This window comes from Choloepus didactylus, chromosome 1 (genome assembly GCF_015220235.1).
Source record: "Choloepus didactylus isolate mChoDid1 chromosome 1, mChoDid1.pri, whole genome shotgun sequence".
Classification (NCBI taxonomy): domain Eukaryota; kingdom Metazoa; phylum Chordata; class Mammalia; order Pilosa; family Megalonychidae; genus Choloepus; species Choloepus didactylus.
The window spans coordinates 15999422-16287779 of NC_051307.1; the positions used below are offsets into that span (position 1 = coordinate 15999422).

At 43.4% G+C, this 288358-nt stretch overlaps 1 protein-coding gene and 2 pseudogenes across 1 annotated transcript; 2 read left to right on the forward strand and 1 right to left on the reverse strand.

Moving 5' to 3' along the window:
- Nucleotides 1–58141: 58141 nt before the first annotated feature.
- HUNK (hormonally up-regulated Neu-associated kinase) lies at nucleotides 58142–169877 on the reverse strand. Its single transcript, XM_037832600.1, has 11 exons — nucleotides 169614–169877; nucleotides 123257–123549; nucleotides 110399–110454; nucleotides 105191–105326; nucleotides 89683–89810; nucleotides 81965–82100; nucleotides 76262–76424; nucleotides 72087–72170; nucleotides 69112–69159; nucleotides 64251–64431; nucleotides 58142–61510 (listed from the first exon to the last, which is right to left on the reverse strand). Exons 1-11 carry the CDS (start codon nucleotides 169875–169877, stop codon nucleotides 60852–60854), a joined length of 2148 nt encoding a protein of 715 aa, XP_037688528.1. The 3' UTR covers nucleotides 58142–60851.
- LOC119531401 lies at nucleotides 99110–100068 on the forward strand (annotated as a pseudogene).
- Nucleotides 169878–273090: 103213 nt separating the features above from the next.
- On the forward strand, nucleotides 273091–273467 carry LOC119543723 (annotated as a pseudogene).
- Nucleotides 273468–288358: the final 14891 nt, after the last annotated feature.

Sequence of the window (288358 nt, forward strand, 5' to 3'; positions counted from 1 at the left end):
TTGCTTGAGGTAGCCAGGAGTCTAGCAGCCAAAGGGCTGCTGGGTGGAGCACAAAGCCATTTTCAGAATGTTCAGATGTGGACCAGTCACCTACTCCAGGCGCCCCAGTACTGAAGCAACACTCCTGGGCTCCGGAAGCCCTGCCTCTGATGTGGTTTTAAATTACTAGCACACAGGAGGAGCATGGCCATTTCCTGGTCAGTGGTCAGAGACTCTCTGCTCAGATAAAAGCACCCTCAGGCCCAAGAGGACAAAGAGAGAAAGAGAGAAAGAGGCTGCCCCTGCTGCACCAGCCTCCCAGTGACCTGCTTTCAGAACGGGACACCCCCTTTATCCTGGCAGTGGTTGAACTGAGGCCATGAGGGCTCCCTGTCCCTGGCCTAGTCACAAACCAGCAGTGCCTTTGTAATGTGGAACCCACTGATCTAAGAGTCCTGGTGTTGAGGCAGCTCTCAGGGAGGATTCAAAGGCTGTGAGGTCAGAAGCTGTGGCTCATGTAATCAGAGTCTGTCATAAACATCATAATAACAACTCACATCTATCTAGCACTTAGTCTCCATAGGCACATGACAGGCATTTTACATGCATGATGTCATTCACCCTCTAATGACTCTAGGAGGTGGGTCCTTTTGTTATCCCATTTTACACATGAGGAAACTGAGGCACAGGGGGGTTGAGGAATTTGCCCAAGTCAGAGTTGGTAGGCAGTAGAGCCATGCTCTGTGTTCACAACCACCATGCTCAACAGCTGCCACTTTGGTTGTGTTCGCCCCCCTCCACTTCTCCTGTGGGGAATCCCTTGGGACAGACAGGGAGGCAGACCAGAGGACTGGGAGAGTCCTCTGAGTCCTGAGGGGCCAGGGTTGGGGCACATTGCCTCCCTCCAGAGCCTGCTGGCCATGCAGAGTATAAAATCATACCCCGTAGTGCTGAATGGGGCTTTGAAATTCATACAGTCCCTATTACTCTCACAAACAGGCTGAGGTCTAGTGAGGTAAAGTGAGTGGTCCCAAATCCCAGAGCAAATTAAGTGGCAGAACCAGGACAAGAGCAGATGTCCTCATTTCCAATCCAGCAATCTTTGTCAAATACCATGTTCCATCTTAATGAGAGAGAGCAATTTTCTTCCATAACGAGAGGTTCATAAAGGTTGCCGAGGACCCCCTTCTGATGCTAAGGCAGTGATGTATTTGGTTGGGTTGGCCATGGCAGTTCTTCCATGGGTGCTTGAAAAGTGGGTCAGATGCTGTGACTTCCAGCTGAGGCAAGCATCCGATCTGTTGTCGTAGGCATACACCCCTGAGGGAGACGAAATGCATACCAAAATCTCCCAAGACCATATTTTGGGTATGGAGTGGATGAACTAACCTTTTGCTAAAAGTCCATCAGTTCACCTATGTTCATTATAGCAATCACTAATAAATGTCAGCTTAAGACAGGGGAATCATTTTAGCACAAGAATATTCAGAGACAGCTTATAGAGCAGTTATGAATGATCATGGTTCTTTTTAGATATGTCTACAAAATTCTTCCATCCACTCAACTGCTTACCTGTCCAACCACCCACCCATCCATCCATCCATCCATCCATCCATCCATCCATCCAACCACCCATCCATCCATCCTTCCAATCATCCATCCATCCATCCACCCATCCAACCATTTATCCATCCAACCATCCATTCATCCATTCATCCAACCATCCAACCATCCAATCATCCATCCATCCATCCAACTCTCCAACCATCCATCTATCCATCCATCCATCCATCCAACTATCCATCCATCTATCCATCCATCCGTCCATCCGTCCGTCCATCCATCCATCTGTCCAACCAACCATCCCACCATCCATCCATTCATTCACCCATCCATTCCTTTTTGGGCCCCTATTTTGTGCAAAGTTTTCTGCTAAACCCTGGGGTTGATGAAAGAATAAGACATGGTTCCTGCACTTGGAAGAGCTTGGATTCTAGTTGGGGGATCAGGATGGAAATCTGTAACTAAAACTCTGTGTCTGAGGATGCTGGAGAGTGTTTCTTGAAGGGAGTGCCATTTAGTTGAATCTTGCATAGGAATTTGTTCAGCAAAAAATGGGGTAAAGGATGGCAGTCTGGGTAGAGAGGCAAAGATGAGCAAAGCATGGTGTGGGTTGGGCAGGTAATTATGATAATTCTCATGCTAGTGTGGAGTTGGAATTACATTTACAAGGTGTGTTCACAACCCTTGTCACAATTAATTCTTCAACAGCCCTGTCAGGTAGAGAGGGTGAAGCTGGAAAGGAAATGTGGTATTTACAAGATAAGTCATTTATTCAGACTATCTTTTGAGCACTCACTATGCATCAGGCTTTCCTGAGCATTTCTGGAGGATTTATCTCTACTTTCCAGATGAGAAAACTGAGACCTGGAGAGATTAACTGACTCACCCAGCTAGCAAGTGGCTGAGACCCTTGAGTCCTCCTCTAAGTTAGATACAGCCAATTTCTCTTTAGTTGGTGAGAAAGGACTGGTTCAGATGATGGGGTTGTTAACCAGTCCAATGTTGTTTAAGCCTGAGTTTTAACTTCCTCTTTTACTAATTGCGTCCCATGAGTTGCTTTCAAGGAGCAGACAGGCTGGTGTGCTGCCCCAGGAGAGATGCTCTGAGCCATGGCATGGACCCTGCTTGGCCAGGGAGAGAGCCTGCACCATCAGAAACCAGCCTATTCTTGTAGCAGCTGAATGTATTCGTTCCCCGCATTCCCTTCCCTTCCCTCTCTCTCTCCATATGGACTTTATAAAGATAAAACCAGTACCTAAAAACTAAACAAACTCTGAGAGGCCTCCTTCCCTGGCCAGGGCAGCCCAGCGCTGTTTTTCCAGATGTTTTCCCATTTCTAGGAGAGACCAGAGGTAAGATATGGGGGCAAGAAAGCAAGTGCTGGCAGGGGAAGGAAGACTTTGTTCCCAGTCTGCTATCTGAGAGTAAGGGATCTGCAGCCACTGAGCAGATGCAGCAGGAAGAGGCTGTGCTTCTCTGTCTTTCTATTTGATGACCCCACCCTCACTTTCTGCCCCCATAACTGGCATAACATCCTTGGTGGCTCTATACTCTGTAAAGATGTTAATAAAGTTCCAACCAAATGTTAGGTCAGTCCCATTCATCATCCTCAAACGCAGGCAGAGTGTCCTTTGGCCATCCCTAAGGACAGGCAGTGAGGGGACATCTCCCTTTGCTGGAGGAGGGAAAAAGCAACTCTGATCCTGGACAGGCTGTTACAAGAGGGAAGAAATCCTCCAAAGCTGGTGGTGGTTTGGGACTGAGGGAGTGGGGCATGTCTTGGGTCCCTTCCCATCCTCCTTGCCCAGCCTAGCTACCAAGATCATCTTTGTCCACTGCATAACCTTTCCCTCGGTGAGGCTGGCACCATAAAATGAAGCTGCAGATCAATATGGAATAGCAAAGCCACCAGGACTATTAAGATCAAGATACTCATATTTTACTGTTGAAACTTTGAATTGTGAGGAGAGAAGCCAAAACTGCAATTGGATTGGCAAGTTGAGCAAGCCTTCTATTGTCATGTCAGAAGATGGTATTGCAATTGCAGGCAAAAAGGAGTCATGTGACCTGCTGTTATAAGAAAAGCTAACACTGTTGCAGAGAGGCTTCTAGGCATTTTACACAGACCAACTCATTGAGTTCTTTCTATAAGCCCCTGATACTATTATCATCCCCACTTCATGGATGAAGAAACTGAGACACTGGGAGGTTAAGCGGCTTGCTGACTGTCACACTGTCAGTAAATGACCAGCCTGGGACTTGAACCCTGGACACCCTGGCCTGAGAGTCCACAAGCTTAGCCATCACAGAAGCTGCAAGGCCCGGTGTGTGCCTTCCCCGACATACAAGTGCAGCCTGGCCATGGTGCTGGCCTTGTCACAAGATCCGGGAGGTGAACACTGGACCCTCTGCTCTCAGTCTAAGAACTTGAGGGGCCTGAGGGGTAAAGTTCTGGGGATGGAAAACAGGCTCAGATCAGGCCTAGAGGTTTGAAGGCCTGGAAGCTGTATTTCTCAAAGGGCCTCTGCAGCAGAATCACTCAGGGCAGGAGGGAAAGGGGGTTTAAAATTCAGTTTTCTAGGCCCAGACCCATAGATTCAGAACTTTGGGAGACAGGACTCTGAGAATCTGCATTTTTAACAAACTTCCCTGCCTTGTCAGGTGATATGATGGAGATGTCCAGAGTTGACTGCTTGCTTCCCCGCTCACCATTCCAGCTTCATGTCTCCTCCAGAGCCCAGGGGCTCTGAGCATGGGGTGTCAGTAAGCAGGTAACATCTGATAATGCTCACATCTTTCTATCCAAATAATCATCCAAATGGATGGCCAGGCTCTTTGGGATGTTTCTTAATTGATGAACCTACTTACCCAAGGTAGAGTTGTAGGGAAGGAGCATTTGTTGAATAACACACAGTAACATATAACTCCATGGTTTATGGGGAAAAAAAAAAATGCTATTCTTAAAAAAATCCATATCTACTGCCAGGTAGAATCTGTTTTCAGCTTTGCAAGCTAAAGGGTCACTTCAGTAATAAGCATCCTGGGTTCAGTAAGCAGCAGCCTTTTGTAATCCCCAGGAGTTTGCTGCCTTCTCCTGCCTCCTGGCAGCTCAGAGCTCTGCTCTGATATTGAGCACTCTAAGATGAATGTTTATAAGTACCAAGGAAAAGTACAGTTGTGCCTTCATTACTTTGACTGCAATCAAATAATTTTCCTAGCTATGCGTTCTAGTTTGCTCATGCTGCTGTTGTGCAAAATGAAGTGGGCTGATGGGTAAAGAAAATGGATTCTAACAAAGAGATTAGTCCTTGGGGGTTTTGAAAGAAAGAGGGGTTTTGATTTTTCCAATTGTACAGGTCACTGGTGGAAAAAGGAACATAGACCATAAAGGGTTTTGGGTTTTCAGGTGGGCTTTGAATGACTTGTCTCAGTGGTAATTGAGCGGGGACAAAGACCTGACCCTGCGGTCCATATGAACTCCCAGAACGGGTGTGGGGGGGGGGGGCTGGAGAGAGTTGTCGGGGGCGTGGTAGAATCCGGAGTGGGAACAAGGGGTCCTTCTGTACTTAGGGTAGGGGACCCTGAACTGGAAGCAGAGGGCCCTGGGCTGTAAGTGGAGGGCTCTGGACTAGAGGCGGAGGGCCCCGAGCTGGAGGCAGAGGGCCCCGGGCCGGAGGTGGAGGGCCCCAGGCTAGAGGCGGAGGGCCTTACAGAATACGGTGGGAGCCATGACAAGGGGGGACTTTCCTGTGGGGAGTCGAGGACCGAGGGCCTTTTGGGTGGCCCCTTTAGAACAAGCACATTTCGTGCTTTAGACAATTTAGGTGGTGAGCAGTTTTTAAGCCATTTGGGGCGGTCAGCGAGGATGTCGATCCAGGTTTCAATATAGGGAATCTGATCCGGATGTCCTGGTCTTCTATAAATAACTCTTTGAACCTGAAAAGCAATCGGCAAATTTAAGGTGCCCTCGGGGGGCCAATTAGAGTCTGGAAAAGTTGGCCATTCAAGCTCACAAAGGGCCCTAAGAGTTTCTGGGCTGACTGTGGCACCCGACCCTGCAGCTTGTCGGCGGAAGTCCTGAAAATTTTTTAAGAAACACTGCAATGGAGAGCAAGTGGAAGCAGACGGAGACTGACCCATTGCGGGACTGACGGCTGGCAAAACAGAAACAGTACAGAACAAAGACGCTAACAACAAAACACAAAACAGAGACTAGGTCTGCGCTAAGAGACCAATTCCGAACCTGTACCAGAACCTAAAACCTGAGGCCACTGGCCACCGTCGTGGTCCGAGGCCAGGTCTTGGAGTTATGGCTGCGTCCAGCCCTCCTAAAGACCGTAAAGGGGTACCCCACCAGACCAGATTAGAGATCTCTTACCGTTGTGGGCCCACGTCCAGATGGCTCCAGAGGCAGATTTTCGAATCTCGAGGCCCGACCACTCGGTTCTCCGCCGGGGCTGAGGAACGTCTCTCATGCACGCCCCCCTGGGGGAAGACCAGTAGTCGGACCTTGTCTCGACCGATAAGCCTCAGAATACGCTGAGGATTTAATTCTTGCTGGGGCCTCCAAATGTTACGGTGCCCGTGAGTTAAAGTACGAGACAGCCAAACAGAATTTAAAGAGCCTTTTATTAGCCAGGCCCGGCGACTGCCGTCTGTCACTCCACGCAGGGAGTTCAGTAAGCAGTCCCCATCAGAGAGTGCTTGAGACTTATATAGGCAGAAATCACAGCCTGAAAATGCAAGCAAGCCACTTTGACAAAAGCAGAGTTGGCGGTTAATTAATGGGTGCTTAAGATCTTTAGCAACCTTGAGAAATTTTCTCAAGGCCGGTGCAATGGTTAATTATTGAAACGGTTACGCTTGGCTAATGCATACATCCGCAAGTCTCACTCCCTAAAACGGCACAGTTTCACTCCCTTCCTCTCAGGGCTTTAATGTTTACTTTGTAGTCATTACCGGTTGAGGGGGAAGGGGACTCTTGTTACAGATTAAGGGTAGGGAGCCCACTTCACAAAATACCAGAAATGGATTGGCTTTTATAAGGGGGTTTATTTGGTTACAAATTTACAGTCTTAAGGCCATGAAAATGTCCAAATTAAGGCATCAACACAAGTATACCTTCACCAAAGGAAGGTCAATGGTGTTCAGAAAACCTCTGTTAGCTGGGAAGGCACATGGCTGGAGACTGCTTGCTCCCAGGTTGCGGTTTAAAATGGCGCTCTCCAAAATGTCAGTGTCAACTTTTGATGGCCGTCTTCAAAAAGTGTCTCTCAGCTGCAGCTGCTCTGAGGTCCTTCTGTTTGCGAGCTTTTATAGGGCTCCAGTAAACTAATCAAGACCCACGCTGAATGGGTGGGGCCACACCTCCATGGAAATAATTTAATCAGAGGCATCAACCACAGTTGGGTGGGTCACATCTCCATGGAAACAACCTGATCCAAAGATTCCAACCTAATCAACATTAATTTGTCTGTCCCCACAAGATTGCATTAAAGAACATGGTGTTTTGGAGGACATAATACATCCAAACCAGCACACCATGCTTTTTTTCTTGCTGAGAATTTTAAAAGACAAGCAGAAGCAGGAGGAGAAATCTTGGTTGAGGGAAGATGAATGTGTTTATTTAGATTGGGGTTGGTTCAGAACATGGAGCCCACAGTTTCACAGGAATCTCTGATATTATACGTAAGATGTGCATGTGTTTGTGCATAGGTGCCTTTTATTATGTGGAGAGAATCTATAGCTTTTTGTCAGATTCTCAAAGGGGTTGCTGACTCCCAAATAGGCTAAATATCTTTCTAGTGAATACAGAAAGATAGCACATAGCTTAAAGGACAGCCACGTGGCTGATCAAGAACCAAGAATCACTGTGAATTTAATAGATTAACAGGATTTTCGTTAAGTTCATGACTTGTCATTGGGCCCTAATTAGCCCAGTAGGTTGAAAAGCCATTCTCAAGAGTGAACAGGCTTCTCAGGTTGGCCTGGCACAGGTTCTGGAACTGCCTGGCTTAGGTTCAGATCCCAGCTCTGACATGAGCTGTGTTACCTCAGCAAGTCCCCACCCTCTCTGGGCCAGTTTCCTTATCTGTGGAATTGGAACAAAACAGCAATACCTACCACGTAGGGTTGTGAGGTCCACATGAGTTAACACACAAAGTACAGAGAGCAGTATTTGGCACAGTGTTAAATCAAGTCAGGTTTTGGAGTACATGGAGTTGGCCCAGGAATCTGCATGTTTAACTAGCGCTCCTGGAGATTCTGTTTGCAGGAGCTATTCAACCACATTATGTGAACAAAAGCCCAAATTTAGAGATATTATGGACAGGCTGCAAACCACCGTCCACGAGTCCTTGGCCACACAGATGCCCGCTCCAGGCAGTAGAATCACCAAAATTTTCCTTAGACCTTCTGATGGGAAGATTGTTTGCAGAAGACAAGGGTCTTTCTCTGGTGAAAAATCATAGATCAGAATGTCAGCAGTAATTATACTGAATGAGGGGGAAAGGCAGGGATGGGGAATAAAAAGCAAAGTCCCTCAAGGCTTATTATAATCTTAATTTTTGTATGTATGACTCTCTTCCCTGGTGTGTTATTATTCATTTATATATGCATATGTGTAGGTGAATGTTTATGTGTGTGTTATATGTGTATATATATGTATTTATATGTATTTATATGTGTAGGTATAGGTGTCTATTTGTACATGTATATGTGTGTATGTGTATGTATATGTGTGTGTATATATATATGTATAGATATACAGCTATCAAGCTTTAAGGTAAATAACCACAACACCCTATTATATGTAATATGGTCGTGCCCTTGTGGGATGAGGGCAGAAAGCAACTTATAAAATGTCATCATTTTGCAGATATAAATGCATGACAAATAAGAGCTCTCTGGGGGCAGGTAGGCACACTGGCAGAGAAGGCAGGGGAAGCAAGCAGCAAGAGAACTGAAAGCAAGAAGAAACCCAAACTAGGCTCTTAAAATTAGAACAAGAAAAGGCCAATCCATGGCTCAGGGAAATAGATAATCTAAGGACCGGAGGTGAAAGGGAAAAGACATTTAAAGGAAAAGGGCCTTGCATTGACCCATCATGATCAAAGATAGTAAACCTAGGAGGGGAAACTGAGGCAGGGTGGTGGGGCGGAAGAGGGCAGGTTGCGGCCGGTTTCTCATTTCCTGGGTGTGTCATCTTGAGCAGGTACCTGTGGGAAGAGGACACCCAGGCAGGAAAGACTTTAGATTATGCAAAATATAAACAGGTATATTTAGAATTAAAATAACATTTATAAATTGATAAATATGAATATATACACACAAACACACACACACATATATGTATGTATGTATATATACATATATATATATACACATATATATATATTTATGAAGTGTCTGCACTCCTTTCTCCCAATGCCTCATGGCCAAGGCTCATCTTAGGGCACGCCTAAAAATATTTGTAGACTTGGTGAGTTTAGGGTCAGGGCCCCAAGCAGAGAGCCCCTTGCCAGTTCCTCCATTTCTCAGCACACTTTACTTTAGACTTTCCAGAGGGCAGGGAGGGTGCAGTGTGTGCCCCCGGCTGAGATCCCGCGTGGTCCGTGCCTTAAATGTTTAAACAAATAATATGGCTTCGTAGAAACCAGCAAGGGCAGCTCACAACCAGCCGAGGCTGTGGCGGGAGGGCCTGGCTCCAAGAGACGGTTGATAAGACGCACCTCTGAACCTCCCGAGGTAATGGGTGTCTGTTTACATACACGAGGGAGCAGCTGGAGCGGGAAATCTTCCCCTAGTGCACTCTCCAACCAGACACCGCCGGGCCGCGTTTGAATGGCTGAGGAGTGGAGACGTCTGCCCCCCGCCACACCCTGGGCAATAATTCAGCTTAAACCTGAATTGGGTCAGAGGCCCCAGAGGTGGCGCTAGAAATGCCTTGTGCAGGGGCGCGGCGCCCGGCGGAGGACCGCGGTCCCGGGAGGGGAGTGCACGTGCGCGGGACCGCAGGCCGGGGCGCGTGCGTGGTGCGCGTGCACGGGGACCGCCGTCTAGCCCGGCTAGCGCGTGCGTGGGGATTTTTCAGTGCCTCGCTGGGGAGCCTCTGCCGCCCAGGACAAAATTCCTGCAGCACCCACCGTGCAGCTTTGGTGTGTGGCTCCGACAACAATCGATGTCAGTCTCTCTCTCTCTCTCTCTCTCTCTCTCTCTCTCTCTCTCTCTCTCTCTCTCTCTCTCTCTCTCTCGTCTCTGCCTCTTTGCAATGCTACAAGTGGGAGAAAAGTCAAGCACAAGGTTTGGAAAGGATTAGTCAATTGAGCCAGATCAGCCGGTTAGCTTTAGGGCAGGTGGGGGGAGGGGAATAAAGGTTTATCCTTCCCTTCAACCTAGATTAAAATTAATTCCAGATGGGCGAAAGAGTTAACTGTAAAACACGAAAGCAATAAAAAAGAAACTTCAAAGGTACTAGGGGCTAGGAGCTGATCCCACAGATGAACTTCCCCAAACATAAAAGCAACCGGAGAAATCACAGAGAAAAAGCTTGCTTGAGTATGTGAAAGCATAAAACTTCTGCTCACCAGAGACACCGTAAACATAATTTAAAGGGGAAACCGTAAAATCTATGCAGTTTACAACAGCAACATTTATGACAAAGTTGACATCATTAATATTTTAAAAATTCTTACAAAACAAAAACAAAAAGAAACAATAATAGCAAAATGGAAAAGGAATACGAACATATATTTCACAAAAGAAATACAAATGGATAATGCACATGTGAAAATTGTAAACAGCTAGAAATCAAGCAAATATTATTTAAACCAACAACAAAACATCATTTTATTTATAAAATTTAGCAAATATTTTGAAAACTACATTTTTCTAAGGGTGTGCTTATGATCATTCAAGTACATAGCCTTAAATTGGTGCAAACTTTATGAAAAAGCAAAATGACAATATGTATAAAAGACATTAAACACACTACTGTTCTTTGAACAGCAATTTCCATTTTTGGAATCCAGTTTGAGAAAATAATAAAAAAAAATAAAGATGTGGATGAAGACATACATTAAAAGTTATTTGCTGTAGCATTATTTATAATATTGGGAAACTGAAAAGGCCCAAGTGTCCATCAGCTGGGAATTCACTTGAAAAAAGCACATCCAGGTGGTGGACTTGCAATTAGCCAGTGATACTTATAACTTAATACAAAATGAATAAAATCATGCTGTGCTATAGGCAAATATGACCCCGGTTTTGGAATCTTTCCCACTCCCTCACATTACACACGGAAAAACAGACTACAAGGATATTAACCAAAATATTAATAGAAACATGAGAATATTAATACTTTTTTTTTTCCATTTTTAACAAGTATCTTAGTTTCCTAGAGTTGCAGTAACATGTTACCACAAACTGGATGACTTAAAGCAACAGAAATATACTGTCTCAGTTCTAGAAGCTAGAAGCCTGAAATCAAGGTGTCAGTAAGCCATGCTCCCTCTTACAGATGTTGGGAAGAATCCCTCCATAGCTGCTCTAGCTTTTGGAGTTTGTTGGCAATACTTGGCACCTTGGCGTTTCTTGGCTCGTAGATGCATCACTCCACTTTCTGTCTCCGTCTTTGGTCTTCACACAGCCTTCTCTCTTGTTTATGTTCCAAACTTTCTTCTTCTTATAGGGACCCCACTAATATTGGTTTAGGGCCTACCCTAATCCCGTTTGGCCTCGTCTTAATTAACCCTGTTTTCAAATAAGGACTCATTCATGGGACTGGAGATTGGGGCTTGAACAGATCTTTTTACAGGACACAATTCAGCCTGAAACAAGTGTGCAATACTTCTGTGACTAGAAAACAAAAAAACCTTCATATTTTAAAATACACAGAGAGAATGAGTCCCTACCTCATAATGAGAGGTGACGAGCACAGCCTCCCTGCCAATGGTACACTGTGCCTCCAACTCACATTCACGTGACAGTCCTCTACTTGGTCCGTGCATATACCAGATCCATGGTCAGGGTATTTTTTAAATATGTCATACGAAGGAAAAGATCCCACAAAATGATGACAGCTGTCAATCTCACAAGCTAGGATTCTAGTACAACCCTCCATAGAGGACTTTTGTGGAAAGTTCCGCCCTGCAAGTTACTGCACAAGGCGGACTTTCCATGCTAACTTCTGAAGTATCTGATGAAGCATCTCAGGCTAAAGGAGCAGCAGCTGAAAACAGGGGTCAGCAAACTACAGCCCGGGGGCCAAATCTGGCCCACCGTCTGTTTATGTACAGCCTGTGAGCTAAGAATGGTTTTTACATATTTTATGGTTTTGTGGGTGCCTACGTAATAGCCTCGATTTTGCCTCTGGTCCTCAAAGCCTGAAATATTTACTAACTCGCCCTTCCCACCCCCACCACCAGCGTTGGTGTTTGAAGTTGTAGTATACATGCATATTAACCAAACACCCATAACAATACAAAAGTAGGACCTTCTATGAAAACTGAAAAGAGTGATATTACCTACAGTTTAGGAGAGCATGTCTGCAGAGAAACAGTTATTCTGAAATTGCATAAGGAAAAGCCTTAACTATATGCAAACTTGTTTACTTGGCAATTCCATTTTTTGGAGTTTATTCTAAGGAAATAATTATATATGTGCACAAAGATTTGGCTACAGAGATGTTCAATGAACTATTCACTGTGGAATTGAAAAAAAAAATGGAGCCAGCCTCAATGTCCTGCAATAAGGAATTTGTTGTGTAAATTAGGGAACATCCTTTTCATGTAATGTTATGCAGCCTTAATGCAGATATTGTTGAGACATGAAAAGATGCTCATGCTAGTGATATAGCATCGAGTAAAACAAAATAGATTACACTTATACAACATGAGCTCGTTTTCTATGAGTATTAACATGCATAGAAAAACATCTAGAAGAGTATAAGGGTATAAGTTAACATAAAAATGTTAACAGTGGTTATCTCTGTGTGATGGGATGACATAATTTAGAATTTTTATACAATGAACATGCATTATTGATGCCCCCAATCCCTTCCCACCCCCAACCCCTACCAAAGTAAACGAAAGGCTGATGAAAATACAGTCTTACCCATATGTCTTATAACATCATACAGAAGTGTTGTACAGATAACCGTATTTTAAATGTACCAGAAGGCACCGTGTTTCTGTTATCTATCACTGCAGAGCCGCATGCCTCCAAATGTAGTGGCCTAAAACGACCACCGTGTTATTATTTGCCCATGATTCTGTAATTTGGATAGGATTCAGTGGGGACAGCTCACCACTGCTCCACGTGGTGCCAATTGCAGTAGCTTCAACAGCTAGAGACTGGCCAGAATGGCTTAACCGGATCATATGACTGGGGCCTTGGTTCTCACTTTTGGGGTGGGGGGTGTCCCCAATTCCCCTCCATGTGACCTCTTCCTGCAGCTTGAGCTTCCTAATGGTATGTGCATCTCAGGGCAGTTGGATTTCTTCCCTGGTGGCTGGCTTCCCCCAGAGCACGAAAGCAGAAGCTATTAGGCCTTTTTAAGGCATACACTCAGGACCACCACAGGTCACCTCTGCCACCCTTCTATTGGTTAAAGCAGGTGACAGTCTAGCGCAGATTCAAGAGCACGGAGACCAGGTGGTCATTCAGGGCCACCAAAGTAACAGTCACCTACCCTCAGCTTTTATAGGAGTATTTGAGCAGATTCCCAGAAATGTAAGTGGATCAACTACCAATATATTACTCATAGAAATCTGTATTTCCCTATCTTGGATTTCTTGAACTTGGCAACACCTTTAAAAGCACTGTTCATTATGTATTTTATTACTGATGTACACCTCTCATTTGACAGAGTGCATATTTGATGTGTTCAAACATCTTCAAATGTCTACATTTATAAACGCCACTCAACAAGATCACTATCATTACCATATCAGCATCTACTTATCGTTCCCTTAAAAAGAGCTCATAGCATTGATAAATTTCAGCTCAAGCATTGCTTAGGCCCTGGACCTCTGTGAAATTCTAATTAGGCTAAGCATTTTGGATCCCAGTTCAGAAAACATTTCTTACCAGGTCAGGGTCCATCACAGGTTGGCAGGAAGGACCAAAGGAGGCCATGGACATTCAGCTGAAGATGCCCTGGCCATGGCAGGTGGGCAGGGTGTTGCGTTGGTGGAGAGAGGGGAGTGTGGGAACCTGGGGGGGGGGTGGTCAGCAAAACCCCTTGACCTCACCTCCCCTCCATTCCCAACACCTCCTTCAGAACAGAATCTTGCTCCCCTCTCTCTTCTATATTTTCAGCTTCTCCCTCTCTGCTAGCTTACTGCCAAGGTACAAAAGTCAAGTCTGTCCCAGAATGAGATGACACCAGCAATGCACACTCTGGTTTTTGTACTCCACCCACAGCTGCTACCATGTCTTTCCTCTTGGCTCACGCCTAAACCCTCTGAAAGAAGCATTCACACACGCTTAACTCCTCTGCAGCAAGCACGGTGGACCCTTTGGTTGGTTCTTTTTGGCATCTTCTCCTCCTTGGTGTGCATGAACCACCCTCATCATCACCAGCTCCTTGCAACCTCCTTCACAGGCCCCTTTTCCTCTGTGCAACTGAGTGTTGACATGTCATGTCCCAAGGGTCTATGCTTGGCCCTGTTTTTGCTCTCAAGTTTATTCCAGGATTTCATGATGTCCAGAAACCATATGAAGAATTTTTTTTTATTAAATTCAGTTTTATTGAAATACATTCACACACCATACAATCATCCATGGTATACAATCCACTGTCCACAGTATGATAACATAGTTATGCATTCATCACCACAATCTATCTCTGAACATTTTCTTTACATCAGAAAGAACCAGAACAAGAATAGAAAATAAAAGTGAAAAAAGAACACCCAAATCATCCCCCCATCCCACCCCATTTGTCCTTTAGTTTTTATCCCCATTTTTCTACTCATCCATACACTAGATGAAGGGGGTGTGATCCACAAGGTCTTCACAATCACACTGTCACCCCTTGTAATCTACATTATTATATAATTGTCTCATATGAAGAATTTTGAGTGGGTGTTTCTTTCCCTGGGGAGAGGGTCACAGCTCTCAATAGATTCCCTAAGGGTGCTGTGATCTCATACAAGGTGAAAACTAATTATCTTAGGCCATTTCATCAGCTTGCCTGGTTACCTTGATCCTCCATACACGGAAGGCTTGTGAATCTTTATCTCCAGCCCAGATATCTCTCTTAGGCCCCAGTTCTGTGAATCCAACCTAAATGTCTCACGAATTCAAATGTCTCTTCCAACTCAATATGTCCCAAACCTAATTCATTATCTTCCCCTTAAACTTGGCTCCTTTTTCTCTCTTACCAAAGTTCTCAAGCTAGGAATTTATCTCTTTTCCTCACCCTCCATTCAATCAGTTGCCAAGACTTGATCTGACCCCTTTCACATCAGTCTTTGGCCTATTAACTTCCTGTCATTTTCACTTCCATTGTCTCAGGTTAGGGGTGGACAATCTTTTTCTGTAAATAGTAAGTATTTTAGGCTTTGCCGACCATTTGGCCTGTTGCAACTTCTCAACTCTGCCGTTCTATCATGAAAGTAGCCGCAGACAATACATACATGAATGAGCATGGCTGTGTTCCCATAAAGCTTTACTTACGGACACTGAAATTTGAATTACAGATAACACAACATACTATTCTTCTTTTGATTTTTTCAACTAGTTAAAAATGTAAAAACCATTCTCAGCACGTGGGCATGCAAAGTCAGGCAGCCAGGCTGGATTTGGCCCGTGGGCACTAGATTGCCAGCCCCTGGTTTAAGTCATCACATCTGTTGCCTGATACCATCTTCCTTCCTTCAGTATTTCCCTGCTCAGATCCACCTGCCATGAGGTGGCTAGAATGCTCTTCCTAAAAGCTGAGGGTGCCACTTTCCATCTTAAAACCTTCCAACAACCCCTCATTACCCTGAGGGCAGGGCTTCTCAAGTTTGGCACCACTGGCATTCAGGCTGGAGAACTGATAACTCGTTGTCTTGGGGCCTGTCCTGTGCATTGTAGGATGTGTAGCAGCATCCCTGGCTCTACCCAGTAGATGCCAATAGCACCTGCCCCCTAAGTGGCAATAATATGTCCTCAAATACTGCTAAACACCCCCTGGGGGGCAAAGTCACACCAGTTACGAAAAACTGTGCCAGGAGTAAGGACCACACTCCTGGCATAGCATACAGGGGACTTGGTGCTCTCCTGCAGGACCTCTTGCTCCCCAGGCTCCAGCCATGCTAAGCCGCCTGCAGTTTCCTAAGCTCACCAGGCATTTCACCCTTCCATGCCTTTGCCTATACCGTTCCCTCCCTCCAGTGACACCCTTCCCCCCCATCCACTGGGCAAATCCCCACTCATCTTTTGATACTCAACGCATCTCTCTCTCACCTCTCTCTCCAGTACAGAGAGGATGGAGCTTTTCTCCAGTGTGCCCTCCCAGCCACCCCTCCATACTTCTGTGGAAGCACCTACAATAATTTTCAACCCTCGTTTTCATGTTCATCTCCCCTTCTTAGATCATAACTCCTTGAGGGCCTGGGTTCTGCTGGATTCCTCTCTGTAGCATCAGCACCTGGTTGAACAAATAAATGGGCAAGCGGAACCTCAGAAATTCGGAGGCTGTGATAGTAGAGTCAAGATTAAGATGCTTTATGGTAGAGCCAGGGCCAGAACTATGTTTCCTGACCCCAAACCCTTGACTCTCACTCTGCCACGTGTACCCCCAAGCCTTGGGGTCTGAGAAGCCGTTTGCTTCTACATATAAGCGAGAGTCATTTCCAGGAGAGGACTGGCTGAGGACCACACTTGGGATGTGTGTTGCTGTGTCCCGTGCCCACCCACCCACTATTGAAGCTCTGGAACTTGGGAGCTGAGCCAGTGTGTGAGGGTACATTGGCTTCCAGCCGGGTGGCAGGCCTCTACACAAATGCACACCAAAGGGAGCGATAGCCATAAAGACAGAGTCACTCACCAGAGGCCAGGTGAACTGAGGCAAGCAGGAAGGGAAGACATGCAAGATGCATCAAGATTCTAGCAAGCTAAGATTCTCGCATGCCACCGGGGATTTGCTGGCTGCTTCAAGCTCAGAAAAATTACTATAATTAACTCATGCTAGAGAATAATATTATGACAAATGACTTTTGCAGCAGAGCTTTCAAGCACCTCCGAGCCACTGGCAGTCACACTACTTAAGGCAGCCGTGAACTGTCTTGAGTGGCTCAGAGGAGTTTTAGCAAAGCAGTTACAGGACTGAAACATCAAGCATCTGGTTTTTATTTCAGAAACCCAACCCTAATGAGACACGAAGGTCACCGAGGGAATTGTAAAAGCAAAGGCAAGAAGTCAAAAAGTGGCCTGGGCCTTCTGAAGGCTGGGGACAGCCCCGTTCATGTGTCCAAGGAGAGGCAATGCCTCACAGCAGAGAGACGGGCACTGCTAGTGCCAGCCATTGATTCCACCCAACACTCCCAAGCCCCTGGTTTGGACACAATAGCAGGGGCATGAGCGCTCAGCCATCTGGACTTCATTCCAGAAGCTTCCTCTGCTATCTTCCCTGGTTTTCATCAAGTAAGTTGGGACCTTTAGCCTCCCTCCCCTGCACTTCCCCACCACGTGTGTGAACCACCATCAGTCTGGGTCCTCTGGCAGGAAACAGGAGAGGCTGGGGCCATCTCCTCCTTTTCCCCAGGCTCCCACTTAGGGCAGGCAGGAGGGGGATATGGGAGCAGCAGGCCTTGATGCCTGGCAGCTGGAAGACAAGCTGAGATCGTCTCTCCAAATGTCCGTGTTACCGGAGGAGTCTGAGACCAGGGATGGAAATGAGCTGCCCAGGGAGGGTCACCTGCTAGAATGTGGCTAAGCAGGCTCTAAAGCTCTGCTCTCTCCCTAACATCCAGCAATAGATGAGGGGGCCAATAAATGGTGATATTTCCACCCAGTAGGGTCCTATGCAGCCTTCAAAGAACAAGGGCCCTTGACATGCTGATATAGAAAATGTTTCGAGGTACGTTGCTAAGTGAACAGAAGCAAAGTGTAGAGCAGTGTCTACTTGGGTGAAGAAGGGGTTAAGTATATGGATTTGCTTGGACATAATGTTTAAAATCTAATCTATGGTGTTAGAAGTCAGGGGCAGAGAATGCGGTCAGTGACTGGGAGGAAGCAAGAAAATTCTGATAATGTTCCATTTCTTGACCTGGGTTGTGACTACATGGATATATTCATTTAACAATAACTCATTGGAAGATACACTTCTGATGTATATATGCAATGTACACTTTTCTGTATGCATGCTAGATATCAATTAAAATTTTATTGTAAAAAAAAACTTAGGGAAGACCAGAAAAGCTCAGACATCAATCAATCAATCAATAAATAAATAAAACAAAAACCTCACAAGGCCTGAAAAAATATTGTTTAATTTGTGGAGAGGTAGAAGTTAAAGGAGGCAGTACATTTTTATAAAACATGTTCTGATCACACTTCTTTCTTCCCCTTCTCCATCTGGCTGCATACCTTTAGGTAGCATAAACACCTCCAGTAGTGGAGCAGAAGTGGAAGAAAGGAGGGTGGGAAAGAGGGGGGCAGGGGGAGAAAGGGGACGTGAGCACTGTCAGCATTTCATAAGAAGCTCAGAAAAAACACTGGTTGAAACGTCCTCAAAATCCTTATTCATTTGGCTCTCAGGCAGTATTTTTTAAAATACAAATATTCCTGAGGCTTGTCAGTCCATTCACAGTATAGTATGAATTCATCAGTTTCATTTCATCTAATGTACAGCTGATTAGGATTTAGAAATTGGACCATTTTAGGGAAACGAAGAGAGAAGAGTGTTTTAAAATAGGCACAGTAGGGCAAGGTTAGGTTTAAATGGCTAATAAAGTAGAGACCGAGAAAGTAAGCGAAGTAAGTTAGCCAGCCAAAGGGCAGCATGAAAGTCCCACGAACAAGGGGATGCAGGAAAAGTCATTTTTAAGAGCATTTACAGTAGAGTTCACCAACTTCCCAGGGTGGCGAGCATCTGTCCAATCTGGGAGGGTTTCAACTCCATTCTTCCTGACGCCACCCCCTGCGAAGGGCATTAGGTTAATAGGCTTTATTAACACTCCCATCTGAGATAGAGGTGCCAACCTCTATGGGGGGCTGGAGGGGTGACCAGCCCAGCTGTGCCCTGTGGGAGGAGCCATTTCACCTGCAGACTCAGCCCTGCCCCACCTGTGAGCACCTGGTCTTCCCTGAATAACAGCTATTCAAGGAGCCCCGAACCCAGAGCTCAGGGGACTCATGGTGGCCCGGGGACCCCGATCTCAGCTTTGGCCCCACGACAGCTTCCCTCTTGCCGCCAGAACTGCTTGCAGACCTGCCTGAGCTCACCTTTTGCAATCATCACACCCTCTCCTCAGCCAGCCTGCACCAAGCTTGCTGTACCCCCTGTATCCCCAGCCACCCAGCTAATCCCCAAGGGTTAGTGGTGGTGACGGTAGCAAACATGTACCCAAGCCCTGCTACGTGCCAGGCACTGTTCTGAGCATTTTACCTGGGTTATCACAGGCCACACAACAATCAACAACTGTATCAGTCAGGTACTACTTATTTTACGGATGCGAAACGGAGGCACAGAGAGGTTAAGGAACTTGCCCAAGGACACACAGCTAGCATGCAGTGGAACCAGAGTGTGCATTCCGAACCACCATGCTATGCCGAACTGAACAATGAGGAGGCTGGGTAGTTCTACCACAGGGTAATAAACTTCAAGATGGGGGAATGATCACATGCAGCCGGGAAGGCAAGAGGCTTTCAGAAGCAAAGCTGGCCTGATGTCTGCACTCTGGCTGGCCCTGCTAACCACAGCGTCTTAGCACTGCGCTGGGCCTCCAGTGCCTCCCAGGAGAGAAGGGAGGCGTCTGCTCAGGAAAGATGCCTTGGCACCGGAGGCTTCTTGGTGCTGGGCTGTGTAACCACAGCCAAAAGTTCCCTGCAGAGGTTAGGAGAGAGCCAGCCCAGGCACAGCTTCAAAATCGGACTTGTGGCTTGTCCTCTCTCTCCTCTCCCTCCTCTTCCTCCTCCTCCTTGACCATCATCACCTTTCTCTTCCTTTTTAAGGTAGAGTTGCGTGCTCATGCAGCTTTATCTTCCCTGTGTCCCTGCAGCACTGAAGTTGGAATTTACCCATTTACACACATGCACATGCACACACACAGACACAAACAGCCGTGTTAGGAAATCCTAAATCAGAAAAACAAGAGTCTCCCTCAGCAGCTGTAAATCTCCCCACTCCAGGCGAACAAGTTCCCCGACCATGTTTTATGGGCTCCTGTATATACGAGACGGGGCGCCCCCACGGCCATCCCTCCGCCCGCAAATAAACGCCTTGACTTCTGTGGTGTTTGGAGGTTTCAGCAGCACACCACGCTTTCCCCGAACTCAAGAGCGTGCGCTCCTCCGGGGTCCCCGCAGGGAGAGGGCGGGAGGAGCACCTAGAGGAAGACCCCGCAGCGATGCCCACCGCGCAGCGGGCGGACGTGGCCCTGGGGGTCGTAGCTCGGAGTCTCCGAACTGGGGGGCTGCGGAAACCTGCCGCGGGCCCTGGCGAGGTCCGGGAGGCAGCACACATCGTTTGGGAGCCGGTGTGTGACGTTCAACCCAAGTGTATGAAGGACAGGGATGGGGGTAGAAATAACCCCTCTGGTCTAACATGATGTTCTGATGGATACTACATGTGTGCGTGGGCCCCCAACAGTGACAGATTCAGCCTGACTTTGGGGCCCCGTGGAAGACGCTCCTCTGGTCTCAGTGACACCCCAGCGGCTTGGCTGGCGTCCACCCAGGGCGCATCTGTAACCCCTCCCCACCAGGCGGAGTGCTGCGTTGCTCATCTCTTGGCCTCCCACACCCTGCAATTGAAGGCTCTGAGTGCATGTAAGGAGGCAGAGGCTGTCTACTCTCCATCCTGTCAGGGGCCAGTGGTGGGGATGGAGTTTAAGGTCTAGACGTGTGGTCTTCAATTGCATCCTTTGAACAATGGCAGGGTGTCCCTTCTGGGTGCTTGTGGTTTGAAGCTATTATACACCCCAGAAAAGGCCATGTTCTTTTAATCCATTCTTGTGGGTGCATACCTATTGTGGGTGGAACCTCTTGATTCAATTATTTCAATTGAGATGTGACCCACCTCATTCAAGGTGGGTCTTAATCTGCTTACTGGAGTCCTTTATGAGAGGATAAAACACATACAGAAAAGAAGAAATGAAATTAAGAGAAGCTCGCAGAAAAAGCCCAGATCGCTGAGAAGCCCTGGCGAAGCTGAGAGACGAGGCCACACCTGCAGAAGCTGAGAGAGGAAGCCCCTGAAGCCAGAAATCCGGAGAGCAGGACCAGCGGACGCCGGCCATGAGCCTTCCCGTGTGACAGAGGAGCTGTCCCGGATGCCAGCAGCCTGTCTTCAGAGTCCAGGTATCATCCTGTTGATGCCTTGAGTTGGACATTTTCACAGCCTAAGAACTGTGAATTGTAAGTTAATAAATCCCCAGAGTAAGAGCCAATCCATTTCTGGTATATTGCATTTCATCAGCTTTAGCAAACTGAAACAGCTGAGATGTGTCTCCACCCCTGGAGGGTCCTTTGAAGAACGAAATCTGTTACAAATCAGTCAAAGAAAAAAGACCGCAATGGCTCTTCCTTCATTGAGGGGACATCTCTGCATGCCCAGAGAGGTTCACACACACACACACACACACACACACACACGCACATGCACACCGTCCCCCATTAGAGACAGAGTCCACACCTAAAGAGTTGATTGACTTCTCTTGGACAGTCACCCTCAGTCCCCTGTCTTGGCAAATTCACTGCCTTTAAGTCAGATGAGATTCCTGGGGAAAGGCCCCTCTAATTGTCTCTGTAACAACTGAGTCAAGGCCTGCTAGTGGCACGTGGTGGGCACATCTGCTTGCCTGTGACAGCTTCAGTGCCAGCTCTGCCAAGCCAGGTGCTGTGGGAGGGGGTGTGTGTGGGGGGTTCTTTCTGTGTGTTTGGCTTTCAGTCTCCAGTAATGCGGTCGGGGTTACTGCTTCTAGGGGGAGTGGCGGCCGGTAGCCGAGCCCTCAGCTCTCGGGGCTGCTTAAAGGGTACCGGCGGCGGGGGCTCTTTCCCGGAGGCGAGGGCGAGGCGGAGGACGTGGCCAAGGTCCTCGGCGAGAGGCGTGCAAGGTGTGGAGGGCGGCGATAAGGACAAAAAACACTCTTCATCCAGTAGGAGTATGCGCCAAAGAGATTTATTCAGGGGTGATTACAGGTTATATAGGCTGGTAAGAGGGGCAGGGCTGGAAAGGAGGTGAAGTAGCCTAAAATGGCAATACTGAAGGAAGAGGGGCTAGGATTGGTTCTGAGAGGACGCAGGAGCCATTGCAGCGGGCGGGGGTTGTTTTGGCCACGGTGCATGCGCACTGGCGGTGGCAGGAGTGGCCTTGGCACCAGGGAGTGAGTGGGTAAGATAAGGTAGTGGGGAAAGGGCAGTTGGGAGAAAGGCGGTTTCCTCCGGCAAGCCTCCCCTGCCAGTGGCATTTTGGGTGAGGAAAAGGGAGCTGCCTCGACCTCGCTCCCCAGGCTCGGGGGGGCTGCAGAGGGCACTCACGCCCGTACCTACTACCCTCCCCAGGGGGTGATCAGGTCCCCTGGCCCAGGCCTGGCAAGCCGAGGTACAAGCTCAGTCCCCGCACAGTAACAGGCATGGAGGGATGTTTTCCCCCTAACTGAATTCTCCCTGGCCCTCCTGCTGCCTAACTTGGCCCTCTTGAGTGTCTCTTGGCACTGTTAGGGATTGAATCACATCCCCACACAGCCATGTTCAAGCCCTAATCCCCAGTTGTGTGGGTGTGAACCCATTGTAAATAGGATCTTTGAAGATAGTGTTAGTTGACATGAAGCCAAACTGAATCCAGATGGGCCTTAATCCAATATGACCAGAGTTCTCACAAGCAGAGGAAAATTGGACAGTCAATAGGAGAGAGATGGGGAGAGAGATGGCCGTGTCATGAGGGCAGAGTTTGAGTTATGGAGTGCTGACAAGCCACCACCAGAAAGCTACAGACTTCAGAAAACACTTCCCCCTGCTGACACCTTGATGTTGGACTTCTAACCTTGAAAACTGTGAACCAAAAAATTCCTGTTGTTTAAACTGACCAGTCTGTAGTATTTGTTATAGCAGCCCTGGCAAACTGAGACAACCATCATCAGTCACTAAGGTGATCAGATTTTTTCCTCCAAAGCCCATGCTCCTGGGATCCTAGACTTTACCCAGGCTTTTCTTGCTGCGGTGCTCTGTTCCTGCATCTCAGCTGTGGCCTTGCTATTGTTTGGGGGGACAGAGATCCCAGAGAACAAACTATAAACATCCGCTGTTCAATTGCTCTTTCTTTCATTCAGTCAACACTTATGAAGTGTTTCCTACAAGTCAGGCTCTGCTCTGGGTGCTGACAATATGGAAGGGAACAAAACAGAGAAGGGCCCTGTTCTTTATTTTGGAGTAGAAGATCCAGTTGTCGGGGGAGGAAAGCAGACAAACATAAATACGAGTAACTGCTGTAATGAAGCATAAAGCATGATTGGGAAGGAGTGAGAATTAAGAGCATGCATAGTTCTGCAGGGGTGTGAGGGAAAGACTTTGGCTACATCCCCGCTGAGATGGGAGCCAAAGAACGACTGGAAACTTTTGTATTCAAAGGAATACTCTGGTTCTTGCGTGAACAGTAGAGGGACAAAGGCGGAAGCAGGGAGAATGGTTGGGAGGCTTTTGCAATAATCCAGGAGGAAGAGAGAGGCGGCTTGGACCAGGGTGGTACTGGCCGGGGTGGTGAGAAGTGGTTGGGGCATTCTGTCCTCCCAGCACCTTCCACATGCCCAAATCCCACTCTTCATTTTACCCTGGCACAGAGCCCCCAGGCTTGGATTGTTTTCTCCATTTCAGTTCACATCCTTCTCCGGACTTTAAGCCTCTCTCCCAACACTCTTTCTCAGAGCACCGCAGCAGGAAAGCATGAGTGGAGTCTGGGATCTTAGGAGTGCGGGCTTTGGAGAGAAAGAAGGGAAAGACAGAAAAAGTATCCTAATCACTAGGTGAGTAAGGCCTTTCCCCAAAACATGACTTAGTGTATCTCCCATGCCCCAGAGTCCATCCCCCTTTGCACCCATCTACCCAAGCCAGAGACCTGGGGAGATCTGGCCACATTTGCACTCAGATGACCAGTGACACACCCAGAGTTTCTGTATAGGAGAGAACTTGGGGTCAGCATCTCATTGGAATGGGCCTTTGAAGCAAGAGCTTCATGAGATGGAGAAAATGTTGATTATCCTTATTAAAGAAAGGCAGGACAAGGGAAAAGGACTGATGAAGACAGGGGGATCTAAGCCCCATCCCAAGTCACCCCTTGGTGCTGTGATTACTGTCTGCTTCACTGCTCGTCTCCACGAGATTGTGAATGATTTGGGGGGGACTGCGATGTAATAAATTTGGAACCCTCCCAGCCCCAAACTCAGGCCAGCCTTCTGGTAAGTAAAGGAGTGAAGAATGAGAGGATTGGGGAGAGGATAGGCCACGAGACAGAAGGGAAGAGAAGGGAATTGTTCTGATACTCTGATGGCTCCTTATACTTCCTAAGATACAGTTCCTCCAAAGCTCCAAGTTTCATTACAATAGATGCCAACTCCAGCCACAGGGGCCCACTCTGTCCACTTCTCAGACAAGTTTCATATAACCCTGCATCTCCTGAATGCCCAGTAGCACTTCAATTACTCCAATCCTGCGGTCGCAGTTGACTCGTCTGGGGGGGGGGGTGGCGGCCGGTTGCTAAATCCTAGGCTCTCAGGACTGCTCGGAGGGTACCGGCGGCGGGGGCTCTTTCCCGGAGGCGAGGGCGAGGCGGGGGACTTGGCCAGGTCCCCGGCGGTGGCGTGCAAAGTATGGAGGGCGGCGAAAAAGGAACAGGCGGGACACGTTTCTTTTAGGGTGAAGAAGCCAAGAGAGCTTATTAGGGGAGAGTACAAGCTTATATCGGGCGGTTTAGAGGGCGGGGTAGCTGTAGAGGTTAAAGGCTTGGATTGGTTCTGAGAGGGCGAGGAGGTTGTTTGAAAAGGGGCGGGAGTTGCTCCGGTAACGGGGAGTGGGCGGGCAAGGTAAAGGGGGCGGTTTTTTCCGGCAAGCTTCCCCTGACGGTTGTACTTTGGGGTGAGGAAATGGGGCCTGCATTCGGCTCCACTTTCTGAGGCCCGGGGGGCCGTGGAGGGCGCTACCACCCGTGCCCCACTACCTTTCCTAGGGGCTGATCAGTTCCCCTGGCCCAGGCCCGCCAAGTTGGAACTCGATAACAGTGTCCCGCACAATCCAACCAGACTTGGATTGTTCTCAATCCACCAAATCCTCTGCCACACAGGATCATTTCTGAAGCTTTCCCTATAAAATAAGATTTTAAATTTGTGTTTTTGCAGTGTGTGCAATGTGTGTGTGTGTGTGTGTGTGTGTGTGTGTGTGTGTGTAGGGGGAGGATAGGAAGACACACAACTGATTGTCTGACTGATAAGAACCTGATCTGACCAGGAATGAGGACTTCAAAGACGGGCATTGAGAGTGGGGGAATTAGGGGTCTTGCTAAATTATTTCAATATACTTCCAACTTCTCCAAGCTGAGGCAAAAGTTGCTGGATGTATCCAGTCAAAATCCCAGAAAAAGGTGCAGATGTACAAAATGTGAGCAAGACACATTTAGCTTCTCTACGAAGATTGGAGCTGATGCTTGCTCACTTCAACTAATCAATTTTGAATTATTCACTTTAATTCAATTAAATAGACATATGCAGCCTGCAAGACACACTTTTTTATGCTAGGGAAGGACACAAAAGGGACTGAGATAAAATCCTTGCCCCTGAGGGACTCATAATCTACACTGGGAGGCAGATAACCCCAGAGCTGGCTTTAATGCAAGATAAACTAAGCAATAAAAAGGGCACACCCTAAAATTTACTAGAAGCATACAGAGGATCTAGAGAGACTTCTCTGAGATGGCAGCACTTGAGCTGGCCTTGGAAGGAAGGGGAGAACATGCACAGAAGCTTATGTGGTGTAAAACACTGCAGATGGAACTGGCCAGGCTGCCGGAAGGATCCACATTGACGGATGCTCCAGTCTGAAGGCCCTGTGGCTCAGGGACAGTTATTTGGAGGTGTGGTAGAAAAGCAGAGAATTGTCAGGCAACATTAGGGGGATGTCTGCAAAATGGCAGGCATGGGTGGTTGTGTAGAGAAATATTAACCTCACCCAAAGACAGGTCTGGCCTTTGCTCTTGGCTGCTGGACAGTGACCTCTAGGCCCCCAGAGTGTCCTCCCTGCTAGGAGAGTCTTTGTTTACCTGGAATCTTTGAGCACTGGACCATCTAACAATGTGATTTGGGCCATGTGGTATCAGTTCTGACCTTTAGAGGAACTGAAGACTAAAAGCATTACTCTGACCTCCCGGAGGCGCTGGAGACTAAAGGTCAGCCATGTGAGCATTACGTGATTGAGCCCCAGTAAAAACTGGACACCATAGGCTCAAGTGAGCTTCCCTGGTTGACAATACTTTCCATTCACTGTCACACACTGTAGTTGGGAGAACACGTCATCCAGGACTCCCAGGGAGAAGACAACTGAAGCTCCGCATTTGGGACCCTCCCAGACTTTGCCCCATGTTTCTCTTCCCTTGCCGGATTCTCCTTTGTATCCTTTCCCTGTAACAAACAGGACCATGAAAGTATAATTGGTTGCAGTAGTTTCTGTGAGTCTTTCTAGTGCACCCAGCTCGTCTTGGCTGAGGTGGTCCTGGGGACTCTGAACTTGCCCTTATTGTGTCTGAAGTGGGGGGCAGAGACTGTTGTCTCTGAGTTTGCAGTTTGACAAACCCTTTACAGTGTTCCAGAAAGGCAGAACAATCCTTGTGTGTTATGTGGGCACAGTAGAAGATGAGAGAAAACACTTGTCATCCATCCTCCGAGGTGGGTCTAACAGCCTCTGGCATCTTCTTTTAGTGCCCACCTTCCTTTCCGCATCCCTTAAGCTAACAGAGAAGCAGAATGGTAGGTAGGAGGGAGAGGAGGATGGAGGCAATTTCCATCCATTCTCTTCACAAGCTGTCTCAGCCTCTGGAGAGATGGTCTGAGTACGGACAGAGCAGTGGGCAGCCTGGGTACTGGCTGGTGACCTGGAGAAGCTGCTTTTTCTCTCTGAGTCCCTTTCCTCATATGTAAAACAGCAATAGCAACACCTTCCCTCAGTACCATTGTGAGGTTTAAATGAAATTATGAATTAAAGGAACAAACGGGAAGTGCTCAATAAACAATGGCTAGTAAACGGTCACAGACATATACCAAGTGTGGGCAGAAGAAAAACCTAACACGCAACTGGCCAGACAACGGGCTGTGACAGCTCTGCCAACACCCTTGCCCATAGGTGCTGGTGGAAAACACTCACAGCATGATGAGTGGTTTCTTAGTATGGCCTGACTGTGGTTTATTAATAATGTGAGGTGATCTTAGGCTTTGCATACTGTTTTGGTCAGAGGATGAATCAACTTTTGTTGGTCTGTGGGCATATAAAATGCCCAGTCCAGACGCTAAGTCATGATTGGCTAAGCCTGTCTTTCAATCACATTCCCTTTGGCTAGTGATTGGTGTAGGAGTGATCATATGTTCCAGTGCTGGCCAATGAGGCATAAGGAGGCAACTGCTGGGAGGTTTCTGGGAAAATATTACTCCCCTGATGAAAGGTGAGGCATGGTCAGGCACCCCTGACACAGTGCTTACCTTCTTCTGTCTTCCATCCCAAAGGACAGGGATGGTGTCTCAGCCATAGTTTTACCTCTCCAGTTCCTGGTTCAATTAAGATGTCCCAATATTGAATTATCATTCAGATGTTCAATACATATCTGTGGTTTGAATAAAATGGCTTAATGGATACGGAGTTTCTGTTTGGAGTGATGAAAAGGTTTTGGTAATGGAAGGTGGTGATGGTAGCATGGTGGTTCTCAACCAGTCACCAGGGGTGAGTTTGCTCCTCAGGGGACATTCGGTGATGTCTGGAGACATACTTGGTAGTCAAGATTCTGTGTGGGGGAGGGAGGGGTGTCAGGTGAGCTCTTGGTATCTAGTTGGTAGAGCTCAGGGACACTGCTAAACACCCTGCAATGCACAGGACAGCCCCCTCAACAAAGAATTATCCAGCCCAAAGTGTCACTAGTGCCAAGGTTACAAAAACACAACACTTTGGCTGCGAGCCCAGGGCCTATCAGCTCTGGAAAGACCAGGGAGTGAGATCTACGTGTGCTCACCCAGGGACGAAGGATATGCACACACACATGCACACTCACACACACTCACACACACAATGGCCAAAACCATAGACAATACCGTGGAATGGGAAGAAAAGCATAATCTGAATGAACGATTCAGAAGAACCGCATGCAATTTAGTAGTCTTCTCTCCCCAGGGATTATTACTCTAGACTGACCAGGTAAGAAGTAAGAAGAGGAAAGCCTTCTATAGTAAGCAACAAGAGGTTTAGTCATGCATCTAACTTGAGGATGAGGAATGGGAGACCCCCATGGGGGAGCATGCACCCCTGGACCATGCCATGATAAATGGATGTGCTGGATGTTTTCCAGTTGCCCCTCCACCCTTCTGCCCAGCATCTGTGCTCTGGGAGCAGCCTGTCTGGACCGCATCAGCGGGCTCCCTTGGTCAATGGGTGTCTCCAGGAGAACTTGGAGGAGGGGAGGAGAGTGAGCTTGGGCTCTTCGTTGTGCTGTCTACCAAAAGTCACAGCTCTTGTCTGGTAGGTCCCGCCATTCTAGGACCTTCTTCACTTTGCGGTAGTAGCTCCCTCTCCTTTCTCCTTCAGGCAAGGGGTGTCCCTGCTGTCATTTGCCCCCCAGGGGACTGCACTATCCCTGATTGTTTCCATAAATCAGCCCACACCTTTGTAAATAGTCCCTCATTACCCATCTTGAATATGCCTCTGTTTCTTGCCAGGATCTCCAGACAGTGGATAGAAAGGAAATGAGCCACTGGGATCCAGCCTGGGTCTATGGAGTCTGGTGTGAACCATAATTGTGACTAAAATAAAATGGTATTTTTGCTCCTTCTGGCTCATGTCCTCCATCACCTGATGTCAAACCAGCCAGCAAGGCCACCACTCACTAATTCTTTTATTTTTTCCTCAAAAATTGACAATCCACACTCAGTTCAAAAACATTCTTAGTGCATCTCTCTCTTTAAAGGGCAGAGATAGAACTTCCTACATGTAAAGAAGGATGCTTTTGCCCTTCTTTGCCACTGGAATAAAAGCTCCATAAGGGCAGAGATTTTTGGCTCTTTTTTTTTTTCACTCCTCAATCCCAAGTGATTGGAACAGGGCCTGGAAATACTGGATGCGATGATTTGATTGACCAGATGGATAGATATAGATAGATGATGGACGAATAGAGGTATGTATGTATGTATATGGATGGATGGATGGATGGATGGATGGTGTATGTATGCATATTGGTGGATGGATGAATGGATAGGTGGGTGGGTGGATGGATGGATGGAAGGATGGATGGTGTATGTATGTATATGGATGGATGGATGGATGGATGGAGGAAGGAAAGAAGGAAAGGTGGAAGTATGGTTGATAGAGATATGTGATAGATAGATAGATAGATAGATAGATAGATAGATGGGATTATTAAACTGACCATCTTGGCTCATTGAGTGTGAGCGTGAGTCTGGGCAAACCAAAGAGATGGAACCCCAAGGACGATGTAGCCAGTGCTGCCTACACCATGGGGAGCTGTCCGTCACTGAGTAGCTAGTGCTCAGTGCTGACGGTGGCCAGCATGGCTCAAAAGAGGAGTGAACAAGGAGGGCACTGACCCTGTGGACAGGCAGCCAGGTTGAGTCCCTCACCTGGTTCTCAAACTCTAGAGGCCTAGCAAGCAGCTTGATTGGGGAAGGGGCTTGTTTGAAATGTGACTTCCAAGACCTCCCCACACCCTGCCCCAACCAAGAATTGGAATTGGCGGTCTAGGGTGGGCCCTGAAACCTGCATTTCAACCACCATCCCTGTGTGGTTCTGTGACAGGTGGTCCCTGGACCATATTTTGAAAAACATGGCCCTGGAGGATAGAGAAGGCATGTTCTTACAGATGGGAGCCAAAGAAAAATGCAGCCTTCCAAGGAGTTAGAGAGAGCCACAAAGAGGGTCCCACAGGTGAGCCCATCTGAGGAAACAACCAAGGCCAAAGGACACCTGATGAAGGGCATGGCCACAGTTATCCTCACTCAACTGAAGACAATGTTCTCTACTCAGGCACAGGTGCAGGGTGGGACACAGATGGTAAGGAAGCAGGACTGATGGGAATTCAGGCAGACAGAGGGCTCTTTATCTCAGAGGTTAGTGGTGACTCCATAAACATTTGTTAAATCAATATCATCCAAGAGTAGGGACTACTGATGAGTTAATAAAAATCCCTGAATTTAATTTGTTTTAGAAGTTCTTGGCCTTGGCTACACATTGAAATCTGCTGGGGCATTTTGAAAAATCTTGGTTGGATTTCGACCCTAGAGATTCCATTTAATTGGTCTGGGGTGTGAAGTCAGGTTGAGAACCATTGCTTTAGCCACCAGGGAATGTGTATGCGTCAGCTCGAACCATATAAAATCGGCCCTGAAAAACTGGCAATTTCATAAGGTTTACCCTGAGACTTCACTTGAAAGTTTGGCTTTGCTTCTTTTTCATTCATTTCTGTTATGGAAGTAAAAACACCTGAACCCAAATGAAGCCCATGCGGTCCTGATTCGGGATGCTGGGTGAGAGGGAGCCAAAGATGAGCTGGTCCACTCAGGCAGGGCAGGGAAGCCCTCTCTTCTGAGAGTGGTGATGGCATGGAGGCTTTGAAAGGGTTGCACTCAAATTTGGACCAAGTCCCAAGCCAACTCTGTGCCTGAGGATCAATAAAAGATGTAAATGTGAACCTACTTTTCTAATTCACCCTCTAGTGCAAGAAAGGTTTAACTGGATTCATGGGTAAACTGCTTCTGAAATTCATGAAGAAAGTGCTTTGCAATCATTTTCATTTCTTCACCAATGACTGGAAATGTGGCTGCGGAAAGGAGCCCCGTGGGGCCAGTAGAGAGGATGGGAAGGGGATGATGGAGGAGGGTCCACATCCAGAATTAGTGACAAGGGAACAATTCAGCTTCCATCTTTCTCCCTCTATTGTTTGTTTCTTGCTTGGGAAGATGAGGTTTCTTTTTCTCTCCAAGCAATGGCACTCACTGTGCATCCCATCTACCACTTTTCACTGGGCCTCACCCATCTGGGCAGACTCAATTCCTCAGGCCATTTGTCTTTTTTGGATCAGATGCCACTAATCTAGCCAAGCCCAGATTCCTGGAGCCCAGCAGGGATGCAGTTGGCCGCTGAGAATTGTACTGTACTGCCCCCTCAGCCCAAAGCTCCCATGTACAGGTTGTCTACATGCCTGAAGCAGAAGCCAAATTTGATTCACAGTATTTTTAAATCTCGAGCCTTTGCCAACTAAAGTGAAGGTCAGCTGTAGGTATAATGTAAATTTGTCATGCTGTTTGAGAATATTCATTGCTGCTATAGAGGAAAAGACAATAAACGGATTGGATGACATTTATAAGGTGTGTGAGGTAGAGATAGTGAATAGCACGTAGCTTGTGGGACATAAGCAGAACTCAGAGGGAAGGTTAAGTATAGATGTTAAGTTAGTAACCTTAAGATACGTTCTATGATGGAAGAGGGTGGAGTATATAAGCAAGAGTGTTACTTATAGATATAAAGGGATGGAGAGACCAACTCATGCCACTTCTAAGCAGATGGTTTTGTCATCCCTAAATTGGCCACCCATTGGTGACAGTATGTCCCATTCTGTGGGTTCTGCCCAAGAAGTATAGCTATAACCTGTAGCCGCTCAGCAGGCTAACTGGCAAATAACAGCAGAGTAATTGCCCCTATATCTTCCCAATAGAACAAGCTTGTATCCACTATAAGCATCTCCTGCCCACTTAGCCCCCTGTTCAATCCTGGACCCTCACTGTCAGTGTGGCTGATGGGGCAGAGATTGTACATGTGAGCACCAGGTAACCAGGCTCCATGTGGATGGTCTTGCCAACCCACTTGATACTCTCCTAAGTGTGTTAATTACCCCATCCCTTGCTTCTTGCTGTGTGTTTTAAGTTGATTTCATAAACCATGAGATCTGAGTGTCTTAACATGGTTTGTGCATTTTCCGTTCTGCACTAGGATGGTTTTCAGGATAGAGTTCTTGGAGGCCACAACTTGATCAAGGCCATTTCTTACACCAAAGCAAGGATTAAGTGTCACAAATGATTATAAAAGAAAAATTGGCATATGCCTAAGAGATGGACCAAACCAGCATTAGTGCCGCCTGACCTTTAAGGAAGGGAAGAAGGAGGCGTGGGCAAGGGCTCTCTGAAGATCCCAAGGCAGCATCTGCTCCTTCCCAGCCCTGGGAAGGAGCTTGAATATTCATGCAAATGTTGGATCAGAGACAAGCTTCTGGCTTCGAGATTCCCGTGTGGGAGGAAAATGCATAATGCCAGGATTTTGCTGTTTCTTTTGCTTAATATCAAATTATAATACTAGTATTTTAATTTTTTTAATGAGATAGGACCAGCTACGCTTTGTCCCCTAATGCATTTCTATCTGAGATGGTGTCAGCATAAAGGACTAAAGTTTCTCTCCCTCTAGTTCCTCTTCCTCTAGGTGGAATGACTGAGAAAGAAGGGCCTCGGGGAAATAAATTACTCTAAGAGAAGTGGCTTCTACCCTAAGATACTGGGCATGGCCTTGGAGGAAAAAAATAAGAGTAGAGTGAGGGATTCCAGAACCTTCCTCCCCACTTTCTTCTCCCCCTTCCCCATAATGCTCTGACTATATCCTTCTCCTCTTTTCCTTAATAATTCCCAATAATTCTAAAATGATCCCAGCAGAAAGCTAAGAAAGCAGATGGGGGCTAAAGCCTCAGGGAGAAATATAAATGACTAATAAATATGAGATATTCAACCCCAGTAGTAACTCCAGAAATAGGAACGAAAAACAAAAATACGATTCCTTTAGAGGGTTTTAACAAGAGAGGGATAGGGTCTTAACTTTTCCAAGTAAGGAAACCATTAAGCTTATAACTCAAGATGTAATTGAATCTGGTTTCAGTTTTTATTATTACATGAACCAAAGTTGTAGGTATTTGGGAATTTAATAAAAGCATGGTATCCAGGATATTTTGAAACCATAACTCAAAGCAGTCTTGGGAGATGACAGTCCGTTCTCTCTGCCACTGGTCATTTGGAGATTTCATTGCTGACTCGGTGCCAACAAACAGCATCAAGTTTTGCAGGAGAAAATTGTCTGGTCTCCCCTGTTGTCCAGATCTCCACTTTCTTCCTTGTTTGGCCTCCACTCTCCAACCCAGCCCCGTGTGATAGCATGTCCACTGGAGTCTGGACAGTAGATATGATAAGTCATTGACATTCAGGTGCCTTTTTTTGTTAGCAGTCCTTCTTCCCTGTTCAGAGAAAATTTGGATTTGGAGATATGGCTAACAGCTTCATGGTCGGGCTCCCTTTTGAAATGAAGATTAAGAAGCAAAGCACCATCTAAGCACAGAAATATGCAAGATGGAAATGTCCACATGTCCCCTCTACCCTTTGTCTGTCAGAGGACAGATTTTATTCCATATTCTGGATCCTATTCCCTTCCCTTCTTGGTCTCCACCTATTCCTCTACATGCACCAAGAAATAGCTACCAGTTAAGAAATAAACCTGAAAACTTCTGGGATTGCAGAAGCACCATCAGGCATTTCTCTGTGTTTTGGTCTATTTACATCCCATCTCTGAAAATGACAGTGACGAGATGTCAAGGAGGCAGGGTGTGTGAGGACCAGCTTTCTGCAGGAAATCTGGAAGATCCTTGAAAAGTTTTGCAATAGTCCCAAAGGAGACGAAAAGGGGGGAATGCTTGCATTGTGATTGCAAACGGTTCTCCAGCCACTTTCTGGGCAGACTTAGTGCAGGAAATTTCAGGAGGATCACACCGGCCGCCAGCACGGTGACCTTCGGGAAAGTTCACCGAAACATTTAAATCAAGCAGGAGCACTGATAAAACAAAAACACTGGCCAACCTCTCTCTCTAGCTAAGGCACCTTGGCAGGTGAACTCACTGCCCTCCCCACTGCGTGGAACCTGACTCCCAGGGGTGTGACTCTCCCTGGCAACGCAGGATATGACTCCCAGGGATGAATCGACCCGACATTGTGGGATTGAGAACATCTTCTTGACCAAAAAGGGGATGCGAAATGAAACAAAGTAAAGTTTCAGTGGCTGAGAGTTTTCAAATGGAGTTGAGCGGTCACTCTGGTGGACATTCTTATGCACTATATAGATATCCCTTTTTAGGTTTTAATGTATTGGAATAGCTAGAAGTAAATACCTGAAACTATCAAACTGCAACCTAGCAGCCTTGACTCTTGAAGACGATTTTATAACAATGTAGCTTACATGGGGTGACAGTGATTGTGAAAGCCTTGTGGATCACACTCCCTTTATCCAATGTATGGATGGATGAGCGGAAAAATGGGGACAAAAACAAAATGAAAAGTAGGATGGGATGGGGGGGATGATTTGGGTGTTCTTTTTGATTTTTATTTTTTATTCTTATTCTGATTCTTTCTGGTGTAAGGAAACTGTTCAAAAATAGATTGGGGCGATGAATGCATAACTGCACGATGGTACTGTGAACAGTTGATTGTACACCATGGATAACCGTATGGTATGTGAATATATCTCAATAAAACTGAATTTAATTTAAAAAAAATACTAGCCAAACCTCCTATCTTGGGCTTCTTTTATAGACTGGGCTAATACTTTAAGACTTTGAAACTAACGGGCTGGGGTTTAAGGCAAGCAGGAAGGACCACATGATCAGTCTTGCCCTGAAATTCCTGTTTCTGTCTGCCCAGATGCTGTTTGGCACCAAGTTGGCGTGGACAGGCTCATGCCAGAGCGGCGAGCCTGGACCCGGCAGCCGATGAGGATGTCTCTGGGACGGTCTTTCATTCACAGCTTCCCCATGCTTTGCCAATGTGAGTTCCGCAGGGAGCACCCCCACCGGTCCCGCAGCAGGGGACCAGCCCCAGGACATCCGTCACTAAGTTCCTGGCTGCAGACTCGCTGCTGCTGCAGGCAGTAGCCAGGAGAAGAGCCCAATTGCTACAGCTCTGGTGGAACAGCATGGGAGGGGGTGGCGGCTGGCAGTCCCCGAGCCCCTCCGCAGCAGCGCCAGGCCCTTCTGTGGTAGCCAAGGTGATGGTCCCACGACGCCCCTGGGAGCACAGGGCATTTATCTGATGCCAGAGGCAGGATTAACACCCAGAAAGGCCACCTCTGAGGCTCGGGCTTCTTGCTAGTGCATCCTGCAGGTCGAGTGACCAAGGATCAGGTGGGATTTCCATGCTGAAGTGGGAAAAGTCCTGGCCAAATCAGGATGAGGTGGTTATCTACCTAGAGGTCCCACGTCCTCCATTACCCATTCCATTACAACCCCAAATGTAAGTATCTTGAGCCCTCATCCCACATGGGAGGCCATCTAGGCTGGCCTTCTGGTCCCTGCCCCTGCAGGTGAGGCAGATCCAGTAGCTTCTAAAGGCTGGAGGTGTGGGCAGGTAGAAGCTGGAGGATGCATGCAAGAGAATGGGTCAAAGGGATCCCATTTTACAAATGGGCACAAGGGAGGTACAAAGTGATGGAGTAACTTGCCCAAGGTCAAAGAGCTCGTAAGTGGCTGAGCTGTGAAGTAAACCCAGGGAATCCAACTCTAGAACCCGAGCTCTTAACCACACTGGCATCCATGGAGAGTTTGTACTTGCAGCCATATTCACTTGAAGCCAACAGATATCTGGTTCCATCTGGATATTAGGAAACCCAGCCCAGCTTTCCATCTAGCTCTGCAGTACCTGGTGCAGCCGCAAGTGGATGACTGATGTGGAGGCCAGAAAATGTCACCCCCTGAAAAACCAAGAATTTCTCTTTATCATCACCAGGCTTTGACTTCCAACTCAAGATTCGATATTTGAACTGGTCAAGCAGGATTTTCTGACACAGAAGTTTCCAAAGTCACCATAAAAACAAGGGCAATAAATGATCTGTTTTGCTTCCTGAAGGAGGTGGATGTTCAGTTACTCAAGAAGCATTTATTGGGCATCTACTATATGTGCACATGGAGTAACGGAGCTCAGCCTCTCTTCAAGAGGTGACCGTCAAGAGAGAAACATGAGTAGGTGAGACCAGCGGTCTGTACCCTTTCCTGGCACATGGTAACCCTTGCTTAGGATATGGGTTAAACAGCATTCTTAGGGCCAGGGCTAAGGATGGGGGCATGAGGGGACTGGGGGCAGGAAGAAAATGGGGGTGGGGTGGGGACACAACTCTCCATCTTCAGCTAAAGCAGCCCCTTCCACAATCATCTGTTTTATGCTTTATGTTTCCATGAAGATTTAATTTAAAAAAAGTTTCCTTTACACCCCACATCCAGATGGAAAGACAACTGCTTTTCTTTCTTAGTCCGGCGTGGCAAGTAGGTTCAGTCCAGAGGGATTCTGGGGCTCTTTCTGGAATCCCTGTCCCCAAAAGCACTTAGCAGCATAAGGACTCGGGGACGCCTTTGCTAGCCCAGGCCTCTGGGACGATATGTGGCTGCTGTGGGCCGGTGTGGCTGGGCTGCTCCGGGACCTTGGCTTCTGACGTTGACATAAAAGCACCTGCTAGCTGGGGGCAGAAGCGGAGACTGAGCTCTCTGTGCCCTCTGTACACCGGCAGGATAAAACCATCCTCCTTGCATTTTAATGGCTGCTGGCATTTTGACCACCCCCAGGAGGGGTGGGACATGGGACAAAGGAGGAAGCCGAGACGATGAGGCTGATGGCTGCAGCCTGTCAGCGGGCTGGAGACGGCCCTCCCTCTGGCACTTTCTCTCCCAGCCTTCACTGTTGGAGACTAATAAATGCTCTGGAAAAGGCAAGATAAAGTGGCATCTTGGGGGCTTTAAAACTTATCATTTTATTGAGAAATATTTAGGCAGAGAAACAAAGAAAAACAAGAAAATTCTGCTGTTTACTCCCCAGGATTCTAGGATCGTGAGAGAAGTAAAATTCCTAGCCTGATTATTGGTTTCCTGTGGCTGCCGTTAACAAATTACCAGAGACGTGGTGTAAAACAACAGACCATTTGTTCTCTTGCAGTTCTGGAGGCCAGAAGTCCCAGATCAAGGTGATGGTAGGGCCGTGTTTCCTCCACTGGCTCTAGGGGAGAATGTCTTCCTTGCTTTGTCCAGTCTCTGGTGGTCGCAGACATTCCTTGGCTTGTGGCCACATCACTCCATTCTCTGCCTCCTCCTCTTCTGACCCTTATAAGGACAACTTGTCATTGGATTCAGGGCCCACCCCGATAATCCTGGATGACTTCATCTCAAGATCCTTAACTTAATTACATCTGCAAAGACTCTTTCCCCAATTAAAGTTACATTCACAGGTTTCAGGAGTTGGGATGTGGTCAAATCTTTTGGGTGGGTGGGTGGGTGGGGGAGACCCATTCAATCTCCTACCCCTCGGTGTCTTTCATCAGCCTCCTCCATCCCTTTCCATCTTCCCATTGTCCAACCCACCACCACCCCCAAACTGTGGAGAAGGGTTTTCTCCAGAGAAAATGTCACTTAGGAAAAGTTTGTGCAAAAAAACTCTTGCATTCCAGTTAACTGGCCTTCATTGTCTCTTCCAAACCAGCTGCTTTCCTTCCAAGTCCACGTCAGGCCACTGAGGGGCAGGTTCTGCCTCTGGATTCAGGGATTGTTAGTTTGAGCTCTCCTTCCCAAGACCAAATCTGAAACATCCATTTTCCCATCTGTACCTCAAACAGACATGTCTGTCATCTGTGCTCCCGCAGCCCTCTTTTTTTTTTTTTAAATTTTAAATCTTCATTTTATAGAGATATATTCACATACCACGCAGTCATACAAAACAAATCATACATTCGATTGTTCACAGTACCATTACATAGTTGTACATTCATCACCTAAACCAATCCCTGACACCTTCATTAGCACACACACAAAAATAACAAGAATAATAATTAAAGTGAAAAAGAGCAATTAAAGTAAAAAAGAACACTGGGTGCCTTTGTTTGTTTGTTTGTTTCCTTCCCCTATTTTTCTACTCATCCATCCATAAACTAGACAAAGTGGAGTGTGGTCATTATGGCTTTCCCAATCCCATTGTCACCCCTCATAAGCTACATTTTTATACAATTGTCTTCCAGATTCATGGGTTCTGGGTTGTAGTTTGATAGTTTCAGGTATCCACCACCAGCTACCCCAATTCTTTAGAACCTAAAAAGGGTTGTCTAAATTGTGCATAAGAGTGCCCACCAGAGTGACCTCTTGGCTCCTTTTGGAATCTCTCTGCCACTGAAGCTTATTTCATTTCCTTTCACATCCCCCTTTTGGTCAAGAAGATGTTCTCCATCCCACGATGCCGGGTCTACATTCCTCCCCGGGAGTCTTATTCCATGTTGCCAGGGAGATTCACTCCCCTGGGTGTCTGATCCCACGTCGGGGGTAGGGCAGTGATTTCACCTTTCAAGTTGGCTTAGCTAGAGAGAGAGGGCCCCACCTGAGCAACAAAGAGGCATTCGGGAGGAGGCTCTTAGGCACAATTATAGGGAGGCCTACCCTCTCCTTCTGCAGCCCTCTTATGTCCAGTTCTGGGGGCTTGCTGTATCAACAAACTGGCTCCTAATGCTAAACACCCCCCCCCAAAAGCTCCCTTCCTCTAATCGCACCTTGCTGCAGCCTGCAGTGAGACCATGGCACCCAGTGACCTCCAAGATCCCAAGACATCAGCCATACTGGGAGAATGAAGGGAAGAGAGACATATGGTTCTGTGACAATCTTCCAAACAGCCGGTCACACAGCCTTGCATTTCCTATGCCCATGTGGTGAGTAGGCCCGGCCCCAGAAGAGGGTGGCCAGGTTCCTTCCCTGGGAGGCATGGATGGCTGCCCCAAACCCACAGCTTTGTGGCTTGGCCCAGAATCAAGGAAATTTGCAGCCCACACACCACAATGAGGGGGGGTGGATGATGGACCCAAACGGGATCATAAGCTCCGACTGCATGTAGTTTAACAACAGGAAAAACACGCAACACTAAGATCTTCAAACCTCAAATCTCTCCTGCATGGGGAAGGAAGGACCCTCAGCCTTCCTGACCCCAGGAGTCTATATGGCTTGCTCTGCCTGTGCACACCCCTAACCCCATAGCTTCTTGAAAGTGGTGCATGTTGTTTCTCTGGGCTTTCAGGGGAGGACGGTTGCTCAGCAAACCACTTGCAGTGCCCCGTCCCTTCTGGATCAGCCAAATTTTTTGGCAACCCCAGCACTCATCAAGTCCAAACAAAGATCAGATCTTAAAACCAGGATGGAATGCTCTGCTCATTTCACTGTTTAACATTTTCTGAGCCCCTATTATGTTCCAGGCACAGCCAGATGCTAAGAGTGCAAGATAAAAAGGATATGGTGAGTTTGGTTTTGTACATGTTGACTCTGACGTGACTATGAGATATCTCAGAGATTTCCAAACAGAAATTGGACCCCTCCCCCATCTGAAGTTCAGGGAGACAAAAATTTTCACAACTTTAACCTGTAGGTGTTGAAACAATGAAAGTGAGTGAGCTGGCTGGGGATGGGAGATGGAGACACCAACATTCAGAAAGCAGGTAAAGAGAGAGGAACTCCTGAGGGAGATCAAGAAGGAACAGAGAGCTAAGAGGAGAGCCACATGACTGGAGCAGAAGAGTTTCTAGAAGGAGAGCATTAGAGGGTGAATTGTGTCCCCCCAAAAGGCTTGTTCGAGTCCTAACCTCTGGTCCTCTGAATGTGACCTTATTTGGAAGGAGGGTCTTTGAAGACATGATTAGTTAAGATGAGGCTAACTGGCTTAGGATGGACCCTGATCCCCGAGACTGGTGTCCTTATAAGAAGTAGAGAATTGGACCCAGACACAGGGGGAGTGGCCAAGTGATGACTGAGGCAGGGACTGAAGTCCAAAGATGGCTAGAAAACCCCAGAAACTAGAAGAGGCAAGAAGTCTCCTCCCCTGCAGATTTCAGACTTCCAGCCTCCAGAACTGTGAGAAAATAAACTTCTATTGTCTGAAGCCATCAATTTGTGGCACTTGGCTGCGGTAACCCTAGAAAACTAAGAGAGAGTCCAGTGAGATAAATGAAAAATGTCCATGATATTTGGGAATTAGGATGTTCCTGGTGACGCTGGAGAATGTTTTAAATGAAAACAGTGGGTGAAGATGCCAGAAGACAGCGATGCAAGGTGAAGTGGAACGAAGTGAAGAAATGGAGATGCAAAGGACAGAACATTTTCAATAGGTTTGGGTAAGTTGAGATGAGAAGGGGAAGAGAGAACAGATTCAAGTTGGAATTGTGTTGGGTCAAGGTAGCACAACACTGGAGTGGCTTACTGTGGTTTATAAAGGCACTCCAGAATAAAGATTTGTGGGGAATTTCTGGGGGTGCCTCATTGCAGAATGACAAAAATTTCTTCTAAGGACAGGATAAACATTTCTAACTTTTTGCACTGTGAATATTTTTTCTTCCACCAAAGTGGATTTCTGTGAACCCAAAGGGGCAGCTTGTGAGCCTTGGGGAAGACAAAGACTGATCTTAACAGGGACTTGCTGCAACCTGTCTTTGTCTGGTGACAGCAGGGTTCTCCATGCCAAGCACGCAGGCCTGTGCCAGAGGGTAAAAGAAGTGCATGTTGCTTCATGCCCAAGTAAAAATGACAGCAGTTTTAAGAACAAAGAGTCTCCACTTTGGTATAAAGTAAAACAATGGGCAAGCAAGACATGTGACATATTAAAAGAAGCATTTGGAGAAAAAGTCAAGAATGAATGGCAAAGAAAAGAGTTTTTGATTGCCATGGAATGTTTAAGAAAAGAAGGAAATGATTCAGTGATGGCACCCTAAGGAGTTGCCTTGTCTCTCAGGAGAACAATGAAAATCGTGAAAAGGTCAATGTGTTGGACAATTAGTTGCAAGCATGATGGCTGAAGTGTTACATTCAGATGGAAGAGAACTCGAACACCAGGCAAATTTCTGTGAAAACGTGCCAAAGATTTTGAATCGTGAACTTAAAACTAAAAAGTCTTGACATTTGCTCCGATTTTTCAAGGGAGGTTTGAAAAAATACAAAAAGCACATATGTTTTTGAGAAAAATAGTAACTGATCACAGAACATGGTGTTTCTATTATAACCCAGAAACAAACTGTCAATGTCTGTGGTGGAAAAAGTCAACATCTCAAAGTCTTAGGGAAAATACCCATTTCAAAATCAAAAGTGAAGACAGCACTAATTTGTTTTTTTAACATCAGTGACATTCTTTATGCTCAATTCATACCAGGAAAGCATAGAGTTGATCAGGTTTTTTAATTCATAAATACTAAAATGATGGGATGATTGGGAAATGTTAAATATTTTTCTTTAAAGAATTCTGGCCGTGATTCACTTCTCATCTATGATAATGCTTCTGTCACAGAACTTTTGATGAACGATGCTATTTAAACCACTTGAATAACATTCATTTCACCAGATATGATCCCAAATGACTTTTGGTGTTAAAATATTTTTTAAATGCACCCACAAAGGAAACGGATTTGCCACTATCGATAGCATTCAAAAGAACATGGCTCCTTGGAGAAATGGCCAGTTCTAGGACTGGGGGAGGGAAAACCAAGAGAAACCTGGAACATGTAGGAGCTTGGGAAAGTGAAGTGCTCACAAAACAAAGAGCAGGAGGCACGTCAAAGGGACAAAGGGACAAACCTGAGTGTCCACTGGCCAAAGCTAGAACACTGAGCAACAAAACAAATAACTTGGTATTGGAATACAATATAAAGTATAAAAGAAATATCCATGAGTCCACACTGACATAAAAGATTGAATAAATAAATGAGGAAGAGATGCATCTTCTTTATGGAAAAATTCCAAATAATATATTGAATTCTTCCCCTCCTCAGAAGGTGGAGCTCAATCTCCTCTCCCATCTTGAGACTGGACTGGACTTTGTGACACACTTCCAAAGAACAGAATAGAGAAATGGAGAAACCTGGCAAAGACCACCTTAACCAACTGATGAAGGTTAATGTCATTGGTGATATCATGCAGCTACCACACACCCCCAGAAAGGGGGTGACGAGAAGGGCACTTCACCCCTCTGGAGTTCTTTCCCGAAACCTATAACCCTAGTCTAGTCGTGAGAAAGACAACAGACAAACCCAGACAGGGGGGCATTCTACAGGATGCTAGCCCAGTACTCCTCAAGGATCTCAAGGTCATGAAAAACAAGGAAGGACCAAGAAATTGTCATAGACCAGAGGAGGCTGGGAAGACACGACAACTCAACGCAGTGTAGTACCCTGGATCAGGAAGAGGACACCAATGGAAAAACTGGTGTTGTCTTAGTAAAATCTGGAGTTTGGTTAAAAGTAATGTATCTGTGCTTGTCTGTTAGATGTGACAAATGTACATGGTGATATAAGATGTTACCAACGGGGGAAACCAGTAAGGGTTATATGGAAGTCTCTGTACTATCTTTGCAACTTATCTGCAAATCTAAAATGATTCGAAAATAAAAAGGTTATTAAAAAAAGGAACATGATGAATTCCAAAGACAGTAGCAAACCAGAATCCTGAAGAAGCATTTTGAAAAATGGTAGCAACACTAGACCATGTGTTCAGTCTCTGAAGGGGTGGAACTCTGTTTTTTTCGATAAGGAAGCTGCTGTCCCTAGAGAGTGCAGCAACTTTCCCGTAGCTTTTTAGTGCAGATCATGCCCTTTAATTCCATACAACAGCAAAACCACCCAGTCACCAACAACAGCCAACACTTCTCTGGCACTCTCTTTGTACCTGGCTTCTCCAGGTGTCTTGCATATATTTACTACTTAATCCTGATAATTATCCCGTTATCATCCCTATTTTGCAAATGGTTCCTGATTGGATGCGTTTCCCATGCACCCTGCTAAATGGCAAGCATGGAAAGAGAATGGGTTTCCTGCTTCCGGTCTTGAGTTTGCACCAATGGCCCTTGCTAACCCCTCATCTCTGGAGCACTCTTAGCTTAGTGACAAGCAAATGGGAAGCAGAACTGATAGGATCTGTGTGTGGACTGGATGTGGGTGGCGAGGGGAGGTGCCGTCCAGGATGAGGCCCAGGGTCTGGGGCAAGGTAGTCTATGCTGTCCTTCGTGCAAGAGGGAGCAGCAGGTCAGGGGAATGAGATCACCTGTTCTGAACTTACTGAATTTAATGTGGACCTTCTCTGGAGTTTGATAAACGTGCCTGAAGCTCCAGAGAATATTCTGTTCTGGGGATACAGCTTTGCGACCCAACATGTGTTATGATGCGTGTACTTTGGGGTGACCATAGGTCATATAAAGGCTTCATAAACCCCTAGGCACAGGAGTCCCACAATTAAGCCCTCCCTCTACCCTGGTTGTCTTTTTCCCTGGTTCCCTTGTGGAAGTCTACATCAGGAGGTCACCAGGGCATCAACCTTGCACCAGTGTCTTCTTCTTTGGGGCAGGCCTGCTCCATATAGTTAAGACATGGTTCTTCTCCTCTCCATCTCTAAGCATCCCCAAACTTCCACCTGGAGGGTTCCGTCCTAACACCCTCTATTCTGGAAACCCCAAGACATCACAGTGTTGAATCCCCATCATGCTCAAGGCCCCATGTCAGGTTCAGACTTGCCAGACTTTGGGCCCTGGTGACAGCTGAAGGCCCTTAACCAGAGAAACAGGAAAGAGAAGACATCCCACCCCAGTGAGAGACTATCCAAATAGACAATTGGCTGGATCACATATGAGAGCAGAACTCTGACCCTCAACCTCTGCAGCAACCAGCCCAGGAAGCCAAACAACTTCTGCAGCAATCAGCCCAAAATGACTAGGACTTGGTCAATCACTGCCAACTTCCATAGTTTTGCCCCTGCTTCTGACTCAGAACCAAACACAAAAAGCTAAAGGTGCTCCCCAATCACTTCCATATGACAGTATGTGTCATTAGCCCATCTCCAGCCTCCCCATACCAACAACCTCCAATTAGCACACCTGAAGCTTTCCCCTTTTGTTCACCATTAGGTTTCCCACCTCCCTGTCTCTTTCAGTCTCTGACAAATGCAAGAAATGTTGGTTGACTCCCTTGTGACAGCAAGCTCTGTATAAATAGCTTCTGATCGTTCTCATTGGTTTCTCTTTGTTATTTCCACACCTGGGATTTGTGTCCAGGGTGAGCCAGAGTTGCATGAATGCCAACTTGCTTAGCCATGTATTTCTCTTTTTCAAATGCATTTTATAACTGGATTTAATTTTCAGATGGTCTGTGCACAACACAGCTGGGAGCTTGGGGAGACAAGACGTGAAAGTGAGAACACAGCATTTCAGAGTCAGTATTTACTTTTAGGATCCAGAGAAGAGTTTGGGTCTCAGAATGCTGGCCTAATAAACAGCTGTGTGGAGGGAGGAGGGAGGCTAGATAACTGTCCCAGCTTATCTGATAGTTGCCTCTTCTTGCCCAATAAAGTCACTTTAGAGCTGTGGATTCTTCGACGCATCATTTCCCCATTCTGGCTGCAAATGATTCAATCATCTGTAAATGAGGGAGATAACCCAACCTCTGCTTCTTAAAATTGTTCTCTGAAATGTCCCAAAGCAGGGAGGACAATGGCTGGACTCACAAGATTCACACTGATTTTTGCATTTGCACGTACAACACGTGTTAATTTTAAGTAAAAAGGTTTTAAATTAGTAGTGAGTATAAAGAATATGCTCCACGAATCATGTTTATCCTAAGAATCCGTATATTTGTCGGCACTCTTTGTGGACTGCCTTGAACTCCTGGGAGACTGAACTCCTGGGTGACCTTCAAGTTCCCTGTGATTCTCTGACTTGAGCCTGAACGCTCCGAACATGTTCTCACTTTCATGTAATTGAAGCAGCCGTGGGTGGGAGTGACTCTGAATGAGCTCCTTGGAACTGCCTGACTCAGATGACACGATTCATCCTTCAGTGGAGGGAACGCGTGTCCAACCCAGGGTGACACCACGTCATTCGGTTCTAACAGTAACGCTTTGTCTACGTGGCACCATTCATCTTCGCATCTACCCTGGATTCAGACTTTGCCCTAAGACATTGAGTAAGCGCTCTCTATTTAAGCAAGCAAGAGCCCGTTTTTGAGAGGCCATTCACAAGTGGAACGGGATACGGCTTGAGAACGAGGTCATACTTGTTCTGCACAGAGGATGGCAGGGATAAATCTAAGAATGGGATGAAAAGGCAATGCCAGACCCCTGGCTGGGACGGCTCCCTGCTGCTGCCTCTCCTGAAACATCGTCAGGCCTTGGGATGGCAGCCAGTGCTGGAAACCTACAGAAGCCATCCAGGAAGGCAAAGAGAAAAACCAGTGGTCTCCCTCCACCTCCAAATTCCCTTATGGTAAACCTTTCACCAAACTCTTATCCAGTCCATTACTATTATCAACTAACTCTGAGAGCCTATTGGCCCAGATACCACAAAGGAGCTTTTGTTTTTCTTGGGCGTTCAGTTCCTAAAATGAGCATTTGTGGTATGTGAATGCAGAAGTCTGGTTGTCTGAACTGGGCAAGTTACTTAAAAATTATCTGTAAAATACAGAAAACGTTATTGCTTCACTGGATTAATGTGGGGCCAACAAACCACGGCCTGAAGGCCAAATTCTGCTATGGCCTGTATTTACACGCCCACCAGTTAAGAATGGCTTTTATATTTTTATAGGATTGTAAAAAAATAAAATAAAAGCAAAGAATATGGGTCAGACTGCATGGTGACCCACAAAGCCCAAAATATTTATGATCTGGCCCTCTACAAGAAAAAGCTTGCATCTCTCTGGAATAAATGAAGAAATATACTTGAAATTATACAACACAGTGCTTAGCACATAGAGGACACTTAGAAAAGGCAGAATTCTACTCCAAAAAAAGAGAGAGAACTTTCTGGGAGTAATTCAATTGCAAGAAAAGGGCAAATGGAATTCAGCATATGGGACAAAATTGGTAAGATTTGTGACATACATAAATATTGCTATTTTGCCTTCCCCTCTAAATTAAAAGAAATATTAATATTTAACTGTCTTTATCCCTTTATTTTAGAACAATTAACCCTTAGCCACTAAGAGGGACTATCTTTGTGTTACAATGGGTAAGGCAGGTCCAATTTTAGGGGACTCCTCATGGCAGTCATCTGTACCTTCTCTATTGTGGCAGAAACATTGTTATCCATAATTATGAATCTCCATAAGTTCCCCCACATTTCCCTGCCCTCCTGCTCATGAGCAGGGTCATATGACTATTTGAAAAACTCTCCAGCTCTCCCTTCCTCTGCTGGGGCAGCTACAGTAGCTTCAGTTTGAGCTGATGGAGCTATAAAGTGGAGCAGCCTGAATCCCTGAGTCACCACATGGAACACAGCTCCCTGGAGTCAGCTGAGCCCCAGTAAAATTTGCATGAATAAGAAATAAACCTTTATTGAGCAAGTCACAGAGATTTAGGGTTTAATTTATTATCATAACAAAACCTAATCTATCCAAAACACTAGTTAGCACAGGAGAGACAAACTCTAATGAAGGGGCCGTGGGAAGCCACTCTCATCTCACACCTGCCACAAATTTACTGCATAACCTTGATCCTGACACAGGTTTGCAATCTGCCATTTTCCAGGTGGCTGTGGTAACAAGGCTGAGAAAGGATTATTTTTCATCATTCCTAAGGGTTCGGGATGTGAGCCAAAGCCTTTTCTTTCAAAACAGCTTATGGGCCATCTTGCCAATAGGGAAAACATTGTGTAACCAGCTCAACCCTTAATTTGGAGCCATTTATTTTTTTTCACCTGTAAATAATGCAGTTCCTTGGACATTGTCCTCTTTGCAATGTGCTGACCTTACGTGATTTTTTTTTTAGAGAAGTTGTGGGTTTACAGAAAAATCATTTATAAAATACAGGGCTCCCCTATTATTAACCACCCTATTATTAACAGCTTGCATGAGTGTGGTACATTTGTTAAAATTGATGAAAGCACATTTTTACAATTGTACAATTACCTTTAGTTCATGGTTTAACTTAGGATTCAATGTTTGTGTTGTAAAGTCTTATGGATTTTTTAAAATTTTATTCTAATAACATATACAACCCAAAATTTCCCCTTTTAGCCACATTCAAATATATAATGCAGTGCCGTTAATTACATTCACAAGGTTGCCTACCACCACCACCATCCATTACTAAAATTTTTCATAATCCCAAATAGAAACTTTGTGCAATTTAAGCATTAACTCTCTATTCCCTACATCTATTCTATTCCCCAAACCCACACCATATTCTTGATCCTGACTCTATGAGTTTGCTTATTCTAATTATTTCACATAGCATGATCATATGATATTTGCCCTTTAATGTCTGGCTTATTTCACTCAACCTGATGTCCTCAAGGTTCATCCATGTGGTCACGCATCAGGAATGAACTTCATTCCTTTTCATGGCTGAATAATATTCCATTGTGTGTATATACCACAATTGTTTATCCATTCATTGGCTAATGGCAATTGGGTTGTTTCCATCTTTTGGCAATCGTGAATAATGCCAATATGAACGTCGGTGTTCAAGTACCTATTTGAGTAGCAGCTTTCTATTATTTGGGGAATATACCTAGTAGCGGGATTGCCAGGTCATATTGTATTTCCATACTTAACTTTCTGAGGAACTGTCAAACTGTCTTCCACAGCAGCTGCACCACTTTACATTCCCACCAACAATGTATGAGCATTTCTGTTTTTCCACATCCTCTCCAACACTTGTAATTTTCTGTCTTTTTAACAGTAACCATTCTAATGTGGTTTTGATTTGCATTTTCTGAATGTCTAATGATGTTAAGCATCCTTTCATATGCATTTTGGCCATTTGCATATATTTGAAGAAATGTCAATTCAACACTTTCGCTCACTTAAAAATTGGGTTGTCTTTTTGTTGTTGAGTTGTAGTTTCTTTTTATGTTCTGGCTACTAAACCCTTATTGGATATGTGGTTTCCAAGTATTTTCTCCCATTGTGTAGGTTGTTATTTTAACATTCATGATAAAGTCCTCTGATGCAAAAAAGTTTTTAATAATGAAGAGATCATTTATCTATTTTTTCTTTTGTTGTTGCTTGGGCTTTGGGTATAAAGTCTACAAAACCATTGTCTAACACAAGGTCCTGAAGATGACTCCCTACAATTTCTTCTAGGAATTATATGGTTGTTCGAGTTTGCTAACGCTGCCGGAATGCAAAACACCAGAGATGGATTGGCTTTTATAAAAGGGGGTTTATTTGGTTACACAGTTACAGTCTTAAGGCCATAAAGTGCCCAAGGTAACACATCAGCAATCGGGTACCTTCACTGGAGGATGGCCAATGGCGTCCAGAAAACCTCTGTTAGCTGGGAAGGCACGTGGCTGGCGTCTGCTCCAAAGTTCTGGTTTCAAAATGGCTTTCTCCCAGGATGTTCCTCTCTAGGCTGCAGCTCCTCTCCACAGTGTCACTCTCAGTTGCTCTTGGGGTGTTTGTCCTCTCTTAGCTTCTCTGGAGCAAGAGTCTGCTTTCAAAGGCTGTCTTCAAACTGTCTCTCATCTGCAGCTCCTCTTCTCAGCTCCTGTGTGTTCTTCCAAGTGTCCCTCTTGGCTGTAGCTCCTCTTCAAAAGTTCACTCTCAGCTGCACTGAGTTCCCCCTGTCCATCAGCTCATTTATATGGCTCCAGTGACTCAACTTAGACACACCCCGAATGGCGGAGCAACACCTCCATGGAAATTATCCAATCAGAGTCATCACCCACAGCTGGGTGGGGCGCATCTCCAAAGAAACATTCAAAGAATTACAATCTAATCAACACTGATAACGTCTGCCCACACAAGATTACATTGGGGGACACAATATATTCAAACTGGCATATTCCACCCCCTGGACCCCAAAATGACATTATCTTTCCATACACAAAATACATTCATCCCACAACAATATCACAGAAACTTAAATCATTTGACTAACAATAGTTAAGTACAAAATTCTATCAAAATCAATTATAGGTGTGGTCAGTCCTAAGGCATAATTCCCCTCTAGCTGTGGATCTGTGAACTTAGAACAAGTTACGTGCTTCCAATACACAAAGGAGGGACATTCATAGGATAAATATTCCCATTGCTATAAGGAGAAACAGTAAGGAAAACAGGGTTAACAGGACCAAAACAGTTCCTAAAACCCACAGGATTTTATTAGATTTCAAACTCTATTAGATTTCAAAGACCGAGACTCATTTACAGAACGATGTTGCACCCTTGGGGCTTGAGAGAGCGGGAGTCTAACCCGTCCTAAGGCCTTTGTGGCAGCCCTTTCCTCTCCAAACACTGGGGTGACTGCTCCAACATATCCACACACTGGGGAGACCACCTTCTCGGCCCCACCCTCCTCAAACATCGGGCAGCACCCGGATTCCCTTCCATCCCCGGGGCACACGCTCAACCCCTTCAGAACAGTGTGGTGGCAGCCAGGCTCTCCCCAATTCCCTGGGAATGTGCTCCACCCTCTGGGGCTTGGGGTGGCAGAACGCTTCCTGAGCATTGAGGCAGAAGGCCCGCCCTCGACCTCCAGGGCAAACTCACCCTTTCCATGCACGTGGGCTGCTCCACCCTCCCAGCCCGAGACCTCTTGACTCCAGACCTCAACCTCCATGGCTTTGTCTTTGAAGAAATTTTTCCTTCAATTTATTCCTTGTCTGTCTCCTCCAGTCCCGACTGGCAGTGGCTCTGTCTGTAAAGAGCTTGCAAAAATTCTGTTGGCTTTGCATGAAGCACACATGGGTCAAAGCCGTCAGACAATAGGACTTTCCACAAATCCTTTCTGGATAACTCCATCTCCAATCTTGGTTTGTACTGAAATAGCAGCTGGGTTCCCTGTATGGTTAAATCCTCATGTTGGGCTGCAGCTTCTGGAGATCCACCCCCTGGAAGCCTGGAATTTTCCAAACCATCAGTTTCTGGTTTCTTTGAATCCAAGAGTTCAGTTCTAAGTTCATCTCTGTCCTGTTGCATTTTACTATAAGCTGCAAGGAGAAGCCAGGCTACTTCTTTTATATTTTGCTTGGAGATCTCATCAGCTAAATATTCCAGGTTGTTGCTTTCAAATTCTTGCTTCCATCTGACACCAGTACTCAATTTTGCCAAATTCTCTGCCGCTTTTAAAACAAGGATCGCCTTTCTTCCAGTTTGCAACAACACATTCATCATTTCTGTTCAAGGCCTCGTCAGAAGTATCTTTAGAGTACATATTTCCACAAACAGTCTCTTCAAAGCAGTTTAGGCCTTTTCTATCAAGCGCCTCATAGTTCTTCCAGAATCTTCCCCTTATCCATTTAAAAAGCCATTCCAACATGTTTGATATTTGCAAACACAGCAGCACCAGCACCCCACTTCTCCGGTACCAAAATCTGTTCTAGTTTGCTAACGCTGCCGGAATGCAAAACACCAGAGATGGATTGGCTTTTATAAAAGGGGGTTTATTTGGTTAACAGTTACAGTCTTAAGGCCATAAAGTGCCCAAGGTAACACATCAGCAATTGGGTACCTTCACTGGAGGATGGTCAATGGCTCCGGAAAATCTCTGTTAGCTGGGAAGGCATGTGGCTGGCGTCTGCTCCGAAGTTCTGGTTTCAAAATGGCTTTCTCCCAGGATGTTCCTCTCTAGGCCGCAGCTCCTCTCCAACTGTGTCACTCTCAGTTGCTCTTGGGGTGTTTGTCCTCTCTTAGCTTCTCCAGAGCAAGAGTCTGCTTCTTATATTTAGGTCTTGGATCCATTTTGAGTTGTTTCTGTATATGATGTGAGGTAGGAATCCACATTCATTCTTTAGCATATGGAGATCCACTTTACCAAGCAACATTTGTTGAAGAGACTATTCTTTCCCATCCTCTTGTCAAAAATCAGTTGGCCATAAATGTGCGGATTGATTTCTGAACACTGCATTCAATCCATTGGTCTATATGTCTGTCCTTGTGGTAGTACCATACTGTTTTGATTACTGTAGCTTTGCAATAAGTTTTAAGATTGGCATTTCCATTTCTGCAAAGAAAGCGGTTGGAATTTTGGTTGCAGTTGTGTTGAATCTGTAAATCTCTTCAGGTAGAAATGACATCATAATACTTAGTCTTCCAATCCATGCACATGAAGTATTCTTCCATTTATTTTGGTCTTCTTTGATTTCTATTAGCAACGTTTTGTAGTTTTCTGTGTAAGTCCTTTACGTACTTGGTTAGATTTATTCCTAGATATTTGATATTACAGTTGCTATCGTGAATGGAATTTTTATTTTGATTTCTTCTTCTGACTGCTCATTACTAATGTACAGAAACACTACTGGTTTCAGGTATTAATCTTATACCCCATCATTTTGTTGAATTCATTTGTTAGCTCTAAGTGCTTTGAGATGGATTTTTCAGGATTTTTAGTAAATAAGATGTTATCTTCAAACAGTGGAAGTGCTACTTCTTCCTTTCCAATTTGGATGCCTTTTATTTCTTTTTCTTGCTTAATTGATCTGTCTAGAACTTCCAGTAGAGTGTTGAATAACAGTGGTGACAGTGGGCATCCTTCTCTTGTTCCTGACCTTTAGAGGAAAAGCTTTCAGTCTTTTATCATTAAGTATGATGCTAGCTATGGGTTTTTCATAAAAGCCCTTTATTGTATTGAGGAAATTTCCTTCTATTCCTAGTTTTGTAAGTGTTCTTAAGAAGAATGGTGCTAGATTTTGTCAAATGTTTTTCCTGCATCAATTGGGATGATCATGTAGTTTTTACCTTTTCACTATGTTAATGTGATGTATTACATTAATTGATTTTCTTATGTTACACCACCCTTGCATACCTGGATTAAATCCCACTTGATCATGGTGAATAATTCTTTTAATGTGCTGTTGGATTCAGTTTGTGAGGATTTTGGCAATTTTCCTAAGAGATATTGGTATGTAATTTACTTTTCTTGTAGTATCTTTGTCTGATTTTGGTAGGAAGGCAATTAGGCCTCATACAATGAATTAGGGAATGTTCCCTCCTCTTCAATTTTTTGGAAGAGTTTGAGCAGGATTGGTATTAATTCTTCTTGGAATGTTTGGCAAAATTCCCCTGTGAATTTTCCTTTGCCTTAAGACATTTCCTAATTTCCCTTGGGATTTTGTGTTTAACCCATTGGTTAAGAGTACATTGTTTAAACTCCACATATTTGTGGCTTTTCCATTTCTCCCTCTGGTATTGATTTCTAGCTTCATTCTATTGTGGTCAGAAAAGATATACTGTATGATTTCAAGTTTCTGAGACTTGGTTTGTGACCTAAGATATGGTCTCTCCCAGAGAACGACTCATGTGCTCTAGAGAAGAATGTGTATTCTGTTACTGTTGGATAAAGCATACTATATATGTCTGCTAAGTCTAGTTGTTTTAGAGTATCATTCAAGTCTTGTATTTCCTTATTGATTTTCTGCCTCAATTTTCTATCCATTATTGAAAGTGATGTACAAAACTCTCCTATACTATTAAGGCAGAACCGTCTATATCTCTCTTCAAATTTGTCAATATGCTTCAGATATTTGGGGGCTCTGTTATTAGGTGCATATACACTTATAATTGTTATGTCTTCTTGTTGAATTGACCCCTTTATCAGTATATAATGACCTCTGTCTCTCATAACAGTTTTTTACTTAAAGTCTATTTTATCTGATATTAGTGTAGCTACCCCAGCTCTCTTTTGTTTACTACTTGTATGGTATATATTTTTTCCGTCCTTTTACTTTCAAACTATGTATGTGTTTGAATTTAAGGTGAGTCTCTTGTGAACAGTATATAGTTGGGTCATGCATTTTTATCTATTCTGTTAGTCTCTGCCTTTGACTGGAAAGTTTAGTTCATTTACATTTAAAGTCACTACTGATAATGCAGGACTTTATTCTGCAATTTTGCTATTTAGCTTTTATAAGTCTTATGCTTTTTTTGTCCCAAATTCTTCCATTAATGCATACTTTCATATTTACATGATTTTTTTTAATTGTGCCATATTGAGATCCTTCTCATTTCTTCTGGATATATTTTTCATCTATTTTGTGTGTGTGTGTGTGGTCATAATTTAACATCCTAAATATGTAACAACCATATTTTATTAAATACCAACTTGACTTCAATAGCATATGCATACATGTTCCTATACCCTTCCAACCCCCTTACCTTTTTTTGTTCTTGTCATAAATTATATCTTTGTACATTGTATGTACAAAACTATAGATTTATCATTGGTTTTTATGCATTTACATTTAGCACCTGTAAGAAGTAAGAAGTGGAGTTACATGCCAAAAAATACAATACAATAATACTGGCATTTATTATTACCCATATATTTACCTTTACCAGAGGTCTTTTTCTTTATGCCATTTTGAACCACAGCCTAGTGTTCTCTCCTTCCAGTCTGAAGAACTTCCTTTAGCACTGCTTGGAGGGCAGGTCAAGTGGTGATGAACTGTGTCTGCTTTTGTTTATCCGTGAATGTCTTGATCTCTCCTTCACTTTTGAAAGAAAGTCTCACCGCATATAAAGCTCTTGGTTGGCAATTCTTGTCTTTCAGCACTTCATAATTATTTCAACCCACCACCTTCTTGCCTTTGTGGCTTCTGATGAGAAATCAGCACTTAATCTAATTAGTACTCTCTTCCACAGAATGTTATTTTTCTCTTGCACCTTTCAGAACTCTCTCCTCATTATTTGCATTTAAACAGTTTGATTAACATGTGATGGGGCATGTTTTTTCAAGTTTATCATGTTTACTGTTCTTTGAGCTTCTTGGATGTGCATATTCAAGTCTTTTGCCAAGTTTGGGAAGTTTTCTGCCGTTATTTCTTTGAATATTCCTTTTGCCCTTTCTCTTTTCTCCTTCTGGAACTGCCATAACGCATATGTTGGTACACTTGATGGTGTACCACAAGTCTTTTGGGCTATTTTTGCTATTTATAATTCTTTTTTCTTTCTGGCCCCCTACCTGATTCATTTCAATTGCCTTTCCTTCAAGTTTGTTGATTCTTTCTTTTGCTGTCTCCAATATGCTGTTGATAACCTCCTGGGAATTTCTCATTCTGGTTATTGTGATCTTCAACTCTAGTTGTTCCATTTGGTAACTTCTAAAAATTTCTCTTTTTGCCATGTTCCCCAAGAAAAAGCCATGATCTTTTAATCCAGTTTCATGGGATATTGGGATTAGGCTGTTTCCATGGAGATGTGACACCCCCCCCACCTGTGAGTGACACCTTTGGTTAGGGTGTGACCTCTGATTGATTGTTTCCATGGAGGTGTGGCCCCGCCCATTCAGCGTGGGCTTTGACTAGTTTGCTGGAGTCTTATAAAGGGGCTCACAAATAGAAGGACCTCGGAGCTGCAGCTTACAGAGACATTTTGGAGACAGCCTCTGAAAGCAGATTTTTGCTCTGGAGAAACTAAGAGAGGATGAACACCCCAAGAGCAACATTTTGAAGAATGCCCAGGAGCTAAAGGAGGAGATGGAACACAACCCAAGATCAGCAGTTGCCAGCCACGTGCCTTCCCAGCTAACAGAGGCTTTTCAGATTCCAATGGCCTTTCTCCAGTGAAGGTACCCTATTGCTAATGCCTTACCTTAGACACTTTATGGCCTTAAGATTATAACTTTGTAATCAAATAAACCTCTTTTATAAAGGTGTTTTGCAAAACGGCAGTATCAGCAAACCGGAACACTTTTCACTGCAATTCTCACATTTTTCATTTCAAGTTTTCCTGAGATCCTTTAGTTTTTTCTCTGTATTTTCCTTCAACTCCTTGAGCATACTGAAGATCATTTTTTAAAGTCTTTGTCCTGTTTGTCCACAGTCTGGTCTTCTTCATTGATGTTTTCTGGATTTTTACCATCTTCCTTTGGATGAGCCCTCATTTCATGTTTGTCTTGGAATCTTTTGCTACATTCTGTACATTATATTATTTTAAAATGTTATCTCTGGAATTTACTCCCTGAGATGTCCGTTTCTTTAATTTGTATCCAGCTAGTAATATGACAAAGAATTTCTTTAGAGCCAGGAGCTAACAAAACCAAGCAAACCTAAGCAATCCTAAGCAATAAACACCTTTCACAGTCTTTGCAGATTAGCGTTGCATGGGCTGGTGCTCTTCTTCTGGGTTCATCCCTCCTATCGAGAAGGTCAGCCCAAGGTGAATGCAAAGTGCAGGGTCTTCCCTTGTCTTTGCTGGGCCTGTGTCTTGTCCTGGGTTTGTGCTTGCTAGTGGCGTTAGGAGCTCTGTTTATAGGAGTTTGAATGCCCCCTCTACTTGCCAGGAGACAGACCTCCCTTTCCTGAATGTTCCTCTACAGGACTCAAAGCAGGTAAGCCTTCAATCTAAGCCACCTGACTCAATTGGTTGCTACTCTGCCTTGGCTGTCTCAAGATGCTTTTGCCTGGAGGGCAAATTCTGGGAAGGGGGCAGGATGGAGAGGAGATTCCCAAGTCAGTCTTTCCCAGCAGAAACGAGTCCAGGAACCCAAAAAGGGAGCACTAGTTGGTTCCAAATTGCCCTGGGAATGGGGCTGAAGGAAAGGCCAGGAAGGAAACCAGGAACTTCTTCCAAGGCTCCCTAAAGCTATGCTTTCTTGTCTAGCACTTGCCCAGCAAATGCAGCCCTTCAACTGTCCTCTACATTTCTGAGGAAGCCCAGTCTTTAAGTCTTCTCCACAGCCTCTGCTCGGGTGGGTTGGCACAATGACCTCCCTCAGAGTCAGGCCCTTGGCAATCTAAGTAGCCAGTTAAAAGCAGTGACCTGTGCTTGGATTACAAACAGGTGGAACTTGGGGAACTGAGTCTTTATGTCCCACACTAGCACCAGCAAGCTGCACCAGTACCATACTGCTGCCAGCTGTGAGGGTGGGGATGGGTGACCGTTGCCCCCACATGGAGAGTGCAATTCAGTGGTATTTACCACTATTTTCCAGCTGCACAGTGTTCTAATGGACTCCAGAGTTCTGTTGATTCAGACAGATCCTGCCAGTTTGATATTTGTTGCAATGGAGGGACTGATGCCTGGAGCTCCCTACTCTGCCATCTTCCCACAATCCTCCCTGTCATTAAGTTTTAAACCACTCATCTCCAACTGATCCCCAAATATGCTCCAAATCAAGCTATTCTGCACTCCCAGATGTGGTTCCTAAAAATGCATCGTTATCTGCACAACTAACTCGACGTGGTTACCTGTGGAAGGGGATTGCAAAGCCTGGAATGAACTGCTCCTCACCTTCTCTTTCCAAGCCTCATCCCCACCATTCTCTGACCCCTAGTCCCTAGATACCCACGGATATCAAATCTTAAGAGATAATTGCATATAATGAAAACATGTCCACAGGAAAAAAAAAAAAAAAAAAGGACAAATATATTCCCCATTTGTCTTTGGAACCAGATGTCTGAAAAGCTCCCTTGACAAAACAGCTGCCAGAAATAATACACTCATTTACTGCTCAGGAAATACGTGCCTTTCATTGAAAAGTGATGACATTAAATTGAACCAGCTCCCAGTACTGCTCTGAATTATTCTTACTGTGCCCGTAGCACATGGAGGCTCCTACAAAGAAACCAAATACAATAACCAAGAGAATTCCGGATAACACACCCCTCCCCAGACAAACAAATCAGTCTTGCATTCTTTCAGAATTTGTCTCACTTGGATACAGAGCTATACAGAATATATTTTATTGATTTAATCTAGTAAAGCCAAATAGCCTTTAAATAGCTAACGCAGATAACAAGGACATCCAGGGTTTCTGTGTAATTGAGAGATCAATTAAGAAAGATCAAGTCCCAAAAGCCATTTTCTCCAGCTTCAAGATTTGATGTTGGATGGTAGAAGTTCACAAGGCTCAGAATCTCAGAAGCTGCTACACCTGGTTCTGCCACTAGCTGGTCACTTAACCTGAGGACATCACTTAAGCCCCCAAGGCCTCTGTTTCCCTCTCTGCTCCTCCAGAGTTGCTGTGAGAATTCAGTGAAACAGCATCGTGACAAAACACCCTGAAAATCTTAAAACTTGAGCTAATAATCCTGGGGAAAAAAATCATAAAGGGCTACGATTGATATAAAGCAATTTTGAGAAAGACTTAAAAATGCAAAGAAACAGAAAGCAGATTAGAGGTTACCAGGGGTCAGTGGGAAGGCGAATGAGGAATTATTGACTTGTGGGTAGAGAGTTTCTGTTTGGGGAGATGACAAAGTTTTGGTAATGGATGGTGGTGATGGTAGCACAACACTGTGAGTGTAATACCACTGCATTGCACAGTTAAAGGGAAATTTTATGTTACATATATGGATGTTACCAACATAAAAAATTTTTTCAAAAAATGCAAAGGCCTTGTAGAAACCTCAAAAATACCTGTTTTAACGACAGCTTATCTGCCATTGACTTTCCTCTCTGGCTATGGCAGCCACATTCTCTGATTTCTCTGTGTTCTAGAAGGAAGAGCCCTGCACCCCAGACTGGCTCTGGGACCAGCTCACTCGGGAACTCTGAGGAGTCCTTGAAGCATTCTGGGCCCTGGTTTTCTTGTCTTCAAAAAGACTGGGGTTGAACCAGATAATCTCAGTCCCTTCCTGTTCTAAAGTATTACAGTTCCTAAAAGAAAACATCATCATCAAAACTTGATACTCAACTAGACGTCTGAGAGAACATGTTGTGGAAACAGCAAGCCTCTCCACTTTCTAGCCATACCAACCATCTTCTAAGCCTTCATTCGCTTATTGCATGGGGTGAGGGGTGGGGGGTGGAGACGGGCGCAAAGGTTTAAGCAAGGCGGTGTAGGTGAAAAACTTTTTGGTAACCATTAGGAATGAATCCCAAACAATCCAACCAATCAATTGACACTTTCCCTCATGCCAGCCATCACCTATCTTCCCCCACCCCCTACCAAGGCCTAAAACAAGGACAAAAATCTAGATTTAGATCTACTGGTATCATAGATGCCAATCTTCATGTACCATCTTCTGAATCTCTACGGACCATCCTGACACTACCAAAAAAGAAAAATGCAGGCTTGGCTTGAACTGCCATTTGCAGTATGTCAGTTAGATACACTTTTTGTAGACCTACTTGTTGCAAGTGCACTGAATTAGAGATGCTGGAGCAAAAAGGGCAACAAACACCCCCAAAATTCCCATTTGTATCCAGCCAGTCCCTGGGCCAAGAACTTGACATTTGCAACATACTTGATGTTTTACGATTTATCAGCGAATAAATGATGCTGTCACAGTGAGGGGAAAGTGTATTTCACAGTCATTATAAAAGTACATATATTTAATAATGGTGACAGAATACAGTTCTTCACCAATGACATGATACAATTCAAAGTGATTCCCTCCCACCCTTCACACGATGACAAGTCCGTCATTTCCGTCGGTAACTCCAGGCTGACTGAAATCACAGGCACAGTGGACTGACAAGGAACAGTTCTGGGTCAAGTGGACAACACGCTGTGTACTTACCAAAGGGACAGTCAAGTTTTCAATATAAATATAATAAAATATTAAAGAATTTCACTTTTCTACTTTCACTCGATTTCATAGATTTGTCAGGGACTCACACACATAAAAATACAGTTTCTCCCCCTTCCTCACACCCCCTCACTTCTCACTGGGTTCAGAATAAACCTGAGTTCACAGTTCAAGTTACCAGCTGTGATGCGGTCACTTAGTTGAACAACAGCCTGTAGCTGTTCTTGAAGCATTTGAGGAACGAAAAACATGTTCTCCCGGAGCTAACAGCGACACAGAGACAACGCTTGTGTCCTCAAGGAAAGTAACGTACAAGAAAAAAAGTATAAAGGGCTAAAAGTTCACAACACAGAGGCACGCACACTGCGAACTTGCAGAGAAGGGCAGTTGCAGATGGAAACCGTCTTAAAAAAAGGGTCCTTTGCTCGTCTAGAATCAAACACTGCACGTCAAATGGGGAGAAGGGTCTGTTGTAGATGATTCTTTTCTTCTCCCTGCTTAAAAAATCTCTGTTTTCAATTTAAAATTCTGGATCCCAGTCCAAAGCCATACAAAAGAATTAACACCAATAGCTGGGAATTGTCCTCTTTCCAACGTGCCCTAAAGCTGGGGCGACCCCCTACCTCCCCAGCAGGGAAGACGAGGATCCAGGTCTCACCCACCCATCAATCAAGACTGGGGCACTGCAGCAGCTTCTGTGGGGTCAGCCAAATATCCGTTCTCTCCTCGCTCAGTAAGAGCTGCAGGGTCCGAGGAGGTCACCACCGGGTAAATGAGGAAATTACGAGGAACCACTTCACAGCAGTCTGGCAAGGGCTGGCTGCCAGTGGAAACAAGGCCAGTGATGCAATTCTCAGGGGCCTTGGCACATTTTGGAATCAATGAGCTGAGAACACTTTCCCAGTGTGGCCACGGCCATGGTTTCCAGTCACATCTGCACTGGTCAAAAGTTGAAGACTCCAGGCCATTTTGGAACCTGTCTCCTGAACCAACCAACATCCAGCCTCTGCTATTTCTTCCCCTTTTCCTAATTCTGCTGATGACCAACGGGCCTGGACCACACGTGGAGATGGTGCCTCCGTCGGGCTCCAGCTGGACAAGGTCAGACAACACACACAGGGACGCACAGACACAAAACTGGAGACACATCTTTGGTTCGATCCTTGGGAAAAGATGCGAAAACAGAATGTGGACTAAAATCCCACTGAGGAACACCATTTGCGTCAAAGAAGAATCTGCACGTTGTTTTGAGCAGGATCCCCACCGGACAGGCTAAGCTGTCTGGCTAAGCTCTAAGCTGCACTTATTTTTCCTTGGCAGCTTGGAAACTGCACCGCACAGAAGAAATGCTGCCTTCCTGCCATTCAAATCCCACTTTAACCATCCCTTTCTCTCTTTCTAAAAAACCAAGTGTCACTAGGTTCTGTGCCTTCTGGAAGGATCTGGGTTATGTCGATACAACAAGGGACGATCACAGGGCTGGTTGTGATTGTGTCCCATCTGCAAGCTGCCATGATCCAACAGCTGCTGAAAACAACACCTGGGTGAGATTTCCGGTTCCTTGCACCATATCCTCTTGTGAAAACATGAGTTTGGTGGAATCACTTCTTGTCTCTCCATCGAGCTTTTCAAAAATTATGTTCAGGTGACTTAATGAAATCATGTTCATTAAGAAGAAAAATTTCTTTGAAGAAGATAATTCAGCCATGAGCATGTTTCAACCAAAACCAACCAACCAACCAAACACAAACTGTCCTCTTTCATTGGGAATTCCCATCTTGGGTTCAGTCCTTGTCCAGCTGTCTTTCCTGCTCGGTGGGAGGCAGTGCTGGTGGCTGAGGGTGAGGGATCCTCCCCATCTCTTGCAGGGTGTAGAGTCCCAGCACGCCAGCTCCTGCCAGCCCTGCCAGGACGTTCACTGCTCCGAAAGGAAGGGAAGTAGAGGAAATGCAGGGAAGCAAGTGGATTAGCCATTTTCGGGGGAGCTATCAGTTCTGACATAACTGTGGCAGCTGCTGCCAACCGGACAATCCACGGAGAGGCACAAAGTGAGGCAACATCTCCAAACCGGCCATGCAATCTGGGTGGCCTGGAATTCTGATGCACGGTTTGCTCCTTCAAGTCCAGCTGAGGGAGATGAGGGGTTGGGCAGTGCATGGCAGGAAGGAGGAACTGAATGATGGAAACTGGCTGCACCAATACCAATTTTCCTCATGATTCCCAGCATCTCCAGGGGGTTCAGAGGTGAGGTTGGGCCAAGCAGGCCTCGGGGCTGTGGACTTCAGCTGTTCCAAAGTTGGGGCAGACAAACTGCAAGGCAGGGATACATGAGGAGATGATGCTCCGTGGAGGTCTCTGAATCGTCAGCTCCTGACAGATGTCTGGAGCTCTGGTCCAGTGCTTTCCTGAGATTACCCAGAAACCCGCTGGCCCAGGTTAACACTGGCCTTTGACCCCCTCCGCCATGTTGAAGGAGAGGCTCACGGGGGCTGTGGGCTGCGGCGGGGTCATGCTGGCTTCCAGAGGCCTGTCCCCAGAGGGCTGCAGACTCTGATGCCGCTTCCTCAACATCTGCCCGATGCCCATCATGGGGAACCTGCCTCGGCTCTTCACACAGTTTGGGCTCCCCAAAGGCTGCGTGGTGCCGCTGCCGGGAACTGGAGGCAGGGAGCACACACCCTCCTCCTTTGGGGGGCTATTCTTTTCTTCATGAGCGAAGGAGACCAGAGTGAGATGCGGGGGCGTCTGGACAGGTGACGAGCTTCCGGACAGCAGAGCTGGGGAAAGTGTCCTCTCGCCAGAATCCCGGCGAGCAGAGTTCACGGGCGAGTTTAGAATCCTATAGTGGTGAGACGGGGACAGCACATCCGTTTGGTCATCGCGGTCGACAGACTCGAAAGAACGCACCATATCCAGCATGAGGGGTTCCTCCTTGGGGGGGATGCCGGAGCTTCCCAGCCCTTGTTGGTGGGGCTCCTGTTTCTTCCCAATCCTGGGGGTCCTGGGGGGTGGGACGGGAATAAACTCCATGGAAGAAGAAGCCACACAATTGGAGTCGGAGGTTTTACGGAAAATATTGCGGCAGCCGAAGGAATCTGCACACCAGGAAAGCAAATGAAAGCAGGTAAGCACCTCCATAAACAGTGTGTACGACCCCGATCTCCTGCGTTACCCAGTGGAGGTCACTGGAACCAGGAAGCCAATGACCCTGGCTACTCCAAAGAGGATCAGGAGCAGCACGTGCTGCCCCCAAAGACCCAGACAGCCTCTCTGGAATGGAGGGGCAGAAGGCTGGTGGCAGGAGGTCTCCTTGGTTCTGATTTGCCTCATGGAGCCGGCTTAACATCTACTCCCTTTTGAATTGCTTAAAACTCTGAACTCTGCCAAAGAGCCTTTGAATACAAAAAAAGTACCTGCACTTGACAGAGTGTCAGCACAACCCCACAAAGCATGCCACGGCCGACCTACAGAGTCCCTGCAAATTTGGTCCTCAGATACCTGACACTGGAAAGAGCTTTTCCCTCATGACTTCTGATCTTACCAGAGCCTCACTGGATTCTGAACAGGGGTGGGACATTCTTCATCTAGATATGTAAGGCAACGAGCCAATCTCCGCGGTTTCTATTTCAAGTTGGCACAGGCCGGAATCCAGGTTGGCAAACTGTGCCAGGAAAGAAGGGGGAAGCCCCCACAAATTTGGAGCTGAGGGAAATAAAGCAAGCTCATGTGGAACAAGCTCCATTTGGCATCTTTTTTCTACCGTGACATTTTACAGTTCCCTTTCGCAGCCCTGTTGCGGGAACAATCTGCTGCCTATTGGGGTGGGGGGTGGGGGTGGATTTTCAGGAGCAGCCATGGGCACTGGGAATCCTCCTTGTCTCGACCACCACCCTGCAGCCCGTTTTGCTGGCTCCTTTTCATCCTATCCTTATCGTGAGCCAGTGGGTAGATCGGTCTGGAGAGAACATTCTAGAACCAAGCTGCCTGGGTGGAAATCTGGATACCAGCTCTCTGACTCTGGACAACATTTCATGTCTATTTCCTCATCTCTAGAAATGGGGGTGATGATGATACCTGTCTCATGGGGTTGATTCAGGAGCTTTGAGATGGTACCTGCTGCAGTTAAGTGCTTGGAGTTAGCTCTTGGAATCTGAGGCGCTTCTAAACCAATGTGCTCTCAAATCCCAGAATGAAGGAGGAACTCAAAGAGACAAACTCAATTACAGCCGGCCCAGGAGGTTCCCAGGAACAGACTACATCTCCGGGGTGGCAAAGTCACCCCAAATTATGCAGCACCGACCTAACTATTGGCTGCCGGTCATAACTCAAAGAGGAGAGCCCAGGAAGGAGGGACAAGCAGAGTCCTCCATTGGACCTTCTGCTGTTCTGAAATCTAAAAAGCAGGGTAAATCGAATGAAACTGTTCATTTCTCAGTGAGGACGGGAACAACTTCCGATAAAGCCAGTGCTCCTCTATATCCCTGATTTTTCCTTTTTCCCCTGGGCCACTGGTTGATCTTAGACAACCAGACCTCTTCTCAGACTCCCAAGTTCCTTCATATTTAAAACAAGAGCACTGAACTCAAGGATCTCTCACAGCCCCTTTTGGGAGCCTCTGCTCCCCATCACGTTCCGTTTCAGGATGCGCCCAGCACCCATGGGAACCGGCCCCTCCCAGATGCACCTCCCTCCTCCCCTCAGCCTCTGGGTGGGATCCTGTGCTGCAGCCCGCAGTAAGCTCTCATCTCCACCTCCTCCCATGCCCATCTCAGGGCTGGGAAACTCACATTGATCGGGTATCTGTGATGTGCTGGATTCTGGGCCAGGTGGAGGAACCTACCCATGTATCTCATTTGGTCCACCAATACTTCTGACAATTAGGGACCGATTAAGATCCTCAGGGGTAAGGAACTTGGCCTGACAATAATCAGGAGAGCTGTGATTTGAACTCAGGTTTGGGCACCCTATCTCCGACCTCTGTGCCCAGGCTTCAGTACCTGTCAGGGTCCACCTTACTGGTGAAGGTTCCCCCAATGCCCTGCACCCCAGTCTCTACTCCCCCAATGCCTTGCACCATGATGTCTGTTCCTACAATGCTGTGCACCCCAATCTCTGCTCCTGTGATATCATACACCCTAATCTCTGCTCCCAGGATACTGTGCAGCCCAGTCTCTGCTCCTGCAATACTATCCATCCCAATCTTGGCTCTTGCAATACTGTGCATCCTGATCTCTGCTCCTGTGATATCATACACCCCAATCTCTGCTCCTGTGATGCCATACACCCCAATCTCTGCTCCCCCAATACTGTACAACCCAGTCTTTGCTCCTGCAGTACCATCCACCCCAATCTTAGCCCTTGCAATACCATGCACCCCAATTTCTGCTCCCATGATGCCATGCACCCTGATCTCTGCTCCCATGATACTGTGCATCCTGATCTCTGCTCCCACAGTACCGTGCACCCCAATCTTGGCTCCTGAGATGCCATGCACCCCAATCACAATGCCATGTGCCCCAACCTCAGCTCCCACAATACTGGGCACCCCAATCTCTGCTCCCATGATGCCATGCACCCAATCTCTGCTCCCGAGATACTGTGCACCCCGATCTCTGCTCCCACAATGCTGTGTACCCAATCTCTCCTGTCTCAAATCCTTCCTGCATAGGGCTGACCCTGGATTTTTCTGAGGTTGTCACAGGTGTGAGAGCTCTGCTTTCCCGCCGAGCACAGGAATCATCTCTTTTCTAATGGCCACAATGCCGTCCCGAGAGTTACATGGCAGACACCCAGCTCAACATGCGTGGTCTGGGAGACAACCTGAAGCTGACACACCTTTGTCAGGGAAGCTTGACTTGGAAGCCTTGCGCTCCTTGAGCAGAGCTTTGGTGTTCTGGATCTGCGTGATGAGAGAGGCAGACGGTGGTTTGTGTGAAGGCAGGTTCCTGTCCAACTTCTTAGAAAATGGTCGATGAAGAAAATCCCCTCTTTTTTCTTGTTCTTTGGGCTTTTTATCCTTCAAATCAAGACAAAACACACCTACTTAGACTCACAAGAACATACAGTGTGTTTTCCCTATTAAAAAGTGATCCAAGTAGATGAAAGAAACTCCAGCTTTTCAAAACTATACTCTCATAACTTGGGTTGAATGATGGAAGCCCTAAGGCCTAGCAGTGCTCCAGGGAGGAACCCATGTCCCCTCACCCCAGGGCAATAAGCAGGCTTTGCTAGTTCCCAGCTTCCTTGAACCATACTGTTTCAAGATGTTCTCCATCAAGGCCAACATCAGCCCTAGGAGGTCAATTATTCTGGAACAAGTTGAACGAACTTGTAAGGCAAAGCAGATCTGGACTTCCGGAAATCTGTCTGCAGTTACAGACAGAATCCCTAAGATTCTGCCCACAGTAGTAACTTTGCAAAGGCAACTTTTGGTGTTAACTGCTTCTAGCTTAATCTCAGTTCTTTGTGTTCTATCGAGCCCAGGAGGTGTCCAATACAACACAGACAACAATTTCCCATGATCTTGAACCGTCCTGGATGATTTACTTTACTGATCTTTATATATCTCCTAGTCATGGGAGCATTTGTGTATTTAAAATTGTGTATTAAATAAAATAAAATAAAATATTTGTGTATTTAAAATTGGCACATATTTAGCCCCCCATTTTTTTTTTTTTTTTTTTTTTTTTGCTGTAAGTCTTGCATTATTGAACTAGATTATAATCCCTCTGATGGCAGTGAGTTTGACTATTTTATAAACCTTCAATTCCCTTAGCCTCTGGCATAAAGACAGGTATTTTGAGGAAATTCCGTGGTTTCTGAAAGGTAAAAAAGGAAAAATGCCAGTGGAAACCAAAATGAATTAAAATTAATTGGGTTCAAGTTTCTGGGAAGGATGATGCCACTAAGAAGTTCTTTTCTGACCCTAAAGACCATGTTTGATGTTTACTATTAAACAGAGGCAACCGCATCCCTGCCCTCACCATGGGTGAGGAAAACAGATATTCACATTTTTCCCTTCAACTTTCAAGAACATTTGCAATGCAAGAGGCTCATCTATTTTTCATTATTGAAAAGCTTCTTAAGGAAACATCCTCTTGCACATTTACAGTCCTTTCTAATGGGGATTTCCAAAGCCTTTATGAATTTGGGTTCATTATGTCCAGTTTTTGAGTGGGAAAGAACAGCAGGAAGAACTGGGACATGCCATGTAGTCTTGAGTGCCACCACAAGGGGCAATAGCGACTGGGACACCTAAACCTTAGCTGAGGTGGCTTGTCCTTAACGGATGTGGTGAGGTGGGAAGGAGAGGTGAAGACCTTGCAAACTCCTTCCTCAGCACAGCTCCTCTAGCCTTTACTGGAGACACATGAAGTGCCCAGCCCCACATTAGGAGGCAAATTTGGCTATCCCCCTTTATGGACAAGAAAACAGCCTGGAGTGGTTATGTCATTCACTCAGGAGCCCAATGAAAACTCAGCTTTTCACAGCTCTGAAGTTGGGGTTCTTTGCCCTTAGCTTGACACTGCCTTCCTGAAACTTGGGGCAGGGCCAGGCAAGTGGTTTCTGTGGCGAAGAGGACACAGTGGCTGAGGCAGGGCCGGGGACACCACATATCCCTGGGGCTCTAGAGACATGTTACCAGGGAGCTGCAAAGGAGGCTGTGTGCTCTGGGTCACCTCAGCTAAGGCCACAGCCAATCACACTTCTTCACGCTTCCCTCTCTTTCCGTTCCATGAAACTCCTTCTCTTAGAAAAGGAGAGCAGGCTTTCCCACCCTATTCCCCTCAGGCTCAGCGTGTGCCTTTCCTGCGAAGTTTGGCAGAATTACCTCCTGTCTGCTCACTCTGTTTTTATGCAAAAGTCATCAGTTCTACCTGTGAGCACCTTAAACAGGAAGGAAAAAAAATTCAAATGAACTTTTATCATACATTTGAAAGCAATATTTGGAAGAAAAGGCAAAATTACACTTCCTCGCTTTTTAGGATTGTTTCTTAAATGATGAGCAAAGCTTCCTTTGGACTGGCTGCAGCTTTATGGGTTCACACCTTCTTTTCCATCTCTCCTTTGGGCTCTCAAAGCTAAAGGATTAAGATGCAAGATTTCCGGGGGCCCGCATCACTCCCCAGACAGAATTAACACCAAGGGGTATACAAGGAATGAGAGATTTCTGTGGAAAGAGACCAAGCTTGGTTCTGGAAATCACTACTGCAACTGACAAATGGGTATTTAACAATAAGCAGAAAGCCTGCTTTGGGAGCAGAAAAAAGGGTCCCTGAAAATTCCAGGATACTCTGCTACGGCCTCCCTTGATGAACCTAATCCCAGTTTCCTGCACCTGGCATTTCTTCCAAAATCCCAAGAATATCCATCTCCACCCACAAGACTCACCAATTTCACAGAAACCAGTATCTACGGTGATGCCAAGAATTCACCACCGAGGGACCCTCCCTGGGTCAGACCACCTAAGAAGGGTCATCAACAGCCCCCACAAAGCATGCTTGTTTGCAGCCAGCCCATCTTGCTGCCCTCTCAGCACACGTTACAAAAAGCAACCAATCATCCAATTATACCTTTTAATTTGCATGGCCTATTTTCTCCAAAAGAAATTTCCTAAGGAGCAGGATGCTAAATTGCCTTATATAACAGAAAAAGATCTTCAGAGGGACTAATTACATTCCCCCTTCTACCCACATCCTCCCTTCTCCACCCGGGAGTGGCTGGCTTCCCTCTGATTCTCTCCCGCAGGGCTCCCCACCACCACGTGGGCGGCTGGTGGGGGCTGCAGATGGAATATAAGCCCTTGGGTTTCTGGGCACGTCCTCTTTGCACCCTCAGGATGCAGTCCTGCACGCCCTCATTTCACAAATGCAGCACCCTGGCATGTTCGCCTTCCTTGCAACAGAGGAAATGGCAGAGTTTCCCTTAGGAAGGTTAATAATCAAACTCAGACATTCAGAGGGCATCATGTAAAACCACTTCCTCCTCTCCAAAATCTCCACTTTCTGAGAGGAGGGCTGAAATTCAGAGAGGGGGACCACATGAAGGGCGGATGCAAGCCCCACACCAAATGTTGGGCATGCTGAAAATGTGGGCCCATCAAGGATCATCAACCCAAGACTCTTTTAATGTTGTATTCTGTTTGACTGCAGAGAGGAAGACGCCCATGGGTGAGGATCCACTGGGGTTCTTGAGGGGGTGTCTGCAGGCTCCAGCAGCCAGTGGGGAGAGGAATCTCATCTTCAGGTGGATGCAGGTCCCCAAGGATGAGGCCTCGGACTCTTCCAGCTGTGCCAATGATTCCGGGCTCCTGGGGTCTAAAGACCCACAGGCCTCCTCCCTTTCTTCCTCGTTTTTTTTTAGTGGGTGCTTCACCAGAGAGACCAGCCACATTTGTGACTTGGCAGTCTGGAAATTTGGAATCCCTTCTCGGCTCTTTCCGAAACTTGCTCAGTGACCTTGGGCAAGTCACTTCACTCCCAGGTTGGTGTTTCCTCCTCTGTCAGTGAAAGCTGGGTCCTTCCCAGCTCTGGGGGGGTATAAAATGAGCCTGTATCTCACCTGCTTCTTTGGCCTCTGACCACTAACTGCGTCAACTTAACAAGGACAGATGCTGCTGTACCTTCCCATCACAGAAATCTGCCTTTCTCTTCATGCACCGAAGAACCAGCTAAGGGTGATTTCCTCAGCAGAGGAGCCCTAGGGGCTTGAGGCAAGCGGAAGATGTTTTCTTTGAGAAACTGGGCCAAGTACAGCCCGGCGTGGACATCCTGGAGCTTGATGTCCCCTTGGTGGTGAGTGAGCCTCACCTGGCTAGGGGAGCTGCAGGGGGGAGCCAGGCACCCAAATGCAGACAGCTGGGATGACACATACACCCAGGTATAGTTGATGGTTGGCTTTGCTTCTTTGCTGCCCATCACAAAGGCAAAGCCACAGAAGCCGGATTTTGCCTCAGAAAGATCATGAGTGAGTTGAGAGAAAGCTGCTTAGTTCATAAATAAGGCCACCAAGCCAGGAAACTCTGGAGTGTTGCAAACCTCCTTTCTCATGCAAATGGAAACACAAATGTATTGCCGGGTAGTATAGTTATAACAAGACAAAAAAAGCAGTCCATTAAAACCAGGAAGCCCCAATCTGGTCAGAGGGGATTGTGATGCCTGGCACACCTGTTCACACTAGGATTCTGTATATTTTAGTTCAGGTTAAGGAAGGAAGGCAGGCTGGCAGAGCCTGGGGCCTGGGATCCAACTTTTTCGGATCATGTGATGGCTAATTTTATGGGGCAGCTTGGCTAGGTTATGGGGTCTGGTTGTTTGGTCAAACACTGGCCTAGATGTTGCTGGGAAGGTGTTTCATAGGCAGAATTGGCGTCTACTATCAGCTGACTTTAAGTAAAGGAGGTTCCCTTCTGTACTGTGTGTGAGGGGTCTCATCCAATCAATTGGAGGCCTCAAGAGCAAATAACTGAAGGTTCCAGAAAGAAGAAATTCTGGTTCAAGACTTCAATTCTTATTCTAGACTGCCAAATGACACTACAGAATTTGGACTTGCCAGCTCCCACGATTACGTGAGCCAGTTCCTCAAAATAAATCTGTTAGTGTGTGTGTGTGTGTGTGTGTGTGTGTGTGAGAGTGTGTGTGCTGGTTCTTTTTCTCTGGAGAACTTTAACACAGATCCTAGCTCCCTCAGTTCTTACCTGCACAGCATGGAATTCAAGGTCTCTTGTCCAGGTTTCCAGGGAAGCCTGCGAAAAGCAACATCTTTCAACAATTCAAGAAGCTGCACCTGCTATTTACTCCCTAAATCCTATCCACTTCAACTTCCCCTGCAGCTCTAGATGAGGACAATTATCCATTTCAATATTTACAGACAAGAACCAAACTCCTAAATACTCATGGAAGCAGGTGGCAGAAGTCCTAACTCATGCACTGAATACATCCCTAAGTAAACTTCTTATTGACATTTCAGACACGTGACAGAAGAATGGACTCAGGAGGAGCTGGCAGCTAGGGGTGTCTCCACAGCCAGCACACACACATGGAACCGACAGCCGGAGCAAGAACAGAACACAGCCAGCCCCAGGGAGGCCCCGTGTCCCCTCCCAGCCACCTTGTCTCCAGAGGTGACTGCCATTCTGATTTCTGACAGTGTTTTAACCTGATCTTGAACTTTATTTAAAGTTGCAGAGATTCTGAAATGAGACACCAAGTGAATATTTCATGGTCTTACCTTTAAATGTATAATCCCTGCCATCCCCTGCACAACTTTTCTTCCAAATCAGCAGTATTAACTTTGTGACTGCAGAGAATACCTCCTAGGTCTATTTTACATTTTCCTACAAATTAATATTAATTTTTTAAAGACTTCAAAGAAAATGACTTCTGGCTCTATGGCTTTAATAAGCCAGTTTTTTTTTGTTTTGTTTTGTTTTGTGTTTGGATTGTGTAGCCCTTTATTAGCAACTAAAATAGAACGTATTATACAACATGGGTAGTTAATGTCTATAACTGGAGATTTATTATAATCTAATACAGATCATTTATAAATGCAATTTCTTTATTAAAAAGCTTCCACCTTACTTTGTGTACAATTTGCAAAACTATTCTGAAAGCGGAATATATGTGCACAAGTCTGCAAAGAGTACAAATTTAGGGTACGGTAAATGATTAAGCCAGTTTTAAAATAAAAATGACAATCCCATCTAGACCCCACGTTTCTCAAGGGCCTCTTTTCTAGGTAGAGGAACCCCTCGCCACAGACATTCTTAGATGAGCCAGAGATGCCCTCTCTGCCTTTCACAGGAAAAAGAGGTCGAGAAAATGGTAAAGTCATAAAATTACAGCACCGTAATCCCAAGCGGTAAGTTTTTACAACTTAATTCAGCTCCTTTGTCTCCTAGGGAAAAAAAAACAACTGGAATCGAGAAGAACAAAGAGGACAATGCTTGAACTCAGTGCTCCGGACCCAGCCTTGGGACCTCCCTGGGGGACACAGACCCTGGGCCACTGCCCAGGCTGCTTGCGGCCAATCTGAAGCCCCCCAACCACCATCCCCTTCTCCCTCCCCGCAGCTCGGCAGCTTCTCCTCCTGAGCCAGCCGATGACAACTGGAACCAAGACACAGAGGCTCCGAGTATACTGTGCTCATAAAACCTGGTCTCCTTCAGGCCTTCTTAACACTCTTTCTAACTGGCCCTACTCTACTTTCTATGTTCCAATGGAGACAAGTTGGATTATCTAGTAATAGCCTGTAATTTAATTAGCAGAAGTATTGCTGCAGTTTAGAGAAAACAAACGATCATAGAAAATTGAAATGTTGTTTTCCCATTAGTGTTCCTGTTTAAGCCCTAACCATTAAATATTTCAACAAATGTTTAAAACGCTCACCATGTGTTTTCAGGCCAAGCGAAATCATAAGCAGAGGAAAATATTCTGGATGAAAAAAGAGGCCCCTTTCCCAGGCACAGCTCTGGCACCTTCAGACCCAGGACTGCAGAGGGCCAAGCTTGAGGGCAGCCGAGGATGTGGGTGCCAGGAAGGGGGCCTTGGAGGACACTTAGGACCCACACACACAGGTGCACTCAGTGCATTGAGGTTTGCATTATTATTTGAGGCCCTAGAGAGTCAGATGCAAACCAAGGTGGGGGGAGCCTAACGGTGGATTCTGTACCCCACCAGGTCCCAGCCAGGCCACCACCCTCAGCGCAGGTGACTGTAGGATGGTCTCTCCTTGCCGGGGTGGGTGATGGTGATCTGGTGACAGCACTGGGGCTTTTGTGCTCTGCTGCAGGCACACCCCTTACTCTGATCAGCCTGGGCCTCCCACTGAAAGCAGTGACATGAACAGCTATATCTGCACACCAATGTTCATAGGGGCGTTATTCACAATTGCCAAGAGATGGAAACAATCCAACTGTCCTTCAACAGATGAGTGGATAAACTAAATGTGGCATATAAACACGATGGAATACTACACGGCAGTAAACGGAATGAGGTTGTGAAACATATGACAACATGGATGAACCTTGAAGACACAATGCTGAACGAAATAAGCCAGGCACAAAGAGAGCTAATGTGAACTCTGTGAAAAATGTAAAATAAATGTTTTATATTTGTAGAATGTAGGGGATCTAGAGATAAACAGCAACTAGTGAAGGGGGAACAATACTCTAAAAAGAGCAGATAAAATATTAAGGATAATCTCAATGTTACGGGAATGCCCAGGAATGACTATGGTTTGTTAATTTTCTTGGGATATGGTAGGAACATGTTGGAAGCAAAGTAGTTATTTTAGGTTATTTGTTTTTCTTATTCCTTTGTTTTGTTTGAATTTTTTTTTTTTTTTTTTTTGATAAATAAAGTTAAAAAAAAAAATACTGACATCTGAGTCTTGCCCCTTGAGATTTGACATAATTGGTATGGGAGGAAGCCTGGGCATCCAGTTGTTTACATGCTCCTGGTGATTCAACGTTGGCCACAGCTGAAAACCATCATTTGGAGACAGAGATGTAGCCCTGCTGTCACCTATTTCTCCAGGGCTCAGTTAAGTAGTGAGTATCTGTCCTTTGTCATTTCTGTGTCCCATGATAATCAGTCTCCTTTCCACACTCTCCCCAAAATGGAAACCCACTTTTCCTAAGAGATCCTGGATTTTGCTTCAGCTGTCACTCACCTCATAGAGCTCCTTAGGGGGTCTGCACTTCTCTATCTGGTAGAGTTGGGTCTTATAGCAGATGCTGTCCTGGATATCGGATTTCTGCCAGGGGAGAAAAGAAAAGAAAAGAGAAAAAACATCACTTAACTCTTGGGAAATAGAAATGTCCACTATGCAGTCATTAGTTTTTGCACTAGAAACTTGTAGGCTTGGGTGAGAGTACCAAAAACGGTCGGCAAGCCAGTTAGTGGCAATGCAAAGACACGCCCCAGGGCGGCCCGTCGGCAGGATGCAGCGAGGGGAGCCTGGGTCTCGGGTCAGTCAAACTCCTTTGCCACTGGCTCTGCCAGGAAAGGGCCAAGTGACCCTCAGCAGGTCCCTGCTCCCTTGAGGACTCGGTTCTTTCATGTGTGCAGTGAGGACTCTGCTACAATGAGGCAGCAGAACCCAAACAGGTGAGCTGAGAAGAATAGCTTTTTACTGAACTATTGAATAGGATACAGATCTTGTTTGTTTATTTAAAATTATCTCTAGCCTAGCAAAAAAAAAAAAAAAAAAATAGCACATCATAATATAACAAAGAAAAAGATGATTCAGGTGCAATCCTGTCTGGAAAGAGGGGAAATTAAATGTCTCATTAATTAATGTATTGAACAACAAATATTCACCTTCCAGCCTTTCCAACTGAAAATCCTTGCCTTTTGGTTTTAAAAAGGAGAAACAAGAATCAAGAGGAAAGGGGCGAAATGAACCATTAAAGTAGGACATTTTCCTTTTTTAGTTCACCAGTCTGGGTTCCAAAATTATACATGGGCTATTATTAATTGGTTGATAAGATTAATAAGTGGGACAGTGCAGACAGTGCAATTAAATTAGCCACATATGGAAATTACTGAGTAGACCAGAGGCGATTGTCTGTAAGGATTAATTAACTCTAGTTAGAAACAGTCACTCTCTTCCATGCTGCTTCTCAGACAAGGTGTGTCCTGTGATTTAAGGGTTAAAGGTGAAACAGACACAATAAAAGAAAAACCTTCTCCCAAGAGAACGGACACCAGCTGAGTTTCAAGAGAATGTTCTCTGGAGACAGAGCCAGGCTCAGCTTTGCAATACTGCAACCCTGATGCTGTGCAAAGCAAAAGAGCAGAAATGTAGGAGACGGAAAAACACGCAGACAAATCAAGACACAGCCTAAGAGCTTCGAGCCCAGTATCTCTTGCTTGGAATGAGCTCCGTAAATCCATATGAAGAGCGTGAGTGAGCCAAGTCTGTATCTGTAAACGTGGAGGGAGCCCAATGAAACTAAGGCCCCTCCATCCTACCTAGTTCTGCCAAAAGAGTAATGTTTGAATCTGGTAGCTTTATTTAGGAAAGTAGCAAAGTCATTCTTTAAAAAGGTGAACTAATGAAATTCGTAATATAGTACCTTCATGAAAATACTTTTTAAAAACTAATTTTTTAAAAATTCAGTTTCATTGGGATAAATTCACATACCATAGTCATCCACAGTGTACAATCAACTGTTCACAGCACCATCATATAGTTGTGCATTCATCACCTCAATCTATTTTTGAACATTTTCCTTACACCAGAAAGAATAAAAATAGGAATAAAAAATAAAAGTTTAAAGAAACACCCAAATCATCCCCCACCTCCCACCCTGTTTTTCATTTAGTTTTTGTCCCCGTTTTTCTACACATCCATCCATACACTGGATAAAGGGAGTGTGATCCACAAGGTTTTCACAATCACACTGTCACCCCTTGTAAGCTACATAGTTACACAATCATCAAGTGCACCTTCAAGAGTCAAGGCTACTGAGCTGGAGAAAAAACTGATTTTTCAAAGGAATTCATCACTTGAAAAAGAAAATCAGTGAGTTATCCCTCTTTCCTCCCTTTTTACTAGAGAACTACTTAAATTTTCTTCATTTTTGCCTTCTAACACTATGGCTTCTAAATGATGTGACCTTGTGCCTTTATAAGTGAAAAAGCTGCAAGCATGGACATGAGTATTTATTTATTTATTTATAAATTATAATCATGTACCACTTAATATATTAAGTATATTGTAAAACATTAAATAAAACATGAATTAAAAAGGGTAAGAAAGAAATTTGGGATGTGTGGTCTTATAAAAGAGAAATACATAGCATCAAGTCCACCGTGTCTTTTAGGATCTTCATCATTAGAAATCAAAGAATCTCTGTGTGGTACAAGAGGATTTTCTTAATCACTCCCTACGATATTAAAAAGTCTTATAAATAATATCCTATGTGCTTAAGGTCCCATTTATCTGGCTTGGACTTCTCTTCTGAGGCACTCTCTGTAATCTTACCTCAAAGCTGTGTATTTATCCCCATCATAGATTCCACCCCATCATTTCCCCCCATAAAACATTGTTCTTTCCAGTACATCTTTCCTCTGGTGGTGCACCAAAACAACAGTTCTGTGGATATTTCCTGTTGAAGCAAAATCTAGTAAATACCCTAAGCTAAATCAGCTGAAACATCTGTGCTTGCATGCAGCTGTTTAATGAACTTCCCATGAAGGATCTTCATATATTCAGCAATGCTTTCTAAACGTCTCCAAATTCTATTTACTAACCAGGAACATACTCTGATTTCTGCACATTTCTGCATTTCTGTATTATTTTGGTCAGTTCTATCCTGGCAGGAAAAACACCACTTCTCCAATCGCAGGTGGATTTTCATCTTCTGTTCTAAAATAGAAACCTCATTATGAAGTATTGGGCTGACTCTCACATGACTTTAAGTAGCACCAAAAAAAGCTCGAGAATAGCTTGTCATCATGCTCTGGCCTCTGAATGTCTTCCTAATAATGACGACTTCCTTCCATCAGATTTCACAGTACAGTACACTCAGATTGAAGCCAGCTCCAGCTCCAAGGACAGTGGGATCTATTCTCAAATTTCAGCCAGGTTCCTGACAATTCTGAATTTCTTGGCAGACCTCCTGTTAGATCCGGTCAGAGCCCACCTTTGTGAGTAGGAAAAGCAGGCGGTACCTGCCAAATCAGTATTGGCTTTTATCCAGTTTTCCTTGCACAATTCTTTTTATGCCATTGTCCATTTGGAAAGAGATGATTTAGTCAAAACTACTGATTACCGAGTGTGTTGGTTTTCTGGGACTACCGTAACCACATACCAAAAACCAGGTGGCTTCAAGCATCAGAAATTTATCATCTCACAGTCCTGGAAGCAGACACCCCAACTCAGGGTGTCATCCTGTAGTGGGGAAGCCCCCCTTGCTTCTCCCTCGCTTCGGAAGGCGGCCGGCTCTCCTTGGCGCTCCGTGGCTTGCAGCTGCAGCACTTCAATCTGTGCTTCGGTCATCACCTGGCCGTCTTCTCTCTGTGTCTCAGTCACACAGGGTTAACCCCACCCTCCTCCAGTGTGACCTCAATTGAGCTTAACGAATTCCATCTCAATGACCCTATTTCCAAATAAGGCCACATTCACAGCAGAATCAGAGGTTGGGACCACAGCATAGCTTTTTGGGGACACAATTCAACCCATCACCCTGAGGTATGTAAATCCCCTTACCCAAGCCCGTATCAGCCATCTATGGAAAAGTGAAAGTGACCAACAGAGAGGGCACCACTGTCCCTTCCCAGGCCACAGAACTCCCAACCGCACCTCGTATGGGACACAGGACTTTTTGACTCTCAAGTCAATCTAGTGAAGCCTAATTTCAGTCTGATTTTCTGGATGAGAAGAAAATGTAAGCGTTGGTTTTTGTGTACACCTGGCTTTGGGGACACAGGTGCAAGAGGCTCAGCCTCCCCAACTTTTATGATCATGGAAGCCCCCAGTGCCTCCAAAGCGGGGAACCCAAGGAGCTCAGAGGTAGCAGAACAAAAAGAGCAACTCAGAAGCTAAAGGGAAAAGAGTCCCAAACCCTTCACAGTTCCACCCAGGGCTTAACTCCGTGGGAGAACATTTGGAAAGAAAAAAAAACAAAAAAAACAAAAACAAAAAACACCTGTGAAAAAAGGTGCCACCTGAGAAGCAGGTTGTGCTACTATTTTGTTCCACATCCAGGAAACAGTCTCACGCTGGGTTCAGTTAACAGCTTGGGATCAAGTGTCAGCAGCTGAGAGGAGACGCCTGGGGCGTGATGGCTCTGTTTTTCCAGAGAGGGAAGAAAGCCACTGCCAGGGCCCCCTGCTCACCCCTGACAGGTAGCGCTCGAGCTTCTTGTTGAGGAGGAAGTAGATGGCGAGGATGTGGCAGGCGCGGTTGGAAAGCACGGTGTTGATCACATCGCTGTTGCGGTAGCCCAGCTTCTCGGTCATGTGCAGCACCACGCTCGGGCTCAGGTCTTCCAGGTGGATCCTGCACGGAAGGACAGACAACCAACCGGTCACTTCTCACCTTCACCGAGGGGTGCGGGACCTCGCCAGGGGTGGGGCTCAGAAAAAGTGGCAGCAAGGCGTCAGCCCCCACGAGCCCCTGGTGGACCCCAGGTTCATTCACACACTCATTCGTTCATTCCTTTGACTTTTTATGATGGAAAATTTCACACGCACAGAAAAGTAGAGGGGACGGTATGATGTATGTATAACCAGCACCTGGATTTGGCAATTGACACTTTGCCACACTTGCTTCATCTAATTATTTTTTTCTAAAATTTTCAATTTCAGACATCATGAAACATTCACTCTTAAACCTGTTTAAAAACTAAGGGCATTTCTTACTGAACCATAGTATCATAATTGCACGCCCAAATTTTTAGTGATCACTTAATATTGTCTAGTATCCAGATTATATTCAATTTTCCTCAGATTTCTTTTCCTCAAATGTATTTGTTGGCCATGGGTGGTGCCCACATTTGACCTGGTCCTTGGGCTGGGAAACGAGGGTGTGCAGGAGCTAGTCCAGGCTATCTGCAAGTGGATGGTGTGAGCTCAGAAGTTCACAAATGGGGTGCCTGGGAGAGAGGGTCAGTTGTAGACTGGGGTGCTCTAAAAGGAAGCCAGGTCAGAGCTTCTGCAGGAGTACTGGGAAGATCAACTCTTGGGGTAAAATGCCAAAGAAATGCCAGGCATTCATTTATCGATCTATTCATTCACTCGACAGGTGACTGCCTTGTGGTGCTTACGTCCCAGTGGGGAGGAGAGAATATAAACTCATTTTGTCTTCACAACAGTCCTACAAGTAGGTAATGTTAATATCCCCATTTTACAGGTGAAGAAACTGAGGCCCCTAGCAGTTGAGTAACTTGCCCAGGGTCATAGAGGCAGGAGCATCAGAAGTCAAATCCAGGCAGCTTGGCTCCAAGTCTTGATGCTAACCCTCTATAACCACTGCTTCTCAAATAAATAGACACATTGGATGGCATGGTAAGGGGTATCGGGAGTGTGGCTGTTGGGGGCAGGGGTGCATCATCAGACAGAACATTCAAATAAGGCAGTCTGTGAGCAGCGGGCAATCAAGTCTGGTTGGAGATTACTGGAGTCCCTGCCAAAGTCTGAAGACATCTTTCATTGGAACCTCAGAACCACCAGGCCCTGACACACTGCCCAGTGCAGCCCAATAATTGTAGAGGCGATGAAATGACCTTGCAAAGTTCACGCAGCTAGTTATCAGGGACATCGAGAACAGAACTGGGTCTCCTGACCATCTGGCACCACCCCTCGGTGTGGTCAGCTCAACCTCCCCCAGACTGGACTGACGGTGTGGTCAGCTCAACCTCCCCAAGGAAAATATGCCCAGTGAGATCGGCCTTTTTCACCCCTTGTCCGTTATCTGAGTTACAAATTGTCAAGAGTGGGGGAGAAGGGGAGTAGGAATAAGTAGTGAGAGAAAAAAATATTAATAACATGTTTGCAAAACAAAAACAAAAAAATCCAGTTATTGAAGATTGAAGATACCAGCTATCTCCGGGGTGGGGGTGGCCCTGTCCTTGGCCAGACAGTGGCCACACTCTGAGGCAGTCCCTCCATCTGCCAAGAGCAGGTGGCCCCAGAAGGGAAGGTTCTCAGGGTGTAGGGGGCCAGAGCTCAGAGCGAGGGGGCGGAGGTGAGAGAAGGGAGGTGAGCAGGAGCAGAGACCCCACTTCTACCCCTCAAAAAAGAGAGCTCTGTCAAAATGTAGATGGTCAGCTGGCTGTTTTGACTGAGAGTAATATTTTAAACAGTGGTGAGTTATTGAATTTGTATAATTTTTGCATGTTTGGATGACATATAGAATGGCGAAATATTCCAGAACACTAGTGTTTTAGTTTCCTGGCTGTAAAACAAACACCGTACAATGGGTTGGCTTAAACAATGGGAATTATTGGCTCATGGTTTTGAGGCTAAGAGAAGTCCAGAATTGAAGCACCAGCAAAGCAATGCTTTCTCCCCAAAGACTGTGGCACTCTGGGGCTGGCTGCTGGTGATCCTTGGTCCTTGGCTTTTTCACCCATGGCAATGCACACGGAGGCATCTTCTTTTTCTTCCAGGTCCTGCTGACTTCCAGCTTTTGGCTGCTCCCCATGGCTTCTCTTTCTGCGTCCCTTTGCTCAGAAGGACTTCAGCCATACTGGGTGAAAGCCCACCCTCACTCAGTTTGGGCTTCACCCTAACTAAAAACATCTCCAAAGGTCCTATTTACAAATGGGGTCACACCCACAAGACCAGGGGTTGGGACCTGAACATGCCTTTGTGGGGGACACAATTTAATCCCCAACAACTAAGTATAATTTTAACTAAGTAACTTCGCATTAAGGTCATTTTTATACCACCTGGGCCTGTCGAGCGTTACCAATGATGCCCTCTTCCTCCCCACCAGAAAAAAGAGGTGAGCTGGGCACATGGCAAACATCTGTCAGCTGACTGGAATGAACATTTACTGCAAAAATTTACTTTCAATGACATTTTCCTATTGCTTTTTGGAAATCAACTTGGAGGTCCAAACTTAACAGGAGAAAGCTTTACAGAAGAGTGACATAAAACATGAGACCTCTATTTTCTTTAGTTTCCCCCAAGGAAAACATTGACACCATCTAAAATAATTAGATCTGGGGCTAGTTATGTTGGGAAACCAAAAAATTAAAAATAAAAATAAATATGCCTTTCTCTGATCACATGTTCTTATTCCTTTTATCTGTCTGCTGGTAAATCCAGAAAAATAATTATCAAGAATACTTCTTTTTTTGCCTTAAAGATAAACATTTTTCAAAATAAAGACTGCAAATAGCATGTGCTTTCCCTGTCAGTTCATAACTCTGGTTTCATTACTTAAAAACTGAACATTTAAAATTTAAAAAATACAAAAACAACAGACATTGATTTGCCTCTGGGATAAACTAATTAATGGGCCTTCCCTAAACAAGACATTAAGCTGCTGTTTTCTTTAACACACAAGATCTTAACCATGTTTACAATCCACCTAACTAGTTGCATGTGCAGTCGTTAGGCTTCTGACCAAGGCTCAATGCAAAAATTGCCAATCTGGCAAAGCCAGTACAGAGTGCCTGGATTCAAGTTTTAATTTAAGAAAGTCCGTATACTCCTGTAGAAAAGCTACAAAATGAGATGCCATGTCATGATTCTTTGTGAATGAAGCTCCAGGCAACACGGAGGGGTTGCATTGTATTTCTATGCCCAGCTCCACATCCTCCAACAGCTGCCGCCTTGTGTGGACTGATGATGCTCATTTAGGCAGTGATTATATTAGCTTAATGATTCATTTGGCTGCACTAATGCCTCCTCCTTTAACAGAAAGCATACCTGCGTGCAGCTCTCCGCTATGAGCGTCCCTAATGAAGCGTGACTCTTCAGCTTTGCTGTCCAGCTCGCGTTACAGTAACATTTCTGGTATCTGTTTCTGAGACCAGCCCAAAGCAAACTAGTGCTGGAAAACAGAATCCATTTCCAGCTTCCTTTGGTAATCTGGGTAATCTAGACTTCGTCTGAATTACCTCCCATGAGCCAAATTCTAGATGGCAACTGAATGGAGCCACTTCATCTACAGCAAGGGGACATTTGGGCCAGTGTGGATGAAGACTTTGGGAATGTCCACCAAAGCCCCTCTAAGTTCCTCCTGGACTTGTTCCCCAAGACAGAGCCCTGCCTGCCCATCTTGCTGGAGGACTCAGCATTGAGCTGATATTTCCAGACCTCTGCAAGCATTTGGAAAATAACAACCCCACAGGACACCACTTCCACCTCCCTTCCAGTTCCCCATTTTCTCCCACTTATCAGTGGTTCTCATCCAAACAGGCAGGCCACCCTTCTCAATCCTGGAAGGCTATCTGCCCTATACCGTCTTCACGTTTGCGCTAAAGTAAGCAAGCCGAGGGCTTTGTTCCCTAACTCAGGTTAGTTAACAAAACATCTGATGAGTAGAAAAAAATTCCAAAGAATGTTTTCCTGTGCTTTGTTTTTCCAAACCTGTAGTCAGTATCTCAGCATGGAGAAGTGGGGTCACCCACACCCCCGAGAGCACATCTATGTGACAAGCTGAACAGAAGTGCCACCGAGGCTGCAGCGGGGAGCTACCACCGCCCCAGCCATGGCCGGGGTCTCCTATTCTCCAGGTCTTTGACAGCGCTTTGCTTCAATGACGAATAGCACCTGGGTTCAGCCGCACCTCCCATTTCTTTCTCTCTCTTTTAAAATCAGTGTGTGCTCGTAAGTGCCTTCATGTGGTGCGTTCTCGTCTGTCAGGCTTCCAGAGAGTCCTTATGGAAAATGAAAAGGTGAAGTCTTCCCAGGGAGTCTGCAGGGAAACACAGGCCGGAGCCCATGACGCCTTCTGTTGCCTCTGCTGCCTGTTCTCTCTTCTCCCCTCCGCCCAACACTCCGAGGCGGGCGACTGTGGCCTGATAGCAACACCAGGAACAGAGAAGCAGGAGAAGCAGAGCCCAAGGGGTGGTTGGAAAGGGCAGAGGGGCAATTCCACTGCACGCTGCCTGGTGCCGGCAGGAAGGCTCATGGCGAATCACACACCCACAGACACACACGCACAAAACACAGACACAAATGCACACTCACACATGCATATACACAGACACACAAGCACACACATTCATCTGCCCACACATACACATACACATATACACAGAGACACACAAACACAAAACACACATACATATACACAGACACACAAGCATTCATCTGCACACACATACACATATACCTATACACAGAGACACACAAGCACACACATTCACCTGCCAAACAAACATATATACACACACATGCAGAGACACACACAAGCACACAGACATTAACACACTCACAGACACTTGAGATACACACACACACAAATACAGACACAAAGACATAAACACACATATACACAGAGACACACACAAGCACACAGACATTAACACACTCAGAGACACTCAAGAGACACACACACACAAATACAGACACACAGACATAAACACACACCCACAACTGAGACACAAGCATAAACACAAAGAGACACACAAAACACACATTCATTTACACACACCCACAGAGATGCACACTCCTACTCAGACACACACACTCACAAATACACACACACCCACACACACACACACAGCTGTTTGCATGGTGCCTTTGTGTGAATTAGAAGGAGGTGCCCTGCGGGAAGACATGACTCCTCAGGAGGAGCAAGGCTTGGCGGGGAGAGCGTGTGGCGATTTCAGCCTTCACTTCCCTTCCACCAGACGACACAAGTAGGGTACACTGCACAACCACACCGCACAGCCCTGTCACTGTGTCCTCTTGTGGACCGAGCTGGGCTGGTTGGGGATGTGCAGGTGGGAGGGGCTAGGGGCAGAAAGAAAGCGTAGCTCTCGCCTGGATCACATACAGCCTCCTGTCCAGAACCATCCCGGGCTCAGAGAGCAGGCCCCACCTTGCTGGAGGAGCTCCCACCCTGTGTGCCACCGTTACCTGTTGGGGTAGGTGACGTTACATGGCACCTTGCCCGTGTAGTTCTCGTTAAGCCAGCGGTTTGCCAGGGCTTGCTGAATGTTTGGCCTCTTCACGGGGTCTGGTTCCAGCAGGGAGCGCAGAAAGTGGATGGCTCCTGTGAAGACATTTGGCAAAGAACACATCTACGTGACAAGCCGAACACAAACACCACTGAGGCCGCAGCAGGGGGCTACTGCCTGCACCCCCATGGCCGGGGTCTCCTATTCTCCAGGACTTTGGACAGTGCTTTGCTTCAATGACGAACAGCACCTGGGTTCAGCCACACCTCCCATTGCTTTCTCTCTATTTTAATCAGAGATGCCAAAAGTCCAAAGATACTCGTTTAAGGTAAACACCTGGTACGTGGTAAAGCCAGAGCCAGCTCAGACCTCCCTGTGCCCTGCACTTCCCAACACAACCTCTGGTCTTTCCTTGTTGGATATAGGTGAGCCAAAGAGACAGTGTTGTTTACAGGCTTGAGGAATGGAAGAAAATAAACCGAAGACGTGCCTCTCAAGGTAGGTTTCAGAGCACTCAGAAAGAAACCGGAAGTTTGGTAAAAGGCCCTCTGAGTTAGACCCTCTGACTTGGCCCTCGCCACGTGACAAGCAGAGTCTCAAAGGCTCTGAGAAGTCCTGTGTTCTGGTCCTTTCTTTTAAAGCCATTCCCCGTGGCCAGCTCACTTCCTCCCCAAACTCTGAACTGCTAATGCAGCACCCAGGCCCACTTAGGTGGCCACGTTGGGCCAACACCCCACCAGTGAGCGGCAGGTTTTTGTTAAGGTATTAACTGAACTCTGTAATAGTGACTCAAGTTTTAAAACTCTAGTTTGTGCACAAACTTTGGGCAAGGGCTGCACTGTAAACCCCGGTCTGCCTGATGGGCCCTCTCCTTTCGTGTCGTCCTCAAAATGAAGGGGCTGCTTGGGTGGGGTGTATGCCAATGACATTCGTCCTTATTTTTCGGCCCACTGAAGTTTGCTGTCATCACATCAGTTACACTGATCATGGCGTGTAAGGAAAGGGCATAAAAAACAATTGACAAAAAATATAAAGCCCCTCAGACCCCTTTTCCTCTCCGTCCTGGTTCTCCTTTTGTTAAACACACGTTTACTGAGTACTGGCTGTCTGTCCTAGCACTAGGGATGGGAAGTTATCTCATCTCTAAGTAGAATATTTTGCATCCTTTGAGATTATGACAGTGAAGACAAACACACCACACAGAAAAAGATGTTGATAATGAAAGTGAAGGTCAAAGGCTTCAAAATGGGTCAGCACGAGAATATGTATGTACACATACGCACAAAGAAGGACAGGAATGCGTCAAAATGAAATGGTCTGTCTTGCCAGAAGTGTGGGATCATAAGTGATATTTTTTCATCCTATATTCCTTATGTGCTGGAGCCCTGCTAGATTGTCTTTACAATATAAAAATATTTTTAAGGTAACTTTGTACATGATGTCCAACTTCCAACATAGCTGTCGACTTGGCTAGCTTATGGTGTCCAGTTGCTTGGTCAAGCAAGCACTGGCCTGTTACTTGAAGGAATTTAGTAGACAGATTTAAATCAGTAATCAGTTGATTGCATCTATGGCTGATTACATCTCCAATCAACAAAGGAAACTGCCCTTAGCAAGGAGAGCCGTTTCCTCATTCAATCAGGTGGAGGCCTTACAGACAGAACAGAGGATTCCAGCAGTCAGAAAGAAGAATTTCTGTCTCTACTTCAGCCAGCCCACTTCTCCTGGGGAATTCACGGTCACCATCAAGATCCCATTTTGTGGCCTGTCCAACTGAATTTGGACTTGCCAATCCCCCTGGTCACCGTGAGAGCCAATTACCATAATAAATCTCTTAATATTTACATATATCTTTTCTGTTCTGTTTCTCTGCAGAACCCTGACTAATACAATACCAAATAATAAGCTCCAGAAATTCTCTTTTCCTCAAACTTTTCTATCCTTTCCTCCAAAGCTAGTTTTCAGTTTTCTGAAATAATCTAACCTTGCTAGGAAAGGTCATAAAAATTCTCACTTTCTTTCAGGCTTTAGCTGTCATTTTGATACTGTTCTTTAAAGAATTATGCCACCCCATTTCTGCAAGGTAGAAGAGCCCCAGAGGTGTCAGTTTTGATGCCGGAGTCTGCCCAAGAAGAACCACATTGGCTAGTTACACCTCCAGGTAATCCCCCCAAGGTGGAGTGGGAGTACCGGAAGGTCATTCTTCTTTAAGAATGAAGAGGATAAAGATACATGTATCCATGCCACAGAGGTCTGAGATGCATTTAATTCTTCAGTTTTACAGCTGGGGTTCTTCAATGGTCTGAAAAGCAAACAGATCTCAAAAAAAAAAAAAGAGGTTCCTTTTTTAGAACCCCTATTTCCCTTCCCTGAAGCCCCCAACATCACGAGAGTCATTCGGGTGGAATTTCACCTCCTAGATGCTTAAGCGCTTACGCATGGACATCCATGAGTTAAAGAAAAGAGATGTGAGCTTAAAAAATTGAACTGGGGGGCCAGCTAGTTAATGATGTTTCCAAGACATCTGTCACTTACCTCATAGGACCTGAACCACAAGCCAGGCTCCCACCAGGCTCTCAGAGTATGACTAACCGGAACAGCTAAGAAAAAACTGGATGTGCGTTTTCGTTCTACTTTCAAAATCAAGAACTCTGCATCTTTACAAACTGCTGACAAGTGCAAGCAATTTTAGTTCACATCGCAACTAACAATGTTTGTTTCTTCGGCTATCACAAACATTGCAGTAGTATCCAAAAAGGACTCTGAATACCTCCTGAGAAGGCTTTGATGGTTGCATTCGGGTCTTGTAAATCACTCTGACCCATGAGCGGAAGGGATTAAAATACTCCCCCCACCGTCCTGCAAAGTGGGGTCAGGCATGGCCACTTGTCACCGTCCACTCCTCTGAGCTAGCACTCACGTGCCCCAATCCAGCCTGGAGAGTGGGAATGAGCATTAGGGGCTGGTGTCCCCTTTCTGGCCTCAACATAACAGGGGCGTGCACCCCTCCGAGGCAAAAGTCACTCTCCTTCATGCAACCCCAGCTCCCCAGTGCCTGGGCTGGCTTGGAGCCCTGATGCTGGACCAAAGGAAATAGCCAAAAACACCAAACTTTTCGCATTAGCGCATGCTGGATGCAAGCAGAGTCAAATCCCACCCCGTGCTCCTTCTTCATCACCTCCCGTGCTCCTTCCTCATCACCTCCTGGGCTAAAGCAGCAGCAAGAATCTTTTGATGGTTGAGCATTCCCGGGAATTTTAATTAGTGTTGGCTCAACCCTCACAAAAGCTAACACCTCATCTTCAGCTGCACATTGAGTGAATTCATGGCGCAAAAATGTCTTTGTTTAGAGAGACTGGAATGTATTATAAATGCTCACACGGAAGGGTAGTGATGAAAAGGCAAGCTGCCTACAACATGAATAAGCCATAAAAGACATTCACTACCCTGTGGTATACAAGCGCCAACAGGCAGAAAGGGAAACTGCCTAGAAAGGAGAATGGAAAGGGCCCCCAAAGCTCAAGTTTTCAAATTGGACAGTAAGGCTCAGGGCAATGCTTTGGAGCACACGCCATGGGCTCACAAGGTCAAGTACACTGTATTTTTTTCAACTGAAATTTTGTAGAAATTCTTCCAAAATTAATCTAAAAAAAGAGTACTAGAAAATGATAGATGTGGAGAGCTCAGCACAAATATGAATTCATTCTATTATGGAGGAATCAAAGTAATAAAGATGTGTGTTAGTGAGACAGTAAGATGAGCATATTTTCTATTTGAGTTGACAGAACTCAAAACATAAGGACAACAGGCTCTTATGCATCAATAAATACCCCCAAAGCTGGGGGGCCATCTTATACCAATTAATAAAATCAGAAAAAGGAGAGAGAGAGAGAGCAGGGTGTACTACCAAAAGCTCAGGTTTAGGAGTCAAGCAAACAAGTCCAGAAACAGTGAAGCTATTTAATCTCGCTGATGCTTGGCTTCCTCCACGGTAAATGACTTGATGCTTGACCCTGCGGGCTGTACCGCACAGCTGTAGCTCACGCTGAGGCTGTTCACCAAATACTTCTGGCTTTCCACCTTCCAGATGTGTGACAGGGTTGAACTTCCCCAAGCCCTTTAAGTTGGGTGAAGCCATGTGACGAGTTTTAGAAAGTAAGGAGTTATGAGTCTAAGTGACATGTTACTTGCTGGTGAGACCTCCTAGACCTCAATTTCCTTACTGTGGTGACAGTCACACAAACCTACACGTGACAAACTACAAAGATACGGATACGCACACACACGAGTGATGTAAAACTGGTGAAACTGTACAAAGACAATGGATTGTATTAATATCAATTTCCTGGTTGAGACAGTGAACTACAGTTACTTAAGATATTACCATTGGGGGTGTGCCAGTTTGAATGTATTATGTCCCCCAAAATGCCATTATCTTTGATGCAATCTTGTGTGGGCAGATGTATTGGTGTTGATTAGATTGTTAATTCTTTGAGTGTTTCCATGGCGATGTGACCCACCCAATTGTAGGCGATAACTCTAATTGGATCATTTCCATGGAGGCGTGGCCCTGCCCATTCAGTGTGGGCCTTGATTATTTTACTGGAGCCCTATATAAGCTCAGACAGAAGGAGCGAGCTTGCTACAGCCAAGAGGGACACTTGGAAGAACACACCAAGAGCTGAGAGCAACTGAGAGTGAAATTTTGAAGAGGAGCTGCAGCTAAGAGAGGACAAAACGCCCCAAGAACAACATTTTGGAGAATGCCATTTTGAAATACCCCCTGGAAGCAAACGGACACCAGCCATGTGCCTTCCGAGCTAACAGAGGTTTTCCAGACACCAATGGCCATCCTCCAGTGAAGGTACCCGATTGCTGATGCATTACCTTGGACAATTTATGGCCTTAAGACTGTAATCTGGTAACCAAATAAACCCCTTTTATAAAAGCTGATCCATTTCTGGTATTTTTGCGAAAAGGCAGCATTAGCAAACCAGAACAGGGGGCAAACTCGGTGAAAGATATATGGGAAGTCTCTTTTTTATATTATATATATATATATATATATAAAATTATATATTGTTATGTAATAAAGTCTCTTTATTATTCCTTCCAACTGCAAGTCAATCTACAATGATGTCAAAATAAGAGGCTTTTTAACAATCTTCCTGGGTTAAAAGCAAAAGGAAAATTCTATACTCTCCATTACATGCTTTGTTTCATTTTCTTTAGACTAAGCACTTGCACACTTACCACAAGCAACCATCACGCATAAGTACTTATCTGTTTCTTTTTAGCCCCCCCCCCCACATTGATCTGTAAACTCTATAAGGAGAGGAACCATGTCCTGTTTGTTCTCTGTCCTCTGGCCCCTAGAACAGGCCTGGCACAGAGTTGGTGCACAGTAAGTATTTAAGGAATAAGTGAATAAATGAATGAATGACCAGTCCTCATATCAACAGCTCCAAAAGCTCTAAAACCTAAATATAACAATTTGCTCAACATTTTACACATTTTCTAACCTCAAGGGTTAGAACTCTCAGTGTGCAAATATTTCTTCTACAATGACAAGAAATGTAACATATCTTCCTAAGTACATTATGCCTCCTTTTCTTTCAGCCTCCAGAAATTCTATCCTCCCTACCAAAGGTGAAAGCACGGACCAAATTAAATAATTACATAAAAGGATGCATTTCAGCTTGGGTTCCATTTGGCAAGCATATTTTCATAGACAGTTTTATGGAAGTTCTATAAATGCAAGAGAAAAATACATAACAGTAGTAAAATAAAAATGCTGTTTTCACTGTGCATAATAAGTGAAAGTTAAATAATTACCTTTTTTTTATGCCTTATCTCAGTGAAGCTGAGTTTATTCAGGAACCAATTAAATGACCACCAAAGTCAAGCTGTGACCAAGAACTTGAAGTGGATTTTAAACCAAACAAAAGAACGAATTGTACTAATTTGCTGAATCTGAAACACGAACTGTTTACTGAAATGTGAACCAGCAAGTTTGAGAGTACTTCTCAAATGTACCTGATGATTCAGTTTAATCAAGTAACCAAACCTATATATATTTAAAAGCTTTTAAAAGGATAAAAAACTGAAATAAATCACCACCCAAACTTGAATGAAACCAATATTTCTTTAGAGTGAATTGACCAAAGAGGACAAGAATGGAGACGTGATTATAAACACTCTTTTCAAAGTCAACACTGTGACATGGTGAGCTCTAAATAATGAAGCCTGCCATTATTTTTCAAATGGAGAATATGAGCTCTTTTTAGTTTGTGTGTTTGGGGGAGGCTGTGTGCAGAAGGGGGATGAACTGAGTTAAGGGTTCAGAATTATAATGGGGAAGAAATCCCAGGCCAGATGGTGTGGTGACTTGGAGATGGGAAAGCAAACTACCTCTCGTGACTTAGCTTTTCTGCTTTTGTCATCTCATCCTCACTCATTTTTAAATTTTATTGTGGTAAAACATATAAAACACAAATTTTGCCACTGTAACCATTTTTAAGTGTGTAATTCAGTGGTGGCAATTACAATCATATTGCTGTGCCATCATCACCACCATCCATTAGCAAACCTTTTTCATCAATCCCAGATACTCTGTACCCATTAAGCAATACCTCCCTATTTCCCTCTTCCCCCTTGGCCGTAGGATTCTCTAATCTGCTTTCTGTCTCTATTAATTTGCTTATTCCAGACAGTTTGTATAAGTGGAAACATACAATATTTGTCCTCTTGAGTCTGGATCCTCCCATTTAGCATAATGTTTTCAAGGTTCATCCATGTAGCAGCATGGATCAGAACTACATTCGTTTATATGGCTCAGTAATATTCCACTGTGTGTATAGACCACATTTTGTTCAGCTATTCATCATTTGATGGACAGGCTATTTCCACCTTTTGTTATCAAACAAAAACATCTGTTTGAGTGCCTGTTTTCCATTCCTTTGGGTAGATACCTAGAAGTGGAATTTCCAGGTCATATGGTAATTCTATGTTTAACTCTGACGAACCGCTCAGGCTGTTTTCCATCACAGTTGCACCATTCTACATTCCACCCAGCAAGACTCAGTTTCTTGTTTTTGTTTTTAAGAAAAATCCCATACCCCTCACACACCCCTATTATTGACACTTAGCATTGGTGTCGTACCTTTGTTACAACTGATGGAAGAATATTATAGTATTACTTTTAACTATGGTCCATAGTGTGCTTTAGGTGTATTTTTTTCCCATATACCACCCTATTATTAACACCTTGTAATAGTGATATAGATTTGTGCTTGTTCATGGAAGAACATTTCTGTATTTGTACTATAACACAGTTGTCATCCACCACAGGGTTCACTGTATTATACAGTCCCATGTTTCATCCTCTAGCTTTCCTTCTAGTGACAGGCACGACCTTAAACTTCCCCTTTCAACCACAATCACACACACGAGTCAGTGCTGTGAATTACATTCACAATGCGTGCTACCATCACCTCTATCCATTTCCAAACATTTACAATCAACCTAATTAAACATTCAGCACAAATTAAGCAGACACTTAGAATTGTGGCACCGTCAGAATACCACTGCGGCAAAACAAACACCGCTTCGCAAACAGACCCAACTTGGTCAAAGCCAAAGTCATTCAACACACACACAGAGCAGCAGATGCATTACCTGTGGAGAGCTGGGTGGGGAGGGGGTTCATTTCCTTGTCCACCATCTTCTGGTACAAAGCCCTCAGGCTAAAAGGCTCCACGGTGAAAGGCAGGGTCCCTGTCAGCATGGCATACATGTTCACACCTCTGAAAAGAGAGACAGGAAAGATCAGACGCAAATAAGGCCCCGGGGAAGGGGAAGACAAAGAGGACAAGGCTTAGTTGGAGCTTCGTTACTGTCACGTTCGTACTCATCTCAATGTCTTCTTCATGGTCCTCTTTCTAGAACCTTCAGCACTGCATAAAAGCATCAAAAGAGAAAGGCTTGTGTAAAAGCACTGAGTGTGAAGACTTGGACAATGGACTATGGGGGTAGAGGGGAGTTGAAGGAGCTACCTCCTAAGGAGGGGAAACCATTTCCCAGTTTTCTCTTGGGAGGGTGGAATGAAATCAACAGGAAGAAGTCCAGACCAGGTTACAGGAAACAGTAGGAACCACCTGCCATTACGAGGTTTTCCGAGTACCGTTTATAAGGGAGAAACTGGAGGAGGCCGGACCCCAAAATACACGTGGGAGCACAAGTAACACAGGTCAACTACAGCTGGAAGGCCTGGTTACCACTCATCGCTTTAAAACAAATCTTCCTACCAGAAAACGGTGTTTGGCTCTCGCTTTGAACTCTGCCTTGGTTTGTAACTAGAGAAATTCCTTGGGGGGGGGGGTCTCCTTTCCACTCTTATGTTTTATTTTATTGTTTATTGTGAGACTCTGCCCAAGCATCTCAGATGTGGCTGAAGTATCTTCCGATAAAGCTTAACCGCTCACATCCAAAGGCAACCCAGAAGACAGCAGCATCTTCTTGGAGGATTTTTATTTTCTCAATGTTCAAACCTAATGTCATTTTGATGAGATTTCCTGATGGGGATGAAGTGTCCCGCCTGCCAAGAGGTCTCGAGTGTTCAGAACCGCCCCAGGGAATATGTTTTAAAAATAGGCAAGAGGATTTCCAATCAAAACAAATCCAATGAGACTGATTGAAATTAAGACCTCTGAGGCCCAATTCCATTGTGGCGTCTTCATTACGGGCTCCAGACAGGGACAGGTACCCGAGCCCTCGGGCTCCAGCTACAAATCATTCTCAAATTTCAGACGTGAGCTATGACCCAGTCCTGTTCCACAACTCACAATCGAGTTAGGGGGACAGATACATAAACATTCATTTCACAAGTATTTGCCGGACGGCTTTCTGCCCGAGGCAGTGTTAAAGGGGCTGGGAACTCGGTGCTGGTGACACGGAAAAGAAGCTTGTGCCATCTTGGAGCTGGAGCCTGATAACAAATGGGTAAACATATAAATGAGCACAATGCATGCTTTTCAGTGGTGGTGAGTGCAAAGAGAGTAAGAAAATGCTCAACTGCACTGCTATTGCCCACAAGATGGATTCAGTTAGGGGAGAAAGAGGACTTGTGAATAAGTACATGAAGACACAAGGCTCCCCAGGGCATGTGTGAGCTTCTATGGCTTTGGTGAGAAAGGGGAGGATAAAGGGCATAAATCAAGAAATGGAAGCAAGAATGAACAAGGCATATCCAGAGCCATTTAGTGCAGCACTTCCTTGCATGTGTTTGGTGGAACACGTTCCCCAGGATATGACTAGATGTTAGGTGAGTAAAAGTTCTATAGTCAAATAATATAGGGGTTCGTCGTCTGGCGTAAGTGGATTAGAGTGGATTAAATCGAGAGCAGGGCACTCTGGCAGTAAATGCAGTATGTTGCTTTTAAAGTGTGAACGGCAGGGTAGGTGTGGCAATGGGAAGGGAAAGGTAAATAAATAATAGAGGGGAGAGAAGAAGAAGTGCCAAGTTTCAAACTTGGAGAGCTGGATGAATGGTGGTAATGGTGATTGAACTGAGGAAGGTGGGGAGGGACAGGGAGAGGGCTTTAGGGGTGGTGACATGTTTGAGAACCCACTTTGCAGTGCTGCGCTTTGGGTATATTTGAGGTAGAGCTAGACATCCTTGCTTTGGAGGATCCTTGGAGATGTGGTAAGTTGGAAAGCCAAGAGAAACACAAAAGTGATGAATTTCTGCATTGGAAGGGGCCTCAGGCACACGACTTTTGTGGGTGAAAGCCCCTGGCATATTCTACAAAGGAGTTGTTTGGGAACCAGGGAAGAGCCCCAGTGATTCCACTTGGGGCAACTCTATCCATGAGGAAGGGCTTCCCAACGCCAAGCGAAAGCCTACGTCTTCCACCCAATGGATGGGCAACAAAACTGGCCTCTCCACACGGTCAGCACTCCACATATTTGAAAACTGGGATCAGGCCCTTCCTATCCTCTGGGTGGGGCTCCCCCCAGACCCTTTGCCTGTTCTTTATATGACACAGTATGGAGTCCCTTCAACAACCCGGTGTTCCTCCCTGAATATCTACCAGCACGTTCATGTAATTAGTAAGTTTTAAACAAGTTTTCATGCTACATAAACAGAATTGGAATGAATTAGGCTGAAGGGCAAAAACTTTAAAAAAAAAAAAATTAGATTCTGTCCCTATTACCTTCCGTGTGTGCCTTAATCTTGGATCTAACATTCAAACCTAAAGTCGAATGGCCTGGTAGTTACACAATATCATTTTATTTTTCTGCAGATGCTTTATAATACAAGGATGTATTCTCTGGGGGTCCACAGCTCTAATTTTTATTTTCTTTTTGATGATAGACTAAAAGGTGTTACAAAGCATAATTGCAGTCTCCAGCTGGCCGCCATGTAACCAAGTACACTCTCCGTTCTACACACGCTCAACTTCAGTGCCTGCTGTTACATTTATGTTTACCAACACATAATTTTTGCCAAAAAATATCACTTCCATTGACATAGGCTAACAAGAAAAAAGCAGAGGGAACTTTAATTTGTCAATGATGCTTCTCCATTTATATTTGTGGAATAGAAGGTTTCCCAGTGATCAGAATAGTGCAGTGATTCTCAAGTGTGGTCTGCCAGTAGCACTAGCACTACCTGAGCACTTGTTAGAAATGCAGACTCCTGGGCCCTGCCCCAGACTTACTGAATCAGGAACTAGGGGTGGGGCCCAGTAACGTGTGTTTTAACAAGCCTTCCAGGGGATTCTGATGCAGGCTCAAGTTTGAGAATCACTGGGAAAGGGAAAATTGTGGGAGATTTACGTCATCTCAGGACTCAGGGCCAATAAGCTCAAAGAACCTGTTCCCAGCCACGAGAACCAGGCTCATATCATGTAGAGAAATTTAGTTCCTGCACAGCATTAGCCATCACCTTAAATTAATGCTGCTAATTTGAATATTTGGGTTGTTTTTCAGTTTTGGTTATATTTAACTTGTAAATTTGCTACAGTTTTTAATTGCACAAGAGCCAAAAATAAAAGGAGTTTAATTTTAGGTTTGGGCACATTTAAGTAATATTTAAATAGAAATAACCTATGTCAACATGAGAGGTTATAGAGCATGTGCTTCCTTTAAAAGGAAAGTGTACTTCACTGCTAAGAGAAGTGAAAACAGGGGCTCTAACACATACTTTTAAAAATTGATCACAGCAGCATTACCAACACATAATTTTTGCCAAAAAAATATCACTTCCATTGTTCCCAAAAGGAGGAAACAACTCAAGTGTCCATCAACAGATGAGTGGATAAACAGAATGTGGACTATCCATACAATGGAATATTCTTCTGTCATAAAAAGGAATGAAATTCTGATACATGGACCTTGAAAACACTGTGCCGAGTAAAAGAAGCCAGACACAAAAGGACAAATATTGTATGGCTCCACTTACATGAAATATCTAGAAGAAGTAAATTCATGGAGATAGAAAGTAGATTAGCAGTTGCCAGGAGCTAGAAGGGAGAGTGGTTGCTTAATGGGTACAGAGTTTCTGTTTGGGATAATCAAAAAGTTTTGGAAATCGATAGCAGTGATGGCTGCACACCATTGAGAATGTAATTACCGCCACTGAACTGTACACTTAAAAATGGTTAAAATGGCAAATTTTTAAATTTTACTACAATTTTTTTTTTTTTTTTTTAATTTCAGTGTACAATATTCAAGTTTGAGAAACACTGCTCTGTGACCCTTATAATTTCCCTTTCCCTGTAGAGGCCACAGAGCTTCCAGGTGCAGCTGTGGGGACATAAAATTGCCGAAGTGAGTTGTTAAAGTAACGGGACAGGAACCCAACCAAAGGCATTTGTGGGAGTGTAACATCAGGCCAGAGGATCAGCTCTAAAATCCCTGTCAAAGTTTCCAGCTTCAAGGAGTTCTTGAGACATCCAATTACTTGCCTTCTTGTCACCACAGTCACCGCACATTAAGTTAGTCTGTCTCTCACCATTATCTGGCTGCAACCACAAATAAAGGTAACAGATGCTTTTCCTACAGAAGGTGCCAGTGAACCTGGTGCCCCAAGGACTATCTCCTCACGGGCAAGAAGTAGTTTTTATAGTAACTCTAATTGGTTACTATGCTGGTGTGAATCCGTTATGTACCCCATAAAAGACTATGTTCTTTTAATCCACTCTTACAGGGCAGATCTATTGTGAGTGGGACCTTTTGATTAGATTATTTCCATGGAGATGTGACCCCACCCATTCAAGGTGGGTCTTAACCCTTTACTGGAGTGTTTAAGAGAGCTCACAGGGAGAGTGAGCTTAGAGAAGCTGGGAGAGACATTTGAGAGAAGTTAAAATATGTAATCCAGAGTTTTCCCCTGGGAGAAGTGAGCAAGGACCCACAGGAGCTGAGATGGAAGCCCAAGACATTTTGGAGAAAACCACTGAAACCAGAAGCTAAACCTGGGAGAGAAGGTTCTGCAGAGCCAGCCAGGTGCCTTTCCATGTGACAGAGGAAACCCAGAAGCCATCAGCCTCTCCTCAGAGAAGGTATCTACCTCTTGATGTCTTAATTTGGACATTAAGAACTGTAAATCTGAGAACTAATAAACCTTCCACTGTAAAAACCAGTCCATTTCTGGTATATTGCATTTCAGCAGCTTTAGCAAACTGAAACAGTTACTTTACCACCAAATTGACTCCAGAAGGCCATTTCTTATGGGGGAGTTTGTCATCAACAAAAACAGTCATAAATACTTAAAGAGGACCCAGCTCTTAACCAGCTCTTGAATCCTTGGGTCTTTCATTCATAAAACGCAGATAGTAATAGTATTTAACTCACAGGCTAGATAGGGCCATTGAGCCAAACCACAGAAAGGACTGAAAGCTGTGCCTGGCATGAAGTTAAATGCTCAATAAATGGGATTTATTGTCTCATTGCTAAACTTTAAAATACAACAGTAAAAAAAAAAAAAAAAAAGCCACAATTATATTGATACACTAGCACCAAATAATAATGGATACCTATGTTAAGAGTCATAGAGTCCTAGGAGATTTTAAAAGGGAAACCAGATTGCGTAACTTAATTCCTCTCCCCTAGAGTCTGCATACATGTTCAAAATCTGGGTAAAGAGAAATCTCGTCCCTCTGACATTTCAGCAGGATGTCAGGAATACCAAGGGGAAACGGTGGAATGCATTTTATAAACTTCTGTAATCCCATAGAATTAGTGAGAGTTTCAAAACATGCTCAGAATTTCCAGATGTGTCTTCTGAAATATGGCCCAGGGGCTTTCTAGGTTCCCTGTGGTAGACAAGGGACCCTCGAGAATCACAGATAGTTTTAAAGCAGCAGAGGAAGAGATTGTAAGGAGGCTGGGCAATGGCGAATATGACTAGGATTTTTCCAAGCAGAAAGAAATCAGGGTGAGTCATTGTTGGGTAAAAGGAAACCTGAAGACAGCGTGGAAAACTCGGATGTCAAAAGAGAAAGAAAAAGTGACACAAAGGGCAGCTGGCCAAAGGAGGAAAGGGGCTCCATGAAATACAATTGTGGAATCTTCAGAATTAAGTCAGAAGCCAAATGGAGGCCCTGATATTTAGTCTGCTACCCAAAAATATTCTCTGGAGGAAAAGCTAGGGTATCACCTGCCATCCCAGGGTGGAAAGATGGTGTCAGCACTCCCTGGAGAAGGGGGCCCGTAAATCTAACAAGACATGAGGGACAAAGCGATTGTCAGAGCAATGCTGGCAGGTGGAGCATCTGGTTTCTTGTTTTCACAGGAGGCGGGAGCAGGGGCTCCGAAAACAGCCCAGCTTACAGCACAGGGCAGTGGAGAGAACCCTAAGCTGGCACATCTTGCTATTGCCTGTCTCTTCAAGAAAGAACTTGCTTTGGAAAACTTGAAAATAACTCTCTGCCTCGAAAGCAATATCCTTCCATCTTCCAGTAACAATTTGCAATACAACTTCTGATTTAAGGTCTTGAAGATATGGTGGGAACAGATCCATCCATTTGGAATAGATCAAATGGCCTGTGCTTACTGAGCAAGAAATTATTTTCTTCAGGATTTTAAGATCTGCCTGCCTTTTCCTTTCCTCTTTCCCCTCTTCTATCTTAAATGCTCACGCTAGCTGCCAAAGAAAAAAAAAAATCTTGGATTTTGTAAGTGAAAAATCTCAGAAGCTAAAGGAAGCATCTCTCCTAAAAGTCAAAAGCCCTAAACTGCCCAGAAGGAACAGGAGGGCTTCTTTTTGCATTCTTCTCCCACCAGCTTTCATTTTTTGAGGGAGTCTGATGGAGAGAAAATACTATCCTTCTATATTTGATCTCTGCCAGTAGCTGATGGTATTTGTAAGTACTTTACAAAACAGAATCTGAAGCCTGGAAGAAATCCTCTCATTCTCCCTCCCAAACGCCTACATCCATAAAGGGATAGCAGAGCCAGAAACAGGATGCCTCCCCTCAGCCAACTTGTCTACCCAAAGGTTCATCACTGGGGACAGAGAGTTTTCATCACCAACTCAGTGCAGGTTCAGTGAGGCTGAGAAGGGAACCTGGGGGTGCAGTTCTGTGCATAGCTCCCCACAAAGCACCTGGTCTTTAGCCAAATGCTTCGCCCACCCCAGGGGCTCCTACAAGAGCAAAAAACAACCTCGGATGAAAAAATGTTGGACTCTCCATCCTTTGGGGGATAGAATCCCAATTTCTGTTTTCTTATGCCTTTAGGAATTCACCAAAATCCTCAAATGAGCATTGTAATTTTCTGAAAATAAAGTCAATTTTTGACTCTTTTCATTTAAAAAGTATGTCTGCCTTAAAAAAAAAAAATTTAACTACCATATATGCTACTCTGAGGAAAAGGTAATTAGCAACAATAAAGATCTGATGTACCAAAATTAACATTTTTGCTTTCATGTCTGAAATCCCAAAGTTCATTGCAGATATATATATATATATTTCAGTCATGTCAGGTAAAGGAAAGATTTTTAAGATATTTCTCATGACTTGAAAATAAAGACTGTTGAAAATAATGGAAAACCCAAGAAACAGTGCAGTATTTCCCGTTCACATTGTTAATTCCTGCTTCGCTAAGGGAGGAGGGTCCTGGGAACCCCAGTCGGGTGGAAGAGCTTTCTTTCCCAAGGTTCCCTTGAACGAATGACAGGCTGGTTTTCTTCCAAAGCAAGCCCCAGAAATCTTGGAGGAAGGCCCCATCTATCAGGGTCCAACCCTGGGGAGGGGGTTGCTTTCGATTTTTGAAGTGAACTCTTCATTCTGTCATCATAGGGCAATAAAAAGAGAAGACATTTTATAAAGACAGGGTCTGGCCCAGGTAGCAAATTGGTTCCATTTTCATGCTTTTTGAGCAGCCTTTTAAATTAAATTCTCTTTGAGTTGTCTATTTCCAGTTCTGCCAACACAGGTGTGGACACCAAACAGAAACCTAAGCGGTATCTCAGACACAATACCCTAGAGCAGTGAGAAATTAATCTATTAAAGAAGGCTCTGAAGTTTTATGTTTTCTACAAGATTAAGAACAACAGCAATCAGATTTTCTGCACCTCCCCACCTCTGCATATGCTGTTCCCCCTGCCTGGAAAGTTCTCTCTGGCAAACTCCAACTCATCCCTTCGAATCATGTTGGATTCTCCGTCCCCCTGAAACCGTCTTAAGCCAGCTGCTCAGCCTCATTGCTCTCTGCACTGTGCTTCCCCTGCACAATCTGACATACCCTATTTATTTACAGGTGAGATATGCTACACAGTAGTTAAGTGTGTTCAATAACTGAAGAACCCACAATCCCTTGCCACTCGTCCCATCCAGAGGTGGTGCCTACCTCTCTCTCTAGCTAAGCCAACTTGGCAGGTGAACTCACTGCCCTCCCCACGACATGGGACCTGACTCCCACGGTGTAAATCTCCCTGGTAATGCAGGAAATGACTCCCAGGATGAATCTGGACCTGGCATCGTGGGATTGACAACAACTTGACCAAAAGGGGGAATGAAATGAAACAAAATAAAGTTTCAATGGCTGAGAGATTTCAAATGGAGTTGAGAGGCCACTCTGCTGGGCATTCTTACACACTACATAGATATCCCTTTTTAGGTTTTAGTGTATTAGAATAGCTAGAAGTAAATACCTGAAACTATCAAGCTGCAACAACTGTTATAACCATGTAGCTTACATGGGGTGACAGTGTGATTGTGAAAACCTTGTGGACCACACTCTCTTTATCCAGTGTATGGATGGATGAGTAGAAAAATGGGGACAAAAACTAAATGAAAAATAGGGTTGGATGGGGAGATGGTTTTTTATTCCTATTTTTATTCTTTCTGGAATAAGGAAAATGTTCAAAAATAGATTGCAGTGATGAATGCACAACTATATGATGGTACTGTGAACAGCTGATTGTGCACCATGGATGAGTGTATGGTATGTGACTATTTCTCAATAAAACTGAATTTTAAAAAAAGAGGCAGTACCTAGATCTCCTCCTCCTGAGGCTGAGCTTGGCCATGTGACTTGACTTTGGCCAACGAGACATTAGCACATGTGACACAGAGGCAGCTTGAAAAGGGCTGGTACACGGGGTCTCGCCCACTCCTACTCCTGGAGACATTTCTGTCTTCATGTAAATGAACTGATCATGGCAGATACGTGACCATCGTGTCAGCTGACATCGCACCAACCTCCAGACCTGACAGTGAAGACATACTTGGTTGTTTCATCCAGCCAAGAGAATGAGCCCAGGGCTTACACAGTATGGCCAGTGACAGTACCTAGCCATCACTCTACTCTATGTTAAGAGGGAAGCAGTGCACTACAAGAGACTGAAGTGTATCTGCTTCTTATTTCCAACAGACTCACATTCAATTTGCAGTCACCATACAAAAAAAGCTGGGAAAATCTTATTAACCCTTTTTTTAAAAAAAAAAAAAGTTGGTATAAAATTATAGACTTCCCCCCACCCCCCAAAAAAAGAATCTGAATTTTAGTAACAGCTGGAACAATCCGCAGCAGTGGAAGAAAAGATTTAATTTGGGTGATTTTCTGTGGTTATTGGTGGTTCGCTAGTCTCACGGTGATGGAAGCTGCACATTTTTTTGAAGGGACAGAGAAGCTCCTGGAGTTTTGGTTCTTCTAGCCGCAGCCCGATGCACACCAAGGACCTGTGTATTTTTGCACCACCTCAAGATCTGTGTGGGACATACTTTTGAAGGATGTGCAATGTTCAATTATAAGTATGACAAAAACTGACAAGGAAGCTTATGTACTCAGTGAGAGTAGCATGTTTGTCTCTAAGAGACGTTTCATTTTGAAGACATGTGGTACCACCCTCTTACTGAAAGCACAGGCTCCCCCCTGTTGAAGCTTGTTACGGACCACAGGGGGTTTGACTCAATGCAAAGCTTCTTTTATATTCATAAGCATTTCATAAAGCCTTCTCAACCAGGGTACCCACACCAGCATTTCCAGGAAGGAACAGTTTCTTAATGTAATTTTCCCAAATGGAGCTGCATATTATATGGGACAGATAGATTCTGGCTGTTGGTACTTGTATAATCTGAATTTCCCAGAGAAAGTTGTGTAACCAGTCAACCAGATCAAAACCTGGAAGTTTTGATGAGTGACCTTGACCCAGCAGTTATGGCCCAGTTCTACATGAAAGATGGTGTTACTGCCATCTTTCACTGATGCCTCATTGTTAATCCTTGTGGGTAGTCAATGAATGGAATAAAATCAGATGGAACATACTGGACTATTCACATCACTCCAGAACCAGCATTTTCTTATGTTAGCTTTGAAGCAAACTTAAGTCAGACCTCCTATGATGATCTGATCAGGATAGCTGTGGAAGTCTTCAAGCCAGGAAAATCCATGACTGCCATGTTTGTAAATCAGAGTTGTAAATGCCACACAGTGCTTTCTTCACCCCAGAAGATTGAAGGTTTTAAACATCTTGATTGCCAGAGCGCTATGTTCAATGATTACAACTTTGTTTTTACCAGCTTTGCTAAGAATCAGCAACAAGAGCTGAGTTGATTAAGAAAAATAGAGGAAAAATGAAAGAAAGAGAACCCATAGAAGGTGGACGCTGCTTTCTAGATATTAATCCCAGGGGCCATGCTTTCCGTAACCACCACCGTGCAGTTACAGGAAGCCCTCATTGTAATCATACTAGTGTAATCACTTTGAATTGTTGTATGCGTTATTGAATCAAGGAATTACATCTTTTGTGAATGCTCTCTTCTGTGTTTAGGTATTCTATGCCACTCTTGCTGTGAAATTGAAGTGCATGTAGAAAAACACTTTTACCGTATGAAACTTTACAACACTTGTGGAAACAATTCAATTTGGTTTACACATAGAATGTTTCTCCAGGTATCATCCAGAATTCCCCATTTACAAGGTTTTTGTCCTCATTAGGTGTTGGCCTCTACTTCACAGAGATGGTCTTTTGCAACAGCAATTACAGTTTTTTCACCTACAAGTCAAGTTCTTTTAAGAAAATGATTGCAATTATTCATTTTGTGAATTATTTTAATATTATTGCTTCCCTCCATTTGTAATCCTTGCCACAGAGTTCCTTCCCCTCAGCCCCCCAAATTAAGCAATTCACTGTTACACTGTGAGTTTGTATGAATCTTACACCCCAGAAGGGAAAGGAGAATGGACTCTGGTCCCAATTTTCTTTTAAGGTCAAGTGAATTGGGTCTCCTTTTTATCAGCAAATAGTGACAAAAATAACATTAGAGTACTGTAGCTTGAGATTAGGTGCATTGGCAGAACTGTATGGAAATCTTAAACCATGCCATGTTCCCTGGTAAATCAGTAAATGAGATCAGCTTATCATGAGCACCATGCGTTTCCTAACTTGCTAAGTGGTATAAATGGTGTTTATCGCAAAATTTATTAGCCAGGAGATAAAGCTTAAAGGTTATACTGGATTCAGTAAGCCAAGTCAGCTCGGATTATCCACTTTAACCTTTAGGAACCATTTCCACTAATGTCCATTAATAATACACTGAAAGCTTTGGAGCAGAGCAGATTCAATGTCTTTTCTATCCTGTGATTTAAAGTTCTGTGACTTTGTGATGCAGGTAGTGGTGCTCTAACTTCATCTGTTGTTCTCTATGGTGTCCTTTCATCATGGCTTGATGGGATACATGAAGTGACCGCTCAGAATGATAGCTGTCCAGGTTTTCAGGTGTCCACAGTGAAACAGAATGCTACTCATAAAACATAACATGACATTCCAAAATAGTCAATGTGAAATAACAAGAAACATAGGCTATCAAGAATAGGCATTTTTTCGCTGTATTTGCAAATTCTGTGGGATTTAAGCAGCTGAGAGAACAGTGAAGCTAACTAAATTTTGTATTTTTTTTTTTTGTCCTCAATATTTTTTTTTAATTCTTTCTGGATTGGTGCTATGATGTTTTGTTCCTTCCATATTTATAGATGAAACACCTTTTTTTTTAGTGTTTCTAAACAAAATCTACCTGGTTTGAAAGCAAGTGGTTGGAACACTGTTCTGACTTATTTTAAGCACATTGTTTCACTGAAGAAGTATTCAGTCAATGTGTAATCGGTTTGATTCTGTAAGTAACACAGCATCTAATGTTTCAGTGCTCTGGTTTCTTGAGGACCAGTACTAAAAGTAGATTTTCTTCTTGAACAGTATCCCAGCAGAGTTGATGACATTTGTTGGCTTGAAGTTCGATTTTTTTCTGAAAAGTAGAATTCTGCCTAATGTTGATAAAGTGCACAAATACGTATGGAAAAAAGCCTAGGAAAATTTAACTGTAGATTGGATAGTAATCTAAATCTGTGTGATAGAGGAGGGGAAGCTTTGGTGCCACAAATTCTCTCTTTGTGGTGTTGGATTTAAATCAGTTAAAATGTATTACAATAAGTTTGCTTAATTCAAAAATAATAATATAATAATAATGAGAGTAGGCAAAACCAGCAGAACATCCAGCTGGGCCCAGTACAAACTGCCACTCCATGCAATCATGAGCTCATATGTGATTGCTGTTTCGAAGCCACTAAGTTTTGGGGTGGTTTGCTGCATAACAATAGGTGACATATAGTACATGATATATGTTTATTGAATGGATCAATCAAATAATCAATCAATGAACAAAGAACCACCACCTTCACACAACAAGTGTAGCAGATAGAATTCTGCTGCTTCCTCACAGAACTCTTCAGGACTCTCCTATGGCCAGACAACTCTTTCTGGAAATAAGAGGTCAGGTCATCAAGAACAGAGATGTGTCCTGGACATCTCAGCAAAGAAACGCTGAAACATCAGCTCAGATGTCCTCCACCTCGGGAAAGCAGAGGATTTTTCTGGGTACTTTTCTCCTAATAACCTATGCTTTCCACGTTAGGAGGGGCCCACTGGTATGGAATAAAAGGTAGAACAGAGACAAGAGTGCTGGAAAGTTCTCTGACTCACAGCTCCCTGACTATTGCTGCATGCTTTTGTAAGCAGCAGCAGGATAACAAGAGCTAGTATTTATTGAGCACTTACTGGATTGTTTCACTGAACCCTCATAGTAACCCAACAAAATAGGGACTATTACTACTTCCATTTTGCAGAAAAGGAAACTGAAGCACAGAAAGGTTCTCTGACTTATCAGAAGATTCACCTATAAAGGGCATATTTTCATTTTCCAGGGCTGCTTTAACTAGTTGGCTTAAACAACAGGAATTTATTGGCTCATGGTTTGGAGGCTAGAAGGCCAAAAGCAAGCTCTTGGCAAGCTGTTTTCGTTTGCTAAAGCTGCCAAAATGCAGTATACCAGAAAGGAGTTGGCTTTTACAATGGGGCTTTATTAGCTTACAAATTTACAGTTCTAAGGCCATGAACACGTGTAAATTTAGGCATCAAAAGGACGATACCTTCTCTGAAGAAAGGCCACTGGCATCTGGGACACCTCTGTCACATAGGAAGGCACATGGCTGGTAACCACTGGTCCTTCTCTCCTGCATTTTATTGCTTTCAGCTTCTGGCTTCAGTAGTTTCCTCTCTCAGTTTCTGTGGGTGTGTCCTTGTCTCTTAGCTTCTCTGGAATTCCTCTGAGCTCTCCGGGCTTTTTCTGTGTGTCCTTTATCCTCTTATAAAGGACCCCAGTAAGGGGATTAAGACCCACCTTGAATGGGCTGGGTTACATCATCTTAATTGAAATAACCTAATCAGAAGGTCCCACCAACAATAGGTCTGCACCCACAGGAACGGATTAAAAGAACATGGCTTCATAGGAATGTATGCACAACTATGTGATAATACTGTGAACCACTGACTGTATACTTCAGATGGTTTGCAAGGTATGTGAATATATCACAATAAAATTGCAAAAAACAAACAAACAAACAAACAAACAAAAAAACATGTCCTTTTCTGCGGTACCTAACAGCTTCAAACTAACACACAGACCATGCCTTCCCTGAAGTCTGGAGCATTCTGGGGGTGGCCTCTGGCAATCGATCTCTGCTTCTGTCTCTTTCTGTCTCCTCCAGTGGCCTACACCAACTGCATCCCAAATTCCTCTCTTTACAAAGCCTCCAGCTGTACAGATCAAGACACACCCTGACTCAATTTGGCCACACCTAATCTTCAAAAGTCCTGTTTATAAATGGGCTCACACCCATGGGAATGTGGATTAAGCTTTGAATATATCTTTTGTTGGGGACCGGACTCCAGATTCAAACCAAGGCTGTCCACAGCCCACACACCCAACCCCCCGCCATACGTGTCGCCACTTCACAGACATCATGTTGGCTTCTGACCATAGAGGGAACAGCCATATTTACATGTTGCATCCCAGCCAGCCAGGTGTACTTGGCATCTGTGTCACTGTCTCGTCACTCTCCCTACTGTGCCAATCCCCACGTTTGTTCACCATAGAGAAGCCTAAGCAAACTTCTGAAAATCCAAACCTAACTCTGTTACCCTCCTTCTTAGACTTCTCAGTGGCCTCCCACTGTTCCTAGGACAGAATCCAAGCCCCCCTGTGCCCCCGCCAAGTGGCTCAGCATCCTGATCACGGTCTGTGCCGCACCTCCTGCAGCCTCCCTCGCCATCTTCGCTCCTCCTGTGCTAGTGGACAGGACAGAGCAAGTAGCCACGGACCAGGTGGGTGTGAAAAAACCTTCACTGAGAAGGAGGTGCTTTGTTTTCATCACAGAGCTCAGAAACTGAGAAATGGAGAGTGTGTGGTCAATAAATGTGAATTCCTCTCTCAGGTCAAGTGACTTGGCAGAGCAGGCAGGAACAAAAGTCCAAGCTTCAAACTGACCCTCAGACAATGCTCCCTTTTGAAGCCTGGGCTTTTTATTTCCCTTTGTATTTTCCAGGCAGGACAAATCATTTTCTCCCAACTCACAGTTAGCAGGAGGGGATAAGTAGACCCAAGCTGATCACCAGGAGTGTTCTGACGCTTGTCAGAGCCTCAACTTGGCACTCTCCCCGAGTTCCAACTATCCACACTGCTCTTTCCTTCTAATAGATGTCCTAGACTTTGAGGTGACGCCTGCTTAGCAAGCCATGGACAGGACAGGGTCCCATTCCGCAGGCTCTGAGACTTACCACCATGACAATTGATGACCACATAGTATTGTCCATTGTCCGATCCCACAAGGGCAGGGTCTCAGGATCTCAGGATCTTAGGATCTCAAGGTCATTGGGTTGCAGGGTCTCAGGCTCTCAGGGACTCAGGGTTTCAGGATCTCAGGTAGCAAACTTTTCTTTCCATTTCCCCCAATTCTTTAGCCCCTAACCTGTCTCTACAGTTACATGACATCTCTAAATCTCTTGCTCTTTCAGGCTCCCCATTCACAGTCTTATTTTCTTTCTCCCTCTCATAGGTTTTCATTTAGTTTAAATGAGTTCCCAGACAGTTAGGAAAGAAGGTTGCTGGGGATTGAATCATGCCCCCCACGAAAGACATGTGCAAGTAAAGGGCACTCCAGCGGGGTGTACGGAAAAGACTGGAAGGGACAGGATGGAAGGCCAGGTCCCAAAGAATCGCTTCTTATATACTCCTAAGCCTACAATATTATATACTCCCATAAAATATTCAGACATTATTTCATAAGAAAGGGACAGTGGAGACAGCCAGAGGGAAAATTCACTTTTTGAAGCTCGATAACTCACATGGACCAGACATCGATTTTGGGGCCGTATTTCTTCCGGGCAAGCAGTTCGGGGGCAGCGTAGGCGGGGCTGCCACACTGTGTGCTGAAGGGGTCGGAGTAGCCCAGGATCCCGGCACAGTTGCTCAAGCCAAAGTCTGCAAAAACAAGGAGGCCAAAACCAGCTCTGAATTAGAGTATGGGGAAATGAAGAGGGAGCGGGGACACACACAAAAAAGAAAGACAGCAGAAAGGAAACATTCTCTCAGGCTAACACATAATTTAGCATCCAAAAGGAAAACTTTGGTGGCAGCTGCAATCCATAAGCTCTGGATATGAGTCTCCAGACAAAAGGAAGTAAGACTGTCAGGCAGTGGTTTCCTTGTTGAGCTGGAAACATTTTACATCAGGCCTCACAGTAAAATCCAGCTAGCACTAAAAGTATGTTGAACCAGAACAGATTTCCATCGGATCTTGTAAATGAGTCATCGAGGAGGAAAGGCTCTGCTTTCTAGGACTGAGGTAGGAAGTGAGGGGTGCAGAGTCAGCCAAGTTTGGGGGGGGGGGGTGGAGGATGGGAGGGAGCTTCAGGAAGACTGATTTTCTCTGGCTGGCATGGGTGTCACCATCGGTGCCACGCGATCCCACCATTGACAGCTGTCTTTTGCAGCTAAATGTTTTCATTTCATGCAAATCTCTTGAAAATCTCCCCACTGCATGCAGCACATATGGTGATTTGAAGAGGATAAAAAATTTAAAAAGCCCAACAATTTGGACAACACTGAATGTTGGCTGGAAAAGTGATGCTGGAAAGATGGCTTTATGCAAACTAGACTAAAGAGGCCACATGGCATTGCTTTATTCTTGGATCAAGGAAGCAACCAGTAAGAGAAAAGTCCCAGTACATCTAAAGTAACTCTGGGTCTTTTATGCATATGTGTTTATTTTTGATCTTGAAGCTCCTGCAACTGACAGCTCATTAGAGAGGTTTTACTGCTATACCCTCATCTGTTTTTCCTCAATCTTTATTGATCTCAGAATTAAGATCAAGGCTCGTCTTTTAAACTTCAATGTAAATATATGACCCCATGCAAACGACTCTCACTCAGTCAGGAGAAACCAGCTCCACGGTCTTGAACAAAACCTTTGTACTTTCTCAATGGGCAATATTTATATCTCACGTCATCGTTGCATTTTCGCCTTCACTCTGACATATCTCCACCTGCAAAGTGCAGGACTATGATTAAAACTTCGGGAATGCTCAGAAAAGGGGAGAGCTGTGAGTTTGTGAAGCTACTCACATACCACAGATCAGGATGACATGACTGCAAATTTCTCCTTGGTTTAAGTTGTGTAATGAACCGGTTTTTCTAAAATAGAACCCCAACCAAGCACAGCTTCAAGAACTCCCAAAGGCTCCGAAGATTACCCAAACTTATTCAGTTCTTCAGGTTCTGAGATGAAGAATCTGAACCTTCAACAGGTTGGTGAACCAACTGTGGATGCTCATTTTCAAACACTTAACTCTTTGGTGTTTTTATGACTCTATTTTCTTCACTTAACCTTCCACCTCCTCTTCCTTGGCTGCCTCACTCTTCCCACATTCCCCGCCCGCCCCACCCTCCCCTGCTCTCCATTCCCACTGGCCCAGCCAGCCCAGGGGAACGCCACAGAAACCACACGAGAGTGGTTTTAGTTGCCGCAGAGGTCTCTGATCCCTTTCAGACTCCATCCTGCTAATTCTCTAACCTGGGAGAAGGAAAGGGGGGTCGTTTTTATAAGGAGAAAAGTCATATAAAAAATCATGGCTTAAATTGGGTGGTGGTTACAATTTAAAAATCCACCTAAAGGAATTTCAGTGAAACAAACAAATGTTTGACTATGTTCAAATGCAAAAAGAGCACCACAGAATCAGAATGATATTATCTGGTGAAACATTTTAAGGAAAGCTTCATGAACAGTCATGTTAGATGCCCAATCTCATAGGAGACTCCAGAAAATTTATCTCTAGATTTCTGAGACTAAGGGAAAAGACTGTTTCTCATCTCGGTGGCGTTTACTCAACAGCAAAGCACTGCTTCATGCAGTTTACTTCCTCAACTTCGACCCTGGATCTATAAAGAGGTGCTTGTTAGCAGAAGAGGTGAGGTCAGGTGAGAGAATAGACTCCCTCTTTCTGTCTTTCACAAACACACACACACACGCACACGCACACACACACCACTGCCAGGCAATTGGCAACTGGGGACACAGAGCCTTCCCTCAAGTGTAGTTTCAAGAAGATAAATTAGCAAAGCATTTGGGGAATGGAGGAGATAAAAACCTGCATTTAAATGGAATATGTTGACCTAGCCAAAAGGGCTTAATTTATAGTACACTGTACAGAAATAGCTAGTACGTTTCACATTCATAACTGCAATTATTAAAATTTTACACATATGCATATAATTAGATTGTGAAACCAGAGAGAAGTATGCCTCCTGGTGATACCACGCAAGTCTGCCTCAATTAGATCTGATAAATTCGTAAGCCAATTATCACTCAATTTTCTGAGAGCTGCAAAATGAATGCCTAAGCTAAATGCCCAAGTGAACAGTGCTTTGGAATACTTGAAGTAAAAAACTTGTTCTAAGTTGTGACTCTTATATTTTAAGATTATGCTAAACTATCAAATACCAGACTGTTTTCTTTTTCTTTTTTCTTCTGGAAGGAAAAAATCCTGACTGAATCAAATCTTACTCCTGGTAATTCTACTTAATTTGAATCACGACTTAGACTTAAGTAGATTTATTTAAATCAAGTTCTTTCAAAGAAAGAGAAACTTAAAAGGAAATGATAATAGCTATAATCAACCTTTGAAAAACAACTAGGTAATTTACTTTAAAGAAAAGGTTCAAAAGCGCTTTCAAGTTATAAAAAAGAGTGCAGATGCATGCTCCCCACTGCCCAGGCCAGGGGCAAGAAAACCCAGAAGGCACTGGGCCTTTGGTTGGCCCTCCCTCCACCACCTCCTGCTCCCTCCACCCCATCCCATTTGAAAAGGCAAGCACGTGCAGATTCTGCTAAACAAAATGGGATTCCCAATTGCCCTCCCGAGTGAAAACTACTACCTCTTTCAATTAGAGGTCTGGGTTAGGGCTCTGGCTTTAGGTGGTGGTCAGGAGAGGATTGGGAGCTAAAAGGAAAGAAAGTTCTAACGAAGGGAAATTCAGAACCCCCTTTATGCAGTTTTGGGAATCCTGCTTTCTCACACCCACCCACCCCAAATCAGGATCCATTCTATAGCAACAGGCTGAAAGGCCTGCTTAGGTGCCAGCCCAGCGTTGCCCATCAAAGAGGTGATAACTCCCAGGCATTTTAATAAAATGGTTCCTAGTAGCCAAAAAGCCACCTCAAGGTGTGCTGTGTGCTCTAATTTAGGTATATTGTTTCTTCACTATCTGTACAGGTCTCCTCCAAGAGGCTTTATTATTCAGCCAATCTGTGAGCTGCATCGTGCATCTGCTGCTTATTGTTTGTTGGTTCTTTCAGGATCTTCTGAGCCAACTTCTAACCAACAAAAAGTTCTGTGCTTTTCAACATTTTTTATCCCATGGTACATTTCTAGTCTCATAAATGGGCATCTGGAGATATGATCTGAAAAGAAGGAAGAGGCAAAGGGAAGGAAACATCACAGGTGACGCCCAATCGTTGTGATGCTCAATCAAAGTGTCCTGCACTTGGCTTGAACCACCAGCCTCGGTCTCCATGGCCCACCGTGGAAGTGAACTGGTCCAATCTTTACTGGGAGGTGGATCACATTCTCTTACAATCTCTGCTGCTAAGTCAACTCTGATCCTGTCACCTCCACATTTTCCAGAGAAGTTATAGGTCAGACTGCCAGGGCACTTAAAAAAATCTCCTTTCCTCCTCTCCTCACCCCCCACTGGGAAACTTCTTTGTTTAACACCAAAGATCCTGGAAACGGGAAAGGCATCCTGCAGGCACTCCAACACAAGCCGCCTTTCACTGCTTCTGTATTTGGCCTGGGACAACTAAAAGGCAGCAGTAAAACAATTTGATAAAAAGAAAATCCTTTGAATTGTCTCAGAAACTTTTAAGAATGGAGTCTTTGAGAAGCCTTTGGAAACAAAATCTATTCCCTCTAGGGGTGGGACCCATAAAAACCTACCAGGGGTGATCAACCACCCAGCTGGAATCAGGGATAGCCTCTTCTCGGTTAGCGTGTTGGCAGCTGGCTGTGATTCCAAAGTGTAAGTCATTTGCATGATATATTTTGGAAAGTCCCGAAATGATTTTCAGTATTTGCCAAATGAAATGTCCTTGTGGGTACAAAAGTCAGCTCATAACATTCTATTCATCCTTCTCTTTTCTCCTAACGTAGACAGTCTTTTTCAAGCCATTGAGGTGGAAGAAATTACTTGCATTTGAGGTGGGGAAAGAAAGAAGAGGGGGAATTAAAGAAGACATTGTCTGACATCTGGTTGTGAAAAAGGTGTAAGACTTTGTCAAGAGCAAGCATACAGGCGAACGTACAAGTGAACCGTTCTAGGCCATGAGCCACAGTGAATTTCCTGTGGAGCCTCAGCTACAGTAAACCAACTCTCTCCTGGATCTTCTTCCAACTTGTACAGACTTCTAAATTATCCTCTGGTGGGCACTTCTGTTTACAAAATCACCATTGGTCTAGGGGACTTGAATCAAGATTCTATTAAAAAGAGAAGGTGAACTGTGTTCCCCCCTTATTTCTGTGACCCTACATTCATTGAAAACTAGAAAAAGACCTGGCAAAGCTAATGCTTACAGCATCAGCATTTCTAAGCTAAAATATTTTTCACTATTTTTTTTAGGAAGTTAAAGGTAAATAATCCAAATAAAAACAACCGCAATAAAATTCAGCTCTATCTGAATTTCTTATTGTTTGAGCAATACGAAGAAACACGTAACCAAAAAATATTTATTTGGGGCTGTGAAATTCATGTTATGGTCACTTTATAGTATTTTGACCTTCTTGATTATGATTAAACTACTATTAATGTCATTTTTCATTTTCAAAACTAGTTATTAAAAATCAGAAGTAAAAGGAGGTGATCTAGAAGTATTGTCTGGGGATTAGAAATAAAGCAGGGATAATTCCCAAAGTCAATATTCAAGAAATAAATGAGAACTGACAATTGACAATATAACACTTCAAAGGATAATTTCACTTTAAAAAAAAAAAAAGTCATACCAATCAGCTTGATATTATTGTCTTCATCTAGTAGCAAATTTTCTATCTTCAAGTCTCTGAAATAAATAAAACCACACAATATTTCAGAAAAGCATTTGAAATAGCAGAATAACGTTTTACTGAAGGGAAATGAACTGTTTTAGAGCCACCTTGAACCAACCCATAAAGCTTTCTGCCAAAGCCCACTCAATCCATAGGTAAATATTTATAAAGCACAATAGAATTAATTTCCATAGACTAAAAAGTGTAAAGGATTTCAGAGAAGGCAGAGAGCAATGAGGACAGATGCAGAAGGAATCAGGAAAAGTTTCCAGAAGAAATGGGACAGAAGCTAGAACCTGGAAGTTCAATAGAATCTGAGTTAGGAGAGAGTGAAACCCATCCTTCAAGACAGGGATGGTCTGAGAAGTCAGGAAAATACAAATGTGGCTATATGTTTGTGAGACTGTGAGCTATGCCAACCAGAGGAAGGAAGAGATTCTGGGAAGCAGCTGAAGAAATGACTGAATAAATAAATACATAAATACATAAATAAATAAATAAATAAATAAATAAATAAATAAATAACTGAATTTATCAATCCTACAGAGTCCCAGCGTCTTCCACAAGCTGGCAGGTGATGGCTGGCCCGGAAGGGTACATATAAATTCATCAGCTCTGCAAATAGGTATCATGGCAAACTAATGGATGCCAAAGATGTCTGCATCCTTCGTCTCTGGTGTATTTATAGGGCAAAGGGGACTCAAGGTTACAGGTGGGATGAAGGTTGCTAATCATCTAGTGGGTGGTGGCTTTCAGTGATGAGGTGGATGGGAGAAATGCACTCAAGGGCAGGTGGAGATGGGGTGTCTGGGGTGTGTTTGCTAGCAGGCTGTATGCTCCATGAGGGCAGGGAACGTGTCTGTCTTGCTCACCACTGCCCACCCTCTACCCCAGTATCCTGCACTTCTCAGGTACTCACTAAGTAACAACAAAGCCAGATTACCAATTAGCAATAGTTTTGGATTTCAGAAAGAAAAAATGTGGGCAAAAATATCTTTGTATGGTGTATGCCCATACAATGGAATATTATTCAGCGATACAAAGGAATGAGGTTCGATCCACGCTACAACACGGGATGAACCTTGAAAGCATGATGCTAAGTGAAAGAAGTCAGTCACAAAGGGCCACAGACTGCATGATTCCACTTATATGAAATGTCCAGAATAGGCAAATCCTCAAAGATAGACAGATCAGTGGTCACCAGGGTCAGCAGTACCTAAAAACTAGACCATTCTTTAAAAGGTACCCCAGATAGCCAAATACAGGGTGATTCCAAATACAAAGTGACTCCTCCACCACTTTCCTAATGGGGAGACCTTATCCTCAGAAAAAGGTCATTGGAAAACACAAATATATACTCTTTAGGAATGCAAAGGAATTATCAAATGGCTATTTATACTATTTGAAGCCATCATCTTCATATTTAAGACCATAAACTACACTATGTTAATAATAGGGTGTGACTGATTAATGGGTACAGCTTTCCTTTTGGGGTTGTGAGAAAGTTCTGGAACTAGATAGTGGTACTGGCTGCACAATATTATGAACATACTTAATAACACTGACTGTACAGTTTAAAATGCTTAAAACGGTAGATTTTATGTTATGTGTATTTTACCACAATTAAAAAAAGGGGAGACGGAGGAGTATAGATTTGGTAATTAGAACCATTAGGTCAACAGTTAAAGTCTCTGGCATCTTAAGATGCAGTCTGTCAATCCAGATACATGTTGAATATTAAATATGTAAGAAGATTCTTCTCTTCCACCAAAACAGTATGTCCTCTTCCGTTGTTCTTGAAACAGACGATTATTGATCAAGTTTGTATTTCCCCACTTCTGAACAGAGACATAGGCACAATACATATATTCTTTTCCACTTATCTCTATTTCAATGAAAATAACACAATCGTGATACCAAAAATGGGAAGTGATGTGCAACCTCAGTGCCTGGAGACAAGAAGAAGCAGAGGACGGGACCACAGAAAACAGGAGAGCTGTGACCCATGTAAGGACGACATGGCTCAGAGCTCGGCCCCAGCACTGCCAGCTCATCTCATTCCATAAGGGAAGCCAGAAATCTGCATTTGATCTCAATCTTGAAATGTTGACAACAAATTCACATTTAAAACAAAAATAGCAGCAACACTGTGTAGGGCAACCTTTGGGGGCCAGATACGGTCTGCATATAACCAGTTGTCAACCTCAGTACTGGAGTAAGCAGAAGCCTTAAAAGTGCCTGAGATTTCCCAGGAAGCGGGTAGAGAAGGAGGAAACAAGACCAAGGTCCACAGGCTGGTGGGGAACCCAGATATTAAAAGGAACAGCGGGCAGGACAGGAGGGAAGGGGGCAAGGCTGTTGTTACAGGAATGAACAAGGAAGGGCAGGACTTCAAGACAGAAAGAAGACTTAAGGAATCAATGCAGAAAAAAGGAGAGCACTAAAAAGTGTCCAGTGGATTTCAAAATCGGGAGGCTGCTGGTAGCCTTAGGGTTGGGTACTTGGATGAGAAGGGAGGTCTGTGTTTAAACCTACAGCTAGAGAATAGAAATAGAGAATCCCCCAGTCCAAATGCACCCACAAAAGGGAAGAAGCAATCCAATTCAAACGAGGCAATAAATACAGGTCACCTTTAAAAGGAATCACATATGTCTAAATACAGTAGCCTCCTTCTCATTTTTCCAACGGGAAGAACTTGCCTGCTGAAAAAAGGATTTTGGAAAACACAAATACATAATCGTTAGGAATGCAATGGAATTATCAAACGACAATTTCTACCACTTATCGAAGCAGTTACACCTTCGTATGTAAGACCGTAAACTGTATGTTAATATAATTAATTTTAGAAATATTGTTTCCATACCTTCACATATCATGAAACAATTTTATTCAAACTAGTCACAGGCAGCACTGGAAGCCATCCTGCAGTGTTTCTAGCGCATGTGATCTTTAACTTGACGAGATATTTGAGACAAAGCGCTTTTTGAATCTGGGTATGATGTGCCTCCTGAAAATCTCAGCCCAGGCCATCAACAACCATTTCAGATGTCCATAAAGTAACCACACAGTGAACTGTTTCTTAGAGTGGGCTCTAAAGAGCCTGGCAATTGTGAGATTATATTTCTAGCAATTATTATTAAAGCCATGTAAAATGTCTTTGCCCCCTTTTTACTGGTTTCATTAGGTGACCTCCAGGTACCCAAAACTATCAGTGAATCCAGTCAAGGCTAATGTATCTTCTCCTATTGGTACTTATACTTTAGCATATACGGTAATTCCAAAACACTGTCAGACAAAAGCAAAATAGTTTGCCAGCCCAGGCTAGGATTCAGGGAAAACATTACAAAGCCACCGCACTATTTAAATCTAAAGGAGGGACACAGTTTGTCTCAAGTGAAGTTAAACCTCTTTCACTGGGAAGAATGGAAGCAATACTAACTAGTTAAAGGAGAAATTTGGTTCAGAACACTGTGGAGAAAAACAGCTCCAAGAAGTGAGATAAAAGAAAGTAATTGCCAAAAATAATAAAATTAGGCTAGGTAATTCCGGGCCACCAAAGCCTAGAGAACAACTGCACCGATTAAAAGAATGATATAAATGGAAGACTAAAAATAAGAAAAAGCACAGAAGAAAAAATAAGCACTTTTAGTGTAAGGAAAATACCATAAAATCTTATTTTCCTTTAAAATAATGAACATGTTATAAAACTAGGCAAACTGAGAACAAATGCAATCAGTTAAAAGTTAACTTCTTCCCAGAAAAAAAAATGCACAAAACTAAACTGGGCTAATCAGGGTGGTTTCTAAGGACTTCTAGTAACGGAAAATTGAGTCTACATTAGTCCTTGTCAAAGCCATCAGCGTAATTTACCTACCCAAACAAAAGGAACATTTTACCTGTTTTGACTTTATTTCCACCTCCTGCTTTGCTTTTTTTTTTTTTTTAATCATCATTTTATTGAGATATATTCACATACCACGCAGTCATACAAAACAAATTGTACTTTCGATTGTTTACAGTACCATTACATAGTTGTACACTCATCACCTAAATCAATCCCTGACACCTTCATTAGCACACACACAAAAATAACAAGAATAATAATTAGAGTGAAAAAGAGCAATTGAAGTAAAAAAGAACACTGGGTACCTTTGTCTGTTTGTTTCCTTCCCCTACTTTTCTACACATCCATCCATAAACTAGACAAAGTGGAGTTTGGTCCTTATGGCATTCCCAATCCCATTGTCACCCCTCATAAGCTACATTTTTATACAACTGTCTTCGAGATTCATGGGTTCTGGGTTGTAGTTTAATAGTTTCAGGTATCCACCACCAGCTACCCCAATTCTTTAGAACCTAAAAAAGGTTGTCTAAAGTGTGCGTAAGAGTGCCCACCAGAGTGACCTCTCGGCTCGTTTTGGAATCTCTCTGCCACTGAAGCTTATTTCATTTCCTTTCACATCCCCCTGCTTTGCTTTTTGTAACTTATCTAGAAAGAGGGGGGAGAACACTGTTCTTCTGATGCTTCAGGGAAAGAGAGGATCTAACACCATATTTGTAAAAGTAGCTTTTGGATATTTTTCCCTGTCCTGAGAGGTCAGTGCTGGTCAGCTACGGCTAAAACCAGGAACCCCTAAGGAAGATCACTGTTGAGCATCCTTAGCCATCTGGAGTTGATTACCTGAGTCTGTTCAGCCACCTAGACCCTCTGCCCAGCTTCTCCAGAATGACCAAAGAGAACACAAACGATCCAAGAGACCACGAAATTGAGAAACCCCTATCTCAATAATAAAAAAAGGGTGAATTGATTCATGGGGTTTTAATGTTAGTATATTACAGAGTACCTTAAAAATTAAAAGAGTGGTAGACCTCTATTATCCAGAAAACTGGCTCCCTCAGAAAACCTCCTTGTGGCCCCTGTGAAAAGCATGGTGTATTAGTTTCCCGTGGCTGCCATAACAAATTGCCACAAGTTGGCTGGATTAAAACAACAGGGAGTTATTCTCTCATGTGTTCTGGAAGCCAGAAGTCCAAAATCAAGGTACTGGAAAAGCCATGCTCCCTCTGAAGGCTCTAAGGAAGAATCCAGGATCTTTGCCTCTTCCAGCTTCTGGTGGTTGCCAGCAATCCTTGGCCGTTGCTTGGCCCGTAGATGCATCACTCCATCTTCGCATGGCCTTCTCTGTGTGTGTCCGTGGGTATGTCCTCTCCTCTTCTTGTAAGGATGCCAGTCACTGGGTTAGGGCCCACCCCACTCCAGGATGACCTCATCTCAACTAATTACAACTGTGAAGACCCTATTTCCAAATAAGGTCACACTCTGAGGTTCCCAGTAGACAAGAATTTGGAGGTACACTATTCAACCCATTACATACGGTGTTTAAAGCCAACTCTGCGAGCAAAGTCTTTGGCCATGCTGTTAAGTGTCACATCCACCGGATGAGAAGGAAGGAACCAGTGGCAGATGAGTACACTCCGGTAAATGGAATCCTTTATTTCTCGTTAATGGTCCTCGACCTGACTAATTAAGTTTATGGAGGGGAGAGAGATGTAGGGGATCTTCCTTCAGTCTTGCCATCTGAAGAATTCCTCCCCGTAGCAGGCAAACTTGAAGTTCAGGGTTAACTGGCATGCTGGATTGAATTGTGTACCCCAGGTTGGACCTGTTCTCGGTCTTGGTCTGCATTCTGGTGGGCATGGACCCAATGGAAGTAAGAGCTCTTCAGGATGTTACTCAGGTAAGGCGTGGGCCAATTGAGTCAGGCTGGGCTACAACCCAGATAACGGGAGTCCTTTATAAACAGAGTGAAAGTCAGACATGGAGAGAGAAGCCATGGGGAGCAGCCAGAGCTGTTAGAAGAACCCAGAAGAGAAAGGAGAAGACGCTGCCATGTAAAAGAAAAGCCAAGAGACCCCAAATATTGCCTGTCAGCCAGAAGATACAGACCCTGGGAGGAAGCAAGTCTTCTAGTCTCTTATTTTATTGCACTTACTTTAAAATAAAATAAATTAGAGCCAATAAATTCCTGTTGTTAAGCCAACCCATTGTATGGTATTTCTTTTAGCAGCTAGGAAACTAAAACCAGTAACTGAGAACAAAAGGGAAGAAGAAACTGTCCCTTAGGTGTATCATCTTGGTCAAAAGGCCTTCAACAAGGAGCTAGGAAAATCAAGAAAGGGGATAGGGGCTTGGCCCAGATATAAAGGGGTGCTGGAAGATGTGTTTAACAGTTCAGTGCTCCAGGGGAAATGGGGTGTCTTGAGAACAAAGGAGAGCAATTAAGGAGAAGGCACTGCAGGCCTTTGGCAAAGCAGTAGGAGGGAGCCTGCGAGACAAGAAGCCAGACCCTTCTCTGGTAACTGGGTGGCTCCAGGGAGACATGCCCCATGGGACTCGTCACCCACACGCCACAGGCCTGACATTGCATCGAAGGGGTGAGGGGCACCCTGGCTGTTAGACTGAGAGAGAGGTCAAGGGAAGAGGCATCTGCTAATCACAGGCCCTTCCTTCTAGGTTATTTCAAAGGAACAAGCTCAAACAGGCCATTCCTAACAATTAAAGGTTCACCCACAGGCTACCGAGCTCATCTCTTGCTGTCCCCTCCCACAACACTCTCCCCCAACAGTCACCCACCCAAATTCTGATCCATTTCTTTAAAGATGGTGATCTTTAACCTGTGGACCTGGCCACAATGAACTCCAGTCGCTGCCCTTCCAGCCACGGGGGTGTGAATGAGGAAAGAGACAGGGAGGACCCCGTCGTCATAACAAACATAGGGGTCCTGGTGGGTGGACCCCCAAGGAGGAAAAGCAGTTGCAGGCAGGAGCACTACCAAGGAGGAGGGGGGAATGTGTGTATATGCACACAGGCATGTGTGGAAGTATGCACATGTGTGTGAGGATTGTGTTTTACATGTGTGTGCATGCATGTGTGACCATGTACATGCATGTGCATGAGTATGGCTGCATATGTGGGTGCATACGTGTGTGTGCCACATGTATGACCTTGAGTGCGAGCACATGTAGGTGTGCAGGTATTTACAGGTGTGTCTACACATGTGTGTGCATGTCTGTGTATGTGCATATGCATACATGTGTGTGCACATGCACATGAATGTGTGATTATGCCTATGTGTGTGTGGACAGATGGTTACATGTGTCACATTATGAACTTGAGTGTGAGCATCTGTAGATTTGTAGGTATAGGTATGTATTGTGCACACACAAGTGTGTGCCTGTGTGTATGTGCATACATATGCATGTGTGCAACATGTACGCACACACTCATCCAGAAAAGCGAGACTGGGATGAAGAGTTTTTCCCTATGACTCAAAGAAGGGCCTCACCAAAACCTACTGACTCCCCAGCAGTGAAGTTGGGGCCTCTTCCCAAACCTGGGGCCCAGGCAGAGGGGCAGGAACTCAAGAGAGATCTGGGGGATCCACTCAGGGTTGAGAATGAGGTAAAAGTGAAGAACTAAACGGCCTAAAACTGAGGCCGTCTGGATTCAGGGGACAGGAGTGAGGGGCAAAGTGAGACGTGAAAGGATGGGCAAAGAGAGGGAGCAAAACGTGGCCTCTGATTCTCTAACTGACCCATTGACCAGCACTGGAAAAGTCATTTAAACTCCCCAAGCTTCTGATTCTTCTTTGAAAAATGGCATCAGAGCAGGGGCTGCCTGGCAGGGTCACCAGGAGGAACAAACGGGAAAATGCTTGCTGAGGTGCTTTGTGGGTGACCCCGAGCCTCTAGGAACGCTAACAGTTTTGACTGAGAGGCTGGAGGTGAGGAAAAGGAGAGCAAGGTTTTGAAGGGGAAGTGTAGAGGAAGATTCCAGGAAAGACTTAACAGGGGTGATTAATTTGGTGATAAGCAAACAGCACTGGGGGGCACAACCCTCCAGACGGAGGGTCCCAGGGAGGGCGAGAGTGAACTCCAACAGGATTAAGTTCGGGGGAGACGGTTTTGCCCCTGCGGATGGCCACAAGACAGTGTTAGTAATAAGCTAAGAATAAAGCATCCTAGAAAAACATACAACTCCCTGAGGCAAGGATCATTTTGCAATGAACCAGACCAGAGGTTTTCTGTTGTTTTTTTTTATTAGACTTTATTTTCAAAAGCACTGTATGAGATCCAAACGATTTTTAAATCTTTGATTTATTTACGATGTGGACATTTGGGTAAAACACAAGAATAATTTGTTAGGCATGTTCCTGATTCGTTTCTTCGAAGTGAAGTCTTTACTGAGTTCCTACAATGCTCCGGAAATGGATTATGTTTATACAATGAAAGAGCTATTCAATAAAAAGATGCCACTCCTATAAATTGTGACTTGGAAAGGAAACAAGTTGGTGCTGAGTCAATGAAGTAACTTCCTTGAATATTCCAGGGAGAACATGGAAGTGGCAGCCAGAAATCTTTGGTCTCAGTGCCAACTGACTCTAGCTGTATCCATTCAAATTCCCTTCATTCATTCAACAGCCTTACTGTACACCACCTGGGCTGGACACCGGGCTACATGGCGGGACAGAGAAGGATAAGCAGGCATAGATCCGGCTCTCGGCGAGCATACAGCCCAGTGCGGAAGACAGGTATTAAATGAGTAATAAGTGTTGGGAAAGCACAGTAGGTGATCCTGTGGGAGTCAATGACCAGGGTGCTTAGCCCGGAGGGCCTCCCAGAGGAGGTGATGTTAGAGATGGGATCCAAAGGACAGGAGGATTCAGCGATCTGGCTTTGGAGTCAACACCACAGACCACTATCCATCCCCCTCCACCAAGTCATTCAACTTGAGCTTTGTAAAAATCTCCCATTTCCAAGTGCATTATTTTAAAACCCCAATTAAACATAAAACCTTTGTTATAACCAGTGCTTCCAGACACATGCTCACTCTCAGCACAAGTCCTGGGATCCCCAACAGCAACTAGAGGCAAGCAGAAATGATTCCCCGCTGCATTGCCTTCTCCTCCCATCCCTCTCCAAGAAAACTGAAAAGTTAAAAGAACTTCATACCCCACCAGCACAGGCCCCACCGTGGCAGGCCCGGGAGGACAAACGTGGGCCCCTCTCCTCCACTGCCTTCCTCTTAAATGCAGAGAGCTTTTTTCCCTCATAAGGATGAATGAACAGGATTAGATCCCTGGAGGCGGTGGCCTGAGCCGTATCCCCTTTGATCACAGGGCTCGTTCCTCCTCTTGCAGCCCCTACGGCTTGTCCCTTCCTGCTTGGGGACTACGGTATTGTGGTGGCCTGCTATGTTTTATCTGTATCATTTGATTGGACTTTGTTATTCGGAATGGACAGACGAATGTCAAATTAGCCTCTTGGCAGAATCAGAGTTCTTGTTGATTCACGTGAAGAATCAACTGCTCTATAGACAATCGGCAGATCACCCGATCTGGGCATCCTGCTGGGTCAGCATGTTTGAGAAAAAGAAAGGGAAACGAACTTGTTATATTTTAGAAGCCTAGCATTGCAGGCAAGTCTAAAATTAAGTAAGGAAAAAGTTAGGCCATACTCTACCTTTGTAAAAGTAACAAGGCCCCTTGGAAGCAAAAGACACAAATGGAAAGGCAAGCCCAGTTGAGACTACAGTTTTCTGCCAGATCAGGGAATCTGCTTTAGAGAGGTAAAATTTTCATTTTTTTTTCCCTATGTGCTTTGGAAGACTTGCTTCCTTTAAATGAGATTTAAATAGCTCTGGGCACATAATTAAATATAAATTTAATATCATAGGAAATTAGGACTCTGCTAGCATTAGGTAATCATGACATCTTCAGTCTAATCAGAAGAAGTGTGTTTTTAAAGCACCCTCTAACATACATAACCAAAAGCCTTTTAAATCATTTTACACGTGCAGCCACAAAAATTCATCCTAAAGCCTTTTGAACTATCCAATACATATTTGCTCAGAAATCTTCCCACTAAGGACCAGGGCACCTCTGAAATGCTATACTCTCTTATTAATTTGAAAACTCTGAGCTCAAAATAATTTGTGCAATTCAATCAATCTTTGCAGCATAAAGGAGACTACAGCTCCAACACTGAAAGGGCTACAATAAATAATATACCAGTCATCCATTTATGTATGCTAAAAATTAGTGGTTCACAATCTGTGAAAGTCAAGAGATTCCATTAAAGGCCACCCATGAGCATATTCTAAACAAACATTTGACACAATGTCCCAAATACTTAAGTCTGTGTGAACTGACACTCATCAACATGCTTTCTAGAGAGAAAACCCAAGAAATCCTCTTCTAAGCTCTACCGATATCTCCAATCTTTCCAACTTAAAAAGATCTGAGCACCTGCCATTATCCGATTATGAATAGATTTCCGAGGAGAGAGGAAAAAGTAGAAAGCTCAAGATCAGAGAAAGAAAAAGCGCACCATCTTTGCTATCAAAACATTATTAAATTCACTCCTTTGACATTCTGACAGTAATTGCACTGAGAGGGAATGATTTTTGTCAAAATTACTTTAAAAGGGTTGTTGAGAATTTCCAGCAGGAGAGATCAGGGTGCAAGGCACAGCTTGCACTTGATTTTCTTTGTCGTCCTTGCAATCCTGAGCAGCTCGGCACTCATCTTATTTTTGACAGCACAAAACCCTTGTAAAGACACCCCGAGTCCCAGAGACAGGCTTTGCCAGTTCCAGCCCTCGGTTCTATTTTCCGCTGTGACCAGCGGAGTCGGTAATCTCAGCTGATTCGTTCGTGAGTTTCTCCCTTTATCTCCTTAACAGACAGAGACAGACCCAGGCACACTTAGGACCGTCATTTTCCTAATAATGGCAGAGCTATGACTGTGCAGGCTATACAAGGGTATTGATGGAAGAGCCAAAAATAGCATTATTCACTCAGAATTTCTAAATGTTCCCTTCCTTGCTGATCTAAACTCTAAGAGTTATAATGCTGATCTAAACTCTAAGAGTTATAATGATGCATGATTTCATGACAATATACGGAACTAAAAACATGTTCATGAATAGGTTCTCACCCCTCGATGAGGGAATGATCCACCAGAACGGTGCCTTGGCAAGGCTGCTCCTGAGGAAGCCCTGAGCAACGGGGCGTCTCCATGGAGTCCCCGGGTTTAGGCACAGTAGGGCAAAAGAGTGCCAATTCCATTTGTAAGAAGACTGCCCCCTCACCTTGAAGGCCACTGGGTTCTATTAATTAAAGGCCTGGAACTGCTTTCTCTGTTGATCAGAATATGAATGGCTTTTCCAACAGATGGAAGGCACCCTGAGATGAGCAATTTTAAGAACACGTGTTTTCTTAAAAGGTTGAACATATTGTTGCATGTGAGCCAGCAATTCCCCCCCTAGGTATGTACCCAAAGGAAATAAAATACGTCCACGCAAAAACTTGTAAGGGAATGTTCCCAGCAACATTCTTCATGACAGCCAGAATGTGGAATCAACCCACCTGTCCATCAAGGGGGTGAACGATAAAAACGCAGTATGTGCACATGATTATATACATTCATCGAAAATACACCCATCAAAAAAATGGAATGTTATTCAACCATAAAAATGGAGTTCTGAGACGTGCTACAGGATGAATGAACCTTCGAAACATTCCGCCAATTGAAAGAAGCCTGTCACAAAAAACCACATATTATATGATTCCGTTTTATATGTAATGTCCAGAATTGATAAATTCATAGAGACAAAAAGTAGATTAGTGTTGCCAGGGGCTGGGAGGATGGGGGAATGGAGACTGATGACAAAGGGGAGCAAGGTTTGTTTCCTATTGGGGTGATGAAAATATTCAAATATCAGACAGTGATGATGGTTGCACAACCTTATGACTATGCTTAAAATGGTGAATTTTATGGTACGTGAATTGCACCTCAGTTTTAAAAATGTTTAAAAGCATATGTGTGTGTGTATACATAAACACACGTAGCTGATGCCTTGATCTTGCTTTTTAAAAGAAGAATCAATGAAATATGGGGCCCTAATTTTTCTCCCCAACCCAGAGTAATTATTGATTGTAATTTAATTAATGAAGAACCAGGCATTTGTTGGTGAAGCCAACACTTTCTTGGGAGGAACAAAAAGCACATTTGTTTTCTTTTGTAATTTATTTTATTTTATTTTGCTTTATTTTATTTTAGTACAGCACTAGAAGTAGGTGCCCACTATCAATGGCAATATTGTCAACAATGTGGAACTCCTCCCCAGGAGGAAACAGTCTGGTGAAAAAAAAAAGTTTGATTTTCATGATTATTTTGCAAGGTAGGTTTCGCTTATGGGAAACACCCCTGGCTTTCAAGGGCAAGTTGACAATTCAGGTGGTGATTCAATTCACTGAAAAAAGCAACTGCTATATGTAAAGAAAATGCAATGAAAGCACCATTCTAGAACTAACTGAAAAACAATCTCCTGCCACCTTAACCCTAATTCTTCTTTCAGGCCCCTGAGCAACTCAGTAATTTGCAAGTAAAAAGAGCAAAGGAGCAGTGAGCACTTAGTACATACCAAGCTCTTTCCATAAATTAACTCATTTACCCTTATGCCAACCACTAGGTATCAGTCCCATTTTACAGGTCAAAAGACCCAGGCGCAGAGAGGTTAAGCAACTGGCCCAAGGTCACACAGCTATTAAAGTGCAGAGCCAGGATGCCAACCCAGGCAGTCTGGCTCCAGCCTCAACTCTTTCAACCCACACACCAGCACTAACCTAACTCACTAAACAATTCCATAGGACAAAAATGAAGAAGAATGGCAAAACACATTGCAACCATTCGGTCTTGCTTGGTGCCTGCTGAAGTGCAGAGTCAGCCGTCACCAGCAGGGCATAGCCCTTACCTGTGGACCACCCCGGCCCGGTGCAGGTGCTCCACTGCCGAGATGAGCTGCCTGATGTACCTGCGGGCCTCGGCCTCCTCCAGCCGCTTCTTCTCATAGATCTTGTGCATCAGGTTGCCGCCAGGACACAGCTCCATGACCAGGTAGTAGCTGTTTTCAGTCTCTAAGATATCCAGGAGCTGGGTGATGTTGGGGTGGCGGATCATCTGCTGGATCTGCCCCTCTCGCCGCAGGTTTTTGGTGACATAGGTGTCCTTTTTGGCTCTCTTTTTATCGATGACTTTTATGGCCACCTAAGGAGAAACCAGGAAGGTGGCTGTCAGACATTGCCAGCAAAGGTTATTCCCTGACCGTGAACAAGAACCCCAGGAAAAGACCCACCTGCGTCTCTGTGCTGGGAGAAAAACCTTACTTTAAACAGCATTAAGGGAAAAAATAGCATCAGGAAAAAGCAGAAGATTCCATTATTAAGGAAGAGATTGAAATTGACTTAAGCAAACTTGAATGGTTGCCTGGAAGGTGCAGTAAAGGGCCAACGGCAAGCTTGCCTCTCCACCCAGAAGCTAGGGTGCAACACTCAGTTCTCCTGGAGCAAAGAGGGTCTTCCCTCCCTTTCAGGCCTCCCATCATCCCCTCTAGGTCTGGGCCGGCTGGCTGGAGACCAGCAGCTCACGTCCACCAGTGCGGCAGCCCTAGGCCTTCCGCCCACCCCCTCTGCCCTGGACTGGGCTCTCAGGCCAGGCTGTCTCTGGCCCAGAGTGTTTACCCCTTTCCCTCCCCTTTCCTAGCTCTGTCAGGACAAAACCCACAATCCATCGTTGCTGCTCCAGGATCGCATTTCCAACTGCCCCGGGAAAGCTCCTCTTGGGTCTTCATTTCCCCCACAATCAGCATGTTACAGGCATGGATCCTCCAGCCACAGGTATAGGGGAAGGAGCGACAGAGGAAGGGAAAGAAGGAGGGGGGGAGGGGAAGAGGAAGGGAAGAGGAAGAAGGGAGAGAGAGAGGGAGATGGGAGGGAGGAGGGAGAGGAGGGAAAGAGGGAGGAAGATGAGGGAGATGGGAGGGAGGGGGAGAGGGAGGAGGAAAGAGGGAGGAGGGTGAGAAAGATGGGAGAGAGAGGGAACAGGAGGGAAGGAGGGAGGAGGAAAGAGGGAGGAGGAGGAGAGAGATGGGAAGAGGGAGCGGGAGAAAAGGAGGGAGAGAGGATGATGAGGGAGAATGGAGAGAGGGAGTGGAAACAGGAAGGAAGGAGGAAGGAGGAGGAAAGAAGGAGGAGGGGGAGAGAAGGAGGGAGGGAGGATGGTGAGGGAGAATGGAGAGAGGGAGTGGAAACAGGAGGGGAGGAGGAAGGAGGAGGAAAGAGGGAGGAGGGAGAGGGAGGGAGAGAGATGGGAGGAAGGGAGAGAGAGAGGAGGGTGGGAGCACTGTCTTTTCCCCACAAATATTCACCCTTCCCACCTCTCCCCTTTGCTCTGGGGGCTCTCTCCTCCCCACTCATCAGACCCTAACTATTTTCACCTTTTCCTTTTCTCCCATCTTCACTCCTCTCTCTAAATGTGACCAGCCATCCAATCGCGTCTATTCCTTCCGCTCGCTGCCTCCCCGTCCTTTCCTTCCTTTCCGTCCCAGGCCACCAGGCTGGGCATTCAGGGCCTCCTGGATCCCAGGCAGCCCCTCCGAGTGGGAGCAGCATCCCACCCTCCCATCACACTCTCCCATCCCACTCTCCCATAGCGCTGCCCTGGCAAGCCATCGGGGCGCAGGATGAAAACATTAGAGCTTCCGGTTCTACTTGCATTTCCTCTTTTGTAATTACATTTTTCTGTTTCATATTGCACTTACTGTACAAGCCCAGTGGCCCAGGTATATAACTTACACATAAATAAATGTGCACACATTGCAGTAAGGAGGCGCAAGCATTATTTGGCCAAAAAATAAAGTCAAGCCACCACTGCCCTGGAAAATTGCATCAAGTCCTACCTCTCTCACCTTAGCCCCTCCGATCCCCCCATGCTCTGCAGCTGAATGCATCGGCCTGGACGGCTGGCTTCCTGCTGGAAGCCCTTTAGGGGCTCGGGGCCGTGGGCAGGATGTGCCACCATAGGCCCCACTGTGGTCCAGCAGATCCCTGGCTCTCCTGGGAGTCCCCTCACTCTCCAGGACACGCAGCCAGTTAAACTCTCACAGCTTTCACTCAAGCAACCCCCTGACTCCCATCCAAATCCTCCCAGCCTTCCAGCCGCTATCTCCAGCCCCACTTCCCCTCTAGAGCAACTCCCTCGCACTCTCCTTCCCTGCAGTCCCCCCAACACTTACTATCTACAGTCTGATTTAAAGGACCTGTACCTTAGCACGGGGACCACTTCTCCTTTCATGCCCCACAGCAGTTTATAAACAATAAATGACCAGTAGGCTACCACAGGATGAATTAGTGGAAAATAGCTAGCCACAGCTTAATATGTTATCTCTTCTGGAGAACACAGTCTCATTTTACCGGGGAATTTCAGGGCCTTAATCCAACGATATGACTAACGAGGGGAATTTCAGGCATGGAGATGGGAGGAGCTGGGGGCAGGCTCTGCACACACACATTGCACAGCTTGGGGGGGCCTGCTGTACCCCGTCAAGCAGGGGCAGATGCTCTCCACCCACAGGGAGGTAAAGTCACACTCTGGTTCCAGCTCGTTTTGGTCCCAAACTAGTTCAGTAGATGCTAGACCGAAAGCTTTTAAAACATCCTCGACAAAAAATATATGTGTAAGTGTGCATGTGTGTACACACACGTGTGTATATATCCTCCCAGTGGGGAGAGGGATGCTGAAAAGTACAATCACGTTCTGCTTTTGTTGGACTCCGTTGCAGTTTTTTTTTTAAAAAGTACACCCTTCGGCAGTGAAATTTTTAAGAACACTATTGAATAAACAACAGTCTAAAAGCCCGACAGTTACACAATGTGCCTTTTTTTTTTTTAACAGCACACAATTAGTGTTAGGATAATTTATTTAGCTCTTTAATTGCCTGTAGTCAGTGGAATAATGGTCCCCAAAGATAACAAATCGTAATCCCTGGAACTTGTAAATGTGGCCTTATTTGGAAAAAGGGACTCTGAAGATGTGATTAAGTTAAAGATCTTGAGATGGGATTATCCCAGCTTATCCATGAGCCCTAAATACCGTCACAAATGTCCCCGTAAGAGAGAGGCGGGGAGATCTCATCCAGACACACAGGGGAAAAGACCATGTGAAGACAGACGGCCCTTCACCACCTGAAGCTGGACGAGGCCAGGAACAGGTTGTCTCCCAAGAGACCCCCGAGGTAGAGTGGCTCAGCTGACACCTTCATTTCAGACCTCTGGCCTCCAGAACTGTGAGGAAATAAGTCTCTGTTGTGGTTAAGTCACCAACTTCGTGATCATCTGTTACAGCAGTCACAGGAAACTAATACCTTCTCCTTCTCTGGGGGGAGGGAGGAAATCTATAGTACGCTGCCCCTCAGAACACATTTCCCAGGTATCATAAGATACTCTTCGGCAGCTGTGGATAAAAGGATAAAGCCATCTTTTATCTGCAGCCTCTTCTGCTCTCTGAGCCTCACTTTCCCCTCCACTGCAGTCTCGAGGGGTTCTGATGGTTCCTATTTGATCCACCTCATCCTTCTCACTGCTCCCCCAGAGCTGAAGGAGCCTGCAACAGGTTTTTGCACCTCCAAGTTCCCTGCCAGGAGCAGGCCCTCACAGGAGGCTCTGCAATTGGAGGGCAATGTCTATGCCATGCAGACCCCTCGGAAGGGAAAGGAGAGGAAAGAGGGTTCTTCCTACAAGGCTGGGCCATCATCGCATCACAGCCACAAGTCAGGGCTCAGTTTCAATGGACCAGGATTGGGTGAGGCTCCCTGGCACTGCTTTGGGCAGTTTTTCAGTGCCCTCCTACTTCTGGGCAAATGCAATATCTCCAGACACTTCTCCCAGCTCTTCTCACTTCTTGTCTGTCTTCCAATTCATCCTGCTCCCTTCCCCAAAGGTGAGAGGCAATGGCTGTTTTGCCATCCAAGGCACTGGGGACACATCCCAGAAGAAGCCATTCCAGCCCTCTCCCTCACGTGGGTCACTCAGGCTGGGACTTTCCGCTGGAATGTTTTCTGCCATTGTTTTGTCTCTTGGACCCCAAGTTCTGCTGGTTCTGAGCCGTCTAATGAGCCCCAAGCGAGTCCCTTGGTGAAAACTCTAAACCCTTAGGTGACCTCACCTGGGTGAAGGTTTCCTATTAAGCATCCTCTCCATGGTCAAACACCAGCTCGTCCCCAGGCTTGTTTACACTCATCCCCCAAACTTATAAGCTCTACACTGATAATACTGAAAATGGAATGCTCTTCTTGATTACACAAAACCATTGAATCAGCTTCATCTCTAACACCTTAAATGGGAAAAAGCAATCAAAGTTCAGCAAAGAAAGCTACCCCAAACTTTAATTTAATCATAGATTTACAGGCGAAGTATACCTAACGCACTAATTCCACCGGGGTGAAAGAAACCCAGGGTAATGATGTATCTTCAGCTGAAAAGATAAACCACGTTAACAAGGAGAGTCTTAAAAACTAAAATTAAGTCTGCTACCAAATGGCAGTAAAAGAAGCAAGTTTAGCACATTCCAGAAAACTTCAGAAGAGAGAACACCAGTGGCCTTTCACCAGTGCTCGGAGACTCACTGATTCACCCAAGCCCCAGCTTTACTGGGAACTCCCAATCTGGTACAGGGCATGGGGGCTGGGAGTATCTAAACCCTGGAAATCTTCCCCGGGCACATGAGCAAAAAATAATTTTGCTGTGGAAGATCAATAAAACCAAGATAAACCAAATAAAACCACATCCCCCACCCACCCGTCTCACCCCAAATGTCAACCAATGATGGATTAAATCAGCAAACATTTTTTTTAGTTTCAGAATTTTTTTAAATCTAGAATGAGGGTTAATAAACTTGGCCACACGCTACATGCATTTTACCATGTAAGAGTCAATATAAAGTGGTAGTCAGTTGACACTAGACCAATACAAAAGCACGTGATATTTCTATCACTGAGATATACTATTAGTGTCTTCATATTTGCGTCTTAAAATATCAGTGCCTTAAAATGACATTCTTCATGGTTACACACTTCCATCAACCAATTGGTTCCCATTACAAGAAGAACGTAGTATACAATGTGTGGCACATAGAAAGCACCCCTTAAATTGACACTGTTATTATCATTTCATTTCATCTTACTTTCATTGAATTAGCCTGTAGAGGGTGAAAAAACATTCACGTTTAGTTCAGCTAAGAAAGAAATGTACAGTTCCTTGACCCCCCGTTTTAGCATATTCAAAATGCATTCATTTCGAAGCACATTGGTATTTCAACTCTCTGTTTCAATTCTCTGGAACAGAGTTGCTTTTTAATCCCAAGAGAATGGTTTCGTATCAGTCTAGTCTCTTGTCTTCTTTAAATATTGACTTAGTTGAGTCTGTCTACATGGGATCGGAGTTAACAGGATTTTAAACTCATCCTTTCATCCTGGATCACCCTTCACTGCCGTTAAAATTCATTACTCTGAAATATGTCAAGAACTGTTGATGAATCCAATCTACAAAATGAAAAGTCAGATGTAAAATGGATCTTCCATATGCCTGAGAAGAAAAAAACACAGATCAAAGAGGCCACTCTTCAATATCATGAAAACATATGTAGATGTTTTACATATTATACAACGTACACTGTATTTTAGAAAGTCTTCCCTTAATCAAAGTGCTTTTAAACCATAATGTTTTGCGTAATTAGAATGAGCAAGGAAAGGGAGCCCCTGATCAACTGAATTTTCTTTTGACATGGAAATTAGCCAAAAAAAAAAAAAAAAAGAGCTTTCTTTCCAGGACACTTTGGTTTCTTAGTAAATACTGTTAGCTAAACACAAATGAATCTGTCCTTCTTCGACAAACATTTATTAAGCATCTAAAACAAACTCGATCCTTCTATAAAAGAGGGCACTTCAGGCCCATCTGGAGACATAACTCAGATTCTTGGTAGTGGTTCAAGATTATCACGTGAGCACCACACAGTGCTACGGGACCCCCTATCCTGTAGAAGAGTGAAAATGTAGGTAAGAACAATTGGCTAGTGTTCATTTACTGAGAGGCTGGGGCCACACCTTGTATAGAGCTCCTTTCACAGCCTCACCTGGTTCTCCACATTTCGGCAGCTCAGGGGCGGCCCAGCATGGCGGATGGACGTGCAGGCTCGGGAGCCGGGTGCCACGACTTCAAACCATGCCTCTGCCCCTTGGTAGCTTCAACCTCTCTAAGCCTTAGTTTTCACATTTGTTTATAAAAAGGAGGAAGGGTAATGGTGCCTACCTCCTAGAAACGTTGGAAAAACACACAAGGAAATGCATTGAGGGTGGCTGACACTGAGAGCAGCCAATGGAGCACTCAACAGGTGTTAACCGTTAGTGTTTGCACATTTCACACAAGAGGAGAGGGCGTGTGAGAGAGCAGGTGAGGGGGGGAGTGAATGAATGAACAGAAGGAAAATCCCACCATCCCCTACAGGTGAGTTCTTGGTCATGTCTACGACTACCTTGGGTAAGTCTAACCCCTCGGTCCTCTGCTTCCTCCTCTCCAATGTAAGCCAGCTGAAGCCAGGGAGGCCCCAGCCTTCCAGCTCCCACCCCCACCACTCCCAGAAGCTGCCCTCCCCAGGGTCCCTGGAGCCTTCCTTAGCACCCAGTCGGGAAGACAGCCCTTGTCTAGGTCACTCTCTATCCTGAAGCCTTTTCCTCCCGACCCAGCCCTCTAGGTCCTGCCCCAGGACCCCTCCCTTCCTTCAGCAGCATCTACCTGCCCATCCCCTCCACATCCACGATGATGTCCTGCTCACACCTCTTTGCTGAGCCCTGGGCATGCCTATGATATCTCTTCTTGAATGTCCCATGGGCCTCCAGACCCATCGCCTCCCCCTGCTTTTCTCCAGGGCTCCCAGCTCAGCCAACAGCCCCTCCATCCACAGGTGGCCCCAGCCCCAGACTGGGTGTCCTCCTCCACCCATGCCACCCTCACTCACACACCTAATGAATCACTACTTCCTGAAATCTCTCCCTTCCTTCCCCTTCCCCCATTCCCCAGGGTTGCACCTGTCTCATTAGGATTAGTCCTTGCTGATCTCCCTGCCTCTTATCTCCCGCCTCACCCACCCCTGCCCAGAATTCTCTCCCACTCCTGCCTCACTGGCCAGGTCACCCTGCACTTCCCAGATGCCAGTCACCACACTCTTGGCAATCTGCAACCCCGTCACTGTAATTTCCAGGAGGGCAGGAATTGTGTATGGCCTCATCCGTTTGTCTTCCCTGCACCCAGCACAGTGTTTGGCTCATCCAGAACGAGTAAGAGAGTGAGAGAATGAACAAACGAATGAACAGAAAAAACAATCCCACCAGTTCACTACAGGGTGGGTCAGTCTGGTGAGTTCTTGGTCATCTCTACAATCACCTCAGGAAGGTCTAACTCCCTAGGGTCTCAGCTTCCTTAGCTACAACATAAGCAAACCAAAGCCCTACCCTTCAAGCTTCATATGAAATACTGATGCCACCCGTGGGCATGGTTTCAGCTGTGGCATGACCGTGATGCCGTCTGCAGACCCCCCTTTAGGAAATGTCCCCTTCTAGAGAGGCTTCCCTGGCAGCCTAACTACAGTGGTACCCACAGCCTCTTCCCCACCCGGCACTCACAACCCCCTCACCCTCACTGGGCCGAAATGGGACATCGCTCTTTGATGGCACAAAATCCTCCCACCTCCGAGTTCCCACCCAAAGGCTGGGATCAGCCCTGCTGATCCTTCTCATCTTTCTTCAAGGCTCACGCTTTCCCTAGAACACACGTCTTGAGCCCCCTCCCTGGCACCAATTCCAGTTGTCAATTTAAACTGCAGATCACAGTCATATGCCCAGTGCCTTGCACAGTGTCAGAAACAGAGAAGGAGCTCGATAAACTTGTACTGAACTAATGACCCAAGCAGGGGATGTACAGGTTAAGGAAAGAATGGGAGGGAAGGAGAAGGGAAGCAGGGCAGAGGGAAGAAGGGAGGAAGGAGAGAGGGAGGATGGAGGGAAAGAAGGAGGATGGATGGAGGGCCACAGCTCTCCCCCACCCGTTTGTGCCTCGTGGACATCATTTGGACTGGACAGAAGCCACACAACTTATGCTAAATGCTAATGCCAGAAAACGGATACTAGGAAACCAGACAAAGGGTATTCCTGGTGAACCACTGTGGGTGAGTCAGAGCAGAGAAATTCCAGATGGCTGCCAAGTTAAAGGCATGCCCTTTATACCGTGTGCAGACCATAACCATCCAGCTTTCCTGCTGCAGAAAGCAGCTTCTCACTTTCTAAAAGTCTGGCTAAGAGTTGGAGATAAGTCGATAAGGAGAAGGGGTGCTGGAGAAAATTCACATGCCCGGCTTAACGCTAGCCGGTATTCCATTCCAGAAAAACCCTCGCTTCTCCCTGCCCACCACCCCACCCACCCCCCACCCACCCCGTGCCAACCGAACATGTAATTCTGAGCTGTGCCCCTGCAGGCCCCCTTCTCCTTCCCAACATGACTGGACCATCTGCTACCTTCTCCAGAGCAGGGAATCTAGGGGCACCAGAAAGCTCCCCCAAAATAAAGAGCATTAAAAGGCCCCCAAGACTCCCCACTTCTTCCTGGGTAGAAGCCCAAGTCCTGGCAAGGCCCCCATGGAGGCTCACCTTTCCCATCTCATCTCCCACTGTCACCTTCATTGATGGGCCCCTGGCATCCAAAACAAGGTGACACACAGACGTCGCTCAGCAGATAGTTCTGAATGAATGAATCAATCAATGAATGAATGAATCCAAGGGCAGCTGGAAGAACCATGATTTGATTAGCTACTTCAGAACCCCTACTAATGGCTTGCTTTGTAAATTTCGCTTTAAAAACAAATCTGTTAGAATCTGGTGACAGCACTGGACGAAATAAATTAAGCGGGAGTGGGTTAAAGGGGAAGCCCGACAGTCAATGAAGGAAACGACAAGGGGCCAAGGGCTAAAAATCATGGGAAATTTGGAAAATGAACTGGTTTCAGTTCTTCTTCCAAAGGCACGATGTGTTTAAGTGCATCACAGTGGAACGTGCTGCTGTGCGAATGATACCTATTTAACAGAAAGCAGAAACTATGCTTTTCTGGATGTATAATTAATTTTGGGGTTGCCCCATCTCACAGAGATGTGATGCTGGATGGTAACCACACAGCGCTGTCTTTTCTAGGAGCCCGTTAATTGCTGCTATTTATGCAGCAGGGTTCTTCTGACCTGGCTCCCCTCAGGCCACCTCCTGCTGCTGCAGACTCATATCCATCTTTTTGTAATGGAAGGGAGAAAGTTTCCTTCCCCAGTGTAAACAATGGAGCTCATTAGGCCTGATCTCGGTGAGGATAACAGAAAGCAGTGATGGGTATGCGCAAGGAGCTCAGCTCTGGTGTCGGGGAAAGTACAGTCTGTTGCAAATCCAGGGCTGGGCACCTCCCACACCCACCCCGTGGAGTTCTGAAGCTACTTTTACTGGGATTCTCTGCCTTCTGACTCCAGAGCCGCTTCAGTGAGCAAATCACATCCTGATATCCTAGAAACATCCTGCTGGTGGGAAACCAGAAACTGACTCCTGCAAGGCAGGAAAAATGCAAAAAGGAGAACTTTGAGATAACCACGTAGAGGGCTGAGCTGTTGGTTTTAAAAGCACATAAAGGAACAGGACTTATACAATTGTTGGACTTCTCAACAGAAGCCTGCATACTTAAGTTAAAACATACATCTTCCTTCATTGTCAAACTGTATTTGTTATCCACTAGGACAAAAGTAACCCTGAAGTCACCCCAATGTCCCTGCCCAGAGTTCACCAAAACATAGGAATCTTAAAGGGAAATGAGATTAGTATTTAAAACAGGTAATTCCAAAATCATTTCTCTTTGGTTTTGGAAAAGAGCCAAAAAGACCCAGCTTGGAAACAGTTTTTTGAGACCATGTCTAATTCACCAATGTTTCCCACAATGCTGGGCTCCAAGTGCAGAATCGAAAAATATATTGGTAAAAAGTGAATACCCATTCATGTGAAATTACAGGAGCTTAAATATTTGGCCAGGAAAATCTTGAAAGGGAGGAGCAAGGTTGAAGAACTCACATGTCACAATTTCAAAACTTACCGCAGAGCTGCAGTAATCAAAACAGTATGGTGCTGACATAGGGACAGACACGTAGACCAATGGAATAAAACTGAGAGTCCAGAAATAAACTTACACAACTGCGGCCAATTGATTTCCAACAAGGATACCAAGTCCACTCAATGGAGAAAGAGTAGTTTCTTCAACAGATGGTGCTGGAAAATCTAGATGAAAGTGGACCCCCATCTCACACCATATACAAAAATTATCTCAAAAGGGACCAACAACCTAAATATAAGAGCTAAAACCATAAAACTCTTAGAAGAAAACATAGGAGAGAACCTTTAGAACTTATATCTGGCAATGAATTCTTAGATATAACACCAAGATCATGACCAACAAAAGAAAAGGTAGATAAATCGGACTTCATCAAAATTTAAAACTTTCGTGCATCAAGGGACACTGTCAGGAACGTGAGAAGACAACCTAAAGAATGGGAGAAAATGTTTGCAAATCATATATCTGATAAGGGTCTGATAACTAAAATACATAAAGAACTCCTGCAACTCAGTGAAAGACAGACAAACAACCCAATTAAAAGATGGGTGGAGGACTTGAAAAATATTTCTCCAAAGAAGATATGCAAATGTTCAATAAGCACAGTATCTTTAGCCGTTAGGAAATGCAAATCCAAATGACAATGAGATATCACTTCACACCCACTACTAGGGCAATTTTTTTTTTCAGTGGAGTATAACAAGTTTTGGCAAGAATGTAGAAAAACCGGAACTCTCACACATTGCCTCCAGGAGTGCAGAATGGTGTAGCCACCATGGAGCAATTTAGCAGTTCCTCAAAAATTGGATAAACTGTGACTCATCAGTTCCATTCCTAGATATATGCCCAAGAGAGTTAAAGGGCAGGGGCTCAAACAGATATTTTTACACGAGTGTTCATAGCAACGTTATTCACAATAGCCAAAAGGTAGAACCAAGTGTCCACCGATAGATGAACAGATGAACAAAATGTGGGCTATCCATAAAATGGAATCTATTCAGCCATAAAAACACATGAAGTTCTGATACAGGATACAACATGGATGAACCTAGAAAACATTATGCTAAGTAAATCACACACAAAGGACAAATATTGTAGGATTCCACTTACATGAAATATCTGAAATAAGCAAGTCCATGGAGATAGAAAGTAGATTAGAGGTTACCAGGGGCTGGAGGAGGAGGAATGGGGAATTATTGCTTCATGGGTACAGAGTTTCTGTGGCGGGTGATGAAGAAGTTTTGGTAATGGAAGGTAGTGGTGGTAGCACAACATAGTAAATGTAGTTAATGCTATTGAACTGTACACTTAAAATGGTTAAAATAGAAAATCTTATATATATTTTACCATAATAAAAGATAAATTTTACAAATTAAAAATAATTTTTAAAAAATGTTTAAAAGCTGAACACCCAATTTTCTCAAATACTCATCAACTCTGACCCCTCGGGAGCCTCTTACTGCTCCAGCCCTCCTCCGACTCAGCCTCAATTTTGATAACGCAGAATGTGATTTGGTGACAATAAGGAGGAAGCCTCCAATAACATAACCTAAAAGCAAATAAATCCATGGAATCCAAAAGACATCAGGTTGGATATGTGTGGCTACGCCTCCACCAAACTCTCCCTGCCCGCTGGACATCTCCACACCAACAGCCTGCTCCCCAATTCTCCAACCCAGCCCCTCCAGGATCGGATTCACATCTCTTCCTCCTCTGAGACTAAGAGCCTTCTCAGTGCTCCTTCCCCAGAGCTGATCTCACCTCCTCCTGTTGCCTGAGCGGTTCTTTCCCTCTTCCTCCTTCCTTTCCACACAACCAGTCTTCCCTCTTCCGGAAGGTTGCTTCCTCCCCACCCCACTGCTGCTGGCCGGCCCCCTAAGTGGCTCCCCAGCCCTCCGAAGCCTCCCCCACTTTCAGTCCCTTCCCCACATTGAGGCACCAGAATTTTCTTTAAAGTCTAGATTCCAGCCCCCCTTTCCTTCCCCTCCACTTTTAATGTGCCCCATACGTGTCCACACATGGGATGCTGCCCCATTCGCTCCTTCTTGCTTCCCGGACCATCAAACCTTCTCCTTCCAGCCCAGCAAAACCTCATCGTAGAGACAGAATTAACTACTGGTCAGCCGGCCAGTCTGTCTGGACATTATCGGCTCCCACCTCCAAGTGACACAAGGGAAGCCTGTGGAGAGGGGACAGCCTTGGGGACACGGTGCAAATCCCAGCTGTGCCACATTTTGGCTCAGCACTGTTCAACAGAGATATGCGAGCCACAGGCACAATTTTAAATTTCCCAGGAGCCTCATTAAAAAAATGGAAAAGAAAAAGGTGAAATAAATAATGTATTTTATATAACCCAATAGGTGTAAAATATTGATCAATCTCAGCATGTGATCAATATTAAAAAATTCTTGATGAGACATTTTATGTTCCGTGTTTGTACTAAGTCTTTGAAGCCCAGTGTCCTTCCAGAGCATCCCAATTTGGACCAGGCACGTCCCACTCCCTGATCAGCAGCCACATGTGGTTTGGTGGCTCCTGGGCTGGACAAGCCAGTCCTGGCTGCATGGCCTGGGGCAAGTCATTTATTACCCTCTGAGCCCCAGACCCAGCACACAGGCTGCCTGACACCTAGTGCTCCACACAAGTGTGCTGAATGAAAGAAGAAACTCTCCTTCTCACCTGCAGATTGCATACGAAATTATGAATCACAAATCTGTAATAAAAATAAAATCATGCCTTTGGGAATCACACCAAGGTCAGAGCCCCAGAACTCAGAGAGCCTGGGCAAGAAACGTAGTCTCGATAAACTTCAGACTCTTCATAGGTAAACGGGAGATAATAAGGAGGGTGGGCAAGGTAAATCATGTAAAATGCTTGGCACATAGTAACAGCCCATTAATGTTTGTTAAAACTGAGGAAACAAGAATGACAATAGAGTGATATACGGATACAGCTGATATTTGCAGGTGGTGCTAATGGGAAAAAGAGAGAGAGCAAAAGGGGGTGAAGGGAGGGAGGGGGAGAAAGGGGAGAGTGGGAAGGAAAGAGGGAGGGAAGGAAAGAAGGAAGGAAGGAGGGAAGGGAGGGAGGGAGAGAAGGAAGGAGGGAAGGAAGGAAGGAAATGAGGGAGGGAGGGAGGGAAGAAAGAAGGATAGAAAGAAGGAAGAGAGGGAGAGAGGGAAGGAAAGGCAAAGGAAAGGAAGGTTTAAGGAGGAAGGGAGGGAGGGAAAGAAAGCAAGCTAGTGCTGGGGAGGGGGTTGGGGGCTGTCTCCCAGAGGACAGTTAGGCAGCTGAAGGTAAGAGGAAGTTCTCCAGACCTGCCCCAAGCAGGGGAGGGAGCGAGCCTGGTGGTTCCTGGACAGTGGAAATAACAGCTTTGCCTCTGTCTCCTCCACTAAACGGAGCCCAGGAATCATTATCCTCCCCCCTGTCTCCCAACCCCCGGAACTGCTGGTGACCCCTCACCCTAGGTCCTCAATAAATGTCTGCATTTGGCTTCCCCGTGCCACGTGAACACAAGGCATCTTCCCCTGCACGTAAATCAGGCGTTAAATGGCAGAGCCAGCCCGGGTGCCTGAGTTCACCAGAAAGGGAAAACCAGGTCTTTTTCCACTCTGCCTTGATTTATATGTGTGCACGGACGGTGTCCGTCTGTATGAAGGCACAATTTGTGTTCCTGCAAATTCTACCTTCATAATCCCATAAATCTCCCTGGCCGCCCTTCCCCTGGCTTGGAAAACTGACAGCAAATACCTTCCGCAAACAGCAGATAATGGCTCTTGGGAAGGGCAAGGAATTCAGAAGCAGATAACAAGGGAACTTCGTAGGAGGTGTGTGTGTGTCTGTGTCAGTGAGTGTAAACGTGTGTATACGTGTGTATAAGTGTGTGAGTGTGTGGGGGAGATCATAAGATTGGAGCACTTGGTTCCTTTTTCGTTTAATATGGGCTGTTCTTCAAACCATTTTAATTAACGTCCCCCAGAAAAACTTCTCTCAAATTTCAGTAATCAAGAAAGGAAACTGAATCTAAAGGAGCAGCAACCCACTGACACTCCTTAGAAGAAACAATGTGACTTGATCAAACTTTCCAACAATCCCAAAAGGTCTCTCTCCCTCTGTCACGTTTTCCCTGCCTATGGATTTCAATATACTTTCTCCTTTTAAGTTAATAACTTTTCTACAAATAAGCATATCTCCTGCATCTTCCTTCTGGACGTTTACTTCCTGCTTAATTTTGAAAAGAAGAGGCCACTATCTTTTTGATTTGTATTTGTCACCTTGAGTTTTCTTTTTTTCCTATCCTTTTGGGCCCCATACTGTCAAGCTCCAGTTACTCATTTTTTTCCTCAAAATTAATGGGCCCTTGTTATAACAAAACCAGGCTGGCAAACTACTAGTCTTCCGTGGGGTGTCACTCTCGAGACAAGAATTATTGGTTGCAAATCCCACCTCTGCCCCTCCTCCCCCCAAATTAGACACTTTTGATCATTATTTTATTTGGGGTTCAGTAATGTTATTCTCATTATATTGAACATATTTTTAACACTGCATAAATAAAAGATTGACAAACTAATAGTATGAGGTCTTATAATTAGGCAACACAAGGGCTGGGTCTCCATGGGCCAGATATATATTAATAAATTAGCTAACTAATTAATTAATATAACCTTATGATTAACTCAAGTGTTGTAAATATTCAACTGGCTGGGGGAGCCATTTAGTGGTCTAAATTATCTAGCGTAGCTGTCTGTAAGAATAAAACTCATGAGCTACTTGAACAAGAGTCATTTCTTTGTTAAGGACACTGTGAAAACAAATAAAAAGGCACACCTGTGCCCCACAGTCAGCAAGCCATATTAACCTCAAACTGGGACTAGTTGTGTGTATTAAGCACTTGACAAGCAAGACTCTTCATGGAATGTTTTAGATGCCTCATCTCATAGAATCCTCAAAGCCCAAGAAGGAAAATGCTACATTTTCTTTTTATAGAGGGAAACTCAAGTTAACACAGATTCAGAATCTTGCTCAAAGGTGGCCGTGCTGGGACATGGTGCAGCCTGGATTTGACTCTAAGCTGCTTCTTGCCACCTAGAGTGACAAATTCATCTGGATTGGGGACCAAGCTGGCCTAGCCTGTGGGTTAGGTGGATCCCCATGAATAGCTAAATCAGGTGATTCTGTTCAATTGAGAAAAAAACAAGAACTTAATCTTACTATCCTCACGGGTCACTTTCAGAGCACAATTCCCAAATCTGTCCATCGTTCCACTGCCTCCTGGGCGATCTGCCTTAGCACAGTAACACAGCACAACCACATCGAATTATCAGAACCTGGTTGGCAGAGGAAGAAATACCATGGGCAGGACAGAGTACACAGAAAAGGGCAAGTTACAAGTTTAAATATTAGCTAAACACCTGGGACTGATACCAGGTCCTTCACCAAGATCTCAGAGGCTCCCTGGAAGAGGCCCTGCCAGTCCTGGTTAACGGAGGAGCCAGGGTGACCACTCCTGCTTCCCCAGACTGGCCAGAGAATTCATGGTAGCGCATCAGTGGCCACGTGTACAAACCAGGGGCTGCCTTCCCGAGGACTAGAGCAGGACAGTGAAGATGGGGAGGGTGGCCCCTTCCCTCTCATCCGCTTCACCTGAGAATGCATCCCTCCAACCCGGCAGCTTCAGCCGAGTCACCTGGGCAGACGTCCCAGAGGCCCTAAAGGACAGCCTGAGCTTTAGTTCCCATGGGATTGATGGCATCTGGTCGATCCTGAAATCCCCCAGGAAATTCTTTCTCACCCCTCTGTGTCCAGTCCATCAGGAGGTTAAAAAATAAACCCCCATAAACCCATGGCTGACTCTGAATAATGGCTTATTTCCAGAGTATTGATCATCACCGTGCACACAAGACTCGATAGAGAGACGCTGTCAAAAGAGCCGGACTGAAAGAGAACTCTCAGAGCTTCCTGGGAATCAGAAGACCTTTGGACCATGACCAGACCTTAGAGCTGCAGCCAGAGCTCCCACACGCAGAAAGACCTTCATTCTGTAGTTTTCTTATGTACCCACTATTTGCAAAGCAATGTGACAGGCGTGGGAGAGCATTTTTTTTTTTTTTCTTCAAAAATGACCAAGACCTGGTCCTACCCTAAATCATCCTACAAATTGGTGAGGACACCATGTGAGGGGTGAGATGTGACAGAACAAAGGGATGGAGAAACTGCATTGAGCTGGGCCAGTCAGGGCAGCCTCCCTGGAAGAAGGTGGCATTTCAAAGGGGGTGGGAGGATGGGCCTGGAGGAGGCCCCAGCAGTGAGCCAAAGGATGAAAGTAGTCCCACTGTGGACACTCGGAAAACAGAGAACCCATCTTGCCTGGACCAATAACCCAACAGTGATGGGAGAGAAACAAACCAGACTTGTGACTGATTACAGCGGTTCTGGGTGCTGGAAGCCAGAACTTGGAATCGACTCTTTAGGTTAAGAAGGGACCCAATCCAGATTTTTCAAGCAGGGCTTTGACATGATTCACATGCCGCGGCATGTTTACAGATCTCTGGGACTGATTACGGGGGTGAGGAACTCGGGTGGGGAGGATTCATGAGGACAAATCTAGGATGTGGCAGAGTTGCAGCCGAAAAGAAAAAGTCGCACGGAACTCAAAGGAGCTGTGAATAACTGGACAGCACAGAGGAAGAAGGAAGAGTCCAAAACATCGCCAAGATTCTGAGCAGGGGTAGCAAGGTACCGCAGACCCAAAGAAGGGAATCAGGAAGCAGGGAGGTTAAGTGGTGGCAGACAGTGAATTCAGATAGGAATGTAGAAATGAAAGATTTGAGTAAGGTTCGATCAGCAGAAAATCACTGGCAGCCTTGACTTTTAAAATCATTTCCTCCATTGCACCAGGTGCAGAATAAGCTCTTTTGCCCTTCATATTCATACACCGATCAAGAAATGTGGAAGGTGATAAGAGCAACTGACAATCATTAAAGCTGTTTCCACTGTCCCGTGAATTACATAGGTTTGTAACATGAGCCATAAAAGAGAATGAGCTCACAAATGGCATCTCAGGAGAGGCTCCTTACAAACTACTTAGGCCTACTGATCTCATGCTTTGTGGACATTAAAGGCCTCACTTTCTATTGGTCTTTTTTTCGTTACTGACATAAACTGCCCTTTCTCTCCAACTTCCAAAACTCGCTCCACACAGGGCTAGTCTGACAATCATCCTTAGTCTTCACACTTCCAGAAGCTTCTACCCTATCCCACTCCACCCCCCCACCCTCCCACCCCCTGCTCCACCTCACAACAAAGCTCAGTGTTGAGCCTCTGCATAGGGGTGAGGGACCAAGAGGCAAGAGAAAGAACTTAAGAGTCTAGAAGAAAGAAAAGTGAGCTTCCAAAAAAGCACAGTTGTAACACTTAAATTATACTGAGTTTCTATTTGGGTTGAGTGTAAAGTTTTGGTAATAGATGGTGGTGATGGTAGCACATTATGAATGTGATCAACAACCCTGAATTACATATTTTAATGTGGTTAAAAGGGGAAATGAGAGGTTGTATATATGTTACTAGAATAAATTTTTTTAAAAAATATAGGACTGTACAACAAAGTGAACCCTATTGTAAATGATAGACTGTTTTAGTTAATAGTACAATTATGAAAATGCTCTTTCATGAATTGTAACAAACATGCCACACTAATGCAAGGTGTTAATGATAGGGTGGTATATGGGAATTCTGTATTTTATGCAGGATTTTTCTGTAAACCTACAATTTCTCTAATAAAAAAATTAAAAAAAAAAAGAGAAAAAGAAAGTACATCCAACATAGCTATTTTTGCCTCAATAAAAACCTCAAAATGTAAAGTTTGCCTTAATGATAACCACAAAATACAAAATCGTTTGGCCAGATGGTGAGTCACTACAGGGCAGGTGTGTAAAAAATGAGGCTGGGAAATACTGCTCTGGATTGCTCATCTCTTTCCTTTCCAGGGAAGCCAGCCCAGCTGTGGGGCTCAGAGCTCAAGACTTAGCTTCCAGGGCCCAGTATCCTCTCTGACAGAACATCAGCAAAAATGCTCTCTGCGTTTCTACCACAAGACTCAACTCCAGCTGGTGCCCCTCGTTTATCTCACCCAAGTTAAGTGGCCCTGCACCATCAGTCCTACAGGTCCTAACAGTGACCTGCACCCTGAGGGCAGTACAAGAGGCTGAAGGGCTCAGAGCTAGAACATGGGGGAAACGGAGGCAATGAGGTGTGAAAGAAAGCCACAGCAGCGCTGCCCACCAAAAGCCCAAGAGACACCAGAGTCCACTCAGTATAACTTTAGCGCTGACTACCCCACACCCTTCACTGTCCCCTTGACCATGCCCATCTCTTGCTCTTTGTCCCCAAGAGTCCAAAGATCTTCTTCGGGCTACTGAATGAATGAAGCAGAATAAGGATAAGAAAAATCATAGCATGACAACATGCTATCAGCAATAAGAACATTTTCAGTGTGAACATTCCTTGTGCACATAAAAAATCCTTTTGGATTTACATAAATCACATGTAAATTGTTCACAAGTCACTTGTCATCACCCTATAAACAAATAGAATATAAGTACTTTTATGGACCATCCCAATCATTTCACAGACCTCAATGTGTTACTTATGAAATTCTAGTGGAAACTTAAAATACTTTATTCTTCAGATGGAGGTGGAAATGTACCAGGGAGATCACTATTGGGACTAAATATTTTCAAAGAGGGAGTTTCTGTGCTACTCCTACACTGAATCAGGCAGCACAGAGCTCCATACGACAAACCCAAATGAGGAGCCCAACCAGCCACGTACGTTTCCTTACTCGGAAGGAAGGTTCTTTCCACGTATTACAGTATCTGGATATAAGCTGATTCACTACAGAGCAGAATTCAGCGAAGCAAAGGATGTGAGAGAGAGAGAGAGATCTCAGGTTCCTTCCCAGGGAAAAAGACACTGGAGAGGCAAGAGAATCCCATTAGAAAACCATCTCAGTCAACAACTGGAATTTCCCAGCATGACTCCGGAGAGTGGTCTCAGCCTGCAGACATTCAGTGAATTTCAATAAAGGCTGGTTAGGATAAGGGGCTCCCTCCTCTGCACTGGGCCTGGGGACACTCCAATCCACCACCACCGCAAAACCCAGTGCCCCAGCTTCCAAGCCCTTTGGGAGGCAGAAGCCACGCTGGGCAACTATATTTAAAAGGCTGCTTCCACTTAGGCATTGCCCAGGCCTGGCCCACCCAACTGTTTGTGATAAATCAGAAATTACTTTCCTAATGCTGAAATTCTCCTGTCACGCCGAGATGGATGAGCCTCTCAGATTGCACACAGAGAAACATAAAACCACCAGGGTTTTTCCCAGGGGAAAAAAAAAAAATCTCTGATCAAAGGCTCTTGCTTCTCATTCTCTCCACTTGCATGCAATTGCCACAGGTTTCTTATTAAGTTGTCATGCCATTTACGCATCCAAGGAATACACTGTGCAGAGGGACATGAGAAAAAAGCACTTTGGGGGCCTCTTCTCTATAGACTTACAGATTGGGGGGTGGCCGTCAGACCTCAGTTGAACAGCTGCTACTGCTCTTAACACACAGGAAGTCGGCCCAGTGCCCTTCGGACACCAGAAGACAGAAGATTTACAGGTCTTGAGGTTCCAGCAAAGGGCATTTCCCCAAGACCCTAGACCCTAACTGTCAAATATGCCTGGGACATCCAATATCTCCTGGGCAGCGAGTGACCCAAACACAACTGCACAGCCAGATTCTTCATCTTGCTTGTCTTTCTCTACTACAGAGCAAAGAAACAAGTGGACGTCACTGGACAGGGTCCAGGACTAATTTCTACAGATTTTTACTAGAGATGCTCGAAGATCCCAAGGCATTTAATTGGTTGCTGTTTTAGGAAACGTATCCTTTTTTACTGTAACACCATGAATTGCGTGTCTGTGGTCAGGGCTAGGTTCCAACTCTGGAATACAGGCTTCTTTGAGGGCAGTTCCAATTCTTGCATCTATTCACAGTGTATTTGGAATCTTACACAAAAATGCTGGTTGGAGGGAGGACTTTTGAGGCGGAATTCAGGCCCCACTGGGCTGTCCATCCTGTGTATATTTTTCTTCCTCAAACAGTGTCTGCTTGCCAGATCATGGACCTTGGAGCTGCATTCACACAGGGGGGACACCTTTTTACAACTGCTCTGTCCAAAGGAGAGGACTTTTTCTAACTGGGCTGCTCAGAGGCTATGCTTGATTTCAACTGGTCTGCCCAGAGCGACATCTTTTTCTAATTGGTCCATCTAAGATTAACTTTTTCTAATTTGCACAGAAGCCCATACAGGTTATCAGTAGCTCTGAAAAAAAGGAGGTAATCAATAAATACCTGATGAATGAAAAAACAAATGATCCCAATGGCCAAGTAAACGTAATGCTTTAAAAAAAAAAAAAATGGATACAAGTGATAAGTTTCTCCTCTCCAGCAGTAAGCATTCTGACCTCACAGTACACCCAGCAAACAGCTTTAGATTAAGAAATTAATCTAAAAATAGACGATGAAAATGGACTTTTCCATGAGTGTAGAGAGAGGAGAAAAGGAGAAGTCATCAGCTATTTTCTCTTATCCTTTGTTTTCCTTCTTTCCCTTCCCCTAGGTCTTAGATGACCTTCCCTTCCACCACAAAAAGGTCTTAGACATGCTTTCTGCCAAATTTGACATTAAACTCCTAAATTAAGCTCTAATTTAAGAAGTATTCCTGTCCCACAGGCAATAGGAAGCAAACAATATCCTATTCTGACATCATAGGAGGTCTGGCAGCCAAACGTAGCTGAAAAGGTACAAGAATAAAGTGGCACGGGAGGGATCAGAAACATAGAAATTTCAGCACTAATAATTCACGACATAATTCTCAACCCAAATTTAGAATTTAAAGAGATCTTAGTATTATGTTTCCACAATTTAAAGGTGCATTTTCTGTTTAGTATATGTGTTTATAATATTGCAGTCTCTTTGAAGTTTCTAGGACTTCAGATTAAGGTTCCAACAATGTATTTTTATTCCAAATAATTTGATTTTAAATGTCATTATTTAAAAAACAAAATAATCTAAATAAAAAAGTTTTTAAAGGTTATTATAATTATAAACAAACTTGTAATCCTAAATCCTAGTATGTTTAATATTTCTGTTTTAGAATTACCTGCTATAAGCTAGCTCTCATCCCTAAAGACTAGTCATCTTTTTAGTAATTATTTGGTAAATTCAGAAAAATATAAAAGAAGGTAAAAATTATCATTATTTAAAAAGTATTAAAATAAGTGAAAAATCTCCCCTCCCTCTATGTAATTTCAATTCTACAGATACTTATTCTTAAAAGACTGGCGCTTTACCTCCAGATTATTTCTCTGTTTATGCAAATAAATTTATAGCTTTATCTATCTATGTATATATCTCTCTATCTATCTTTTCATCTCTCTATCCATCTATCATACATTTGTACATTGGTATATTCACATTTTTAAAACTGGACTCATGGTATATATTTTTAAGTGTGTGCATTTATGTGAGTGTGTATCTATTTAATTTGCTTTTTCCCCTAATACATATATGATGGACCCATTTCAAAGTCAGTTCATATATATTGTTCATCGCTGATCCATTTAAAATAATAAAATATTTGATAAGCAAAAAAATAAAAATAAAAATAAAAATAAAGAGATCTTAGTGCACATTAGTTGAAATGGGGGACTATAGCAGTAAAGGGTCACTTCACAAGTGCAGCCATGTATCCCAAACCACAAAGGAAGAAATCATAACCCCTAAAGACCAGTAAAATGTTGTGCTGAGAGTGGAGGAAAGAGTTGACTACCAAATCAAAAACATGGGGAATTAAAATGTCTAATAAACTTTTCCACACCACAGTAATTTGGTAACTTACGGGGAAATACTGATAAATTTACCTTTCTTTCCAACTTTAAAATGATTCTCTAAAATGTTAAATGATGCTGAGTGCCAAGGTGACAAGGAGGTGAAGCCAATAAGGACCCAGTTATCACACCTTTCTAGCACTATGTCACTCATCCAAGAAATGTAAGGAAGCACAAAAAGAGCAGAAAGCTCGAAGCAGGAGGCAGAGAAGCCAGAAATAGTGAGAAGCAGAGAGGCAGAGAGTTGGGTGGACAGAAGAATATTCCCGTCTGGCCACAAAAACTGTGAGACTAAGCTAGGAGGCAGAAGCAGACATAAGGGAAGTGGGGTTTGAGGATTGCAGCTATCTAGGCCCCTGGGTTGTCCCGCCCAGTCCTTACTGCGGCTTGGGAGGGGTGTCCCCATACTCTTCTTGCTTCCCTCCCCTTTATCCTTAAAATAAAACTCCATCATCAGGATGAATAAAATGAATGAGTACCTGTTTCTCAATATCTCAAACAGTCCAATTAATACAAACCTTTAAAGGTTAAACATAAACATGAAACTCTAACTGAAGAGAATACCCAACTGCCATATGCTCACTGTTAAAAGGATGACTATATTTTCAGGGTTGACTAGGCACTTTACATATATATAAAATGTAATCAGGAGGCGGGGCAAGATGGAAGACTGGTGAGCTGTATGTTTTAGTTACTCCTCCAGGAAAGTAGGTAGAAAGCCAGGAACTGCGTGGACTGGACACCACAGAGCAATCTGTCTTTGGGCATACTTCATACAACACTCATGAAAATGTCGAACCGCTGAGATCGGCGAAATCTGTAAGTTTTTGCGGCCAGGGGACCCGCGCCCCTCCCTGCCAGGCTCAGTCCCGTGGGAGGAGGGGCTGTCAGCTCCGGGAAGGAGAAGGGAGAACTGCAGTGGCTGCTCTTATCGGAAACTCATTCTACTGATCCAGACTCCAACCATAGATAGACAGAGACCAGACACCAGAGAATCTGTGAGCAGCCAGCCCAGCAGAGAGGAGACAGGCATAGAAAAAAAAAAAACAACACAAAAAACTCCAAAATAAAAGCAGAGGATTTTTAGAGTTCTGGTGAACACAGAAAGGAGAAGGGCGGAGCTCAGGCCTTGAGGCGCATATGCAAATCCCGAAGAAAAGCCGATCTCTCTGCCCTGTGGACCTTTCCTTAATCGCCCTGGTTGCTTTGTCTATTAGCATTTCAATAACCCATTAGATCTCTGAGGAGGGCCCTTTTTTTTTTTTTTTTTTTTTTTTTTCTTGAAATCCTTTTTTCTTTTTCTAAAACAATTACTCTAAGAAGCCCAATACAGAAAGCTTCAAAGACTTTCAATTTGGGCACGTCAAGTCAAGAGCAGAACTAAGAGAGCTCTGAGACAAAAGGCAATAATTCAGTGGCTGAGAAAATTCACTAAACACCACAACTTCCCAAGAAAACGGGGGTGTCCGCTCACAGCCACCATCCTGGTGGACAGGAAACACTCCTGCCCATCGCCAGCCCCATAGCCCAGAGCTGCCCCAGACAACCCAGTGTGACGGAAGGGCTTCAAATAACAGGCACACACCACAAAACTGGGCGTGGACATTAGCCTTCCCTGCAACCTCAGCTGATTGTCCCAGAGTTGGGAAGGTGGAGCAGTGTGAATTAACAAAGCCCCATTCAGCCATCATTTGAGCAGACTGGGAGCCTCCCTACACAGCCCAGCAGCCCAGAACTGCCCTGAGGGGACGGCACTCACCTGTGACATAGCACAGTCATCCCTCAACAGAGGACCCGGGGTGCACAGCCTGGAAGAGGGGCCCACTTGCAAGTCTCAGGAGCCATACGCCAATACCAAGGACTTGTGGGTCAGTGGCAGAGACAAACTGTGGCAGGACTGAACTGAAGGATTAGACTATTGCACCAGCTTTAAAACTCTAGGATCACCAGGGAGATTTGATTGTTAGGGCCACCCCCCTCCCCGACTGCCCAGAAACGCACCCCACATACAGGGCAGGCAACACCAACTACACACGCAAGCTTGGTACACCAATTGGGCCCCACAAGACTCACTCCCCCACTCACCAAAAAGGCTAAGCAGGGGAGAACTGGCTTGTGGAGAACAGGTGGCTCGTGGACGCCACCTGCTGGTTAGTTAGAGAAAGTGTACTCCACGAAGCTGTAGATCTGATAAATTAGAGATAAGGACTTCAATAGGTCTACAAACCCTAAAAGAACCCTATCAAGTTCAGCAAATGCCACGAGGCCAAAAACAACAGAAAATTATAAAGCATATGAAAAAACCAGACGATATGGATAACCCAAGCCCAAGCACCCAAATCAAAATACCAGAAGAGACACAGCACCTAGAGCAGCTACTCAAAGAACTAAAGATGAACAATGAGACCATAGTACGGGATATGAAGGAAATCAAGAAGACTCTAGAAGAGCATAAAGAAGACATTGCAAGACTAAATAAAAAAATGGATGATCTTATGGAAATTAAAGAAACTGTTGACCAAATTAAAAAGATTCTGGACACTCATAGTACAAGACTAGAGGAAGTTGAACAACGAATCAGTGACCTGGAAGATGACAGAATGGAAAATGAAAGCATAAAAGAAAGAATGGGGAAAAAAATTGAAAAAATCGAAATGGACCTCAGGGATATGATAGATAATATGAAACGTCCAAATATAAGACTCATTGGTGTCCCAGAAGGGGAAGAAAAGGGTAAAGGTCTAGGAAGAGTATTCAAAGAAATTGTTGGGGAAAACTTCCCAAATCTTCAAAACAACATAAATACACAAATCATAAATGCTCAGCGAACTCCAAATAGAATAAATCCAAATAAACCCACTCCGAGACATATACTGATCACACTGTCAAACACAGAAGAGAAGGAGCAAGTTCTGAAAGCAGCAAGAGAAAAGCAATTCACCACATACAAAGGAAACAGCATAAGACTAAGTAGTGACTACTCAGCAGCCACCATGGAGGCGAGAAGGCAGTGGCACGATATATTTAAAATTCTGAGTGAGAAAAATTTCCAGCCAAGAATACTTTATCCAGCAAAGCTCTCCTTCAAATTTGAGGGAGAGCTTAAATTTTTCACAGACAAACAAATGCTGAGAGAATTTGCTAACAAGAGATCTGCCCTACTGGAGATACTAAAGGGAGCCCTACAGACAGAGAAACAAAGACAGGACAGAGAGACTTGGAGAAAGGTTCAGTACTAAAGAGATTCGGTATGGGTACAATAAAGGATATTAATAGAGAGAGGGGAAAAATATGGCAAACATAAACCAAAGGATAAGATGGCTGATTCAAGAAATGCCTTCACGGTTTTAACGTTGAATGTAAATGGATTAAACTCCCCAATTAAAAGATATAGATTCGCAGAATGGATCAAAAAAAATGAACCATCAATATGTTGCATACAAGAGACTCATCTTAGACATAGGGACACAAAGAAACTGAAAGTGAAAGGATGGAAAAAAATATTTCATGCAAGCTACAGCCAAAAGAAAGCAGGTGTAGCAATATTAATCTCAGATAAAATAGACTTCAAATGCAGGGATGTTTTGAGAGACAAAGAAGGCCACTACATACTAATAAAAGGGGCAATTCAACAAGAAGAAATAACAATCGTAAATGTCTATGCACCCAATCAAGGTGCCACAAAATACATGAGAGAAACACTGGCAAAACTAAAGGAAGCAATTGATGTTTCCACAATAATTGTGGGGGACTTCAACACATCACTCTCTCCTATAGATAGATCAACCAGACAGAAGACCAATAAGGAAATTGAAAACCTAAACAATCTGATAAATGAATTAGATTTAACAGACATCTACAGGACATTACATCCCAAATCACCAGGATACACATACTTTTCTAGTGCTCACGGAACTTTCTCCAGAATAGATCATATGCTGGGACATAAAACAAGCCTCAATAAATTTAAAAAGATTGAAATTATTCAAAGCACATTCTCTGACCACAATGGAATACAATTAGAAGTCAATAACCATCAGAGACTTAGAAAATTCACAAATACCTGGAGGTTAAACAACACACTCCTAAACAATCAGTGGGTTAAAGAAGAAATAGCAAGAGAAATTGCTAAATATATAGAGACGAACGAAAATGAGAACACAACATACCAAAACCTATGGGATGCAGCAAAAGCAGTGCTAAGGGGGAAATTTATAGCACTAAACGCATATATTAAAAAGGAAGAAAGAGCCAAAATCAAAGAACTAATGGATCAACTGAAGAAGCTAGAAAATGAACAGCAAACCAATCCTAAACCAAGTAGAAGAAAAGAAATAACAAGGATTAAAGCAGAAATAAATGACATAGAGAACAAAAAAACAATAGAGAGGATAAATATCACCAAAAGTTGGTTCTTTGAGAAGATCAACAAGATTGACAAGCCCCTAGCTAGACTGACAAAATCAAAAAGAGAGAAGACCCATATAAACAAAATAATGAATGAAAAAGGTGACATAACTGCAGATCCTGAAGAAATTAAAAAAATTATAAGAGGATATTATGAACAACTGTATGGCAATAAACTGGACAATGTAGAAGAAATGGACAATTTCCTGGAAACATATGAACAACCTAGACTGACCAGAGAAGAAATAGAAGACCTCAACCAACCCATCACAAGCAAAGAGATCCAATCAGTCATCAAAAATCTTCCCACAAATAAATGCCCAGGGCCAGATGGCTTCACAGGGGAATTCTACCAAACTTTCTAGAAAGAACTGACACCAATCTTACTCAAACTCTTTCAAAACATTGAAGAAAATGGAACACTACCTAACTCATTTTATGAAGCTAACATCAATCTAATACCAAAACCAGGCAAAGATGCTACAAAAAAGGAAAACTACCGGCCAATCTCCCTAATGAATATAGATGCAAAAATCCTCAACAAAATACTTGCAATTCGAATCCAAAGACACATTAAAAAAATCATACACCATGACCAAGTGGGGTTCATTCCAGGCATGCAAGGATGATTCAACATAAGAAAAACAATCAATGTATTACAACACATTAAAAACTCGAAAGGGAAAAATCAATTGATCATCTCAATAGATGCTGAAAAAGCATTTGACAAAATCCAACATCCATTTTTGATAAAAACACTTCAAAAGGTAGGAATTGAAGGAAACTTCCTCAACATGATAAAGAGCATATATGAAAAACCCACAGCTAGCATAGTACTCAATGGTGAGAGACTGAAAGCCTTCCCTCTAAGATCAGGAACAAGACAAGGATGCCCGCTGTCACCACTGTTATTCAACATTGTGCTGGAAGTGCTAGCCAAGGCAATCCGGCAAGACAAAGAAATAAAAGGCATCCAAATTGGAAAAGAAGAAGTAAAACTGTCATTGTTTGCAGACGATATGATCTTATATCTAGAAAACCCTGAGAAATCGATGATACAGCTACTAGAGCTAATAAACAAATTTAGCAAAGTAGCAGGATACAAGATTAATGCACATAAGTCAGTAATGTTTCTATATGCTAGAAATGAACAAACTGAAGAGACACTCAAGAAAAAGATACCATTTTCAATAGCAACTAAAAAAATCAAGTACCTAGGAATAAACTTAACCAAAGATGTAAAAGACCTATACAAAGAAAACTACATAACTCTACTAAAAGAAATAGAAGGGGACCTTAAAAAATGGAAAAATATTCCATGTTCATGGATAGGAAGGCTAAATGTCATTAAGATGTCAATTCTACCCAAACTCATCTACAGATTCAATGCAATCCCAATCAAAATTCCAACAACCTACTTTGCAGACTTGGAAAAGCTAGTTATCAAATTTATTTGGAAAGGGAAGATGCCTCGAATTGCTAAAGACACTCTAAAAAAGAAAAACGAAGTGGGAGGACTTACACTCCCTGACTTTGAAGCTTATTATAAAGCCACAGTTGCCAAAACAGCATGGTACTGGCACAAAGACAGACATATAGATCAATGGAATCGAATTGAGAATTCAGAGATAGACCCTCAGATCTATGGCCGACTGATCTTTGATAAGGCCCCCAAAGTCACTGAACTGAGCCATAATGGTCTTTTCAACAAATGGGGCTGGGAGAGTTGGATATCCATATCCAAAAGAATGAAAGAGGACCCCTACCTCACCCCCTACACAAAAATTAACTCAAAATGGACCAAAGATCTCAATATAAAAGAAAGTACCATAAAACTCCTAGAAGATAATGTAGGAAAACATCTTCAAGACCTTGTATTAGGCGGCCACTTCCTAGACTTTACACCCAAAGCACAAGCAACAAAAGAGAAAACAGATAAATGGGAACTCCTCAAGCTTAGAAGTTTCTGCACCTCAAAGGAATTTCTCAAAAAGGTAAAGAGGCAGCCAACTCAATGGGAAAAAATTTTTGGAAACCATGTATCTGACAAAAGACTGATATCTTGCATATACAAAGAAATCCTACAACTCAATGACAATAGTACAGACAGCCCAATTATAAAATGGGCAAAAGATAGGAAAAGACAGTTCTCTGAAGAGGAAATACAAATGGCCAAGAAACACATGAAAAAATGTTCAGCTTCACTAGCTATTAGAGAGATGCAAATGAAGACCACAATGAGATACCATCTAACACCGGTTAGAATGGCTGCCATTAAACAAACAGGAAACTACAAATGCTGGAGGGGATGTGGAGAAATTGGAACTCTTATTCACTGTTGGTGGGACTGTATAATGGTTCAGCCACTCTGGAAGTCAGTCTGGCAGTTCCTTAGAAAACTAGATATAGAGCTACCATTCGATCCGGCGATTGCACTTCTCGGTATATACCCGGAAGATCGGAAAGCAGTGACACGAACAGATATCTGCACGCCAATGTTCATAGCAGCATTATTCACAATTGCCAAGAAATGGAAACAACCCAAATGTCCTTCAAGAGATAAGTGGATAAATAAAATGTGGTATATACACACGATGGAATACTACGCGTCAGTAAGAAGGAACGATCTTGTGAAACATATGACAACATGGATGAACCCTGAAGACATAATGCTGAGTGAAATAAGCCAGGCACAAAAAGAGAAATATTATATGCTACCACTAATGTGAACTTTCAAAAATGTAAAACAAATGGTTTATAATGTAGAATGTAGGGGAACTAGCAGTAGAGAGTAATTAAGGAAGGGGGAACAATAATCCAAGAAGAACAGATAAGCTTTTTAACGTTCTGGGGATGCCCAGAAATGACTATGGTCTGTTAATTTCTGATGGATATAGTAGGAACAAGTTCACAGAAAGGTTGCTATATTATGTAACTTTCTTGGGGTAAAGTAGGAACATGTTGGAAGTTAAGCAGTTATCTTAGGTTAGTTGTCTTTTTCTTACTCCCTTGTTATGGTCTCTTTGAAATGTTCTTTTATTGTATGTTTGTTTTCTTTTTAACTTTTTTTTTCATACAGTTGATTTAAAAAAGAAGGGAAAGTTAAAAAAAAAAAAAGAAAGAAAGAAAAACAAGGAAAAAAAATGATGTAGTGCCCCCTTGAGGAGCCTGTGGAGAATGCAGGGGTATTCGCCTACCCCACCTCCATGGTTGCTAACATGACCACAGACATAGGGGACTGGTGGTTTGATGGGTTGAGCCCTCTACCATAAGTTTTACCCTTGGGAAGACGGTTGCTGCAAAGGAGAGGCTAGGCCTCCCTGTATTTGTGCCTAAGAGTCTCCTCCTGAATGCCTCTTTGTTGCTCAGATGTGGCCCTCTCTCTCTGGCTAAGCCAACTTGAAAGGTGAAATCACTGCCCTCCCCCCTACGTGGGATCAGACACCCAGGGGAGTGAATCTCCCTGGCAACGTGGAATATGACTCCCGGGGAGGAATGTAGACCCGGCATCGTGGGACGGAGAACATCTTCTTGACCAAAAGGGGGATGTGAAAGGAAATGAAATAAGCTTCAGTGGCAGAGAGATTCCAAAACGAGCCGAGAGGTCACTCTGGTGGGCACTCTTATGCACACTTTAGACAACCCTTTTTAGGTTCTAAAGAATTGGGGTAGCTGGTGGTGGATACCTGAAACTATCAATCTACAACCCAGAACCCATGAATCTCAAAGACAGATGTATAAAAATGTAGCTTATGAGGGGTGACAATGCGATTGGGAAAGCCATAAGGACCACACTCCACTTTGTCTAGTTTATGGATGGATGAGTAGAAAAATAGGGGAAGGAAACAAACAGACAAAGGTACCCAGTGTTCTTTTTTACTTCAATTGCTCTTTTTCACTCTAATTATTATTCTTGTTATTTTTGTGTGTGTGCTAATGAAGGTGTCAGGGATTGATTTAGGTGATGAATGTACAACTATGTAATGGTACTGTAAACAATCGAAAGTACGATTTGTTTTGTATGACTGCGTGGTATGTGAATATATCTCAATAAAATGATTAAAAAAAAAAATGTAATCAAATCCCCATTGAAAACCCATGAAGTAGTCTCATCACCATTTTGCAGACATAGAAACTGAAATTTAGAAGGCGTAAATAACTTGCCCAAGATCACACAGCTAATAAGTAGAGAGAATAAGTATCCAAAGCTGTCAGACCCTGATGCCTGTACGTTTAACCAGTACATGACACCAAGAGGTTAAACCATTAGGCAAAAAGTTAGAAAATACCCACCCAAAGATTTTTCTACAGACAACAATGAAACATTGGCAAACTCACTGATAATTTATAAAGCAAAACCGAAATCAAACCCTCCAGTTAACTTAAGTGTAAAAAGGAAAACTAAAGAAAAAAAGACTAATAAAATGGAAATTTTCCATGTGTACACCACCAAAAGGAGCCATAAAAGGCAAATGACTAACTGGGAGAAAATATATGCAGTCTAAGATAGACAAAAAGTTAATATTCTTAATATATAAAGAGTTCTTACAAGCCAATAAGGCAAACAGGCCAGGAGAAAAATGGGGGGAAAATCATTAGCAATAGTTCACAAAAGCAAAAACACAAATTTTCAATCAAGTATAAGAATTACATTAACCCTGCTAATTATCAAAATGGAAGATTTTAAAGGCACTTCCATACACTGTTGGCAAGAGTATAATTTGGCACAATCTTTCTGAAGTGTAATTTGGCAATGTGTCAAAAGCCTTCAAGAATTTATTGTAAGGACAGTAATAGCAGTATTGTTCATATAAGGAAAATGGCCAAACAACCTCAGTGTCTGACAACTGGGAACTAGTTTTAAAAATTATAGTAACTCCAAACAACCGAATGCTATGCAGTCATCAAAAATCAACTTTTAAAAGGACATTTAACAACATAAGAAAAAGTTCATTATATATTAATTGGGGGGTAAAAGTAAAATTACAACACAATATAAACACTCTAATCCTAGTTTTGTAACATAAGGATTCAAAGGGTAAAAAAAAGAGAAAATTTAGTATATACATGTATATTTGTTTATAAATAAAGAGAGAGAGATAGATATATGTGTATATATATATAAAACTAATCACATGTAACCAGCCTAACCATCTAAACGTCCACAGTGATTACTTCTGGGTTGAGTGACTGCAGATCATTTTTGTTTTCTTCTTTGTGTTTCTGTTTATTCTCCACAAGAAACTAGGGGGAAAATCATGTTTAATTAATCTGGAAAAAAATTAATATTTTTGAAGGTATCTAAAATAGAAGGAAAGTAGATAATGAAACCATGATTAGTGAAGTTTGGTAGCAAGTGGCAGAATTTATAACAAAGACTATATTTAAGCATCTATGTGAGAAAAAGCTATATGGTAATTACCAAATATTAGTCCAGGTTATTCTGATATTTTAAAAACATCTGGTATTCTAAAATGTACCTCCGACTGAGATGGTTTAAAGAATTTTAAAATACTAAATACTTGGTAAAAGAAACTAAAAAGAAAATAGGTTTAAAAATATTTATAGTTGATGATCATGGGAAAAACATTGACTTATACTAGATAATTTGTGTATTTTTTAAAAATAAATACACTGATGCATAACAGTCCCTTTGAAATCTGGAAGGCATAATTCTAAGTCTGATTTTTGGACAGACACTATTTGCTACTCCACACAGTCTTAGTTACTTGTTCAGCTGATTTAATGGTCGTCTAAGATATAAAGCTCATTCTTGACCAAGGAAAAATCATCTCAGAGTAACGCATTAGACAGGAGTGCAAAACCCATATAGCACATTCCCTGCAGATGGAAATTCAAGTTTCGTTACATCAAATTGGGCTTGAAATTGCAATGATTGCTCACAAATGTTAGTTTTTAATAGAATAAAATGTCATCCTGTGGGAATGACACTTTACAAACCTGGAGAAGTGTTTTCAAAACAAGTTTGTTTTTTTTTTAATGAGTATTATTAAATGTAAATGTTCAACTGAGAACTGAGTCATAGAGTAGTTTCTCTAATTAAATTTTTAACCTAGAATAAGGAATGCACTTAGAAAGCTAGACGTCTACATCAGAGCAGCGGTAATTCCAACTAAAAATCAGATTACATAAGTGATAACACTTATCTTTATCCATTTGGTTTCACTGAAACAGGGATCATATATAATGCTGGAACATTCCCTCCCAGACACCCCAGCCAGCTTTCCAGGATGCTTTACTTTCACCCCAGGCACTTCCTCATTCCATCTGCTTCTGAAGTCCCAGCTCAGCCCAAATGGGAAAGCTGGTCCAGCTCCAGGTAGTCTGAGTAATAAGCAAGAAAAAGGCACTGGGAGTATTGTTTTGTTTTTAATAGATAATCTGTGTTCATTCTTGTAGGAGCGTGCTTCAACAGGTAGACTTTCATGGACTGTTTCTTATACTCCATAACATGTACTTCCAGCCATTTGTTTTGAAATCCTCCCTTTCCTCATACAGATTTTTCTCCTGTGGTGCAAAAGAAAGGACTAAAGCTAAGACTAACACTAACCAGAACTTCTTAAAGTAGTTTCCAGTCCCCACAGCTTCCTTCACTGAGAAAATCTGCTACTCCCCACCCCGAAAAAAAAAAAAAAATTGTGCATTTATATTTAACATAGTACTATCTAATATAATTTTATTTAATACTATATGTGTACATGTATTAGCTGAACTAAACACTGTGCCTAATAATGGAACATTTATATTCTGGGGCAAGCCCCTCATCTTATAGCAAACCTGTAGAAAATGAGAGACAAGCACTGAGACCTCACTTCGAGTGGCAACGTTAACTCAGCATATCGGGGTGAGGGGCTGGCAAAAGTCCCCTACCCGGGACACACATGGAGGTTACTATCCACAACAAGCACCCCACTTATGCCATGGGCTCTGGGCTTTGTCTATTCATTGCTCACTCATGACCGGATTAGGTGTTTACTAATAATTTTATTTAAAAACCCTCATCCGTAGGACTCTGAACACTGGTAGGATGTTTTCTTGGGTGATTCAGGCTTTGCCAACATCTGAGGGGTTTCCCAGGAAACGGGACTTCCAGGGCTAAAACTGAGAGGGTCCTGGGCAAATTGGGACAGTCGGTCACCATCATCTGCAAGATGGGGACAAGAGTACCTGATGTAAAAGACTGCTGGGAAGAATCAAAGCACCTAGGACATGGCATGGCAGATGGTAAGAGATCCATACGTGTTCATTATTATCATGGTTAATCAGTATTACGTCCTCGTTGTGATGGTTGGGTTCATGTGTCAGCTTGGCCAGGTGATGGTGTCCAGGTGTCTGGTCAAGCAAGCACTGGCCTAATCATTACTACAAGGACATTTGTGGCTGGTTAATAAACCAGAAGGCTGGTTTATTATTAAATCATCAGTCAATTGACTACACCGGGACTGATTATATCAACAAACGGCATGTTTTCCACAATGAGAGAATTCAATCAGCTGGAGGTAATCCAATCACTTGAAGACATTTAAGGAAGAAAGAGAGAGAACCTTTACTTCTTCTTTGGCTAGCCAGCAAAGCATTTCCTGAGGAGTTCATCAAAGACCTTCATCAGAGTTGCCAGTTCATTGCCTGCCCTATGGAATTTGGACTCGTGCATCCCCACAGTTGCGTGAGACTTTTATAGAATCTTGTATTTACAGATCTCTCTTGTTGGTTCTGTTTCCCTAGAGAACCCTAACTAATACACTTGTGATCAAAGCAAAGAGTACACACTCATTTCTTTACTGAAGGTTCTGGATGATTCAGGAGGTCATGCAATCCCTGTTCTGCCCCAAGTAGACCAAGAAATTGCTCACTGAGAGTCAACTTCATTCAATCATCCCAAAGAGGGTAGCTACTATATCTTCTGCTTCCTTTGTATCTCAGCCGGCCCCATGCTCCCTGCTTAGAGGGGCACCGTCACTGCTGCCATGCTCTCCTGTGCGATACACGGAGCTCCGGCAAGAGCAGGTACCGACCAACAAGGAGCTTCGTGGAACAAGAAGATCTGAGCAGAGGCTGAAAGAAGGCCTGACAATTGACCCCAAAAACCACAGGGTGGGACAGGAAATGACAAGAACTCAAGTGGGAGATTAAAAACGGCAGAGATAACCCAAGGAGGGAGATCAGAATGAATCGAATGGCTCAGCACGTGGACAAGGGAAGCAAGCAGGGCTGCAAAAAGCTTTGGCAGGAATTTGCTAAGAGAAGGATAAAAATCAGAGTCAAAGGGACTGAATCCAAATCTTCATATATCTCCATGGGAAACGTCCAAAAAAATGTATGTTTGCAAATAGCAACTGCTCCCATCTGTTGCAGTGTTGATACATTTTCTCGGGAAAGAGCTGAGGGTCCATTAACAGTGTCTCATGACACTGCAAACTATTTTCCTGCTCCTGGATGGTCACCTGTCACACTGATACCCAGGTGCACAGAAGGCATAGCTGCTCTGGGGCTGGGATTTCTTGAAAGAGTGCCAGCCAGACACCTGTTCAACCTAGACACTGCTGAGAAGGCAAACCCAGGAGCAGCAAGGGCTGTGAGAGACAGGAGGGTTTTTAGCACTGTACCCCACCCACTTGCACACTGTCACCCAAAAGGCCGTCCTCATGTCCAGGGAAGCTCAAAGCGTTCACTGCTTCATTCAGCCAACATTTAGAGCCCTATTTTAGGCCCCAGGGTAGAGCACTTGGTGGTTGCTTCCACACGGAGCTTACAAACACATCAACCAGGAGGTCAGGGGGTCAGAGGCTCTTTGAGGAAAGACAAAGCAGGGAAACAGGGCAGAGAGTAATGGAGACAGAGGCATTTTAGGGAGTGTGATAATTAATTTTACATGTCAGCTTGGCCAGGTTATAGCATCTGGTTTGTTTGGTTAAACCCTGGCCTAGGTATTGTGCAGATGTGATAAGTAACGTGTGGGGGGCCTCATCCTGCTTAAGAGCAGGAACTGTGGTTTCCAGAAGAAGTTCTGCCTCAAGGCTACCCCCTCTGCTCCTCTCTGAGTTTCCAGCCCGCTGGCCTCCCTAACGGATATCAGAGTGCAGACTTCCACATCCACTCTCACCAGAACTCCCAGCCTGCCAGCTTCCCCTAAGAAACATGGACTCAAAACTTCAACATCGCTCTTAACGGAATTTCCAGCCTGACAGCTGACCCTACAGAATTCAGACTTTCTGGCCCCCACAATCACATGAACCAATTCCTTAAAATATGTCTCTTTTTATATATCTACACGCACATACACACACATACATATAAGCTGTGGGTTCTGTTTCTTTGGAGAAGCCTGACTAATACAGCAACATACCACAGCCAAGTTGGCACATAAAATGATCCATCACAGAGAGTGTCAAGGGCATCAGCAAATCATAGAAATGTCACACCACCTGCCGTGGTTCCAAAGAGCAGGGCCAGTCGTACCCATCCACCCCCACCACCCCCCAACTAGGCGTCACCCAGAGGGCCTCCCACGTAGAGGGTGCCAAGGCATATTCTTAACAGAGGTGCACACACTGGGCCCCTTGTGTGCATTTTATGTTCAGGTTAAGTGGCCTCCATTGTTCCTTGGAAGGTTTTCATTGCCCTCAATAGTCTCCCTTTCTCTTTCTTCTCAACCACCCCCCATAAACTGTTTCACTTTTCCCACAAAGAAATGAAGGGACCTGGATTCAGAGCTGTCATGCCCCAGTGGGAGTCAAGGTTTTCTAAAGACCTCGCTACCCTCTGCCGCGCCTCTCTCCTGGGACACTGCAGAACCCGCCTGCCTGGACTGGGTGTAAGTCTGTAACTTGAACCCAATCAGCACTGATGGTAACAAACCCAAATGACGCACACCCTCAACCTAGTAATCCAGAAACCTCCATTCAGTCAACAGAACTGACGGGAAAGGACAACAAAGCAATCAGAGGCTCTTCACATTTGGAGGATAAATAACTCCTTTTATCTGATGAAGGCCATGGAGTCTTTACCCAGAAAAATGATCATATGTATACAATTTCTAGGGCTTCATGGACACTCAAAGCTCATCCATGGCCCCTCAGTAGTCAGTGGAACCCTGAGAAAGAGCCTCTGCAAATGGCAAGAAATATCATAAATGGGGACAAAGTTATTATAAATGGGGGGGCAAGGGGGGAACAGATGGAACTACAAAATATATTACTAAAAGAGGGCTAATGTCCTTAATATATAAAAAGCTCCCATGAACCAATAAGAGACAGAAATGAACTGTAAATTGGTTTGGGAATATGAAAATATATTCAACTCACTGATAACTAAGAGAAATGCTCAATAAAACAAGATACCATGTTTAATCTACTAGATTGGCAAAGATCACAAAGTTTGAGGGTAACTTGTCCTAGCAAAGAGGTAGAAAACAGACAGTCATACCAGGTTGGTATAACTATAAATCAGTGCAACCCCTCTGAAAGTCAGTGTGGCAATATTTGTCCCTCAGTTATATCTGCACACTTACAAAATAACAAATGGCCATGGATATTTACTGAAGCACTACTTGGAATAACAAAAAATTGCATGTAACCTAAATGATATCAATCAGGAATGGTTAAATAAATATGGCCCCTCCATACAATGGAATTATATGCAGTGATTAAAAAGAACAAGACAATTCTGTAGTAGTTACATGGAAAGATGTTCACAACTTACTGCTAAGAGGAAAAAAGCAAGATACTGAATAGCATGTACATCGTTAAAATATGTGTCTACACCTATACATTTACAAATATGTCTATAGGCCTGAATGTATATAGAACATCTCTGGAAAGAATCCCAAGAAACTAGAAGCAAGGATACCTCTGGGGAGAGGAACCAGGTAACCAAAGAACACAGGGGATTACCCCTCACTGCATACCCTCTTGACCAGGTGTCTGTATTGCCTATTTCCAAACTTAACCAGATGAATCTTAGAACACAAGGCTGGCAGATTGAGAGGGGACCAAGATCGGTTACGAGGTGGGACAGGGAAGCTTCCCTCTTGATGCAGCAGAACCAGCCTGGCCCAGGAGTTCAGAACCTCAGGCTGCATGGGGTCCTCCCTCTGCCAGTAAGTAGCCGGGCGCTGCCTGCCCAGATACTCCATCAGGACTGAAAAACTTACTCCCCCCAACTGCTGGCTCTCAGCTGTGAGTTCTCTTCAGCACTTGTCCCAGGCCTCCTTTCCCTTCCTCAGGCAACACCTGTCCTGTGGAGGTACAAAGGCCCACCGCAACGTGGCACCACTCTGAAGGGCCATCTCAGCTCCAGAGCTCACCAGGGCAAGGGCTGCAGCTTTGGTTGAGACTCATTGCAGCCCAGCTTCTCCCTCTGCCCAGTGCTGCTCTCTTCCTTTGCTTCCTTCTGTCCTCCCCAGGAGCACATTCATTTTCTTCTCAAGATCTGCTTCTCACGAAATGACCTGAAATACTGTATTAACAGTCTAAGAAGCTGTGATATATTGGAACTGTATGTACCCCCAGAAAAACATGTTCTTAAAAAAAAGCTCATACATTCCTGTGAGTATGGACCCATTTTACATTGCAAATTTTGATGAAGTTTCTTCAGTTAAAGTTTGACCCACCTCAATCAGGATGGGTCCTAATCCTATTACTGGAGTCCTTTATAAGAGAATGAAAATCAAAGAGAGAGAGAAAGTCACAGATGGACCAGCCAGAAGCCAAACATCAACAGAACCTAGAAGAGAAGAGAGAGACCAGGAGACCATGTGCTTTGCCATGTGACAAACTAAGGACCAAGAAACACTGCTTGTCAGCCCCAGAATGCCAGTTTTTGGGGGAAAAACATCACCTTGATAACGCCTTGATTTGGACTTTCTTTTAGCCTCAAAACTGTAAGCTAATAGATCCTCATTGTTTAAGCCAAACCGTTTCATGGTATCTGCTTTGAGCAGCCTAGGAAACTAAAACAGATTTTGGAACCAGGAGAGGGGTGCTTCAATTTGCAAATACCAAAAATGCTAGAATGGCTTTGTAAATGGATTAGGGGAAGCTTCTGGAAGAACTGTAAGGTGCTTGATAGAAAAGGCCTAGATTGCTTTGAAGAGATTATTGGTAGAAATAAGGATGCTAAAGTTCTTCCGATGAGGCCTTAGATGGAAATAATGAATATGTTATTGGAAACTGGAGAAAAGGTGATCCTTGCTTTAAAATGGCAGAGAACTTGGTGAAGTTGGGTTCTGATGTCTGATGGAAGGCAGAACTTGGAAGTGATGAACTTGGATATTTAGCTGAGGAGATTTCCAAGCAAAGTGTGGAAAATGCAGCCTGGATTCTCCTTGAAACTTACAGTGAAATTTGAGAGAAAATAGACAAGCTGAGAACTGAATTCCTGCGCACAAAGAAACCAGAAATTGATGGTTTAGAAAATTCTGAGCATCCGGGAAGTAAGTCCCCAGAGAATAGTGCTACATGTGAAGGTTTAACTGAACATGGAATCAGTCAGCAATTTCCATGGAAGTCAGAAATGCAGTTATCCAGAAAAGATTTGTAGAAAGTTCTTTTGTCTAATGGTTTGGACTATTTGAACTACATGCAAAACCGACAAGTTTTTTGAATAATTAGTATGGAAAGAACCACTGCCATTCTGGACCTCAAGGGACAGAAAAGGGACAAATTGAAAGAATGACTTCAAGGGCAGAACCATGGAAGTGAGGTCTGGACTGAAGAGATCTCCTAAGGTCAAGGGGTGGGCCCACTGTATGCATGGCAAGGGCAGGTCTGCCCTGGAGCCTGGAGAGGGTGTGCCTTCTGCCCCATTGCTCAGGGAGAGTTCTGCCACCCCAGGACTCAGAAAGGTTGGGGCCTTCACCCCACTGTTCAGGCAGAGCATGGCTGCAGCACAAGCACTTGGAAGGGCTGGGGCTGCCACTCCACCCGTCCCGGAAGACAAAACATCGTTCCATAGTTGACTCTCAGACCTTAAAAACTAATGGAGCTTGCTTTGCTGGGTTTCAGAATTGTATGGGACGTGTGGCCCGTTTTCCTTTCAATTTCTCCCTTCTGGAATGGAAATGTTTTTTCTATGCCTGTCTCTCCTTTATATATTTGAAGCAGATAACTTGTTCTCTAGCTTTCACAGGTCCAGAGACAAGAGGGCAATTTTGTCCCAGGATGTACTGCACCCATAACCAATTTTGATGGGACTTTGTACTTAGCATTGTTAGTGAAATGACTTGAGGCTTCTGGAATGTGTTGCTGGAATGAATGCATTTTGTATGTGGAAAGAACATGTTTCTTTGGGGTCCAGATGGCTTGGAACTGTATGTACCCCAGAAATACATGTTCTTAAATCTAATGCATTCCTGTGGGTGTGAACTCACTGTTAGTAAGACCTTTTGATGAGGTTACTTCAGTTAAGGTATGACCCACCTCAATCAGGATGGGTCTTAATCCTATTATTAGAGTCCTTTATAAGAGAATGAAATTCAGACAGAGAGAGAGAAAGAAAGCCACAGATGGAACCCAGAAGAGAAGGGAGAGGACCAAGGATCACCAACAGCCGGCCCAGGAACTCCACAGTCTTAAGGAAAAAGCATCACCTTGATGATACCTTGATTTGAACTTTCTTTTAGCCTCAAAACCATGAGCAAATAAATTCCCACTGCTTAAACCAACTGTTCTAGTTTGCTAACGCTGCCAGAATGCAAAACACCAGAAATGGATTGGCTTTTATAAAGGGGGTTTATTTGGTTACACAGTTACAGTCTTAAGGCCACACAGTGTCCAAGGTAATGCATCAGCAATTGGGTACCTTCACTGAAGGATGGCCAATGGCATCTGGAAAACCTCTGTTAGCTGGGAAGGCATGTGGCTGGTGTCTGCTCAAAGTTCTGGTTTAAAAATGGCTTTCTTCCAGGACATTCCTCTCTAGGCCACAGCTAGTCTTCAAAATGTCACACTCATTTGCTCTTGGGGCGTTTGTCCTCTCTTAGCTTCTCTGGAGCAAGAGTCTGCTTTCAGCGGCCATCTTCAAACTGTCTCTCATCTGCAGCTACTCTCTCAGCTTTCTGTGCATTCTTCAAAGTGTCCCTCTTGGCTATAGCAAGCTCACTCCTTCTGTCTGAGCTTATATAGTGCTCCAGTAAACTCATCAAGGCCCACGCTGAATGGGCAGGGCCACACCTCCATGGAAACTATCTAATCAGAGTCATCACCCACAGTTGGGTGGGGCACATCTCCATGGAAACACTCAAAGAATTACAATCTAATCATCATTGATACGTGTGCCCACAGAAGATTACATCAAAGATAATGGCGTTTGGGGGGACATAATATATTCAAACCGGAACACCAACCCATTGCATGGTGTTTGAGCAGCCTAGGAAACTAAAACAGATGGTCAGAGGGCAAATCGATTTCAGGGCACCCTCTATTTCATCAATGCAGTTCCCACCTGCTCAGGGTTACTGTCAGCATCTCATTAGAAAATGTGTGGGAAGGTCCTGAATAATCTATAAAATTCTATCCCATTGAGCTATTATTTATGATAAAGGTGGGGAAACAGCTCCTCCATTTTTGCAGAGGTACTTTTCAGGCATCAGAGTGCATGAAATTCAGTTCAAGCAAACAACTGCAAGTGGCCTGAGCCCAGGCAGAGTGGAGGAAGAGGTTTCAACAGTAAGCCAAAATGAGGCTGGGGACTGTCTACGGGTTTCAGTTAGCCAAGATAGCAGTCTCTCAGTTACCATGAATAATCGAGAGTGGGTTGCACATTCCAAGATAAATGATACTTGTTCCCCAAACCACCTTCCCACAGAGAGCATCCCAGCCTGCCCATTTCTTCAGGTGGACTCAGCTCTCACTCCTCACTTCTGGGAGGAGAACCCCCCGATGGATGACTGGCCTCGCTATCCCAGAATGGCGACAGCAGACGGGAATTCTATGATCTCACAGACGTGAATCAGAGTTGGTACGTAAGGAACCAAGCCGGTGCCTGTGATTCAACACCTGCAGAGAAAATTTAGGGTTGTGAGCCTCTTCCTGGGCACGATTCTGAACTGCTGGGCTGACTCAAAGCCCCCTTTGAAGTCCAGGGGACCTGAGTATCAGGGAGCCCCAAGGCTTCAACCTGACATGCCAATTTCCATCATTCACAAATACTTCAAAAAGATGAGGCAGGGCAGGAAGTTCAAAAAGAACGTGCCCACAACTGCAGCATGTAATCTCGGAAACTACAGGCGATGCCTTGTCATACGCAACACACTGAGCAGGTGTTTTTGCCAAACGCCTCCTTCTTGCCAAGAAGTCCCTGCTGAGGTTAATAGGAATTTCCCGTTCTCTAAGCATTTCTTGTTCCTCAGAGCTATTACCCCTATATTTCCAGCACTTAAAAATGCAGGAGTTAGCACCTGTTTGTTTCAGAAAGACTTGCTAAAAACAGATCTGCCCAAAGGCCACCTCTAAAATTAGTCATATTTCCTGCACTGCAAAACATACTAAATTGTATTTTTAGTAACTGCTTTACTTCAGGTTATCTGGCACTGTCATACTCCAAGCATGATTACTGGCAACTTACTAAGCAGGCGACCCTTATTTTTAGCCCCAAAACAGCTCCAAGGAAAGTGATAAATAGGGTTATTTTTTAACTAAGGGTTAGAACAAGTTATTTAAACATCCTAACCAATCATTTTATGTACCCAAGTCCCTGTCCTAGAGAGACTTACTCACAAAAGAAGATGATTGTGGCATCAGCTATTTTCCCTATTTGCAACTTTGCCTGTCACAGTCTCCCTGCCAAACCAGCTCTACACCTGAGTTATCCCTACACTTTTCCCTACTGAACTGTTTGCAATTTTATTCCATCAATTTTTTTAAAGTGTAATAACCTACTATGTGCCAGCTACTGTGCCTGTCATTACCAGGGACCTGTATCAGACCCACCAAGCTCAACCTCTCTGGAACCTCTCTTTGTTTCAAAGCCGCTCATTGAGAATGACATTTTTCAAACTCTGATTTTGTGCTCATTTTTCTCCTGGTCTCATCATCAGCTTCTATTTAGGCAAAGACAGAAGACTCCCAACTGGAGTTTCACATGATGGAGTGAATTATTTATTTTAAAGCCTATGAACACAGATTTCATCAACTCAAAGCCAAAGAAGGACAAAATTAGGTCTCGCCCAAAGCTATCCCTTCTTTTCAGGCAATAAAAGGGCCATCTAGATTCAAATGACTTTCAGACAAACGACTTCAGAGGAAACACTGTCCTACAGGCGGTGGTGAGAAAATGGGCCTCTTGATAAGACAGGATTGAAGACTGCAATTAAAGTCAGGGAAAAAAGGGGCCCCTTTTGTCATCCCTAGTCAAGCAGTAATTCCCACCAAACCAAGGAGGATTTCTCCGAGCTTACCGAAATGTGCAAAAGTCATAATGCGACACACACCAACCCCCAAATGCCCTCAGCCAGCAATAGTCTGAATTTTGGCATAAACCAACCAAAACAAAGGGTATAGTTTGAGACTGCAACTGGGAAACAGGACAGTCTTTGGGTGTCCCTCACCTTCCACCCCCCACCCCACCCCCCACCTTTTGCTTTTTTTATGAACTGATTCCCCAAGATAGGCTGCCCCGGAGCCTTCTACGGGGGCCCTGGGTGCAGCTATTTCTCACTATAGTGTTCATGACTTAATTCCTCTCTCCTTGTAGTCTGTGTCCAAAGAAAGGAAAGGAGAAAAGTGAAATGCTTTATACAAAAAGTATGCACCCCAAGAAAGGGGGACAGATTGGGGAACAGGGGTCTTCCTGGGCTACTTGCATCCCCTATTGTGGGTGACAGTGGAAGTTTGAAGACTCCCTCCTGGTCCTTTCAGCCTCCCCTTGCTCTGAATTATCCACTGTCCACAATGAATGTGATCCCGTAAGTAACCCTTCTCCGGGCTCAAAGCCTCTTAATAGTTCACCATTTAAAGAAAACCTAAGGTTGCAATTAGCCTGACTTCACCTTTGATTGGCCTTAGTAAGGTAATATCCAAAACAAGAGTGGAGATGGGGACTCATTAACTCAGAGATCCTTCCCAGGCAGTCATGCACAAAAGGAAAAATGAAACAAAACAAAACAAAACTCTACAACCTGCTAAAACCCAAATCTATTAGTTAAGCATTAAAGATGCTGGAGCTGGAAGATAAGTGCTCTCAATGACACCCATTGTTTCTTTAAAGCCAGCAATTGAGTGGATTAAAATCCAGATTTCTCACCATGCTTATGGGGCCCTGGAGAGCTGGCTCCAGATCAGAAACACCAAGGAGCTTTTTCAACCAAAACATCCCTCTCTCACCCTCTCCTCCACCTTGAGAACCACCGCCCTTAACTAGATCAAGTCAACTGGCCCAGTGAAATAGTTTTACATCCTATTAGTACCTCCTCCCATTGCTAAGATGAAGTGAGTTGCATCGTTTAATAAAGACAAGATGGGGGGTGAGGGGGGCTGAGCACATGGGGGTGCAGTGGAGCTCCTCAGACCCCACTAGGGCAGGATTTCCCTGCATTCCAGCATGCCCGGCATGCTTACCATAAAGCCCCAGAACCCAAGCACTTGGGGGAAGGAGCGGAGCTCTGGGTACATCACTAGGCAGTTCAGCCAAGGCCAACAGCGTTATGTTATGGAGCAAAAATGCACTGGTGAGGAGCCGGAGGCACAAAACAGCATGGGAAAGTAGAGAAGCCAGAAGCAGCTTTGCAGCCAGGCAAGCGAGAGGAATGTACTTGTAATGTTTGCCACCATGCTGTCAGCCTAAAGCCTCATCTTTTTTTTGCTAAGTGTAGGGAAGGATACACTACCAGTCTGAATCCTAGACATTTCAAATGAAAATAAACTTCTACCACCATGCCAATAGGAATTTACACGGGATACAAAAAGTGAGTGCACCCTAATTAGCCAACTGTGGTTTCCAAGCCTCTGCGCGCCCTGAACCAACTTGGTGATGCTAAATCGGAAAGCCCAGGACGAACCAATGAGTAAAGTAGGTTTGCTCCCTTTGGACTGAGTAGATTAAAATCCAGATTTCTCACCGTGCTTACGAGTCCCTGGAGCACTGGCTCCAGATCAGAGTGAGGTTTGGGGACTTTTTACTTCTTTGAAGAATTACTCAATTCAAGTTAGTTCATACTGAACATACTTTTTTTGCATGGAAATTCAGGCATGAGGCACTTTTTAAACTACTCATTCTTAAGCCTGCTTACCCAAGACAAAAGGGTACCCCACCAGGATCTGCTGCAGGATTAGAGGACAGATTACAAGAGTGCCTGAAACGTGCACTCAAATGCAAGGGGTTCCAAGACAATGTAGGGAAACGGGGAGAGAAGCAGAATACGGTGAGGCTGGGGACAAGGCGGGCAAGGAGCAGCTGGGCCCTGCAATCAGAGATCCCATACATTCCCAGGCTAGGGAGCCACAGAGGAGCTCTGCTGAGTTAGGAAGGCTGAGCTGTCCCTCCTGTGTGCCTGATTCCTCCCTGGTCAACAGGCCACCAAAGGGGCTACTCCCCGGCCAGTGCTGAGCACCATCCCCCACGCCCCTGCCTGGGGAAGCCTGGAGTGTGAGATGACCACCAGCTCAGAGCTGCCCCTGGCTTGGAGTAGCTCCAAGCCAGGGGCAGCCTCAAAGCCTAAGTCAGCCAGAGATGACCCAGCACCCAGGGCACGCAACCTCAAAAGTAAGTCATCACATCTTGGGTTTCTTCTCACAGATCTAAGTCACCCCTTAGAACTACCTGAGGGCCTCACCTGCAAGGGTTCCCAGCCATCTAAGTTCTAACAAGGTTGGGAAGAGTGCCAGTCCAGGTCTCTGCAGGTCTTCCTTTGCTTTCTCCCCTATTTTAGAAAGATAAGAAGGCATCTCCCAACCTTTGAAATCTGGGGGTGGGTAGTTCTGTACCTGCCAGAAGCCACAGTCCTGCCTGCAGCTCCCACCCATGGGTTAGAGGGAATTGGAGGGGTTGGGGGGATGGGAGAGTGGGGATGGAGGTGGAGGTGCAGGCATGGAGGGAGGGAGGTGAGAATGGTTGGGGGAGTGGGGGGGGGGTGATAGGATGCAGGGGTGGGAGGGGTGGGGATGTTGGGGCTGGGGGGGGGGCATGTGAAAACCATCCTCTGAGCACGAAGTTCCCCAGCTGCAAACCAGAGCAGTGCTGGGCTTCCCCCAGCCCACAGGTGGAGAGGAACGTCCCTGGGGTCTCGTGCTCCCGGGCACCGCCAACCTTCTCCCCAGAGCCCAGGAGGGACAACATACTCTAAACTCCCCCCAGGGGCTGGCTAAACGGCTCCCCTTTCCTCCCAATTTAAGAACCCCAAACTCTCCAACCCTCATGCCTGCCTCTCCACTCGTCTGCGACCCCTAGGGGCCAGGAGAGCAGAGCCCCGAAACCCCGCGCTGGTGTCCGCCAGGCGGCGCCCTTTGAAGAGCAGAAAGGCTGCGGGGCAGCTTCGCGGCTCAATCAGACGCCCCCTTCTTCCCAAGGGAAATGGACCCCAGACCACCCATCGGGAAAGGCTGAGTGCGCGGCCTGAGCGCGCGTTGGGCTCAACCCCTCTTCTAACCCGGAGGAAAGCCAGGCGGAGGAGAAGGGACCCGGCCCGGGGTTACGCAGCCGGACTCCCAGTCCAGTGCTCCAGGCAGGGTCCCCGGCTGCTCCCTCTCGCCCCGATCTCCAAGGCCCGGGGCTGGGGGCGGGCGTCCGGGCAGCTCACCTTCTCTCCGGTCAGCACGTGCAGCCCCTCGCGCACCTTGGCGAAGGAGCCCTCGCCCAGTTTCCTGCTGCCGATGAGGTAGTTGCCCACGCGCTTGTGGTGCTGGAAGTCGCGGAGCCGCTCGCGGGGCACGCCGCTCACCCAGGCCGGCAGGAAACTTCCCTCGCAGGCCGCCGCCGGCCTCGCCGTGTCCTCGGCGCCGCCGCCGCCGCCCGCCGGCGCCACCGGCTCGCCCAGCAGCCCGTCCCCCGCCGCCGCCGGCATCGCGCTCGCTCGCCGCCCGCGCCGCTCGGGCTGGGCTCCCGCGCTCGCAGCTCCTCCTTCGGCCGCTTCCCCCGCTGCTCCGGCTCCTCCCGCCGCCGCCGCCGCCGCCGCCGCCGCCCTGGGCCCGGCCCCGCTCGGGTCGCCGCGCTCACGCCCCCCGCGCCGCCGAGCGCCCCGCACAGACAATAGCGGCCGGGTGATGGGGACACCGGGACCCGCCCCCAAGAACTTCTAATTCAGAGGGTCGCCGGGCCCCTTTAGGACCCCAGGAATCCGTCCCGGGTCCCGATCAGGCGGCGTGATGACAAGTCACCCGCTCGGGTGCGCGGGGAGCGGCCCCGGCCGGGGAGGGACGGGGGAGGGGGGTGCGGTCGGTGCCTGAGTCCCCGAGTCCCCGCGCCTCCTGAGCCTCCGCCTCCGCCCTGGCCGCCGCCGTCTGGCCCGCACGGGCTCGGGGCCGGCTCACTGGCTCCTAGCTGCGCGCCGGGTGGCCGCTCCCGCCCCTGAAAAGCGCGCGGCGGGCTGCAGGCGCCCTCTGGAAGGCAGCAGAAGAAAGCCCCATTCAGTTTGAATTTGCAGAAATTTAATCCAGTCGCGGGCGGCGGGAACAGATGCGAGCTCCACTCCGCAGCCTGTGCACTTTCAAACGCCTGCTGGCCCCTCCTTCCCCGCGCGCCACAGCCAAACTCGCCGCTCGCTGCAAAGGGGGAGGGCCTGGGGGGAGGGGGGCCGAGCCGCGGAGTGGGCGGGGGAGTCACCTGAGCGCCAGACAGGCTGCATCCCGCGCGGCCTCGGGGACACGCGCTCCGGGGCCGCCCGGGTGGAGCCGCCTCCGGCTGTGCCTTCCCACTCGGAACCGGGGCTTGGGCTTTCTGGACCTTTCCGCGGTGAAATCCGTCTTATCAGCCGCACCCACCCAGGGCGAGGAGAGAGGGGGAGAAGAGGGAGGCGGTCCCCGCTCCGGTGGACTGTGAACGGGGTGCCCAGGGCCTGGCACACAGTAAGGTCCTCTGGGTCCTCGATGTGGATAGATGGATGGGTGGAAGGAAGGACGGGGAGGTGGCGGCGCGAGCGCCGGGGCTCGCTTGCAGACCCGATCGCTCTGTTGGAGGAGGAGCAACCGCGACAGTAATGTTAGCGGCGGCAAAGTAGGAACCAGAGCGATCGCTGTCTCTGCCTGTACGTTTACACCTTCTCCGGATTCCATTCAAATGATGCAGGTGATGGCAGAAGGAGACGAACCAGCGCTTCCTTCTCCTGTCTGCTTTCGTTCCGGGAGCGCCGTCCCTGCACTCATTCCCCATAAACAATCGCAGCTCCCTCACGACTCTGACTCTCCAGGATGCCCAGCGTTTCCTCAATACCGGATATGGGGAATTTTGTGAGGGAGAGACCTGGAGATGGGGGTGGGGGGTGACAGGGATGCACTAACAAAGTGCTACCTGTTGAGCCGCCAGATTAGAGGCGCCAGCATCGAATGCAAACGTAATCCTTGATCGTACAGCTTCAGAGTTAAAAGGGAGGACTCCTCAGCGAGTGCCTTTCATTGTTTACTTCTCTGTAAACAAGTAGGGCTCCTACCCAAGGCTTTGGAATGGGGGCGGAGAGGGAGCAGGCCACAGCTGTCATTAATCCCGTGGGGGGGGGGGCTCTCCCAAAACTGACCATGAGAAACACCTACTTTAAATAGGTCTAATTTTAAACATGCTTCTCTACGATCAACTACCTACATGTTACAAGTCACCAGTCTTGTTGTTATGTCTCTGAGTATACCAGGGTGTGTTTTTATTGATCGTCTCATTGTTCCCACTTGCCAATATCGAAAGATACAGTTAAAAAAATTTTTCTAGCTGTTCTTAAGGGACTTCTTTGCTCCACCCACCTCCACCATTTCTGCAAGGTCCATCCAATGCCTGAAATGTCTCTAACTCCCTAATCAAATTTTAAGGGGACAATAAGTTGGGGAGTGGGGGGTGAAGAGTGACCAACCCCGAGCCAGCACAGAGTAAATGTTCCAAAAATGACCGATGAATGAAGAATATGGAGCTTACTTGGGTGTCCAAACCACAGATTTCTCTTTCAAAAAGATTTTGGAGTTTCCCCAATGTATAATAGAATATGGCTATTTTTTAATTATAGGATATTAGTCTGTAGAAGGGGCACTTCCCAAATATGGGTTCGTCATTTGGCATGGCCAATAGAAGTCCCACCGAAACCAGGTTGAAGAGGAAAAGAGGGTTTATTTACACAGGCGGGAGGACAGGAGCCGCTTTCCCAAATCAGCCTCCCCCAAGTGTTTCTTCAATTGGTTTTTATACCCATTGGAGACAAAGAATTAATCATTTAATTAACATACAACAAGAATGACAGAGGAAAGGCTTATCTATGTCTGGGAGGTTTGGGACAATCCCCCTAAGTGATTCTTTAATTGGCTAAACCCATTAGAGACAAAGAGAGTTAATCATTTTAGTTAACGTGTAACAGAGGTTTGGAGAGTTTCAGTAATTTAGTCATTTCCTATTTTCTTTAGGAACAAGGTGACACTATGAAAGGTGCCTTGGGGGGATCTAGGGATATAGCTGACAAGGCTTTATTCATATCTGGGAGGTCTGGAGACCATAGATGAATGCTTATTCAAATCTGGGTGCAGACTTTACATTTACATACTGCTTCAGACTTTACATTTACATATTGCTCCTTTGTGAGGATAAGGGCTTCTGTTATAGACTGCTCCCAGCTTTGATGTTTACATTTTAAGGCTACTTTACAATTTTCTGCTTGCTTACAATTTTAAGATTATATTTAAAAAGTCACTGTTACAAGTTCTATATGAAATTTTAGAGATTCTTTTATTATGGTGTAGGACAAATTTCAGAGGCTGTTCATCAAAGTATCATTCTGGCCTTAAAAAAAAAAGCTTCAGGCACAGAAATAGTGAAAGACATTTACAATGAAATGGACGTTTTCCTTCCTTTTAATTATCCTCTCAGGGGTGGAGGTCAGGAAAAGGGTGAAGAAGAGAGAAAATCCAGGCCCATTAAATCTTTTTCAAGCCTGCTGCCTGCGTTTGATTCAAGTTCACTGTTAATTCCATCAGTGGGCTGGAAGCCAAAAAGAAGTCCAAATCCTAGGCTTGCCTGTACTTAATGACTGGTATTTGAACTACAGAGCCTCGTTCTCTGAAATGGTCTTGTTTAATAAGAAAAAAAAAAAAAACCAAATTCCTTTATGTGAGACAAATTAGTAATCAAAACAATATATTAACCTCATATTAGATATGCAGAAAACATCTGTTTGAATGGTAGTTGTCTGGCATTCTCTACTAATTAACCCAAAGGAAATATTTAGCCTTACCCTCCTGGTGTAGGGTCACCTGTTTTTTGCCCAAGATTGAGCCACCCCACCTCTGCACCTTTGCTAGGCCATACCCCAATCCTAACATCAGCTTCTCCACCTTTCCCACGAAGCCCTCCCCAGTCAATGAGCTGCAAGAGAGGGGTCTCCTCTCTGTCTCCCCTCTTACAGATCACTCATTTCACATTCTTCCTGCATCCTGTATTATTTATTATGAATGTCTTTCTTACCTTTTAGACTTGTTGAGGGCAAGGGCTGTGACTAATTTTATTTGTATTTGCCCTACAGCACCCAGCACAGTGCCTGAAACATGGTAATTGTTCAACAAATATTTGTTGACTAAATGAATGAAAATCTTCATTTACTGATACTCAAGTGGAGCTTTATTGGGCCTGACAGCAAGACCCCATCTATCTTGGGGGAGGACATTTCTAATAGCTTACCGACAGCATTTTCCTTCCATTGTTGGCTGCCTTTGGGGTCAACAAATATAATCATTTGTCTTGTCAAAAGATGGGCCATTCTCTAACTTGGATGAGTTAACCCTTTAAAAACATTATCAGGAACAGTGGGCTGGAAAGCTATGAAAAGCTTTCTCAGTTGACTTGTACCAGCTGCTTCCTTCCTTCCCTTCTCTTTCTCCATGTCCTGCCTCCATATGGCTGGGAGACTGGCAGTGTGCTCTCACAGAACATCTCCCGCCAATGAGAAGACCCAGCTGGAAGCACACAAAGACAATTAGGAGTAATCAGTCTGGCACAGCCAGGAAATAAGAACTGGCTAGAGGGGGTAAGGCGGCAGAATGTGTCTGGGAACTGGAGAAGGAGCAGAATGCAAAGCCATGGTGAGCAGGCATGAATAAACTTTGCCTCCTTAGAAGACATTCTGTGAACGCTATACGTTAATTCCCCCCAAACTAAGAATCCAAAAAACAATAGAAGCAGGGCTTGAACCCATGTCACCAGAGTTCATGTCCGCCATTATTCTTTTCACAACACCCAGCTGATGAATGTGCACAAGGCAGAGTCGGAGCAAGTCACAAAGACTAGGGTGCAAAGGCAGCCTGGCGTGGTATTGATGGAAAGCAGCCTGTCAGCAACACCGGGAATGGAACCCCTTCCTACAATGAATCGTGACCCATTATCTATCTGTGCTTCAGTTTCCTTAATCTGTAAAACCAGGATATTAAGGAGTAGTGAGGATTAATGAGATTATGCACATAAATCACTTTGCCCAGTCCCTACCACATCATAAACACATGGTAAATTTTAGCTCTCACTCTTTCTATCAGTACGACTGTCAACATCACAAAGCTGAGAGACATCAGAGAATGCCCCAGAACTCAACAAACACAACTGTCCGCATACTGGTAAATCCCCAGTTGGCTCTTCCCCCTTAATGCAGACGCCTAAGGCCAGCTCTCTACTCTCCCTCTCCACCAGGATGCCTGATAGGATCTCAGACTTTATCTGGGCCCACCACACACACGCTCAAACATAACCCCTCGCTCCTTTCCTAGGACTTCTTGTCTCAGTCCATGGCACCACAATTTACCTCCAAATCTAGGAGTTATCCTTTGCTTCCTCTCCTTCCTGACCCTCACATCCAATTCATCGACAAGATCTATAGGCTCTACCATGAAAATACTTCCACACATGACCACTTCCCCTCACCCTTACCTCTTCCCCCTTAGCTCAACCCACGGTCTTCTCTTACATCCTAACCAGTATCCCTTGCTTCTACGCCAAAGCCAAAGGGATCTCTTAAAAATGGGCATCAGATCACATCACTCCTCTGCTCCAAACTGTTCAACAGACCCCCAAGTCCTTACCCTGACCTGGTGCCTGCCTCCCTCTTCAGCATGTTACCTTCCGGGTTCCAGCCATATTAGCCTCTTCCTCTTCCCACAAGCCACTAAGCTCCCTCCCACTTCAGAGCCGTTGCCCTCGCTGTTTCCTCTGCCAAAAACACACTCCTTTTAGCTCTTTATGTGGTCTTTCTGAGTCTCACCTTATCCAGGTCTCTGATCTCTCCATCAGAAATCAGGTAGCTCTTCCCAGGTTGCCTCTATCACCAATCTCTATCCCCTCACCTGCTCAAGTTTTTTCCTGCTTTTCATCATTACCTGGCAGGAGAGTGCACATTAATTTTTTTATGTGTTGATTGTCTCTCTCTCCCCTCTACAATTTATGGACCATGAAGCCAGGAACTTTGTCCCCCAACACCTGTGCACACGCTCAGCAACGGCAAAATGGAGCTTCTTCTTAACTCTTGATCTGCCCATGCAGGAGAGGAGAGAGTTTCTAGGCTTTGTGTCGTTGTCGAGGGTGATAGAATGTAGATGCCCTTCTGTGATGGCCTCCCAGCAGCACTGAACTGATACTCATGAAGAGAAAGTGACATTCTTCAAACAAGATGCTGATGGCTGCATCAGGAGAGCTGGACTTTTATCATAGCTGATCCTCCATCAGGTCCCAAGAGCCAAATGTACTGGCTAGTTCAGTTGAAAAAAAAAAGTATCCCCACTTCCCAGGCACATGGGACTCCACATCTTGAAGTTTTGCTCCTTGCTTAAAATCCCGGCTACAAGCCATTGAGAAGGAATGAAATTTAAGATAGTCTATACACGTACGCCGTCATCCATACTTCTTTGAACCTTTTCTCCTTGCTTGTGTTTCTCATTTGGTAGTGGCTTCCCACCTGACATCATCAGCACCAACAGCATCTCCAAGGCCTGGGAGGTCCTGTGTGATCTGTGTTCCACTAGCCTGGACCACACACCTTTCCTGTCCCATCACTTCTCTCACATCACCTCCTATTCACGCCACCCCAGCCACACCAGCCCCTGAGAAGTTCCTCACTCAGGCCCGGCCTGCCCATTACTGGGCCTTTATGTTTTCTATTCCCCAAAATATCTTTCTCCCAGACATCTCCAGAGCTGGCTCCCTCACCATCTTCAGGTCTCAATTAAAATGCAAACCACCCCTAGACAACTCCTTCCCTTTCCTAGCTTTCCTTTTCTTCATGGCACATATTGCCCCCTGACAGATGATTATTTCACTTATTTTTTCACCTCATCTGTCTCCCTCACTAGAATGGAGAGATTCTTATTAACTGCTCTGGGCATGGTGCCTGGCACAGAGGAGCTATGCTTAAAACAAATCCATTATGGTTGGATGAACTGGTAATTCACAGGGCCTCCCATGGCAGAAAGGGGGAGCCAGAACAAAGGAGAAGGCAGAAAAGAGAAAGGCGACAAAACTGCCTCCTGCTGGAGAAAGCACATATCACAAGAGCATATTTGGAAGAAAAAAATCAAAGTTCATGCCACAAAGATAAACCTGCATGACAACTCCACGTTTGTATTGTGGCATTAAGAGAAAGATCATCATCAACCCTGAAGCCTGAAATTTATGGATCCCAGCTGGCTGCTAACGCCTGCCCATTTCTTGCTGATGATCAGGCATCAATAGGACCTAGAGAGCGAGCACACACGGTGGGGCACCTCTAAAATGTGGCTGGTTGGATGGAAATGCAGTGAGAGGAAGGGCATTCTGCAACCGAGCTCATCCGCCAATCACAGGACAGGGCGCTCAGGTAGGCTGTCTGCAGGAACCTGCCCTGGACAGTAGGACAGACAGATGCAGACAACAAGGAGAAGCAGGCGTCCCCTGCTTGTGGCACGGACTCTGCTTACCTCCACAACATGCCTCCCACCAGTAAATTAAAACTGATGTGGCAGGCCCTGAAACCTCATGGGATTCATCTCCTGCTATCTAGGGTGCATGTGTCTTACCAACGCCTCCAGTGCACTTACTGCTTCTTGCTCATCCAGTTTGATTGGTGTGAGACATTGGTGGAGCAGATCAGGGTGTAGTTCTGTGTGGGGGTCCCCAGTCTTGATTTCTTTGGACTATTTATAACAGAGGGCAGGAGAGTTAAAGGAAAATTGACATGACCCAAGAGAATACTGTATTTATATATAATAAAATTCACAGACAATAGACAATTATATTATTGTCTGTTCTAAATGAATGCAAACTTTCTTTTTCTCCTCCCTGACGGTAATGGAAAAAAACAGATTAATGGCCACCTACGGTGTACTTAAGGCCATGTTAATCTTTCTTATTAAAAATAAACATTTCAGGCACAGCAGCTGCAACTGGGGCTACTGCTGGTTGAGTTAACAGCAGTCCACTCCTCTCCTCCAGGATTCAGTAGTTTTGGCAAGAGCCAGGCAGGTGAATTAAGTGGAGACATGTTGGGGAGCATCACATCTGTATCCTTTAAGTTTAAGGGTGGCTGGCACTAATCTCCAGCATTCTCCCTCTTTGACTTTCAGTGGCTTCCACTCAGCCTTTTCCACCACAATAACTTACTCTACAGGCCAAAGAACTAATCTAGGGGTGTGGCAGCTACTAAGTATGTCCAGTCCACTTGTATATTTGCAAACTGGAGATAAAACCACCACATGAGTCCATGCACACAGTGGACCCACTGTAAGCTTATCTCTATATGCCCCCACCGTAACAAGGACCCATGATGATGCCTTTGGACTGGATATAAATTCAGACCTAAAGAGTTTCTGAAGTTTAGGTGGTCTCCCTATATTTGTTAGTTTATTGCTGTGTAATAAATTACCCTAAAACTCAGTGTGACTAAACACAAGAGGCATTTATTATCTTACAGAGTTTCTGTGCATCAGGAATTTGGGAGTGACTTAGCTGGGTGGTCAAGCCTCAAAATCTCTTACGAGGTGGCGGTCAAGATGTTGGTTGGATCTGTAGTCAGTCAACTGAAGGTTTAATGGGCAAGAAGATCCAAATTCAAGATGCATGGTTGGGAAGTGTGTGCTGGCTGTGGGCAGGAGGCCTTAGTTCCTAGCTGCATGGCATGGCAATTGGCTTCCCTCAAGGTTAGTGATCCTTCAATAGATGGCAAGGCAGAGATTACAACGTCTTCACGGGACCTGTGTAACACACAGGTTTGAAGACCAGAAGGCACGAATCATCAGGGCACATCTTGGAAGCTGGCTATCACACCCCTTTCCCTCGTGTATTGTTACACGAGTAAGTGGCCATAGGTCTCCTTGGGGAAGGATTGGTTGTATCGTTGCCATTTACACAGAGTGTGGCAAGATCCTTCCTCCTGAAGACCTGGACTTTCCCTCAGTCAGTGGGTTCCATGTTAGAAAACTGGCTCAGATCTGGAAACTGAGCAAGGGATCATTATTTATTTATTTATTGGGGCAGCTGCCCTCTGCCTCCTAATCATCCATCCTTGATTTCTTCTGGTTGTATGAATTAAATGATGATCTTGTTGGCTTCCCAGCTCTCTTGCCCTAGGGACATTACACAGGTTAACTGTCTCTGTAGCTCCCTGCATGTGAGTCCTCCCTGGATGCCATTCCAACTCTGTTGCTCATTTACAATAACTGCACCCATCCATCTTTTGATGGTTGAGGGCTGCTACCTGGCCTCTATGACACCCATTGCTTCAATGAGCCCAATTCTGCAATGGAATCTTCTACCATCAGCCCTGAGAGAGCCACCACTGAGCTCTCAGCGATGCTGGTGTCCCTCTCGCCAACACCCTCCTTATTGCTTATGACAATGGAAGGTGTTCTGGGCATTTGTGCAGGACTTAGTCAGTTGATAGGGTCTCCAGCCAGGCTTGGTCTATGCACCCTAGCTCAACCCAAAGGTCTTCTTCCATTGCCCACCATGGCAGTTCTGGCATTTCTTTTTCACTTAACATGGACATTGCTTTTTCCAAGCTCTAAAAGCCACCTGTTCTACTTTGCTAATGCTACCGGAATGCAAAACACCAGAGATGGATTGGCTTTTATAAAAGAGGGTTTATTTGATTACACAGTTACAGTCTTAAGGCCATAAAGTGTCCAAGGTAACATCAGCAATCGGGTGCCTTCACTGGAGGATGGCCAATGGTGTCCAGAAAACCTCTGTTAGCTGGGAAGGCATGTGACTGGCATCTGCTCCAAAGTTCTGGTTTCAAAACAGCTTTCTCCCAGGATGTTCCTCTCTAGGCTGCAGTTTCTCAAAAATGTCACTCTTAGTTGCACTTGGGGAATTTGTCCTCTCTTAGCTTCTCTGGAGCAAGAGTCTGCTTTCAACAGCCAGCCGTCTTCAAACTCTCTCTCATCTGCAGCTCCTGTGCTTTCTTCAAAGTGTCCCTCTTGGATGTAGCAGCTTGCTCCTTCTGTCTGAGCTTATATAGTGCTCCAGTAATTTAATTCAGACCCACCCCGAATGGGCGGGCCAACACCTCCATGGAAATTATCCAATCAGAGTCATCACCCACGCTTGGGTGGGGCGCATCTCCATGGAAACACTCAAAGAATTACAATCTAATTAACACTGATAGGTCTGCCCACACAAGATTACATTAAAGATAATGGCATTTGGGGGACATAATACATTCAAACTGGCACATTCTACCCCCTGAATCCCAAAATGACATTATCTTTCCATATACAAAATACATTCATCCCACAACAATATCACAGAAACTTAAATCATTTCAGTAACAATAGGTAAGTACAAGATCCCATCAAAATCAATTATAGGCATGGTCAGTCCTAAGGCATAATTCTCGTTTAGCTGTGGATCTGTGAACTTAGAACAAGTTATGTGCTTCCAATATACAAAGGAGGGACATTCATAGGATAAACATTCCCATTGCCATAAAGAGAAAGAGTAAGAAAAACAGGGTTTAAGGGACCAAAACAGTTCCTAAAACCTGCAGGACAAACTCCATTAGATTTCAAAGTCTGAGAGTCATTAACAGAACAACGTTGCATCCTTGGGGCTTGAGAGAGCGGGAGTCTAACCCTTCCTAAGAGCCTTTGCGGCAGCCCTTTCCTCTCCAAACGCTGGGGTGAGTTCTCCAACATATCCACACATTGGGGAGACCACCTTCTTGGCTCCACCCTCCTCAAACATCGGGCAGCACCCAGATTCCCTTCCATCCCCAGGGCACATGCTCAACCCCTTCAGAACAGTGGGGTGGCAGCCAGGCTCTCCCTAATACCCTGAGAATGTGCTCCACCCTCTTTGGGTCCTGGGGTGGCAAAGCTCTTCTGGAGCATAGAGGTGGAAGGCCCACCCTCGACATCTGGGGCAAACTCACCCTTTCGATGCATATGGGCCACTCCGCTCTCCCAGCCCAAGTCCTCTTGACTCCAGACCTCAACCTCCCATGGCTCTGTCTTTGAAGAAATTTTTCCTTTAATTTTCTTGTCTGTCCTCTCCAGTCCAGACCAGCAGTGGCTCCGTCTGTAAAGATCTTGCAAAAATTCTGCTGGCTTCGCATGAAGCACACGGGTCAAAGCCGTCAGACAATAGGACTTTCCACAAATACTTTCTGCTTAACTCCTTCTCCAATCTTGGCTTGTACTGAAATGGCAGCTGGGTTCCATGTTTGGTTACATCCTCATGTTGGGCTGTAGCTTCTAGGGTTTTGCCCCCTGGAGGCCCAGAATTTTTCAGGCCATCAATTTCTGGATTCTTTGACACCAAGAGTTCATCTCTCAGCTTATCTCCATCCTCTCACATTTTACTATAAGCTGCAAGCAAAAGCCATGCTACTTCTTCTATATTTTGCTTGGAGATCTCATCAGCTAAATATTCCAGGTTGTCACTTTCAAATTCTGCCTTCCATCCAACACCACGACTCAATTTTGCCAAATTCTCTGCCACTTTAAAACAAGGATTGCCTTTCTTCCAGTTTGCAACATCACATTCATCATGTCTGCTCAAGGCCTCATCAGAAGTATCTTTAGAGTCCATATTTCCACAAACAGTCTCTTCAAAGCAGTTTAGGCCTTTTCTATCAAGCTCCTCACAGTTCTTCCAGAATCTTCCCCTTATCCATTTAAAAAGCTGTTCCAACATGTTTGGTATTTGCAAACACAGCAGCACCCCACTTCTCTGGTACCAAAATCTGTTCTAGTTTGCTGATGCTGCCAGAATGCAAAACACCAGAGATGGATCAGCTTTTATAAAATGGGGTTTATTTGGTTAACAGTTACAGTCTTAAGGCCATAAAGTGTCCAAGGTAACACATCAGCAATTGGCTACCTTCACTAGAGGATGGCCAATGGTGTCCAGAAAACCTCTGTTAGCTGGAAAGGCACATGGCTGGCGTCTGCTCCAAAGTTCTGGTTTCAAAATGGTTTTCTCCCAGGACATTCCTCTCTAGGCCGCAGTTCCTCAAAAATGTCACTCTTATTTGCACTTGGGGTATTTGTCCTCTCTTAGCTTCTCTGGAGCAAGAGTCTGCTTTCAACAGCCAGCCGTCTTCAAACTCTCTCTCATCTGCAGCTCCTGTGCTTTCTTCAAAACATCCCTCTTGGCTGTAGCAAGCTTGCTCCTTCTGTCAGAGCTTATATAGTGCTCCAGTAATTTAATTCAGACCCACCCCGAATGGGCGGGCCAACACCTCCATGGAAATTATCCAATCAGAGTCATCACCCACGCTTGGGTGGGGCACATCTCCATGGAAACACTCAAAGAATTACAATCTAATTAACACTGATAGATCTGCCCACACAAGATTACATCAAAGATAATGGCATTTGGAGAACATAATACATTCAAACTGGCACACCACCTAAGCAGTGTGTTAGCACTGTCCTTGCCAGTGGGTTAGAGCCTATATCCTGGGAGAGTGCTCCAAAATTGATAAGCTCTCTGTGTGGGTTTGGATGTATTATGTTCCCCAAAATGTCATGTTCTTTAACATAATCTTGTGGGGACAGACGTGTTAGTGTTGATTAGGCTGGAATCCTTTGATTGACTGTTTCCCTGGGTATGTGATTCAATCAATGGTGTGTGACGCATTTGATTACATAAATTCCATGGAGATATGCACCCCACCATTCCAGGGGGGTCTTGATTTAATCACTAGAGCCCTATAAAAGAGCTCACAAGCAGAAGGACCTGAGAGCATCTGAGAGTGACATTTTGGAGAGGAGCTGACTGAGAGAAACATTTTGCAGGCAGCTGTTGAAAGCAGACCTTTGCTGAAACTTGGGAGACACTAGCCCAGAGTTAGCTCCTGAAAAGCTAAGAGAGGACAAACGCTCCAAGAGCAACATTTTGAAGAATGCACAGGAGCAGAGACAGGAGGTGGAACACAACCTAGGATTAGCAGACGCCAGCCATGTGCCTTTCCAGCTAACAGAGGATTTCCAGATGCCATTGGCCTTTCTCCAGTGAAGATATACTCATGCTGATGCCTTAATTTAGACATTTTCATGGCCTTCAGACTGTAAATTTGTAACCAGATAAACCCCCTTTATAAAAGCCAGTCCATTTCTGGTATTTTGCATAACAACAGCATTAGCAAACCGGAACACTCTCCCTTCTCCAACTTGGTGTCCCATTCTTCTTGATCCAGTCCCTGAGAATGCAGCTCCATATGATCTTTCCCAGTGCATGTGTGCTAGGCCCTGCAGTCACTCCACCATATGGTATCATTCCTCCCTTTGCCAGTCCAGAATGTCACCAGTTGTGTTATGTTGTGGCTAAACCCTAGTTATTGGTCTGGTGGCCAGGAGAAGATGTAGGGGAGCTGCAGATCCTGAGGGGAGAACTTACCATCTTTGCATCATATTAACAAGGAGCTGAGGCTACACTAGCAAAGATAAGTGAGCCCTCCAGTTTCAGGATGACATGAGGAGTAAAATAAGTGTGGAATTCACATTCTCTTTTTGGATCTTTATAAAAGCCTGATATTCAAAACACATACCAATCAGAAGAGAATCAATAAGCACATTCACATTTAAGGTTTTATAAATAGAAATCTCAATGCACAGTAGTAAATTCTGAGTCCACATTCATATCAAAATGTAATAAAATATTTCAATGAAGTCTAATTAAGGTCAAAATTACAGATTTTTGACAATATAGTACACAGTACAAAAAAAAGCAGGGAAAATATAAAATTTAGGTGACTGAGCATATAGCTCCATGAGAATGCTCAGGAATGTCAAGGAAAAAAGTCCAGATGTCAAGGTAGAAACAACAACTCTGTGTAAATATTCTAAGAGGAATCACTGGACATTTTTTTTTTTTTTTGCCATTTAATCTTCAGGAAAACAGAAATGTGGGAAAGAGATGCCATTCATGAATTCAGATGGTAGAGTTGTTCTTTCTATTTATGCTACACATGAGCCTCTGGGAATCCTGGAACTCTAATGAAAAATTCAGATATCCCAGAAATACTTTTCACAATTTCTGCAAACTGTACACAGGATCAGGCAACTGTGATGTGGACCTGAGCCTTTATGTGGGGACTTCAGAAATATCTGTGACTGTTCACAGGAGGTGAGAGAGATGGGTTAGGATTAAGACACCTGACACTGAGATGCAAGGTCTCATGGCGCCATGAGTTATGAATGTAACCCATCACAAACAGGGGTCGAGTTCTTTTCCAAGGGAACTTTGGGCCCCATTAAAATTGGAAATAAAGCAGACACTTATAAGTGTCCATCATTGTGCTTCAGAGCTAGCAGGAACCCTGTTGACTTCATCCAGCTTGCATAACTCATTACAGCTGCATAATCCTTGAATAATTCAAGCCCAAAGTCCTAGGTGATACAAAGCACCAATATCCTGATATAACAGAAATTTTCTTGGCCTAGGGAAAAAAGAAAACATTGCCTGAGACTGTTGAACAAATTTACATAAACTAATCTCACATCTGAAATTTTGAAAGTTTATTTTTTAAAAAAAGAAACTTAAATCCTTAGTTATTTCATCTTGCTTATTGATTGTACAACTCTTCATGTGCAATTTTTCATTTTATTCCCCAGAGCCCAGGGTAGCAGTAGCAGAAAATGCCAATATCCCTAAGGTACTGGTAGAGAAAATGAGCAAGCACTGATTGAGTCCTCAGTCACATAGTTTAAGGTTGGGTAAAGCTGTGGCTAGTACAAGGTTCAAATTCTTTCAAAGAATTCCTCACGATTCCATAGCTCACTTAACTGACACAGAAGAGGACACATTAAAAGGGCAAGAATTTGGAAAGACATAGTAGGAAACCCCTACTGAACAAAGATCTTGTAACTGTCCATTAGAGCTAGGAATAGTGACAATGTCACTGAAAATGATAGTGATCTTCTGCTGTTATATTTCTGTCAAAGAAAATTACCATAAATCATTTTATTTTGAATCCAAAAACATGGAGCATTTAGAATTTTATTCTACTGATATTATTTGATTTAAGAAAAAAGTGATACAGATGATGATGATTAGACAGATAGATAAATAGGTAGGTAGATAGATAACATGGATAGAAGTATGTCTATGCATGCATGAATGAAAGGATGGTAGGATGGAAGGATGGAAGTAAGGAAGGATAAATGGATGGATGGACGGATGATAAAGAGGTTGATAGATGGACAGATGTACAGACAGATATATAATTGGGTGGATGGATGGAGAGATAGATAGATGAATAGATAGACAGACAGACAGAGAGACATGTTTTCCAGTCATCTTCTTGATACTGTTGATGTGTTTAGATATCATACTGGCCACACTAAGTATTAGATACCAAGAAACCAAATGATTCCTAAAATGTGCAACTTTTAAATCCTGTGAATCTTAAAATATGGATTTAGGAAGAGCTCGATTATACAGAAATCGTAAGTTGAAAATGGAGCTATAGTAATATATTGGAACATTTCTTTACTCTGCAACTTGAGTGAGATGGTAAAAACTAGATTATGCATCAGTACAACACTCATCATTGATATAATTAAAGTTGGGCAAACATGAAAGAAAGAGGATGGTATCCAACAAAATGAAATCTCACAGATTACTAACAGGACCTAAAAAATGAAGCACCACATCACCACCTTGAAATTAAGCTTGAATTTGTCTCTTTCTGTACATATAGGCTCCAGGTTTTTGTTAAAGCAAGTTTGCAAGTCACAGGTAACACACTACAGTAACGCCTCTCACTGTGCAATTTTCTTCTCTCCTTAGAACTGAGATGAATTGGTTTGCAGTGGGATTCAATTGCTAGGGACACATTTCATTTTCAAATCTCAACATTTTTGCAAAGATGTGATATTTTTAGAAAGCTCCCTGATATTTCTTTTCAGAAACACTACTGATTTTATTGAAATACCAACTATAGCAAAGCAAAGGCCATCAAGATAAACATTTAGAATAAAGAATAATATATCCATGCTTTACTGTTTTAAAGAAACTAAATCTAATTTAAACATGCAAGAAGGATTTTGTTGAATGTTCAGTTTTGGTTCCTCCTCAGAAATGAGAAAATCACATTGTATAAATATTATATATCAAAGACTTTGGACATGTGCATACCTTTGACCCAGTATTTTACTTCTAGGAATTTATCCTCAAAAGAATTCCTAGAAATGTGTGCAAAGACATGCACACAAATATGTTCATTGTAATATACTGATAATGGCAAAGTTATAAGGCTAAATGAAAATACTACAATGTTAATGGTACTTATAGAAGTATATCAGTGAATAAAAAAGAATATACACATATAGTCCATACATTGAAAAAAATAAGAGAGGCATATTTTAATAGTGATTAACTCTAGGTGGTAGGATAAGTGTCATATTGACTTTGTTTTGCCTAGGCTTTTCTGTTTATGCAATGAACAAACATTGTTGATTACCTTCTATGTGCTAGCAACTGTGTTAGCAGCTGAGCATGTGTGGTGGTTTTAAAATACGGCCAGAAATTTTTTGACACTCCTTCAATTAAGAGACTTGTCCCCTCCTCTTAAATCTAGATTGGGGGGTGGGGGGAGGTTTATATAGAATATGGCAGAGGTGATGTTGTCGGACTTTTGAATCTAGGTCATAAAAGGCCCAGCCCCTTTCACCAGGCTCTCTTGGAATGCTCCTCTTGGAAGGCCCCCCAAAGAAGCTTCCTGTGCCAGTTTGGATGTACTATGTCCCCCAGAACGCCATTATCTTTTATGTAATCTTGTGGGGGCAGGCTTATTCGTGTTGATTAGGTTGGAACCTATTGGTTCAGTGTTTCCATGGAGATGTGACTCAATCAACTGGGGGCGAGAACTTTCGCTGGATTATTTCCATGGAGGTGTTTCCTCACCCATTCAGGGTGGGTATTTATTGGATCACTGGAAAACAGCCACACAGGCCCAGAAGAAAAGCAGCTGTGAGTGACATTTTGTAGAGGAGCTGCAGCTAAGAGAGGACAAAACACCCTAAGAGCAACATTTTGGAGAACGCCATTTTGAAACATAACCTGGGAGCAAGCAGATGCCAGCCACATGCCTTCCCAGCTAACAGAGGCTTTCCAGATGCCAGTGGCCTTTCTCCAGTGAAGGTACCCTATTGTCAATGCCTTACCTTGGATACTTTATGGCCTTAAGACTGTAACTTTGTAACCAAATAAACCCCCTTTATAAAAGCCAGTCCATTTCTGGTGTTTTGTATAACAGCAGCATTAGCAAACTGGAACACTCTCTTTTAGAACCCAGCCTCCATTCTGTGGGACACCCAAGTCACATGGGAGGCCATGTGTAGGTGCTTGATCAACCTTCTCAATTAAACCCAGTTTTGGCCATCCCATCCCAGGTGCCAGATGTCTTAATGAAAAAGCCACTGTGGAAGTGGTTCCTCCAGCCCCAGCATTTGCAGCCTCCAGGCTTGAGTCTTGCCAGCTGAGGCCAAGATATCATAGAGTCAAGAACACCTATCATCATGGAACCCTTTCCAAATTCCTCACCCACAGAATCTATAAACATAATAAAATGATTTCTGTTTAATACCCCCATTTGGGGCCTTTTGATACACTGCAAAGATAACCAGAACAACAGTCCCAATGAGGTAGACAGGTAGATGGCAAAAGAGTAATCAAGCAAGATAGTTACAGGTGAGTGCTATGAAGGAAATTAATATGGTGATGAGTTTTTCCCAATGGCACTTATCACTATCTGCTATCCCATGTAATGTCTCTCACTTATTTATCTCGTCTATTGTTTGACTCCCACCACTAGAAAGTAAACTCCATGAGGGCAGGAATTCTGCTTGGACTCACTGTTCTAGCACACAGAACACTCATTCTATTTGTGGACAATCTTTATTAGAGTTGTCAGGGAAGGCCTCTCTGAGGAGGTGACATTTGAACTGAGACCCGATGGCTGAGATGAGTAAGCCAGGTAAAGAGCTAGAGGAAGAGCATCCAAAATGAAGACACTCACAAGTGCTGCAGCACAGAGGTGGGGAACAAGCATGTTCAGGCAAGGAAGGTTATCAGTGTGGCATGGCTGGAACACCAGAAATAAGGGGTGGAGCAATGGCAGCTGATTAGAGCATCGTGGTGAGGGCCTTGCTCACCTTTAGGGCACCTTTGCACAAATTAGAAAAAGGTCCCAATTTTTTAAAAAAATTGAGGTGAAATTCACAGAACATAAAATCAACTGTTTTTAATTAACAATTCGGTGACATTTAATACATTCACCATGTTATGCAACCATCACCTCTGTCTAGTCCCAAAACATTTTTATCACCCCAAAAGGAAACCTCATACCCATGAAGCAGTTGCTCCCCTGGCAGTGACCAAGCTGCTTTCTGCCTATAGGGATTTACCTCTTCTGGATATTTCATATGTGCCAGTTTAGATGTATTATGTCCCCCAATACGCCATGTTCTTTAATGCAATCTTGTAGGGGCAGACACATTAGTGTTGATTAGGTTGGAATCTTTGGATTAGGTTGTTTCCATGGAGATGGGATCCACTCAACTGTGGGTCATACCTTTGATTAGATTATTTCCATAGAGGTGTGGCCCTGCCCATTCAGCATGGGTCTTGATTAGTTTACCAGTGCCCTATGAAAGCTCACAAACAGAAGGACCACAGAGCAGCTGCAGCTCAGAGAGACATCTTGAGGAATGCCATTTTGAAATGCAACCTAGGAGCAAGCAGACACCAGCCATGTGCCTTCCTAGCTAACAGAGGTTTTCCAGACATCATCGATGTCCTTCAGTGAAGGTACCCTACTGTTGATGCCTTTGTTTGGACATTTTCATGGCCATAAGACTGTAACTTTGTAATCAAATAAACTCCCTTTATAAAAGCCAATCCATTCCTGGTATTTTGTATAATGGCAGCATTAGCAAACCAGAACATCATATGAATGGAATCCTATAATTTACGAGCTTGTGGGTCTAGCTTGTTTCACTTAGCATGATGCTCTCGAGGTTCACCTGCATTGTTGCATGTTCTCAGTAGCTCATTCCTTTTTATGGCTGAATAATCTTCCATCACATGGATATAACACAATGTGTTATCCATTCATCTGTCGAGGGCCATTTGGGCTGTTTCCAGCTTTTGGCTATTGCGTAAAGTGCTGCCATGCACATGTGTGTGCGTGTAGAAAGGCTATTGTTAAGAAGGATTGGAGTTTTGGAGAGGAGTCTGAGGGTTGGGGAGAGATGTGGAAGGAGATCAGGAACTTAGTCACCAGGTGAACATAGCAAATAGGCTTGTGAGCTACAAATCTGGAACTTAGAAGAGAAGACTGGCAGCTGATGAAATAACTTTGCAAGTCTCCAGCATACAGACGGATTTGAAGCTTGGGCCTAGATGGGACCACCAAGGTATTGGGGGTAGAACAGAGAAAAGAAAAGCACTCAGGATAAGCCCCCTAGCTGTTCCACACTGAGCCACCAATTTCCAAGTTTTCAGCACTAAGCATATACTACAGTTTGATTAGGGAAAAAGATGAACAAATATCATCTTTCACACAATGAAAGGGCATCCATCAGGGATCCTTCCCATCGGAAACAGATGGCACATTCAGAAGGGAAAATGGGAGATGACTCAGAGAAGGGATGGTTTATGTATAAAAGCGTGGGCAGAGCTGAAGGAAACTGGCGAAGGATGGGGAGGTGCTCTAAAGCCAGCCACAGCAGGGAGCACCTCTCACCCCTGGGCCTGGAGGAGCGACAGAAGAGAGTAGGTCCAATCCCAGCCTGAGCTGTGGCTGCAGGCAGAGAACCGCAGCTACCACAAATATCCCCTAGCAGGGAGGCAGCCAGGGGGGTAAATGCTTCAAATGCTTTCTCCTCGTCCACTCCGAATCCTGGCTAGGGACTTCCAACGGCCAAATCCAATGGGACTTGAGAGAACAAAGAACCAAATTGGCACAGTGTGTGAGCTCAGCCCCCAGGGAGCCCAGAGCAGGGTGGCAAATGCTGATGGAAGGCCCTGGAGGGGCAGTGGAGGGACCTGAGGGATGTAGCCATTTCCCCTTGCCTCATAGAACAGCTAGGCAGCCACGGATTCCTAAGCAGAAGGCTTTTCTGGCAAGAGTCAAACACCAACCTACAGTACCCATCCAACTGTAGGATATACTTAGCAAGCTCTCTGAGTGGCCCCTTTGGAGTCTGTGCTGGTTTGGATGTATTATGTCCCCCAAAATACCATGTTCTTTAATGTAATCTTGTGGGAGCAGACATATAAGTGTTGATTAGGCTGGAATCCTTTGATTGACTCTTTCCATGGAAATGTGACTCAATCGACTGTAGGTGAAACATTTGATTACATTATTTCCCTGGAGATACGGACCCTGCTCATTTGCGGGGTGGAGCTTCATTTAATCACTGAAGTTCTATAAAAGAGCTCACAAACAGAAGGACCTCAGAGCAGCTGAGAGTGACATTTTGGAGAGCAGCTGAGAGAGATATTTTGGAGATGGCCATTGAAAGCACACTTTTGCTGACACTTCAGAGATGTTAGCCCAGTGTTTGCTCTGGAGAAGCTAAGAGAGGACAAAACACCCCAAGATCAACCTTTTGAAGAATGCACAGGAGCTGAGAGAGGAGCTGGAACACAACCCGGGATCAGCCGATGCCAGCCACGTGCCTTCCCAGCTAACAGAGGTTTTCCAGATGCTACTGGCCTTCCTTCAGTGAAGGTACACTTGTGTCGGTGCCTTAATTTGGACATTTTCATGGCCTTCAGACATAAATTTGTAACCAAATAAACCCCCTTTATAAAAGCCAATCCATTTCTGGTATTTTGCATAATGACAGCATTAGCAAACCAGAACAGAGCCTCTTTCCCTAGACTTGAAAAGAAGAGAGAGCACCCCCCAATACCTTTGGGGTGGGGAGACCCAAAATTCCCCAGGACACCCTCTGTAAAGACAAGCCTCCTTTAGCTTCAGTACTTTTTTAAAAAATGAAGTTATTTAATATCATATTGGCTACATTTGTTTTTTTGTCACATCTCTTTTTAATTTATTTTTTATTAGATAATTTGTTGGTTTACAGAAAAGTCATGCATAAAATACAGAGTTCCCATTAATCACCCCATTATTAACACCTTGCTTTAGTGTGGTATGTTTTCTACAATTCATGAAAGAACATTTTTATAATTGTACTATCAATTTTGACCCATCTTTTAATAGGATTCACTGTTTGTGCTGTACAGTCCCATTCTTTTCTTTTTTTTAGTTTTTATTGTAGTAACATATATTCAACCTAAAATTTCCCCTTTAAACCTCTTTCAAATACATAATTTAGGCTGTTAATGTTGTGCCACCATCGCCACCATCCATTACTATAACTTTTCCATCGTCCCAATATCCTCAGCCTTCTTAAGAGACAAAAAGCAAAATCCACAGACACACACAAATAATAAATTTGACAACATCCATAGGGGGTGCAACACAGACTTCCAACTACAGGGAGCATCACTGACCCAGGGCTCCAGGAGCTGCATTCCAAAATCCAACACCGTGGCCTGGAGACCACGCTTCCACAGGCCACTCCCAGGCAAAGGCTGAGCACAGCAGGGATAAGACAGCCCACTCGTGGGAGCAGGGCCAGCTTCCTATGACCTGGGCAATTGCACAGGGCCCTGCCCTCAGAAGGGCCCCATACGTAGTTTAACACTCTACTGCCGCCATCTTGAAATTCTTAATAATTTTTTAACAAGGGGCCTACCTATTCATTTTGCAGTGGGCCTGGCAAATTATGTAGCCAGCACTGTCTGGAAGACAAGGTACCCTTGTGACCACCAACTTTGGCTGGAGGGCTATCTGGAAACCTGCAGAACCTTCCTCAAACTGCAGGTCAGTCTAGAACTTTTCCACCCAATCTTCTTTCCCTTCTTCTTCTTCTCCCAAGCTAGCTCTCCTGGCTTCTCCTAACCCCTCTCCATTTTCTCACAGGCTTTTGCCCATTAAAATCCTCACCTGCTTAACTCCACCTCAGTGTCTGCTTCTTGGAGGACCCCAACTAACATAAGTGGTGCTGAGGGAGGTCTGACAAAACAGGAAGTAAGACAAGAATTTCTAACTGCCTCACTCACCATCTGATAGGCAAATAGGAGGCTCCTTGGTTGGTAGTTGGGTGAGGGCAGCCCCCGGCTCAATTGCTAAATATTTCATGAGTGTTGACCTGGGAAGACAACCCAGTAGAGGGGGGTGCAGTTAGGGAAACTAAGCCCACAAAGACAACAGAGTTGGCTAGGTAATGCAGAGTTACACTGATGCCCTGCAGAAGGGCAATGAGAGACTGATGGCTGATAACTGGGAGCTCATGGCTAAAGGGAAGAGCCAGAGGGCCTCAAGGGGAGCACACAAAGAGGTCAGTATCAGATGCAATGGAATGAAAGACACAGGTAAGCAACAGGCTGAAGACCTAATAGTGAGAGTGCAGTGCTCAACCAAGGCAGGTGTGTAATGCAAAGATCAAGCCTCTGGTGAAGAAAACCTGGGATCATGACACATAGGGACATCTGAATGACTGCACCCAGCTTGCAGAATAAAGCCAAACAGACAGACCAGCAAGAGAGAGAGAAATAGCCTGGGCAATATCACATGAGCACCTGGATCCAGCCATGCCTAAAGCCCTCTTTCACCACTGGACTTTCTCAGCTTTGAGAACCTCTTTCAGTTCCTTTTGTTTAGGCGTTTTGAGTTGAATTTCTGCCACTTACATTGCAGGGTCTAACCACAGCTTCCCCTTATGTATCTTTTTGCACCAGGAAGCATCTTTCCTCTATGTAGTGCAGCTACACCAAAAATTCTCTATGCTTTCCTTCGTGTTTTTGCAGAAAAGGAGGAAATCACGGACTCACACTGAGCAAGAGTCCATAAGTTGGTCTTGTTTCAATCAAGAAAGTCCTCATGGCAATCTGGAATCCATTTCATTCCTTCATATTCCACACCCTCCTTTGAGGCTTCCTGCTGGTGGATAATTTGTTTTACACAGGATGGCTCCAGATTACTTTCTAAGCCCTGCCTTGTACAATCTGACTCTGAAACTAAGCTGTTCAACTCCTGGGGGGTTTACAGCCTGGATTTCTGCTGATACAAATTTCTTTTTAATCCTTAGAAGTTCCAGACCTTTTTTTTTTTAAACCTTTTCCCTTAATATTTTACAATACATTTTGAAAAGGGAGTTTAGACCTGGGCTTGGGAGAAGGATATTGTGGTTTCCTCATGCAATGGTGGGGAGTATTGATGGGTAGTTGTTACTTAGTTGTGGTAAAAGAAAAATCCTGAGATTACTTTAACCTCATTTCAGCTCTTCCCACAACAAGAAAAGCACACAGACCTGGATTTTTACTCAGAGAAACTGACTTATCTGGTTAAGATCTGAGAATGCATTGGTGCATGATTGTTTGCTACATAGAGTAGTTTAAATGGCAAACATTTATTGGATTCCAGGGCACTTTGCATTATTATTCCCCAATATTTGTGCTTCCCCTACAGAAGAATTGTATTTTCCTGAGACAGTGACATCAGATGAAGCCATGTGACTTGTTTTAGCCAATGAAAAGTCAAGCACAGTGACATGTAATTTCCAGGCAGAAACTGTAAGACCCAATGTAAGACTCGCCGTGTTCTTCTCTTACCCCTGCAACAGGCTGGTGATATTTCAGAGAGTGGATGCCCTCCAAGCCTGAGTCCCAGAGTAGGGTGGTCCATGGAGTAGAGTCACGGCAGGTGATATGAGCAAGAAACAAACCTTTCATGACGTGAGCTACTGAGATTTGGGGTCATTTGTCACAGCAGGATAAGATAGCCTGCCCCGAAATACACACACACCACTTTGTGTTTAACATTGTGCTGTATGCATAATTCATTTTCACATGCAACTATTAGACCATGACCCTCAATAGTTTCATTTAATATAAATTATGTAAGAGTATTCCCTACGCCACAGGACATTTCAAACTTTCTCTAAGCAGCAGAACCCCTACCCCCACCTTACACAAAACACAAATTTAAAACAGATAACCAGCATAGCGGCTCTGGTTGAAAGGGTAAGGGCAAGACATAGCTGTTCCATCTCCCTGTAGACCACACCCAACCCAGTACCAGACATTCGGCCAGCACTTGGTGAATATTTGCTGAATAAACAAACAGATTATTTCATTCCGAATTCTTTAAAGGGATTCTGGGGAACCCTAGATTCCAAGGAACAGTTTAAAATTCCCTACAGCAATGGGGCAGTACCTACAGGAGGTTTCAGAAACAGTTACTGTGTTAGTGTTCTCTAGGTAAAGAGAATCAACAAGGGATATCTCTAAATATAAGATTTTATAAAAATGTCTCACGTAACTGTTATGCGTGAGTCCAAATTCCGTAGGGCAGGCAGCAAACTGGCAACTCCAATGAAGATGTTCGATGAACTCTTCAGGCAGCTAACTGGCAAGTTCAATGAACATGTTTGATGAACTCCTCAGGAAACAAACTGGCAACTTCTATGAACTTCTCAGGAAACGCGTCGCTGTTTAGCCGAAGATGTGAAGGTCCTCTATCTGTCTCACTTAAAAGTCTTCAACTGATCAGATTAAATCCAGCTGATTACATTCTCTCATTGTGAAAGACATGACCTTTGTTGATGTAATCAGTCACAGCTGCAGCCAATTGACTGATGATTTAATAAACCAGTTTCTTAACCAGCCACAAATGTCCTTGCAGTAACAAGTAGGCCAGTGCTTGCTTGACCAGACACCTGGGTATTATCACCTAGCCAAGTTGACACATGAACCCAACCATCACAATTATCAAATTCATTTTTATAGAATAAGAAGGTGAGGACAGAGACCATAAAGATCCAGAACTTATTTCAGCCAATTGTTCCTACATCTTTCCAATCATAGTTCTATTAGAAATTTTAATGATCGTTATTAAATCATTTTTAAGTATTTGCTATGACATCTTTTTCCTTGGTCCTATTAGTAATAGAGATACTAAAAATTGAGAAGCCAAAGAAAGGCAAAGGATCTAATAATTGAGCAGTGGGCAATTAACCCTAAAATAACAGTTCACTCTCTAGTGTCAGAGTGTACTTTAAAGAGAACCCAGAGAAACTGAGAAGTCCCTAGAGAACTGGCTCAAAATTTTACTTTTCCCACTCCTTACTCAATATCGTCCTCTTTGTCTCTCTCTTCCTATAAGTGTGGCCCGCTGGACATAATGAGCATAATGCCTTATTATCTCAGTAATAGTGATATATTAGGAAAAGACTTTTTAAGAACAGTAATGGGGGGGGGCATCTCTGGCAAGATGGCAGACTAAGGTATCATGAGCAATAACATAAAAAAACTTCCTACAATAAACTCCTAGCTATGCTGCATAAAATATAGTTTTTAGAAACCTTGAGCTCATAAGAAAGAAAGAACAAATGCTACTGGCCACATGCTGAACACAAACATGAGCTGATAGTATAGGTGTCCTGAGGGATGGTTATTGGCCCAAATAATCAAGGGTCTTGGGTTTTAACACCCCTGTGGGGATAAGCACTGAAGCCTTGGTCATGATGAAGACAATGGGAACTAAAATCCCTGAATGGAGTTGAATTGTCAAATAGCTGCAAACTCAGTAAGAGTGGACCAGAAAAAGTTCATCCAACAATATAAGTAGTGAAAGAAATTCATCTGGTTTATACTTAGGTTCTGAGTGAAAAATAAAAATAGATAAAAACTTGAGAAATAAGAACTTTAGGCTAGTGTCTCTGAGACTCTAATTTATACTATTATAGATTCCAGAAAGGCTCAAAACTAGAAATTGATATAAAAGTTGGCCCTGGACAAGTAAAACCCCCAGGGCAGAAGAAAAGGCAAGACGCTGTGCCAGACCTTCCATAAAGAAATCCATAGCAGACTCCGCAGAAACATAAGTTGAACTAAATATAAACTTATAAATGTAAATATAAAAATACATACATATCAATCCACAGGTATCAGAAGACAAAACAAACAGGAGGATTAAAACCCCTAAGACTTAAAATTAAAAATTAACAATCTAGAAGGGAGTATAAATTAAATGTGCTTAAAATGAGCAAATAATTAAATGGGGGATTTGAAACCCTAAGCAATGAACAAATAACCATAAATGATAACAAGTAGATTTAAAAAGTAAACCAATATAAATTAGAGAAATGAAAAAGATATTCAATGAAATTAAATCTCAATGACTGGAAAACAGCAGATTAGGCACAGCTGAGGAGAGAATGGTGAAACGGAGAAGAGATTTGATGGAATTACTCAGAATGCAACAGAGAGAAAAACAGATGGAAGAGGGGTTAAGAAATTTGGAGGACAAAGTCAGAAGATCTCATATAGGTCCTCATTAGAATTTCGTGGGATGGAAGAAAGACAATGGGTGAGAGGAAACATCAGAGGATAAAATGTGTGAGAATGTCTTAGAATTGATGAAAGTCATGAATCCTCTGTTTTAAATATATACAGTGAGTCTCAAGTAGGATAAAGCAAAATGCATCTACACATCTCCACCTAGATACATCATAGTGCAGCAGCAGAAGCACAATTCAAACAGAAAAATCTTGGATGTAACCAGGGGGGAAAAAATTGCTCACAAAGAAACAACAATTATGCTGTCAGCATTTCTACAGAAAATGGTATAATATTTTCAAAGTATTGAGAAGAAATAATAATTCTATACCTTCCCAAAGTCTCAATCAAGAGCCAAGATAAAATAAAAACAGTCGCAGAAAAGTCAACGAGTTGATTCTCTCATACCTTCACTGAAATAACTACTAAAGGGTGTATTCAGGAAGAAGACTAAACTTAGAAGGAGGGAAAGGGGTTCAAGAGACAATAAGACCTAAGATTCTAAAAACCTATCACAATATCAGGAGATTCCTCTCCTTTCATGGATTCATCTAATTCCAATGAGGAAAATGGACAACTTTACTGATTTACAACTGATAATAAACTACATACATTCTTTGATTTTTTTGGCCTTCTAAATAGAAAATAACATATCAGATACTGTTCATTTGACCAAGTACCACTGTCAGGCATTATAAAATATATTAAATATTGAAAAGTCTCATAAAGCAAAAAAACAAAGAAGCACAATGGAATCTAAAGCTTATATGAATTTGTATTGGAACAAGAAAAATTTTGCACCATTGCATGTTTCCTTAATCAAAGGAACTAGATATAAATGTGTTCTTATATTCTGCTGCTCATAAAGTCATAGAGATACTGATATATTAGTTCATAGCTCCTGAAACTGGTTGTTTTATTGGCTCTTAACTGGCCCTAAATACAGAATATCACATAGTTCAAGTAAGTTCTTCCCACCCAGAAATGGCTCTAATCTATTATTAACCAGCTTTGTAGCAGGAAAAATCAAGTTTGTATTTGAAGTCAATAATTATTCAAACCATATCAGTCCCTTCTGCTACCACATGTGTTTCTGTTATGTGAATTATTTTGTAAATGATTGCTATAGAGGGGAATGAAAACAAAAGGATAATACACATTGTAAAAAAAAATACACAAACTTCCCAGCATATTAATGTTTTGTGCCACCAATCTACCAAATGCAAAAATACAGTAACACAGCTGAAGGCAGCAAGTGGCAGAGGATTACAACATTGCACATGATGCCCCTTTACCCAAATTCCTTCTCCTAAATGAGATAGGCCACAGGAGTGACCTCAGTAATCCTTATAGTATGGATCTACCCAATCTTTGTGCTTTTTGCCCTTTTCTATATAACTCAGAAGCTTCTGCCCTTTTTTGCAACCTCTTCCATTGAACTACAATTTATAAAAGTGAAGAACTCTATTTACTGTAGAATTTCTTTATTGCAAATGTAATGCACTTTTTCACCCTTAGTTTTATAATTACTAGTGCTATACAAAATCCTATAGGTTTTGAGTTGTCTGCTCCAATCTTATTTTTAGTGTTTTATCTCCTGAGTTCAAGGGTTTCCTGGAATGCATACATAACATCACAAATAGATATTTTTATACCTCTTAAGGACAAGATGCTGTACCAGCTGTCCTAGGAGAAAAAGAGATGATGGACACAAGGTCAAAAAAAGTATAAGTCATACAAAGGTAAATGGCAAAATGACAGACTAAAGTCTTGCATTATCATTAGTTACCTTAAATGTAAATGGATTAAACTTTCCAGTCAAAAGGCAAAAATTGTCAAAATGAGTAAAAAACTTGACACAACTATATCCTGTTTATAAGAGACTCACCTTAAATTTAAAAACACAAGTAGGTTGAAAGTGAAAGGATGAGAAAAATATTTACCATGCAAATAATAGCTAAAAGAGAGGTGTGGTACTGATTATCAAACAAAATACTTTAAGTCAAAAACTGCCATAAAGGATAAAGAAAATAACTATATAATGAAAAGGGGGTCAATTCAACAAGAAGACATAATTATAAATATACATGCATCTAATGGCAGAGCCTCAAAATATACAAAGCACATATTGACAAATTTGAAGGGAGAAATAGAAAGTTCTACATCAATAGTAGGCGACTTCAATATACTACTCTCAGTAATGAATAGGACATCTAGACAGAAGCTCACTAAAGAAATACAAGACTTGAACAATACTCTAGATCAACTAGACCTAACAAACACATATAGAACGCTTCACCCAAATGTTGGAGAATGCACATTCTTCTCTAATGCACATGGATCATTCTCCAGAATAGACCTATGTTAGGTCACAAACAAATGCTGAATAAATTTAAAAATATTGAAATCATATAATGTATCTTCTCTGACCACAATGGAACAAAGCTAGAAATCAATAGCAGAGGGAGAAATGGAACATTAAAAAATATGTGGAAATCTAAAAATGTGCTCTTAAACAACCAAATGGTCAAAGAAATCACAAGGAAAATTAGGAAATGTCTTGAGACAAATGAAAACGAAAAGACAACATATCAAAACTTATGGTATGCAGCAATGGCAGTGCACGGAGGAAAGTTTATACCTCTAAATGCCTACATTAAAAAAGAAGCAAGATCACAAATCAATAACCTAAACTCATTTACAGAAACTAGAGCAAGAAGAGCAAACTAAACCCAAAGTTAGTAAAAGAAAGAAAATTGTAAGGATTAGAGTGGAGATAAATGAAACAGAGAGTAAAAAAGAGAGAGAGAGAGAATCAACAGAACCCAAAGTTGGTTCTGTGAAAATATCAGTAAAATTGACAATTACTATGGACCCCACAGAAATGAAAAAGATCATAAGAGGGTACTATAAACAAATACACACCAACAAATTAGATAACCTAGATGAAATGGACAAATTACTTGAATCATACAAACTACCCTAACTCAAAAGAAATAGAAGATCTCAACAAACCTATAATAAGTAAAGTGATTGAAACAGTAATAAAACGCCTCCCACAAAAAGAAAAGTCTAGAACTAGATGGTTTCACTGCTCAATTTTACCAACCATTCCAAGAAGAATCAACCACAATCCTGATGAGACTCTTTCAAAATATTGAAGAGGAGGGAACACTTCTTAAAGCATTCTATAATGCTAAAAGCATCCTCATACCAAAGTCAGACAAAGATAACATAAAAAAAGAAAATTACCAACCAATATCCCTAATGAATATAGATGCAAAAATCCTCAACAAAATACTAGCACACCAAATCCAACAGCACATTAAAAGAATTGTACACCATGATCAAGTGAGACATCCCAGATATGTGAGGGTGATACACAAAAGAAAATCAATTCATGCACTATACTATATTAATAGAATGAAGAGAAAAAAGCTACACGATCATCTCAATTGATGCAGGAAAGACATTTGACAAAACCCGGCACAACTTCTTGATAAAATCAAAAACCAGGAATAGAAGGAAACTTCCTCACCATAATAAAGGGCATATATGAAAAACCCACAGCAAATGTCATACTTAGTGGTGAAAGACTGAAAGCTTTCTCTCTAAGATTAGGAAAAAGATAAGATGCCCACTGTCATCAATGTTATTCAACATTGTAATGGAAGTTCTACCCTGAAGAATTAGGCAAGGAAAAGAAGTAAAAGTTATCCAAATTGGAAAGGAAGGAGTCAAATTTTCCTTCTTTGCAGATGACATGATTCCATACAGAGAAAATTCCAAATAATCCACAAGAAAGCTAGTAGAACTAATAAATGAACTCAGCAAAGTTGCAGGATACAAAATGAACATGAAGAAGTCAGATGGATTTCTATGCACCAGTAATGAACAATCTGAAAAGGAAATCAAGAAAACAACATATGTTGCCAGAATCAAAACTTTTTTTAAAAAACCCATAGACCTGCACAACACAAAACATGAAGCTGAATGTAAACTATGGACTATAGTTAATATAATTATGATAATTTGTTTCATCACTTGTAACAAAAGTACCACACCCATACAAAATGTTAATAATAGGGAAAACTGCGTTGGGGGGCAGGGAGGCTTGTTTGTGGGAACTATGTACTTTCCACAATTTTTCTGTAACCCTACAACTTCTCTAATAAAAAATGAAGATAAAAATACAACAATGTAATACACCATACTATTTTTAAAAAGGGAAAATATTCATATGACATATATCAATAGAGGCAGAAAAAGCATTTGACAAAATCCAACACCCTATCATAATAAAAGAAGTCAATAAACCAGGAATAAAGAGAAATTTCCTCATCCTGATGAAGGGCATCCACAGAAAACTGGCAAATATCATACTTGAAAGACAGAAAGTTTCCCCCCAAATATCAGGAACAAGACAAGAAAATCAATTCTTTTGTCACTTCTATTCAACATAATACTGGAAGGGTTGCCAGGGAAATTAGGCAATGAAAAGGAATACAGGCATTGAAATTGGAAAGAAAGAAGTAAAATTATCTCTATTTGCAGATTATATGATCTTGTATAGAGGAAATCCTAAGAAATCCACAAAAAAAGCTATTAGTGTTAATAAATGAGTTTCACAAGAGTGCAAGATACAAGATCAACATAAAAAAATCATTTGTACTTCTACACACTAGCAATGAAAAATCTGAAAAAAAATTTAAGAAAACAATTCCATTTGTAATAACACCATAGGGAATAAAATACTTAGGAATACATTTAACAAAAGAAATCCAAAACTTGAACGCTAAAAATTAAAAACATTGTTGAAAGATATTAAAGAAGATCTAAGTAAATGAAACGGCATCCCATGTTCATTGATTGGAAGACTTAATAAAGTTAAATGGTAAACACTCCCAAATTGATCTCTGAATGCAGTGTAATCCCTATCAAAATCCCAGAGGCATTTTTGCAAGCTGATCGTGAAATTCATATGGAAATACAAGGGATCCAGAATAACCAAAACAATCTTGAAAAAGAACAAAATTGGATGATTCATCCTCCTCAGTTTCATAGCTGACTACAAAACCTCAATAATCAATATAATGTGGTATTGGGATAAGGATCAACATGTAGAGCAATTGAATAGAATTCAGAGTCCAGAAGTAAGCTCTTACATTTATGTTCAGTTGATTTTCAACAAGAGTGCCAAGACTATTTGATTAGGAAAGAATAGTCTATTCGACTAATGGTGCTGGGACAACAGGATATCCACATGTGAAAGAATGAATTTAACCCATACCTCACACGATCTACAAAAATTAACTAAAAATGGATCAAAGACCTAAACGTAAGACTTAAAACTATAAAACTCTTTGAAGAAAATACAGGTGTAAATCATCATGACCTCAGACTAGGCTACATGCTTGGACTAAGCAACAGCTTCTTAGATACATGACTTCAAGAGCATTAGCAACAAAAGAAAAAAATAGATAAATTGGACTTCATCACAATTTAAGCATTTTATGCTTTGAAGAATATTATCAAGAAAGTAAAAAGACAGCCCACAGAATGGGAGAAAATATTTGCAAATCCTTTTATCTGATAAGGGCATTGTTTCCAGAATATAATTAAGGACTCTTATAGGTCAATAATAAAAAGTCAAATAAAATTTGAAAATGGGCCAAGGATTCCAATAGACATTTCTCCAAGGAATATATACAAATGGCCAATAAGTGCATGAAAAGATGCTCAATATCATTAGTCATTAGAGAAATGACAACCAAAACTAAAATGACTATGCTATAATAAAAAAAAATGGAAAATAAATATTGGTGAGGATGTGAAGAAATTAGAACTATCATATGTTGTTGATGGGAAGGTAAACAGTGCAGCCACTATGGAAAGCAGTTTGGCAGTTCCTCAAAAAGATAAACATAAAATTACCACATGACACAGTAATTCTATTCCTAGGTATATATCCAAGAGAATTAAAAATATATGTTCACATGAATACTTGCACATGATTGTTCATAGCAGCATTATTCATCACAACACAACCAAATAATGGAAATAACCCAACTGTTCATCAACTGATGAATGGTTAAAAAAATGTGGTATGTCCACATAATGGAATGTTTCAACCATACAAAGGAATGAAGGTAGATGGATTATATGGTGTGTGAATATATCTCAATAAAATTGCGTTACATAAAAAAAAGGAATGAAGGACTGATAAATGCTATAACATTGATGAACCCTGAAAACGTTAAGTGAAAGAAGCCAGACCAAAAAAACCCTCTTATTTTATTAATCCATTTATTTGAAATGTCCAAATGGGCAAATCTATAGAGACAATAGATTATGTTGTCAGGGAACTGAGGAGAATGAGAATTGCATCCTTGTGAATATACTAAAAATCACTGAATTGCATTAAAATGGTAAATGTTATGGTTTGTGAATTATATTTCAACTTAAGAGAAAGAAACTAATATATTAGAAAACAGAAAAACAAAAACTGATTATTTGAAAAATTAATAAAATAAAACAAGGTACCAGCTGGCCTAATTAAAAGAAATGGAGAAAACACAAAATTAGAAATGAAAATAGGGAACTAATTACAGATAGAGAAGGAATTTTGAAAATTATAATTATTTTTCACAATTTACACAAATAAATTGTAAAACTCAATGAAATGGATGTTTTCCTAGTGGGAAAATGTTACACTAGTTGATTCAAGAAGAGATAGAAAACTGAAACAGATTGTAAGTGCAGAAAGAGGTGGCTGATCCCTACCTCACTCCTTATGCCAAAAGTTTAAGGATTTAAATATAGAAAGTAAAAATACAAAGGTCTAGAAAAAATTTGTGAATTTATTTTTAATCTCAGGAAATCATAGGGCCTCATAAGCAAGACATAAACCCCAGAAGCCATAGAAGAAAATATGTATAAAGTAAGCTAGATAAAAAATATAAAATTTCCCCAAAAAGTGGTAGTGCTGAAGGAGATTTCTTGGATGCTAGACTTCTTGGATGCTTGCTCATGTTCCATAATCTGTTACATCTTTATCAAGCTTTACACATATGTTATGTGCAATTCTCTGTCCATATACTATACTTCAATTTAAAAGTTTATTTTAAAAAATAAAACAAAGAAAGAAAAAGTAAATTGGGAAACTTTTAGCAAAACAAGGGGTGGGTGCTGGTTGCAGGACAACCAAAAATCAATAGCTATTCACAATGGACATCTTTTAGAGTTTTATTTTAAAGATATCAGTACTATGGTAATCCCAAACAACTGGCTACAGCACAAAAATGAAAACAAAATAGATTGTAACACTAACTAGCACCTGATCACTGTATCTTCCCTATCCAATGGCAGATTAAAAAAGAGTAAAAAGTTAAAAAAATAAAAATCTGCAAACAGCGATAAAGGAATTACTCCTAGCATTGGTCCAGTTCCATGTAAGTGTATGTCTTACAGCTCAAGTCAAGGTCATAGACATGTTTCTTAACATCTTCCCAGGGACCTAGACTCCCAGATCCTCTCTGTCAAGTTTTGGGACTGAAGGTCTGGGGATGGAGAAGAGAGTGGAGGTGTCCTTCTGCAAGCTCCACCTGAACACAACTCTTGAGCACAGTACGAGTTGGTAAGGATTTCTGACAGTCAGTGCCTCCATGACGTGCGTGAGTGCTGGCATGGACTGAGACGGACTAAACTCTTACCCTCTAGATGTACTGTGGCATCATGCCACAGTTAGAAAATCCCTGCTACTGATTTCTAGAGATCACAAGCCCGATACAGAATGGGAGCAAGCTCAATAGGGTAGCTTCCATTAAGTTAACTTCCTTATGCCTCAAGACATAAACTCAGAGAATCTTAGAACAGGAGGAATCTTAAAGATAATAAACAGCTAACAATTGAGGAGTTCCTAATATATTTATATATTCTAGGTTTTGCATGAAATAATCACCCAACAGTTCCATTTTGTGGATAAGAAACTGTAGCACAGGGTGATTAAGTAACTTATCCAAGAGCACACCTTGAGTAGGTGGTTGAGCCAAGGCCAAACAACAGCCTTTGTTTTCTCCACCATTCCATCCTGCCTAGAGATAATCTAGTCAACATTAAAATCTATAAGGGAGGCAATTAAGGACTAGCACGAAGGACATTGCCTAATGCCATACAGCTTAGTTACTGAGAACACTGGAATTAGATAAGTCTAATTCCTAGAGCAGTGCATTTTCCCATTACACAATGGAAAATGGAGAGAATTTCACTGATATTTCAGTTCCGTGTTCTTCCCATTATGAAATGGAAGCAAGAAGAATAGCTAAGGGAAGAAAAGGAGAGAACATCCAACTCAGCTCTGTATTTTATGCCTATGATTCTGTAAAATTCCCCTTGTCTTTCTATAGGGAAAAGCCTGCTTGAGCAAAACTCACATAAATAGCTCTCCATGTTGTTCCAATCCTGGAGGGTGCCATATAGAGCAATAAGTGCGTGCACCATCAGAAACAGTATGCAAATTTGGATGTGAGGAAAACTCATTTGATTCTCCATCTGTCTCCCTGTTTAATTACTTAGCCATAAATTAGCACTTTTTACTTGCTACATTCAGCAAATGTGATCAATTCACTAACTTTAATGTCAAATGAGGAATATTTTTGACTTTCAAGTATTAAGCCTTTTAATTTACAGTCACATTTTAAAACATAAATTAACTATTGAAATCCACCCAAATACAACGTTGGGGAATTTTTTTTCTATTTCTCATCTCATTGATATTTCTTTGATTGAATCATTGATGAGATGCTGTTTTGAAACATGGCTCTTTCTTCCCAAAGGGCAAGAAAGGAAAGTGTTTTCAACATTTAAAGCCTGTAATTAGGGAGCATACTGGGAACAGTGTGAACCCGGGGCCTTAAAGACACAGTGCTTGTAGCCCTGCTCAGATTTGCTCACAGCCTGACAAGATGGCTACATCCCATGTTCTCTTACCCAAACCTGTTGCACCTCAACAGAAGAGGAGCAACACCTTCCCAGCTCTCTCTTGCACCTACTCTCCTGAGGAAGACAACTTTCCAGCTTGTCTGTTGGTGAACTCACCCCATATTTATTGGGCATTCACCATGTGCCAGAACACTATCAAGGACCAATAGGAAAATAAGAACGACAAGACAACTTCCATAGAAGAGCTTAGGATATCAAGGATGAGGACGGGCCACAACATATATGTTTCCTTATATGCTTAAAGAAACATCTGATAAAATAGCCATACATGTGTATAAACATATAATAGTACACTGATTTCCTGCTCCTCCATATTCCTTGCCTTCAGAATCCCAATTTTATTTAGGAAGGTAATGTGCCTGGTTATCAGTTGAAGTCAGTCATGGCAGTCATGTTCACTGATGTTGGTTATTGAATTATACACCCCACCAAAAACATATTCTTAATGTTAATCCCCACTCCTGTTGGTGTGAACTCATTTGTAAATAGGACCTTTTGAAGATGTTATCGTTAGGTAAGATGTGGCCAAGTTGAATCACAGTGGTGCTTAATCCATATTACTGGAGGCCTTTTTAGAAGAGGAAATTTGGACATAGTCAGTAGAAAACAGAAAATGAGAACATTCAGAAGACTTAGAAGTCATATGTTCTAGTTTGCTAATGCTGCTGGAATGCAAAACACCAGAAATGGACTGGCTTTTATAAAGGGGGTTATTTGGCTACACAGTTACAGTCTTAAGGCCATAAAGTGTCCATCAGTAAAGGGTACTTTCACTGGAGGATGGCCAATGGCATCTGAAAAACCTCTGTTAGCTGGGAAGGCATGTGGCTGGTGACTACTTGCTCCCAGATTGCGTTTCAAAATGGCGTTCTCCAAAATGTCTGCATCAGCTTCCAATGGCCGTCTTCAAAATGTCTGTCCGAGCTCCAGCTAGCTGTGAGCTCCTTCTGTCTGAGCTTTTATAGAGCTCCAGTGAATTAATCAAGGCCCATGCTGAATGGGCGTGGCCATATCTCCATGGAAATACTGAACCAATAGGTTCCAACCTAATCCACACTAATACATCTGCCCCCATAAGATTGCAATCAAGAATATGGCTTTTTCTGGGGGACATAATATATACAAACCAGCACATCACAAGTCAGAGAAAGTCACCAGAGGAGACCAAGGATATCACCATGTGATGGAGGCAGGGATGCTAGCCAAGGAACCCCAAGGACTGCAGCAAGCCTGACTCTGAGAGAAAGCATGGCCTTGCCAACACATTGATTTGGAACTTCTGGCCTCCAAGACTGTGAGCCAGTAAATGCTTGTTGGTTAAACCAACCCATTGTGCAGTGCTTGTCATAGCAACTCTGGCAAACTCAGACTCCTGATTTCCCAGAACTTTTGCAACTATCTGTAGTTGCAACCACAACTACAACCACAACCACTAACCACTAACCACAAGACACAATTCTACCTAATAAAATACAATGTGAAGTCTTTTGGTGGGGAGGGGGTGTGCGTCTCGAAAAACTGAGACTTCTTGATAAAAGCCCTTGGGAGCCCACACTTTCCTGTTATGAATGTAGATGTGATATTTGGAGTTGTGGAGCCAACTTGAGATCGTGAGTGAAAAGCAAAAACAACTGCAAGGCTACCAGCCCCCAAATCTTTGAATGCCTGAACTATTGCCAGGAGTCACATACCGCTGGCTCTCTTATTAGAGAAGGAAAATACGTCTTCTGTTACATGCAGCTGAATGTATCCCTAGCTGATATGTATATGAATTGCAAAATATATTTAACTTCAAAAGTACCAAAATACATCCACAAAAGCAGAGAAGCTACCAGAAAGCTGAGAGTTAGTTTGGTGCCTGCTTTCCAACTGAGCCACATAAGACCCAGCTGGTCCAATTTCAGTTTCTCAATTGGGGGCTGATTCATCAACCCACTAAGACAGTGGGTTCTAAAGTGTGGTCTCCAGGCTGGAACAAATGTAAGAGAGAAATGTGTTGGTGTTTTGGATGATGTGTTCAGCAAGCACTGGAAGGAAAGAGAGGCACTGATTATTCCAACTGGCTTTACTGCTCTAAGTTCACCATCAGTAGATTGAGAGTTTTGGGTGTGTTTTTTTCTTTGTTATTTGTGATCACAACTGGTTACAGATGAACTATTTTGCCCGGGAGCCTTTATCTAGCAGAAGACCTGCAGCCTACAATTTTAGAAGTACAAAAAGCACCATCCTTCAACCTGAGCTTAGAGTCTTGCTTTCCTTCCATACATTTCTTCTTTAATTTGGTAATACAAATATCTGCTAACAAGTAAGATCTACCTATATAACAGCAAGGTCTGTCCTTCCCAACTTTAAAGGGTCAACTTCCTTTCAATTAGGCTTTCCGATATAGAGCCCACATGCTCCCGGGGTCATGGAAACCAATCCTCTGAGTTGCAAGAGTGCATTATAACACTTAGATTGATTTTCTATCTCATCCCTTTATACCTCTATTTTTGCGTGTATTTTATAATGTTGATAATATATTACTATAGTAGTACCTGTATATTTGATATATATACATATATAGGATCCATGCTCAAATTTTATTTTTATTGACAGATGTATTTGATTTAAAAAAAAAAAAAGATAAGACAACCCAGCAATTCCTCTCCTAGGTATATACCTAAAAAATTGAAAATAAGGACACAAACAGATATTTGTATACCAATTTTCATAGCAGCATTATTCACAATAGCCAAAAGATGGAAGCAACTCAAGTGTCCATCAACAGAAGAATGGACAAAGTATGATATATACACTCAGTGGAATATTATTCAGCCATAAAAAGGAATGAAGTCCTGATACATGCAAAACCATGTATGAACCATGAAGACATCATGTTGAGTGAAATAAGCCAGACACAATAGGACAAATATTGGAGGATCTCATTTATATGAAATAATTAGAATAAGCAAATTCATGGAGACAGGAGGTAAATCAGAGGATACTAGGGGCTGAGGGGAGGGGTTGAGGGGAGTTGTTGCTTGAAGGATACAGAGCTTCAGTTTGGGGCAATGAAACATTTTGGTAATAGATGGTGTTGATGGTGCGCAATCCTGTGAATATAACTAGCATCACTGAATTGTACAGATGAGAGTGGTTAAGATGGGAAATTTTATGTCATATATATGTTACTACAATAAAATTTTTTAATAAAAAATTTAAAAAGATAGGACACAACTGCTTTGCTACTTTCAGGGATCACAGGGATTTGTCGCACCTCTTTTAAATCGGACTTGCCATGGCCCGCGCCTCTACTGCATCCTGCCTCCCGCCTGAAGCTCTCCGTTCCCTGTCCATGCCAGTCCCTCTGCTGGCCCAGCAACTCATCTCCTGCTGTCCCTGTCCTGGGCCTCCTCTTTATCCACAAATGACCAATGACACAAAACTCATATGCATGACAGACGTGCTAAGGGTTCCAGGTTAACAGAGGGGCATTACAATCCTGAATGGTGAACAACTTACAATAAAATATTCAACCTCTCTGTTCTTAAAGTTTCATGCTTATTCCCACCACCAGGAACTTTGCTCAGCCCTGCCCATCTTCCTACTCAGGCCTTAGCCTGAATTTCTGGGTCCCTCCTCTCTCACATGAGTAGCCTCCTCCATCTTTCTAAAACCCCCTCCCTCATAGGCTTCTGACAATTTCTAAATTCTTGTTACTTTATTATGCATAATGATACAGCACTGTCCTTGCTCATGGCTCTTCTTCCAGACTCTACCCATGGAAATTTTGCCTTTGACAACCAAAAAATGTCTACTGAGGGGTTTCCATAAACCAAAAAGTAGTTCTTTCCTTAAGCAGATTTGGTAATTTTCCTACATGGTAAGTACTTATTTTAAACACAGGTTTCTGGCCCCAGGCCAGTGCTACTAACTCCAGTCACTGGTGGGGGTTGCCTGGGAATCTGCTCCCCCAGATGATTCTGGGGCACACAGAACCTCTGGCCGGGCAGGTAGATGACTCAATCTGCAGATATTTATATTTTCTTCTGTTACAGTTGATTTGATACTGAATGGGCTTGGACAAACTTATCTTTTGTTCTTTTACCCACCCCATCCCTGTATCCAGAATATTTTTCCAAACTACATATTTGGCAAATGTTTAAATGTGATCCCGCAGGTGGATGCAGCTCCACAGATGCACAGTGTGGTGAACCAATAGTGCCTCTATGAAAATTAGGAAGAAGGAATCCCTTATTCTGAAGACACAGCCCTACACCAGGGTGAGTCATTGCCAAGCAGCTGGTGGAGGGTTTTAGATAGAAGCCCTTGTGCAATGAACAACCCACACACCCTGTGTTTGGTACAAACCAAGTCAAAATAATAATCATCTCAGTTGCTTTCTCAGATCTGTGCTACCCAGAGTAAGGTGGGCATGAACCAGTGCTTGAACTTCCTGTGACCAGGACAGGAAACAGCTGAAGCATCTACTTTCAAACTGCTGCAACAAGTTTATCTTCTTGATTACTCAATGGTGTCATTCTGGTTTCAAACACATTCATTTCCTTGAGGCCTACTGAAGTATGTTCAATGGGTTGTTCCTTCACTAAATGGCCCCAGGAGACAGCTTCCCAAGTTCTTGAGCCTAACTCTAATAATTTGGTTGTCGCTGTTCTTCTCTGTTATTACTCTGTTAGCTGTCATTTTTGCTCGTGTTGATATGCTTGCCTTTCTAATTTTCTCTTTCCAGTCAGCTGGGAACTGGGGATCCAGACTGCTAGGTTTGTGCAACATATGTCTAATTATAATGGTAGAACTAGTATGCTGGAATTCTGGTTGACTGTTCCAGGAGACCCTGGAGACCCTTTGCCAAATTCCCCTTAAAAAGCATCAAGCTACCTACCCTCACCAAACATATATGATTCTTTTCCCTCTTTCAGGGAAAAAAGAAAGACAAGTTCACACAGGAGGAAGGGGTAATAAGAGGTTCCAGGGATCTGTCCCCCAATTAGAAACTTTAAACAACTAGCTCATTTTCAGAGCTCCAGAAAATATTTAAAGTGTTTCAGTAATTGGGTGAACACCAAATCAAGAGAAAGACCACTTAAAAACAGTGGGAAAACCCTATTGTTGGCCCTTCCTCCACCCACTATGACTTAATGCAGAGCCAAGCCATGACCACAGTGTGGCCACTGGTCCCAGTTATGGGTGAGCATGGTAATTCCCAGGCACATTCTGGGGATCATGCATGGCTGGGCCATTCTATCTGGTGGCAGTCTGAAAGGCTGAACCAGAACACTTGTTCTTAGCTTGCTGTCCCAGAACTTGCATGCATGCAAAAGCACCTGGCAGACAGCTAAATCACCGTAAGAAACAATCAAACCACACCAACCTGGAGCAAAGTTTTACCATCTTTAAGACATACAATAGAGCATCCAGGACCAGGAGGAAAGACTATTTCATGGGGAAAAAGGGAGTATTAGGAGCTGTGTAAATAGGGGAATTACTAAGGTCATGAATGCATACCCAAGAAAAGATACACACTCAGAAAAGACTTGAAAGGACCCTGAGCTTTCACCTCAGGCCATTCTTCGGTTTATTTAGGAGGGCTAAACTCCAAAAGAGAGCAAAGGCCAACAAAGAGCCAATATGCAGATACTGTGAATGATTTTTTTTTATTGTTTATTTGTTTTTGTCAGCTCCAAGCATTCAAGGAAATCTCTGTCATATCACTAGATAGACACAAACGCAAAGAAGATACACCTCAGGAACTATATCCCACAATTTAACACATTAAAATATTAAAATGTAGGGTGTGCAACAAAGGATTACAAGGCATATTAAGAAAGAGGAAATGATGGCCCATTAAAGGAGCAAGATTAAATATAAGAAAGCATCAATGAAGAAGACCAGATTTTGGACATGCCATAGAAACACTTTTTTCAAAAATGGTTTTAAATATGCTCAAGGAGCCAAAGGAAACTTGGACAAAGACTAGAGGATGTCAGGAAAAGGATATATGAACAAAATGAAATCTCAGTAGAGGGAGGGAAATTATTAAAAGAACCACATGGAAATAGTGGATCTGAAGATCACAATAACTGAGATAAAAAATTCTCTAGAGGTGTTCAGCAGCAGAATGGAACTGGCAGAAAAATCAGTGAAAATGAAGATAATCCAACTGAAATTATTCAGGCTGAGGAACAGAAAGAAAAAAAGCAAGGAAAAGCAAACAGAGCCCAAGAGACATGTAGTACCCTGTCACACATACTAATATACACAATATGGGAGTCCCAGAAGGAGGAGAAAGAGAGAAAGGGACCAAAAGAACATTCAAAGTGATAATGGATTAAAACTTCCCAATTATAACAAATCATATAAATATACATTTCTAAGAATCTCAACAAACTCCAAACTGGATAAACTTAAAGAGATCCTCACCCAGAAACATTGTACTTAAACTATCAAAAGACAAAGAGAGAATTCAGAAAGCCATAAGAGAGAAGGAATACAAGGGAGCCTCAATAGATTACATGCCTATTTCTTATGGGAAACCATAGAGGCAAGAAGGCAGTAAGGAGACCTATTTAAAGTGCTGAAATAAAAAAATAACCAAACCAAAAATACTACATGTTGCAAAACTGTCTTTCAAAAGTAAGGGTAGTTTAATCCCAGGTAAACAAAAACTGAAGGAGTTTGTCCCCACCAGGCCAGTACTACATGAGATCCTAAAGAGAGTTCTGGAGGCGGGGCAAGATGGCAGACTGGTGAGATGTATGTTTTAGTTACTCCTCCAGGAAAGTAGGTAGAAAGCCAGGAACTGCGTGGACTGGACACCACAGAGCAATCTGACTTTGGGCATACTTCATACAACACTCATGAAAATATGGAACTGCTGAGATCAGCGAAATCTGTAAGTTTTTGCGGCCAGGGGACCCACGCCCCTCCCTGCCAGGCTCAGTCCCGGGGGAGGAGGGGCTGTCAGCTCCGGGAAGGAGAAGGGAGAACTGCAGTGGCAGCCCTTATCGGAAACTCATTCTACTGATTCAAACTCCAACCATAGATAGACTGAGACCAGACACCAGAGAATCTGAGAGCAGCCAGCCCAGCAGAGAGGAGACAGGCATAGAAAAAAAACAGCAGGAAAAACTCCAAAATAAAAGTGGAGGATTTTTGGAGTTCTGGTGAACATAGAAAGGGGAAGGGCCCTGAGGCGCATATGCAAATCAAGAAGAAAAGCTGATCTCTCTGCCCTGTGGACCTTTCCTTAATGGCCCTGGTTGCTTTGTCTCTTAGCATTTCAATAACCCATTAGATCTCTGAGGAGGGCCCGTTTTTTTTTTGTTTGTTTGTTTGTTTGTTTTTTAATCCTTTTTTCTTTTTCTAAAACAATTACTCTAAGAAGCCCAATACAGAAAGCTTCAAAGACTTGCTATTTGGGCAGGTCAAGTCAAGAGCAGAACTAGGAGAGCTCTGAGACAAAACGCAATAATCCAGTGGCTGAGAAAATTCACTAAACACCACAACTTCCCAAGAAAAGAGGGGTGTCCGCTCACAGCCATCATCCTGGTGGACAGGAAACACTCCTGCCCATCACCAGCCCCATAGCCCAGAACTGCCCCAGACAACCCAGTGTGACGGAAGTGCTTCAAATAACAGGCACACACCACAAAACTAGGCGTGGACATTAGCCTTCCCTGCAGCCTCAGCTGATTGTCCCAGAGTTGGGAAGGTAGAGCAGTGTGAATTAACAAAGCCCCATTCAGCCATCATTTCAGCAGACTGGGAGCCTCCCTACACAGCCCAGCAGCCCAGAACTGCCCTGGGGGGACGGCACTCACCTGTGACATAGCACAGTCATCCCTCAACAGAGGACCCGGGGTGCACGGCCTGGAAGAGGGGCCCACTTGCAGGTCTCAGGAGCCATACGCCAATACCAAGGACATGTGGGTCAGTGGCAGAGACAAACTGTGGCAGGACTGAACTGAAGGATTAGACTATTGCAGCAGCTTTAAAACTCTAGGATCACCAGGGAGATTTGATTGTTAGAGCCACCACCCCCTCCCTGACTTCCCAGAAACACGCCCCATATACAGGGCAGGCAACACCAACTACACACGCAAGCTTGGTACACCAATTGGAGCCCACAAGACTCACTCCCCCACTCACCAAAAAGGCTAAGCAGGGGAGAACTGGCTTGTGGAGAACAGGTGGCTCGTGGACGCCACCTGCTGGTTAGTTAGAGAAAGTGTACTCCACGAAGCTGTAGATCTGAGAAATTAGAGATAAGGACTTCAATTGGTCTACAAATCCTAAAAGAACCCTATCAAGTTCAGCAAATGCCACGAGGCCAAAAACAACAGAAAATTATAAAGCATATGAAAAAACCAGACGATATGGATAACCCAAGCCCAAGCACCCAAATCAAAAGACCAGAAGAGACACAGCACCTAGAGCAACTACTCAAAGAACTAAAGATGAACAATGAGACCATAGTACGGGAGATAAAGGAAATCAAGAAGACCCTAGAAGAGCATAAAGAAGACATTGCAAGACTAAATAAAAAAATGGATGATCTTATGGAAATTAAAGAAACTGTTGACCAAATTAAAAAGATTCTGGACACTGATAGTACAAGACTAGAGGAAGTTGAACAACGAATCAGTGACCTGGAAGATGACAGAATGGAAAATGAAAGCATAAAAGAAAGAACGGGGAAAAAAATTGAAAAAATCGAAATGGACCTCAGGGATATGATAGATAATATGAAACGTCCAAATATAAGACTCATTGGTGTCCCAGAAGGGGAAGAAAAGGGTAAAGGTCTAGGAAGAGTATTCAAAGAAATTGTTGGGGAAAACTTCCCAAATCTTCTAAACAACATAAATACACAAATCATAAATGCTCAGCGAACTCCAAATAGAATAAATCCAAATAAACCCACTCCGAGACATATACTGAACACACTATCAAACACAGAAGAGAAGGAGCAAGTTCTGAAAGCAGCAAGAGAAAAGCAATTCACCACATACAAAGGAAACAGCATAAGACTAAGTAGTGACTACTCAGCAGCCACCATGGAGGCGAGAAGGCAGTGGCACGATATATTTAAAATTCTGAGTGAGAAAAATTTCCAGCCAAGAATACTTTATCCAGCAAAGCTCTCCTTCAAATTTGAGGGAGAGCTTAAATTTTTCACAGACAAACAAATACTGAGAGAATTTGCTAACAAGAGACCTGCCCTACTGGAGATACTCAAGGGAGCCCTACAGACAGAGAAACAAAGAAAGGACAGAGAGACTTGGAGAAAGGTTCAGTACTAAAGAGATTCGGTATGGGTGCAATAAAGGATATTAATAGACAGAGGGGAAAACATGACAAACATAAACCAAAGGATAAGATGGCTGATTCAAGAAATGCCTTCACGGTTATAACGTTGAATGTAAATGGATTAAACTCCCCTATTAAAAGATATAGATTCGCAGAATGGATCAAAAAAAATGAACCATCAATATGTTGCATACAAGAGACTCATCTTAGACACAGGGACACAAAGAAACTGAAAGTGAAAGGATGGAAAAAAATATTTCATGCAAGCTACAGCCAAAAGAAAGCAGGTGTAGCAATATTAATCTCAGATAAAATAGACTTCAAATGCAGGGATGTTTTGAGACACAAAGAAGGCCACTACGTACTAATAAAAGGGGCAATTCAGCAAGAAGAAATAACAATCGTAAATATCTATGCACCCAATCAAGGTGCCACAAAATACATGAGAGAAACACTGGCAAAACTAAAGGAAGCAATTGATGTTTCCACAATAATTGTGGGAGACTTCAACACATCACTCTCTCCTATAGATAGATCAACCAGACAGAAGACCAATAAGGAAATTGAAAACCTAAACAATCTGATAAATGAATTAGATTTAACAGACATATACAGGACATTACATCTCAAATCACCAGGATACACATACTTTTCTAGTGCTCATGGAACTTTCTCCAGAATAGATCATATGCTCGGACATAAAACAAGCCTCAATAAATTTAAAAAGATTGAAATTATTCAAAGCACATTCTCTGACCACAATGGAATACAATTAGAAGTCAATAACCATCAGAGACTTAGAAAATTCACAAATACCTGGAGGTTAAACAACACACTCCTAAACAATCAATGGGTTAAAGAAGAAATAGCAAGAGAAATTGCTAAATATATAGAGACGAATGAAAATGAGAACACAACATACCAAAACCTATGGGATGCAGCAAAAGCAGTGCTAAGGGGGAAATTTATAGCACTAAACACATATATTAAAAAGGAAGAAAGAGCCAAAATCAAAGAACTAATGGATCAACTGAAGAAGCTAGAAAATGAACAGCAAACCAATCCTAAACCAAGTACAAGAAAAGAAATAACAAGGATTAAAGCAGAAATAAATGACATAGAGAAAAAAAAAAACAATAGAGAGGATAAATATCAACAAAAGTTGGCTCTTTGAGAAGATCAACAAGATTGACAAGCCCCTAGCTAGACTGACAAAATCAAAAGGAGAGAAGACCCATATAAACAAAATAATGAATGAAAAAGGTGACATAACTGCAGATCCTGAAGAAATTAAAAAAATTATAAGAGGATACTATGAACAACTGTATGGCAACAAACTGGATAATGTAGAGGAAATGGACAATTTCCTGGAAACATATGAACAACCTAGACTGACCAGAGAAGAAATAGAAGACCTCAACCAACCCATCACAAGCAAAGAGATCCAATCAGTCATCAAAAATCTTCCCACAAACAATAATCCAAGAAGAACAGATAAGCTATTTAACGTTCTGGGGATGCCCAGGAATGACTATAGTCTGTTAATTTCTGATGGATATAGTAGGAGCAAGTTCACAGAAATGTTGCTATATTAGGTAACTTTCTTGGGGTAAAGTAGGAACATGTTGGAAGTTAAGCATTTATCTTAGGTTAGTTGTCTTTTTCTTACTCCCTTGTTATGGTCTCTTTGAAATGTTCTTTTATTGTATGTTTGTTTTCTTTTTAACTTTTTTTTCATAGTTGATTTAAAAAAGAAGGGAAAGTTAAAAAAAAAAAAAAATCTTCCCACAAATAAATGCCCAGGGCCAGATGGCTTCACAGGGGAATTCTACCAAACTTTCCAGAAAGAACTGACACCAATCTTACTCAAACTCTTTCAAAACATTGAAGAAAATGGAACACTACCTAACTCATTTTATGAAGCTAACATCAATCTAATACCAAAACCAGGCAAAGATGCTACAAAAAAGGAAAACTACCAGCCAATCTCCCTAATGAATATAGATGCAAAAATCCTCAACAAAATACTTGCAAATTGAATCCAAAGACACATTAAAAAAATCATACACCATGACCAAGTAGGGTTTATTCCAGGCATGCAAGGATGGTTCAACATAAGAAAATCAATCAATGTATTACAACACATTAACAAGTCAAAAGGGAAAAATCAATTGATCATCTCAATAGATGCTGAAAAAGCATTTGACAAAATCCAACATCCGTTTTTGATAAAAACACTTCAAAAGGTAGGAATTGAAGGAAACTTCCTCAACATGATAAAGAGCATATATGAAAAACCCACAGCCAGCATAGTACTCAATGGTGAGAGACTGAAAGCCTTCCCTCTAAGATCAGGAACAAGACAAGGATGCCCGCTGTCACCACTGTTATTCAACATTGTGCTGGAAGTGCTAGCCAGGGCAATCCGGCAAGACAAAGAAATAAAAGGCATCCAAATTGGAAAAGAAGAAGTAAAACTGTCATTGTTTGCAGATGATATGATCTTATATCTAGAAAACCCTGAGAAATCGACGATACAGCTACTAGAGCTAATAAACAAATTTAGCAAAGTAGCGGGATACAAGGTTAATGCACATAACTCAGTAATGTTTCTATATGCTAGAAATGAACAAACTGAAGAAAAAGATACCATTTTCAATAGCAACTAAAAAAATCAAGTACCTAGGAATAAACTTAACCAAAGATGTAAAAGACCTATACAAAGAAAACTACATAACTCTACTAAAAGAAATAGAAGGGGACCTTAAAAGATGGAAAAATATTCCATGTTCATGGATAGGAAGACTAAATGTCATTAAGATGTCAATTCTACCCAAACTCATCTACAGATTCAATGCAATCCCAATCAAAATTCCAACAACCTACTTTGCAGACTTGGAAAAGCTAGTTATCAAATTAAATTAAAATCAAATTAAAAAAAATAAAGAGAGTTCTGCAGGTTAAAAGGAAAATACAATAGACAATAATTGAAGCTGCTTGAAGAAATAAAGATCTCCAGTAAGGGTTACAACAAGGTTAAATATAAATGCAGTACTATTATATTTTTTTTTAATTTTTAACTCCAACTTTTACTTCCTACAGGATCTAAAAAGCAAATGCATAAAATATAATGACAAATCAGTGAATTGGTATTCATAATGTATAAGCATGTAATTTGTGACAAGAACTACATAAAGGTGGAGGGTCAAGGGGTATAGGAACATAGTTTGCGCATTCTATTGAAGTTAAGTTGGTACTAAAGGAAATTAGATTCTTAAAGATTTAGGATGTTAAAATTACCCCCCATTCTAATTACAAAGAAGATGTAGGAGAATATGCAAGCTCATAGAGACAGAAATTAGAGTACAGGTTGCCAGGGGTGAGGAGGAGGGGGGATGTGGAATTAATGCATAATGTAGGGCTTCTGCTTGGAGAAATGGGAAAGTTTTAGTATAGAAAGTCATGAAGGTGCTGCAACATTGTGAATGTGTGTAATCCCACTGAATGGTATGCTTGGGAGTGGCTGAGATGGGAAAATTTGTGTTGTGTGTACGTTTCCACCATTTAAAACAAAGAGCAACTAAGGAGGCAATGACAACTGAATGCAATACATGATCCTTGGTGAGATCTAGGAATGGAGGAGAAAAGGCTCAAAGGGACATTATTGGGACTTATGAAAAAACAGAAATTTACCAATGTTAAATTTCTTGAACTGGATAAATGCACTTAAGTTGGTTACATAAGTGAATATCCCTGTGTGTGGTAGTAATAATGCTCAATGAGCATGATGTCTACAACCTACATTCAAGTTTTCAGAAAATAGATTGATAGATAAATGAATGGGTAGATAGAATGATATGGCAAATTTGACAAAATGTTAAAATTGATGGATCTGGGTATCTGGGTAGGGATATGCTGGAGTTCTTTACATGGGGTTATTTTTGTTGCTGTCCCATAAGTTTGAAAGTATTTCAAAAGAAAAAGTATAAAAAAAAACTATTAAATAGGACAAAGAAGGACACTATATTCTGATAAAAGGGTCTATTTATCAAGAAGATATAAAAATTATAAATATCTAAGTAAGAGCAGAGCCCCAAAACATAAGAAGCAAATATTGACAAATTTGAAGGGAGAAATAGACAGCTCTGTATTAATAATATGACACTTCAATACACTACTTCCAGTAATGGATATAACACCTTGACAGAAGGGCAATAAGGAAATAGAATACTTAAGCAATACTATAAGCCAACTAAATCCAATAGACTATATCAAACCCTTTACCAAGCAACAACAGAATACACGTTAGTCTCTAGTGTACATGGGTCATTCTCTATGATACATCATATATTAGGCCATAAAACAATAAATTTAAAAAGATCAAAATCATATAATGTATCTTCTCTGACCACAATGGGATGAAGCTAGAAATCAACAACAGACAGAGAACTGGAAATTCACTATTTTTTTAGCATAAACAACAGGAATTTATTGGCTTATGGTTTTAAGCCTAGGAGAAGTAAAAACATGAGTTAATAAGGTGATGCTTTCCCCCTGAAGACTATGGCACTTTGGGACTGGTTGCTGGTGATCCTTGGGTCCTTGGCTTTCTGGTCACATGGAAATGCACATGGCAGCATCTTCTCCTTTATCTTCCAGGTCCCACTGACTTCCAACTTCTGCTCCTCCATGTGGCTTTCTCTTCATTAAGCCTCCTGTAAAAAGAATAAGGCCTAACCTCATTCAGTTGAGTCACACCTTAACTAAAAGTAACATTTTCAAAAGGTCCTATTTACCACAGGTTCACACCCACAGGAATGGATTAAAATTAAGAACATGCTTTTTTTTCCCTGGGGTTGGAAATTCACTCTTAAACAACAAATGAGTCAGGGAAGAACTCACAAGGGAAATAAATATCTTGAAGTGAATGGAAATGGAAACACAACATACCAAAACTTACCAGTTGCAGCAAAAGCAGCACGGAGAGGGAAATTTATAGCTCCACATGCCTACATTTTTAAAAAAAGAAAGAGCTCAGATTAGTGCCCTAATCTCAAAGCTGGAGGAACTATAAAAAGAAGAGTAAACTAATCACAAAGTGAGCAGGAGGAAGGAAATAACAAAGATTAGAGCAAAGATCAATGAAAGATCAAATAGAAAAGTGAGAGGGAAGCAACAAAACCAAACTCTGGTTCTTTGAAAAGATCAATAAAATTAACCAACCCTTAGCAAGACTGATAAATAAAAAAAGAGAGACAATGCAAATAACTAAAATGAGAAATGAAAGGAAGGCATTACTACCAACCCACCCAGAAATAAACACGATTATAAGGAGATACTGTGAACAACTGTGTGCCAACAATTTAGATAACCTTGATAAAAATGGAAAAATTCTTAGAAACACGCTAAGTACATACACTGACTCAAGAAGAAATAGAAACCCACAACAGACCAATAACAAAAAAAGAGATTGATCAATAATCAAAACCTCCCAACAAACAGAAGTCCAGGAGCGGATGGTTTCATAGATGAATTGTACAAAGCATTTAAAGAACTAACACCAATCCTGCTCAGACTCTTCCAAAAAATTGAAGAGGATAAAACACTTTCTAACTCATTCTATGAGGCCAACATCACCCTAATACCAAAGTCAGGTAAAGAAACCACAGGAAAAGAAAATTACAGACCAACATCCCATATGAACATAGATGCAAAAATACTCAAAAAAATAATAGCAAACCAAATCCAACAGCATACTAAACAATTACACACTATGATCAAGTGGGATTAATCCCAGAAATGCAAGGGTGATTCACATCAGAAAAACAATTCGTGTAACAAACCGAATTAACAGAATGAAAGGAAAAAGCCACATGATCACCTCAGTTGTTACAGAAAAGGCATTTAACAAAATCTAGCACCCTTTCTTGATTTAAAAAAAAAAAAAAAAACTCAGATAACTAGTATGAGCAGGAAACTTCCTCAACATGATAAAGGGCATATAAGGAAACCCATGGGTTACATCATACTCGATGTAGAAAGACTGACAGCTTTCCCTTTAAGATCAGGAACAAGACAAGGTTACCCACTTTAACCACTGCTCTACAACATTGTTCTGTAATTCTAGCCAGAGCAATCACAAGGAAAAGAAATAAAAGGTATCCAAATTGGAAAGGAAGAATTAAAACTCTCCCTCTTTGCAGACGACATGATCCTATGTGGAGAAAATTCCAAAGAAGTTATAAGAAAGCTACTAGAGATAATAAATTAATTCAGCAAAGTGGCAGGGTTCAAGATTAATATTCAAAAGTAAATGATGTTTCTCTACACTAGTAATGCACAATCTGAAAAGGAAATTAAGAAAAAATTCCATTTACAATAGCAACCAAAAGAATAAAATAACTAGGGATAAATTTAACCTCTATAGTTTTTAATTCAATTTTTCATTTAATATTCATGTCAACTTTCCAAAACATGTTTTATAATCTCCGTTTAAAGTATGAAGAAAAAATGCCCTGGCCATCCCACTTTTAGGCCTATACCCCAAAGAATTGAAAGCAGGGACTTATTTGCACACCAATGTTTAATAATGGCATTATTCACATTTGCCAAAAGGTGGAAGCAACCTGTGTCCATTTGCAGAAGAACAGATGACCAAAATGTGGTTTATACATACAATGGAAAGTTCTGACGCATGCTACAACGTGGATGAACCTTGAAGATGTCATGTTGAGTGAAATAAGTCAAATACAAAAGGACAAATATTCGATGATTTCACTTATATGAAATAATTAGATAAGCAAATTCATAAAGTCAGAAAACAGAGCACAGGTTATTAGGGGCAGTGGTCAAAGTGGGGAGTTTATGCTTGATTGGTACAGAGTTTCTACTTGGGGTAATGGATGGTGGTTGTAGTAGCATAAGATGGTGAATGTCATAGCACCAGTTGTTACTCAAAAGGGGTTAAAATGGGAAATTTTAGGTTGTATATATTTTACCAGAATAATTTTTTTTAAATAATCCATAGATCTGTACAATACAAGGCATGAACCCTAATGTAAACAGTGGACTATAATTAATAATACAATTATAATAATATTGTTTCATCAATTGTAACAAATCTACCATATTAATGCAAAATGCTAATAATAGAAAAACTGTGGGGAGTTATGTGGGAATCTGTGCTTTATCCCTGATTTTTCTGTAAAATAAAAATTAATTTTAAAAATCAATATAAATCATTTCCATTTATTGATCGTTGCTTTGGTCTAACACACGTTCTTTTGCCTGGTAAAATAGAAACACTGTTTCACTTATGGGGCGGGGGTTTCCCTCTGCCAAACCAAGATTGGGCTTCTCTTTTTTGCTACGAGGATGCACCAGATCGCCCTCTGTTCACTCTGGCAGTGAGAACCGGCTGCCAGTTCTCACCATCCTCACCTGGATGGGAGCCGTTGGTCTCTATGGCTTGCTTTCTGAATATGGAAACTTTGTGGACTCATGCTAACCCGGTCGTTTTTTTTCTGATTATTTTAGGCTATAAATCTATAGTAAGGTGTGTGTGTATGTGTGCATGTAATCAAAATAAAATTCTTATAAAATAATACTTATCCCTTCTGCACTCACCCAATGCAGTCTGGTATTTTCCTTTCTATTCTATCCTGGTTTTTATAAATACACACTGAGATGTGCTAAAACGATTTCATTACCCAATGCTGGGACACAACCCACAATTTGAAAAACACTGCTTGCTCCCTTGACTTTACCCTGCAGTCTGGTGATTGACAAACGTCACCTTGATGAGGAGTCAGAAAACATGGCTTACAGATCCTTATCCAGACCATTGCCTGCTGTTATGGATTGAATTGTGTCCCCCCCCAAAATACATGCTCAAGTCCTAAACTCCAGTCCTGTAAATGTGAACACATTTATAAATAGGATCTTTGGAGATGTTACTAGTTAAGGTGAGACCAACTTGAATTAGCATGGCCCCTAATCCAATATGACCAGCGTCCTTAAAAGGACAGGGAATCTGGATACAAACAGCAAGACATAGACAGACAGAAAGGCAACCACGTGACAGAGGCAGAATGAGTCCTGCTACAAACCATGGAGTGCAATGGATGGTCGGGCACCACCGGAAGCCAGGGGAGAGTCACGGAACAGATTCTCCCCTTAAAGAGAAAGCATGGCCCTGCCAACACCTTGATTTCAGACTTCTGGCTTCCCGAACCATGAGATAATATATTCCTATTGTTCAAGCCAATGAGTCTGTGGTCCTTTGATGTAGCGGCCCTGAAAAACAAAGCCACCTGCCCTCATGGAGACGTGGTGAAATGGAATGAGCCAAAGCATTGGGTGTGACACGCCTAGTTCCAAATCCAAGCTTTGTCACCTGCTCACAGTGGGTTCCTGATTTGTGAGAAAGCTGTTGATGCCATCACGACTGACAGAAGCACCTAGCTGAAGGCTGGGGTCAGAGGGCCCCTCAAACCTTCTGGCTTCTTCCTGACTTTATAAGTCCAAGACAGTTAACTTCCGGTTCTGATCACAGAACTTAACGTCAGTACTGCTATGTCTTTGGTCTCCCAGAAATGGTCATAAAGATTATTAGTAGCACTGAACAGCACGTCCTCAAGGGAAATTTTATTCCTCATTCACACAAATTCCCCCATAAATCAGAAACTTATTTGTCCGGGCGTTTGCCCTTCCCTAAGCCTTAGAGAACTGTGTTTCATGTTATATAAAGGAGTTCCTATAATTAGTGCTTCTGATTTGAATTATTTTTTAAAAGAAATGTTAATGTCTTTACCTTTTTTCAATTTAATTCCTAGTGGATTAATTCTTAGTGAATTTCTCTTGTGCATAATTAGATACATTTTTTTAAAAGTCTTTAAAATATCATAAGAAAAGGACAAGCTGGTTATTAGGTAGGAATTTAAATTCTTGCCACCTACATCTCAATGTTCAGTGAAGTTTCATGGGTCGATGACATCAAATCATCCGTTCTCTGAGGAAAGAAGGAAGGAAGGCACACAACACTGAAGATGCTGGTACAGTCCCTGGATGAAATTAAGTGCACAAAAGATGAAAGCATAGACCTGCCAGGAGACTTGCAGGTTGAAGGAAAAAGAAGATTCAGAGGCAAGTGCCAAAAAAAAATAAGACATGTACACAAGAGAACCCAAAAGGAAACCTTCTCTTGGATAGAAAACAAACGTGTGTTGTGTGGTGCCCTGAGCTGCTGACAGCAGACACTTTCATCAAAACCCACATTGGGGCATTTTCCACTATCTGGCTGAGGAAATGACATGAAAGGTGATATGAGGAAGAAGTAATGCCGGCATCACTTTTTAAGAATAGAAAGGATACCTACAGTGGCTAAGATGAAAAGCATTTCTCTACCACTTCCTGACTCTATGTGCCTCCTTTCCTCTCCATCTTTCGACTACCCATGCCTGCCTGCTTGTATTTCTCTTTTCCTATCCTCTGACCCCCTGCTTTGCTGGTATCCTTCTTTGCCACCCACTTCTTGCCACCTTTACCATTCCCCATTATCTCTTTCCACCACCCCATTTCCAAAGTTTTCTTTTTCCTTCTCCCACAAGCCTGTTAGGGGCACCATCAGGCATTTCCTAAAATTCCCTCTAAATCCACAACTTCTATCCACAAATGTCTACCCATGACGTGAAATCTAAGGCAGAAAAGTCTTCTGATCTGGATTCTAGATTTTGTGATACACACACTGCTGGACTATGCTATACTTCTGTCCTACCTTCTGAGAGTTTATAATCTAGATAGACAATATGTATTTGTGTCGGTTTGTATATATTATGTCCCCCAGGAAAGCAATATTCTTTAATGAAATCTTGTGGGGGCAGACTGATTAGTCTGTTGATTAGGGTGGAACCTCTGATTGAATCATTTCCATGGAGGTGTGGACTCCACCATTCAGGGTGGATCTTTATTAGTTCACTGGAGTATGTAAGATAGAAACTAAGAGCTGACATAGACCCAGATGCTTGCTGACACTTAAAGATGGTTGGAGAAGCGGACAGAAGGATGCTTGGAGATGCTAAGCTAAGAAATGAAGCCCAGAGTTTGCCCCATAGAAGCTAAGAGAGGACTCCCAGATGCTTAGAGAGAAAACCACTGGAATCAGAAGCTGAAAGCAATGCAACCTGGGAGTGAAGGATCAGCAGATGCCAACCACATGGTTTCCCAACTAACGGAGGTGTTCTGGACACCATTGGCCATTCTGCTGGTTTGAATGTATTATGTCCCCCAGAAAAAGCCATATTCTTTGATGCAAACTTGTGGGGCAGATGTATTAGTGGGGATTAAGTTGGAATGTTTGGATTAGGTTGTTTGCATGGAAATGTGCCCCACCCAACTGTGGGTGATGACTCTAACTGGATAATTTCCATGGAGGTGTTACCCCACCCATTCAGAGTGGGTCTAAATTAAATCACTGGAACCATATTAAATGAGCTGACAAACAGAAGGAACTCAGTGCAGCTGAGAGTGACATTTTGAAGAGGAGCTACAGCCAAGAGGGACACATAGAAGAATGCACTGGAACTGAGAGAAGAGCTTCGGCTTATAGAGACATTTTGGACAAGGCCTTTGAAAGCAGACTTTTGTCTGGAGAAGCCAAGAGAGGACAAACGCCCCAAGAGCAACTGAGAGTGACATTTTGGAGAGAAGCTGAAGCCTAGAGAGGAATGTCCTGGGAGAAAGCTATTTTGAAACCAGAACTTTGGAGCAGATGCCAGCCACGTGCCTTCCCAGCTAACAGAGGTTTTCCAGACACCAACAGCCATCTTCCAGTGAAGGTACCTGATTGCTGATGACTTACCTTGGACACTTTATGGCCTTAAGACTGTAACTTTGTAACCAGATAAACCCCCTTTATAAAAGCCAATCCATTTCTGGTATTTTGCGTAATGGCAACTCTAACAAACCAGAACAGTATTGGTCAGATTTTGCTGTGGTAACAAGCAATCCCCAAATCTCAGAGGTTTCCAGTATCAAACCTTTATTTCTTGCTCTGGCTAAAGGGCACTTGTTCCAAATGACAGGATGATTTTTATATCTGTGATTATTTTCTAAGGGAAAAAATTTTAGCAGTTGTATTGAGGTATAATTGACATCCAATAAACTGCATAAATTTAAAGTGTATAGCTTGGTAAGTTTTAAAATATGTATATAGGCATGAAACCATCAGCACACTCAAGATAATGAACACATCCATCACCTCCAATTTTATTTGCCCTTTTTAATTCCTCCCTCTCATTCCCTACCCTCCTTACCTGATCCCCCAAAAAATCACTGATCAACTTTCTTTCACTATAAATTAATTTGCTTCTCTAGAGTTTTATAAAGATTGGAATCATAAGCATGCAATTTTTTTTGCTGGCTTCTATCTCTCAGCATAATTATTTAGAGATTCATTGATGTTGTATGTATCAATATTTCCTTCCTTTTTTATTGCGGAGTAGGATTCCCTTGTATGACTATACCAGGATTTGTTGATCCTTTCATCTGTTCATGGACACTTCAATTGACCTATTTGAATAGCAATTACAAATAAAGTTGATATGCATATTCATTTTCAAGTCTTTAAATGGATATATATACTTTCATTGGGGGGAGGTGGTTAATGTCTAAGAGTATAATGACTTGGTCTACGGAAAAGGGATATTTAACTTTCTTAAGAAATTGCCGAACTGTTTTCCAAAGTGTTTGCACCATTTTACATTCCCATAAGAAGCATATGAGAGTTCTAGTTGCTTTACAACCTCACCAACACCTAGTATGTTCAGTTTTTTAAATTTTAGCCATTATAACAAATGTGTAGTAGTATCTCTTGAGGTTTTAATTTGCATTTCTGCAATGACTAATGACATTGAGCATTTTTCGTGTGCATATTTGTCACTCATATATCCTTTAGTGAAATGTCTGTTTGAATCTTTTGCCCATTTTAAAAAATTAGGTTTTTTGTTTTATTATTCAATTTTTAGCATTCTGTACATTTTCTGGATTCAAGTCCTTTATCACAGAATGAGTTTTGTTGTATTCCCTCCTCTTCAATTTTCTGGAAGATTTTTTGTAGAATTGGCATCACAACTTCCTTAAATGTTTGGTAGGATTCCCCAGCGAAGCTAGTTGGGCCTGGAATTTTCTTTTTTGGGAAAGTTTTTAACTATAAATTCAATTTCTTTAGTAGATATAGTTACCTATTTCTTCCTAACTGAGCTTCAGTAATTTGTGTCTTTCAAGGAATTTGCCTTTTTCATCTAAGTTCTCAAATATAAATACATTGGCATAAAGTTATTCATAATATTCCCTAATTATCCCTTTAATATCCACAGGACCTGTAATGATGGACCTCTCATTCCTGATATTGGTATCTCTATTTTCTTTTTCAGTAAACCTTTTCTTTTTAGAATGGTTTTAGATTTACAGAAAAATTGAAAAGATAGTACAAAGAAATCCTACATACTCCACACCCAGTTTCCCCTGTATATTAGTATAGTATGTTTGTCATAATTAATAAACCAATATTGATGCATTATAATTAACTAAAGCCCATAACTTTTTTCAGATTTCCTTAGTTTCTGCCTCGTATCTTTTTTTCTGTTCCTGGATCCCATCCAGGACACCATGTAACATTTAGTTGTAATTTTGGGTTGAATTGTGCCCCCCCAAAGATACGTTGAAGTCCTAATCCCCAGTTCCTGTGAATGTGATCTTATTTGGAAATAGGGTCTCTGCAGATGTAATCAAGGTAAAATGAAGGTGTCCTGGATTAGGGTGAGCCCTTAATGACTGCTGTCTATAAGAAGCGGGGGAGGGACACAGACACACAGAGAGGAAAACTCCACATGAAGATGGAGACACGGGGGAAGATGACCATATGAAGATGGAGACACACGGGGTAGGACAGCCACATGAAGTGGACACACAGGGAGAAGTCAACCACATGAAGTGGAAGCACACAGTAGGAAGATGACCATGTGAAGATGGAGACACACGGGGTAGGACAGACACATAAAGTGGACACACAGGGAGAAGTCAACCACACGAAGTGGAAACACACAGTAGGAAGATGGCCACGTGAAGAGGAGACACACAGGGTAGGACAGCCACATGAAGTGGACACACAGGGAGAAGTCAACCACATGAAGTGGAAACACACAGTAGGAAGATGGCCATGTGAAGAGGAGACACACAGGGTAGGACAGCCACATGAAGTGGACACACAGGGAGAAGTCAACCACATGAAGTGGAAACACACAGTAGGAAGATGACCATGTGAAGATGGAGACACACGGGGTAGGACAGCCACATGAAGTGGACACACAGGGAGAAGTCAACCACATGAAGTGGAAGCACACAGTAGGAAGATGGCCACGTGAAGATGGAGACACACGGGGTAGGACAGCCACATGAAGTGGACACACAGGGAGAAGTCAACCACATGAAGTGGAAACACATAGTAGGAAGATGACCATGTGAAGATGGAGACACACGGGGTAGGACAGCCACATGAAGTGGACACACAGGGAGAAGTCAACCACATGAAGTGGAAGCACACAGTAGGAAGATGACCATGTGAAGATGGAGACACACAGGGTAGGACAGCCACATGAAGTGGACACACAGGGAGAAGTCAACCACATGAAGTGGAAGCACACAGTAGGAAGATGGCCACGTGAAGATGGAGACACACAGGGTAGGACAGCCACATGAAGTGGACACACAGGGAGAAGTCAACCACATGAAGTGGAAACACACAGTAGGAAGATGACCATGTGAAGATGGAGACACACAGGGTAGGACAGCCACATGAAGTGGACACACAGGGAGAAGTCAACCACATGAAGTGGAAGCACACAGTAGGAAGATGGCCACGTGAAGATGGAGACACACAGGGTAGGACAGCCACATGAAGTGGACACACAGGGAGAAGTCAACCACATGAAGTGGAAACACACAGTAGGAAGATGACCATGTGAAGATGGAGACACACGGGGTAGGACAGCCACATGAAGTGGACACACAGGGAGAAGTCAACCACATGAAGTGGAAACACACAGTAGGAAGATGACCATGTGAAGATGGAGACACACGGGGTAGGACAGCCACATGAAGTGGACACACAGGGAGAAGTCAACCACATGAAGTGGAAACACATAGTAGGAAGATGACCATGTGAAGATGGAGACACACGGGGTAGGACAGCCACATGAAGTGGACACACAGGGAGAAGTCAATCACATGAAGTGGAAACACACAGTAGGAAGATGACCATGTGAAGATGGAGACACACAGGGTAGGACAGCCACATGAAGTGGACACACAGGGAGAAGTCAACCACATGAAGTGGAAGCACACAGTAGGAAGATGACCATGTGAATATGGAGACACACAGGGTAGGACAGCCACATGAAGTGGACACACAGGGAGAAGTCAACCACATGAAGTGGAAGCACACAGTAGGAAGATGGCCACGTGAAGATGGAGACACACAGGGTAGGACAGCCACATGAAGTGGACACACAGGGAGAAGTCAACCACATGAAGTGGAAACACACAGTAGGAAGATGACCATGTGAAGATGGAGACACACAGGGTAGGACAGCCACATGAAGTGGACACACAGGGAGAAGTCAACCACATGAAGTGGAAGTACACAGTAGGAAGATGACCATGTGAAGATGGAGACACATAGGGTAGGACAGCCACATGAAGTGGACACACAGGGAGAAGTCAACCACATGAAGTGGAAGCACACAGTAGGAAGATGACCATGTGAAGATGGAGACACACAGGGTAGGACAGCCACATGAAGTGGACACACAGGGAGAAGTCAACCACATGAAGTGGAAACACACAGTAGGAAGATGACCATGTGAAGATGGAGACACACAGAGTAGGACAGCCACATGAAGTGGACACACAGGGAGAAGTCAACCACATGAAGTGGAAGCACACAGTAGGAAGATGACCATGTGAAGATGGAGACACACAGGGTAGGACAGCCACATGAAGTGGACACACAGGGAGAAGTCAACCACATGAAGTGGAAACACACAGTAGGAAGATGACCACGTGAAGATGGAGACACACAGGGTAGGACAGCCACATGAAGTGGACACACAGGGAGAAGTCAACCACATGAAGTGGAAGCACACAGTAGGAAGATGACCATGTGAAGATGGAGACACACCGGGTAGGACAGCCACATGAAGTGGACACACAGGGAGAAGTCAACCACATGAAGTGGAAGCACACAGTAGGAAGATGGCCACGTGAAGATGGAGACACACAGGGTAGGACAGCCACATGAAGTGGACACACAGGGAGAAGTCAACCACATGAAGTGGAAGCACACAGTAGGAAGATGGCCACGTGAAGAGGAGACACACAGGGTAGGACAGCCACATGAAGTGGACACACAGGGAGAAGTCAACCACATGAAGTGGAAGCACACAGTAGGAAGATGACCATGTGAAGATGGAGACACACGGGGTAGGACAGCCACATGAAGTGGACACACAGGGAGAAGTCAACCACATGAAGTGGAAACACACAGTAGTAAGATGGCCACGTGAAGAGGAGACGCATGGTGGAAGACAGCCTTGTGAAGATGGAGACACACAAGGGGAAGATGGCTACGTGAAGATAGGGACTCCCAGAAGAAGTCGGCCATGTGAAGATGGAGGCAGAGATTGGAGTGATACATTTACAAACCAAGGAATTCTGAGGATTGCCTACCCCACCAGAGGCTAGGAGACAGACATGGTCTTAGAAGCTCAGGAAAAGCCTGACACTGCAGAAACCTTGATTTTGGAGGTCTAGCCTCCACAAGCGTGAGACAATACTTGGTGGTTTTCAGGCACCCAGTGTATGGTAATTTGTTATGGCAGCCCCAGCACACTAATACGTTGTCCTATCTCCTTAGGTTCCTCCTGGCTGTGACAGTTTCTCAGATTTTCCTTGTTTTCAATGACCTTGACAGTTTTGAGGATGACCATTCAGGAATTTTGTAGCATGTCCTTTAATTTGGATTTGCCTGACATTTTTCTCATAATGAGACTGGAGTTATGGTTTTTGTTTTTTGGGGGTTTTTTGTTTTTATGGGAGGAAGACCACAGAGGGACAGTACACATTATATCAGTGTCCTAGTTTGCTAATGCTGCAGAATGCAAAACACCAGAGATGGATAGGCTTTTATAAAACAGGGGTTTATTTCACTACACAGTTACAGTCTTAAGGCCACGAAGCGTCCAAGGTAACACCTCAGCAATTGGGTACCTTCACCAGAGGATGGCCAATAGCGTCCGCTAAACCTCTGCTAGCTGGGAAGACAGCTGGCGTCTGCTCCAAAGCTCCGGCCTCAAAACGGCTTTCTCCCAGGACATTCCTCTCTAGCAAGCTTGCTCCTCTTCAAAACATCACTCCCAGCTGCACTCGGTTTCCTCTCTTTGAGTCAGCTCCTTTACATAGCTCCACGGATCAAGGCCCACCCTGAATGGGCGGGGCCACACCTCCATGGGAACATCTCATCAGAATCATCTCCCACAGCTGGGTGGGGCACATTCCAAGCAAATCCAACCAGCACCAAAACGTCTGCCCCACACAAGACCACAAAGATAATGACATTTGGGGGACACAATACACTCAAACCGGCACAATCAGGGGCACACACTATCAACATGATTCATCACTGTTGATGTTGACCTTGATCACCAGCTGAGGTAGTGTTTGTTGGGTTTCCCCCCCATTTCCATACTGTGCTTTTTAGAAGGAAGTCACTATGCATAGCCCACACTTAAGGACTGGCGAGTTATGCTCCACTTCATTGAGGAGGGTGAATCTACATAAGTTATTTGGAATTCTTCTGCACAGAAGATTTATCTATTCTCCTCCATTTATTCAATCATTTATTTATGTCAGCATAGACTCATGGATAGTTATTTTATTCTTTGGATTATAATCCAATACTACGTCAGTTATCTTGTTGCTAAAATTGCTCCAGTTGGTTCCTGTGTCCCTTTAACAACCCCTCCCCCCACCATTGTGGGGTTTGGGTGGGGCTTTTTTTGTTTGTTTGTTTTTGAGTACTTCCTTATCTTTAGCACTATAAAATGCTGCAGACTCATCTCGCATATTTTCTGTCCAGTTTTAGAAGCAGATATCTCTCCATTTTTTCTGATCAATCTGGCTAGTAAGTTCTGAAGGTAAATATTCCACAGTTAGTTAATATGGAGGCTAAACAATTTTATCAAGGATCCAAATTATTTTTGTTTTTCATTTTTTGCCATCCTCAGGGTGTTAGCTTATCCATATGGGCAGACTCCTTTCATGGTCTCAAAAGGGCTGCCATAGTTCCAGGCATCACCTCCTCACTCATCCACACCAGACACTGAAAAAGGAGCATGCCCCACCACTTTTAAGAGCAAAGAAAAATTCCCCAGAAGACCCCTACCAGCTTCCCCTCTCGCCTCATTGTTCAAAATTGTCACATGCTCATGCCCAAACCAATCCCTGGGGAGACCAAACAAGATTCTCCCCCCCTGGGTCTGAGGCCATTGCAAGGACTATCCTAATTTGAGGTCCATGGCTGCACTCTGAAAGATAATTAAAAGTAAGGTTCTGTTCACATAAAGTAAGGGTGGGTTGGAGGAGTGGCTGTTAGCAAGGTAACCAACAATGTCTGCCATTGAAAGCTGTTATAATTAGATATCTCAGACATATATTTCCTTTGATGGAAGAGACATCAGTCCCCTGCTTGCTGCAGAAAGGGGGGGGGACCCAGTTGTGAGGGTAAGTCGTGAGTGCACTGAAGTGCCACAGAGGCACAGCTGATGTCTCCTTTCATCCCTTTTTCCTTTCTTCCATTGTCTTTGCCATTTTCTTTTAGAACTGCCCTCCCCCACCCCCACATTCTTTAATGACATTTCCTGCTTTAGATCTTTTTTTCTCCTCAAGGAGCCACTAAGCATCTAAATTATCTGTCTCCTTTCAAGGCAGACACTGAACAAAAATAAGCAAAGCATCTGTAAACATCCTCAGAAGCACAATGAAAGAGTTTAGGTCTCTGGCCTTGAATATTTTTGATGACTTAATGGTAATACAATGAGAATAAACAAAGGGGAAATTTCTTCATTCAAAAAAATGGTTAGGAACATGTAGGGCTTAATGTGGGCTACAGAAAAAGGCGGAGCTTAGGAGAGTACAAGTGGTAAGGGAAAAAAAGAAAAAGAAAAGATGACTGACTCCAGCTTCAAGAGTTAGAGCACGTAAAACACTTAGAAAACAAAGCACTGCTCCCACTGGCGCCCTGCATATCATTCCACTTTCCAAATAGGTTCCCCTCTTCTTCCTGCCTCTTTAACCTCACTGTGCTTATTATAGTGATTAGCATGTGATCAGCAGGAGGTCATGAAAAAACATAGACTCCTCAGGGATTCTTTTTCTCACAAATTTTAAAGTCTGGAAGGAAATACTTGCCGCTATTAGTTCAGAAGTTCAGGCTCATCAATAACCCAGCTTTTTCCCCTCTGCCACTCTCAATTTGTTGGTCTCTTGTCTTTGTGTTTGTTGCTTCAGGGGCACAAGATGGCTGCCACAGCACCAGGAATCACAACTGCATTCAAAATCAGGATGTAGTGGGCAGCCAGATAAAGAAGGACCTTCCCCTTACTGTTCTTTCCTTCCATTAAGGGAGCAAAATTATTTTTCACAAGCCGTCAACAGGATTTTGCTCTCTGGCTCCCACTAGCTGCAATAGGGGCAGCAAAACTGAGTACCTGGAAAACAGTATCTGCCTAACCATGATAGGTATAAATGAATCACAATTCATTCCTTAGAACTGTAAACATTGCTGCCCCTCAGAACAAAACAGAATTCTGTTAGCAAAGAAGAGAGCAGAGAAAGGGCAGATACCCAGGTCTGCCAGGCTCATGCACACATGTGCCTTTTATGCTATTTGCGTCACCTGCAGTGCCCCCACCCCTTCTCTCACCCAAGGTCTAGCCATGCTTAGGACTCCAGCTCTCTCTGACCTTACCACCTTTGGAACACACCCAGGACCTGCATTCCCACCCAGAGAGGAAGGCCCAACTTACTGGGCCTCTGGCCCAGTGGAAAAGCTCAGCCCTTGGAGTCTGCTCTCCTGGGTTTGCTCCTGGCCATGTCTCTTTGTAGTTATGGCTCTTTAGAAATTTTCTTGACTTTTCTGGAATGAGGATCCTTTGGTTTCATCACCTGTCCAACTTATATGAATACCGTGACTGGCACAGAGTTGTCTCTCAATTAAAAAAAAATTGAATGAATGAATGAAACTCTCACAAAACTATAGAAAAGATTAAATGAGATTATGTATGTGAAATCACTGAATGACAGCCAGCACCCAGCAAATGCTCATTAACTTCTGTAGAAACCAATCACATCATTCCCCTGCTTCAAAACCTTCAATAGCTTTGTTGACCCTTTGGGTCAAGGACCAAGTCCAAACTTGGCAGGAGGCACAAACCTCTCCACACGTGGCCTCTGCCTACCTCTTGGGACACTCCCTCTCAAACCTGTTGCTCCAATCGTGCTGAATTTCCTCCAGCTCTCACTCACTTGGGCACCTGCACACACACATTGGTCCCATCTGGGACTGGGTGATGCCCACTCACCCTTCATCCATTCACCTGGGTGCCAGGTCCACCTGAGCACCTTCACCTCGTTCCTCTCACACACTATGCCAGATAAGGTTCCCAGGGAGATGGGAACCAAGACATCTGATAAGAGTTTACTCAGGGAGAATTTTTGGAGCTGCGAAGCAAGAAAGCATCCTCTGGAGGCTACGCCCCCAGGGCCCCAGGCTAACTCTTGCTTCCGTGTCTGGGAAAGTTGTGGGAGAGAAGGCTACAGATCAGACTAGGATACGGAGAGTGGATGCCTCTACAAAGGAGAGGCAGATCCCTCAAGCAACCAGGCACAGGAAGAACTTGCAAAGACCCTATAATTTACGTGGGAACCTATAATTTGCCAGTGGTTGTAGTTGCTAATCTGAGATCTCTCATTTTGTAATAAAGCAGTTTCTTATATTCTTTGCATGTCCAGAACTAAACTGCTCATGTCTTCTTTCCAGGCCCTCCTCTGCAACTCCCTCCCCAGGCTGATGGCGCCACCGTTCCTCCTCCTTGTCATCTTTCACCCTTGATTCTCACGTTCTGTCTGCTTTGAAGGGCTGACCCTTCCTGCCTGGTGGGCCTCACCCCCTTCCTTCTGCACCCCATCCCCACCACCCCACCAAGCATGCGCAGACCCTGTCATCTCTCGCCTGGGGCTTTTCAGGACAAGGGGCACAACTTGCTGCCCCCCTCTGGCTTCTCCCGGCTCCCATCCATCCTGCAGACAGAGCCGGATCGCTTCCTAAACTTCCGCTCCCATCACTTCCACTCCCATTCAAACACCCTCACTGGCTGGCTCCCCATCTTCTCCTCCGATGGTACAAATGTCTTGCCTGGAGTCCTGTGTCCTGCACGCTGGGTCCCCACGTGACTTTCATTCCCATCTCTCATTTGGCCTCACCTGCCCCTGCCTTTTTCTTTAATTAATTAATTTTGCAACGGGTCGTACATTCAGAAGAATGTTCCTAGGAGATGTACAAACCAGTTTTCTAAAGACCACACCTGTGACGATGCCACCACCCATCCTCGACATCGGTTAGACCTGGAAAAGATCCAGTTTGTCCAATGTCCACTTTCCCGTGCTCCCCTCGCTTCTCACATGCCCCTCCTGCCTCCAAGAGCTGGCACTCACCTGACATTTTCAAAATCATTCCCTTGATTTCTTTATAGTGTTACCACCTATTCCTGAGTGATCTATTATTTACTGCTGCCAGATCCTGAATTTTCTATAGATGGTGTCATTCTATATTTCTTTTGCCTTGACTAGATTCTTCTCTTTTAACAGCTTTGTTGACTATAATTCACATGCAGTACAATTCATCCATTTAAAGTGTACAATTCAATGGTTTTGGTATATTTGCAGAGTTGTGCAACCATCACCACCATCAATTTTAGAACATTTTCATCAACCCCAATAGAAATCCCATACTCCTTGGCCATCACCCCTCCATTTTCCCCTTCCCCAGCCACTGGCAACCACTAATCTCTTTTCTGTCTCTATAGATTTGTCTGTTCTATTCTACTTTGTATAAATGGAATCATACTCATTTGGCCTTTTTTTAACTAATAATTTTTTTGTTAGATAAATTGTAGGTTTACAGAAGTATCATGCATAAAATGCATAAAATACAGAGTTCCCATATACTACCCTATTATTAACACCTTGCATTAGTGGCGTACATTTGTTATAATCATGCAAGATACTTTGGCCTTTTTGTATACTGTGTGCTTTCACAAAACTGAACCTCTCTCTTCTGCCCGAACGTGCCACAACACATCATTCTAGCCGCCTGCCCCAGTCTGGCAGCTTCCGCATGGCCCAACCCCATGTGGAAAGCTTGCCTCTTTTTTACTCCATTCCTGTGTGATTTCTTCCCTCTTCAAATGCTCAAAACACGCTGTTTAACCTGCCTCGTGAGATCTGACATCTCCCCTACTAGGCTGTGAGCTCTGCGGGGCACCCAGGTCTTGTCTGGGTTTGCTCCCTGCTGCTCCCTAGGGGCAGCTCAGTGCTGGCACTCAGCAGGTGTGTCTGATCAGTGTAAGTGGAACGAGTCAGGGGCATGCGTGCTATTCCACCTGAGATCATCTCTATGTGTGCATAGAACTAGCACTCCAATGAGGGCTTCACTGGGTACAATCAGAGAACAGCATTTTCTTTCCCCTGCTGGGACCTGTAGAGCTGGGTCTTTCCCAGCCCTTGGATGGAATCTCAGGTTGGCCCCACGGCTTATGGCTCATGCGTGACATCCAGCCAATAGGATAGTCAAATCTCCATGTTCAAGGTAAAGTTTCTCCCTGAGTCAGTTTAGGTCTCCTTCGTGTTGGCTACCTGGGGGCACAGGGTTGGTTTCTTCTCTCATGCCCCCACCTTGGTGCTTGCACCTTCTGGACCTTTGCATGGTTAGAAGATGGGAGGCAAACAGTCATCTGATGGTATAAAGCCAGTTCTTTCTCTCAGTCCCACCTCCCATGACTGGGGACTTCTCACCTGCCTCACCCCTAACCCAGGCATCTGTCTTAGTTTCCTAGGGCTGCCAAAACAAAGTACTGCAAACTGGGTGGCTTACGACAACAGAAATTTATTGTCTCACAGTTCTGGAGGCTAAAAGTTCAAAATCAAAGTGTCAGCAGGGCCATGCTGCCTCTGAAATCTGTAGGAGAGAATCCTTCCTGGCTTCTTCCTCACATCTGGTGGTTGCCAGCCATCCTTGGCGTTCCTTGGCTTGCAGCTGCAGCACTTCTGTCTCTGACCCAGCCAGTCAATAGGCCTTCTCCCCTGTGTCTGCCTCTGTATTCAGATTTCCTCTTGTTATAAAGACACAAGTGTGGCCTCATCTTAACTAATCTCATCTTCAGAGACCCTATTTTGAAATAAGATCCCATTCATGGGACTGGGTGTTAGGACTTTTAACATAACTTAATGGGGTACACAATTCAACCCATAATAACATTCCATCTAGTTGGTCACTTACGAGCCCTCTCTTGGCCCCTGGTCATCTAGAGATACCTCTCATGTCTTTCTGCTCTTGGAATTCTCTAAGAGAACCCCAGCAGAGCTCTCTCCCATGTGGCCCACCTCTGGTCCACAGGAAACGTGCCTCTTTGGCCTGCTGTAACACAGCCCTCTTCTTGCTGCCTCAGCCAACCTCTTCTCTTGAGATTCTATGTGTGTGAATCAGCCTCTAGGCCCCTGAGCTACCCAAGCTCCTGAGACACCTAACAAGCTCTCCAAAAGGTGACTTTGAAGCCACCTTCACTGATTTAAGGAAAGGGGTTAGCATCCCCACCCTGTACCATGGAGGGTTGGAGCTTATTGCACATTGCCTATTGTCTTCAAAGAAACCCTCAGTCTAATCTCCATCCCCTCACCCTTGCTTGTGCAACTTTTTATAGGGGCTACAGCTAGGTGGTTGGCTGAGGAACTCAAATCTGGTTCTCAACACTTCCTTTGCAAGTCCTGCACAGGAAGTCATCACCTTATTTTGGAATGTCATTGTTCTTGCCACCTATTGACCTGGGGCCTCAGCAGACTTGAGACAAGAGCTCCATTTTACATCCAGTACCTGTCTTATACCATCATAAGTCTATGTGCACCTGGAGGTAGGGTCTGTACCATCCTCATCTTCATTGCCTTCTCCCCTCTCCTACCTGGTACTTAGCAAGGTGCCATGCTCAAGGTGTGTGATGGTTAATTTTATGTGTCAATTTGGCTTGGCTATGGTGCCCAGTTGTTTGGTCAAACACTAGTCTAGGTGTTGCTGTGAAGGTATTTTGCAGAGGTGATTAACGTCTACAATCAGTTGACTTTAAGGAAAGGAGATGACCATCCATCATGTGTGGGTGGGTCTCATCCAGTCTGTGAAGATCTTAAAAGCAAAAACTGGGGTTTCTGCTTCAAGACTACAACACCATCTTCCGCTGAGCTTCCAGTCTGCTGGCCTGCCCTACCAGTTTCAGACTTTCCAACCCGCACACTCATGGAAGCCAATTACTTAAAACATATCACATCATGTATTTATGTAAGTTTCATTGGTACTGTTTCATTTTAGAAGTTATTCAAGCTTGGAAGCTATTTTTCAGTGAATGCAGAGATCTGATGCAGTTGCCGCTGGCATTGGGTCAAAAATAAATACATAACCTAATATAATGCACACTGGCCTAACGATACTGAGAATGCACAAAATAGGAAAGATGGGACTTAACAGGAAAAACTATCACTCTCACTGCATCTAGACTGCTCCCATTTTTTTTCTAGTTAACCTTGGTCCTGAAAATTAGACCTGCCACCAACTACTTCTTTGGGTTATTAGGAAACATATCTGTCCCCCTTGTTTGGACCTGGCCAAGGCTTGTGCTCAAGGTCTCAGGCAAATAAGGAAGCACCATTTATTAGCAAGATGAAGAAGGCTGGGATAAGAAATTATTACAAAAAGTCTCAAACTTCTACGTAAGCAACAGATGCTGTGTGCTGCAATGAGAACTGGGTCTCATCATTTTGCAGTGTCTCAAATACATTGAACTCATGGGGTCCCACTTACAATTGTTTGTTTGTCAGACATTTATTGACACTTGCTAGAGATTAACAGTTAAGGCCTCAAAACCCATCCCATTCACTGAATTCCCTGCTTTAGTTATAGTCATCAGTGTCCTCTCAAAATGTCCACCCTAGAAATGTCCACCCAGGGTCACGACCCTCCTCTTCCCCCATTACTACTGTTGAATGCACCACCCAAATATGTTTGCAATCTACTGCCTCCCCTCTATCCCCACTGCCATTGCCCCTGATGAATTCTTCACTATCACTCAACAAGTGGACTTGTACCAAAGACCTTTATAACTGGTTTATCACCCACCATTCTTTCTTATCCAATCCACCTTCCAGAGAGAAGCCCATTAGCTACCTACATAGAGCTCTGCATCATCTTCTGTTCAAAATCTCTCTACAACTGCCAGATTCCCATTTCCTCTGGAATGAGATTCAAAGTCCTTAGCATGGCATATCTAGTCCTTCTTTCAAGCCCAACCTTTCCCTCTGATGTCATATCCTGCTTATCTATTGTTATGGGTTGAATTGTGCCCCACCCACCCAAAAAATAGATATGTTGAAGTTCTAACCCTGGTTACCTGTGAATGCAACCTTATTTGGAAATAGGGTCTTTGCAGATGTAACCAAATTAAGATGAGGTCTTACTGGATTGGGGTGAGCCCAAATCCATACAAGTGTCTTTACAAGAAGAAGAAGAGAGATACAGGCAAACACAGAGGGAAGACAACCAGGTGAATTCAGGTGCAGCAGAGACTGGAGTGATGCTGTCACAAGCCAAGGAATGCTTGGGGATACCAGAAGCTGCAAGAGGCAAAGAAAGGTCCTTCCCTACAGGTTTTGGAGGGAGCATGACTCTGCCAATACTTGGATTTTGGATTTCTAGGCTCCGCAACTTTGAGACAAATGAATTTCTGCTGTTTTAAGCCACCCAGCTTATGGTACTTTGTTACAATGGCCCTAGGAAACTAAGACCCATGCCCAGTCCTTCCTATCTCACCCAATTACATAACCCCATGCTCCAACACTGACCTCAGAACACACTGTTCTTTGACACCTCCTGACTTAGCACCCACTCTTACGTCTCCCTGGGAATCACCCCCTCCTTGCCTTCCTTATCCTTCAAGACCCTGTTCAAATGTCACCAACTCATGAAGTCTTTCCTGCACTCCAAGGAAGGAATTTCCCACATCCTCTGCATACCCCCATAACTTCATACATTTCTTTATCGGAGTACTTACCTTTTTGGGCTCTGATTTTTTCCAATGGTGTTTTACTAATCAATACAACTACAGCATACCAAAGGGCTCAATAACTATTTGTTGAATGCATGGATGGATGAATAAATGAAGGACTACCTACTACTATTTTAATCAAGGACTCTTCCCCAGACATGGGGACCGCTCCCTTACCTGGTCTCTGTCTGACATCCATCCTCCAGTGGGCCTCATCTAACTTGTTTTCCTGGCATTGATGAGCTGCCTTTTCCAGGTGTACAACACTGTCTTCAGTGTCTTCTATGCCTACCCACTTCCTTTGGGGCTTAATAATAATGGCCTTTGACTTTTGCTAAAAGGTATCAGTTTTATTTTCTGCATCCTAGAAATTCCTTGTCCCTTTGTTCTTCCGGGAGCCTCTTGTGTAAACCAATCCTTCTTAATCCTCTCCCTCATCCCAAAGGTCTCTGCCAATATCCCCCAATTACAGTCAGATTATTCTATTCTGGAGAGATGGTGCCTCCGTTGGAAGCTTAAACGCAGCGTGTGCTGCTTTCCTCAGTGCAAACTCAGGACACTTCAAATTCTTCTTTGGTGATATAATTGTAATTTTCACAGCTTTCTCTTAAAATGTTTATAACATAGTACCTTCAAGAATGTGTAACTTTAATAATTCACATATGTGCCGGTTTGGATGTATTATGGCCCCCAAAATGCCATTATCTTTGATGCAATCTTATACAGGCAGACATATATATGGAGACATATAATAAGACATATTAGGTTGTTTTCATGGAGATGTGACCCACCCAACTGTGAGTGACACCTTTGATTAGGGTGTGACCTCATGATTTAATGTTTCCATTCAATGGAAACATTCAGGGTGGGTCTTGATTAGTTCACTGGGGTCCTATAAGAAGAGCTCACAAGCAGAGGGACCTCAGAGCAACTGAGAGTGACAGTTTGAAGAGGAGCTGCAGCTAAAAGAGGACAAAACACCCCAAGAGCAACATTTTGGAGAATGCCATTTTGAAATGCAACCTGGGAGCCAGCAAATGCCAGCCTCGCGCCTTCCAAGTTAGCAGAGGTTTTCCAGATGCCATCGGCCATCCTTCAGTGAAGGTACCCTGTTGTTAATGCCTTACCTTGGGCACTTTATGGCCTTAAGACTGTAACTTTGTAACCAAATAAACCCCTTTTATAAAAGCCAATCAATTTCTGGTGTTTTGCAAAATGGCAGCATTAGCAAACCGGAACAACATACGTGCATTAAACTGAAATAGAAATCTGACCCACCTGGGTCTCATACATTCATTTTGGGGGGTTAGCCATTCATTGATCTCCTACACAAATAAGCAGGTAAACCTGTTGAGTCAACAAAGAAAATGTTTGATGGAGGACTGAAATTTTCTCACCCATGTTACAGACATTTCAGTAAACCTTTCCCAGCCCAACCTCCCACTTGCCACGTGAAGGATCCTGAGAGCTGTGGAAATTCAGGGCAATGAGCTGAGTGTTCGCTGACTTCCTCTGATGTCAAGGAGCCTCGAGGGGGTGAAGAAGTGTGCATGGATCTGCTAAGGAAAGAAACCAGCTGACTTGAGATTTGGAGAGTGTAGTGCAGGAGGAAAGCCTTGGAGACACATACCTGATCTACATCCATGCTGTTCAATGTGGTAGCCACCAGCTACATGGGACTATTTAAATTTAAATTAATTACTGTGAAAGAAGGGGAGCACACTCCGTCTTCAGTGTCCATGCAAAAGAAAGTTTTATTCTACTCATTTCTACAGGTCTTTATAGCATACGAGGTAGTCTCCTACGTGACTGCTCTCAGGTACATTTTATCTAAAGTCATGAGGTGTATTTACATATCTTTAGTCTTAAGGGACAATTTCTTTGGGGGCTAGACGGGAAACAGTGGGGGCAGGGGGCAGGAGGCGGGAGACAGGAGCACGGAAGGAGCCCAGCAGGAGCTCAGAGACTATTCCCTCATCTAAATTGCAGTCCGCTTTCAGACATGCAAGGCTTTTGGCCTTTTCCCATTCTGGAGCCCGCCTTCAGGCTTCCAGATTTTGGGAAATGGGCCCTATGTATAATCTATCGAGCCAGGGGATCTTCCGTGTCTCCACAAATTACAGTAAGATAAAACTTAAAAATCAGTTCCTTAGTCACATTAGCCACATTTTAAGGGCTCAACAGCCAGATGTGACTCATAGCTACTGTGTGGGATGGCATAGATATAGAACATTTCCATTGTGGTGGAAAGTTCTATAGGATATTGCTGATCTATAATGTAAGTAATGCTCATTAGGGAAACCAAATTGTGAAATTCCTACTTTTAAAATGAGCATTTGAAAAATACTGAGTGGATTTTGGTGACTGCAATAAAAGTAAAACAATCTTTTAAAAAGGATTCTTCATAGGTTCTTCGTTGACACAAGTGAATTAAAAAATGCAGGACAGAGAGAAGAAAGAATAATCAGATGGTTATCAGCACTAAGATTTCTCGCTGCAGGTCAGGGAAACGGTGGTGATTTGGTGCTATGTATTTCAGGAAAATATGTTCTTAAATTTAGTCTATTCTTATGGGTGTGAACCTATTGGAAGTAGAACTTTAGAAGAGGTTACTTCAGTTAAAGTGTGGCCCACCTCAGTCAGGATGGGTCTTAATCCTATTATTGGAGTCCTTTATAAGAGAATGAAATTCAGGCAAAGAAAGAGAAAGCAAGCTACAGATGGAACCCAGAAGAGAAGGGAGAAACCAGAAGACTCTGCCATGTGCATTCCATGTGACAAGTTAAGGACAAAGTGCATTGCCACATGACAAGCTAAGGACTGCTGGCAGCCAGCCCTAGAATGCCAGTCTTCAGGAAGAAAGCGTCACCTTGATATGACTTTATCCCAGTCTCAAAACCGTGAGCCAAGAAATCCCCATTTTTTAAGCCCACTGCATGGTATTTGCTTGAGCAGTCAAGGAATCTAAAGCAGGAACCCATCATTTCTAAAGAAAAAGAAAAGCAGGGTCTGCAGGCTGACTTCTCTGAACTCCTGCCAGGAGGTGGCAAGCACTGAAGTAGTGGTTTCAGACATCTCAACGCAATCATAGAGGCCTGAATCATTCAGGTATTTGGTGTGGCCTATGAGGAAGGAGATGTCACCTTTGAACAGCTCCTCACCCCTATTAGCACATCATTTTCCTTTCTTAAGGTCATGCTGGATGTGTACTCAGTTGTGCAATAATCTATATGGGTGCCACTGCTGAATAAAAAACGTAATACTCCTAGGCAAGAGGACTTGTTACCTGTGCCTGAACCTGTCTAGAGAGACACTCCAAGAATCTGTAATTCCAAGGAGTCTTTGCAGACTCTGGGACTTAGGTCAGGGGCTGGACATCCATGATCCCAGCTTCTCTCCTTTGCTACCCAGCTCCCTGAGTTTGCTTCCATGACAAATCCCACACAATGGTTTGGCTTGAACAACATGAATCTATCGTCTCGCAGTTTGGGAGGCTAGAAGTCCGAAAATCAAGGTGTCGACAGGCCATGCTTTCTTCTGGAGTCTGCAGCGTTCTGGGGCTGGCTTGCTGCAATCCTTGGGGTTCCTTGGTGTTCTTCGGCTTGCACCTCCACCTCCGTTACATGGCTTCTCCTGGCTTCTACTTCTGTTCAGTCGTTGTTGTCTCTGCCTAGAATTCCTCTCTTTATAAAGACTTCAGTCATGTGGGTTAAGGCCCAGCCTGATTCAATTTGGCCTCATCCAAATAGGATCATCACAGTCTCTATTCACAAATGCCCCCACACCTTCACTAATAATGACATCTTCACAGGTCCTATTGGGTTCACACTCACAGGATCTGGTGTTAGGAATTGGGCACATCTTTTGTGAGGTATGTGATTCAATCCCAACTCCATCTCTTTGGTTTTTAAAACTTTGCTCTGCTTAGTAAGACCTCATGCCGTCCTCTACTATCAAGTAGTAAATGGCTAGTGTGTATTCTACTATTGTATTGAGTTTTCAAGGTTCTTTTACGGCAATCCTTGCAAGAGTAGACTGTACTTCTGGGGCTCCACAAAAGGTTTGAAGAAAATCTCACTCTTCTCTCTTCCAGCCTGTGTGCTGGGCTGGCCAGAATGTGGCAGCATCCAAAGAAGCCCTGGAATTAGTCATTCCCAGAACCAGGGTTGACTTGTCAACATTCATGCTTTCTTCTTCAAGAAATCCTAGCCACAGGTGGTGCCACTATGTGCAGGATCAGACTGATCTGATTAGCAGCAATGATCTTGTGAGATGTTTCCAGTAGATCCACAGATTGGCAGGATGTCAAAGTCACACAGGAAAAGGAAAAGAGGCAGTTATTGTCAGAGACGAAATCACTCCATAACCCTTCTGCCTTGTACTTGAACCTGGAGAGGCGCAGAGTTGGGGGGCAAGCCCTGACACGGATGCGGGCCTCCCACCCAGCTGGTGCTGTGCTCCTTCTTACTCCCCCTCTGTCCCCTGGGGCTGTCACCACCCTCTCACCAGAATAAGCAGTGGAGGAATGACTCCTGCACCCTCCTTCAGGGACTTGGCCAGCTTGTTCACCAGCCGTGGCCCTGAACACAACCTTCAAATCTCGGGGATCCCTCCACAAGGCTGTGTGTGTGCACATGTGCACACATACACCTAATGCACACACAACATACATACTTGCACACATATACTCAATATATACACATGCACACAGATGCACCCACCTCCCACTTATACATGCTTATACACAACATGCACACTCACACACACATGCCAGGCACTGTTGCCTCTCCTGTTCCAGTGAGAGGCTTGTGCTGAAATCCACAAGAATCCAGCTATTTTGAAGAAATGGGTAAGAAGCAAGGGCTGATGGAACTGCCAAAATGTGCTATTTTTTAAAGGTGGTGCTAAGTGACTAATAATATCTGTGTTTTTGAGCATGCCACACACACTCAGAGGCTTCCTGCAAACATGAGCTAATTAACCTGTACTCTGAGGTAGGGACGCAGATGAATTGTTACCACTTCAGCTTGCAGAACCACTTAGCTCTGTCACACTTCTTGTAGCAACATGCCAACGAATAGCTAAAAACACACCGGATTTAAAAGACATGGATTTCAGCTACTAGTCCTGGGGAATCTCTGAAGCCACTCATGCATTCAGACTAGGATTCTCACTTTCCTCTCCCAGCTCTCTGCGGCTGTACATTCTTCTAGACTTTAACACCCACTCAGATGGCTCACTTCTTGACGAAGCCTTCCCAGCTATGCTTGCTCATAAATCTATCTTCTGCCAGAGTGGCCAACTGTCCCAGTTTGCCCAGGACTGTGCCAGTTTTGACACTGAAAGTCCCACATCCCAGGAAACCACTTAGTCCTGGGCAAACCGGACAACAGGTCACCCCAAGACCCCCCCCAACCCGACAGACCCGGTAGCATGTGGCTTTGCTATCAGTTGTACTCCACACTGCCTGGAAATACAACCTAGTGATTCGTATGTGCTGAGTTTGTCTCAACAAGGTTATAAACTGCTCAAGACTATGATCCTCTCTTAATCTCCTTAGTATACCTGATTTGGGCACCAAGAATTGCACATTGACTTCATTTCTTTTCATATCTGGTCTCTGTTATGACACAATCCAAAAGAAGATCGCTAAAGACAGGATGGAGCCATCCTTCCAAACAATGTCTTGAGCCCTGATCCTAAAGGTGGAAGGTCCAGGTCAAATGGAACCCAGTGATTTCGCCCTAATTTATAGAAGCCTCCTCCAAAAGCCCACCCTTCTCAGTTGATCCCTATAGAGTTTATTTTAAATGCAGATTCCCTAGATCTACCCCAGGAAACTTCTGATTCAGGACTCTAGCTCCTCTGGAAGTGGTCCTTGAAAAATAAAGTGGCAGCTCTTTTATCCAATCCAGTCAGTACTAGCTGTTAGTTGCCGGTCAAAAAAGCTACTTAAAGTGAAACTTCGTGTAAAAAAAAAAAAAAAAAAAAAAAAAGGAAAAGAAGAAGATATTTACTTTAAACATTTCATTTTAATTTAAAATTTACATTTACATATATACATTCCTTCTTCCTTTTTTTTTTTTTTTTTTTTTTTTTTTTTTTTTTTTTTTTTAATGTAAGCCCAAGGCCTATTTTTGAGTATGGATTTGCTGGTTGGATTTCTTCATTGTTTTTCTTGTATAAATCACAAGGATATCTATCTAGTTTTGATTTCTCTAAAATAGAATGAGAATTTAGAGACACTTGGGAAGTATTCTTAGTGTGGAATCCTTCCAGATTCATGCAATATTTTTTCCAATCTTTTTACAGTTGTCTCAACCTTAACAAATTAAGCAAAATTTTTTAGCAACTCACATTTGTTGAATCTTACTGAAGCATTCCACTTAGTTCTCATAGACACAAGTCTATGAGGTACATTCTTTTTTTGATAAGATGTAAACTCCATGCAGAAAGGGATCTTTGTTTCTTTGTTCACCAGTTTATTCCAAGCATGAAAAACAGTGTGTGGCATATTGTAGGTGCTCGATTTGTTGACTAGAGTGGCTCACATAATATTTAATTTAATTAGCTAATTACAGTAATAAATATAACCTGCATAAAGAGGTTTGGGAGCTAACAAACTCACTCTTGGTAAACGTAGCAGGAAAATCAGCAGTTGGGAGCAGAAGTGTGTGGTGTATGCTAGTCAACTAGCAATGAACATTCAACTTGCTGTGGACATTGGTTAGTGGGTGTTTCGGAGAAAACAGAGAGTCTCCATCAATCTTGGGAGCCAGTTAGGTGGAGGTTAGTTATGAGACCTGCCTCTCTACACTTAAGATAAGGGACCAGGTCAAAGGAGAACTGAGAAGAGAATCAGAGGGAGTTGGGGAGTATTTCTCTCATTTCTGGTTCTGACAGGTGCTTTGTTTTGGGTTCCAGAGCCAGAGGGAAACACCAGGGCAAACAGACACCCTATAAACCCCAAGTTACCTCCCTGTCTTCCTGAATTACTAAGAAACTCTTCTCCCAAGGACATCTTTCAAAGTTTTTCAACATTGTTCTAGTTTGCTAATGCTGCTGGAATGCAAAACACCAGAGATGGATTGCTTTTTATAAAAGGGATTTTATTTGGTTACACAGTTACAGTCTTAAGGCCATAAAGTGTCCAAGGTAACACATCAGCAATCGGGTACCTTCACTGGAGGCTGGCCAATGGCGTCCGGAAAACCTCTGTTAGCTGGGAAGGCACATGGCTGGAGTCTGCTCCAAAGTTCTGGTTTCAAAATGGCTTTCTCCCAGGATGTTCCTCTCTAGGCTGCAGTTCCTCAAAAATGTCACTCTTAGTTGTACTTGGGGTATTTGTCCTCTCTTAGCTTCTCTGGAGCAAGAGTCTGCTTTCAATGGCCATCTTCAGAATGTCTCTCATCTGCAGCTCCTGTGCTTCCTTCAAAGTGTCCCTCTTGGCTGTAGCTCCTCTTCAAAAGTTCACTCTCAGCTGCACTGAGTTCCTTCTGTTTACCAGCACATTTATATAGCTCCAGTGATTTAATTTAGACCCACCCTGAATGGGTGGGGCTACACCTCTATGGAAATTATCCAATCAGAGTCATCGCCCACAGCTGGGTGTGGTGCATCTCCACAGAAATATTCAAAGAATTACAATCTAATCAACACTGATAGGTCTGCCCACACAACATTACGTCAAAGATAATGGCGTTTGTGGGACATAATACATTCAAACTGGCACAAACATGTTCTAAATAGCTAAGGGCTGCTGTGCTTTCCAACAGAGGGTAAACATCCTGCCACCATTTTAAGAGAAAAAAATCCACCTGCTTTTTGATGTTATTTTTTCATGTCTCTCTTTGCCAAGGATGCCTTTGAATAAAATCATTTGAGACCCATCTAGAATGATATCAGAGAGTTGGCCTGCCTTGCTGCAAAGCCTGGCATCACATCAGCAATATGAAAACTTGGGCAAGTTATATAACTTCTCCATACCTTGGGGATGACCCTGTATACTTCATAGAGCTATTGTGAAAACTCACTGAGATAATATGTGTGAAAACCTTATGTCTATCAGTGAGTAGACTTAACACATCATTGTTGTGCTTCTGTGCTTTCTCATTAGGATTTAGTAAGTGTCAAAAACAAATAAACAAAAATCTTTGTTGATTGAATTTCTGATCTTTTCACAGAAAAACTTGTTTCTTCAGACCCTGATGGTCTCTGGGATAATCAAGACTCATGGCAAAAGACAAGTAGTAAGTTCTCTCACTTTGGAACAGATTTAGAAGGGGTGCAGAAGAGACAGGAAGTAACAAGGACCATGTCATTGTCCAACAGGCTCTCTGTCAGTGCCTAGCTCTTTAGCAATGTAATATTATGTTCATTGGGTGAAACCTTTCTTAGCCACTAAAAGTGATTGCATAAGGAATTTCTACTGATACTGGAAAATGAGTGAAATATTAGGTTAAGATTTTAAAAGCAACATTCTTTTAGGCATTCATTCATTCATGTGAAGACACTGGTAAATAAAACAAATGATGTCCCTAATCTCATGAAATAGAAGTTCTTGCAAAATAAATACTCATTAGAAGACTAGTGGAAGGACGCAAACCAAAATGTTAATCATTTTTTGTTTCTGATCTATTGGATTACATTTTATTTTTATGTTCTTTATACTTTTCTGTACTTTATGACAAAGTGAAGGAGTAGGTATAGTAGATATTTTGGCTACTCAGCATCTGAATACTCTCCTACACTTAGGGGAATTCCCACCTTCTGAAGCTTGTCTGCCCTCCCTCTCACTAGAAGGACTAAAAATGCCTGATTTCCCAGCATCCCTTGCAGCTAGGCACAGGCATGTGATCCCAGGCTTCTTGGGTCTTATATTACCATAATGCACTTTGCTTTGAGAGCAAGTGACCCAGACAAACAGGGATGGGAGTGAATCCTTTATGACAGTGGAAACAGTTGCAGCAAGATCAAAACCCAGTCCTGCAGTGGCCATGTCAATAGTAATGATTGCAGCAAGACCCAACGACCACCTTACCTGGACTGCCCATGATGAAGCGACTAGGCTTTCTGCCTTAACAACAGTTGGGGAGGATCAGCAGACTCTGTCTTCAAGTGGCAAGGGCATAGTGAGGCAGGTGCTTGAGTAGGTTGTGAAGACACAAGAAGTTTCACGAGCTTCAGCCACACCAGTCACTTTGCTGTCCTTCCCTCATCTCACGTCTATGAGCTCATGGGGAGCCCCGATACTGCCTGATTAGGAAGGGGAAAAGTCAAGTCCAGCTTCAGATGGACCTATTTAATGTACTAGGGCTGACCAGAAGTAGACTTCTGGATCTATATCCTTACTCTTGAGTGGTTCTAAAGGGAAGTAAGAAAGGGAAATCATCCCAGAGGGTGGAACCTGGTAAGTGAGAAGGCTTGAGGTAAAGAGCTATATAGATAATAGAGCTGTGGCCTGTGGCTATTGTTTAGATGGATGGCCATGAACTTGGAAGGAACAAGATTGGAGAATTAGTAACAAGGAGGTTGGAGAAGAAGGTATGTGGATGAGCTTCTAAGAAGGTGCCACAAATGCATCCTCACCAAATATGCTCACTCCACATTGGAGAAAGGTGCTGAACAAACCAGTGGGAAAAATGATCAGTTGTGTAGCAGTCCATCCATCTTCTTCTCAGCCACCCCAGTGATTGTTCAATGGGATCATGAACAAAGTTGACATGGAGGTGGGAATGGGACCTGCTGATGAACTCAAAGACATAGACTTCTTAGACTTCTCTTCACCAAGCTAATCTCACTACCTCCTGCACCAACGCCTAACTTGTAAGTAACATGAACTATTCTTCATCCCCTGATAATTGTGTTGCCCCCTGAATGGACCAGCCAGTCCCCTAGTGGCAGATTGATTGCATTCAACCCCTTCTATCATGAGGCATCTGGCATTTGTTCTTACTGATACAGACACCAATTGGGATTTGAACTTGCTTTCTGCACCTGCCATTTTTGTCAACATCTCCAACCACCTTACATGTTGCCTCTAGCCAAAGAATGCATACCACAGAAAAGAAATAAGGCAACGGACTATAGCAGGTGTAATTCACTGATCCTACATCGTACATTTTCACCCAGAAAGAGCTGGGTAAACAGGGGAAATTAAAATGGGAGATGCAGTAATTGTTGGCTTTGATTGCTCCTGACCATCAAGAGGAAATAGGGCTGCTGCTAAAAACTGGGAACAACCTGAAGGTGGATAAAACCCATGAGATTATGAAACCTGGGCCATGCCAAGTGTAAAAGTCAACTGAATTCTATAGCAACCATGTTCAGGTATGACTGCCAGGATCTCAGTACTTTTGGGAAAGAAGGTTTGGGTTATCCCATCAGGTGCTGAACCTTGACCAGCTAAGATGCTGACTGAGTTTAAAGGATACAGGGTAGTGGGGAAAGAAGATAGATCTGCCAACTTTATCCTCTTGTCCAGATATAGAAATGAGCACTTTAATTATCTTCCTCACTAAAATGTATTTGCTTATATTAATTAATTGTCCTCTCCTTTCTTCTCTCCTTCTTACGCTATTTTGTATAAGGTGTCTGCTGGTGGTTACCTTTACAAGTTTGCCCACAGATTATAGAAAATCAAGGTGGAATCATGATGAAATAGATGAGGAATGTCATGGCCCAGAGATCCTAAATTCCACGCTGTGCATAGGACAATGAGACTTTGAGTTAACTCTATTTAGGAGGGAAGAGCATATTTTCAATGGTATGAATAATGATTGCCTTATATTAGGTGGGAAGTATAAATATAGGCATAAGAGTATATGTTGATGCTGGGCCAGCAAAAGGGCACTGTATAAAGGAGAATTGTTATTCTTTCTGACTCACCAGCCTCTGATTCCCCCACGTTATGAGTCTCCAAAGAATGCAGAGCCAGACTCCCATGATGGATCCTGAAAATGGTGGACATTCCCTTGCTCAGCCTCCTTTGATCTAGATTCCTTAGAACAAGAACAGCCACCTGGACTTCAAGTGAGAAGCAAGTGCTGCCATGAAGGCAGAACCACAGAGGATTCTCTCTGGGTACATAATAGCGGCAGGAAGTTTGAGGCCAAGGCTGCAGTAGCAGCAGAACTGCCGAGGGTATTGATTAGAGGCAATTGAGTTCTGGTTCAGCAATAGCAGCCAAGGCATCTGGGGCTAGGCTGTGGCATCCACACTGCTCTCTCTGGGCATTGTTTTTCCTTATCTTCTAACTCTGAGCCTAGTTATTCAGCCCTCCACTTGCATCTGTGAGCTAACTTTAGTAATTTTAGCAAATTCCCTTTCTGCTTAAGTTAACCAGTCGTTTTATGTTGCATACCACTAAGAACACTGACAGATTCATCATACATGATATTAATAACATATTAAATACCAATTTCATAAACTGACCCACATCCTGGCTTTGATACCCTGACTAGGCTGCCTTGGATTAAAATGCTCTCCCTCCTTTCTGTTTTCACATTTCAACAACTCGCTTGACCCTGATTCTTGCCTTTGCCTAATCCTTCCAATGGGCTATCCAACCCCAGGGCATGAGGACCTCCAGTCTCTCTGGTCTGGGAGAACAAGGACTTTCAGGCTCTGACACTTGGGTAAAAATAGAGGAAAACTCACAGAACCTTATTCCTATGCTTCCAAGTTTGCAACAAATGTCCTCCCTTTCTTGAGGGTCCCCAGGTTCTTTCTCAGCTGATGTTTCTGTTCACCCTGTTTTAATTCTTTTTTCCATTACCTGATGGCCTGCTTGGGTGGCTATAGTTTTTGCTATTGCAAATTGACTGGTCACCCTCCTGCTACCAGTTCCAGGGTCCAAACACTTCTTCCCCAGCTATCCCAGGGTTTCAACATTGATGCTTTCCTCCCTCAGTGGTTATAGCTTTTCATACCCCCAAAAGGTAGCTTCACTCTTACTGTTTTACAGTTGACTCTGTAGAAAATCTTGGGTCTAGTTAGCCAGAGCCTATATTTGAGGTCATTTGAGGGACACTACCTGGAACTGCATCAAATACATTCATCACTGTACCTGAATGGGAGCTTTGGGACACATTACACACACCTCTGAGCTTACTCAAGCCATGTTCCCTGCCTTCCTGAGACACCTGTATGCCTCTTGACCTCAGCCAAGATAGACAAGCTTTGCCTTCCCCGTTTGAGCAGAATTGCTCATTTAGGTGTTCTAAGTCTCCAACATGAGTCCCTTTACCATTTCTCCAAAGATATTTGGATTCATCATGAACATAGATAGGAATTCTGAGAACCTACCCTGATACCCCTGTGCCCCCAAGTCAGACAAGTTAGGCCAAGTTCATGACCTTCATGTGCAATGAGATAACCAGTGCAGTCAGTAGGGTGACCAGATGTCCAAGTTTGCCCAGAACTGTTCTGGTTTTATTTTTACTTTTTTTTCCTACATGTGAATCTGCAACTATTTATTTATGTATGTATTTATGTATGTATGTATGTATGTATGTATGTATGTATTTATTTATTTATTGACTGTCCTGGTTTTAGCACAAAAAGTCTTGCATCTCAGGAAACTCCTCAGTCCCTGGAAAACCAGCACAGTTGGTCACCCGAGAACTCAGCCAAAGTGATAGAAAGAATATCTACAAGCTGAGGTCACAGCAAGTTTAGGAAAAACTATGTCATGCCCTTAGTATTGGCACAAAGTAGTTTTCTTTCTTTGTACCTACACACAGAGCATTTTCTCAGACCCACCAGAATGCTAAAGTAATTATATCCCCTCTTTGTCATAGCTTGAAAATATTCATGAAAGTCCCAAAGCCTGCTTTCCTCCAACAGACTGTCTGCTTAGTGAAGCATTGCCTGTTCAGCCACTCCAATTGTCCCTCTTTTCATTATTTTATCCAATCTCCTCAGAACCTGTTCCAATTTGTCTGCATCTTTTTAATACCGTGGCACTCAAGATTGAATGCCAGGCACATTTTTGAAGCGTTTCACCTCCTTGTCTTATTATGTGCCTTGGGCAGCAAATGCAGCAAAACCATATGTTCCAGTTTGCTAATGCTGCCATTATGCAAAATATAGGAAATGGATTGGCTTTTATAAAGGGGGGTTATTTGGTTACAAAGTTACAGTCTGAAGGCCATGAAAATGTCCAAATGAAGGCATCAACACAGGTATACCTTCAATGAAGGATGGTCAATGGCATCTGGAAAACCTCTGTTAGCTGGGAAGGCACATGGCTGGTGTCTGCTGATCCCAGATTGTGTTCCAGCTCCACACTCAGCTCCTGTGCATTCTTCAAAGTGTCTCTCTTGGCTGCAGCTACTCTGAGTTCCTTCTATTTGTCAGCTCTTTTATATGGCTCCAGTGATTTAATTAACACCCACTCTGAATGGGTGGGGTAACACCTCCATGGAAATTATCCAATCAAAGATCTTGTCCACAGTTGATTAAGTCACATCTCCATGGAAACACTCAATCAATAGATTCCAACCTAATCAACACTAATACATCTGCCCCCACAAGATTGAAACAAAGAACATGGCATTTTTAGGGACATAATACATCCAAACTGGCACACCATGTAAGTGTCTTGTCCAATTATTGTAATTGCTTTTAAGACACATACACACACATGACAGATATACTTTGTTAGTCAAGGGAACTAAATGCCTTCTGAAGGTCCAAAACCACATCTCTTTGGGTTAGAAAAAACAGGGAAATAGTCTTGTCAAACTGATGCACCTAACAGTGGGAAGGGCAGTGGCTGGGATTCGGAGACTCTGGCTGGGAGTCTAGTTCTGCCCCAACAAGCTGGGAGACCTTGGAGAAGTCATTTCACCAGTCTGTCTCACCATTTCCTTGTGAACAAAAATGAAGGGGTTACATAGGTCATCACAGAAGTCCTTTCTATTTGGGAAAAGATGAATACCACTTCAGGACAGCATCTAAACCACTGGGTCTCCATGGGAGTGGGGCAGAATCAGAGTCACATTGGGAGCTTTTCAAATTACACCTGCTCTCCCACTTCCTGCCATCCCTCCAAGTCAACATTTGGAGTAAGGGGAAAGGAACTCTTTGCTTTCTGTACCACTCAATGCAGCCAATTATTTGCCTGTGAGGATGAACAGACCATAAAAACCACTCTCCCTGCTCCTTTCCTCTCAACCCATGTCTCTTCCTTCCTCCAAAATATATTTGAAATGTTCTTCATGATACCAAGATCTGATTTTATTGTCTTTACTTCAACTTCTCCCTGCCACTTAGTGTACAACTTTGTACTGCCTTTTATGGCACTTGTTGGTTCTGGTGGTGGGATGTGATGGGAAACGTTCTAAGGAGAGAGTCTTATGACGGAATCCTAGCTCATCCCATTATTTTGCAGTCACTTCATTACAAGTGATGTCACCCTTCACAAAATAATCTAGACTGCTTATCTTTAAGCCCCACAAGAAACATGTCCTCATTATTGGTGGATTTGAATTCAGTGGGAGTGTTCTGTGTCCACAAAAAATTAAAAGTTCCTTCAGGGTATGAATTGAGCTTCTATTTATTTTTAACTCACCCCCACACCTGTGGGTGTCCAGTAAATGCGGGGCAACCAGCTTCTGGCCTCAAGTGAAGAAGGCATGTCTGATTAAACTACTGCAAATCATGACCCAACTGGGGAAGGGAGAGAGTTCTCAGGCATGCATTTGAATCTTCCTCCTTTCATCAGTGACATTTTGGGAAACTATGTCTAACATTTACCAGCTATAAAATCATAATACACGTGATCATGTTATCATGCTGTGATTATGCTTTTAAAGCTGAGGGTGCTTTATGTGAAAACTATTAGGCTTCAAAATTTTACTAAAAAAATAAGTGTATAGCCCAATTTTATCTATTTTAAATGTTCAGGAAGGTACATTAATTTTCAAGTTCCATAATACATGATTGCTGTAAAAAAAAAAAAAAACTGGCATCAGAAAAGGCAAAAAGAAAGACATTTAATTAAATTAATATTCTCCTTTCATCACTGATGCAAATCCTTCCAGAATTGTTTTCACACAAATACATGCATATATATATAATTTTGGATTGAATATTATGGTAAGAAGGAAAGACACCTAAAGTGATGTCAACCCATTCCAACACAGGTGTCGGGGTCGCCAACAGAAGCAAGACACACAGCAATGGATGGAACAACGTTTTACTCACATAAAGAGAGGGAGCAAGGTCAGCTTCACTGGTGGGTGTTGGTTCCCTGTAGCCGGTGAGTCTCAATCCATGACCAGTTAAGAGAGATGTCTTATGTGCAGCACCACTCTCATGTGTGTATGTGTGTGTGTGTGTGTGTGTGTGTGTGTGCACAATAGTGGAGGAACCCTGCTCTCCCCCTGCCAGAAGATATGGACCACCAAGGGGTAAGCCAGATGCAAAAAACGTGCCCACCAGAATCAGACTGTCTCCAGGAAATGTTTACGTATGGGGCAATGGGAAGGAAAGTACCAGTAGTTCCCTTATCTGCTAGGGCTTTGTACTAGGGCTTTGTGTTTTATCCCAACACACCTGGCCCTGAGCACAGGTTGTATTTGTGGGTCCCAGGGAAAGGTGGCAGGCCATGCTAGCACTGTCCCCTACTGCAAATAACAATGTACATAGAGCGTGTAACCTGCTTTTTACTAACTATGTGTTTGTTTTGCTCTTCTATTTTAGTAAATATAAATTTAATTTTAGTGGCTATGTAGTTCTTCATTTTTTAAATGTATAGTAATTTACATAATCACTTAATATTTTTAACACTTAAATTTCCCTCCAGGTTTTGCTATCATATGATCAGCAATTCAAACTTGCTCATCCATATTTGCAATTTTTTCCAGTAATTACCTTAGGATATCTACCTAGGAGATTGCTGGATCAAAAAAGAATTCAGTTTCCAGACTTTTGATACTTTCCTAAGGGCCTTGCTTTGTTCTCCACTGTCTCCCCAGCACCCTAGACAAGACCTGGCACAAAATAGGGGACAATTGGTATGAATCAAAATAATCAGTATTGCCAAATGTAGTAGATGTATTCATAAGGGGTGCCATTTCTAAATCTATTTTTAGAGTCCATAAAATTAAAATTGATTTGAAGATGGAGAATTCTTGGTTAGTCAGAGCATGGTAGAAATGAGGGCTCATTGATGCCTGTAAGCCCATGTACTTCAGTAAGTCTCACCTGGCACCTGAACAGCGTGATTCCTGTCCCAGGGGCCATCCCTCTCACAAATCTCTGCTTTTGGCAATGTATGGACTTGGAAAGAGGGAGTCAGCCTAAACCCACCCAGCCCAGCTTTTCCTGTGGAGACCAGTAAGCAATGTCTCCAAGCCGCTCCTCAGTCACTGGTTATTTGACATTCACACAAAGATAAGAAAAGCAAACCTTTGTCTCTATCAGTGGATCCTCTATTTAGAGAGCAAATATTTGAGCCACCTATTTTATGGTACTGAAATGAAATCTGTAGATAACATGACCAACCTACATCTACGTAAATGCTCATGCTTGATTGGACTAGAAGATACTAATAAGTAGTCAGATGCTTGCCATACATGTAAAATCTCTGTGAACAAGACAGCTACAAACACAGACTTGAGGCGGGTGTGTTGCGCTGGCAACCTAAATCCCATGATCTGTGTTGCCGTGGGCGATGAGATTTCCAGAAATGGTCAGCAACTCTTGGTAAAGTTTCCACAAAACAAAGGACAATGTTGTTGCAATTTATGTGGTGATGACACAGCTGGGAAACTACATATTAAAAATGTACAAGAAATAGTTTGTGTTAGATGCAAAATGGAGTTCACTTCTAGGATTGGATCCTTATCAACCAGTTTCTCACCTATGTGAATGACCAATAAGACATTCAAAAATAATGCAGATTGGGTTCAATTGCTCATTGTGAGGGAAGGCAAGCCCTACACACTGCAGGACGACTAGCAAGCCTGGCTCGCACCCCAGGGGAGTCCCCAGTCATTGCAACTGCAAAAAAAAATGCCCCCAAAGGGGAGTGGAACTGCCCCATTAAATGTCACTGCACAAATTCTTCTTAAAATAGGAATCCCTGATCCAATTATTGTACTTCGAATGGGGAGTGACCGAAGAAGCATCAAGTAGAAAAACCTTAAGGATGACAAGTTGGTTTTATCTCAAGTGGCATTGACTGCCAGAAGTTGACTAAAGTGCTATGTTGAGAAGGCGTCTAAAACCACTCTGAACTCAGGAAGAAAGAATGTATGATCGATCAATGACATCTTCCACAGGCAAGAGAGAAGGGTCTCTGCCACATGTTTACAGACCCAGAAATGTAAACTCTCTTATTTCTGAACATCATTCGCCTATGACCAAAGCCTGATATCAAAATAGCTTTTGGGCAGGGGGAAAAACGCAGTTAACTCACATCAAGCTCCTTTTCCCCACAGTTAACAAAACATCTCAGAATTTAGAGTAAAGAGAAAAACATTGGGTTCAATTATTCGAAACCACGTGTATTTTGCTGAACAAGAAAAGCTCATTATGACAGAGAAATAGAAAAAAAGAGAACTGGTAGGCAGATATATAAGGCCCACTTCCCATGGCTGAGCAGTCTGGAAGAATTTATACACAGGGAGCTCCAAAATTCAAGCATTCTTGCATTTAACTATGATATGTTTTCCTACCACCGCCTGCCCTCTGGTGGAGATGTTAATAAGCAGCAAACTCGCCTGAGGTTGAAAAAGGGAAAGTAAGATAAGAGTCCAGTCACTGCCCTTGGACTCCCGGGCATGATGATGGAGGGAAAGGGCTGCAGTAGCTGCTGCTGCTGATGAAGTTGCTGATGGAGTTGGTGGTGATGATGGTGATGGTGGTGATGATGGGGATGGTGATGATGATGGGGATGGTGATGATGGAGATGTTGATGACAATGGTGATGGTGGTGATGATGGGGATGCTGGTGATAATGGGGATGCTGGTGATGATGGAGATGTTGGTGATGGTGGCGATGGTGGTGATGATGGGGATGGTGATGATGATGGAGATGTTGATGACGATGGTGATGGTGGTGATGATGGGGATGGTGGTGATGATGGGGATGCTGGTGATGATGGAGATGTTGGTGATGGTGGCGATAGTGGTGATGACGAGGATGGTGGTGATGATTGTGATGGTGACGGTGGGGATGGTCATGATGGCAGGAATAGCTAATGCATATGTTGTCTACCCCTGTGTCTGTCTATTCCAAATGCATTACATACTTTAATTCATCTAATCTTCACAGCAACTTGATGGGACAGGTACTTTCATGGTCCCCGTTTACACATAAGAAAACTGAGTCTTAGAGAGGTTGTGCCTCTTGCCCAAGGTAACAGAGCTAGTAAGTGGAAAGACGTGAAGAAGCTCCCAACACCCTGCTCTAAAATATTGATTAAACAAATTTCCCTAATCATCTGTTCCTAATAAGAGTTTCATTAAGGTTCTCCCTCAAAGGAAAAGTATAACCTGGTAGGTTAAATCTATCAGTTATCCACATATGTTTATGAATTACCTTAATCAAACATTCCTCAACACTTAGGAGTTTTCATTGAAAGTGGGACGGGGTGGGGTGGGGTAGGGATTGGAGAGTAACGTTGGAGGAGAAGCCCCTGGAGAAGAATAGGTTTGGGGGAAGGAGGTTGCTGTAATTGGAGGGGCTTGTCTCAAGCAACCAGAGGCAGACTAAGAGATGGGCACATTTGTTCAGGAAGAGCATGTCTGCAGGTGTGAGGGTCCCAAGATGAGGCTTATTTGCCTTGTGAATTCTCCAGGAGCCCACCATTGGCATTGGTTAATTTTTCCAGGACAACAGTCAAGTCACTCTTTTAAAAATTGATATAGCACTTCCCAAAGGCTATGTATAGGTTAAAGTTGCCACTTCAAATCATTGTCATGATCACTTCAACTGCCTGGGAATAGCAGCAGCCTCTGAAATAACCAAAATAAACATTTTAGGAACAGGCTTAGAAAGTGTTTTGTATTCACACATTCGTTTATCAGAGAAGGAAGATGGGGTGGAGTGGGGAGAGGAGAGAAAGAGAAGATGTAGGGAAAGTCGCCCTGGGAGTTGATTTTAATTATCTTGATTTTGTCAGCATTTGGCATATAGTAGGTGCTCAGTAAATGTTTTCTGATAAATAAAGGGAAGAATACACCAGCGAGAACCCTAAAATAAGAAATGTGATTCAACATCAGTGATTTCATTGTTGGTATTTGTTCTAGTTTGCTAATGCTGCCAGAATGCAAAACACCAGAGATGGACTGGCTTTTATAAAAGGGGTTTTATTTGGTTACACAGTTACAGTCTTAAGGCCATAAAGTGCCCAAGGTAACACATCAGCAATCGGGTACCTTTGCTGGAGGATGGCCAATGGCGTCCAGAAAACCTCTGGGAAGGCATGTGGCTGGCATCTGCTCCAAAGCTCTGGTTTCAAAATGGCTTTCTCTCAGGACATTCCTTTCTAGGCTGTAGTTCCTCAAAAATGTCACTTTTAGTTGTACTTGAAGTATTTGTTCTCTCTTCGCTTCTCCGGAGCACAAGTCTGCTTTCAACAGCCAGGCATCTTCAAACTGTCTCTCATCTGCAGCTCCTGTGCTTTCTTCAAAATGTCCCTCTTGGCTGTAGCTCCTCTTCAAAACATCACTCACAGCCGCACTGAGTTCCCTCTGCCTGTCAGCCCATTTATATGGCTCCACTGATCAAGACCCACCCTGAATGGGTGGGGCCACACCTCCATGGAAATATCTCATCAGAGTTATCACCTATGGTTGGGTGGGACACATTTCCATGCAAAAAACCTAATCCAAACGTTCCAAATTAATCCCCACTAATATGTCTGCCCCACAAGAGTGCATCAAAGAATATGGCTTTTTCTGGGGGACATCATACATTCAAACCAGCACAGTATCTTTTACTTCCCATCGAAAACTCATTTGTAATCATATGTTGAACGGATCTTTTTTCCAGATTCTGAAATCATTGCATCTGAGTCAAGTGGCAACACTAAGGGGTTGTGGTTAACATCTCCATTATGAAACTTTTGCTTATTAAAAAAAAAGAGGAAGAAAAGCTTTTCCTGTATATGGTAATCCCAAAGAAGTATAATACACCACCTTCATGATCTGGTTAATGGAATTATGCCAATAGACGACATTTGAATGCAAATGCATGATTAACGATGTGGCTGTGGTATGTGAGTAATATCAGCTAGTGGTAAGTATTTCGTCGAGTTTTTGGTGAGTCAATAGAGGGATAGGGCAGGCCTTTAGATTGGAGGATCAAGGAGGGCCTCTCTGAGGAAATCAGTCTGAAAACCTAGAGAGCGGCCTGACTGGGTAGGACTTTCTAAACCAGGGAAAGGACCTTGGTTTCTATTCAAGTGCAAAAGGTAAGTCTCAGTGCAGGGGGTGGGTTGGGGCAGGGATCCAGGAGGTGGATAAGCAATGGAAGAGTATGATATATTTTTTTAATTCAATTTTATTGAGATTGTTCACATACCATATGATCATCCAATGTGCACAATCAATTGCGCATGGTACCATCATACAGCTGTACATCCATTATTCCAGAAAGGAAATAAAAACAAAAAAGAAAACTCAAATCCTCCCATACCTCTAACCACCACCCCCCTCCATTATTGACTCATGGTATTAGTATACACATTTGTTACTTTTGATGAAAGAAAGTTAAAATACTACTGACTGTAGTACATAGTTTGCAATAGGTATATTTTTTCCTTACATGCCCCTCTATTATTAACTTCCAGTTATAGTGTCATACATTTGTTCTAGCTCATGAAAGAGATTTCTAATATTTGTACAGTTAATCACAGACATTGTCCACCACAAGATTCACCATTTTATACATTCCCATCTTTTAACCTCCAATTTTTCTTCTGGTAACATACATGACTCCAAGCTTCCCCTTTCCACAACATTCGCACACCATTGAGCACTGTCAGTTATTCTCACAATAACATGCTGCCATCACCTCTGTCCATGTCCAAACACTTAAGTTCAACTTAAACATTCGTTCATAATATGTAACCACTCCCCATTCTTTAGCCTTGTTCTACATCCTGGTAACCTATGTTTCACGTCTATGGGTTTACATATTATAATTAGTTCATATCAGTGAGAATACATATTATTTGTCCTTTTGTGTCTGTCTTATTTCACTCAATATAGTGCCCTCAGTGTTTCTTCATTATCCCATTTTTTGTTTTTTTTTTTAAGCTGATTTTGTTCACCCACCATACATTCCATCCTAACTAAGCAATCAATGGTTCCTGTATAATCATATATTTATGCATTCACCACCATCACCACTATCTATATAAGGGCATCTCCATTTCTTCCACAAAGGAGGAGGAAGAGTCAAAGAAGATAGGCAAAAGAAAAAGAAAAAAAAAATGACAGCTAAAAAAGCAACAAAAGGAAAGACAGAATTAAACTAAAGTATAATAAAAGTGTCAGACATCACCAATGCCAAGAGTCCCTTACCCCTCCCTTATATCCCCCTCTTTTATGAATTTAGCTTTGGCATATTGCCTTTGTTACATTAAAGGAAGCATAATACAATGTTTCTGTTAAGTATAGTCTCTAGTTTGTATTGATTGTATTTTTTCCCCAGTACCATCCCATTTTGAACACATTGCAAGGTTGACATTCATTTGTTCTCCCTCATGTAAAAACATTTGTACATTTTATCATAATTGTTGAGCATTCTAGGTTTCAATGAGTTATACAATCCCAGTCTGTATCTTTCCTCTTTCCTTCTGGAGTCCCACATGCTCCTAACCTTCCTCTTTCAACCATACTCACAGTCATCTTTGTTCAGGATACTTACATTGTTGTGCTACCATCACCCAAAATTGTGTTCCAAATCTCTCACTCCTGTCTTTTCCTATCTGTCTGTAGTTCTCCCTTTAGTATTTCCTGTAGCACAGGTATCTTGTTCACAAACTTGCTCATTGGCTGTTTGCCAGAGAATATTTTAAACTCTCCATCATATTTGAAGGACAGTTTTGCCAGATACAAGATTCTTGGTTGGCAGTTTTTTTCTTTCAGTATCTTAAATATATCACACCACTTCCTTCTTGCCTCTATGGTTTCTACTGAGAAATCCACGTAGTCTTATCAAGCTTCCTTTGTATGTGATGAATCGCTTTTCTCTTGCTGCTTTCAGGATTTTTTCTTTATCTTTGACATTTGATAATCTGATTATTAAGAGTCTTGGCATAGGTCTATTCAGATCTATTCTGTTTGGGGTATGCTGTGCTTCTTGGATCCATAATTTTATGTCTTTCAGAAGAGATGGGAAATTTTCATTGATTATTTCCTTTGTTATTGCTTCTGCACCTCTTCCCTTCTCTTCCCCTTTTGGGATACCCATGACACGTACATTCATGCATTTCATGTTGTCATTCAATTCCTGGAGTCATTGCTCATATTTTTCCATTCATTTCTCTATCTGTTCTTTTGTGTGTAGGCTTTCAGGTGTCTTGGTCTCCAGTTCCTGAGTGTTTTCTTCTGCTTCTTGAGATCTGCTGTTGTATGTCTCCATTGTGTTTTACATCTCTTGTGTTGTGCCTTTCATTTCCATAGATTCTGCCAGTAGTTTTTTCAAACTTTCAATTTCTACCTTATATTCACACAGTGTTTCCTTTTAGCTTTCATCTCTTTTGCCATATCTTCTCTGAACACATTGATTTGTTTTTTTTATTTGATTTAGCATATTTCTTTGAAAATCTTTAATTGATTATTTCATCAAAGTGAAATAATAGCTCAACTGTATCTTGATCAAGGTGTAACTTAAGCTTGATTGAGGTGTAAATTTGTTCCTTTGACTGGGCCATATCTCTGCCCTTCCCAGTGTAGTTTGTAGTCCTCTGCTGTCTAGGCATCTGGCTTCCCTAATTACCCCAATCAGATTTTCCCAGACCAGAATGGGTTCAGATCTCAGAATGGGGTTATATATAGTTTCAAGTCTCTCTGAGGGTGTGTCTTAGAGTTTGACAGACTTGCCTGTGAGGTCTCTAGTTGCTGTGCTTTCCCTAACCTGTCCAGCAGGTGGCACCTGTCAGCCTTTCATGCCCGACTGGTGTAAGGAGGTGTGGCGCCTTTAATTTTTAGGTTGTTTCTGTTTTGGCTGCAGGCTCTGGGGTCTGAGTTCTGAGGAAGGAGAAGGCCCTTGAGTTGGGCCCCACCTCCTTCCTCTTATGGAAGATACACCCCCTAGGGAGCTATCTTCTGCATTTCAGTAGTTTCATTGTCTCTCTGGCTCTGTCAGCTCCACCCCTATCTGGTTCAGAGTGCTGCAAACTGAAAATGGCTGAGACTCCTCTGAGCCACTCAGGTTGAGAGAGAGAAAAAGGAGAAGAAAGCCCCCTTTCAGAGTCAGTCCATGGCCTCCCAATTTCGCCCACCAGTCAGATAGAGCACCTGGTCTTCTGGGCTCCCCCTCCCGGGGCACTGGTGTTTTCCAGCTCTCTAAGATCAGTCTCTAAAAGTCTCTGTATTTTTTTTTCTTTTTTAATTAATTTTTTTCCTCTCCATCAGCCCCACCTCCTCTCCACTGAGAGCAACCTCAAGGTTCTTTGCTGCTTGTCTATGTTTGTAGCTTGTTTTCAGCAGTCCACATTTGTTAATGAAAACCCCAGTTGGAGTTGGTCTGAGCTATATTCGCTGGCTCTGAGAGTGCTGATTTCTCCCACAATGAGGTCCTGCAGCTCAGCCTGCCATGGGGGAAGGGGGCTCTCAGCACGGGTCCACAGTTTTTACTTACAGATTCTATGCTGTGATCTCAACCATTCCGCTCAATCCAGGTTGGTGTACAATGTGTGTATGGTCTCAGTTGTCCCGCAGCTGTTGTTCCAGATTATTTACTAGTTGTTCCTCATTGTCTATTAGTTGTTCCAGGGGACTGACTAACTTCCACTCCTCTCTATGCTGCCATCTTAGCTCCTCCCATGATATGATTTTAAAAGACCACTCTGCGTTTGAGAAAGTGTTGAAGGAGGCAAGAGAGGAAGGAGGGGGACCATTGGGAGCCCTTGGCAGAAGGCCAGGCCAGCAATCACAGAGGCCATGCTGGGGTGGAAGAAGAGAGGGTGGAGACAAGAGAGCAGAGTGGGGGGTGTCTTGCAAGTAGAGTAGATTAGTGGAAATGGGAAAGAGCAGCATCGAGGATTTGAGTCTGGGCCTGAGTACCCAGGTGGCTATTGGTGCCATTTATTGAGACAGCGAAGGCTGGGAAAGGAGCAATTGTTTTTTCCTTTGGGGAGTGGGAAAGGGAGTGGATTAAGAGTTCTGTTTCAGCCCTATTAATTTCCAGATGCCTATTAGATATTACGGGGGGATTCCAAGCAGGACATTGGACATGCAAGTCTGAAATTCTGGAGAAAGGCCAAGCCTGGAGAATCAGAGCACCCACCCATGCATTAGTCTGCAAACATTTTACAGCTTTCAGAGCACTTTCGTGCACCTTAGCTCATTCATCTCACAACAATCTTATGAGGCTGCTATTACCCCAACAGTTTTACAAATTCATGATTCTCTCCATCTGCATCTCGCTTTAGAGTTGTGCAATGCTTCCCCCATGACATGGGCAATGGAGACACTGAGCACAGTAGCCACACCTGTCGAAATTCCTACCTAGAGAGAGAGAGGCACACTGCCGACAACATATGGTTTGCACACCCGTGCTTATACTCTTTAAAAGCAGTCAAAATTTTTCACTGTGTACATAAGAGCCCTCTGCTGTTCACAGTGAGTTTTCCATTAACTGAGATTGTCCAGCTGAACCACAGAAAAATATTGAATCAGAGCTCTCTTTAACTCTGGTAAAATGCTCTTGGGGTAGAAATCCCCATCACAACCACCAGCAATTTTTACATGGTTTAATTTTTTCATAATTAACAAACTTCCATATCAGAATATCCAATATTGTGTGTGTGTGTGTGTTTTTAAGAAAGCAAAATTGAGTAACAGAAACAAAGTGCTTTGTGTCTCAGAGTTATTTTTTTCCCCACTGCAAATTACCCAAATCCAAATACGGTCCTCAAATAAAAATGACAATTTCATGACTGAAAGGAAGGTGAAAAGCATCTAAACCTTTATCAAGTCTGCCTGATAGGACTGCTACATGAACTCAGTAATTTAGTATTTCACAAAAATTTTCTAGAAACCTTCTCACATTCACCAGTGTGCTTTACCTCCTCCATGTAGAAATTGGTTCATGGAGAGAGGAAGATTTTAATTGGTCCCTGGATGTAGCAGATGCAGAAACACAGAGAGAAGGGTATGAATTAGTCCTCGACAGATGTTGAGTTTGCAGAAACAAGTGGCGAAGGTATTTCAGGCAGAAGGAATACCTGTGTGCCGGTTTGAATGTACTGTGCCCCCAAACACCATTATCTTTGATGTAATCCTGTGTGGGCAGATGTTATCAGTTTTGATTAGATTTCTTTGAGTGTTTCTTTGGAGATGTGCCCCACCCAGCTGTGGGTGATGACTCTGATTGGATATTTCCATGGAGACATGGCCCCACCCATTCAGGGTGGGCCTTGCTCAATGGAGCCATATAAATGGGCTGACAAACAGAAGGATCTCAGTGCAGCTGTGAGTGATGTTTTGAAGAGGAGCTATAGCTGAGGGGGACACTTTGAAGAAAGCACAGGAGCTGCAGATGAGAGATAGTTTGAAAACAGCCATTGAAGGCAGGCTTTTGCTCCGGGGAAGCTGAGAGAGGACAAATATCCCAAGTGCAAGTAAGAGTGACATTTCTGAGGAACTGCAGCCTAGAGAGGAATGTCCTGGGAGAAAGCCATTTTGAAACCAGAACTTTGGTTCAGACACCAGCCATGTGCCTTCCCAGCTAACAGAGGTTTTCCAGACACCGTTGACCATCCTCCAGTGAAGGTACCCGATTGCTGATGTGTTACCTTGGACACTTTATGGCCTTAAGACTGTAACTGTGTAACCAAATAAACCCCCTTTTATAAAAGCCAATCCATTTCTGCAGCATTAGCAAACTAGAACACCCTGGAACCAAGAGGACCATAGACTCTAGAACTGGGAATTAAAGCTGGATGATGGCCCCGGCAGGGTTGGCCGAGGGGCTTTGGTACCCAGCTAAGTCATCTGGTCTTCACTTGGTAGACAACAGAGATCCCAGAAAGTTTATTAACTGGGAGGTGACATGATCAGGTCTGAGCTTTAAAGGATGATTCTGGGGCATGTGGAATGCAGTTGGAAGGCAGAAAGGGCAAGATAAAGAATGGCCAGTTAGGTGGCTCTTACAAAGATGCACAAAAGAAATCATGAGGTCCTTAGCTAGGGTTGTGGTTGTAGGAAGGAGAGCAAGGAAGGCAAAAAGAGGAAAGATGCCTGGGAGAATGGAGGTGCCAGAAAGCCTTGAAAAATAAGTTCCATTTTTAATCATTAAAAACAAAAGAATCTCTAGTACTTCTAGGCCTACTTCAACACACTCCATTTACTCACCCCTAGGGCTGGCTGGTTTATTATACTTACAGGCTTGAAGCTGCCTGTGTTTCTAGGACCCATTTCAACCTCGGACTAGTAATATTTAAGTATCAACCATTACCACGTTACTGCCCCATATGGCAATATTTGAAAATGAAAGAGAGCATTTTTGATTGGTAAAATGCCTTAAAGAGGCTACTGGCATTTAATGGGTGGGAGCCAGGGATGCTGAACATCCTGCAAAATTAAGTGCAGCCCCACATAATGCAGAACAGAACTATCCAAAACCCAGTAGACCCACCATTGGGGAGCACTGTCACAATCTGCCCCCTGGATCCCAGTTTGATTATTGGGTGTCTGCCACCCATGCCTAGGTCCAAGTTTCAGTCATTGACCTCATGTGAACTTCCCTCTAGGTCTGGGGCTCTGCCTCAGTTCCCTCCCCTCCTTCTTGGGGACCAGAGTCCTGCTCCAGAGGCTGTCCTGTGTCCGCCTACCTGATTGCCCACCTGCTGGCCCTGAAACCCAGTGAGCATTTCTCTTCATTCCCATCAGATATCCCAGCACCCCTTATTGGACCCCATGACCCCTGTGCTGACATTGATCACACCTACTTTTGCCCTACCCTTTGGCACTCTGCTCAACCACCAGAACAAGCCCTTCCTCAGCATCTTCCAGAGAACTCCCTCACTCTAGCTGCAGAGTTCAGTTCTAGGTTCCAGAAGCTTCCAGTCTGCTTGGCCACAGTTAACCAGGAAGACAAGGAAAATTGCCAGGGAATACAAATACATCAATGAACAGGTCAACATTTTCTCTAAAATGACAAACCTCCTATATAAATAAGTCGAGAGAAAACTGGGTTTCCATGAACCAAGAGAAGATGGCCACAGCTCTTCCCAACTTCCCCTTCCTTTTGATCCTTCGCAGAGGTTTCCTTGGCCTTAGGACTTTTGGGGTCTCAGAGTAGTTTGGGTAAAAGCTGATTTTGCACCAAATTATGTTCCCTGGTCATATAGTGACTTCCCCTGCTCACTCATCAGACTCTTTCTAGGGTTTAGGGGAATATGATAGAATAATAGGTCTAGAAGACATCCACACTCTAATCATCAGAACCTGTAAATACATTGCCTTATGTAACAAAAAGGACTTTGCAGATATGATTAAAGTTAAGGGCCTTGAGATGATGATCAGCTCATGTTACAGAGCTAGAGAGGCCAGACTGTGGAGGGCCTTTATGTTAGACAGAGAAGTGCAGGAGCTAGGGAGAAAGTAGAATCCTGTAGAGGTTATTTGCAAACTTTTCTATTATTAAATATTTCATACAAGAGAAAGAATGTATATGTATAAAATATGTAGAGGTGTGTGTGTGTGTGTGTGTGTGTGTGTGGTAGAAATAACAGTACATGCAAGGTTTGAAGAACAATAAAAGAAATCCTTACAGACTCATTACCCAGACTCATTAAATTGGTACCCTAATTTAAACATATTCTTAATCCTAATCTGCCTTCCTGTGTGTGTGAACTTGTTGTAAATAGGATCTCTTGCAGATGTCATTTTAAATTAAGTTGCAGCCCAACTGAATGAGTTGGGTCTTAATCTGGAGTTCCTATAAAGAGAAAGAAACCAGAAGCTAGAGTCAGAAAAGGCCACAGGGAGAAGCCAGAAGTCAACAGAACCCACAAGAGAAAGGAGAGTCCATCGCCATGTGATGCGAGGCAGGGATGCAAGCCAAGAAACCCCCCAGATTATTGGCAGCCAGCCCCAGAATGTTACAGACTTGGAGGAGAAAGCATCACCTTACTGACCCCTTGATTCTGGACTTCTCTTAGCCTCAAAATTGTGAGCCAATAAATTCTCATTTTGAAGCCAACCCAATTGTGTGGCCTTTGTCATAGAAGCCTGGAAAATGAAGACAATCAGTTTAAGTAATTGGACATCACCAATGTCATAGAAGCCCTCATAGACCCCTCCCTGACCCCACCTCCTCAAAGAGAACTTACTGGTCTGATTTTGGCAGTTCCTGGAGACTGATCTTGTTTATCTTGATTGTTTAAGTACATTTGTATGGTCCCCTATATATATATATATATTCCTCTATACATACATATAAATCATTTTGTTTTCTGATTTCTGAACATTGCATGAACGGCATCATACCAAATGTCTTTTCTGTGACTTTCTGTTTTTGTTCACCTTTATAATTCTGTGATTCATCCATGGTCATGCATGTGGCTTTAGTTCATCTCCATGCTCCTTAGTGTGTTCCACTGTTTGAACATATCCCACACTTTTCATCCACTCTCCAGTCAGTGAGCAGTTGGACTGATTCCAACTCTCTTTTGCTCCAACAAAAACACTGTCAAAACATCCTTATATACACCTCCTGCTGCAGGTACGCAAGCGTTTCCAGATGGCAGTAAAACTTCAGCTTTTCTAGATACCCCTGAATTCTCTCCTGAAATGAATGAATTGACCTACAGTCCCCCCAGTTGTATATACAAGTCCCATTTCTTCATTTCACTGACCCTGGAAACTTTTGGGCAAGGACTGGCCAGATAAAAGCTGTGTTTAGGGAAAATCTGCTTGGCAGTAGCAGGGACAGGTGGGAGGAGAAGCCAATTGACAGGCCAGACGGATTAGAGTGCAGGGGACATCAACAGGCACTTCCCTGCAGAGTTCCAGGGACCCAGCAAGGAGCAGGCTCCTTTAGGGAGAGAACCCTGATAGTTTCTCCTTTGCGCATGCATTGGTATCCACTAATAAAGTTCTTAGCACTTAGAAAGGACTTAAAATCTGCATGGCTTGAGGGAGAGGAAACTGTTAAGACTTGGGAATTCCAATATATTTCCCTAGCTCTGTTTAAAGAGCCTGGCCCCAGGCAAGGTTCTTTGCATCTTCAAACCTCAACCTTGTCTGTAAATCGGGCATCATTAACTGCCTCATAGAATTGTCTTGTGGCATTGCAGCTAATTAACAATAATGGACCCCTGGAGCCCATAAAACCAGACATAAATGTTTAGTGCTGGAAGCACAGGTTATGACCATATTAGGGTAGAATCAGGATGGAATATGATTGGCCCAAACGGTGCTTCCCAGCTACAGCTTGACTCGCCCTGAATTTTAGATGGGTTAGTTTTGTATTAACAGGACTTTTCTGAATCCCTTGATTTCCTCTCCCTCCTGCACAGACAAACAGGACAAGTTCAGGGCAAGTAGGCAGAAACCTTAGGCAGGTTAGCTGAGAGGTCACATCTCCATGGGCAAGCTTGGCCAGCCCCCTGCACAGAGGCTGGAGGCCTCATCTTCATCAGCCACGGTATCTTGCTTGATCTGGGATGCAGGAGACCAGGACTTCTCCCACTGACTGCCTCGGGGCAGGGCCCACTGCGCTGAAAGGAGTGTTGACCCCAGGAGTGGGTGATATAAAGAATTGCTGCTACACCCCCATCAATGTGCAATAAAATGGGTTAGTGAGCAACACTTTCAAATCAGTTGAGGATCCAAATGCAGATGGCTGATACACTGCCTAACTCAGATGCTTTGGGAGAAGCAGGGAGTCTCTAACTGGCATGCAATGGCAAAGCAAAACTGAGCAGAGATGTGCTTGCAAGGGCCTCTTACCCACGTGGACCTGGAGACCCACAAGGAGGTGCACAAAGCATGGTTTGTATATTTAAAGGGGAGAGGGCTGTCATTAACTGTGCATATATAAAAAAGTCCTTTCACGAACTAGAACAAATGTATGACACTATTACAAGGTGTTAATAATAGATGGGTCTTTGGGGGGAAAGGTACATATTGCGAACTATGGACTATAGTTAACAGTAAAATCTTAATGTTCTTTCATCAACACTGATACTAGGGGTCAATAATGGTGGATGGGTGGGGGGATGGGGGATGGGATGTTTTGAGTTTTCTTTTTTCATTTATATTTCTTTTTCTGGAGTAATGAAAATGTTCTAAAACTGATCATGGTGAGGAATGCACAACTACATGACGATACTGTGAGCCATTGATTGGCTACGTTGGATGGACTGTATGGTGTGTGCATATATCTCAATAAAATTGCATTTTAAAAAATGGGGGGAGTAAAATCTAAATGTCAGTAGAGGAATGGATACATAAAATGTGATATATTCATAGGATGGAATATTCTATACAGCAATCGAAAGGAGTGAATCAGGTCTCTCTGTGTGCATGTGCATTGGAGGGGAGGCTCTCAAAAATGAGTGAAAAAAGCAAGTTGTTAAGTGAACATTCAGTATAGTGTCATGTATTTTATTATATATTTTGTAAACACACAAAATATGTTGCTTGTTCAAGGAAACAATATATCTACTTAAAAGTATATAGATACATGTTTATTTATTAGATTTTATATTTGTACATAAACATTTTTTTTTAATGGGCCTGAAGGATATTTACCAAATTTATAGCAGAGGTTATCTCAGAGGAGGGAAAGGATGAAGAATTGGGAAAGGGCCAAATGGGATTTCCATTCTATCTGTAACATTTTATTTCCTAAATTAGAAAAAAAAGAAAAGAAAAAGAAAATGTGTTATAGTAAATCATTGTCCATCCTGATGATGCAGAAGAGACAGGAAGGCAGAACCAGCCATGTCCCTTTAGTTGATGTCATTTCTGTTTGGTTGACCTCATTTCTGTTTGGTATCCGATGCATGAAGAGCCCCTTCCTGCCCTCTCTCTTACCCTGTGAGTAGATGGACCTCTTCTCTCCATCCTACCAATGCCCTGTATTCTGAGCTCAAGTAGGATGCTGAATGCAGCTCCCACCCCATTTTTGAGAAGACTAACAATCAACCCTCCATCAAGCTGCAGCTTTACTGCTACCATCTCCCTCCCCACAGCCACAGAAGCAAAGATGACAGCCTTGGATCAGAGACACCTGTGATGCCATCCTGTGGGCAACCTCTGGGAAGTCATACTTCCACTGCCAGGAGTCCTTGCTCAGCATCTTAGTTTGCCAGGTTGATATGACAAATAGCACACCATGGGTTGGCTTAAACAACGGGAAGTTACTGGCTCAAGGTTTTGAGGCTAAGAGAAGTCCGGAATCGAGATACTGGCAGGGCTTGCTTTTTTCCAGAAGCTGTAGCGTTCTGGTGCTGGCTGTGCACAAGCTTTGGGGTTCCTTGGCTTCTATCTCTACTTCCCGTCATGTGGAGATGTTTTCTCCTCTCTGGCTTCTGTGACTTCTGGGTTCTCTTTATAATGCCTCCATTCATACAGATTATGGCCTGCCTGGCTTCAGGTGGTCACAGCTTAACTAAAAATAACATATTCCAAAGGTCCTAGTTTACAGGTTCCCACCTACAGGGATGCAGATTAAGATTAAGAACAAGTGTTTGTTGGGGTACCTAATTCAATTTACCACACTCAGTAACTAGGGAAAAGCTTCCACAGAAGGGTGCTATAGGTCAATGCCACACCCCTTTTTGGAAGCCTCTGTAATGATAAAGGTGAAGTTTATCAATAGAAAAGAAAACAATAAGCATCGATGATCAGGCCACAGGCAAATCAGTGGAGGGTCACAGTACACTTCACTGCAGCTGCACGTCCACCGTTGCCCCACTCAGAGGGAAATTCCTAACTACTGTCCAGCTTGACCTTAATCAGGGGCAAGTTTTCCCTTCACAGCCCCTGCTCCCCTGCTCTTCTCCCACAAGGACTCCTAGTCTCACATGGTTATCCAGTACTATTGGCTGGTGGGTATCTGCAGATAGGTCCTTTCTCTCCTGCCTGATTTGGGGAGTCTGCTCCCTCTGCAATGTCTACTCTTTCACCCCAGAAGACCTTCTGCTACCTCCTCTTCCCCTCCTCCCGCCTTCCCCAGTCCCCAGTGTTATCTCCTCTTTGGGTAAACGTTTGTTGTGAATGGCATCATGTACCACAATTCACGTGATCTTATTTGTACCTAGGGTCCTCGCAGATGTGCTCAAATTGAGATAAGGTCATACTGAATTATTTAGAAATAGGGATTATGTGGAAATAATCCAGTTAAAATGAGAACTGACTGGGTTAGATGGGTCCTAATTCAATGACCGGTGTCCTTATAAGAAGAGGGAAATTTGGACACAGAAGAGACCAGACACAGAGACACACAGGGAGAGAGCCATGTGATGATGGAGCCAAGAGGAGAGCGGTGCGTCTACAAGCCAAGGGTTGCTGGCAACCACCAGATCCTAGGAGAGATGCATAGAACAGATTCTCCTCAGAGCCTCAAGGAGAAGCCAACACTGCTTACACTGTGAAAGAATAAATTTCTGTTGTTTAAAGTCATCAAATTTGTGATAATTTGTTATGACAGACCTAGGAAACGAATACAGCATCCAAATGATTCTGTCTTTCATCTAGGTCAGTGATGTCCAAGAGTTTGTTTCTACACCTGTGACCTTAGCAGAGAGGAAGGAAAATACACAGAAAGCAAACCATTTCTCCACTCTGATGGACAATGCTGCCCCATGTCCATTGGCCAAATTGACCCTTCAACACTCCTAAGGAGGTGGGTATTTCTCCTGTGCAGTAGCTGAGGGAAATAGGGCTTTGATTCCATCCCATACCTGCAATTATGAAGGAAGAGTTCAATCTCTTTCCTTCCCCTTCCCTCCAAGGAGAGTCTTTGAGACGGAGAATTGGGAGGATGTGAGGAAGGGAGAAAGAAAGCCAGAGGGATGCAGAGAAGGGGACAGGGTCTAGGGGAGTATCTGGGTGAAGTATCTTGAGAACAGCACTGGGGTGTGTATTTCCAGTGAATGGAAGAAAGGAGATTTTTAAGAGCTCCTGCTGGATGACTATGGGTCTTCTGGTGTTCAAGAAATGGACTGACATTTCTGTCCGACATCTTAGCAAGTCTGCAGTTGCAGCAACTGCTCTCAGAGCATCACGATGCCACCCAAGGACGACAAGAAGAAGAAAGATGCTGGCAAGTTGGCCAAGAAAGACAAAGAGCCAGTGAACAAATCTGGGGGCAAAGCCAAAAAGAAGAAGTGGTCCAAAGGCAGAGTTTGGGACAAGCTCAATAACCTAGTGTTGTCTGACAAACCACTTATGAAAAACTCCGTAAGGAAGTTCCCAGCTGTAAGCTTACAACTCCAGCTGTCGTCTTGGAGAGACTGCAGATTCAAGGTTCCCTGGCCAGGGCAGCTCTTCAAGAGCTGTTGAGTAAAGGACTTATCAAGCTGGTTTCAAAACACAGAGCTCAAGTAATTTATACCAGAAACACCAAGCGGGGAGATGTCTCAGCTGCTGGTAAAGATGTATGAACAGGTCCAACCAATTGCACATTTTGAAAAATAAAACTTACTAAGTTAAAAAAAAAAAAAAAGAAATAGACTGAAACATATCTGAGTTATTTTGAAAATATTCTCAGTTGTTTAGACTGTTTTTTATTGTGGCAGAATAAAAACATATATCATGAAATTTGCCATTTTCAACCATTTTTAAGTGTACAAGTCAGTGGCATTAAATACAGTCACAGGGTTGTACAACCATCACCACTATCTATTTTCAAAACATTTCCATCACCCCAAACAGAAACGCTACCACCATTAAGCAAAAACTTCCCCCTCCCAACTCGCTCCAGCTTCTGGTAATGTCTAACCTTCATTCTGTCTCTATGAATTCACTGATTCTAGACTGTTCTTTGGAAGGCCACAGCATATTGCAGCTGATCCGAGTGGATCAAACTTTTATAAGCTTTGTGGCAATAAGTCCAGCTTGAGTCTTTTTGGCCTTGGTACCTGCGTGCTTTCCTCTATGTTCCGGTTTGCAAATGCTGCCAGAATGCAAAACACCAGAAATGTATCAGATTTATAAAAGGGGGTTTACTTGGTTACACAGTTACAGTTTTAAGGCCATAAAGTGTCCAAGGTAACACATCAACGATCAGGTACCTTCACTGGAGGATGGCCAATGGTGTCCAGAAAACCTCTGTTAGCTGAGAAGGCACATGTCTGGCATCTACTCCAGAGTTCTGGTTTCAAAATGGCTTTCTCCCAAGAGGGTCATCCCTAGGCTGCAGTTCCTCAAAAATGTCACTCTTAGTAGCTTTTGGGGTGTTTGTCCTCTCTTAGCTTCTCTGGAGCAAAAGTCTGCTTTCAATGGCCATCTTCAAACTGTCTCTCATCTGCAGCTCCTCTCTCAGCTCTTGTGCATTCTTCAACGTGTACCTCTTGGCTGTAGCAAGCTCGCTCCTTCTGTCTGAGCTTATATAGGGCTCTAGTAAACTAATCAAGGCCCATGCTGAATGGGTGGAGCCAAACCTCCATGGAAAGTATCCAGAGTCATCGCCCACAGTTGGGTGGGGTGCATCTCCATGGGAACACTCAAAGAATTACAATCTAATCAACACTGACAAGTCTGCCCACACAAGATTACATCAAAGATAATGGCATCTTGGGGGACATAATACATTCAAACTGGCACACACTATTTGAATGTGCCTGTTCCACCTCGCACAATCCGATGGCCCAGGGTTGGATTGTTGGATTGTTAAAGAGCCCATCAGTTAACGCACAGCCTCTGATAGCACAATCCCTCCCCCAAAGCCCCTGTCCAGCCCTTTGTTGACTGGGAGCTCTGCAGCAGGGACCAGGGGCCTGTTCTTATCTACAGCATCTTCTCTGCTGGAGAAAATCCTGCCCTTGGGTCTCCAGCCTCTGCTTGCTCTTACATTGCTCTACTTTTCTGCTCAAGAATTTTACCTGACCACTGAGGAGTCAAGAACCAGACAGAACAGGGAAATTTCTCCCTGAGACGTGTGGATAGGCCAAAAAAACAGAGGAAAGAGTAGAACTAAGAGATGAGTAGAAACATGAAGCCAAAGAATATGACACCGGGTGGGGAGTCTAAAGAACCAGAGACAGGCACCAAAGCTTACAGTTCCCATAAGTCTTGGCATCTTTTTGCCCATCCATCTCTTCACTCCTTCACTCATTCATTCATGCATTCACTCCTTCTACAAACTTATACAAATGTGTCAGGCACTAAACTCTGCGCAGGTGATTCTATGGCTACAATGGAGAACCTAACAATGCTTCTAGTCCTTGAGGAATTCACATATCACTGGAGGAGACAGACATTAAACAACCACCTTTTGATAGAAGTCAAGCAATGGTCAAGTGCTACAAAGAAACATAAGTTTGGGCACAGGGACAAAGAAAGCCTGGACTGGGGCTGGCTCCTTTGGTTTGATGGTCAGGAACGGCTTCTGAGGAGGTGACATAGCAGCAGAGGCTGGAGTGCAAGGAACAGTGTTACAGGCAGAGGGAACAGCAGATGCTAAGACTCTGAAACAGGAGGCTGATAATGTGCTCTAAGAATTCCAGTATCAGTGGCCACAGGGAGCAAGGAAGAGTGGCAGGAAACCAGAGGAAGAGGGAACAAAGCTGGGATCTTAGAGGGCCTTATTGGTCAAGGTAAGAACTTCAGATTCTTCTGTTTTTATGTGTGATGGCAAACCACTGAAGAGTTTTGAGCAGTAGAATGACATGATCTGGCTTTTTTTAAAACACTATTTTATTGAGATATATCCACATACCATACAATCCATCCAAAGTATAAAATCAGTGGCTCACAGTATCATCACATAGTGGTGCACTCATGACTTTTATTTTTAAATGTAGTGCTAACCTGGCCACACCCAGGCCAGCTGGGTCTTCCTTTGGATCCCAGAGAAAGAGATCTCTGAAATCAGCCCATTTCTTATTTCCCTTCCTAAAGTCAAATCTTTTTTCCTCTTTTCTGGCTCTTTGCCCCATTTTTCTCTTGTGTTGATTCACTCTCCCTGCTCCCAAAGCCTACCAGTTTCAAGAGGTACTTCCACACCACTCTGTCTCCTGTCTGTCCATTTAGGGCCCAGGAGACTCAGCACAAGTCTCAGAAGGCACATTTGCATTTCACATGTATAAGTAGAACAAAACGGGCGTAGGGCTATAAAACTAACGCCTGTGGTAGGAAGCTGTAAAGCACAAAGAGAAGGGAAAGTTATCCAAATACAACTAAATATAGATGCCACTGCTGACCACGTTGCTGACCAGTTGCAGAGATTTACAGCAGGTGCTCAGTTCTGCTTTCACCGCAACACGCAGGCCACCTTGAAGTCATTCTTTAAATCGTTCAGCAAGGAGGCTCTTGGAGAACAGCCCCACACCCATTGCTCTGCAGATGTGGAGCCAAAGCTGCAGGGAGGTGATGCAGCATCCCCAAGGTCACACAGCTGCCAAGAGGCAGCGCTAAGACCCCATCCCGGGTCTCATGACAGCCAAGCAAGTCCTCTTTCGACAAATGCCATATCGTCTCTCAGCAAATATTTATACAAGGTGGGATAATAACAAAAATAAACTCATGAGGTATTTTTACCTAATACAAATCAAGAAACTATTTGAGGAAGAGAAACTCGTTAAGGTTTGACAACCTACAACACCAAAGAGAAAGTTAAATGCTTAAAATAGTCAAAAAAGTTTTTTTATGTGACTTAGAGTGCTCACTTCTGCTCAGAATAATAAAAGGGTTGCCTGTCTAAAGTCTTATACTCACACGTAGAAACATTAATACATTAAGATTAACAATCTTTGCAGAGTTCAATAATTTACAAAATACTGTAATCATAGAATCTTCTCATTTGGTCCCCGCCAGAATCCTGCAAGATGCTGAGAATCTGTATCATCATTATCCCATTCCACAAAGGAAGAGATTGAGGCTCAGAGAAATTAAATGACTTCCTAAAATCATGCAGCTGAACCTTGAACTTCAGTCTGCCAAATCCTTTTTAGCGTCTTTGTGTGCCAGGCTGCTATGACAAATACGATGCAATGGTTGGCTTAAATAACAAGAGTTATTAGTTCACAGTTTTAGAGGCCAGATGACCAAAATCAATACATGGGCAAGACAATGCTTTCTCCCTTCAAGTCTGTGGGTCCTGGTGCTGGTTTATCATAATCCTTGAGGTTCCTTGGCTTGTGACTCTTCCTCCCACCACACGGAAGTCAGTTTCTGCTGACTTCCAGCTTCTCCCTGTGGCCTTCTCTACTCACTGTGTCTGAATTTTTTCTGCTTATGGGAACTCCATAATACATATTAAGGCCCACCCTGAATCAGCTGGGCCACACCTTAACTATAAATAACATCTTCAAAAGGTCCTATTTACACATGAGTTCACACCCACAGGAACGCAGATTAAGACTGAGAACATGTCCTGCCTTGGGGTCCACAATTCAATCAACCAGAGGTAGAGTCAAAGAAAACATCAGGAAGACATGGACTTGAATCCTGCTTTGCCACTTCCTTGTGTTCTGTCCTTAAGCAAGTCATTTCCCACGCAGAGCATCTGTAAAATAGGGGCAGTGACACCTAAGAGGCAGCTGCTGTGAGCACTGAATGACAGAATGTATGAAAAGCACGTAGACCAGCACTCAGAGAAGTGGTCTTTGCTATTACCAATATATACAACTTCTTTTTTTTTAATTTAATTTTATTGAGATTGTTCACATACCACACAATTATCCAAAGATCCAAAGTACACACTCAATTACCCACAGTACCATCATACAGCTGTGCATCCATCACCACAATTAATTTTTTTCCAATTTTTAGAACATTTTCATTACTCCAGAAAACCAATAAAGACAAAAAAGAAAACTCAATTCCTCCCCTACCCCTAACCACCCCCCCTCCATTATTGACTCATAGTATTGGTATAGTACGTTTGTTACTAATGATGAAAGAATGTTAAAATACTGTTAACTGTTAGTACACAGTTTGCAATAGGTACATATTTTCCCTATATACCCCTTGTGCCAGTTTGATGTATTATGTCCTGCAAAATACCATTATCTTTGATGCAATCTTGTGTGGGCAGACATATTAGTGTTGATTAGATTTTGGAATCCTTTGGATGTTTCCGTGGAGATGTGATTCGGTCAACTGTGGACAAGACTTCTGGTTGGATAATTTCCATGGAGGGGTTGCCACACCCATTCAGGGTGGGTCTGAATTAAATTACTGGAGCACTATATAAGCTCAGACAGAAGGAGCCAGCTTGACACAGCCAAGACACTTCAAAGAATGCACAGGAGCTGAGAAGAGGAGCTGCAAATGAGAGACAGTTTGAAGACAGCCATTGAAAGCAGACTTTTGCTCTGGAAAAGCTAAGAGAGGACAAACACCCCAGGAGCAACTGAGAGTGATATTTTTGAGGAACTGCAGCCTAGAGAGGAATGTCCTGGGAGAAAGCCATTTTGAAACCAGAAATCTGGAGCAGATGCCAGCCACGTGCCTTCCCAGCTAACAGAGGTTTTTCAGACACCACTGGCCATCCTCCAGTGAAGGTACCCGACTGCTGATGCGTTACCTTGGACACTTCATGGCCTTAAGACTAGAACTGTGTAACCAAATAAACCCCCTTTTATAAAAGTCAATCCATTTCTGATGTTTTGCATTCTGGCAGCATTAGCAAACTAAAATACTATAATTAGCTTCTAGTTATAGTGTCATACATTTGTTCTAGTTCATGAAAGAGATTTCTAATATTTGTATAGTTAATCACAGACATTGTACACAACGAGATTCACTGTTTTATACATTCCCATCTTTTAACCTACAACTTTCCTTCTAGTGACATACATGACTCTAAGATTCCCCTTTCTACCACATTTACACACCATACAGCACTGTTAGTTATTCTCACGATAATTTGCTGCTGTCACCTCTTCCAAACACCTAGGTTCAACCTAGTTGAACATTCTGCTCATAATAAGCAACCACTCCCCATTCTTTAGCCTCATTCTATATCCTGGTAACTTATATTTCATGTCTATAAGTTCACATACTATAATTAGTTCATATCAGTGAGAATACATATTATTTGTCCTTTTGTGTCTGACTTATTTCACTCAATATAGTGCCCTCAAGGTTTCTTCATCAACCTGTTTTCTTAAAGATGGTTTTGTTCACCCACCATACTTTCCATCCTAAGTAAGCAGTCAATGGTTCCCTGTATAAGTTACATATTCATGTATTCACCACCATCACCACTTTACATATTTATGTGTTTACCACCACCACCACTATCTATATAAGGACATCTCCATTTCTTCCACAAAGGAGGAGAAAGAGTCAAAGAAGGTAGATAACAACAGAAAAAGAAAAAGAAAAAAAAACATGACAGCTAAAAAGCAATGAAAGGAAAGATAGAATTAAACTAAGGTAGAATAAAAAGTCAGACAACATCACCAATGCCAAGAGTCCTATATCCCTCCCTTATATCCCCCTCTTTTAGGCTTTGGTATATTGCCTTTGTTACATTAAAGAAGGCATAATACAAAGTTTCTGTTAACTATAGTTAACATCTCTAGTTTGCATTGATTGTATTTTATTCCCTACTACCACTCTATTTTTAACACCTTGCAAGGTTGACATTCATTTGTGCTCCCTCGTGTAAAAACATATTTGTACATTTTATCACAATTGTTGAGCACTCTAGGTTTCACTGAGTTACACAGTCCAAGTCTTTATGTTTTCTCTTTCCTTCTGGTGTCCACATGCTCCTAACCTTCCTCTTTCAACCATACTCACAGTCATCTTTGTTCAGTGTACTTACATTTCTGTGCTACCATCACCCAAAAGTGTGTTCCAAACCTCTCACTCCTGTTTTTTCTGATCTGTCTGTAGTGCTTCCTTTAGTGTTTCCTGTAGAGCAGGTATCTTGTTCACAAACTCTGTCATTGTCTGTTTGTCAGAGAATATTTTAAGCTCTCCTTCATGTTTGAAGGACAGTTTTGCCAGATATAGGATTCTTGGTTGGTGGTTTTTCTATTTCAGTATCTTAAATATATCATACCAGTTCCTTCTTACCTCCATGGTTTCTATTAAGAAATCTGCACATAGTCTTATCAAGCTTCTTTTGTATGTTATGGTTCACTTTTCTCTTGATGCTTTCAGGATTCTCTCTTTGTCTTTGACATTTGATAATCTACTTATTAAGTGTCTTGGAGTAGGTCTATTCAGATCTATTCTTTTTTGGGGTACGCTGCTCTTCTTGGATCTGTAATTTTATGTCTTTCACAAGAGATGGGAAATGTTCATTGATTATTTCCTCTGTTATTGCTTCTGCCCTTTTTCCCTTCTTTTCTCCTTCTGGGACACCCATGACATGTACATTCATGCATTTCCTGTTGTCATTCATTCCCTGAGACGTTGCTCATATTTTTCCATTCTTTCCTCTATCTGTTCTTTTGATGTAGGATTTCAGGTGTCTTTTTCTCAGTTTCTGATTGTTTTCTTCTGCCTCTTGAGGTCTGCTGTTGTATGTTTCCATTGTGTTTTTCATCTCTTGTGTTGTGCCTTTCATTTCCATAGATTCTTCCAGTTGTTTCTTCAAACTTTCAATTTCTACCTTAGGTACACCCAGTGTTTTCTTTATCGCCTTTGTCTCTTGTGTTATATCTTCCCTGAACTCATTGATATGTTTTTTTTATTTGATTTAGCATATTTCTTTGAAAATCTTTAATAGATTGCTTCATTACAGTGAAACAACATCTCAAGTGTATCATGATTGAGGTGTAAGTTTTTTCCTTTGACTGGGTCATATCTTCATTTTTCCTAGTATAGATTGTAGTTTTCTGTTGTCTAGGCACCTGGTTTCCTTGGTTACCCCAGTCAGGTTTTTGCAGACCAGAATGGATTCAGGCCTCAGAATGGAGTTATAGTCAGGGTGTATCTTAGAGGAATGACAGACTTTCCTGTGAGATTTCCAGTTGCTGTGCTTTTCCTAACCTGCCCAGCAGGTGGCACCTGTCAGCCTGTTGCTCCCAACTGGTGTAAGGAGGTGTGGCCTCCTTAGTTTCTGTTTTGGCTATTCCCCCCCCACCCCAGGCTCTGGGGTCTGGTTCTGAAGGGAAAGCTGGGCCCTACCTCCTTACTCTTAGGGAAGATACATCCCCTAGGGAGTTGTCATCTGCATTTGAACAGTCTCTCTGACTCTGTTATCTCCACCCCTGTCTGGATCAGAGCTGTGAACTGAAAATGGCTGTGGCTCTTTCTTCTGAGCCCCTCAAGTTGGGAGAGAGAAAAAGGGACAGAACCCCCCCTTTTCTTTAAATTCAGTTTCATTGAGATATATTCACATTCCATACAATCACCCATGGTGTACAATCAACTGTTCACAGTATGATCATATAGTTATACATTCATCACCCTGATCTATTTTTGAACATTTTCCTTACACCAGAAAGAATCAGAATAAGAATAAAAAATAAAAGTAAAAAAGAACACCCAAATCATCTCCCCATCTCACCCTATTTTTTGTTTAGTTTTTGTCCCCATTTTTCTACTCATCCATCCATACACCGGATAAGGGGAGTGAGATCCACAAGGTTTTCACAATCACACTGTCACCCCCTGTAATCTACATTGTTATACAGTCATCTGCAAGAGTCAAGGCTACTGGATTGGAGTTTGGTAGTTTCAGATATTTACTTCTAGCTACTCCAATACATTGAAACCTAAGAAGCGTTATCTATATAGGTCATAAGAATGTCCACCAGAGTGACCTCTCGACTCCATTTGAAATCTCTCAGCCACTGAAGCTTTATTCATTTCATTTTGCATCCTCTTTTGGTCAAGAAGATGTTCTCAATCCCACAATGCCAGGTCCAGGTTCATCCCCAGGAGTCATATCCTGCATTGCCAGGGAGATTTACACTCCTGGGAGTCAGGTCCCATGTAGGGGGGAGAGCAGTGAGATGACCTGCCAAAGTGGTTTAGTTAGAGAGAGAGGGCCACATCTGAGCAACAAAGAGGCACTCAGGGGGAGGCTCTTAGGCAAATTATAAGCAGGTTTAGCTTCTCCTTTGCAGTAACAAGATTCACAGGGGCAAGCCCCAAGACAGAGAGCTCAGCATATCAAGCTGTCAGACCCCAATGTTTGTGAGAACATCAGCAACAATCCAGGTGAGGAAGTCTAACACCTCCGCATCCTCCCCCAGCTCCTCAGGGGGGCCCTGACTATATATTTTTATTCTCTGCCCAAATTACTTTGGAATGTGTTGCTATTTCTCTCTAACCTATATAGACCTACTATATCTCACTTCCTATTCAAAGTTCCATGTAATTGTGGTGTTCAAACAAACTGACTGTAGAAGTTATATTGTTTAGAAAATATAGATCCTACACCAAATAAACCTCTCTTCCCTTGGTCTCACATGGAAGTTAAAGTTTTAACACACAGTCAGTTTCAACCTTTACCCTTTGGCCTGATTTGCCCTACTCTTATCCAGATCTGTTTCATTCATATTTCTAATTGAAGTCTGGGCTCTTTTCAGCTTTTTTTTTTTTTTTTTAACAGTTGCTGTGTGTTAATACTGACATTCAAGAAAACCCCCTTTTTGGAGCCAGTACACGGCTCTCCAGTTTCACTTGTTGGCCAGAGGTAACACCCAGCCTTCTGGGCTCCCCCTCACAGGACAGATGAGTCTTCTGGTTCTTTAGGGTCAGTCATCACCAAAAGCTTCTGTCCTAGTTTGCTAATGTTGCAGAATGCAAAACACCAGAGATGGCTAGGCTTTTATAAAACGGGGGTTTATTTTGCTACACAGTTACAGTCTTAAGGCCACAAAGCATCCAAGGTAACACCTCAGCAATCAGGTACCTTCACCAGAGGATGGCCAATGGTGTCCAGAAAACCTCTGCTAGCTAGGAAGGCAGCTGGCATCTGCTCCAAAGCTCCAGCCTCAAAACGGCTTTCTCCCAGGATGTTCCTCTCTAGCAAGCTTGCTCCTCTTCAAAACATGACTCCCAGCTGCACTCTGTTAGTTCCCTCTCTCTGAGTCAGCTCATTTATATGGCTCCACTGATCAAGGCCAACCCCAAATGGGCGGGGCCATGCCTCCATGGGAACATCTCATCCAAATCATTACCCACAGCTGGGTGGGGCACATTCCAAGCAAATCCAACCATCACCAAAATGTCTACCCCACACAAGACTACAAAGACAATGGCATTTGGGGGACACAATACATTCAAACCGGCACAGCTTCTGTCTGTTTGTTTGGATTTGTAGCTTGTATTCAGCAGTCTACACTTGTTAGTTAAAACCCCAGTTGGAGCTCAGCTGAGCTGTATTTGCTCGCTCAGAGAGTGCTGCTTGTTTCTACCACAGTGAGCTTTTGCAGCTTACACTGCCATGGGAGGAGGGGGCTCTCAGCACAGTTCTGCAGCTTTTACTTACAGATTTTATGCTGCGATCTCGGGCATTCCTCCCAATCCAGGTTGGTGTACAATATGTGGACAGTCACAGTTGTCCCTCAGCAGTTATTCCTAATTATTTACTAGTTGTTCCTTGTTGTTTATTAGTTGTTCCAGGGGACTGACTAAATTCCACTCATTTCTATGTCACCATCTCTACACAGCTTCTTTTTATTAATCTACTTTCTCCACTTTTCTAGCTACTCATTGCACAACCCATGGCTTAAAGATATAGAGGAGAGATGCCCTTTCCTGTGTTCTCACTCTCTCATTCATCGATCTTGTTTCTTATTGAGAAAGCTCTTAGCCTGGTTTAAACAGAGAATCACTTACTGAAAGAATTAGTAGATGGGTCACCAGAAAGGAAATGTGAAGTAGAAGATGGTCTGCATGTCCTTCATTTCTATAATAAATATTAGTGTGAACTGTCTACATGAGACCATGGAGAATCAAGTAGGCACAGCCTCAGGCCTCAGGGAGCTTATGTCTGTGGAGAAGACAAACATTGAGGAAGTCATTTGTACCACCAATATGACTCAGGACTCTTCCAGTCCCCTGGCTCTTGAGAGTTCAGAAATAAATAAACAAATAGATGCTCCTTCCACTTCTCTGCTTCCTCCATTTCTCTGCAAAATCATCTACAGTTAAATGAACATTCAGTGTTAGCAGAGAGGAAAATGGTGTCTGTGCCAGTTTGAAACTGTTGTGTACCCCAGGGAAGGCCATATTCTTTTAATCCATGCTTGAGGGTACAAACTTATTGTGGGTGGGACCTTTTGATTAGGTTGTTTCCATAGGGATGTGACCCACCCAATTGTGGGTGGGATGTTTGATTAGATTATTTCCATGGAGATGTGACCCCATCTATTCAGGGTGAGTCTTAATTAGATCACTGGAGTCCTTAAGAGGGCTGAGAGCCCACAAAGACACAGACACTGGGAGATGCAAACAGAAGGACATTTGGAGATACTAAGCTAAGAGATGAGGCCCAGAGTTTGCCCTGGAGGAGAGCTAAGAGAGGATCCCCAGACACTTAGAGAGAAACATCCTGGAAGAATAAGCAAGGATGCACAGAAGCTGAGAGAGAGAAGCTAAGAGACACAGAAGCCCAGAGACATTTTGGAGAAAGCTATTGTGAAACCAGAACCCAGGAACAAAGGACCAGCAGATACCAGCCATGTGCCTTCCCAGACAACAGAATTCTGGACACCATCAGCCATTCTTCAGTGAAGGAATCCTCTTGTTGATGCCTTAGTTTGCACACTTCTATGGATGTAGGACTATAAATGTGTAACCTAATAAATCCCCTTTTTAAGAGCCAATCCATTTCTGGTATTTTGCATAATGGCAGCTTTAGCAAACTGGAACAATGTCCTTAAAAACCTTGGCCAGGAAATTATTCCCATCTCTGCTGCTCACCTTCTGTCTTGGTCTGCTAAAGCTGACAAAATGCAATATACCAGCAATGGGTTGGCTTTTAACAATGGGGATTTATTGGCTTATAATACAATTGGCTTACATTTGAAAATGTCCCAATTAAGGCATCAACAGTCTAGGCTCCTCTATCAGATAGCAAAGCACATGATGACATCTACTGGTCCTTCTCTCCCAGGCTTCGTTGCTTCAGCTTCTGGCTGTCTGTGGCTTTTTCTGTAAACTTCTCTGGGTGTTTCTATTCATCTCTTAGCTTCTGTATATGTTTTATCCTCTTTTAAAGGACTCCAGTAAGGGGATTGAGACACACCTTGAATGAGGTGGGTCACATCTCAGTTGAAATAACCTAATCAAAAGTTTCCATCCACAATGTGTCTACACCCACAGGAATGGAATAAAATATGATTCTTTCTGGGGTACAGACAGCCTCCAAACTACCACACCTTCTTTTGCTGAGAATTAATTTACATGAGTGTACCTTGGTGTGAGGAGAGCTGAGGAAGTAATACTTGACCAGGTCAAGTCACTTCCCAGACAATGGAGGGGGTAACTTGAAATTGGGGTGGTCAACTGGCCACTGCTACCACAGTCAGAAAGAAAGCCAAACATATCAGTAATCACATAACACTTAATGAAAATAACTCGGGGAAGCCAAAAATACAGAGACACAAAAGAGACAGAAAAACACATGCCAGGTATAGATGAACAGTATTAATTGCAGACAGAATAAAATTCAAGGTAAAAAATCAGAAAAAGGAACATATAATTATAAAATACAGTCCACCAAATGTAACAGTTTGTGCCTGTTTGAATGTATTATGTCCCCCAGAAAAAGCCATATTCTTTGATGCAATCTTGTGGGGCAGACATATGAGTGGGGATTAAGTTGGAATGTTTGGATTAGGTTGTTTTCATGGCGATGTGCCCCACCCAGCTGTGGGTGATGATTCTAATTGGATAATTTCCATGGAGGTGTTACCCCACCTGTTCTAGTTTGCTAATGCTTCAGGAAAGCAAAATACCAGAAATGGATTAGCTTTTATAAAGGGGGTTTATTTGGATACACAGTTACAGTCTTAAGGCCATCAAGTATCCAAGGTAACACATCAGCAATCGGGTATCTTCACTGGAGGATGGCCAATGGTGTCTGGAAAACCTCTGTTAACTAGGAAGGCATGTGGCTGGCATCTGCTCCAAAGTTCTGGGTTCAAAATGGCTTTCTCCCAGGATGTTCCTCTCTAGGCTGCAGTTCCTCAAAAATTTCACTCTCAGTTGTTCTTGTGGCGTTTGTCCTCTCTTAGCTTCTCCAGAGCAAAAGTCTGCTTTCAACGGCCATCTTCAAACTGTCTCTCATCTGCAGTTCCTGTCTCAGCTTCTGGGCAGTCTTCAGAGTGTCCCTCTTGGCTGTAGCCAGCTCGCTTCTTCTGTCTGAGCTTATATAATGCTCCAGCAATCAAGGCCCATGCTGAATGGGTGGGGCCATGCCTCCATGGAAATTATCTCATCAGAGTTATCACCTACAGTTGGGTGGGTCACATCTCCATGGAAACACTCGAAGGATTCCAATCTAATCAGCACTAAAACATCTGCCTCACAAGATTGCATCAAAGAATATGGCTTTTTCTAGGGGACACAATACATTCAAACTGGCACACCACCCATTCATGGTGGGTCTAAATTAAATCACTGACCAACAGAAGGAACTCAGTGCAGCTGAGAGTGACATTATGAAGAGGAGCTACAGCCAAGAGGGACACTTTGAAGAATGCACAGAAGCTGAGAGAGGAGCTGCAGATGAGAGACAGTTTGAAGATAGCCGTTGAAAGCAAACTCTTGCTCCAGAGAAGATAAGAGGGGACAAATACCCCAAAAGCAACTAAGGGAGACATTTTTGAGGAACTGCAGCCTAGAGAGGAATGTCCTGGGAGAAAACCATTTTGAAACCAGAACTTTGGAGCAGACGCCAGCTAACAGAGGTTTTTCGGACGCTGTTGGCCATCCTCCAGTGAAGGTACCTGATTGTTGATGACCTAACTTGGAGACTTTATGGCCTTAAGACTGTAACTGTGCAACCAAATAAACCCCCTTTTGTAAAAGCCAATCCGTCTCTGGTGTTTCGCATTCTGGCAGCATTAGCAAACTAGAACACAGTCATAAACTTTTGTGCACCTATGAGTATAGCCTCAAACTATATGAAGCAAAACCTGATAAAAATTCAAGGAGACATTGATAAGTTCTCATAATGGGAAACTCTAAACACATCTCTCAGAAACTGGCTGATAAGTTGTGCAAAATTGAATTTGGCTCCAGAAGTCCTAAATAATAAAATTAATAATTATATTCTAATAGATACATGGAGAGAAATAATTTTTTGCTTGACAGAGATTACATGTCCTTTTCAAACTCTCATGAGACTTTCTCCAAATGTATCAGGCCACAAAAGAGATCACAACAAATCCCAAAAGCGAGACTCTGGCAGTACACATTCACCAACTACAATGGAATAAAATTAGAAAATAATAACAGAAGGATAGCCTGCAAAAATCTCTCTTCTCAGAGATTTTTAAACACTCTACTAAATAAGTGTTAAGTTTAAAACAGAAATTACAAGCTATTTAGAGCTGAACCACAATAAGCACTATATAGCAAAACCCATGGCATATGTCAAGGAAGAATTCAGGGAAAAAATTTATAGCTTAAAACACATGTGGTAAAAAATCAAAAAGGTTGAAAATAAATGAGTCAAGAAGCTGGGGCTAGGGGAGACAAAATAAATCTAAAATAAGTTGAACGAAGGAATTAAGGAAGATGAAAGTAGAAATCAATGAAAACAGAAAGACAACAGAACTGATGAATAAACTGATTCTTTGAAAGGACCAGTGAAAAGACAAACCTTTGGCAAAGCTAGCAAGAAGAAAGAAAAAAGACAAAATCATAAGGCAAAAACTATAAGAATGTTTACCTTTATGATAAATACTTTGAAAATTACTAGATGAAGTGATTAATTTCCTAGGAAAATATTAATTATCAAGATTCACTCAAGTTCAAGCAGAAAATTTGAATGGAATCATAATCAGAAAAGAAATTAAAGGAATCCTTAAAGATCTAGCACTAAAATGGACATTAAGCACAAAGAGATTGTCAGAGAGTTTCTGTCAGACCTTTAGGGAAGAGGTAACTGTCTCAGAGCAAAGGAAAACATGGCAAGCACAACTAACTCATTTTACATATATATGATTTTATATATATATATGTCTACATATACATGTGTATTTATCATTTATGACCAAAGAAGCAAAATTCCACATGCAGCAATGTATTAGAAAAATAACACAAAAGGGTCATTCTAGAAATTTAATAATGTTTCAACATTAGGAATATATTAAAGAGATGAAAGTTAAAAAATATATATATATACATTCATATCAACAGTCATTTTCGTGGCATTTGCTAAAATACATCACTCATTCACAACAGA

Coding starts and splice junctions, on each gene's coding strand:
- HUNK (XM_037832600.1), bottom strand. CDS start 169,877: ATGCCGGCGGCGGCGGGGGACGGGCTGCTGGGCGAGCCGGTGGCGCCG. Junction 69,160..72,086: donor CCCCTAAGGAGCTCTATGAG/GTGAGTGACAGC, acceptor TGCTTTTCGCAG/GCTTCCCTGGAAACCTGGAC. Junction 64,432..69,111: donor TTGAATTCCATGCTGTGCAG/GTAAGAACTGAG, acceptor CTTGATTTGAAG/GATAAAAAGCCCAAAGAACA.